Source organism: Hyperolius riggenbachi, chromosome 5, assembly GCF_040937935.1.
Source record: "Hyperolius riggenbachi isolate aHypRig1 chromosome 5, aHypRig1.pri, whole genome shotgun sequence".
NCBI classification, from domain to species: domain Eukaryota; kingdom Metazoa; phylum Chordata; class Amphibia; order Anura; family Hyperoliidae; genus Hyperolius; species Hyperolius riggenbachi.
Genome location: NC_090650.1, coordinates 315487007 through 315724435, shown reverse-complemented (window position 1 = coordinate 315724435; position 237429 = coordinate 315487007). Strand labels below are relative to the sequence as shown.

Genomic DNA, 237429 nt, shown 5'->3' with positions numbered 1-237429 from the left:
GGCAGCATCAATGGGGAGACTTGTTGCCCATTGTTTAAACACCTTGGCCCATAGGCAATTCACTTTTTCACCTGAGTTTTCTCCTAGGAGATCATTTTACATCTTCAAATTAAAATAACTTTCCAGCGCTTTTCAACTAAAAAAGTACCAAAAAGTAAATTAAAAAGTACTAACAAAATTATTTTGAGCATTTTTTTGCTTTCTGATGGCTTAAAATGCATTTTATTGACAAGTTTAAAAATATAACCCAGGAGAAAACGTAGGAGAAAAAGTTAATTGCATATGGGCCGTAGTGTGTATCTGTATCATTAGACACTTATGGTGACCTTTTTTAGCTTTTGAAAATATTTTCAAATTTTTATAAAAATCTTGTAAACATGGACATGAAATGGATTGTGCAGAAGCTCTAGCCATTTGATTGACAATGTACATTCACCTAAAGGATTATTAGGAACACCATACTAATACAGTGTTTGACCCCCTTTCGCCTTCAGAGCTGCCTTAATTCTATGTGGTATTGATTTAACAAGGTGCTGAAAGCATTCTTTAAAAATGTTGGCCCATATGGATAGGATATCATCTTGCAGTTGATGGAGATTTATGGGATGCACATCCAGGGCGCGCAGATCCCGTTCCATCACATCCCAAAGATGTTTTATTGGTTTGAGATCTTCTGACTGTGGGGTCCATTTTAGTACAATGTGTGTACAATTGTCATGTTCAAGAAACCAATTTGAAATGTTTCGAGCTTTGTGACATGGTGCATTATCCTGCTGGAAGTAGCCATCAGAGGATGTGTACATGGTGCTCATGAAGGGATGGACATGGTCAGAAACAATGCTCCGGTAGCCCGTGGCATTTAAACGATGCCCAATTGGCACTAAGGGGCCTAAAGTGTGCCAAGAAAACATCCCCCACACCATTACACCACCACCACCAGCCTGCACAAAGGTAACAAGGCATGATGGATCCATATTCTCATTCTGTTTATGCCAAATTCTGACTCTATCGAGAGTCATCATACTAGGCAACATTTTTCCAGTCTTCAACTTTCCAATTTTGGTGAGCTCGTACAAATTGTAGCCTCTTTTTCCTATTTGTAGTGGAGATGAGTGGCACCCGGTGGGGTCTTCTGCTGTTGTAGCTCATCCGCCTCAAGGTTGTGCGTGTTGTGGTTACACAAATGCTTTGCTGCATACCTCGGTTGTAACAAGTGGTTATTTCAGTCAACGTTGCTCTTCTATCAGCTTGAATCAGTCGGCCCATTCTCCTCTGACCTCTAGCATCAAAAAGGCATTTTCACCCGCAGGACTGACACATACTGGATGTTTTTCCCTTTTCACACCATACTTTGTAAACCCTAGAAATGGTTGTGCGTAAACAACCCAGTAACTGAGCAGATTGTGAAATATTCAGACCGGCCCATCTGGCACCAACCATGCCAAGCTCAAAATTGCTTAAATCGCCTTTCTTTCCCATTCTGACATTCAGTTCGGAGTTCAGGAGATTGTCTTGACCAGGACCACACCCGTAAATGCATTGAAGCAACTGCCATGTGATTGGTTGATTAGATAATTGCATTAATGAGAAATTGAATAGGTGTTCCTAATAACCCTTTAGGTGAGTGTATAAAGGATAATTGCTTTTGCTTTTCTTATACTATGTTAATATCAAGCGTGTGTTTTTAAAAGATGAATTGCAAAGAAAAACAAAACTATAAAGATCTAAAGGATTATCTCTACCCCATGTTCATTGTTGAGTCCTCTATTTTGCAGCCTGAATAGGTGTGCAAAAACTAAAATAAACCTCATATTTTGCGGATCTTCTGTGATGAAGACAGCTGCATTGTCTCTTTACTTTAGGGCTTCGTATTGCATCTTGATGATACCTGATGTTATGCTCTCATATGCAGTATGCTTTCTCCCTACCTGCATGCATGCATAGATATCCTATAAATATAATAATAATGGTGAAATTGCTCTCCCCACAATGTTCCTATAAGGCAGGACTTGAAATCTTCGCCCAGACAGCCCAGAGTCCTCAATGGAACTTTACTAGTTACACAAATATCTTCTTTGCAAAAACAATTTATTGCATATAAAAATTGTGGACACTGCTCTATGCACTGCACACTGCATGTGACTGTAAGTTCCCATATAAAGTGCGCTGCATGCACTGCACACTGCATGTGACTGTAAGTTCCCATATAAAGTGCGCTGCATGCACTGCACACTGCATGTGACTGTAAGTTCCCATATAAAGTGTGCTGCATGCACTGCACACTGCATGTGACTGTAAGTTCCCATATAAAGTGCGCTGCATGCACTGCACACTGCATGTGACTGTAAGTCAGGGCAGCCATCAGGGGGGTACAAGAGGGACAGTAGTATGGGGCCCAGGAAGGGTCTGGGGCCCAAACAGTGGCAGTGCCACTTGAGCCTCTGCTGGCAATTATTCTACCATAACATAACAGGAGTTGTGTGGTCATCTCCCTCTTCCCTGCTGCGTAATTGGTGAACATGCATTAATGCATGGGTGGGAGTTATGGGCGACAGGCATGTTGCTTTGACTCTACCCCACATACCGTGGCTCTGCCCTCACACAATCGAACTATCAGATTGTTATTTGGCGTTAGGGGGGCCCTGTAGGTTTGCCAAGTATGGGGCCCAGATAATTCTGATGGCGGCCCTGCTGTAAGTTCCCACATAAAGTGCGCTGCATGCACTGCACACTGCATGTGACTGTAAGTTCCCATATAAAGTGCGCTGCATGCACTGCACACTGCATGTTACTGTAAGTTCCCATATAAAGTGCGCTACATGCACTGCACACTGCATGTGACTGTAAGTTCCCATATAAAGTGCACTGCATGCACTGCACACTGCATGTGACTGTAAGTTCCCACATAAAGTGCGCTGCATGCACTGCACACTGCATGTGACTGTAAGTTCCCACATAAAGTGTGCTGCATGCACTGCACACTGCATGTGACTGTAAGTTCCCACATAAAGTGCACTGCATGTGACTGTAAGTTCCCATGTAAAGTGCGCTGCATGCAAAGTACACTGCACATTGACAGTATGTTCCTATGTATATCCATTATGAGTAGGTACCTGGGTCTGGTACCTACTACCTACCCATAATGCCCAGGCCTGGATTTACCTCACAGGAGCCTCTAGTACAGATCTCCTGGCATCCTAGACTTCGCCCTACAGGAACCTACAAACCTCCACGAACCGCACCGCAAGTTGCTGGCTGTCCACACTGTCACTTCTGTCTTACTTTCCTTGCTCATCAACAGCTACAGGTGCCCCTTAGTATTATGCAGACAAAGCTATCCTCAGTATTAAGTAGCTTGAGGTGCCCCTAAGTATTAAGTAGCAAGAGGTGCCCCTAAGTATTATGCAGACAAAGCTATCCTCAGTATTAAGTAGCTTGAGGTGCCCCTAAGTATTATGTAGGTAGAGGTGCCCCTGACTGAAGGGAGATCTGGTCAGTGGAATACCGAGACCCTGGTGAGTAACCTTTTTTTTACACTATGCTTGGGATCCTGCATAGGGAAGGAGGGAGGCGCTCAAGGAGGGGAATAAGGCTCCTTTTCATCATCAGGCGCCTGTAGGCACGTGCCTACAGTGCTTTATTGTAAATCCCTGCCCATCAGTATTTTTTTATATTTCCCACAGTTTCTAGTTACACCACTGCCACTTTTCACATCTTCATCATTATTTCAAAAGTGCTGATAAGCAGGCAAGTTGGTGAACAAGGTGTCTGAGACAAAGAAGTGAATAGCAGGCTGCCTTATTTTGGACAGGTGCACATTTCTTCATATCTGTATAAAAGTGACAACTGCCATAAAAGTCTGGTTTCAAAATTACAAGACCTGGTACCCTAGTGGGTATGTTATGCTAAACAGCAATTTTATTGATCCAGTGTACACAGAACTTAACACTTCAAATCTTTGTCTGAAAATATGCGACGGATCAAGTCCATTTTAGGGCACTGGGAACCTTTGTCAAGCATGAGGAGAACGTACATGACCAGACCTAAAGTAGCAATTGTGAATAAAGTAAAGCTGGAGAGTAGGTATACACCTTGGGTTCACCAGTATTCTCTATAATATCAAACTCTACATATGGTGGTAGAAAGGATCGTTTTTTAACACATTTAGGGCCCGTTTCCACTAGAGCGAATCCGCATGCGTTGTCTGCATGCGGATTCGCACAGCCAATACAAGTGGATGGCCCTGTTTCCACTTGTCAGTTTTTTCCAGCGTTTTTCTGTGCAGGATTTTTCTGCACGGTAGAGCCTGCAGAATTCGCCTGCGTGAGGAATGCAGGCGATTCGCAGGCTATGTATTTGATAGGGAAAACGCACATGCGTTTTTGCCGCGATTTTGCGTGCGAATTCACATGAAAACTAATGTAAATTGAACCAGGCAGTGACATGGTTAAATTCGCATATACCCTGCCTATGCGAAATCTCGGCAAAAACGCACGCGGAATCGCATCCGCATGCGATTTTGTCAGCGGTGGAATCCCAGCGATTCCCACCGCACTAGTGGAAACGAGCCCTTAAGGGAACAACACAGTAACTGGCTCATGTACTATGGGGGACTGCCTAAAGTATCCATTCAAACACACATCACGTATGCTCCCCCGCTGCTTCCTCGTCGCAGTGGCCATTAGTCTCTATGAGACTTGGCACACTACCCGCAGTGTGGCCCAAAGCGGCGAAAGTGGTTACAACGATGCAGAGGTGACGCAGACTGCAGTGCGTTACCGAGCAGTACCGCGTGGCAGGCATTTGCATTAGAGCCTATGGCACCTATAGCAATCTGGTTAGATTTTTGCAGTGGTGGTGTGCATGTGCTGATTGGGGGAAAACCGTGACATACTTCCAGCAGGGAGCACATCACTGAGCGGGTGATTTGGTAAGATTGTACCTTGAAAACTCTATAATTGATGGGCACCTTTAGTAAATCAGGCACTTGCTCTATCTATCTAAATCAATTTGAAGACAGCTATGTTGGCATGACCAAGATTCATACAGGCATTGCCAAAGCAGGTGGAAATGGGGACATGACAGGGGGTGGGTTAGGGGTACAGTGAGTTAGCAGTTTTTGTACATTTTGGGCTTGATTCACAAAGCGGTGCTAACTGTTAGCACGCCTGTGAAAAACCCCTTAGCACGTCTAAACAAGCTTTTCGCGCATAAAACTTTACGCGCGCAAAACTTTATGCGCGTAAAACTTTACGCGCGTACTGCACAGAGCACAGGGCGCACCGCGCGAAGTGCCCATTAAAGCCTATGGGACTTAGCGCGCATAAAACTTTGCACGCGTAAAACTTTACGCACGCAAAGTTAGCGCACGATCTGATTGAGAAATCCGGTGCTAACCTACTTAGCACCCTGGTTAGCGCGTCTAAAGACTTTAGACGTGCTAAGTAGGTTAGCACCGCTTTGTGAATCAAGCCCTTTGAGGCTTACAGTTCATTTATGCTTATCTCAGTCATCTATCTATCTTATGCATTGCAAATATTTCAGTACTACCACATGTGGTAAAGAAGAAAACAACTGACTTTATCGAACATTTTGTCAAATGTCAACTCACCAAGGCTGTTCCTGCATGGGAAACTAAAATTACCGACCAGTGAGGTATATTCCTCATAGATGTCAATTCAAAAAGATTAACACATGCTGTAAAACAAGTGACATGTTCTATATTTTATCTCCAGCCTGGAGATAACAAACCGCCATTTCTGCAGTAACAGAAGGGGAAAGTTAACCTTTTCTGGTTCGATGTAGTTGTAATCTATGTCTTGCTGGTGGCTGTGCAGCTCTGACAGGATGTAGATTCTAACTGTCTACCACTTCCATGTAGCATGAGAGCTTAGCTACATAATCAACATGGAAGTGGTAACACTGGCCAATCATTGGCTAATTAAAATTGGCTGTGTGTATTCACCCTTTTATGCAGAGAACGCAAAGATGGATATCTGGAGTGGGTATATCCGCAAACTGTGGTTTATTACCATGGCTGAAAATAAGCATAATACACCATGTCTAGTTGGCTGTAGACTAATCCAGGAAGGTAAGTTCAATAACACTAAATTACAATGCAACGTATAAAATCATTTTTGAATGAAAGCAGAGCTGCTCTTTACATTAAGTTGCCACGTGCCATTTACAGCTGTGTTCTACTGTTTTGTCACACTAAGCATATGAATCAGGATATACTGACTATATTGTATTCCGTCCCGAATAGCAGCAGGATTCAGCTGTAGCTTATAGCGTGCTGTGCTAAAGGAAACTTATTTCCATATAAACACCTTTAGAAAATGATATATTTCCTGTTGTCCATCCACGGCTCATATAATTTAAACATGCCTGAGCTCTGCTCTTCCCACAGGAAAGCCTGTATATGGTTAATTGTTAATCAGTCAGCAGTTGTGAGATGTCGGGAATTTCCTCTGAGCTAGTGCAAGATGGAGACTTCAGCATATAGTGTGATACAAAACTGATGTCAAGTGTTTCATGTATGGCGTTCTGCTCAATTTCCTTCCCAAAGTATAGGGTAAAGCAAGCTTAAAGCTAAACCAACCAAAAACTGCAGCTGGTCAGAGGTTGCTGTACACAGGGCCGGTTCAAGCCACATGGGGGCCCCCTACCCCACCATCAATGTCAGCCCCTGCCCTGTAGGAGCCCTTAGGAGGCCTCCTCCTGACTGCTCCCTGTGACCCCCATATGTTATGTAGTTCAGCTGCCTTGCAATCTGTCACCTGTCCCGGTGGTGGCTCCTTTCCAATCTCTGTCTTCAGCCCTGTTTCCAGCATCTTCTCAGTCCATTTTATGGTATGTGTAAATAACATGTGCATAGATAAGACGCAGGCAGCATGGCTGAAGACTGAGATCCGGACAGAGCCGCTGCCGGGACAGGTGATAGATTGCAAGGCAGCTGTACTACAGAACATATGGGGGCCACAGGGAGCAGTCAGGGGAAGACCACCTGGGGGGTCTGGCAGCACAGGGGCCCCAAGAGCAGACTTTGATGGGGGAGGGAGCAGTCAGGGGAGGTTCCGGTGATGGAGTGGTTGGGCCCTTTGCCTCAATGGCAGCACCAGCCCTGACTATACAAGATGTAAGCAAAGTAGCATTATTTCAATCAACCTGCCCTGCACCTCAATGATCTCAGGTTAGACGATATTTCCATTTGGATTGAATCAGGCACTAACTGGTTTTCTCTGAGATTCTTTGAAGCTCAGCAAATAATTTTGAGGCTAATGCATGTTGGAAGCACAAAAAGATACTAATGTGGATTGGCACTTTCATTTGTTGCTTGGCACTGACTGGCATTTAGTAGACTGGCACCTTTAGCTGGTGTTGACTTGTGCTCAGTCAAAAGTGTTGACCGGTGCTTGCTGGGGATTTTACTGGTGCTGACAGGTATTTTAAATTGACTCCTGTAGAAGATAAATGACTAATCAGTGGCACTAGCATGCCTGAAACAGAATCTTTAAAACAGCCAGCCAGCACTGGTCTTGTATTGTGAAAGCATCCCATTGAGAACAATACAGTTTTCATTGTCCAAGCATTTGCCCAGATCTGTCAAGTACCAGCAACCACTAATGTGCATACACATGCAGATTAGAATCAGTGTCACATGACACCACTATGGCTCGATCCTAAGTGCAACACCTAGGGTAACAAGTGCCATAAAGACAGCTCTGTTCAACGGAGAAGAGAGGATAGTGCGCATCTTCTGGGGGGCAGGGTAAGAGAATAATGTAACTCTCCATCGCTTGTTCATCTGTATCACTTAAAGCCTGGTACACACCTTCAATTTTGATTGGCCAATGATTGCTCCATTTTACCACATCTATGTAGTATGAGGGGCAACAGAATACTATGAGCAGATTGTGTAGCTAAACTCTCCCACTACATGGAGGTGGTAAAGTTGGTCAGTGAATGGCTAATCAAAATTGAACGTGTGTACCCGGCTTTGGAGGTGCGAGTCAGATCTCTAAGCATGTGTCAGATCACACTGGGAACTGTACACAAGCTAGAGATGAGGTGAGATTATGGTAAATTTGGTACATCATTCATCAGATGAACTGAACATTTTCTGGTAGTATTCTGTTGACTCCCTCTTAACATAGCAGAAAATATTTCCAGTGCTTTTTATAAGAAATATAGAAGGGTTATGGTGAGTACCCAATATTAACCATCTCCTGCCATCGGCTGAAGAGCGAACCACCTAACTAATTAAGGAGAGCTAAGCACAGTGTGCTAGGAAAAAAAGGCAATTAATAAGAAACAAGGAACAGAATTTTCTCGTAACAGCACCACTGTAGTGATTATAGATACCTGAACAAATCAAGCATCCATGGTAATTATATTTATCAAAAAGTGTAATTGTATTTAACAACTGAGCCACTGAGGAGACATAACAACCATAAAAACAATTAAACATGGATGGTGGAAGAAGTCGTTCGCTCAGAACACACCTCTGGGTACTTATCTGTGTCCTCTGATGTGATTTCAACACACACAAGCAATAGAACACAGCAGTACATGCATCCAGCTACATTTGAAATTGGTCAGCAGGTGCTCGTCAGCCAATCAGGATGCACTGTCATACACCCTTTACCTGCCATACCACATCTAGCAGCCATTAGCATTCAGGTGGGAGGCTTCAGTTGGACGCCATCGCAAGACTGCGTCGCTAGCAGGACCGCCCCGTGCAGGCATCCCTCCCACAGGGGTCCCTCCCTAACCGCTCACCTGTCCGCCATGTCCTAGAGCTGAAAGAAAACGTTTAAAAACACACGATTGGTTCACACGATGGCCAGGGGCCCCGGACCTCTCTCACTGGCCGGGGCCCCAAGGCCAACACGTGATACCTGGAGGGGAGTGCAGGTGGGCCTGGACCTCTCACACCCAGGCTCTGGACCTCTCACATCCAGAAAACCCACCAACACTGCCTCCATACTGAATGATAAATTCAACACACACAAGCAATAGAACACAGCAGTACATGCATCCAGCTACATTTGAAATTGGTCAGCAGGTGCTCGTCAGCCAATCAGGATGCACTGTCATACACCCTTTACCTGCCATACCACAACTAGCAGCCATTAGCATTCAGGTGGGAGGCTTCAGTTGGACGCCATCGCAAGATTGCGTCGCTAGCAGGACCGCCCCGTGCAGGCATCCCTCCCACAGGGGTCCCTCCCTAACCGCTCACCTGTCCGCCATGTCCTAGAGCTGAAAGAAAACGTTTAAAAACACACGATTGGTTCACACGATGGCCAGGGGCCCCGGACCTCTCTCACTGGCCGGGGCCCCAAGGCCAACACGTGATACCTGGAGGGGAGTGCAGGTGGGCCTGGACCTCTCACACCCAGGCTCTGGACCTCTCACATCCAGAAAACCCACCAACACTGCCTCCATACTGAATGATAAATTCAACACACACAAGCAATAGAACACAGCAGTACATGCATCCAGCTACATTTGAAATTGGTCAGCAGGTGCTCGTCAGCCAATCAGGATGCACTGTCATACACCCTTTACCTGCCATACCACATCTAGCAGCCATTAGCATTCAGGTGGGAGGCTTCAGTTGGACGCCATTGCAAGATTGCGTCGCTAGCAGGACCGCCCCGTGCAGGCATCCCTCCCACAGGGGTCCCTCCCTAACCGCTCACCTGTCCGCCATGTCCTAGAGCTGAAAGAAAACGTTTAAAAACACACGATTGGTTCACACGATGGCCAGGGGCCCCGGACCTCTCTCACTGGCCGGGGCCCCAAGGCCAACACGTGATACCTGGAGGGGAGTGCAGGTGGGCCTGGACCTCTCACACCCAGGCTCTGGACCTCTCACATCCAGAAAACCCACCAACACTGCCTCCATACTGAATGATAAATTCAACACACACAAGCAATAGAACACAGCAGTACATGCATCCAGCTACATTTGAAATTGGTCAGCAGGTGCTCGTCAGCCAATCAGGATGCACTGTCAGCCAATCACATCCTCTGATGTGATGTAAGAGTGCGATTAGCACGGGACACCACTGCATATGTTAACATGTGTGCACTCTGTTCTGCGTCTATTTGATCCACTCCCTCTATGGCGCATTCTCTTGTATTCCTGCAACCTATCGAATCATACAGCGCATTGATAAATGTGGGTTATGCTGCTCCAGGATACAGTCTCACCCTAAACTGGGTGTCACGTGACCTGATAGCCCAAAACATATTAATTTGCATATGAATCTCTCTTCTACCGGTATTGTGATTTGCATATGGCTATGTGAATTTCTTCATAATGTTGCAATTTCACTTGTGAGGAGGAGTGTAGGTTATATTGAAATTCTGTCTTTAACCCTTTGGGGACCGGCTGCCTAACCCCCCCTTAAGGACCAGGCCATTTTACATGCGGGAGGGGGGGGTAGGGTCAGGCAGCCGGATCCGCAGTATGGCTGGGTAGGTTTGGTTTCCCCTGTGTGGCCAGGTGTCCCCCATATAGCCTGCAGCCTTCACTCATTTCCCAGGCTCCACCGATGAGCAGCTGTAGACCCCTCCGCTCTCGCCGGCTTTCTTACTTGCACTGACATTAAGTTCCGGGTCGCGGCTTGATGACATCATCAAGTCCGGACCCGACAGTTACGTCAGAGCGAGAGGGGATGCCAGCCAGAGCGGAGGGGGACCGCTGATTGCCTGGGGAATGACAGGAAGGTGAGTATATCCTCTTCTTCCCTCCCTACCGCCGTAGCTCTAACAGTGATTCAGTGATCACTACGATCCGCCGGCGGTCGTGGTGATCACGTGATCAGGAGTCAATAGCAATGGCTCCTGATCACTGAGGGGAGATGTCAGCTGTCATATGACAGCTTAATCTACCCTCTTGGGTGCGCACGATCGTGTCAGGAGTGGAAACGGCAGGCGGTGTAAATCCTACGCCGCATCAGGCTTAGACAGCCACAAGTGCGGCGTAGGATTTACATGCAGCGGTCCTCAAAAGGTTAAGCATTAAAAACTCTTTCTGTTACGTATTGTTCAATAAGACAATTCCTTTTCCTACAAGAACATATGTAAGGTTTTACTGAACAGATGAACAATAGCATGTTTCTCCATGTTTCTAGGAGCAATCAGGAATCTTTACATGAGTCTCAGCCCACATTCTTCAGAGATTAAAACCATGAGGGGCTGTTCATGCATCCCCCGGCGCCCCAGCTAATGAAGAGCGTACGGCCTGCCAGGATTCCGGCAGGCCGTAGATGTGGCTCTTTTATCAAATAATCTGACATATACGTTATTTTTTTCTCCAGTAGGTTCATTTCTGTTTGTCTCCAATTTATAATTGAAAGCATGAAGTAAATGTAGTATTTACATCACCCAGTATTTGCTGTATTAGGTACAACCTAGAGATCGGGGCATTTGAGGTTCTGGAGTTCTATACCTCTTGCAGACATGAGTGAGGGCCTGGAGCGGAGCGTGCGACTGCGCAGGGCACGGCATGATGAGGTAGCCGTTGCCCCGGCAGTATGGGGTTAATCTGTGTGGGGGGGCGGAGTTAAGGCGTGCAGCACGAGGGGGTGCTTGGGTAAGGCGGCAAGGAGGCGGGGGCGGGTCATTCAGCTTCCGTGAGCGCTGCAGGCTAGAAGCTGGAAGCTGAGCGCCCACACCTCGCTATGGACACCCTGGAGGAATTGGTTGCCCGGATCAGGTCGGAGGCTGCATCTCGTGGCCCAGCCTGGGTCCAACTACAGCTGTTGGCGATGGGAGCGAACATGACGAGGGAGGCTGGGGAGCCGGCTGCAGCTGCGGCGACCAGCGCTCCGACCCCGCATGAGGAAGAGAGGAGGACGTCCCGCCCACCAGATCGGCTCAGCCCTGAGCCTCAAGGTAGAGCCCAGCGCCGAGCAGGGAGCCCCAACCGGGACCCTCCGCCTCCCCCTGCCAAGAAAGCGTCAGACGGGCCGCGAGGTGCTGGCGGGAGGAATCCTGTCCGTCGCCACGATTCGCCAGGAGAAGGGCCGTCGGGTGCGGCCCCTGCCGCCAGAGGTGATGCAGCAGCCGGAGGGGACGCAGCCATCAGTCCCCGCGCAGCGCGGCAGACAAAAAGGGCCCAGCGGAAGGACACCCACCCTGCGGGCGCCGCGCCCCACACCGCGGCGGCCCGGTCGGGCCACGGTGGGAGCAGGAGCTCCACCAGGAAGAGCAAGTCGGGAGGCCGGGCAGCTGTGCCCAGGAAGAAGAACAAGTTGCAGCAGGGTGAGAGGAGGCAACAGACAGAGCAGCGTAAGCGGCGGCCCAGTGGCCAGGCGGCCAGGGGCAGCTCCGCTTCTGAAGCTGAGTCGGTGGTCGAGGAGGAGGAGGTCGCCGCTAGTGGATCCGGAGTGACGGCTGGCAGGGACTTGCGTCCGGAGCAGCCAGGTGAGGCCAATATAGCTAAGTTAAGGCATTAGCCACATTGTTGTTGGGAATGTGCGGGGTAGGCCCTGGGGGAGCGGGAGGCACCGGGGTGGCGGGGTCTCTGCAATCAGGGCAGGGGCAGGTGGCACCAGATGGAGGAACAGGAGTTTCAGGCGTTGTGGGGGGAGCGGTAGTAACACCGGGGTCTGCTTGGACACCCGGGTCGGGGGGTGTGGGGGCTGGGTCGGCAGGTGTCCTGTGCCCTCCGGCACCTCAAGGGGATGTTGCGTCTCAAGTCAGGGTTCCATTAGCGCAAGGGGTGGTCCAGGTGGCGCCGCCGGCGGCAATGGGTTTGGTGGGGGTACAGGCGGAGGCTGTTGTGCGACAGGAGGGGTCCTCGAGTGAGGTGGTGCGGTCAGATGGGGCGGGTCAGGTGCGTTTAGCAGATGCGGCTTTTGCGGAGCTGTATGTGTGCTTTAATGGTCTCCTAGGTTTCCACCTAAAGCAGGAAGTTAAGGAAAGGATCTGGAAAGGGGAGTATGATGTGGAGATATTTTCATTACTTCCCCTTGAAAAGTTTAACCTGGATAAGGGAAAGCCGGTCGAGAAGAAGAGGGAGGAGGAGCGGCGGTATAGATTGATACCGCGCACTTTCCAGAATTGGTTCCAGGCGTTTTCAATTCTGGCGAGTGTGATCGGGGAGAAGCAGCCTGAGCACAGGCTCATCGGTCCTATGGGGGTAACGCATGGTTGCATTACGATGAGCAGTTTAGGCAAACGAAAGCGGTTCGTCCCGCGGTGCGCTGGGACCACAAAGATATAACCCTTTGGATGCGTCTCATGATTCCAGCCAGGGGTCCTCAATCCTTTCAGGCAACGGCCAGCGGATCATCTGCAGGTGGTCAGCTGGCCAGCAAAGGAAAAGGCGTGTGTTGGCAATATAACGACGGTTCCTGTCGTTTCGGCCAATCATGTCGGTTCAAGCACGAGTGCTCCAATTGCGGAGGCTCGCACACGGCCACAAGATGTTACAAACTTAAGAGAAGCAAGCATGCAGATGCTGGGCATAAAAGGGACGACGCCAGTGAGGGTGGCAGAGATGGCGGGGTTTCTAAGCAGGTTTCCTAATCGGGAAGTAGCTGAATTTTTACGTTTAGGTTTTCAAGAAGGTTTTATTATTCCAAGCAGCTGCTCGTTGCAGTGTAGTCCCTCTTTTAAGAATTTAAAATCCGCAAACGAGCGTCCGGAAGTTGTGGACAAGAAGATAGCCAAGGAGGTGGAGGCGGGGTGGTTAGCGGACCCTTTTCTGGCCTGTCCCTTAGTTGGTTTGGTGGTGTCACCCCTCGGGGTGGTGCCAAAGAAGGAGCCCGGGTCATTTCGCTTGATTCACCATCTGTCCTTCCCACGGGGCGCTTCCGTGTCTGTCAAGTGATGACGTGTCGGTGGTTTATACCTCTCTTGACGCAGCGGTGAGTTGGGTGAGACGGTTAGGGCAGGGTGCGCGTTTGGCAAAGACCGACATTGAGTCGGCTTTTCGGTTGTTGCCAGTTCACCCGTCCAGTTTCCGGTTGCTCGGGTGTTTTTGGAGAGGTAAGTATTTCGTGGATAGATGCCTGCCCATGGGTTGTTCGGTGTCGTGTGCGTTTTTTTAGAAGATTAGCAGCTTTTTGGAATGGGCAGTAAAGGACGTGTCGGGTGTGCAGTCAGTCATCCATTATCTGGATGATTTTCTGTTCATGGGTTCGGCTGATTCGCCGGACTGCGCGTATGCGTTGGCAACCATGAAACATGTTTGCAATCGTTTGGGGGTCCCGCTTACGGAATAAAAGACGGAAGGGCCCGTTACAGTACTGAAATTCCTGGGCATCACCATTGATACGGTATCTATGGAATGTAGGTTACCTCAAGACAAGGTGGATGATTTGAAAGGGGCCATTGCGTGTGCAGTTCAGAGTAAGAAAATGACTTTGAGGGAGGTGCAGTCATTAGTGGGTAAACTGAATTTCGCATGCAGGATCATACCCATGGGGCGTATATTTTGCAGGCGCTTGTCGTTGGCGACGGCAGGGGTCGCTGTCCCACATCACAGGATTCGGATGATGGCGGATCTTCGGGCGGATCTCCGGGTTTGGCTGACATTCCTGGAGGAGTTCAATTGCAGGGCTATTTGGATGCAGGATACGGTAAGTAATGCCGATTTGGAATTATTTACCAACGCGTCGGGGTCCCAAGGCTTTGGGGCTTTCCTGGGGGGGCAATGGTGTGCGGTCCCTTGGGATGCGTCATGGATTGAGGCTGGTTTTACTTCTAACCTGGTGTTGCTGGAATTGTTCCCCATAGTGGTGGCGCTGTGAATATGGGGACGGCAGCTGGCAAACAAGCGAGTTAGGATTCATTGCGACAACATGGGGGTGGTTTCAGCGATCAATAATTGCTCTGCGTCATCCCCTCCGGTCATATGTTTGCTACGGCAGTTGGTGTTAGAGTGTTTGCGCCTTAACACATACGTGTTTGCAGTACATGTTCCTGGGGTTGACAATGTGATTGCTGATGCGCTTTCTCGCTTTCAGTGGGACAGGTTCCGGGTGGCGGCTCCCACGGCAGAAGAGCGTGGGGTTCCTTGCCCATCCGCGGTGTGGAAGATTCCCTTCGGGCCGTGTCTGGAATGATCGGGAGATCGTTGTCCGAGCCATCAGCAGCAGCATACACGGTGGTCTGGAACGCGTGGGATGCTTTGATGAGTCAAGCTGGGGGTTGTGAGTCCGACGACGACAGACTGTGCTTATTATTGTATTTTTTGGGTAGGAACTTTGTAGATCTGGTTTCGGTGTCTGCGGTAGCAAAGAAGATGGCAGCGATGGCTTTTTGGTTCAAGGCCAGGGGTCTGCCAGACGCGACTAAAGATTTTAGGGTCCGACAGGCGTTGAGGGGTTACAAAAAGGGGCAGTAACAAGGGATTCTAGGCGCCCGGTGACGTTTCAGTTGCTTGAGCGGTTGTTGGGGGTGTTGCTGGACCTGTGTGTGTCACCCTATGAGAATGTCTTATTCTCTACGGCATTTGTTTTGACCTTTTTCGGGGCATTTAGGATAGGGGAGCTGGTGAGCCGAAACAAACTGGGAGTGGGAGGCATCCTCGCTCAGCATGTCACAGTGTGCAGCGATTTAGTAGTGATTCATCTTCAGCGATCAAAAACGGATCAGTCGGGCAGGGGGCGGGATATTACTCTGTTCCCTATTGGTGGACCTATCTGCCCCTATGGCAAGGTCATGCATTTCCAGGCGGTTCGACCCGGTCAAGCGCTGGTGTTTTTATCACATCAGGATGGGATTCCTTTGTCCCGTTTTCAGTTCGTGGCGGTGTTTCGAAAATGTTTGGGGTCCTTAGGGCTCCCCCAGCAGGAGTTTGCCTCCCACTCGTTCAGAATCGGGGCGGCTACCGAGGCGGCGCGTTGGGGACTAGGGGAGGAGGTCATTAACCACTTGAGGACCTAGGGCTTTACCCCCCTTAAGGACCGGCCACTTTTTTTCCATTCAGACCACTGCAGCTTTCACGGTTTATTGCTCGCTCATACAACCTACCACCTAAATTAATTTTGGCTCCTTTTCTTGTCACTAATAAAGCTTTCTTTTGGTGCTATTTGATTGCTCCTGCGATTTTTACTTTTTATTATATTCATCAAAAAAGACATGAATTTTGGCAAAAAAATGATTTTTTTAACTTTCTGTGCTGACATTTTCAAATAAAGTAAAATTTCTGTATACATGCAGCGCGAAAAATGTGGACAAACATGTTTTTGATTAGAAAAAACCCATTCAGCCTATATTTATTGGTTTGGGTAAAAGTTATAGCGTTTACAAACTATGGTGCAAAAAGTGAATTTTCCTATTTTCCAGCATCGCTGCCTTTTCTGACCACCTGTCATGTTTCATGAGGGGCTAGAATTCCAGGATAGTATAAATACCCCCCAAATGACCCTATTTTGGAAAGAAGACATCCCAAAGTATTCACTGAGAGGCATAGTGAGTTCATGGAAGATATTATTTTTTGTCACAAGTAAGCGGAAAATGTCACTTTGTGACAAAAAAAAAAAAAGTTTCCATTTCTTCTAACTTGCGACAAAAAAAAATGAAACCTGCCACGGACTCACTATGCTCCTCTCTGAATACCTTGAAGTGTCTACTTTCCAAAATGGGGTCATTTGTGGGGTGTGTTTACTGTCCTGACATTTTGGGGGGTGCTAAATTGTAAGCACCCCTGTAAAGCCTAAAGGTGCTCATTGGACTTTGGGCCCCTTAGTGCAGTTAGGCTGCAAAAAAGTGCCACACATGTGGTATTGCCGTACTCAGGAGAAGTAGTATAATGTGTTTTGGGGTGTATTTTTACACATACCCATGCTGGGTGGGAGAAATATCTCTGTAAATGACAATTGTTTGATTTTTTTTACACACAATTGTCCATTTACAGAGAGATTTCTCCCACCCAGCATGGGTATGTGTAAAAATACACCCCAAAACACATTATACTACTTCTCCTGAGTACGGCGATACCACATGTGTGGCACTTTTTTGCACCCTAACTGCGCTAAGGGGCCCAAAGTCCAATGAGTACCTATAGGATTTCACAGGTCATTTTGAGAAATTTCGTTTCAAGACTACTCCTTACGGTTTAGGGCCCCTAAAATGCCAGGACAGTATAGGAACCCCACAAATGACCCCATTTTAGAAGGAAGACACCCCAAGGTATTCCGTTAGGAGTATGGTGAGTTCATAGAAGATTTTATTTTTTGTCACAAGTTAGCGGAAAATGACACTTTGTGAAAAAAAACAATAAAAATCAATTTCCGCTAACTTGTGACAAAAAATAAAATCTTCTATGAACTCACTGTACTACTAACAGAATACCTTGGGGTGTCTTCTTTCTAAAATGGAGTCATTTGTGGGGTTCCTATACTGTCCTGGCATTTTAGGGGCCCTAAACCGTGAGGAGTAGTCTTGAAACAAAATTTCTCAAAATGACCTGTGAAATCCTAAAGGTACTCATTGGACTTTGGGCCCCTTAGCGCAGTTAGGGTGCAAAAAAGTGCCACACATGTGGTATCGCCGTACTCGGGAGAAGTAGTACAATGTGTTTTGGGGTGTATTTTTACTCATACCCATGCTGGGTGGGAGAAATACCCCTGTAAATGGACAATTGTGTGTAAAAAAAATCAAAAGATTGTCATTTACAGAGGTATTTCTCCCACCCAGCATGGGTATGTGTAAAAATACACCCCAAAACACATTATACTACTTCTCCCGAGTACGGCGATACCACATGTGTGGCACTTTTTTGCACCCTAACTGCGCTAAGGGGCCCAAAGTCCAATGCGTACCTTTAGGATTTCACAGGTCATTTTTGTTTCAAGACTACTCCTCACGGTTTAGGGCCCCTAAAATGCCAGGGCAGTATAGGAACCCCACTAATGACCTCATTTTAGAAAGAAGACACCCCAAGGTATTCCGTTAGGAGTATGGTGAGTTCATAGAAGTTTTTATTTTTTTGTCACAAGTTAGCGGAAATTGATTTTAATTGTTTTTTTTTCACAAAGTGTCATTTTCCGCTAACTTGTGACAAAAAAAAATCTTCTATGAACTCACCATACTCCTAACGGAATACCTTTGGGTGTCTTCTTTCTAGAATGGGGTCATTTGTGGGGTTCCTATACTGCCCTGGCATTTTAGGGGCCCTAAACCGTGAGGAGTAGTCTTGAAACCAAATGTCACAATACGACCTGTGAAATCCTAAAGGTACTCATTGGACTTTGGGCCCCTTAGCGTACTTAGGGTGTAAAAAAGTGCCACACATGTGGTACCGCCGTACTCAGGAGAAGTAGTATAATGTGTTTTTGGGTGTATTTTTACACATACCCATGCTGGGTGGGAGAAATATCTCTGTAAATGACAATTGTTTGATTTTTTTTACACACAATTGTCCATTTACAGAGAGATTTCTCCCACCCAGCATGGGTATGTGTAAAAATACACCCCAAAACACATTATACTACTTTTCCTGAGTACGGCGGTACCACATGTGTGACACTTTTTTGCAGCCTAGGTGCGCTAAGGGGCCCAACGTCCTATTCACAGGTCATTTTGAGGCATTTGTTTTCTAGACTACTCCTCACGGTTTAGGGCCCCTAAAATGCCAGGGCAGTATAGGAACCCCACAAGTGGCCCCATTTTAGAAAGAAGACACCCCAAGGTATTCCGTTAGGTGTATGGCGAGTTCATAGAAGATTTTATTTTTTGTCACAAGTTAGTGAAAAATGACACTTTGTGAAAAAAAAAAACAATAAAAATCAATTTCCGCTAACTTTTGACAAAAAATAAATTCTATGAACTCGTCATACACCTAACAGAATACCTTGGGGTGTCTTTTTTCTAAAATGGGGTCACTTGTGGGGTTCCTATACCGCCCTGGCATTTTACAGGCCTAAAACCGTCAGTAGTCTGGAGACCAAATGTCTCAAAATGACTGTTCAGGGGTATAAGCATCTGCAAATTTTGATGACAGGTGGTCTATGAGGGGGCGAATTTTGTGGAACCGGTCATAAGCAGGGTGGCCTTTTAGATGACAGGTTGTATTGGGCCTGATCTGATGGATAGGAGTGCTATGGGGGTGACAGGAGGTGATTGAGGGTGTCTCAGGGGGTGGTTAGAGGGGAAAATAGATGCAATCAATGCACTGGGGAGGTGACCGGAAGGGGGTCTGAGGGGGATCTGAGGGTTTGGCCGAGTGATCAGGAGCCCACACGGGGCAAATTAGGGCCTGATCTGATGGGTAGGTGTGCTAGGGGGTGACAGGAGGTGATTGATGGGTGTCTCAAGGTGTGATTAGAGGGGGGAATAGATGCAAGCAATGCACTGGCGAGGTGATCAGGGCTGGGGTCTAAAGGCGTTCTAAGGGTGTGGGCAGGTGATTGAGTGCCCTAGGGGCAGATAGGGGTCTAATCTGATAGGTAGCAGTGACAGGGGGTGATTGATGTGTAATTAGTGGGTGTTTAGGGTAGAGAAGCGATGTAAACACTGCACTTGGGAGGTGATCGGACGTCGGATCTGCGGGCGATCTATTGGTGTGGGTGGGTGATCAGATTGCCCGCTAGGGGCTGATTGATGGGTGGCAGTGACAGGGGGTGATTGATGGGTGGCAGTGACAGGAGGTGATTGATGGGTGATTGATAGGTGATTGACAGGTGATTGACAGGTAATCAGTGGGTTATTACAGGGAAGAAGAGATGTAAATATTGCACTGGCGAATTGATAAGGGGGGGTCTGAGGGCAATCTGAGCGTGTAGGCGGGTGATTGGGTGCCCGCAAGGGGCAGATTAGGGTCTGATCTGATGGGTAACAGTGACAGGTGGTGATAGGGGGTGATTGATGGGTAATTAGTGGGTGTTTAGAGGAGAGAATAGATGTAAACACTGCGCTTGGGTGGTGATCTGATGTCGGATCTGCGGGCGATCTATTGGTGTGGGTGGGTGATCAGATTTCCTCGCAAGGGGCAGGTTGGGGGCTGATTGATGGGTGGCAGTGACAGGGGGTGATTGATGGGTGATTGACAGGTGATCAGGGGGATAGATGCATACAGTACACAGGGGGGGGGGGTCTGGGGAGAATCTGAGGGGTGGGGGGGTGATCAGGAGGGGGCAGGGGATAAAAAAAAATAGCATTGATAGATAGTGACAGGGAGTGATTGATGGGTGATTAGGGGGGAGATTGGGTGCAAACAGGGGTCTGGGGGGTGGGCGGGGGGGGTCCTGAGGGGTGCTGTGGGCGATCTGGGGCAGGGAGGGGGGAAATCAGTGTGCTTGGGTGCTACATAGGGTGGCTGCAGCCTGCCCTGGTGGTCCCTCGGACACTGGGACCACCAGGGCAGGAGGCAGTCTGTATAATACACTTTGTAAACATTACAAAGTGTATTATACACTTTGTATGCGGCGATCGCGGGGTTAACATCCCGCCGGCGCTTCCGTATGGCCGGCGGGATGTTGCGGCGGGTGAGCGGCGGCAGGCGCCGGCGGAGGATCGCGTCACGGATGACGCGATCGCTCCGCCCATGCCCTTACAAGGACCGCCGCCTCTGTGGGTGAGCTGGTCCTTGCAGGGCACACTTCCCGGCCGCCTCTGTGCGTTAGGCGGTCGGGAAGTGGTTAAGAAGATTGGTCGGTGGGACTCCATGCGCTACAGGTTGTACGTTAGGCCCAATTTAGTATAGGTTTGGGGGGGTGTCTTGAGAGAGTCAGTTGTTGTTAGTTTGTTTTTTCTTGTTGCAGATGCCCTGGCCATCGTGTGGATTGTGGGGCACTCCTATGTTAGCAGGGGCGCAAGGAGAGCTGATGTTCGGCCGGAAGGCCGGCAGCTGGGCTTTCCGAGAGCGTTTTACGTATTCACTGGAGGGGCTTTCCAGGGATGGTTTGGCCTAGTCTTTTGCCAGAATTGAATAGTATGGCCAGATTGGACAGGGCCCCAGATGTTTTGGTGCTTCATTTGGGGGGCAATGATCTTGCCTCAAAATCCACCAGGGTCATTATCAAAGAAATCAAATTTGATTTCCTCAGAATAAGTTCTCTTTTTCCAGCTACTGTCATAGTCTGGTCAAACGTAGTGGCTCGGGAATATTGGAGGCTGGCCAACTCGGTGCGCAAGGTGAACAAAGCCAGGATGAAGCTCAACAAGGAGGTGGCGAGATATTTCGTGAGAAATGGGGGGTTGGCCATTCGGCACGTGGAGCTCGAGGAGGACATTGGCTTATTTCTCAGGAGGGATGGGGTACACCTCACTGATATTGGGATGGATCTCTGGGCCCTGGGGTTGGAGGATGGAATTCAGAGAGCTTTGAGGTTGGGGGCCTCAAGGGCATAAGGTTTCATGCCCTTTCGTGGTGGAGGGGTATAAGGGGGCTCCGGAGGTCGGTTAATGGATTTGTCACGAGGCAAATCCGGTTGGATGAGGTCCTCGACAGGAGGAGAGTAATTTTATGGGGCATGCAGCTGTCCTCGAGCCGAGATGTGCGGCTGTGGGCCGGTTACAAGGCTGCATGTCACTCAGGTGCAAAACAAATTGTTCCAGTTGGTACCTCCGGGCCCCTGTCCCCAGCTCTCTGTTAGGATTTTACGGGTATGATGGTTGTGTTGATTTTACCATTTTTGGGTTATTGTTGATTTGGTTAAATAAAGATGGGCTGCTTTGGCCTAAATTAATCCAATGCCATGGTAGTCCGTGTTTCATTTATTAGGTTAAGTAAGATGGGGGTGGGGGGGGGGTCCTCAAGGTGAAGGTTTAAGGGGTAGATAGGCTTTACCTTTATCAAGTGAGGGCCTGGAGCAGAGCGTGCGACTGTGCAGGGCACGACATGATGAGGTAGCCGTTGCTCCGGCAGTATGGGGTTAGTCTGTGTGTGGGGGGCGGAGTTAAGGCGCGCAGCACGAGGGGGTGCTTGGTTAAGGCGGCAAGGAGGCGGGGGCAGGTCATTCAGCTTCCGTGAGCGCTGCAGGCTAGAAGCTCCCTCCCTCCCCTTTTTTATTGTTTTAGGTGGGGGTTTTTTGATAAGGGGGGTTTTAAGGGGTGTTTATTCGTCATTGCAGCAGGAGGGGTATAAGGGGGCTCCGGATGTCGGTTAATGGATTTGTCGCGGGGCAAATCCGGTTGGATGAGGTCCTCGACAGGAGGAGAGTAATTTTATGGGGCATGCAGCTGTCCTCGAGCCGAGATGCGCGGCTGTGGGCCGGTTACAAGGCTGCATGTCACTCAGGTGCAAAACAAATTGTTCCAGTTGGTACCTCCGGGCCCCTGTCCCCAGCTCTCTGTTAGGATTTTACGGGTATGATGCTTGTGTTGATTTTACAATGTTTGGGTTATTGTTAATTTGGTTAAATAAAGATGGGCTGATTTGGCCTAAATTAATCCAATGCCATGGTAGTCCGTGTTTCATTTATTAGGTTAAGTAAGATGGGGGTGGGGGGGGGGGGGGTCCTCAAGGTGAAGGTTTATGGGGTAGATAGGCTTTACCTTTATCAAGTCATTTCTGAAGCTGTGTTCCTCTCTGACACAATGATGAACCTGCCAGCACAGGCACATAGAAAATGTGTGCTCATTTATCATATCCGTGTACCATTTATAATGGGGCTGCATGATTCCACTGCTTGAAGGTACTTACACGAATTTATGAGGACAACAGACAGGGAATTAATTAAAGGTACAATCCAGTGAAAAATTAAAATGAAGCAGTGACATTATTATGGTTGATGTATTTATTAGTGTTATTTTCTCCCACAGTGCTTTGCAAGACACATTAAACAATTCACTAACTATTGCTCTGAGAAAATTACTCTCTAATCCTCAGGGTTGAATTTACATCTTGGGAACCTATTTCTGGTGCCCTAAACAGTACTCCCCACCTGTAAAAACGTTATTGCACACGGGAATATGGGTTTGAACACCAAACCGCCCAATAGTGGGCTGGCTATCTCAGTTCTCAGGCAGACTGGGACCCCCACCACCCAGTGAGCGTACCCCCCATCAGGGTCTCTATACTGGAGTTGGGCCGATCACCACTGTTGAAGCATACAAAGCTGGATTGTACCATCATGGAATGACATTGATGTCACAGTCCCCGGAGCACAGAGAGCTTGAGGCAGTATGGAGTCGAACTGGTCACCACCGAGGGAGGATAGAGGGCTATGCCCTGGAGCAAAGAGAGCTGGATGGGTGGGCTTGATGGCGTTGCCTGTCCAGCTTTCTATGCTCAGGGGGCGATGACATCAGTGCAGCTCTAGGATGTGGAGTGTGTGTTTGTGAATCCGAGGCAGCAGCCTCTCAGCACACTGGTGCCCCTAGGCCCTTGCCTATATTGCCTCATGCTAAGTCAGCCTAAGGGGAGTTTTTTGAAGGAAATGAACTTAGTAATATCTTTATAGGATGTGAGAGGAAACCAGTGAGTCCTAAGGAAACCCAGAAAAACTCCCTGCACATAGTGCCTTGCCCAAGGAACAAACATGGGACTCTAATGCTGCAATGTGGGAGTACTAACATAGCCACTGTGATAGATGAGATGCATGATATCAACTTAAAGAGGAATTCTGTCTCATGAAATATATACAATATACACAATCCTGACTCTTCAGATTTCATTTTAAATATCATGGAGACATCATCATTCTGTTCACACTACATTATACTGGCGGCAAGGTTTGTGAAAGGGATAGATGCTGCTTCCAATACCTACTTCCGTACCACACTAATGTTAACTAACAATATCCAGCTGACAGTCTATTGAATGTCGCTGACTGGTGTCAGTACTATTGACCATTGTGTGTTAATGGAAAAAGTAAATTCAGAATAATTATCTCCCAATCTGTTATGCTACTGTATTTTTCCAGAACAATAAAAGGGATGCAGACAAGCCAGCGTACCTCAATATCTTTAGCTTTGGCCATGAGGCTTTAGGATGATAAATGAAGGAGTCTTATATAAATGGAAGGAAAGGGGCATGTGCTGCTTGATGCAACCCCATACAGATGATCTCACATGTTTGGGATATGGTGTAATGTAAGCAAGAAGAGATCAGAAGCGCAGAGCCTTTGATCACAGCTACCAAGGGAGTGGAAAAAGAAAACTCAAAAGGTTATCTACTGAGCTGCAGGCAGACAGATAAACACACCACTGAAGTCTATACTATGTGTTCTTCCTTACCTTGCAAAATATTTGCAAGTTGGTTCAGTGGTAATGTGAAAAATTGCTTAATTGAATAATTGTGTCTCACCTTTAGTTTCACAAAAACAGGATTTAAAAAAATCCATTTTTTTGTGACACGTATTGCCTCCGACATAGAAGACCTGGGTTCAAATCTCGGCTCCTCCTATTCAGTATGCCAGTACCTATTCAGTATGGCGTTTGTGGGCAAACTCCCTAACACTGCAGGGTGGCCTACTGAGCTTGCCCTAGTGGCTGCCTCTGAAGCACTTTGAGTATGACAGGAAAAAAGTGCTTTACAAATGTTGGAATTAATATAAAGTGAAAGGCGGCATTTGTAAATTAGCCTCTGTAATGCTGGGAATACACGGCTCGATTCTGAGCCATTTAGATGGCCCGATAGATAATTTCCGACATGTCCGATCTCCAACCCAATTGTTTCGCTACTCGATTCCGCATTGAAGACAATTCAAAAAGATAAGAAAAACGAGCGGAAGATAAGAGAATCGTCTGCGGAATCGAGCGGGGAATCGGTCGAGCAGGGGAATTGAGCAGCAAAATAGTGCAGTGTATGCCCAGCATAAGAAGCAGAGAGTAGCCCACAAAATGCATCAAGGTGCTGGGGTTTGGTGACATCTTCCTCCCCCTTTCCCTGGCACACAACCCATTTTTTTTCTGTTTGCGGTTGTTTTTCTTATGCGGTAGCTTGCCTCTTTCACTATCAGATCTCCTTACAACAACAAGCATCACTGTCAGCCAGGCCACTGCAACTCAGCCAGTAGGATCATCGTCTTGCCAGCCAGGCCAGCATCTCGCCAGGCCAGTCAGTCCAGCATCAATGGCAGTCAGACCACAGCATCACTGCCAGCTAGGCCACAGCAACTTGCCACCCAGACCACAGCATCCCCACCAGTCAAGCCACAGCATTGCTGCCAGCCAGGCCACAGCATCTCCACCAGCCAGCACAGTCCAGCATCACCACTAGCCAGGACATAGCATCATCGCCAGCCCACACAGCTTCCCAAGCCACCTGTCAATTACAGCTTCACCAGGCCAGTCAGCCCACACAGCTTCACCAAGCCAGCCAGCACAGCCCACACAGCATCACCAGGCATGCTGAGCATACCAGCCAGCTGTCACAGCATCACCAGGCTAGCTGAGCACAGTACACAGGCCAGCCAGCCAAGGACAACATTGAAGCCAAGTGTGGGGACTCCGCCTAGTTATGTTTAGGTGACACTTTGCCCATCTATGTGAAATACTGCCTCGCTATTTCTATGTGAGGAGGAAACGCTGCCTGATTGTGTTTTTACTATTTTTTGTTGTAGTCGTTGGGAGCCTTTAATTATTTTGGGGAGGAAATGCTGTCTAAGGGCACACTGTCACCTTACTGAGCAGATCTCAGCAACAGCCAGGCCCTTAATAAGACATCTTACATTGTTTTTGTATGATAGGGCAGAGTCAAAGATTTGCTGGATAGCCCCCCCCCCCCCTACATGATTATGCCCATTTTGTGATGCTGCAAGGTGACTGTAACCTGTTGCCCAGGGGTGCCCCAGATCTCTCAGGATCCTAGCATTGCCCCATCTCTCCCAATAAAACGACACTTGCATAGCTGATCAAACCGATTCCATATGATGCCATGACTTCTTATGTTTTTGAGGAGAGAGTGCAGTTTGATCAGCTGATAGAACTAAAATGTCTGATTTGTTCCCCACAGCTATAACAAATTGAGGGTGGTTCCATATTCTTCCCACTGCTCCTAAAGCTAAAATATTCACTATGCAAAGATGACAATGTATCCATCACTGCTGTGTGCTGTGTATTTATTGTTGCATACAAGTTACAATGTGCTGCAGAAATATACAGTCTTGCATTCTTAAATCCTACCACACATCAGGTGGGAGGGTAATACAGTGGGGGCCTCTAGGAGGATCAGCCCTGGAAGAAGCATGTTAGTGCAAAACGGCCGTCGGCTCCCACCCAGTGCCCAGCCCCCACTATGTTACCCTCCTACCTATAGATAGATAATCGACATGTCCGATCTCCAACCCAATTGTTTCGCTACTCGATTCCGCATTGAAGACAATTCAAAAAGATAAGAAAAACGAGCGGAAGATAAGAGAATCGTTTGCGGAATCGAGCGGGGAATCGGTCGAGCAGGGGAATTGAGCAGTGTATGCCCAGCATAGGAAGCAGAGAGTAGCCCACAAAATGCATCAAAGTGCTGGGGTTTGGTGACATCTTCCTCCCCCTTTCCCTGGCACACAACCCATTTTTTTTCTGTTTGCGGTTGTTTTTCTTATGCGGTAGCTTGCCTCTTTCACTATCAGATCTCCTTACAACAACAAGCATCACTGTTAGCCAGGCCACTGCAACTCAGCCAGTAGGATCATCGTCTCGCCTGCCAGGCCAGCATCTCACCAGGCCAGCCAGTCCAGCATCAATGGCAGTCAGACCACAGCATCACCGCCACCCAGGCCACAGCAACATGCCACCCAGGCCACAGCATTCCCACCAGTCAAGCCCCAGCATTGACGCCAGCCAGGCCACAGCATCTCCACCAGCCAGCACAGTCCAGCATCACCACTAGCCAGGACATAGCATCATCGCCAGCCCACACAGCTTCCCAAGCCACCCGTCAATTACAGCTTCACCAGGCCAGTCAGCCCACACAGCTTCACCAAGCCAGCCAGCACAGCCCACACAGCATCACCAGGCATGCTGAGCATACCAGCCAGCTGTCACAGCATCACCAGGCTCTCCCAATAAAATGACACTTGCATAGCTGATCAAACCGATTCCATATGATGCCATGACTTCTTATGTTTTTGAGGAGAGAGTGCAGTTTGATCAGCTGATGGAACTAAAATGTCTGATTTGTTCCCCACAGCTATAACAAATTGAGGGTGGTTCCATCTTCTTCCCACTGCTCCTAAAGCTAAAATATTCACTATGCAAAGATGACAATGTATCCATCACTGCTGTGTGCTGTGTATTTATTGTTGCATACAAGTTACAATGTGCTGCAGAAATATACAGTCTTGCATTCTTAAATCCTACCATACATCAGGTGGGAGGGCAATACAGTGGGGGCCTCTAGGAGGATCAGCCCTGGAAGAAGCATGTTAGTGCAAAACGGCTGTAGGCTCCCACCCAGTGCCCAGCCCCCACTATGTTACCCTCCTACCTGATGTATGGTAGGACTTAAGAATACAAGACTGTATATTCCTGTCACACGTTGTAACTTGTATGCAACAATAAATACACAGCACACAGCAGTGGAGGATACATTGTCTTCTTTGCATAGTGAATATTTTAGTTTTAGAAGGAGTGGGGAAAAGTTGGAACCACCCTCAATTTGTTACAGTGACTAACTGGTAATTTTTTTCTGGTCGGGCTACGTGAGGGTCTGATGTCTGTACACCTGCCCGAAGCACTTATGCCACGCTGGTATATGTTATTTTATCTTTCAGGCCTCTGCAATATAGTTTATTTATTTGTCTTTTTATCTTTAGTAGGTTCTTCACTCGCCAGACCTGGGGCTACATTAACTATTAATTTGTCTTTGGATTGCAACAGTGAGTATCGTACTGTGAGAGCCCAACTTACTAAAGTTCTTCCAGACGGTGACTAATAGAAAACATCCTAATTCTGCAAACTAGGCCTGAATTTATGAAGAATTGTCTGTTATTAGGTGGAAACAGTCTGTAACCCTCTCCTGAGTCATACCCTACCATAGTGGTGCCCCTGAAAGGTCAATAAATTAACAGCTGTGGAACTGAAGACACGATAAATGGAGAGTTTTCTTAATATATTTAGGACAGTTTGAATTTCTATGAAAAAAAGTTGGAGAAACTGTTGGTGCGCGCATCATTACTCATCACAATTCCGTTATGAATAAAGGACACCACAAAAGGGTGATTTCAGTACTGCTCTTCACTTCCTCAATTTAAATTTGACACATTGAACAAATTATGATGAGCATTGTAGCTCAATGATTTCTAGCATATGTCCATTTTTCCTTTTGATACCCATTGCAAAAAAAAAAAAAAAATATTCCCAGAAGTGGATGCAAGAGTAGCATTTATAATATATGCCAAGTACTGCATGCAGAAGCAGAGAATATACTGTAAATTATGTGCTGATAAGCAAACCTAGAATCACATAAGCAATGCTAAAATTAACTGTCCTGGGAAATGATCTAAGAATTACGGTTTCTGTTTCATCAGAAATTGTGCATTATGGGAAACCATCTAAGTTTTAAGACGGCAAATTGCTTTTTTAGTAGGAAGGCTTCTCAGTCCCTTTAGTCCCCTATACTTTCCTAGTGGTTCTGGGTCCCCATGAGCTACGTGGGTATTTTGTTGTACTGGTCCAAACCCTATACCATAATATACCAGAAAGTCTGAGACAGGCTGCCTGCATGTTGGGTTGGTGTGGCTCTGTAAAATGTATCAGCTATAGGCTATTCTGGATGTAAAATCTATGCACGTCTATGTGCAGGTGCTAGCAGGGCCGGATTTGTACTTTTTACCGCCCAAGGCCAACTATACCGTCTGTATGGTTGTTAGCTCTGTGTGCCCCAATGAGAATTCTACTTACTTTCCATCATTGGATGTCACAGACAATAACTATTTTAGTAATACGTGTATAGATTATTAGTTAGGTTTTCCTTAAGAACTTTTATGTTATGTTTGCCATCTCATTAATGATGGAACTATTGTGTCACCATGAGAGTTAGGCTGATGTGTACCTGCAGGATAGAGCTTACAGGTCTTGCAGGGATGACACAAGTACAGGACAGAGTTCAAAGGATAAAGCTGTCTTTGTAGATAGGGATGACTGCATAAAACAGCTTTACTGCCCCTCACTGAGCCGCCCCTAAATTTCTGGTGCCCTAGGCCATGGCCTATGTGGCCTTGCCAGAAATCCGGCCCTGGGTGCTAGCACTGGTAATATAGACAACAACAAAAGAAAGAAACACAAACCAGTCTATGCTGCACCCTGCAACATACCAGAAAATTAACAGACTGCAAAAAATCAGAAGAATAACAATTGCATTTATGGAAGATTACTTATTTGTAGCACATTTATAAGTTATGGTAAAACTACCACCAAGTCCAAAGTGCTGTATGTTGGGCAAACCCCTCCCCACCCCCTGCAAACACTCACAAGCTCAATTCCATTGTAATTTTCTGGTATGTTGCAGGGTGCAGCATAGACTGATTTGTGTTTCTTATGCTACTCTTTTTTTTTGTATTCTGGATGTAAGCCTGGCTTCAGGGGCATTAAGAGATCATTTGCATATTCAGGAATAATGCATCATGGGAAATGTTTGCTCACTGAAAGCTGAATTATCATAAATACCTTCTATTTTAAAGCAAACCTGAACTGAACTTCCAGTGTAGTCTACTCATCAACCCCTCCTCTGCCGCGTCCTGTTTGTCCACTGTGATCGATGGAATTTCTTAGTCTACCATTTTAAAAATGGCAGTTCGTTAAACAGTAATATTGCTTGAGGCATAGGGAAACATGGACATTTCCTTGCACATCAGTTGTCCTTTCAGTTATAACTGACATCAACTGATGTAGTGAGACTTTCAGCTTCCTGAGAGACAAGTCTGACAAGATCTTGTCAGAACTGGAAGGAGTCCTTGTAAGAAGAAAATGGTGCGCATCTGAGAGGAACTGATGGCAAGGTAGGTATGTAATATTCATTTGCAAGTATATCTTTTGTTTATTTTAAATAATTTTACTCAGTTCAGATTCATTTTAAGAAGGAAATTTATACTCATCAGAAAGTCATCCAAAAGGTTGAATAAACACTAGGTTAAAGGTGTACACAGCACACTTGTAAACTGAACCTTCTAAAAAAAATACAGATGACTGAAAAAACATATGAACTGATTTAAAAAGTCAGTTTCATCTCTTTAGCTTCTAAAACAAAATATGTTGTCTGGTTGAAAATACCTTTTTTTTACTTTGGACACTAAAGCCAAGATTTCCAACTTGACTGCAGTTTTATAAAAAAAATGCTTTGATTGGAAAGGGACCAATCAAAGTGGCAGCCTTGTCCATTTTTAAGTTGTGTAAATTTGCATCTACTTAGAATTATTTGCATCTCATTGACCATTCCTACTGTTCACTATGGCCTCGGTTTAGTTTACAGCCTAGGTTCTCAACATGTGGTATGCGTACCCCAGGGGGTACTTCTGATGGTTGGAGGGGGTACTCGGGCTTGATATACTTAACCAAGAATAACAACTTTCGAGTTTTAGAAAATGATAAATCCTTTATAAACAACACCAAATTAGTGTTTTCACTAATTAAAAGCAATAGTAAATGCTTGGAAATAGTTTAGAACCAATTATCATGTACTACGATTAAATATATATTTGTCAAGGGGTACTTGAGATAATGTTTACTATGCTAGGGGGTACTTGGTGAGAAAAGGGTACATACCAATAAAATGTTGAGAAACACTGGTTTGCAATACAACAGTAACATAAGAACATTTTGACCTTACAGAGACTGACAATCCCAAGAATTGGACCACACACACACTTTTAATTTGTAATATTTCAAATCTTAATAGTTAATTACAAAAAAAACAACTCTTTAAAGAGACTCTGCAACAACATTTTCAGCCTTATTTCTTCTATTCTGTAAGTTCCTAAACCTGTTCTAATGTGGTCTGGATTACTGCAGCCTTTTCTAGTTGCACGGTCTCTGTAATCCTTTGTCAGGCTTTGTCGACACAGAGAGGAATGCTGCCTCTGCTATGATAGGGAGAAGTTATGCATGCCCTCTGCAGGCTCTGTGTGTGTGCTTTGTTTATCCCTCACAGACAGGCCTCTGCTCTCTGTTTCAGCTTGTCATGCTGAGAAACTGTGAGAATCCCTGACAGGAGTGCAGATAATTCACTGGTAATAAAAACTTGTAGTATACCGTAACATGGTATGTATATATATATATATATATATATATATATATATATATATATATATATATATAGACACATACATCACTTCCTGGTTAGCGGCCATGTTTTTTGTTTGTAAACACTCCCTAAAATTGGTGATTAAAAGCCAGGATTGCGGCAGGGAGCGGCGGAAACGGCAAAGAGGAATCCAGGAGACCACAGTGACTTGATTGGTATGTTTTTTTTTATTGTACAAATCGGACAGTACAGATTCTCTTTAATTATAAACCTAATAAACACAACAAAAATTACAAATTGCATTTTTTTTACATTACTAGATCAATGAATAGAATCTTGAAATACTCTACATAGTCAGTTATTTTGATCTCTTTACAGGCCATAAGCTGTGGACAAAAGTCTGTCAGTATTTCTCATGAGCAACACCTCCTTCTGAAAATGATAAATATCAAATATCTACTGTATATCTTTATCTCACTGAGAGGAAAAAAAATAAAATAGGGCAGAAATTGATTGTTGGTACTGAATACAATAAATACACACACATATAAAACAATATTAAAAAAACACTATATAATCCCTCTAAATGTCATGGTGTACTTACTAGTGTACCGTATATACAGTATTTTGCAGATATTTGTCATAGACATTCTTATGTCACAGAACCATGTTTTCTTTATCTCAAGGAAGCTTTGGACAAACAGATGTGAGCAGCTGCCACATCATATTTACTGCGGATCTCATACATTTTTATGCAGGTAGCAGTATATCTAGTAACACTAGCATAACTAACCCCACAAACTCCTTCTACTTAAAAAGATGTGCAGGTTTAGCCCACATGTTTAACCATTAAGATATACATTAGCATATCTATAATAATAATAATTTCCAAGCTGGCCGCAGTGTCTCTGCATGGCCTTCCACCTCACACACACACTCCATCCTGCCCCGCCCCGATTGCCCACAGTGTTGTGTCCATCCTCTGCCCACACGCCCTCTCCTGCCCCGCCTGTGATTGGCTGCGGCACTTAGATGGCGCATTTGGTGAGATGGCATGAGAGATGGCATGCACAGTCCTGCACCCGCAGTTTAGTGTGTGCCACCAACTAGTACAAGTAATAAAGTCTGGTGATGTAGATAAATATGCATGTGGTACCCTGATACTAGGACAACAGATTGGTGCCCATATAGTTAACTTTTTCTCCTGAATTTTCTCCTAGGTGATATTTTTACAACTTTGTCATAAAATGCCTTTTAAGCCACCAGCAAACACGAAAATACTCCAAATAAATTTGATAGTACTTTTTCACCAACTTTTGGGTACCTTTTTGAATTGTAAAATGCTGAAAGTATAGTTTAAAAAGACAATCAATATTATCTCCTAGGAGATAACTCAAGTAAAAAGGTTAATTGTATTTGGGCCTGAGGCTCAAGAATTTGCAGCTGGCTGTGGCAGGGCTGGCTTGTATTTGATGACTCCCCCCCCCCCCCCGCTCTGTCATGCACCGTGCTATCATCCCTCCACAGCAGCAGTGCCAACTTGATGCGGGAAATCGGTACCCACTATCAATTTGTAAAGGGAAATTTGATTGTCTGAAAATTACCATTGTTTTGTTATTTTTTTTCAGGTGATAAAAACGGTGGGTGGTGGTTAAGGTTAGGCGTGGGGTGGGGGGGGGGGGGGGGAGAGCGGTTGGGGGGAAAGGGTTAGTTAAAGTTAGGCATTGGTAGAGAGAAGGTTTAGTGCGAGAATATGGTTATTTACAACCTGTGAAGCTGAAAAAACTCATTTTGGCTTCACTGGGCACCGTTTTTTCTTTGACCCCCTTTTTACATGGATGCATGCCAGCCTACAGGCTAGTGATGTAAACACACTACAGCACTCGGTCCCAAACTGTCACTCCAGGGATCAAGCCCCGTTCCCTGCAGGTGACTTGGTACAACTGCAGTATCAGACCTAAGTAGTATACAGTATACAATCAATGCTGTTCTAGATGTATTTTAATTTTTTAAGGTATTTAAAGTATATTTTCTGGAGTTATGGGGAAATAAGGTTTATGAGTAAATTCTAATGTCTTGGTTGCTTAACCAGCAGATGTTGAAATGTTAATATGAACTGCATGGAATTGGCATTGGGCAAGAAAATACTTGCAATCAAAATATGTTTGCACAATATGTTCATGGGAAACAGATGAATGTCAATCAGTTACCATTTGTAACATAACCACAAAATCTTCGGCAGTGGGAATATAAAATATTGAGTATTACATTCGGAACTAAAGTTTTCAATCCACTCATCATGACATATAAGTTACTTTGCAGTGTGAAAGTAATGACAGAAGGCAGTCTATGAGGTTAGTTCACTAAAGGGTATCGCGTTTATTAGCACATGTTATTTTTAGCACACATGCTTCGTTCGGTCCTGGCAGCATAGCAGGAGCTCCAAAGTTCCGCACGATCGATTTCAGTGCCTGCGTGATATACTTGTAGCGCGACGGCGATACTTCACTAGCATGGCTGCTACTACGTTATGTTGTAGCATAACTTAGCATAACTACACAGTCACGCTACAAGTATATTGTGCTAAACTGAGGACGATTCGCATAACTTGGGAGTGCACGCTATGCTGCCAGGACAGCCCGAACGTAGCATGTGTGCTAAAAATAACTCGCCCTAATAAACACAATACCCGTTAGTGAATCAACCTCAATGTGAGGTAACTAGGAGCAACTCACAGGGAGATGTTTCTTAGGCTAGGTCCACACTATTCCAGATTGGCAACGTAGACGGTCACAGTGAATCCGACGTTCCTTTTTAAGCAATCCAATGCGTCTGTCAGTATACTTTTCTTTTTTGTATATGATGATTATGCATTTTTTTTTAAATGGACAGCAAGGGAGACCTTTTGGAGCAACCTAGGGTTTAAAAACCTTTTAGATTTGTATTATTTTTCTACTACAACAGCAATCCTATTTAATTACTATCTATGGCTGATGCCTCTGCTGATTTTAATGTATTATATCCAGCAGCAGAGTGCAGACACTAAGTACCGTATGTCTTATTTCTGATGAAAGAACTCATTGTGTCAGGGCTGGTGCTGACAGGATCGGTTCTGGAGTACGCTTGCAGGGGGAAAATCGCTTGGCTAATGAAAGTGAATGGTCTGGTGCACACCAGAGCGGGTTGTTTTTTCCACAACGCAAACTCGGGGGCTGCAGCATTTTTTAGATTTCTGAGGCGTTTGTCTCAATGTTAAAGTATAGGAACGTGGAAAACCGCTCTGAAAAACGCTAGATCAGAGCGGTTTTCCAGGTGTTTTTATTACAGAAGCTGTTCAGTAACAGCTTTTACTGTAACAATATATGAAATCTGCTACACAAAAACGCTGTAAAAAATGCTAGGCATGTTTAGAACACTTCTCTAAACATGCCTCAAATCGCTCTGAAATCTGCTTCAAAACCTCTAGCGTTTTGTAGATCTGCTAGAGGTTTTTGGTGTGCACTGGGCCTTTGTCAGCATTCATAGCATATGCGATGTCCAGCAAAGTCATACAAGACAAGACTTCACATTTCCCTACTGGAGACTACAGATACGTTGAAAATGCACATCTGAATGGACCCTATAGGTAACAAAGAATCCGCCAACATTTCCGCTCATCTGCTTGTCTTTGCTCTAGAAAATAGTCTGTTTTTAGGCCTGCTGTGTGAACCTATCCTAAGGAAGAACTATCACAAGAAATCCTTGTATCCATTAATCTGTGCCTACCGGTTTGAATGATGCAGCACATTAGGAATATTGAAATAAAAATGCAGCAGCTGTTTCAAAATGAAGAATGTAAAGAATCTCAAAGAATCTAGTAGCACAATGGAATGCTGGCAGTCCCACACCTCAGTAGTGTATCAATGGCCCCCACAACCGAAGCAGGTGGTTTCGGTGCATGGCACTTAGCGGCGAGCGCCAAAACTAGGTACCGCTATAACAGTAATGCTAATTCAGGGTGATCACTGGACCCCAAATTACTTTGCCATAATGGATAAAATGCTTAAATCAGCATTTGACTATTTAACCACTTTACCCCCACGCGTACGAATTTCTCTGTCCCTTTTTCCATCCTTTCACCCCCAGGGACGGAGAAATCTGTACTTTTCACGCTCCCGCTCGCTCTAGTGCGCACTCCTGCTCATAAACACGCCACCGGCTGCTCGCCCGGAGATCATCAATGAACGGGAAAATCCATTCCCGTTCGTTGATCTAAGCCCCGCAATGATCCGTGCTTCTCCGCTAAGCAGCGCGATCATTGTGAGAAAAAAAAAAAACTTTCTCAGCCTCCTAGTACTTCCTGCAGGTTGCATTAAACAAAAAGTTACTGTTGCCATCTTGTGGCCAAATAGTAAAACTACACCCTAAAGCATTTTTTACATAAAAATAAATTAGTTTTACACAAAAAATTAACTCCTTACCTCCCACACGCCCCAATTTTTTTTTTTTTTTATAAAAAAAATAAAAATAAAAATTACAATTAAAAAAAATACATAAATACATAGGGACTGAACTTTTTAAATATTTATGTCAAGAGGGTATAACACTGTTACTTTATAAACTATGGGCTTGTAATTAGGGATGGACGCAAAACTGAAAAAATGCACCTTTATTTCCAATTAAAATATTGGCGCCAAACATTGTGATAGAAACATAATTTAAACGGTTTTATAACCAGGAGAAATGGGCAAATACATTTCATGGGTTTTAATTACAGTAGCATGCATTATTTGAAAACTATAAAGGCCGAAAACTGAAAAATAATAATTTTTTCCCCACATTTTTTCCTATTTTCCTATTAAGGGCCCTTTTCCACTAGCAATCGCTAGCGTTCGCGCTAAACGCTAGCAATTGCTGAATCGCCAGTGCAGGAAACTTCCCGGTGATTGCGTTCACGATTTTGCTATGCAATGCACTGCATAGCAAAATCGCGGCAAAGATCGCTCCGTGGTGCGATCGCGTTTGAGTCAAAAATGAATCGCGGTAGTGGAAATTACCTACCGCGATTCCTATGTTAAAAAGCAAACCGTAGCGATTTCAAAATCACTAGCGGTTTGCGATTTTGCGATTCAGCATCACAAACGCCGCTAGTGGAAAAGGGCCCTAAAACACATTTAGAATAAAATAATTCTTGGCATAATGTCCCACCTAAAAAAGCCTATTTGGTGGCGAAAAAAACAAGATATAGTTCATTTCATTGTGATAAGTAATGATAAAGTTATAGACGAATGAATGGAAGGAGCACTGAAAGGTGAAAATTGCTCTGGTGGTCAAGGGGTAAAACCCCTCAGTTGGGAAGTGGTTAATATTGGAAATGTAGGTAATTCTCTATATTTTTTCTTTTGGGAGAATGTCTTATTTCCCTTTTTAGATATCTGCAGTATCCACTAGAACAGAGATCTGCAAACTTGACTCTCCAGCTGTTAAGGAAGTAAAAGTCCCACAATGCATTGCAGGAGTCTGACAGCCACAGTCATAATTCATAAAGGCAAATGCATTGTGGGACTTGTAGTTCCTTAACAGCTGGAGAGCCAAGTTTGCAGATCACTGTACTAGAACTAGATCTGATAGAAGAGTGGTCCACATTTTCACAACTCTTTACACAGCTGAAGATTAAACCTTTTATTTTCTTTTTCTTCAAACTCAAGGGGTGTCCAGAGATTTTTGCAGCGAACTTAAAGGGATCTGAGCACTGTTTTTATAAAATATATAAAATAAAGGAGGCTTGTAAAATGAGTGGGCCATTGGGAGGTGGTGTTTGGTGGCAAGCAATCTGTATGCGATCCAGAACTGCAGGTGCCACAGTAGTAGTTCTCCTGTCCGGGAAATGTATTCATATTGAAGGGCTGTATCTCCTGGCATTGCTGTGTTTCCGTTAATGTGAACAATTCATGACTATCATATCTCCTCTTCATCTCATATTCTGAAGGATAAATAAATTCGCCTTTCCTCATCATTGTCCTTCAATGCATCTTATTGACCTGGAGACTGCTCTACATAAGTAACAGAAAATCCTCAGGATTTACCTTGCTCAATTTTGGATTTAGTAATTGGGCTTTAAATATTTTCTTTCAAGATTATGTATTTCTGCAACTGCTATAACGTTTTTACAAAACTTGCTGAAAACCACAACAGCAGTCAATAACTTGAGATAAAGTATACCCAGAATTCTACACTCTCATTGATTCATAAGTCTGCACAAAGTAGGAAGAAAAAGTTATTACATCTCCTTTAGCCACTGGCGTAACTATTGCCTCCACCACCACAGCAGTGGCGGGAGGGCCCGGAGTTGGAAGAGGCCCACAAAGCAGTCCTATGCAGAGCATTCAGCCCAGCTGAAGAGTATACACTATCTGCTCCCAGCGCACACGTCTCCTCCACTCACTTCCTGGTTAGTTTTCAATTGCCCCAGGGGCAGGTAATGTATACGCGTCTGCTGAGCTGAATGCTCTACATAGTAATGGACAGGACTGGGTCCTCTAGCTGCCGACTGATCTCTGCAGGGGAGCCTGGTCCAGCATAGTTATGCTCCTGTCTTGAACTCTGCCTGTTTCACTAGGTTTACTACTATGGCACATTTTCCATAGGAAAAAGGGGGTATACTATGCATTCATAAAAATCCTGGCAGCATGTATACAAGGTGTGGAGTAGACATGCCGATCTCACTAACAACTGCTAGAAAAGCAAGGCAGCTTTCATTATAGAACATGCAGAGCGACTGAGAAGGAAGCACAATACTCACTGCCCTTAAATATATTACACAGTTTGTTAAATACATTGATGATTTGATAGGGATTGTTATTATTTTTTTTTTTTTTAAATCTTGGAATTGTACAGGTTTATTTTGTTTATATTTGAGTCTATAGTAAGCAAAGGAATTGCCAGCTACAGACATGGGGCTAACCAGCTCATTCCTGAGATGCAGCTCTTCTGAGTCTCTGATGTCCTCTTCCAGGTGGTCCAGCACAATTTCTGCTGCCTCTTGTCCCACGTAACTTACAGCAGCTATGTGCTGCGCTGCATCTTTGAACTAAATAACTGTCCCCAATTTGGTCTCGTGAGCATTTCTGTCCTTTACTTTTATTAACTGTTACCATATCTGAATCTTTCTATTTATAAATGCAAAGCCCTGTAGAATATATTGGTGCTGTATAAGTAAAAAGTGGTGATAAAAAACAGCCAACCACTGGCCTCATTTCTTATTATTAGTTACCAATTTGTGATTCAGTTTGAATTCTCAGCCGGGCAAAAGTTAGACCTGCCAAGTCACTTGATCCCAGCGGTCACTGGCCTGGCTACTTGACTCTGAGAGCTGACAGAGACCATCCTTCGCTGGCTGTTGAAAGGTTTGCATTCTGTGTGTCTGCTGACATGAGGATGGTATTTGTGGCATAATGCTGGATACACACGGCGCGTTCCCGCACTCGATTTCCCGCTCGATTCCCGGCCGTTTGATTATTTCCGAGCATTTCCGATCACGTTTCGATGATTGTTAGGTCGATTCTCATGTAAACCTAACAATCCATCGAAACGCGAATCGGACATGTCGGAAATAATCGAGCGGCCGGGAATCGAGCAGGAAATCGAGTGCGGGAGCGCACCGTGTGTATCCAGCATTAGACACACAGAGACAATGGAGCTGATCTATCAGGACAGCTGCAGAGAAACCTGAAAAAGTGGAGCAGAAGACCTGAGCAATCAATCACATTTCAGAAAATAATGACAATGATTTTTTGATTGGCTGCGCTGGACATCAACCCTTTTGCTCCAGTTATCTTTTTCCATATCTTGAAATACTGGGCCAGAGACATATATACAGTATATTGTTTGTGTATAATGAGAGCAGTGTGGTAGATTGTAGATTTTATGGTATATTCATTAAATTGCTTCACAATTCAAAAAAGACTTAAAGTGTCATTATTACATGTCCATCCTCCCAAATCCAAGCTGGCTGTTAGGTTTTGGTAAATCCCGTGAATTATGATTTGTTAAACTCCCTTCTAATTTCAGCTTCATGTTTGTTACAGCTTTGTAATCAGTTGTTTCCTCTCCATCTCTCAGTTCAAATAAACTGAACATGGAAACCGAAGCGCCACTATTATTAACAGAAACAAAGTCACATCCCCATCAACACTAGCAACTCCTTGCCAAAACTGCTGCCTCCCTTCCCATCTGACAAGGAAATAATACATACAAATACAGTCTGTGCTGAAAGTTATTAAAGATGATGGAATATAACTGCAGTTATAGCCCAGTTCTCAGAGTGACTTGTTTAATATCCAGTGCAATAACCAGGACAATCCTCCTCGTGAAATAGAATTTAGCCTTCTTAAAATAGAAGGTATTTGCGATTATTAACGGTGGAGTGAGCTTTGAGGTGTCCCACAATGCATCACTGCTGAATATTAAAATTGTCCAGTTGTCCCTGAAAGCTAAACACACCTCCCAAACCGCTGGAATGCAATGACAGAGCTATACTAATCCAACATGCATACAGACTGTTTTGGACTGGTTGATCCTCATCAGTGCATGGCATGGATTAATATGGCTCCATGTGGTAATCCATGCCATGCACTGATGAGGATCAACCAGTATGAAACAGTCTGTATGCATGTTGGATTAGTATGGCTCTGTACAATTAACAAGCCGACACATTATTGCAGTACGGCGGTTCTGGAGGTGTGTTTAGTTTTCAGGGACAACAATATACTCACGCCTACTTTTCAGAAAGGAATCGATAATTTTGGAACATTGGGTGGAAATCTATAAATGTATGGCCAGCTTAACCACTTGCCGACCGCGCACGCATAACGCGCGTCGGCAAAGTGGCTCCTGGAGGACCAGGCACGCACATCTGCGTCGCCAGGTTCCCGGTAATTAATGAGCGATCGCGCGGCGGGAGCCGCGCGATCGCTGTGTCACGTGGTGCCGCCCCCTTGTGACTACAACCCGCCGGCCAATCCGCAGCGCCGGCGGGTTGTAAAATTTCAAACCAGCCACTTAAAAACGTATAATACAGTTTGTTTACCTAACAAACTGTATTATACTGCCTGCCTCCCCGCTGGTGGTCACACTTAGCGATCGACCACCGGCGAGGAGAGCAGGCATAGTGAGTCACACACCGCACACGTTAGGAGCCCCACAGACCCCCCCGATCACCCGCAGCACCCATCAGACACCCCCCTGTACCCCCCTGCAGCACGCAGCTTAGACCCAACCACCCCCCATATCACCAATCAATCAATCCCTGACACCACCTGTCACTCCTATCAATCAGATCAGACCCCCAACTACCCCTTAGGGTTATCTGATCACCCCCCACCCCTTCAGATCTCCCCCCCCTCCCTCCCCCCCCTGTATACTGCATATCTCTATCTCCCTCTAATAGCCCACTGATCAGCTGTCAATCACCTATCAGTCACCTGTCAATCAACCCTTGTCACCACCTGCCACTGCCCCACATCAGATCAGACCCCCCACTGCCCCTTAGGGACTTCTGATCACCCACCCACCCTTTCAGATCCCCCCGAGACCCCCCCCCCTGATCACATCAGCAGTCCATTGTTTACATCTTTTTTTCCCTGTAAAAACCCACTTATCACCCATCAATAACCCATCTATCACCCCCTGTCAACACCTGTCACTCCCATCCATCAGATTAGACCCCCAACTACCCCTTAGGGGTATCTGATCACCCACCCACCCCTTCAGATCTCCCCCACCCCTGACCCCCCCCCTGTATACTATCTATCTCCCTGTAATCGCCCACTGATCAGCTGTCAATCACCTATCAGTCACCTGTCAATCATCCCTTGTCACCACCTGTCACTGCCCCACATCAGATCAGACCTCCAACTGCCCCGGGGCTTCTGATCACCCACCCTTTCAGATCCCCCCGAGACACCCCCCCCCCCCCCCCCGATCACATCAGCAGTCCATTGTTTGCATCGGTTTTTCCCTGCTGTAAACACCCACTTATCACCCGTCAATAACCCATCTATCACCCCTTGTCACCACCTGTCACTCCTATCCATCAGATCAGACCCCCAACTACTCCTTAGGGGCTTCTGATCACCCACCCCCTCAGATCCTCCCCACACCTTACTAGTGCATTGCTTGCGTATATTCTCCCCCCTGCCATTGTGTATCTTATCTCCTGCCTGTAAGGCTTAATTGTGCTTTGTTTGGCTACAATTGTCTCAATTGTACTGTGATTGGCATCGATTGTCGTGTGATTGGCTTCGATTGTCACGTAATTGGTTTTCGATTGTCGTGTGATTGGCTTCAATTGCCCTGATTGGTTTTGATTGTGCCAATTGCCCTCTGATTGGCTGTTTTGCCCTGTGCCTCGATTGTCTCAATTGCCCTGTGATTAGCATCGATTGTCGTGTGATTGGCTTCGATTGTCACGTAATTGGTTTTTGATTGTCGTGTTATTGGATTCAATTGCTCCTTGATTGGCTTTGATTGCGCAGATTGCTGTAATTGTGTTGTAATTGCCTCGTGATTGTTTTTGATTATTTGTGATTGCTCTCTGATCCCCCAACCCCCCCTCACCGTCACTATCCTAGTGATCTAAAAACAGTGATCAGTGAAAACTGTCACTTTTTTAGTATCACTAGTGGTACCAGTTAGGCCAGTTAGCTAGGCAAAAGAGTTGTTAGTGTCAGTTAGTGCTCAGCCCACTGCACCACAGTCACTAATTAGCATCATCACTGTCGCTAATCAGCATTGGTACTATATAGTATCTGTAAGTGATCATTAGTGATCACAGTCAGATCTATATTAGGGTCACTAGGATCCACAAAAAAACGCAGTGTTTGCCCGATCAGACCTGATCGTTCGCCTGCACTGCGTTCAGCCTGCCCCACCGCAGTGACAGAAATTTATTTTTTCTGATCACTGCAAAAAACACTGTACACTAGCTGTGGCACTGTAAACAGCAGTTTTGATTTTTTTTTTTAATCAAAACTCAGTGACCACAGCTTTCTACCTCTCAAGTACTCCATTTCGCTAGGTAGGTGCTCTTTTTCCTGGGTAGTCTCAGAGGAATACCTCCTAAATTTAGCAGGCCACCATGGCAAAAAAGAGGTTTTCCAATGAAGACATCTACAGGTACATGGACCAGTCGGATGAGGATGATTGGGTCGACTTATTCGACGAATCTTCTGGTTCAGAGTACGATCCTGTAGACAGCAGTGGCTCTCTGACCGATAGTTCCGATGACGAGGTTGAGGTCCCGGCTAGAGCCAGGCGTACCACACCCCATGTCACTGGACTGCAGGTGGCGGAAGATCAGTCTCAAGGGCAGCAGAGTGATGCTGGCGCTGATCTGATTTTTCTTGGTGAGGCATGCACCAGCAGCGCAGCATCTCCTGGACCTCTCAACACCAGTACTTCCGTAGAAGACCCTGGTGAAGTGGCGAACACCAGGCCGGAAGTAGAAACTGGTTCGGTGGTACGTGAATTAAGACCCGATTCGCAGCCACCAAGTAGACGGGCCCGTACTCCCATTAGTTTTCCAGAGGTGCTGGCAAACCCTGATTGGCATTCCCCTGATCCCGCCGCACCCGTACTGCCCCCTTTCACCGCCCAGTCTGGAGTCCAGGTGGAGACAGTTGAACTAGGATCGGCCCTAGACTTTTTTGAACTGTTCCTCACCCAGGATCTCCTTGACTTAATTGTGGCTGAGACCAACCGTTATGCCACACAATTTATAACCGCCAATCCGACAAGCTGCCACGCCCAGCCTTTTCGGTGGAAACCACTCCAAGTTTCCGAACTTAAAATTTTTTTGGGCCTTCTCCTCAACATGGGTATTACAAAAAAAAATGTATTGCGCTCTTATTGGTCTACACGCCCAATACATAACATGCCCGTGTTCTCTGCTGCCATGTCCAGGGCGCGATTTGAGATCATCCTGCGCTTCCTGCATTTCAATGACAACGACACCTGTCATGCAAGAGGCCACCCAGCTTATGACCGGCTCTACAAAATTCGGCCCCTCATAGACCACCTGTCATCCACATTTGCAGATGCTTATACCCCTGAACAGAACATCTGTGTAGACGAGTCCCTCGTACATTTTACCGGGCGCCTTGGCATCAAACAGTACATCCCAAGCAAGCGCGCCCGGTATGGGGTGAAACTGTATAAGCTCTGTGATAGGGCCACAGGCTATACATCTCGTTTTAGGGTCTATGAGGGAAAAGACTCAAAATTGGAGCCGGTCGGATGTCCTGACTACCTGGGGAGCAGTGGAAAGATTGTGTGGGACTTGGTGTCACCCTTGTTCCAGAAGGGGTACCATCTTTATGTGGACAACTTTTACACAAGTGTGGCCCTCTTTCAGCACTTAAAGTTAGAAGGAATCCGATGCTGTGGCACCGTGCGGCCTAGCCGCCGGGGCTTCCCCCAACGGCTCGTTAACACCAGACTTCAGCGGGGGGAGAGGGCTGCCTTGTGTACTGATGACTTGCTCTCGGTGAAATGGAAGGACAAGAGGGACGTTTACCTTCTGTCTACCATTCACACAGACACGACAGTACAAATTACACGGGCAACAGAGGTCATTGAAAAGCCCCTCGCCATCCATAGCTATAATGCCAACATGGGAGGGGTGGACTTCAATGACCAGAGGTTAGGGCCCTATTTAATTTCCCGGAAAACCAGACGCTGGTATAAGAAAGTGTCTGTGTATTTAATTCAATTGGCGATGTACAACAGCTTTGTTCTCTACAGTAAGGCTGGGAGAACTGGATCTTTCCTTCAATTCCAGGAAGAGATCGTTTCGGCACTCCTGTATCCAGAAGGTGCCAGAGCCCAACCCCCAAATGCAACTAGCCGGCTGCATGGAAGGCATTACGCCTACACGATTCCCAGTACCCCAACTCAACGCAACCCCAGAAAAAGATGTCGTGTCTGCAGCAAGGCTGGAATAAGGCGTGACACCCCCGTTTACTGTCCCTCCTGTCCTGACCAGCCTGGCCTATGCCTAGGGGAGTGTTATGAGAGGTACCACGAGAAGTCACACTTTTAGAACCTAGGGAACTACAGACACAGCAGTAGGCACACAAGGGTCTCTCAGTGCTATTTCACACTGGCGCGATGCGTTAGGGCAAATTGCCTAGCAAAAGTCACACTTTGCGGTCCCCCCCTACGCCGGAAGTGCTTGACTTAACGCTAGTGCATGCCTACGTTACTGCGTGGCTTCTGCGGCAATTTGGGTCGGCCCGGAAGTCATGTTAGTCTACGGCGACGCAGTTAATTACTAGGCCGAATGCTACTCTTGTGGTATTCCCTGAAGATCTATTTTGGGCGAGACGGTGCGGCGGGCTCGACCGACCGGATAGGCCAGTATGCAGTGTGAACCCAAACATCAGGTTTTGAGAGATCCAAATACACTGGCCTGCCAGAAACCTCTCCTTTCACTTGGGACAGAATGCATAATGTACTTCGCCACATATCTGTGCGATTTGCACTTTGCACATTGACCCATGGGGGAGGAGAAGTTTATCCTCAGCTCGCAGGTAAAAAAAAAACAAAAACAGGTAAGCAAAAAAGTTAATATTTGGTCACCAATGTTATTGTTTGGTTTGAACATATTTAATAAAGTTTAAAAAGTTAATGTTATTGAAGTGCTTTGCTGCTTGCTTGCTTTTTTTTTTTTTTTTTTTTTTCCTTCTTCTCTCTTTTTTTTCCAACCGACCAATCAGCTGCAGCACTGATGATGCATCCTGACAGAAGCATTGTGCTTCTGTCAGGTTACACAAAATCGGTGCATGCAGCGCTGTAGGACGAGATTTCTCCTCCACAGTAAAAAAGATACGTTTGCCGAGGCATATGGGCCAAGGTGTGGTGTTGGGGATTCATATGCTTTGGCAAGCACTTTGTATCAAAAAAGAACTCAAGCAATGATTTCTCCATTCACATCGATCAATGTGGATTAATAAATCAGGATTGCCTGGGCATACGAGCTGGTGGGTTTGGATTTTTGGGGTGGCAGCTCCTATGTCCAGGCGGACACCTTCCCCTCCTTTTTGTTTTGTTTTTTTCGTTTTTCTTCGCTCTTTTTTTCTATCCAGACCGACCGACCGACCGACCGACCAATCAGCTGCAGCACTGATGGTGCATCCTGACAGAAGCATTGCGCTTCTGTCAGGTTACACAAAATCAGTGCATGCAGCGCTGTAGGACGAGATTTCTCCTCCACAGTAAAAAAGATACGTTTGCCGAGGCATATGGGCCAAGGTGTGGTGTTGGGGATTCATATGCTTTGGCAAGCACTTTGTATCAAAAAAGAACTCAAGCAATGATTTCTCCATTCACATCGATCAATGTGGATGAATAAATCAGGATTGCCTGGGCATACGAGCTGGTGGGTTTGGATTTTTGGGGTGGCAGCTCCTATGTCCAGGCGGACACCTTCCCCTCCTTTTTGTTTTGTTTTTTCGTTTTTCTTCTCTCTTTTTTTCTATCCAGACCGACCGACCGACTGACCGACCAATCAGCTGCAGCACTGATGGTGCATCCTGACAGAAGCATTGCGCTTCTGTCAGGTTACACAAAATCAGTGCATGCAGCGCTGTAGGACGAGATTTCTCCTCCACAGTAAAAAAGATACGTTTGCCGAGGCATATGGGCCGAGGAGCGGTGTTGGGGTTCATATGCTTTGGCAAGCACTTTGTATCAAAAAAGAACTCAAGCAATGATTTCTCCATTCACATCGATCGATGTGGATGAATAAATCAGGTTTGCCTGGGCATACGAGCTGGTGGGTTTGGATTTTTGGGGTGGCAGCTCCTATGTCCCTCTTTCTTTTCTTTTTGTTTCACATTTTTTGGCAGATATTTATTCATCCACATTGATCGATGCGAATGAAGGGATGTTTGCCGTTCATTTTTCCTTTCAGCCCAGAATGCACTACCTGTATGCCCAATATAAGGAGTATAGCAGAAATACTGGCCATACATGTAATGATTGCAGAGGCCCTAAAATGCCAGGACAGACCCCACAAATGACCCCATTTTGGAAAGAGGACACCCCAAAGTATTCCGTGAGGTGCATGGTGAGTTCATAGAAGATTTTGTTTTTTGTCACAAGTTAGCATAAATTGTTGTTTTTTGTTTTTTTTTCACAAAGTATCCTTTTCTGCTAACTTGTGACAAAAAATATTTTTTTTATAAACTCACCATGCCCCTCATGGAATACTTTGTGGTGTCTTATTTTTAAAATGGGGTCATTTGTGGGGTTTGTTAACTGCCCTGTCATGTGGGGGGGGGGGGGCTAAATTGTGAGCACCCCTGTAAAGCCCAAAGGTAGTCATTGAACGTTGGGCCCCTTAGCGCAGTTAGGCTGCAAAAAAGTGCCACACGTGCTATCGCCGTACCCGGGAGAAGTAGACCAATGTGTTTTAGGGTGTATTTTTACACATACCCATGATGGGTAGAAGAAATCACTCTGTAAATGACAATTTTTTGATTTTTTTACACACAATTGTCCATTTACAGAGATTTTTCTCCCACCCAATATGGGTATGTGTAAAAATACACCCCAAAACACATTGTACTACTTCTCCCGAGTACGGCAATACCACATGTGTGGCACTTTTTTGCACCCTAACTGCGCTAAGGGGCCCAGAATCCAATGAGTACCGTTAGCATTTCACAGGTCATTTTGAGAAATTTGATTTCAAGACTACTCCTCACGGTTTAGGGCCCCTAAAATGCCAGAGCAGTATAGGAACCCCACAAATGACCCCATTTTAGAAAGAAGACACCCCAAGGTACTCAATTAGGAGTATGGTGAGTTCATAGAAGATTTTACTTTTTGTCACAAGTTAGCGGAAAATGATTTTTATTGGGTTTTTTTACCAAGTGTCATTTTCCGCTAACTTGTGACAAAAAATAAAATCATCTATGAACTCACCATACTCCTAACGGAATACCTTGGGATGTCCTCTTTGTAAAATGGGGTCATTTGTGGGGTTCCTATACTGCTCTGGCATTTTAGGGGCCCTAAACCGTGAGGAGTAGTCTTGAAACCAAATTTCTCAAAATGACCTGTAAAATGGTAACGGTACGCATTGGACTCTGGGCCCCTTAGCGCAGTTAGGGTGCAAAAAAGTGCCACACATGTGGTATCGCCGTACTCGGGAGAAGTAGTACAATGTGTTTTGGGGTGTATTTTTACACATACCCATATTGGGTGGGAGAAATATCTCTGTAAATGACAATTTTTTGATTTCTTTACACACAATTGTCCATTTACAGAGATATTTCTCCCACCCAATATGGGTATGTGTAAAAATACACCCCAAAACACATTGTACTACTTCTCCTGAGTACGGCGATACCACATGTGTGGCACTTTTTTGCACCCTAACTGCGCTAAGGGGCCCAGAGTCCACTGAGTACCGTTACCATTTCACAGGTCATTTTGAGACATTTGGTTTCAAGACTACTCCTCACGGTTTAGGGCCCCTAAAATGCCAGAGCAGTATAGGAACCCCACAAATGACCCCATTTTACAAAGAGGACATCCCAAGGTATTCCGTTAGGAGTATGGTGAGTTCATAGAAGATTTTATTTTTTGTCACAAGTTAGTGGAAAATGACACTTGGTAAAAAAAAACCAATAAAAATCATTTTCCGCTAACTTGTGACAAAAAGCTAAATCTTCTATGAACTCACCATACTCCTAATTGAGTACCTTGGGGTGTCTTCTTTCTAAAATGGGGTCATTTGTGGGGTTCCTATACTGCTCTGGCATTTTAGGGGCCCTAAACCGTGAGGAGTAGTCTTGAAACCAAATGTTTCAAAATGACCTGTGAAATGCTAAAAGGTACTCAGTGGACTCTGGGCCCCTTAGCGCAGTTAGGGTGCAAAAAAGTGCCACACATGTGGTATCGCCGTACTCAGGAGAAGTAGTATAATGTGTTTTGGGGTGTATTTTTACACATACCCATATTGGGTGGGAGAAATATCTCTGTAAATTGACAATTGTGTGTAAAGAAATCAAAAAATTGTCATTTACAGAGATATTTCTCCCACCCAATATGGGTATGTGTAAAAATACACCCCAAAACACATTGTACTACTTCTCCCGAGTACGGCGATACCACGTGTGGCCCTTTTTTGCAGTCTAACTGCGCTAAGGGGCCCAGAGTCCAATGAGTACCTTTAGCATTTCACAGGTCATTTTGAAACATTTGGTTTCAAGACTACTCCTCACGGTTTAGGGCCCCTAAAATGCCAGAGCAGTATAGGAACCCCACAAATGACCCCATTTTAGAAAGAAGACACCCCAAGGTACTCAATTAGGAGTATGGTGAGTTCATAGAAGATTTAGCTTTTTGTCACAAGTTAGTGGAAAATGATTTTTATTGGGGTTTTTTACCAAGTGTCATTTTCCACTAACTTGTGACAAAAAATAAAATCTTCTATGAACTCACCATACTCCTAACGGAATACCTTGGGATGTCCTCTTTATAAAATGGGGTCATTTGTGGGGTTCCTATACTGCTCTGGCATTTTAGGGGCTCTAAACCGTGAGGAGTAGTCTTGAAACCAAATTTCTCAAAATGACCTGTGAAATCATAAAGGTACTCAGTGGACTCTGGGCCCCTTAGCGCAGTTAGGGTGCAAAAAAGTGCCACACATGTGGTACCGCCGTACTCAGGAGAAGTAGTATTATGTGTTTTGGGGTGTATTTTTACACATACCCATATTGGGTGGGAGAAATATCTCTGTAAATTGACAATTGTGTGTAAAGAAATAAAAAAATTGTCATTTACAGAGATATTTCTCCCACCCAATATGGGTATGTGTAAAAATACACCCCAAAACACATTGTACTACTTCTCCCGAGTACGGCGATACCACATGTGTGGCACTTTTTTGCACCCTAACTGCGCTAAGGGGCTCAGAGTCCAATGAGTACCGTTAGCATTTCACAGGTCATTTTGAAACATTTGGTTTCAAGACTACTCCTCACGGTTTAGGGCCCCTAAAATGCCAGGGCAGTATAGGAACCCCACAAATGACCCCATTTTACAAAGAGGACATCCCAAGGTATTCCGTTAGGAGTATGGTGAGTTCATAGAAGATTTTATTTTTTGTCACAAGTTAGCGGAAAATGACACTTGGTAAAAAAAAAACCAATAAAAATCATTTTCCGCTAACTTGTGACAAAAAGTAAAATCTTCTATGAACTCACCATACTCCTAATTGAGTACCTTGGGGTGTCTTCTTTCTAAAATGGGGTCATTTGTGGGGTTCCTATACTGCCCTGGCATTTTAGGGGCCCTAAACCGTGAGGAGTAGTCTTGAAACCAAATTTCTCAAAATGACCTGTGAAATCCTAAAGGTACTGATTGGACTTTGGGCCCCTTAGCGCAGTTAGGGTGCAAAAAAGTTCCACACATGTGGTATCGCCGTACTCAGGAGAAGTAGTACAATGTGTTTTGGGGTGTATTTTTATACATACTCATGCTGAGTGGGAGAAATAACTCTGTAAATGGACAATTGTGTGTAAAAAAAATCAAAAAATTGTCATTTACAGAGATATTTCTCCCACCCAGCATGGGTATGTGTAAAAATACACCCCAAAACACATTGTACTACTTCTCCCGAGTATGGCGATACCATATGTGTGACACTTTTTTGCAGCCAAACTGCGCTAAGGGGCCCACAGTGCAATGACTACCTTTAGGCTTTACAGGGGTGCTTACAATTCCGCACCCCCCAAAATGCCAGGACAGTAAACACACCCCATAAATGACCCCATTTTGAAAAATAGACACTTCAAGGTATTCATTGAGGGGCATGTTGAGTCCATGGCAGATTTCATTTTTTTTGGTTACAAGTTAGCAGAAATGGAAACCTTTTTTTTTTTTTTTTTTTGTGACAAACTGTCATTTTCCGCTAACTTGTGACAAAAAATAATATCTTCTATGAACTCACCATGCCTCTTAGTGAGTACTTTGGGATGTCTTCTTTCCAAAATGGGGTTATTTGGGGGGTATTTATACTATCCTGGAATTTTAGCACCTCATGAAACATGACAGGTAGTCAGGAAAGTCAGAGATGCTTAAAAATGGGAAAATTCACTTTTGGCACCATAGTTTGTAAACGCTATAACTTTTACCCAAACCAATAAATATACACTGAATGGGTTTTTTTTCATCAAAAACATGTTTGTCCACATTTTTCGCGCTGCATGTATACAGAAATTTTACTTTATTTGAAAAATGTCAGCACAGAAAGTTAAAAAAATCATTTTTTTTGCCAAAATTCATGTCTTTTTTGATGAATATAATAAAAACTAAAACTCGCAGCAGCAATCAAATAGCATCAAAAGAAAGCTGTATTAGTGAGAAGAAAAGGAGCCAAAATTCATTTAGGTGGTAGGTTGTATGACCGAGCTATAAACCGTTAAAGCTGCAGTGGTCTGAATGGAAAAAACAGCGCTGGTCCTTAAGGGGGGGTAAAGGCTGAGTCCTCAAGTGGTTAACCTCCTGGGCGATAATCCCGAGCTGAGCTCGGGGTAAGCAGACGCGGAGGATTTCTCAGCCCCTGGTGGGCCGATTCCCACACTTTTTGTTCTAGCTGCGTGTACAAGCCGATCGCCACCGCTCCGTGCCAATGCACCGCTACCTGCCGCGTTAGAGCCCCCCTCCCCCCCCGAGCGCAGCCAGCCTGGCCAATCACCGCCAGGCTGCGCTAAGGGGTGGATCGGGACTCCCCCAGACGCCATGACGTCGATGACGCCACCCTGATCGTCGCCATGCGACGGGGGAAGCCAAACAGGAAATCCCGGTCTGAATAGGATTTCCTGTTTGCTCTGATCGCCGGGGGCGATCGGAAGGGGTGGGGGGGGATGCTGCTGCACAGCGGCTATCATGTAGCTAACGCTAGGTAAAGTCTTAAGCCAATGTGTTGTAAGCCACAAGTAAGCTTTAGGTTAGCAGGAAGGGTTGCATGGCCACCTAGCTTTTTATCCTTCCCACCCTTGCCCTGGAATCTTCCAGACTTCAAATTGCTGCCCTTTGCTGTGTGTGTTACACCAGCATCATCCAGGGGGGCACATGATCTTTCGGAAGTCTTGAATTGAAGCCTGTAAGCAGTATCACCATGTGTCTCACTGCTTTCATCTAGCAAATTAGGCAACTAAGCAAGCTATTTTTTCTCTTGGGTATATCACAATGGTACATGCTTGGCTGGCTTCAGCATGTAGCGTCGGTGGTATAGTGGTGAGCATAGCTGCCTTCGAAGCAGTTGACCTGGGTTCGATTCCTGGCCAATGTATTTGAGCTTGCTTTTGACATCCTGCAAATCCCTGGAAGACAAGATCCATGAACAGTTAGGGCATCCCCCCGCCTGCTGAGGAGAGAGATTTTTTTCTGCCGGAACGGAAAGTGCACTTTATGATCATCCCTAATTTTGGCTTCTGCTCGGATATCTGACACAACTATCCGCCCGGATTTCGGATTTTAGATGGGAAATCCGAGTTTGCTCAGATAGTCTATTCGGGTTTTTAAAAAATATCCGAATTGCTATTCAAAATTCAGATCAGTGAAAAAAGTTCGGATTATCTGGACAGTTCGGATATCTGAAATCCGGATGAGCACCACTGCTTATAGAGTCCCTGGTTCTCCTTTGTACCAATATTTTTGGTTTGTTTGCATATTCCAGTCGTTCTTGGTTTGTTTAGTGGTATTCTCTATATATCTTTTTCCTTTATCCCTTTCAAGATGTGGGATTTTTAGTTTTGAGCACCAACTTTTCAAATAAAAAAAAAAAAATATCCTGGACTCAATCCTTTTCTAATGAAGATCTTACACTTTTTTTTAACAATTTGAATTCAACATTAAAATGTTCAAACTCCATCTATGGCCACAAGCAGAACTGGTATTTAATAGAATGGCTTTCTTCTTCCTATTTCTCAGTAGACAGTCTGTGACTGATCTGCTATTTAGTCATGCCGCAAGTCATGCACAAGTAGGCAAACCATGGAAATGCATTTTCCACACTGAAAAACACACATTTATAACTGTTCTAGGGCTGATGTTATGACTATACTTTCAAATACACAATATATACTTTATCTTACAAACTCTGTAAACTTTTATGACTTTGCTATATGCTATAAAGGGAGGTTTGTATTGTTTTGTGTGGGTGCGGGGATCGGGGGGGGGGGGGGGGGGGGGCACCATTACTTACCTACGGGGTGCTGATCCTCTGGCCTGTTCTGGTTCCTCCATCGTCTTCTCTTGTCCACAGCCATTAACAAATTTCAACACAAGCTGCGGATGGGAGGATAAGATAGAGGATCTAGAATGGACTTGGGGTCAGAGGATGAGCAGCCCGTAGGTAAGTAATGGTACTCCTCCAAACTCTGGCCCTCCCCCTCAGTGTAAAAAAAACAACAACAACAAAAAAAAAAACTGAGCTCAGTGTAATTTAAAGCGACTATAAAGTCAAAAATAAACATTTTGCCGATCTTCTAATCAGAGAAAGTTAGAAGGACAGGACTTGCAGAGTGTGTTACTTCTAATGCAGTCCACGAGACCCATGTGTACTACATTCTGGTACGTACCCACGCCCCCTTTCAGAGAAATGCCGTGGCACTTCTTTGGCACTCTATCTCGGATAGAGAAAATGCCATGGTACTTGTCCGAAAGGAGGCGTGGCTAGCTGCCGGAAGACAATGCAAACTGGATCCCCCAGAGGCTTCCCTCACTGCCCTCTGGTCTCGCACCGCTCATTGGGATCCTCCTTATCATTGGGTCTGTGCTCTTTTTCTGGCACAAGCATGGGCGCACTGTACCCACATGAGCACGGCTGCGTCTGTGCAGCTGCACGGAGTCTCTCATGGGCACACCAGGTCTCCCTTCTCAGCTAGTAGTGCTCCCCCAGAGTACTCACAGCAGTGGAGTAAGAGCTCACTTGTCCAAATGGCGCTTTCTCCAGTTTGTGTCCTTCTATTCTCCGAGACTCGGTTGTATGTTATGTAATTACTTAGATGCTGCCGAGTCACAAACTGGGGTGCTGGGGAAATGAAGACTGAAGGAAGTGTGCCAGGGGAGCACTGTTAGCTAGGGGGAGACCTGGGGGCCCATCAGCTGGCTCTGGGGCCCCAGGGGGGACAATACTATCATGCTGGAATTTTTAAAAATCTGTGTGTTCTGTGTGGCAGGAATAGAGCCTTCTCGGATCAAATTCTGGTCCGAGAGTAATCTACCTTTTGGCTACATTGGGTGCCCATCTATAGTAAGTCTATGGGAACTTTAAAGGGGACCTAAACTGAGAAGGATATGGAATTTTTCCTTTTAAAATAGTACCAGTTGCCCGACTCTCCTGCATATCCTGTGTCTCTAATACTTTTAGCCACACCCCCTGAACAAGCATGCAGATCAGGTGCTCTGACTGAAGTCAGACTGGATTAGCTGCATGCTTGTTTCAGGTGTGTGGTTCAGCCACTACTACAGCAAAAGAGTTCAGCAGGACTGCCAGGCAACTGGCATTGTTTAAAAGGAAACATCCATATCCCTCTCAGTTTAGGTTCCCTTTAACCAGTGGGGGATAAAAGAGAACCTGCCTGACAAGTCCTTTCCTTCCTCTGTTCCTGCCATTATTCAGCTGCCTGAGCATACACGCCACCTATAGACATGAGATTCTCGTCTACTCTGTTGGAACATGAATAGACTGCAACTTATCATGTTTGGGAACTTTTTTTTTTTTTTTAAAGGTTTAAAAAGAAACCGCCAACTGAGTGGGAAGGATTAATCAATAATCACAGATTTTGTTGCAAATTGGTTTTATCCGGGCTCCATTTTGATCTCCGCAGATCAGCTCACGGATCCTTGTATTTCCTCACAATAACATCACCACAGAATGTTCCTGACCTTTTTCATTATGACTGAGGGGGATATATTTCTGTAAAATAGCTTCCTCTAAAACCTGATCTTTATTTTCTAGGAATGTAACTTTTTCATACCTTCAGTGAGTGGAGTACAGAAGATCTGATATTCCAAGAATAAGCCTTCCACATCTGGTTGTGATATTCCACACAGACGCTGGGCTCTCTCCTGCCATCATGCCTCAGACACGATCTATTGCCAAAGCCAATCATTTTACATACAACCAAAACTGTCCCTAATAAAATATGACTGTTTCTATGCAATATCATTACACTACCTTCCTCCTTCTAGATAATTTGACATCAGGCTCATTATTTACCACCCATTTTGCGCATTGCATATTTGCCCCTATCGAGTGCATAGGAAACAACTGCTTTTATATGCCCTCTTATGGTAAAATTATTGGTGAAGGGCAGGCACACCTTATTAAAGAGAATCTGTATTGTTAAAATTGCACAAAAGTAAACATAGCAGTGTGTTAGGGGACATCTCCTATTACCCTCTGTCACAATTTCGCCGCTCCCCGCCGCATTAAAAGTAGTCAAAAACAGTTTTAAAAAGTTTGTTAATAAACAAACAAAATGGCCACCAAAACAGAAAGTAGGTTGATGTACAGTATGTCCACACATAGAAAAATACATCCATACACAAGCAGGCTGTATACAGCCTTCCTTTTGAATCTCAAAAGATGATTTGTGTGTTTACCTTCTGTCCCCCTGCAGCTCTCATGCACTACTGAAGAGCGACAGGCTGTGAGGCTGATTGTTTCTTAATGCAGACAGCTCTGCCACATGTCTGTAATTCCTCAGTATGTGTCAGCCAGCTCCTTTCACAGCCTAAGGGCTGGAACCCACAGGAGCGCTTTTGGCAGCGTTTTGGCAGCACTGCGATACGCTAGCAGTTTGCCAAAACGCTGGGCTAATGTTAACGGATGGGGCAACTTCCACAGGAGCGTTTGCGTTTCTCAGAAACGCAAACGCAGGACGTGCAGCATTTTGGGAGCGTTAGCGCTTCAATGTAAAGTATTGAACCGCTAGCGGAAACGCTCAGCAAAACCTAAACTGAGCGGTTTTGCTAGCGTTTTGCGGTTCAGCACACTGTAACAAAATGAAAAATAATTCACAGGACCAATCAGGATCAAAACGCAAAACGCTATGCACCCGCTGGGCAAAAAAATACAATGTTGCAAAACATGACCAAAAACGCACATGAATCCGCTTGCAAACCGCTTAGACAAAACGCTAGCGGTTGCGTTTTGCGTTTGCTGATTTCAGTGGGTTCCAGGCCTAACAGAGGAGGATTTTCATCCAGCTCTCTTCTCTCACTGATAATAGAGCAGAGACGCTGATGGCTTATGTAAATAACACACACGGGAGTGTGCATAGAGGGGCCTGGAGTGGGGCGTGCATAGCAGATCAGCACTGAAGAGTTGGCAGCCTTCTAGACACAGGGCGACAAGTCCGACAGGGGAAAGATACATTGATTTATTACAGAGACAGTGATAGTAGAAAGTGCTGCAGTAAGCCAGAGCACATTAGAATAGGTTTAGGAACTTGTAGGATGGTAGAAAAAAGGATGACATTTTTGTTACAGAGACCGAACCCAAAATATACTCTGGATTTAAAGAAAAACTGTTGCAAATGTGAATTTCTACATTGTTTCATACTAGACAGATACATTATAAAACCCATTTGTCTATTTTAGGGATGGTTTAATATGTTGGCGCTTTATAAATACAATAAATAATAATAATAATAATAATAAGTTTGTATTTTATAACTGTGAAGTTTGCAGCTGTTATGTCTGCTTTAATTGACTCACCAGTACAGACTGTATGTGAATCTGTAGGACACCGTTATATTATGAGCTTATTTCCACTTGGAGCTGCGGCCGTTTAAAATTAGAATACGCCTCCAATCTGCTGCAAAGACACAGCCTAAATAGCTAAGCAGTGCAATGCACAGCTACAGGGATTCGCATGCATGCTGCTGAAATCTGCAGCATGCCGCCCAGATTCGCCTAGATTTGCACCACAGTGCTGGATTGCAAGCCATCAAAGAGCACCCGACTCGACATGCAGGGAAACGCTGCAAATCTGCACATAGTATAAATGGGCCATATAAGAGTATATGGTCTACTGACTCTAAAGCCTCATTTACACAGTACAAATTTCAGTCAGATCAACGGATCTATAATGCTAGCTACACACGATGCGTTTTTTCGGTCAATTTTCCGTGCAATTGAATTTCAATTCGTTTTTCCGCTCGATTTCCTGCTCGATTCTCTTATCTTTTCTTATCAATGTCCATTCACTTTTATGAGAAATCGACCGAAAAACGATCAGAAATAATATCGGACATGACGGAAATTATCTAACGAACCATCTATCTAACACAAAATTGTAGGTGTGTACCTAGCATTAGATAATTTCCAACCTGTCCAAACGGATTGCATTAGATTTTGCAATAGATTTTGGGTACTTACTGCAAAATGTATTGCAAAATGAATCAGAAACTATTTGGACGTCTACACACTATGTCATTTTTTATCCGGTCACCAGTTGATCTGATGGAAAATTGTACCGTGTAGTTGAGGCTCAAGCAACCAGAAAGCACACTTATCTGGCATCAGCCAAGCCCAGTAATGCTGGGTACACACGATACGTTTTTCCGCTCGATTCTCCACCCGATCGTTTTTTCTGTTCGATTCTGCGCTTGATTTTCTATCTTTCTCCATTTACTTCTATGCGAAATCGAGCCAAAAACCGATCAGAAGGAATATCGGACATGTCAGAAATGATCTATCGAACCCATCTATCTGGGGTAAAAGCATATGGTGTATTCCCAGCATAAGGCTTGGTCCCCACTTGTCCAGTTGCAGATTGGATCCATTTCAAACCATTAAAAACTGATGCAAAACTGTTCAGTTTTTCAAAATGTTGTCCTTTTGTAGCATAATTTCCAGTCCTTTCTTCATGTGTGTTTGTATTGGATAAGAGATGATGTTGAGGGGAGGAGCAGGCAGTAGGTAATCAGTTTTTGCCTCAGTTTTGTGTGCAAAAGTTCTCTGTGTAGAGGGAGATCCTTTTTTGTGTAGCCATTGACTATTCCTCCGTCTATCCGGGGACCGTGAAAAACCTGCAAATCCGGACTCTCCGTTCAGCTTTTCAAAACGGATTCCGCGGATCCGTTTTTTAGTGTGTGTGAAGACAGCCGCTATTTTAAACATTGGTATCCGTGGCTCCGGGCCAAAAAGCGGAGCCACGGATACATTGTTTTTTTTTTTTTAAACAGGTGTAAACTGACCCTTAACCAAGACTCTACTGTGTACAATACTTTTTTTTTTTACATACAGTATTTTTGTTGTTACATGTTACAGTATTGTATAACTGTTATAGTAGTTTAAAACACTTTAAAAGCACATTGCAACTACCACCCTATGGGGTTATCAGTGAGGGAAAATAGTACTGTTGGACCACCTCCATCACCTGGTGCTCCACCTTATAGTTGGCACGCTCACCTAATTACAAGGCTGCCCCGCCTCATAGACAGCAATCTCGCTTATTCAATTCCACCAAACCCACGTTTATCTTCTCAGCGGTACAGTATCTCAAAAAACATAAAATATAGTGCAGAGGTTCCTGTTGTACCCAGGTAATGAGACACAGCACCCATACACAAGCCTCCTTGCTCACCCTATTGAGTTGCTGCCCACCCTCACAGACAGCTGTGTTTCACGGTGTTCTGCGGTGGAAATACTGTGTGACCGGTGATCTGCAGGATATAATGTGGCACTGAACACACGAGCTCCTCAGGAACTGTGAACTGTGAGAACTTTGGTGGGAAGCGCACTTCAGTACACAAACTAGAATCACTCTAGATGTGCATGTAGCATATTTAGCGGGAGTGCCGCATGCCCAAACTGAGTAGAATTGGTGCTAATTTTAGGGGAGCGCAAGCCGAATTATGTCTTACCCCCGAGTCCTTGGTGGCCTAGAGGGGGAATAGTAATTAACAATGCTGGGACTTTTGCAGGAGCAGGGTGAACCAATTTTTGGCTTTGCCCTATGCCCAAATTTCCCGGCGCCTTAATTACATGCATGCTTTTTGGTCACCACTTTGCTTCTGTACAATGTTCATATTCACTATCATTCTTTTCTAATTTGTCTTGTTTAGTTTTTGGTTCATTTGGACCTTTACAGAACTCTAGTCAGTTCATTTCTGGAAATGAGAGGAGATCCCTGGAATGATGGCAAAAGTTTACATGAGCTCTCATTTGGCACAGCTCTTTGGTTTAGTCTGAAAGATACAAACATTGTACACATACAAGTCCAGACTGTTCTGTGATTTATGCCCAGTTACCACAAACACAGCTGGATCTCCACACCAGAGATCCCAATTCTGCCAGATCTGTATATAATTCTCACAGACATTTTACGCAAACTCCAGGTTTAACATTCATGGAAACCACCAAGCATTGCCAGATAACTGTCTAATCACACAAAACACAGCCAGCTCATAATTTATTTGTTTCCTAACTAAAACCCTGACCTGGCTATCACTTGCCTAAAGTGGAATGATGTATGCAATTAAAGGCTATTCCAACAGCACATCATTCTACAAATAAACCTCTATGCAACCAATTTCATCAGTGCAGACAAAGAGAAAAAAAAAGTCTGATTCAGCGATTGTGAGGCTATACAGGTCTTTTCCATGACCACAGAAATAACATTCCACCCACTCATACTTAAACCACTCCTCTTCTTCTGGGAGTACTGATGTAGTTCACTTAAGAACACTTGGGACAAGCTCATTACACAGAATAAAAAAAACTTAGTAAAAAGTAAGGAACACACAGAGCTAATAAAGTTACGGTCACTTCAATTGAAATTCCACTTTTGCTTAAAGGATACACGAGGTGACGTGACATGATGAGATAGACGTGTGTGTACAGTGCCAAGCACACAAATAACTATGGTGTGCTTTTTTTCCCCTTTCTCTGCCTGAAAAAGTTAAAAATCGGGTATGCAAGTGGCAATTTCTGTCCGGTTCGGGACTGGGTCAGACTATAGCATAACTCTCAATGATATGGAATTACAGCCATAAAACACTTGCTTGGCAAACATGGCATAGATTTAAGCTCTGTCATACTTCAATGCATGTGTCAATGAGCAGAGACAATGAAACAGTAAAAACTTAAAAAGTAAATTTAAAAATAAAATAAAACTGTGGGATATCTAAAAAAGTCATTTTTAGGAGAAGGATGATAGATACAATTGTTTATCTCATCAGTTTATTGTCACCTTGTGTTTCCTTTAAAGAGAGACTGAAGCGAACAAAAATTGCTATTTTTACCTGGTAGTTCAGTACTCAGATGTAAACCGCCGCATCCCCGAGCCAAAACGAGGGCTTTTAAACCCCCCAAATCCCTGTGGGAAGGGGGGGGGGGGCAATCCGGGCAGCGCTTCCTGAAAGAGGCAGAGCTTTCTGCTGTAGCTCTGCCTCTACTGATGTCAAACGCCGCCTCTCCCCGCCCCTCTCAGTCTTCCTTCACAGAGAGGGGCGGGGAGAGGTGTAGATCCATTGACGTCAGTAAATGCAGAGCTACAGCTCAAAGCTCTGCCTCCCCGGGCAGCAAAATCCATGACCAAGAAAGTCGTGGTTGTTTGTCCTGGGATTTGGGGGTTATAAAACCCTAGTTTTGGCTCGGGGATGCAGTGGTTTACATCTACAGTGGAGGAAATAATTATTTGACCCCTCACTGATTTTGTAAGTTTGTCCAATGACAAATAAATGAAAAGTCTCAGAACAGTATCATTTCAATGGTAGGTTTATTTTAAAGAGGCTCCGTAACAAAAATTGCATCCTGTTTTTTATCATCCTACAAGTTCCAAAAGCTATTCTAATGTGTTCTGGCTTATTGCAGCACTTTCTGCTATCACAGTCTCTGTAATAAATCAATGTATCTTTCCCCTGTCAGACTTGTCGGCCTGTGTCTGGAAGGCTGCCAAGTTCTTCAGTGTTGTGGTTCTGCTATGAACTCCCCCTTCCAGGCCCCTCTATGCACACTGCCTGTGTATTATTTAGATTAGGGCAGCTTCTCTCTTCTCTCTTATCTTTTACAAGCTGGATAAATCGTCCTCTGAGCTGGCTGGGCTTTCACATACTCCGGAATTACTGACAAGGGCACAGCTGTTTGCAGGAAGAAAAGAGCAGCCTGAAACTTCAGTGCATGAGAACTGCAGGGGGAAAGAAACACACAAATGATCGCTTGAGATTCAAAAGGAAGGGTGTATACAGCCTGCTTGTGTATGGATGTATTTTCTATGTGTGGACATACTGTATATCAACCTACTTCCTGTTTTGGTGGCCATTTTGTTTGTTTATAAACAAACTTTTAAAAACTGTTTAACCACTTTTAATGTGGCGAGGAGCGGCGAAATTGTGACAGAGGAGAGAGGAGATGTCCCCTAACACACTGGTATGTTTACTTTTGTGCGATTTTAACAATACAGATTCTCTTTAACAGTGGCAGATAGCACATCAAAAGGAAAATCGAAAAAATAACCTTAAATAAAAGATAGCAACTGATTTGCATTTCATTGAGTGAAATAAGTTTTTGAACCCCTACCAACCATTAAGAGTTCTGGCTCCCACAGAGTGGTTAGACACTTTTACTCAATTAGTCACCCTCATTAAGGACACCTGTCTTAACTAGTCACCTGTATAAAAGACACCTGTCCACAGAATCAATCAATCAAGCAGACTCCAAACTCTCCAACATGGGAAAGACCAAAGAGCTGTCCAAGGATGTCAGAGACAAAATTGTAGACCTGCACAAGGCTGGAATGGGCTACAAAACCATTAGCAAGAAGCTGGGAGAGAAGGTGACAACTGTTGGTGCGATTGTTCGAAAATGGAAGGAGCACAAAATGACCATCAATCGACCTCGCTCTGGGGCTCCACGCAAGATCTCACTTCGTGGGGTGTCAATGGTTCTGAGAAAGGTGAAAAAGCATCCTAGAACTACACGGGAGGAGTTAGTGAATGACCTCAAATTAGCAGGGACCACAGTCCCCAAGAAAACCATTGGAAACACATTACACCGCAATGGATTAAAATCCTGCAGGGCTCGCAAGGTCCCCCTGCTCAAGAAGGCACATGTGCAGGCCCGTCTGAAGTTTGCCAATGAACACCTGAATGATTCTGTGAGTGACTGGGAGAAGGTGCTGTGGTCTGATGAGACCAAAATAGAGCTCTTTGGCATTAACTCAACTCGCTGTGTTTGGAGGAAGAAAAGTGCTGCCTATGACCCCCAAAACACCGTCCCCACCGTCAAGCATGGGGGTGGAAACATTTTGCTTTGGGGGTGTTTTTCTGCTAAGGGCACAGGACAACTTAATCGCATTAACGGGAAAATGGACGGAGCCATGTATCGTGAAATCCTGAACGACAACCTCCTTCCCTCTGCCAGGAAACTGAAAATGGGTCGTGCATGGGTGTTCCAGCACGACAATGACCCAAAACATACAGCAAAGGCAACAAAGGAGTGGCTCAAGAAGAAGCACATTAAGGTCATGGAGTGGCCTAGTCAGTCTCCGGACCTTAATCCAATAGAAAACCTATGGAGGGAGCTCAAGCTCAGGGTTGCACAGAGACAGCCTCGAAACCTTAGGGATTTAGAGATGATCTGCAAAGAGGAGTGGACCAACATCCCTCCTAAAATGGGTGCAAACTTGGTCATCAATTACAAGAAACGTTTGACCTCTGTGCTTGCAAACAAGGGTTTTTCCACTAAGTATTAAGTCTTTTATTGTTAGAGGGTTCAAAAACTTATTTCACTCAATGAAATGCAAATCAGTTGCTATCTTTTATTTAAGGTTATTTTTTCGATTTTCCTTTTGATGTGCTATCTGCCACTGTTAAAATAAACCTACCATTGAAATGATACTGTTCTGAGACTTTTCATTTCTTTGGAAAGTTGGACAAACTTACAAAATCAGTGAGGGGTCAAATAATTATTTCCTCCACTGTACTTAGACCACTAAAGTGAACTACCAGGTAAAAATATCAATTTTTGTTCGCTTCAAAGTTGCAGAAGCTGTCAGCCGTACTCTCTCAGAAAAAAACCCACATATATAAGTAGATAAATACTTACATAACATATGTATTGCACTGTCCGCATTTTGATTTTAGTGATTTTTCTACAGTAAAAAAAGGGAAAATCCTTCTTAGCATTTTCCATTTTAAAGGGGAACTTCAGCCTAAACAAACATACTGTCATCAAGTTACATTAGTTATGTTAATTAGAATAGATAGGTAATATAATCTCTTACCCACCTTGTTTTAAAAAAATAGGCAAATGTTTGTGATTCATGGGGGCTGCCATCTTTGTCATCGGGGCAACCATCTTTTTGGTTGAAAGAAGGTGACAAGGAGCAGGAGACACAGTTCCAACTGTCCTGTGTCCTGATTACCCCTCCCAGCTGCACACGCTAGGCTTCAAATGTCAAATTCAAAATGTAAAAAAAAAAAAAAATTGCACCAAAACAGCAGAACGAGAACAACAAAATCAGAAATCCCATCATGCTTTGCACAGCATCAGGGGAAAAAAGCCCGGGCAGTTTTCTTCTGTGCAGCTAAAAATAAGGCTTGTATAAGAGAAGCAAAGTTCTGATGCTGTGAAACTGTTAAAGAAACACCAAGTCTTTTTAGTGCTGCTGAGTCGATTTTTAGTCCGGAGGTTCACTTTAAGTGTGGCTATTTTTAAGCCAATCCTGATGTCATTTCCTGCCCTACCCTCCTCTGCCTGATTTGCCCACCCTTCACTATAGAAAGTGCATTGTCTCAGCATGAGAAATAATTGCCAATCAGAAAGGAACAGAGGTATGGGAGGGGAAAACAGGAGGGTAAGAGGCTTCAGCCAATCAGGCTGCATTCGTTAAGTCTGAGGGGAAATAGAGAAGCAGAAAAGGACATCCGGCATGCCCTGCAACTTCCTTTTTATGTACCAAATTTTGTGTGTACCAAATAAGAGTCAGGTAAACTGGGGAATGATCATTTATTAACCTAAAAAGTAATAGTGATTTTAACTTTTGGATTGCCTGGTTAGCATCCTTATTACTGGTTTACCAGATAAAAATAAAGAATTGATTTTCGATTTTATGCCCGACAGTTACACTTTAAGAAAAAAAAAATAGTATGACATGTACTAGTATTACACCAATCACTTTGTAAATGAACATTATAAAAACATGTCCGAACTGCTCTGCCCAGTAATGCTCCTCTTCCTTCATGTGTAAATAGTGGCACTCAGCAGACAAATATGGAGAAGAAAACCCTTATCCTCATTCTGCTGGCAGGAAGGTGGAGCTGTGGATGAAGCTAAATCTGCAGTTACAACCAGTGGCGTAGCTAAGGAGCTGTGGGCCCCGATGCAAGTTTTACAATGGGGCCCCCCCAAGTACTCTATACATAATTGATATGGTGCACAAAAACCTGCCAATGGCAACAACAGTGTCAGAGGTGCAAGAAGGGAATGGGGAGCAGTTTGTTAATGATACCACTATTCAAAGTATCTATAGAAGTGATTATTATGAGCACAGGACCAAAAGAGAGCCAATACTGTAGTTGAGGGAGGGCCCTTCGGGGGCCCCTCTGGCCCAAGGGCCCCAATGCGGCCGCTACCTCTGCACCCCCTATTGCTACGCCCCTGGTTACAACCAAGGTAACAGATCTGAAACAATGTATGGAACATCTTTGTGGTGCAGAGCTATAAATTGAGGGGATTGCTTTTTTTTCCCCTCTCATAATAATAAAGTACATCAACAATAATAATAATAAAGTGTGGAAGAATTACTCACTACTAGAGATGTCCCGAACGGTTCGCCGGCGAACGGTTCCAGGCGAACTTCGGTGGTTCACGTTCGCCCTACCAAACGCGAACTTTCCCGGAAGTTCGATTCGCCCTATAATGCTCTATGGAGCAAAACTTTGACCCTCTACATCACAGTCAGCAGACACATTATTGCCAAACACACTGCTCTCAATGCTTGGAGGCCCCGCCCATCCCATCCCTCCTCCAAGCAAGGTCCTTATACCATTTGACTCACTTGTCTGCCTACACTAATTAGTTAAGGGGACAGCTGCTACACACTCTGCTAAAGAGATTTTAATTAGGCTCTTGTGGGGCTCCTCCACCCTCCTCCCCTTCTACCTATTCCCTCCTCTCTCCTACCGGAGGGAGGAGGGTCTCATCTGCCAGAGAATTATATTATTTCAAAAGCCAGTTTACATACCATAGCTGAGAATTGAACCTAGGTCTCACTGTGTGGTGGGCAAGTACCTTAACCGCTGTACCACAACAGTACTAACTTAAGCTGGCCTAGCATTTACCATTTATGCTCAATCCAAGAGAAAAATTAGACAAGATTGCAGCATTAGGAAGACTTGCCTAAGGTCTCCTACTGAATAGGTGCTGGCTTACTGAACAGACAGAGATGAGATTCGAACTCTGGTCTCCTGTGTCAGAGGCAGAGCCCTTAAACCATTACAACCATGCAGCCACTGCTTACAGATATGTAGCCAGGCATGGCCTTGTCTTTTGTGTTCAACAGTTGTCCAAAGAGAACTTCAGATAGCCAGGTAGATTCATCTCTCTCTCTCCTCTCTCACTAACACCTACAATGCTGAAGCCAGCCTAGCATGTACCATTTATGCTCAATCCATTTATGCTCAAAAATACAATTCCGCGGAAAGCGGTGACCAACCCTACGAGAGAGAGAGAGAGAGAGAGAGAGAGAGAGAGAGAGAGAGAGAGAGAGAGAGAGAGAGAGAGAGAAGAGAGAGAGAGAGAGAGAGAGGGAGGAGGGAGGGAGGGAGGGAGGGAGAGAGAGAGAGAAGGGGAGGGAGGGAGGGAGGGGAGGGAGGGAGAGAGAGAGAGGAGAGAGAGAGGGAGGGAGGGAGGGAGGGAGAGAGAGAGAGAGAGATGAGAGAGAGAGAGAGAGAGAGAGAGAGAGAGAGAGGAGAGAGAGAGAGAGAGAGAGAGAGAGATGTTAAGGGCTCTGCCTCTGACACAGGAGACCAGAGTTTGAATCTCGTCTCTGTCTGTTCAGTAAGCCAGCACCTATTCAGTAGGAGACCTTAGGCAAGTCTTCCTAATGCTGCTATCTTGTCTAATTTTTCTCTTGGATTGAGCATAAATGGTAAATGCTAGGCCAGCTTCAGTTAGTACTGTTGTGGTACAGCGGTTAAGGTACTTGCCCACCACACAGTGAGACATGGGTTCAATTCTCAGCTATGGTATGTAAACTGGCTTTTGAAATAATATAATTCTCTGGCAGATGAGACCCTCCTCCCTCCGGTAGGAGGGAATAGGTAGAAGGGTAGAAGGGTGGAGGGTGGAGGGAGTCCTAAAATAGGGGTCTGTGTGAAACCTAGATGTTAGTCTGGGACATTTGATGTGGATTTCACTCAATCATGTCTGCCTCCAGGTATTAGAGCCTTTGAAACATGTTTTCTATCATTTTTCTAGGCGTTTTTTTCAAAGTTCGCTTCCCCATTGAAGTCTATTGCGGTTCGCGAACTTTTTCGCGAACCGAACCTTTCGCGGAGGTTCGCGAACCGAAAATCGGAGGTTCGCGACTCCTCTACTCACTACTTCATTTAAACGGAACCCGATGTGTGAGACCTATGGAAGCTGACATTTATTTACTTTTAAACAATACCAGTTGCCTCACAGTGCTGCTGATCTTTCTGGCCAGTGAGGTCTACATCACACCTGAAACAAGCATGCAGCTAATCTTGTCAGATTTGTCATAGACATCTGATCTGCATGCTTGTTCATGGTCTATGGTTTAAAGTATTAGAGGCAGAGGATCAGCTGGACAGCCAGGCAATTTGCATTATTTAAAATGAAACAAACATGTCAGCCTCCATATCCCTCTCACCTTGTGTTCCCTTTAAGTAGCCGAGGTAGGCACACTGCATTCTGATGTGATATTTCACCTAATATTTAACTGCTGCTTGCATTCCCCCTAGAACTCCTGCTCTATGCCTGTGTGAATGCCAACAGGAAGTGATTAGATATCTTTAGAGGCTACACAGGCAGCAATAAATACCTGATGAGGGTTATAATTTCTTCTCAACACCAATAAAAAGCAATGCCATTGAAAAGCTTAATTCTCTCCCTGCTGTGTCACCAGCAAATAGAAGTAAAAAGAATCTATAAAAACAAAAAGCTTTGTCTGGCGTTATGCTTGAAGTAAAATAATTTATAAAAATCTGTCATATAAAAATGAACTGTAAATGGACATTCCTGTAAGATGTGGAAACTATTAATTGTAGCACAAATACTAAAAAGGGCAAATTCTGGAAGCAATCAAGTTTTGCTTTTATAAGATTAAAAAAAAAAAAAAAAAAAGTAAATAAAGGTTATTATTATTATTATTATTATTATTATTAAAACATTAAACCCCTTTTATCTGGAACTCAGGCATCCGGAAGTCTCAAGTAACCTGGCACGCTGGCAAGCAGCAAACGCTGACTAAATAATCTATAAAGTAGTATTGTTAGAAATATGCAATTTCATTAATTATGTTATTATATTTGCCTGGCAGTCCTGCTAATCTCTTTACTAGAAAGACAACAGAGATTGAGAGCCCCAATAGTGCAATATGTCAATTCAACAAATGTGATGGTAAATTTGATGTGGTAATGTACTCACAAAGATGGGTAACTACTGGTAACCACTGTGATAGCAGGTGAGGAGGTCCGACCCACTCGAGTTAAAATGTTGCTCTCTGTAGATATGAAGAAATGGTGTAACCCCCACCAACCAGGGGTGGAAAAATGTGAATAATAGTTGGTAAAACAGAGGCGCCAGATGAGGATAAAATACTTAACAACTGTTAAAAAAAGCTAGTGGTGGACTTGCCTCCCACAAACGGATTCAAAAGTCAATTTAAACTGAAAAATCATTTTATTCAAGAAAACTCTGATACATAGCCAGTATACATAGCCATATAGCCAATGTTATATATCGGAGTTTAATTGAATAAAACAATTTTTCAGTTTAAATCGACTGAGTCCATTTGTGGGAGGTAAGTCCACCACTACCTCCTTTTGTAATCAGTTTTTAACTATTTTATCCTCCTCTAGCACCTCTGTTTTACCAACTATTCTTCTGCTAATCTCTTTGGCTATAGTCATATCTGGATCACACACCTGAAACAAGCATGCAGCTTGCGACTGAAGTCCGAAGCCAATTTACAAAAAAACCAGATACTTACCTGAGGAAAGGAAAGGCTCTGGGTCCTAATGAGCCCGAGGCTACTCTCTGCCGCTGCCCGAGGCTTAGGAAGTCTTCGGGAGCCCAAGTGCCCACAGCACGCCGCCGCGCATGCAGAGTATGGGGCCATCTGTCTTCGAGTGCACTCAGGCTCCTGAAGACTTCCGAAGCCTCCCGCGCCGGGAGATTTGAACCGGGGATCCAGCACTGGAACTTGGGGACCATAAAGGGAACAGGAAGGCTCATTAGGACCCTTTGCTTAGCCTGCTGGGCGGTCTGGACGAGCTCAGCTCGTCCAGTACCGCCGGAGCCTGCCGCTCAGGCCCTGCTGGGCCGATTTGGCTCAAATAAAAAGCAGCACACGCAGCCGGCACTTTGCCAGCCGCGTGTGCTGCCTGATCGCCGCCGCTCTGCGGCGATCCGCCGCGAGCAGCGGCGAAAGAGGGTCCCCCCAGCCGCCTGAGCCCAGCGTAGCCGGAACAAAAAGTTCCGGCCAGCGCTAAGGGCTGGATCGGAGGCGGCTGACGTCAGGACGTCGGCTGACGTCGATGACGTCACTCCGCTCGTCGCTATGGCGACGATGTAAGCAAAACAAGGAAGGCCGCTCATTGCGGCCTTCCTTGTTTATTCTGGGCGCCGGAGGCGATCGGAACAACGCCTCCGGAGCGCCCTCTAGTGGGCTTTCATGCAGCCAACTTTCAGTTGGCTGCATGAAATAGTTTTTTTTTTATTAAAAAAAAAAAAACCTCCCGCAGCCTGCCTGGCGATCTTAATAGAACGCCAGGCAGGTTAGGTAAGTATCTGTTTTTGTGGTTTTGTTTTTTTTTAATTGGCTTCAGACTCACTGTAAAGTCAGACTTCAGTCAAAAAAAAATCTGATCTGCATGCTTCTTCAGAGTCAATGGCCAAAAGTATTAGAGGCAGAGTATCAGCAGAACAGCCTAGCAATTTGTATTGTTTAAAAGTAAATAAATATGGCAGCCTCCATATCCCTCTCAGTTCAGGTGTCCTTTAGGTAAGGAAGCTGCCAAGTGCTACTTATTTTCCTGTTTTATACAAAGTTTCCTTTATGTGTTACTGAAAGATGTAATTTGGAATAGAAAAAGAGAAGCACAGAAAATGTCCCCTTATTATTTGGATGCCACTTCTAGCAGCACCTCACTCTAACCAGTCTGAAAGGTTTTTTTTGTCTCTTTTGTCTGGTATCCATATAAGCCTCCTTGACTCTCTCTTACCATCCATATTAACAAATCAGTTGCAGCTGGTGCTGACATGACACACAAGCCCAATCACTCCTGAACTCTCTCTGGAGTTTTTTCATTTTTTTTTTTACATTTGGAATTACAAGAGAGGCTCTCGCCCTGTAAATGGTTCAGAAAGACATTTTTGGGAAAGTTTTCTGATTTGTAATTGAGTTCATAGCACGGTTTTACTTATTTTCCTTTCTATTACAAAGATCAGGAAATAGGAAAAGGGTACTCACACTGTTCAAACATAGTCGTGCAGATAATCCAAGCCTTCTCATCCCGATTTCCACTATTTTAACTCCAATACTTTCCTTGTTCTGTAATATAGCAGAGTTAATTGAGGGAACCAAAACTGCCAACGTGCCAATGTACTGTGACATACTAAAGTAGAGCAGGATATCCTCTTCAGAAACAGGGCCCCTTCAGATAACAACCCCAAACACACCTCCAAGACAACCACTGCCTTGCTAAAGAAAGTGAGGGTAAAGGTGCTGGACTGGCCAAGCATGTCTCCAGGCCTAAACTGTATTGAGCATCTATGGTGCATCCTCAAACAGAAGGTGTAGGAGTGCAAGGTCTCTAACATAACATCCACCAGTTTTGTGATGTCGTCATGGAGGATTCCCGTGGTAACCTGTGAAGCTCTAGTGAACTTCATGCCCAAGAGAGTTAAAGGATACCTCAAGCCCATAAAAGAAATAAAAAATGGGGGAGCAGGAATGTGTGGTGGGATCTCCTCATGCCTACCAGCTCCCCCTGTTCTCCTCAAACGACCCTCCGTTTTTGTGCACCGACCCTCTGAAGCTACTTTCTGGTCGGGGAGGTCGGTGAAGACTGCTCTGGCGCTGCCCGGTGACGCACGATCAAGGAACTAGTTGTGACATAGTGTGCATGTGCAGAGCGCTTCCAGCCACGCAATCAAGGACACACCACACCGGGCAGCGCCTGCGCAGTCTTCACTGACCCTCCCAACCAGGAAGTAGCTTTGGAGGGTCTTTGCATGAAAATGGAGGGCGACAGAGGAGAAAGGGGGTAGTAGCGGGCATGAGGAGAGCACACCACACATGCCTGTTCCCCCCCCCCCCCCCCCCCATTTTTAATTTCTTTTATGGACTAAGGTATCCTTTAAAGCAGTGATGGAAAATAATGGTGGGCACACAGAATATCGTGGGCAGAATGTTGACATTCTTCACTCAGGGGTGTACTCACTTTTGTAGCCAGTGGTTTAGACATTAATGACTGTGTTGAGTTATTTTGATGGGACTGCAAATTTATTCGGTTATAAAAACTGTGTACTGACAACTTTATACCAAAGTATATCTTAAGTGTTGTCCCCTGAAGAGATATAATAAAATATGAAGAAAAATTTGATGTTTACTCATTTTTGTGTGATGCTGTATATACAGTATATTGTCTATCCACATATTACGTTGTCTGTGTCCATCAAGGAACTCGGGGATATATACATCCCTGAGGCTGGCGGACACCTTATTTTGACAGTTGGTCCTTCTATCAAAGAACAAGACAAAGACAAGACAAATTCCTTGTAAGGGCTGGTGCACACCAAGAGCGGTACTGATCGTTTTAGAACCGTTTGCAGGCTGAAAACCGCTTGGCTAATGTTAGTCAATAGGATAGTGCACACCAGAGCAGTTCGTTTTTTTCCCCAAACGCAAACTCAGGTCCTGCAGCATTTCTGCCTCAATGTTAAAGGGAACCAGAGAGGAACGCGCAAAAAAAAATAAAAAATGATTTTATACATACCTGGGGCTTCTTCCAGCCCCATAAGCCTGGATCGCTCCCACGCCGCCATCCTCCGCTTCCTGGATCGGTGGTACCGGGTCCTGTCACTTCCGGCGGGCGTGGCCAATTGTCCGCATCACAGCGGCTCCCTCCATACCCGTACGCATGCGGCTGCGCTGTATGCAGCCTTATGCGTACTTGTATAGAGGGAGCGCCGTGTGATGCGGACAATTGGCCGCGTCTGCCGGCCGACTGGCGGCAATGACGGGACCCGGTACCAGCGGATCCAGGCAGCAAAGGACGGCGGCGTGGGAGCGATCCGTGCGTATGGGGCTGGAGGAAGCCCCAGGTATGTATAGTATCTTTTTCCTGGGGCCTCTGGTTCCCTTTAAGTATAGGAAAGAGGAAAATTGCTCTGAAAAACACTAGATATCAGAGCAGTTTTCCAAGCGTTTTTGTTACAGTAGCTGTTCAGTTACAGCTTTACTGTAACAAAACATAAAAACCGCTGCACAAAAAAAACGCTCCAAAAAACTCTAGGCATGTTTCGAAAATCGCTCTGAACTTGCCTAGAATCGCTCTGGAAAACCACTTCAAAAACCACTAGAGTTTGTGGATCTGCTAGCGGTTTTTGGTTGCACTGGCCCTAAGTGCAAATGTATTTGGTCAAATAAAATAATTCTCATCAAATAGCAATACAAAATGACCAGAACACCTCTGCAATGAGTTTAAAAGACACACTAAACATCCGTCTTGGCTAGCCTTTCACCACGGCGCCCCCTTGCCAAATAGGCTATTTTCTGCACCACTGAACTTTGATGAAAACTTTATATAAATCATAATAAAGCACCCTTGATGCTTTTGACAGTGTTTGTCTTTATTTATAATGTAAATGAGGATTGTTACCACCTTCGATCTTTCAAGTCGGCAATTAAGCCTCATACACACATTGATGCTTGTGACAGTGGTGTTTTTCTTATTTCCATGCAATCAAGCTGCTTTTTTCCCTCCAGAGCATATTCATGCTGGGCTGGTCACAGGGGCATAACTACAAATCATAGGGCCCCCTTAATGCTCACAACCTTCCCCTTGGTGACCCTCACAACATAGGGGCCCATCATACAAGGCTCATAAAACAAGTGTGGCTATCAGGATCTTCACACCCATAACGTGTAGCCACAAAAAAAAAGCCCTCATATGGAGTATCAGAGAAAGGGACGGTTAGTAGCTGGGGCTTTCCCACACCTCTGGACCCCCTGCAGTTGCAGGGACTGCTTGCTCTTAGTTATGCCCCTTTCTGGTCGATTTGGCAAGTGCAAAAGGATATTAGCCTTGCCATTCGCTTTTCTGGATATGCCTTTGTGAATTCATGTGGTTAGTGGCTCTGTCCACGGCATCCTCTGATTGTATACTAATTTAAATATATACTTCTTCAAAGTTTTCTGAAGCAAATACTCATTTGATCATGAGGCTCAGTGCAGGTACCCCTCTGGTAATTAACCTTTTTTTGATCATGTGCTCAATTGATATGGCTCAGTTTTACTCCAGGGTCACTTTGTGTATACTGCATTAATATTTTATATTAACCATCTGCACTTAATGTAACATGTTTAGTATGAATGTTGACTCAAACTGTAAATTGTATTTTGTACTCTATAGTGTGTTCTTACAAAACTTCCTCAATCCCTTGGCTTTTGTGTGCATTGCTTACTGCAGAATTACTCATTTAATTTTCTTCAGTTTGTTGAAAGATTTTGGTAGTTTCCTATCTGAAAATAAAATATATAAACATTTTGTTGGGAAACATTTAAAATATGATCTACCCATGCCCTGCTTGGAACATACTGTAAGCCTGGCAGGAACTGAGAATTCCCTGCAGAATGACACAGAGGCTGATTTATAAAGCTGGGAGATGGGGAACACAGTGCAGCGTTTCTGAGATGTTCCCTTTCACATCTAAATTATGAGCTTGCTGTACAGAGGCTGCTCAATTTATATCAAGATCGCTTTCCATGAGGGGCTCCTCTAAACCACATTTACAGCAACTGGCCTCCCACTGAAAATTATTGGAAAGTTGTAATTGTTACATATGCGCGCATTATGACTCCTTTGAAAGGAATTCCAGTTAATGAAATTATTATGTATATTGTTATAGTGACCATTCTGGTATTAAGTTAGCCACACTGTTAACTGTAACAAGTGTATATTTTCCTAGTGGACTAGCAATAGATAAATAGGATGTGTACCCAAACCCCTGGAAAGAAAAAAGTTCATCTGCAGCCCAACTCGAACACTAAGTGGGCTGAAGTTGAACACAAGTCGTAGGCCAACTTCAATGGCGAACACCGGGACCAAGTCGTAGGCCAACTTCAATGGTTAGTGGCCATCTGCCTCCCTCAAAGTTCCCTGGTGTCTAATGCCCCACCCCTATAAAAGTTCCTTAGTGTCTAGTTCCCCCGCACTCCTCTGTACAGTTCCCTGGTATCTAGTGCCCGCCCTCCTCTATACAGTTCCCTGGTGTCTAGTGTCTCGCCCTCCTCTATACAGTTCCCTGGTGTTTAGTGCCCTCCCCCATACATTCCCTTGTATCTTGAGAGCCCCCTGAAGTCTTCCTGGTCTGTTGCAGTCATCCAACGCTGCTCGGTTCCTCCGCTGTTCCCCTCCAATGACTTGATGCGCGGCCCTGTACAACGCGCCTCCTCCCAACGTGCTGCTGTAGCCTCTCTGCGCTTGTACAGTAAGCAAAAATTGGCACCGTGCATGCACAGAGCATTCCCAGCCACAAGAGGGCAATAAGGGAGACTCACAACCAGTGTGGCACATGCGTAGTGGCTTATGGAGGAACGGCGGAGCGTGGAATCAGGGCAAAATACCATAAGGGCTGGAAGAAGGCCCAGGTAAGTAACTGAGCATTTGCTTTTTCAGTTAACTGTCCCTTTAAGGTACAAACCTGCCATGTTATAAATCTTTTTTTATTTTTATAATAAAAAAAAATAGCTCCCAATTACCTAGTACGAGTAAGAGGATTCGCCGCCAGGATACTTAGGCGCAGGATACGGTCGGCATGGCTTATCCTGCTGCTGCAAGAGTCCCGGCGACGCTAATTACTATTCCCCCTCTAGGTCGACGTGGATTGTGGGGAATGATGTAATTCAGCTTCCAGCTATTGCTGGAGGCCTAATTACAGTGTTTTGTATGTTTTCCATGTGTCTGTGTGGGTTTTCTCAGCGGACTCCGGTTTCCTCCCACATCCCAAAAACAGAGAGAAGTTAATTGGCTTCCCCCTAAAATTGGCCTTAGACTACAATGCATATACTACACGATACATACATATTCATTGGGCTATGTAGGGACTAGATTGTGAGCTCTTTTGAGGGACAGTTAGTGACAAGACTATTTACAGCGGTGCGGAAGATGTCAGCGCTATATAAATACTAAATAATAATTATGATACAATGTTGATCTTCTATGTAATATGTGGCACTACCTAAAGCACAGGTGTTGAACTCCACTGCTCAAGAAACATATCCAGTGTTCTTCCCAGGCTCTTTTAGCCGGGTGCTCCATTCGGCTAGATTTGGTGAGCAGCCGGCTGTCTTCGGCTCATTTCCTCCTCTGCTGTAAGCAGAGTTGTGCAGAGAAGCACCTGCCCTGCATTCTCTCATCTCGCCCCACCCGGCTATTTCTTCATGCCGCCCAGCTGGAAAAAAATTCTGGGGAGAACGAGGATATCCATGTTAGTACATGTAAAGCGAGAAAAACCGAGAGACAAATGTAGTGACCACTTCAAAAGCGGGTGGGGAGAATTATGACCTGACCCAACTCAGGTAGAAGTTGTCGCTCTCTGTAGATAGGAAAATGGTGATAACACACCTCTCCACCAAGGGTGGACTAGACTAGGCGCCAATGTAGAGTAAAACATCTCAAAACAGTTTAAAAGGGGGAAGTTGGTGGACTTCCCTCCCTTGAAGATAAACAGACCAGAATTCATTATAACAAAAATAATATTTATTTGTAGCTCCAATATGCAACGCGTTTAACGTGAAAAATCCCGCTTCCTCAGGCATTCAATAGAGAAAGGAACTCGTGTATAGTCTGTAGCAGCCGAGCGCCTCTGTATCCATGCTAGTGTTTAGGATGAAAAAAAGAGAAGGGGCGCTCTGAGACTCCCAGTAACTTTAAAGAGAGGCTTCAGCAGGATGGGTCTCACCTTTATCTTTTGTGGCTAGTACAGCGTACACAGCTCCGATGAACATGCGTCCCTCTTTGCCTAGCCGGGGACCGGGCTCTCCGTTCTGGCGTGGTGGAAGTCACCCCTCCTGGCGCTCTGCACAAGCGTAGCTGCGGGGAACAGGACGCTAGCACCCAGCCGCACTGAGGTTGCGTGGCATATGCGTCTGTATCTCCGCATAGGGAGAGGGACATACGCAACCACTTGTACGTGACTGAGGCGTCATTTAGTTCGCACAAGTGGGATAAAGGAAGGGGACCACTACTAAAACTATAAAAGGATTATATAAAAGAAGGGGGGGTCACAAGGGTATAAAATTTATTAAAAGACAACGCATTTCGCAGAGGAGCAGCCTCTGCTTTCTCAAGTCATTGATCTTAGTACATTTATCACAGTTCATTATATAACACACTAGAGCCAATCAGCTCTGTGTGGGGGAGTAAGATTACCGTATTGGACCTAAAAAAGGGTCCATATACCTCAATGTTCTAAAAGAAGGGGCAAAGGCCTAAGGACATACATTGCACATAGACTACAGTAAAGAAGACGTCCATTGTGTTAGGTCAAGGGGAAGATTCGGAGAAAACGACAGAACCCTCATACCGCATAGGTTATCCTCAGTGTATACAGTAGTCCACAAGAAAACCCAAGGAGAGTCAATGTACAAGGCACATCCCAAACCAATATTGGAAATTTTTACACTGCACTGCACATTTATTCAACCCAGGGCCGGGCCGAGGCATAGGCTGGAGAGGCTCCAGCCTCAGGGCGCAGTGTAGGAGGGGGCGCACAATTCATTCAGCTGCCATTCCTAATTGTGTTTGAAGCAGAAAGAAATAAGAAAAGGGGATACATAGCAGTGACTGCAAGCCAGATAACTAGATATTAAGGTGTTGGGGAGGTTGTGGGCCCTGTGGCCCTCTTAGTCTAATAGCAATCAGTGTGTGACAGGCTGCTGGGGTGGGAGGGATAAAGGCGCGCACTTTGGTGTCTCAGCCTCGGGTGCTGGAGGACCTTGTCCCAGCTCTGATTCAACCCCCCTGGTTCCAATGTCCCCAGTTTTAGAACTCTGGGGACATTGGAACCAGGGGGGTTGAATAAATGTTTGGAAGAAATGAGCCATTTACAGCCAATAGTACTTTAACAAGACTGGGATAGTAATTAAATTAATGTTTGGGATAATAGGAACTTGTGTATGTATTATCATCTTGTATGCTATGGATGTGTTTGCAGCCTATAGGTGCTGTGCTGTGTGTAAAAATTTCCAATATGGGTTTGGGATGTGCCTTGTACATTGACTCTCCTTGGGTTTTCTTGTGGACTACTGTATACACTGAGGATAACCTATGCGGTATGAGGGTTCTCCGAATCTTCCCCTTGACCTAACACAATGGACGTCTTCTTTACTGTAGTCTATGTGCAATGTATGTCCTTAGGCCTTTGCCCCTTCTTTTAGAACATTGAGGTATATGGACCCTTTTTTAGGTCTAATACGGGAATCTTACTCCCCCACACAGAGCTGATTGGCTGTAGTGTGTTATATAATGAACTGTGATAAATGTACTAAGATCAATGACTTGAGAAAGCAGAGGCTGCTCCTCTGCGAAACGCGGTCTTTTAATAAATTTTATACCCTTGTGACCCCCCTTCTTTTATATAATCATTTTATAGTTTTAGTAGTGGTCCCCTTCCTTTATCCCACTTGTGCGAACTAAATGACGCCTCAGTCACGTACAAGTGGTTGCGTATGTCCCTCTCCCTATGCGGAGATACAGACGCATATGCCACACAACCTCAGTGCGGCTGGGTGCTAGCGTCCTGTTCCCCGCAGCTACGCTTGTGCAGAGCGCCAGGAAGGGTGACGTAACTTCCACCACGCCAGAACGGAGAGCCCGGTCCCCGGCTAGGCAATGAGGGACTCATGTTCATCGAGGCTGTGTACGCTGTACTAGCCACAAAAGATAAAGGTGATACCCATCCTGCTGAAGCCTCTCTTTAAAGTTACTGGGAGTCTCAGAGCGCCCCTTCTCTTTGTTTGTTCCTACAGTGAATTTCTACAGGGAGCTGCCGAGCAACATTGAGTGGCCTGATCGCACCCTCCTCTCTGGGGATTTCTTCACTACCCCATACAAACTTTAGTGTTTAGGATGGACAGAGAAATGTGTACTTGATTAACCATACTTCCTGATCCAGTCCCATCAATTAATTTAAGGACTGAAGTTTCGACATTCATGACCTAAAGTATCTGTTAAAAGTACTGTATATTCACTCAGTTTATTCTACTACTACATAGATTTAGTAACCACAATCAAAGATTAACCTGCTGAGCGGTCTGGACGAGCTCAGCTCGTCCAACACCGCCAGAGGCTGCCGCTCAGGCCCTGCTGGGCCAATTTCCACCAAATAAAAAGCAGCACACGCAGCCGGCACTTTGCCAGCCGCGTGTGCTGCCTGATCGCCGCTGCAGCGCGGCGATCCGCCGCGTGCAGCGGCGAAAGAGGGTCCCCCCAGCCGCCCGAGCCCAGCGTAGCCGGAACAAACAGTTCCGGCCAGCGCTAAGGGCTGGATCGGAGGCGGCTGACGTCAGGACGTCGGCTGACGTCCATGACGTCACTCCGCTCGTCGCCATGGCGATGAGGGAAGCGAAACACGTAGGGCCGCTCAATGCGGCCTTCCGTGTTATTCCTTGCCGCCGGAGGCGATCGGAAGATCGCCTCCGGAGCGCCCTCTAGTGGGCTTTCATGCAGCCAACTTTCAGTTGGCTGCATGAAATAGTTTTTTTTTAATTTAAAAAAAACCCTCCCGCAGCCACCCTGGCGATTTAATCAGAACGCCAGGGTGGTTAAGTTGCATTATTATTCAGAGCCTCGTGTTAATTACATTTGCGCTTTAACCGCTTCTGGACCAGCGTGGTTAAAATCTACATCCTGCTTGTGGCTGCGTAGGACAGGATGTAGATTTCAAACGTCGCCGCTCTCTCGCTGCCGCAACCCACTCGCCCTGCTGTCAGTATGATGGCAGAGCTAGGTGAGCCAATTTCATTGGCTCCTGGCGCTGTCATCACTAAGTCAATGCTATTGGGTCAGGAGCCAATGAAAGTGGCTCCTGACAGCACTCTGCCGTCATAGAGACAGCAGAGAGAGTGCGGCGATGGAAGAGTGGCGTGACCGGCAGATATGTGCGGCGATTCATCGGCATTTTACGGCAATAGCAGTCTAGGGTCCTTAAAGTGAACCTAAAGCCATGCAAAAAAAAAGATCTGTGTAAAATGAGGGACTGCCTAAATTATCAGTTTAAAAGTATATTTCCCCCCTAAAGACCAAGCTATTTTTTGCAAAATAGGCCTCTGCAGCTTTAAGGCCTCGCTGCATGGCCGTAGAACTCAGCACACAAGTGACCCCCCCCCCCCCTTTCTGCCCACCAACACAGCTTTCTGTTGGTGGGCAATGATCTCTCCCAGGATGTTTATTTATTTATTTATTTGGTATTTTTTTCTTAAATAAAGCTTTTTTTTTTTATTATTTTAGGCCCGGTTCACATTAGCGGTCGCCGTCCGGAATCGCCGTGCCGGAGCCGGACCGCATAGCAATGAAAGCCTATGCGTCCGTTCACATGCGTCTGTTTCGTCCGGACCGGATCCGGACTCCGGCATAAGACCCAACATGCGCTATTTTTTGGTCCGGCTCCTCCGGCAGCCGTATCCGGAGCGGAGCCGGACTGCACCATCCGGCCAATACAAACCAATGAGAACCGGAGAGCGGTTAAAAATCCGGATGTTCTACCCCACTTCCTATGCGTATTGAAGCGGCGATTTTGGATGGGGACACATGGGCAAGCATTTTGGAGTGGAGCAGCAGTGATTTTAAACGTGCTGGAGATGTTGGCAGTATGTCGGAGGTGGAGGTAAGTGCTAAACAGCGGAGGGCCTGATTCCACAGGTCCACCTTCTGCTGACCTCCCAGACCCCAACATTTTTATTCCTTTTCTACTATCTTTTGCCAAACGGATCCGGATCGCATCCTGATGAACATCTGATGCAAACTGACCGGATCCGGATCGGATCCGGACCAGAACCGTACGGTTCCGATCCGGACCGGTCAGGTCATTTGGTCCGTTTGGCAGAGAACCGCGAGTGTGAACGGGGCCTTACTAATCCCCACTCCCTCCCACAGCCAGCCAATCAGTATGATTGGCTGTCATAGGCTTCAGCCTATGGCAGCGGATCGCAGCTGTACAGACTAATTAGACGGCGTTTCGCCATCTAACAGTCTCCTAGCAGCGATCGCCGCTGGGAGGCTGATTCAAGCAGGGATGCGTGATCTCATGCAAAACAGACCCACAGGACCCTACACCGATCGGAGTTAGGCGGTCCTGGGGCTGCTACCGCACCCATCGGCGTGACGCAGTTGGCTAGTGGTTAAAGTGCATTTTACTCTGGGAGAAATGTAAACTTTATATGTAAGTATTTTAAATTTTAAAATTTCTAGCGATCGTGGTTCTTTAAAGTAGGGTTTCCTAACTCAGTGCTCAAGAACCGCAAACAGTGCATGTTCTCTGGAAATCCACAGAGGTAGTTAATCAGCTCTGCTGAGACACTAATTACCCCCACCTGTGATTGTGTGTGGTTTTCTGCAAAACGTACTGTTCGGTGTACTTGACAACTAAGTCGAGAAACCCTGCCTTACAGGATGACTGATATTAGCTCACATATCAAAGCAATAAAGACACCGACTGGCACAAAGGTGGCAGCCTGAAATATGAACTCCAGAAGACCAGTAAATACCCAGTTGAAAATATACCTGCAGCAAGTTTTAACTATATCAAAGCAAAAGAAGATAAAAGGGAACAGAAATGAAAAACACCATAACATCTAACCAGTGAGTAATAGAACACAAATGGTGAAACAGCATGTTATTCGCTGTATTATTATAAACCCATCCAAGTGTTATAATGCCAGAAGCATAATGACCGTTCCGAGCCATTTGGGAGATGACCTCCTGCATTCCTTATTAGCTAATGCTCTTACCTTTAGTAGGGTGGTGTGGGGGGGGGGGGGGGGGGGGGGCGGGGGGGTCAAGCCTAGCATTCTAGCTCCCCACAGGCTTCAGATTTGCAGATGCAGACAGTGATTTACTAAATGAGAAGTCCTATAAAAAGCAGAAAACCGCAGTAAAAAAATTCTTTAGCAAAATTAAAAAGGATCAGTGAGGTCTGCACCTCTGCTGGAGATTTGTTCCTCATTCTTGTGCTAAGGTTATAGGTTTGCAGCTAAACAGAAATGAGAGGAACAATTAGCCAGGTATTTCTGTAGGTACATTAGGTAAATGTCTATGGAAACCACAAATTAAGAAGGGCCCATTTGCAGAGGTAGTCCTCCAGCCACTCCAGTTTCCTCCCATATCCCAAAAATATACTGATAAGTTAATTGCCCCAAAACTGTCTTTTGACCATAGCAGACATCACCCTTACTATGATAGGGATTGGATTGTGAGCTCCTCTGAGGGACAGTTAGGTATGTGACCATGTACTCTGTAAAGTGCAGCAGGTGTCAGCCGTACATAAATACATGAAACAGATTGTGCAAATGCATAGACAGTGATTTACTAAAGGAGAAGTCCTATAAAAGCAGGGGATCGCAATAACGATGATTTAGCAGAAGAATGGAGCGACCGGCGAGGGAGCCCACGAGCCTCATGGGGCTGGTGAAAGTCCCAGGTAAATATAAATACACCCGATGGCCATCTCAGGTACATTTTAAGGTGGTGAGGAGTAGGGATAGTCAATGAAATGCAAATAATTTTTATTGCAGGATTAGGTTAATTTATGCAGCTTGAAAATGAACCAATTAAATTTTACCTTAGCTGGATTTGTTTGGTTCATGTTCAAGCTGCATAAATTTGAATACAAAATTAGCATAATGCTGCATCAACTCGAACGTATTTGCATCTCACTGACCATCCCTAGAGAGTTGCTATTCTTCCATTGGCTAGTGTCACTTCCAAACACTAAGTTCTAATTCTCCTGCAGTGGTCTCACAATCCCCAATGTCAGCGGTTTCTTAGGTTTATCATGTTGGATTACTATTCTGTGTGCAGCCAAGAGGAAAAACATCCAGAAGGAACATTGTACTGTCTACCAGTCTCCTGTCATTTTCACACAGCTTTATTAGATTACGTTTGACATCGGGTATCAGCAGTGGTAATTTATTTTTCTTTTACAGGTGTCACTTCTTGTACAACTACATTGGTTGTAAATCTGTTAAACCAAGCTTACCTGACTTAATTCCCATAACTATTTACAGTATAAAACAACTTACAAAGAGACCAGTGATCCTCCGATAACCTGCAGACATTGCCATTAGGTCGGCTTATGGTAAAGATGTAATGACTACAAAGTCTAAGTCCATGTATTGACAAAAAGCAAAATACAAATGCATTATAATGGTAGAAAAATACGCTAAAACACATGAATTATATAAAATATTGAACACTTTATTGAATAGATTTGAACATCATACCTACCACAATTAAAGGTGTTCACTTTACCTAACATTTTTGAATTCCAAAAAGGATATCCGTACCATCTATAGGAGAAGCACTCTTCTGCAAGGTGGTGCTATAGAGAGGTAACACATCCGTGTATAAAACAGAAATGCACAATGACATGTAGCAGCAGTATATGGTATGGACGGCCGCACTATTGCAGCTTCCTGCAGCCAGCACCAGATCCTAATGGAAGCGGAGTCAGGCAATGTTGGCTTAGAACCCTGTACCCATAAAATACAGCTTTTATTTAGTGTAATAGGGTCAGAAGAGGGAGGGGCTTTATCAGCTGCCACATCTTGAGGATGAATTGCACTGCACTGCTATAGCACTTGAAATAGTACAGATTATGAAGATTAATAATGACAAATCCACTGTCACTACTCTGGTATTTCAATAGATGAATGTATGTATTGGATTTCTAAAATAAATCGCATTAAACCCACAAGCGTACTTTATACAGGGTAGACTAATGAAGAGACAACTGCACCCAGCAGTGTATGTGAAGAATAGCTGAAGAAAATAACTTCCTCAAACAAAGAAGTAGCCATTGTCCAGGCCTGCTGCAGTATTTTGGCACTGGTGGGAAAGAACTTGTTTTAGCGGGTCATTTACAAATTATGAAGGCGTTACCCTTTACCACAGTGCTCTGTATTTGGAGCAGCTGGAATGGACAAACGAGGTTAGGTAACTAATTGGGATGCGCAAATGGCTAACCAAGAAAATGGGGGGGTCCAGTTGAGACCATCCGTTCAACCTGGCTTCCTTCAACACCATCCCCCCCCCCCTCGAGTTCTAACCTAGCGGATTTTGTGTTTCTTCGATCCTAGTAAAAACTGCAGTGCAAGATGAGCACAATGATGTTTGAGATGTCCTGTGACATGTCATGGCCATCTACTCAGGTGAACAGGAAAAATACAGAAACAAAAAATAGGAATCTCTCTTTACATTATTAGATAATGGCAGTGATCAGTGAAACATCAGCACTCTGCTGCTCACCTCCTATAGTAAATCCCCTCAAAAATATATACCTTGCCTGCCATCACAGATTTCACAGAAAACTGCAATAAATAAGCAAGTCTACAAAAGGCATGCGTCAATCTTCTGCTCTTAGCATGAGGTATACCTTTAGCTACTCCAAATGTGAAATTAACTTACAAGCATGTTTTAACATTTCCAGATTTAAAAAAAAAAAAGGAAAAAAACAGCATTCTTCAAAGATCATGCACAACAGTTTTAAATAAACAAATCAGAACAAAAAAAACTGGCCACCAAATTCACAATTGGGGAATACATGAAACCTATTTTTAATAGGACTCCACTGAAAACGATTCTGTTAGCTTCAAGTGGGAGATGATTTTGGCACCTTGTAGATGATGTCAGTTCTAGTTCTGGTGTATCTACACACCACACACACTGCCTGCCTGTAAGAGTTTCATGGCAGGGGGTCTTTATATCAAAGCTCAGCATAGTAGCATGGTCCTGCATGTCTACTCATAGTGAACCTGCAGTGGGTCACAGCACAACTACCTTGCAATTAAGGTTGCACACCACGTAGTCTTATTACATCAGCAGCACTGTCTTATCACAGAGCTCTTTTGAGCTCTAGTGACTCCACCCATTTCTCTTTTGAAAATCTGACTATGGACTCTACTACCAACTTCCGCCCTGCTAGTTGTATGGTGTTATTAATGATGCAAAGGCCAGGGGATGACATCCGTGAGGTAGGACAGGGGTGCGGATGGCATAAAAAGGGTGCGACACATGTAAGGAGAAGGAAAAAGCCTTGTTAGTGGCAGCAGAAGTAGTAGTAGTACAAAGCCTTGCCACTAAGGATGGTCAATAAGAGAAAAATCCAAACTGCATACAGTTTGCATTACGTTTGCACACAAGTCAGAATTATCTGAACTGGGCCAATCAAATGCACCTCCCGTCATTTCCAAGCTGCATATAATTTACCAGTTAGGTGAAATTCTGTGCATAACATCAACCATCTTGATTTGCCACCACTGTGCTCTGATGTAATCTGTAATAGGGTCATCTCGTGTGAGGAAAATGTACAATTATTTCCTACCTGTTTCTTTCCCTGCACATTTTAGACAGAGCATATTTGAGATTAAAAATGTTCTAAACAGCATGTTCTGTGACTAGAAAAATACCACTGGATGATGTCAGCATTGCTAGGCTTATGTGTGGGACTGCCAATCTATGACCCCTTGTGCAGAGTACAAGATCCTCCTTCCTCCCCATTCCAGCACTAGTATAACAATAAAAAAGTCAGACATGTCACATGACTGCATTGCAAATCTTACAATACAGGTATTTGCAGACTTTCATACTTTTATCCTTCTACTACACGAGTAATGGGGAGGGAAATCTTTATAAAAAAAAGTAGGGCGGACAGGAGCGTTAAATAATCAGATGTAAAATTGAGAGTAAAAAGAATGGTTTAAATCTAGAGACATCACACTTGCTCCATTGAAAGGTGGTGAAAACAGTGTCAGGTGAATAGAGGACATGTACTGTCATTTGTAGATCAAAATTTCAGGATTGAATAACAGAACTGGAGATCATGTTAATCCAACCAGAACACAGTTGTGCCCAGTTGCTGTAACTGAAGATACACTTTAATAGGTGCCTCTTCCTGCCTAGTGATAGAAACTGCCCCGAAATCACTGTTGGCTCCAATACTGTTCAGCGCCATTCAATACAAATGAATGAGGCCGCACTTCTACTTTTAGCAAGCTGCACAGCACAGATGTAAAAGAGCAATATAACAGAAATATCCAGCGAGCACTAATATAGGGGCATCCCCAAATTTCAAATCTAACAAGACAGTTTGCAGTGGAGTTCATTAATAAAACTATAAAGAAAATAGAATGTTGCCCATACATACATACATACATTTTTGCTTACATATACTAAAGTGCAGCAACAAAAAAAAGAAAAAATTATGCAAGGGCAACATTAATTTTTTTCACAATCATATATCTTCCCTAACATGGCTCAATGGCTTGAAATGCAGAACAGCAAATAAATTAAATAGCGCTGACATTTCTATTTGGATTGAGCGTTTTCACCAATGGTGCTGATAACCAGTTACCTGCGGAGCTGAGAAATAACCGCTCTCAGTTTCCTCCATAGCCTGGGGAAGCTGCAGATATTGCCCTGCAATAGAAGCTCCCCAGCAGCTCTGAAGAGGTACAGCTCAAGAGGCACAACAAGATGAAGGAGGAAACACACATTTTTGGATCCATGTATGTTGAGCTCAACATAAAACTGTGCAATACGATTTCTTTTAACAAAAAATTGTTACAATGAATATATCATAGGAAAATAAAACCACATTTTTGTACATTTTCCCTGAATATATCAATGTTATACAATAGCTTTACTGCCTACAAATGACAAAGAGGAAGTGGGAGGAAGGCATTGAAAACAATGGACAGAAATGCAGACTCCCAACAGCAGTAATACTCCAGGTAATCAGTCACTGAGCGCATGGGACCACATGTCGCCTATGTCAGGTCCGCCATATTCAGTTCTGGTAAGGGCTCTCGCCAATAGGAAAATGAGCTGAACTCTGGCCAAATGAAAGCAGAGTTCTGTTCCTTCTCAAGCAGAGGAAATACGTGTTCCACAAGCTCGCTTAGCCTGCTATACCTGCAATAAAACAAGGAGAAAAAACAGTCAATTCTAAAATAGCTTTTTTGCAGAACAGTCCTCAATATCCTAAAACAATTGGCGAGCTATGCCAGGCTATATGGCTGCAGTCTTTCTTAAAATACTTAAAGGACAACTGTAACAAGGGGGGCAATAGGGTTCAATCAGGTTTCCAATCTATTTTGTACAGAAGTGTCGAAAACTTGATCGGACCAGCCGGAAATTATCAATTCGACTCATCGATCTGACAGGAAATTGCATGGTGTGTACCAGGCATAAGATTTGCAATCCTGTATCTTATACTATCAGAAAACTGGAGTAAATAGGACAACTTACAGCCATATGCACTACAGGAAATGACAGAGAAGAGCCTTATAAAGTTAAACTTACGAAGTCTTGTTCCCTTTTGTCTTCTCCTGTATTAATTCTCCTTTTGGGTTGACAGTATAAATGCGGCAGTCTTGTATGCCAACTTTCATATAGGCAAAGACATCCTACAAGGAAACAATTCAGTAAGTTACTAGAAAAAAAAAGTAATGGTTTTCATTTGCTGACTCAAAGAAGAAGTAAACCTAACAGTACAACCTACGGAGTACAAAAACCTTCAAGGTTAATGACCTTGTGATCTTCAGCTAGCATATAGGAAAACTGAGCCGAGGATAATATAGAGCCTGAAGTCTTGAAACGTTTTCAAAGTAAACAGCTATTTGCCATTTACGTGGTTGTTGTGCAGATGCTGCGCTTCTATAGATAGCGGTTTATGGGCTGATAAGAGCCCAATCTGGAGAGCGATTGTTTACTCCTCTGCTGAAAATCATGTAGTAGGGATCAATAATTCCACTGTTCACTCAATCTCTGATTTCAGCAAAATTCAAATTGGGAATCAGTCAAACGAATAATGATGTTCCGCTTGATGCAGTACAATGCTATGCGGCCATTGACCCCCTGAAGCACCTTACCCTGTGCGCTTGATGGGCGATTTTCCAACAGGTCTGATCACCCTTTTTCACTGATAAACTGAATGGGAATGTTGTAGGACGATAAACCATGGACAGATTCAAAGTGATCAAATTGACTTGAAAAATGAATGCATACATATGGCCAGCCTAATACCATCCGAGTCACTGATCCACACTGAGTAAATAGATCTAGTGTTCTGAACCAAGTCTGACCTGAAGCTTGTTCCAGTTGTTTGACTTTAGATACCACTGTTGGAAACTTATAATTGTCATTTCTGGTTGAAAGTGTCATTAGGGCACCAGGGAAATCAATACCCACATAAGTTTGCACTACAATAAGCAGTACAAAGTTATCAGCATTTACACTGATCTTCAATCCATTTTCTGCAGAAATTTGAGCGGGAGGTCTAATGTAAAGTATAAATTGCTCAATTCAGTCAGGGAGCAATTCATTGGTTGCAGAACTGGACTGCTATTGACTCACATACATCTTTAGATTTTATAGGTAAGCTTAGCTTTACATACAACACGGCTAAATAAACCTCAAAGCATTACATTAGAGTGGACCTGAACTCTTGCACATATGGTTTGTATTTAGAGAGGTTAGCCTGTCTAATTCCCCCTCATCTGTGACTAAGCACAAGCTGTAATTTAATCTCTCAGCTGTGTCAGTTGGCTGCCATAGCAGAGCAACTAATTGGTAAACACAGGCTGTTAACAATTTGTATGCCTCCGTGAAAGCAGAAAGTCGACACTGCAGATTTATTGCAGGATTTGTATCAACTGCAGTGTTCTCCCCAGAATTTTTTTCCAGCCGGGTGGCATGAAATAGTAGCCGGGTGGCATGAAAAAGTAGCCGGGTGGGGAGAGATGAAAATGCAGGGCAACTGTGCTTACAGCATAGGAGGTGGCGAGGAGGTGAGCCGATGACAGCCGGGTGGTCACCAAATCTAGCCGGGTGGAGCGCCCGGCTAAAAGAGCCTGGGGAGAACACTGAACTGTAACAAAGAAATGTTTTTTCTTTAAAGGTTAGTATGCTGTTGATCATCTTTTAGAGTTCTGAGTTCAGGTCTGCTTTAACAGCTTTGAGTGGAGTTTTTATTTATTACCCAACACATAATATACGTATGAGTAAGTAAAAGACATCCAACCATTCTATTCCAGAGTAAAGCAGAAAGTAAATGGTTAATGCACAGCCAGTGTTGCAAGGAGGAATTTTAAAAAGCATCCAGTTTTAAACATTTCAACACAGAAGCTGAGCAGCGAGCCAGAGGCATTGGATGGCTCCCCAAGCTGTGGGCCTCAGGAAACACTGACTCATGGAGAACTGAGCTCAGCCTGAAGATGCTGGGAGACATCACACACTAAGGGGATCCCTGTGCTTGATAACCTCTGGCTTTGTTCCACTTTTGTTTAAGATAATGACCGAGGGAAAACTGTCTGCCTGTGTTTTTCTTTCCTTTTAAGTACACTAAATAAGGGAAGATATAAAAGGAAAGCGCTTTACAGAAAAAACTGAAATCCCACATTAATAAAATTCCAGCAAACTGAAGCTTAACAAAATGTTCATATCTCACACAAGCCATACAATATTCTGAATGAAAGAAAGTGGTCATTGTTTCTGGCCAGGGAAACAGTCTAAAGAAAACTTAGAAAAATACTAAGCATGCAAGTTGCAGGCATGATCTTACAAATAACAATACAGTATGAGCAGAACCCAACCACTGTCTGCCAGATCAGGTAAAAATGTTGGTGGGGTTGTGGTACTACGATTAGCCACAGGGGTAGTTAAGTTTAGGCATAGGGGAATCATATCAGGCACCAGTGGGGGGTAGGGTTAAGGTTAGGCAGCACCGGGGGGAGGCTCTTTGTATTAGGCACTGCCCTCCCAGTAATGTTTAGCCTAGGCTCGATGTCACACTGCTGTAAACAGCATAAATACAAATCAGGGTATTTGCATCATGTTGCTGGGCAGCCCATTGTTCTCACACTAGCAAAAAAAGCCCAGTAAAATCTTAAAATGTATTTGTCATTACGATCTGAACGCTTCATCCATTAGTGCTATTAAACAAAAATATATTTTATGTATAGTTGAAGTGACAGGAAAGGTCCAGTTTTGAAAAGTGAAGTATTTCACAGACAGTGCTATTCTAGCCAAGGGTAATGCAAGGATGTCTGGAATATGATAGGTCTCAGATTACATTATTGGGCCAGACCATATGATTATCTCAGGGAAACCTAGAACTTTATGTATGAATCTCACAGGAACAATTTGTTGTCAGTAGGAGTAATGAGATGCAAATAATGTCTTGCATTCAAATTTCATGTCATTTATATGCGGTTTGAAATGGAACCAATTAGACTAACTTCCTGTCAATTTCTATTGGTCCAAATTCAACTTGCATAGTATTTACATGACATTTGAATGCAAGTAGAAATTAAGTGCATCTTATTGATCATCCCTAGTTGTCTGCAGTTTCAAGCCTACTTCTGTTCTGTAAAAGCTAACATGCTTTCTGCTATCCTTTCAAAGTGCAGAAACTACATATAAACATAACGCAGCCAAGAGACATGCTTGTAAAACATAACAGAAATATGAATGTGTTATTTATCAAGATTCAGCAAACTGAACACCTGCCGGCTACCAGCTTTCTCCTCAATGCCAGTGACTCAGCATCATGTAAACTGCTGAGCATCTAACAATGCGCTCTCACGAGAGGAACCAGCTGCCTCCAGTTCCCCTGGAATGGAATTCATTGTCTAGCACCTGTACATAGCCCTCAGTGACACGGAGGGCACATTACCAGCAAAGCTAGTTTTATATGCCAACGCCATCCTGTTTAAGTCAATGATCCTGGACTGAGATGTGTCAAACCACTCCCATATTCTCTAAACACACCAGTTAAAAAAAATTGTAAACAAGAAAACAAAACAAAACACACTTTGGCTTCAATTCACTAAGTATTAGCATATTCGGTAATGCCGGAAACAGCTTATTTTAAAGAACATTTAGTCAAATGTCAACTCACTAAGGCAGTTACTGAATAAAAAAAGTAAAATTACCAACGAGTTAGGTAAATTATTGACTTGTAAATACTTCTATAAAGTGTCAATTGACTAATATTAGAGCGTTTGGTTACACAAGTGAGATGTTCGGTATTTTAAGACTAGCTTGGAGCTATCGGTTACTAGCAGTCAGATGTTCAGTAATGACAGCCAATTAGAGGAGCCCGTCCTGCCCACTAGTGGCAGAGCAGCTGCAGAAGAGAGATCTCATCACTCACACAGTCCCCCATAGTACTTACATTAGGTCGATTTCCAAAAGCAGCATAGAACGGTTGTTGGTTTGCGCCAAACAAATTTTTAATGTCATTAAGGCATTCTATCTTGAATCTCTCAGGTTTCTTTTCAATGACTTCCCTAAAATTGAAATTTAATATTTACTTCTTCTGTACAAAACCAAAAGAATTAAGTCAATGTGGTCATATTAAAAACATAAATAAATAAATATATACACATACATATACAAAGGTTTAGGCTAGATAGGAACTGAAGAGCGTAAGTCTTTCCATTGCTACACTCTCTTAACATGACAAGCCGCCAATTTTGTCAGAAGATCTCAAATTCATTAAAGAACAAAATATATATAACTGATATGAGCACTGATGATGTAGACTTTTTTTTTTGCAGTTTGCAGCCAGCTAATACAGCTAACACTAATCTCAAAACTGGTGTTCTTTAACTGCTACAGTATAGTCGCTGGTATAGTTGCTATAAGCAAATCTATAAAAGTATTTTAAAAGACTGAAATTAATACTGGTGAACAGATTGTTAATAAAGCACAGACCCCTTTAGGGGGAGCAACTGAACCAATATAGCTAATAAAAAAATTGGGAGGAAACAACTTCTCAAAGCGCATGATAATTTATTGATATCCAAAGTATACAAGAAAAACCCCTATACCCAACTCCCTCCCCCCTAAAAACAATGCCTACTTCAAGAGGAGCACTCCTAGCATACACTCACTCCACATCCATGCACACACTGTCCTGGCCAGGAACTAAATTGATGAGACTTGCTGGGAACAACGTGACCAATGGACTGCACAGTTCCTCGTGTGAGAACAAATCCTCCAAAAACAGCACCGCTGAGCACCAGCTTTGTTCAATGCTACTCAGAAAGACAACTCTTCACGTGAATCCTGCTTCTTATTGCTACATACAAAGTAAGTTAGCTTGTTTCTGTGCTTGACACAGCGTGATTGTATGCTTCTTACTTCAATCAATGTCCATTTGAATCAACGCTGTCAGACAGCACTCACCAAATCTTCGTTTCCCATGTCCCTCCACGTTAGGAATCCAGTCAGGCTTATATCCACGGCGTCCCACGGTATATGCTGCCACACTTAACTGGTGATGCGGATCATGGGGTCTTCTCTGGCCGGCCAGGTTTATCTGCATGAACGGGTGAGAAGACGCCGTACTTCCATGCGCTCTCCTAGACGGCTTGTAACCACGCCTGCATACGCGTTACGCCCACAGCGTCACGTGGGCTTCCTCTTGTATACTTTGGATATCAATAAATTATCATGCACTTTGAGAAGTTGTTTCCTCCCAATTTTTGTATTTTAAAAGACTGTTATACTGACATACTCACTATGCTCTGCACCCAATCATGAGATGCTCTGAAATAACTTCCTGTCAGGAAGTAATGAGTGGGAGTGGCTAAGGTGAAAAGAAAAATGGGACATCCCACTAGTGTGTCCGCAGCATTCCCATAGATGTGCACACTTACCCGTGTAATAAACTGTCTGTGCACTTAACATACAATTGCATTCTATTTTGTGATGCTTCACACTGCTTTGTAACACTTAAAGGGCAAATGAAGCGAGAAGGATATGGAGGCTGACATATTTATTTCCTTTTAAACTATACCAGATGCCTGGCCGACCTGCTGATCTATTTGGCTGCAGTAGTGTCTGAATCACACCAGAAACAAGCATGTAGATAATCTTGTCAGATTTGACAATGTCAGAAACACCTGACCTGCTGCATGCTTGTTCAGGGTCTATGGCTAGAAGTATTAGAGGCAAAGGATCTAAGGATTTAAATGACCATAGGTTAGTGCTGCACAAGTCATCTTGCAATTGAATGTTATTAAAAGACAATTTTTCCATTTGGATCTGCAGCCAGCTAAAAATTTCCGAAATAATTTGCTCTTCTTTGAAGCCTTATGCTGGGTATACACGGTACGTTTCTGTACCGTGTATCGACCAGCTGATCCGGCCAGCTGATAATATTTAGCTGGCCCGATCATGCCGCTCGACCTGGGCCCGCTAAATTCCCGCCGGCGGACAATGGCAGGGAATCAAGCGGCTGATAAGGACCGCCGACGGGGCCGGGCGGGAATCGATCCGGCTAATCGGCCGCCGGATCGACCAGTCTATGCCCAGCATTAGAGACAGTGCTGTTTGTTCTCTGACAAGTGTGCTATTGCTTTGAGCCTGTCCACAAACTTGCCTAGTTACAATAGTTAGGCTGCTTTCACACTGCGTATGTTGCGTTCTGACATAATGGCCAATATAATCACATTGTCTCATACGTGCACATCAGCGGTGGGGCAGTTTTCATCAGAATAACGTGCAGCATGCTGTGTGATTACCGGACAATGTGCTCATTCAACAGTTGCAGTGAAGCATACTTCTATGTACCGTAGGCATCACATTTCTAACGTCTGATGCAACTTTAAAACACCTTAGCCATCCAATGACAATGCAATGTGTATAGTGCAAAAGCTGCCTATGCAGCACAAGCAGGAGGCTTGTTCTACCTTCTCAACACCTGAACTAATCACAATGACGGGCAGAAAACTTCCACACTCCTATCAGTTTCTGTTAGAAGCACTGGAGAATGCTTCTGTTTTATATGCACACAAACAACATAACCAAGCTGAAAAAGGTTTGCAATTAATAATCCATGCAATACACATAGGCAAACTAAACAATAAATGTGGAATTTCCTTTGAAGGGAAGGTTCAGGGACTCTGAAAAAAAAAATAAAAAAATCCATATCCACTTACCTGGGGCTTCCTCCAGCCCGTGGCAGGCAGGAGGTGCCCTCGGCGCTGCTCCGCAGGCTCTCGGTGGTCTCCGGTGGCCGACCCGACCTGGCCAGGCTTCTTCTGCGCTTCACGGCGGCGCGCTGACGTCATCGGACGTCCTTCGGGCTGTAGTGCACAGGCTCAGAACTGAGCCTGCGCAGTTCAGCCCGGAGGACGTTCGATGACGTCAGCGCGCCGGCGTGAAGCGCAGAATGGAGCGCAGAAGAAGCCCGGCCTGGCCAGGTGGGGTCGGCCACCGGGAGCCTGCGGAGCGGCGCCGAGGGCACCTCCTGCCTGCCACGGGCTGGAGGAAGCCCCAGGTAAGTGGATATGGATTTTTATTTTTTTCAGAGTCCCTGAACCTTCCCTTTAAAAATAAGCATTAAGGGAAACATGTTTAAGCAGTACACAATGCATGTACTCAATTTATTCACAGCAGTTATGACCTGACATTTGGCTACATTCAGCATCTACTGTATTGATGAGCTAATTTGCATTTGACCTTCTGGGAAACATAGGATACTTTTTTGTACTTCGAGTGATAAGTAGGTTTCTATATTTAGCAGATTTCTATTTGTGCTGCAGCTGTGAATACAGTTGGAGAAGGGAGGCGGAGTTGTATAGGAGGCAGCAGAAAAGTGCATAGTGCATACCTGTGGAATGCAGAGAAGAGGCTGCTGGGAGATAACATAAGTGGCCCTCTAGGCAGGATGGTTCCTTTATCATTCACCCAGTGCAAATAGCCTCTAGTCATATCTGCCATACCAATAGCACGTGCTGAACAGTACAGAAACTTGTACCCATTTCTGAAAGACAGAAGAAAACAAAACAATGTATTTTAAGGCTCACACTGACTTTCAATACATAAAGGGATTGTTTCGGATAACAGCTTAACAATCGATCACTGTTCCTCATCACTAATGAACTTTTCAATGACCACCTGAAAACATTTTTGATTTTTGCCTGAAACAAATCGTTAATTAACCTAAGAGATCAGAATTTTGCGTTTATACCATTTCTTTCAAATTTAGATCACAATAGTAGTTACATCTCTTATAGATTTCAGTATTTGCAACATTAGACAGCATGGAAATATAGCGGCTAACACGCTTGCCTTGCATTACTGGGGTCTGAATCTTGGCCAGGGCACTATCTGCAAGCAGATAAGTTTACGCAGAACTCTCTAGTTTCCTAATACAGCCCACAAGCATACTGAATATTATACCCCCCCTCTAAAAAAAAAATAAAAAAAATAAACTTATACCAGGCATATACGCATCAATTTTTATGTCTATTTGATCACTTTGATTTGCTGGAAATGCATCACTCCAACATATCTGATCAACTTGACTGGCAAAAAGTGTGATGAGACATGCTAGTAAATCTTGTGATAAGCAGATGGGAGGGAGTGCTAGAGAACTGACTGGCATATAGCTTTACACTATACCCGAGCACTACAATGCTAGCAATTTGAGCTGATGCTCAATAGATGTGTGGCACTATCCGATCAATATCCAATCAGGGAGGGATAAACAAACCATGTACGTCTAGCTATAGGTAGGGGATTTAGACTATGAAAACAAAAGGATTAGACTAGGAATAGTCAATGAGATGCAAATAATTTTGAAATGATCCAGCATTATGCATATTATGTATGTGAATTTATTTAGCTTGAAAACGATCCAATCAAATTCTGCCGAGGTAAAATTCAATTTGTCCATTTTCAAGCTACATAAATTTGCATACAAAATTTGCATAATCCTGCAACAACCTGAAATTATTTGCTTCCCATTGACAATCCCTACATTAGACAGTGAGCTTCTAAGGGTCAGTTAGTGACAGGGCTATATTATGGTTGCTGTGGAAGATGTCAGTGCTATAGAATAATAATATTAATTTGGATTCGAAGATCTGATCCTAAGAGAAACACACTAGATAGAAGGCGTTATATTTTGAAAGTACAGTACATCTTGTTACAAGCAAGACTTGCTGACACTGTCCAAATAACTACACGAGACACTGCAGGCTTCTCTTGAAGGATTCCTTTTAATAGAAAGCAAGATGGAATGTGTATCTTGTGGTATGATCTCATGCTGCTTGACACCGATCCATTATGATTCATCAAGTCACTTAATGTCCGCAATGACTAAAAGCATCTGATGGCTCAGTTAACAGCAGGTGATATCACTCAGTACACGGTTGTTCCCCTTTCTTCTTAACTGTAATATCTTACATGACTCAAATGGCCCAGTAGCCATGACACTAACAACAAACACTCTGTGCTACCATCTAAACAAACTGTGCAGACACACTATCATATGCATATGGAATATTGTGATTGTGCATTCCTGCAAGTAGGATACATACTCATGTATGGAGTGGTACAGTTTGGCTATGCCTTGATGTGTCCAGTCTTTACCGAACTGAGGAAGAATTTGGCCCAGGGCATCAGACCTAAAAACAAATAATTACACACAAATTACACACAAAGTTGCTTCAAGTTTAAAACAAATTGCAGATGTAACACTTTTTTTAAATGGGTAATTATAAAGTTTGTCAATCGCACTGGACAATAGACTCCAAATCTGTTAAACGAAAAATATAAAAAACAAAAAATTGAGATTACACCCATATGCTAGGTACACACCATACAATTTTCTGTTATGCTGGGAATACACGTTTTTCGCGTTCGATTCTCCACGCGATCTATTAGCCATTCGATTCTCTGCTCATCGATTCTCTTATCTTCTGCTCGTTTATCTTATCTTTTTTCCATTCACTTCTCTGAGAAATCGAGTGGAACAGAATCGAGCGGAGAATCTGACATGTCGGATTTTATCTATCGAAGGCATCTATCGGAACGATTCTCCGCAAAAACGTAATGTGTATTCCCAGCATTACATTTACCTGCCAGATAGCCAATTTCCAACATGTTGGAAATTATCTATCTAACCATCTATCTGCCTAGTAATTAGGCATTGTTCTACACAGCAGGAGATAACCAGAAGACAATGCACCAGAGATAATGACCAGTCTCTACAGAAAATAATCTAACAGAAAATCTAACAGAAAATTGTATGGTGTGTACTTGGCATTAAAGTGGAACTGAAGATTAGAATAAAACAAACAGTGTCACTTACCTGGGGTTTCCCACAGCACCCAGCAGCCATCCTGTCCCGCGCCGCTCCTGCACCATCCTCTATTCCCTCACCGCCAGCTGGTTCCATTACAGTCGACTTGTAAGTCAAAGGCAACTGAGTTGCACCTCCCAAGTCACGCGTATCCTTCTTTGCATTACCATCCACTGCAGGATGGTAACACACAGAAAGATACGAGTGGCCTGCGCCACGCAGGCGACTTACAATTCAACGGTGATGAAACTAGCTGGCGGTGGGAGAATTGAGGATCGTGCAGGTCTGGTGTGGAACAGAATGACTGCTGGGGGCCTGGGGAAGCCCCAGGTAAGTGCAACGGTTTGTTTTACTCTAATCTTCAGTTCTGCTTTAAATGCACACTTGGTTGATGCTCCTTTAGATTTAAAGGGCAACTGTAAGGAGAGGGTGTTTGAGGATGCCATATTTCATTTCCTTTAAAACAAAACCAGTTGCTTGGCTACCCTGCTGATCCACTGCCTCTAATAATTTTAGCCATAGACCCTGAACAAGCATGCAGTAGATCAGGCGTTTCTGACATTGTCAGATCTGACAAGATTAGCTGCATGCTTGTTTCTAGTGTTATTCAGACACTGCTGCAGCCAAATAGATCAGCAGGGCATAGCTTAAAAGTCTCAATTCTCTTTAACCTATATTTATATTAAGCCCCATAAGCACAGCTAAACCGCCGCTATCCCACGGCAAAACGAGGGGTAAATACCCCCCAAATCCCCCTGAAAAATCCACGACTTTCTTGGTCGTGGATTTTGTTCTTCCTGGAGGCAGAGCTATGAGCTGCAGCTCTGCCTCAAGCGTGGCAATCGCCGCACGGATCTCCGCCTCTCTCCCGCCCCTCTCTGTGAAGGCAGATGAGAGGGGCGGGGGAGAGGCGTCGATCAGCGGGGACTGACGCGCTTGAGGCAGAGCTTATGGCTGTAGCTCTGCCTCGAGCAGGAAGCGCTCCCTGGAGGTAGGAGAGGGGGTTATAAACCCCTCGTTTTGCCGCGGGATAGCGGCGGTTTAGCTGTGCTTATGGGGCTTAATATGAATATAGGTTAAAAAAAGAGAATGGAGACTCGGTTCAGAGTCTTTTTAAAAGGAAATATGGCAACCTCCATATTCTTCTCACTTCAGTTTCCCTTTCATTTCAGCACTCGCTCTTCTTGGGTGGGAGTCTATCAGCATGACACATCTCGAGTTGGCAATATTTGTACTAGATTGGTGTGTGGGCCATTTCTGTTAAGAAAATTATTTTTGTTGAATTGGATGTTCCGATCTCCCTGTCAAGAGTCTTATTTTCCTCAAGGTGGCTATTATCTTTGGAAGTCAACGTTTTTTAGATCAGACTCATTCATAGGCACCAGCTGAAATTCCAACTAGGGTCCTGAGCACATGGTTGCAATGCTGCTCTATTTTCACCAATGTGGCTCAGTGTACACTACACAGGGACATCAGACACTGTACACACTGCACTGTCTATGATGGGCACACTGACACACCGAGTAATCAGTCATGCTAATTCTAAAATGAACTGTCCAGCATCAGCATTTTGACAGAAGGGCTTTATTGCTGGTTTTCAATGAATTATCAGCTGATTACATGATTCCCTTGCAGAACTCCAGCTGTCAGTAAAATGTTTCACAGTAAAGTCTGCTGTCAGATTGATCATATTTGACATCAGCTTAATTAAAGGACATCCGAGGTGACATGTGACGTAATGAGATACACATGTGTATGTACTGTGCCAAGCACACAAACAACTATGCTGTGTTCCTTTTTCTGCCTAAAACAGTTAAATATTAGGTATGAAAGTGACAGTTTCTGTCTGGGTCGGGACTGGGTCAGACTACAGCAGATCTCTCACTGATGAAGAATTACAGCCATAAAACTTTTTTTCCTGGCAGTAACTGGCTTCTAAGAGCAGGGAAGAGATAAAAAGGGTCAATCGTTCATAGATTTTAGCTCTGGCATGCGTCAATGAATGTGTCATTGAGCAGAGACAATTAAACCATAAGAACTTAAAAAGTAGGTTTACATTTAAAATAAAACCATGATGCCTTAAAAAAAGTCTAGGAGGAGGAGGAGGATAGATACTATTCTTTATCTCATCAATTTATTTTCACCTCGGATGTCCTTTAAACAAATGATCAACTACTCTCAATTGGAAAGAACAAAGCATTGGTGACTGGTTATTTAGCGCCACTTTACCTAGATTTTAGCAGAAATCTTAAGGTGCTCATTAATGAATGGTACAATATTTTCCTCAGATGTGATCATTCTATCAGTTTTACGAAAGGTAATTATCGATTGTTCTGAATTGGGCACTTCCTCTCTTCAGATATGGTCGTAAAATCCAACAATCCGATTGACTAAATCCTGTATTCTAGTCGACCGCAGAATCGTTTCAGGTTGATCTTCTCCACTTATAGCTTGGCTTTCTGCACAACTGGATTGTAAAAATCTAATCGAATTAATGATTGAATCGGAGGAAAATATTGTACTGTTAATGGACCCCTTTACTTAGGGACTTGCTGCACCCTCTTGCTTTTGCCATTGATAACCATTAAAAAACTATACTGCCACTGATCCCCATAGGTTTCCTCTGCCCCACCCCCTCACTCCCAATTGGTTAAATGTTCTACTGTCCCATCAGTGTTTCAGCCAGAGATTGACGAAGTTTATTAATTGGCTTCAAGAGAGACAAGCGATTACCAGCAGATTTAAGGATTAAGTCCCGTGGAAATCTCAAAAGAAATAACCTTTAATTACAAGCAGTAAAATAATGAAATTCCCAATTTCCATCCAGCAGTACAAGCAATTACTGAAATACACATCTCAAAGCAATTTCCCACAAACCAACGATGGCCAACTGCAGACAGATTTACTCATGTATGAGTAGGGACATTACATTCACTGCCATATCCCACTGGCTTAAACCACACAATTTCATTGAAGTAGTGGAAAATGTTCCTGCAGTGAATAATTGGTGTGTGGGAAGTGATGACTGGACGCCTTTAGAGACTCAGAGCTGTGAAACCCTCATTTACAGGATATATATACATGAACTCCTAAACTACAGTAAGAGAAAGTGAATCCAGCTTTCCCTGCAAGGAAAAATAAAGAAAAGTAAATGAAGCTCACTTAGTAATTGTTCCATCAATGTCAGAAATAATGATCTTATCATTCCAGTTCCACAGATAAATGGTTCCTTCACATCGACATGTTCCCTGATACTGGGTTGTAATACTAAACATAATGTCATTGGGACCTTCTCGCAGCTTCAGCTTTTCCTGGAATAAAGAAAATAAACAATGTTCATATGTGTTCTAATGAGTCACTCTACATGGTATCTGCTAATGTATTATAAACTGAGATCATTTACAAGTCAGCAGCAATCAGTTAAAAGCGAGATTGTCAGCCACAAAATCAAATTCCATTTACCCACTGCTCTGTGTTATATGTATTTTTTTACTGGGATAGTATGGCTGTCCCTGCTGCATATGGCAGGCCTGCGTGTATCTGAATAGAGAATGCATGATTTCAGATACAATATTAATTGCTGAATGTTTAGCGGTACACAAAAATGTTTTGCAAGTCCCAGGTGATTTGGGGCAGGGCCAACCTGCCAGATCTGTAGAACGCTGCGTAATATGTTGGCGCTTTATAAATACAATAAATAAATAAATAAACCCCCAGTCTGTGTGTGTTAGTCCAAGTTCAGCAAGCAGTCACATTTATTATTCACAATTAACTAGAGCACCACTGATAATATAGAAACAAGTTATATTTGTGGCCTTCCAGTATAACCATCTCCCAGTGGAATTTCACAAGGAACACACCCAGAGTGGGCAACCAGGAAGCTTCATGGAACTGATGAGCTCTGCAGTAACCACAATCTTCTACAAAGCGGAATCATGTGCATTAGTAAAGACCACCCAGAACTTAACCACACTGGGTGGAGTTCTGTTTTCACTGTCAAAAAAGCACGAATAGATAAATGTACTGAATATGCACATACTATAATCGTCACCCTTATTGATCCTGCATGCCAGATCACTAAATGATGTACACGTGTTAGATACACATGCAACACCTTACAGAATGCACATCTTATGTGTTTGAGGCTTAATTGAAAGTGTTTGTTTCGCTCAAAATAACTGGCACTAATGGTTTGGTGCGAAAATAGAGTGTATAAAAGTCCCCTAACATCAGTGGTCTCCCCATTTTCAGAAGTCAGCCTAGGCAGAAATTCCTAGACAATACTGTAGTTCTCCCAGCAGAGCCCTTCCCACTCATCCTCCTACCTCTCTTTTCCATCAAATACAACATGCTGTTCGGGTGGGAGCAGAGCAAGATTTCTGAAGATAAATTACAACTCAAAAATGATCAACGACAATTGTTTCAGGCGACACAAACAAAACATGTGAACACCGCTTACAGAAAATGCAGAAGTAGCACCAGGTCATGTTTCCATGCATATGACCCCATTGCAGAAATAAGTTAGAGGTTTATCCACTGCATTTCTATTAAAGAGCAGCTGTTTATTATGGTGTGCAAAAGTTATTATTGCTCAACTGTTGCAGTCCTGAAGTAAAAGATAAAGACTGTAAAGTGAGCACACGCAGCAGCAGAGGTTTTAATAGAGTAGCGTAAATAAATGTACAGCTATGTCCCCTGTATCCGGCACAGGTGAGGATTGCCTGATGCGTGTACTTGCCAGTTGCTTGAGCAACCGTCTGAAAAAGCAGAAAAATGTCCCACACCCCCATCCAGCAGAAAATGCTTCCCAAGCCTTCAGGGACAGTCGTCTACCTATTCTGTAGCTCCTAGCAGCTTTCTGCTTTTTCAGCCAGTTGCTCACATGTATCCAGCATCAAGCAAACCTTGCCAGAGGCTCGCTACCCTACAACCCCCCAAAGCCCTGTCCACATAATACCCCTCAGGCATGCCAGAGTACCGGATAACAGGGACTTTGCTGTACTTCTATGCCCCAAAAGCCAGGTCTGTTACCAAGTCCCTTCCTAAAAAAAAGCCTAGGCATTTTTCTGACCTTGCAAGTCATAGATGGGTGGAAGATGCATCTTAGAATGGCTTAGTAGGTGTGGCCTGAGAGGTATTGTGCGCCTATGCCTCTCAACCAGCCTATCACAGAGAGGGAAGGTAAAGAGCTGGGGAGTGGAGTGGCAACCACAGTTTTCACAGTGACTGTTACAGTACGGGACCTTCTAAAGCCATAACAGTCAATTTTGCAGATGCCTAAAGACTTAAATAAATGAAACATGGAGGGTAAACAATGTATGCTTCATCCTTATATCATGTTACTTTTCCAAATAAGGTAAGTAAATGATATAGGAATCCTCTCTGCAAGTAGGATTTAGTTCAAGGCGACACTCAGTGTGCCTATGGGGAAAATGGTCTCTATTAATCTGCAACAGCCAATAAAGTTTCTCTACAGAATGTGATAATGAACTGCAAAATGTGTTGGTAACAAGGTTTAAATTATTCCCTTTGGTAGATAAAGCCCAACATGAAACCTATTTGGGTTTCCAAGAATACTTGGTTGCAAGTCAACAGGGAAAGCTTTTTTGTTTCTTCATCTGGATAGGGAAAGAATGCCTAGTAAAATCATTTATCAGAACATCTTCCAGCATTCGAGTCGGATGCTCTGCTTTCCCAGCCAGCACAGCCACAGAAGTCATTTCCCAGTGCTTCAGATTCCGTCCCGTCAGTGTGAGCAGCTTCCCTGAGGAGTACTGCACAAATTATAAAGTCAAGCTCTGCATACAAGTCATCTCTCAGAGAAACAAGAGATGTGTTTTCTCAGCTATCCCCAGGGTTGGCTCCGCTTACACAGCACATGAATTTTGTTTGTGAATTTCAGTTTGTGTTCAAATAACTTATTCACTATGAATTATGCGCAAACTGAACATTGTCAGAACATAGCTGAGACGCTGCTACTTTTTATATTATTGAAGAATACTCAATGTCCAAAAACCGTCTACTCAAGTAACCATTCACACTCCTTGCAGACATGTACATCCATGCTCAAACAACGAAACATGTTTGTCTTCCATGTCCTAGGCTGATGGTTCTGCAGGGCAACTTGATCGTTCTACCTGACAAACTAAAACCCTAACTACTCTCATGCCTGCACAGGCACAGAAGGGCAATATATGGGGAGCAGCAGAGCTCATTTTTTGGAGTTACAGCCTACCCTGTTGCACTCAGCACGATTTCACAGGATCAAGGTCATTGACCACCAATGCAGGTTGGGTTTCATTTGGGAACGCACTGCTATTAAAGAAGTGCATAAACACACATTGGTCACTTATACAATTAGTGGGCCCTTACTAGAGGGATATCTTGACCATTAATAACAATAACATTTCTAAATGCAGTTAGGTCATACTGGAAGCAAATGTTGACCACCACAAGTACATGAGAGCTCTGGCTGGTGAAGAAGTGAGTTAGGATTAAACAGGCCTTTGATTCAAACAGTTTATCAATGGAGAAAAAGGGCACAATGGTCACTAACTCATTTGGGGTCTTTTATTAGAAAAGCCTCTTTGCAGATACAAGGGGCTTGATTCACAAAGCCGTGCTAACTGTTAGCACGCTGGTGAAAATCCCATTATCACACCTAAACTGAGTTTAGGCGTGATAAAATAAACTTGCGCGTAAAGTTTTACGCGCGCAAAGCCATTACACCCTATGTGACGTTTCGCGCGCACCAGATATTGCACGCGCAAAACTTTGTGTTTTTCCCTCAAAGCGGTGCTAACCTACTTAGTGCAATGCTTATCACGCCCAAAAGTCTTTAGGCGTGCTAACTAGGTTAGCACCGCTTTGTGAATCAAGCCCAAGCTGTTATTTCAGGTGGAATAAAAAAAAAAAAAAATACTAGCCATCGAAGCAAGAGCCAGGGATAAAATGGCACACTCCTCATTAATGCAAGTTAAGGTCCATACCCATGGAACAACGTAATATTAATGTAATTGCCGGAAACAGTGAACAACGGATCAGTCTGATAACGGCGGGTCTTGGCAGTTGTGCACAGTTGCTTCATGACAATCACTAAAGTTCCATCATGTCGGATCCTTAGCGATGCCCGGCTCCATTCTTTTTGCAGCTACACCTACAGGAAACCCCCACTTGGCAACATACATGGCGTCAGGCAGAGGCTGATGATGCGATGTGGCTGCTCTGTTGTCCAGCAGGGATCGGTATCTGCTCCCTGGGCAACAGAGTTCAAAAGAACATTGCTAGAGGAGTATGTAGCTTAAGTGTTTTTATGGTGGCATAGATGAATAACCCTCACCATCAATAAGAATGGAGTTACTGACACCATAGTGTAAGAGACCAGATTTACTACTGCAGGCTCTCATTCGGTATCAGCTGGTTTGTGCATGGTTTATGGGGTTAGAATTTCATTGGTGGGATTGACCCCACAAATATTTTTAACTCTCCCCTCCTCTGAAAGTAAACTAACCAGTGTGCAAATCAGGATTAAGGAGTGGTATTACATATACAGCTAATGTAGAGTAGCTTCTGGGTTGGGCAGCAGCAGCGACAATTTGCTATGGGTACCGACACAGTAATGGGTGATGAACACCTTGCAAAAAAACAGAGACAATGGGAGCCCAATAGCGCAATATGTCACTTGGTTTTTCAGAGGAAGAACTTATATTAAGATATGTACTCACAAAGGTAGGTTGTGTGAGAGGCAACCAACATCATGAAGCAGGTGGACAACACAAACCCGTCTCCACTCTGGTACCTCCAGGGATGGATGGATGCAAGGTGGCAGCACTCTTGGAAAAAAGAAGGAGCTAGTACTACCAGTGGCTGTCAGCCACTGCAGACTGTTACTTCCTCCCCTATCTGAAGGAAGGTGGAGCTAGCACAACACGAGTAAAGAGGAACCCAGGATCAGATAAAACTAGGTTAAAACCCATAAAATTGAAAAAAAAAAATAGAGGTGGCTTACCTTTCAGGACAACACAGTTATAGGTAAAAGTGCTAATAAAATTCACTTTTTCCCATAACTGTGCTGAGGGGAAAGCCACCTCCATTTTTTTCAATTTGATGCGTATTTAACCTAGCTTTATCTGATCCTGGGTGCCCCTCTACCCTTGACGTACTTTGCTATGGAGCTCTGCAATTTCTGTGTTACTACTCTGTACAGGTGACCAGACTGATAATCTATGCCTAAAATAGATAGTTTGAATCTAGTGGATGTCTCTGGTAGACTGATTTAGAGAAGGACTATGCTGTTAATGATGAAATAAAGCAACAACTGTCATGCTGTCATGACTCCAACTTAAAGATTTTTTTTTTTTTTTATTTATTTTTTTTTTTTGTATATCGTGAGGAGGGTCACTGTTATTAAAGGATACCAGAGCCAAATGACGTTGCAGATGCCAACCGCTCCCCCCGTTCCCCTCCCTTGGCAGCTAATTGCCCTCCCCCCGACAGCCTATTCTGGATCGCTGGAGTCGGGCATTAGTGCCCAGACGCTGCCCCAGATGTGCACATCCTACAGCATGCCCGTTTTGTAATGTCATGCGCAGTGCGCTCGCGGACGTGCACTGTAGGATGCGCGCAGCCGGGACAGCACCTGCGCACTGCTGCCTGACTCTGGTGAGCCAGAAGAGGCTGCCAGGAGGTATTCAGCTGCCAAAGGAGGGGGCGGAGGAGAACAGAGGAAGCGGTATGCATCAAGACAGCTCCCTGTACATGCCTGCTCCCCCAGTTTCTTCTACTTCATTCGGCTCTGGAATCCTTTAATGTTTTTATTGCTTTTTATGTCTTTTTGGGTCTACAATGGACAGACTTTATAACTTTTTGTACTGGTTCCAAAAAAAGTACTGTAAGTAGAAAGTGCAATAAAAGTGGTCACACACACCTGTCTGCCACCAAATCAACCATCAGTTAGATTCCTTTCTGATCAAATCTGAGAGGGATCTATTGACTGCCCGCATACTGCAGCTATTAAGCATTAAATGTATTGGAAATTGTCCTAACTCTGCCAGTTATGTGTCTATCCCTTGGCATAATGTATAGAAAATTTAAAAATTAAGTTTTGGCTGGCATTCAGCTTCAAGTCCAATTAAATTCAGAGCTCGACCTGGACTCCAGCAGCATACAGCACGGGCAGTAAATCACGAAGCAGCCACACATCATGCAGCTGTCCAACACTATTGTCAACCCCTCTAATCACTTCTCTGTTATTTAATGCATACTTTCCATGTGAGCTGCAATGGCTGAGTAGTATACTGTACACTGGGGGACAATAATGAATGGGAATGTGTTGTAGAAACTGACAGTAGCAACCTGATACCCAGGAGGAGCTTAAAGCAGCCCATACACTCAGCCGATTTTCTGGCCGACCGATCGATCCCGATCGATCGATCGATTGATCGATTGCAAATCGGTTGGCCAATCGACCGATCGATGGCCGATTTCGATCGATTTCGATGGATTTCCATCGAACTTGCAGGGTGGAAAATTTAGGTCGATCTGAAGAGATTGCTTATCAGTTTGCATTGGCCTTAATGGAAATCTGATGGCAAAAAAATGCCATCAGATCGAATTTCAATAGATTTCAAACTGAAATCTGTTGGAATTCTATCCTGGTAAAAAATGTTCTAAAAACGCATCAGATAGATCATCAGATGCATTTCTTATCTATCTGCTGCCAATCTGACGAGTGTATGGGCACCTTTACGCTATCACAGGGAGGGCAGGCAACCGGTCCCTCGTATTACATTATACTTTATGCTTTCTTTTATAATCTGTAGAAAATTACAGGCCCTATAGGCTCTCTCTGCCAGCTGCATGGAAGGATATTGTAAACGTTATGTCCTTGGTTTACTGTATACAAAAAGTTATACATACTGTATAACATAATAGGAAAAAAAACCATGGACAAAAAAAACCTATGTAATCAGTAAATGAAAGCCATTAAGAGAAAATAAAAAGTTGTTACATGCTAACCACAGCTTAAAAGAAGCCTAAACAGAGAGGAAAAATGGAAGGGATCTTTACACTCCTTAAAAAATACTAATTGTCTTACTGCTGTACTGATCCTTAACCTACATTACTTTAAGCTCCTGACCCAGAACCTCTGACTCTACTGGCTGCATGTTTGATTCAACTGTGTGACTCTGTGCAAAGCCTTGTATATGCTGTCAATTAAAGAGGAACTCCAGTGAAAATAATGTACCGGTAATAAAACAAGTGCTTCATTTTAACAATAATTATGCATAAACGATTTAGTCAGTTTTTGCCCACTGTAAAATCTTTCCTCTACCTGATTTACATTCTGACATTTATCACATGGTGACATTTTTACTGCTGGAAGGTGATGTCAGTGGAAGGTGATGCTGCGTGCTTTTCTTGGCAGTTGAACCCAGCTGTAAACAGCTGTTATTTCCCACAATGCAATGAGGTTCATAGACAGGAAACTGTCAGGACCATGGTCCTGACATCACACTGTGGGAGGGGGTTTCACCTCAATATCAGCCATACAGAGCCCCCTGATGATCCATTCGTGAAGAGGTAAATATTTCTCATGGGAAAGGGGGTATCAGCTACTGATTAGGATGAAGTTCATTTCTTGGTCACAGTTTCTTTTTAAAGTCACCCTTGAACATCACTGCCACTGCAAGGAACCAGCACTGTAGAAACACGCTGTTTGGCTATAGCCAAGCAGTGTGTACTGCTCACTGGAAAGGGACGGAAGGACAGAGGAGCAGCAGATGAGTGAGCGTGCCCAGAAGTAAAGGAGAATTACACTAGTTCTAGCTTGCTAGTGTAGAGGGAATGCACTTGCCTTTGGAGTGTTTGCCTGCATGATTTTTGGTGGGATCGTGTTCTGTTCCCAATGGTTGTTACCGCAATCATGGCGAGTGGAAAAACAATGTTGTGCAATCACAAAAGCAGCGTGATTGCGTGCAAGCTTGCAAATGGAAAAGCAGCCTATGGCTGGTAAGCGATGGGACAGGATCTTTAAATGTGCTGTCAACCATTCCAGCACACATTTAAAAACCAAAAAGCACTTCCGATGGTCTTATCTGATGCTCTTCCTATTAGGTACAAGCTACCAGAGTTATCCCAGTAGCCTAATTTTCGCTGCAGTTCCCCTTTAAGTTTGAGTCAGAATTGGTGCCTAACGTTCAGAGGAACTCACCATTGCAGAATTCACTACAAATTATTTATTGTACCACATAGCGCTTGAGGATAATGTAACACCATCTGTCAGAAGAATTCATCTACACTATGACAAGGTGTCCATTAAATCCACCAAAATGCCTGAAAACAATGGCGGTTTCTGGAATGTACAAGTCAAATTCAACTGATGTGAGCTGACCCCACACGCGCTGTTCATAGAAAGACCACCTGCAACACTGCCTAGCTGAAATAATTCCTCACAGAGAAGTGGACAAACTAAATACTCAGAACTGACATCAGAGACTGGTAGATAGTTTTATAGGGAAAACCTATTGGAGAAGATTACTGCCACAGATAGGAATACCACGTAAGTGTATTAGTACTTTTTATACAGAAATGTCTTATTTTTTTGTTCTATATATGATACCAAAGCAAGATATTAACTGTTTAACTGCATCAGGTTTATTTTTTTACACATTTTTTGACTGAAGATAAAATATTTACATGTTCTCACATCAAAAAAAGGGGGGGGATCCTTTCCAAGGAGTGTACACATTTTCCACACAACTGTATACCTGTCTGCACTTCAAACATGTGAAATACCTGACAAACTAAAACGCATTGAGTCATTCAATATCTCATCCACTAGAAATGGCTGTGGCAGCAGTGATGTGCAGCTAGACAAGGACATGGCTTCATATCGTCTCTTTTCTCTTACCACCCCCTCACACACAACACACCTGGCTAACATTGAAGCTCAACAGCTGTTTATGGTTTTACAAGGCAGTCACATATACCACTGCATATGATCTCAACTGATGAGTAAATCATCATACATTTAAAACAGATACTGGAACAGCTGCTAGGGTTATCAGACATGTGTCCACTGTGGCCTTACCTCAAAGTTACAGATTACAGACACTTACTCATTTCAGACACTATTGCAAACTTTCCTGAAGTGGAAGGAAGCCCAGGTTATTACGGAATATCATCTAAGCGATGCTGTATTCAACAGCACACTCTACCTTCTAGTAATGGAAGGTGGAATGTGAAAACTCTGCCTCGAGGCTCCAAAACTTTTGCTTCTGTGTAATAAATAAGTTGATCACCACTGCATGGTAACTACTGCTATATTGCTTGATGCTTATTATGATATAATGATTTGTGTGTGTAGTACAGCTAAGAAATAAAACATAAGGAGCAGAGACAAAAGTCTAATATGGTTTCCAATACAGGCAAGTGATAAGAAACTGCAGTTAGCTATGCAAAAGAGCCAATGAGCGCCACGACTTTCAAAGTCGCAGAGAGCTCTGTCTTCTGAAGCTTGGTATCTCAACTGTCAGTCACTGTATTTTTTTTCTCTCCAGAGGACAGGTCAATAGTTCACTGGCCTGCTCTGTAATAATATTTAGAATGCTGAGTAGTGTGTAAACTGCAAATATTAGAGAATGATTGAATGTAATTAAAAAAAAAAAAAAAACAGTATATAACAAAATAAAAATATGAGAATATTTTCGTTGCTACTAATGGTCTAGTAATTATCACTTCAGTGGCTCTTTAACCCTTAGACTGCCACAAAAGTTTAAACTGCGCAACAGATGAGCAATAATAATTAGCCAATAACAAGGCAAAGGCCTTTAAAACCAAGGCATTGTCACCAGTCCCTACAATATTTAGCCATTCCAACTTGGTCTCAGATACAGTATGTGTCAAGATCGGTCCAATTAAAATCACCATACCTCTGTGTCAATAATAAATGCATATGAATATGGTGTGCTGCTGGAGCAATGCAAGGTGCAGTAGAGAATGACAATCAGGATATACAGTAGAGACCCATTATAGTAAATTCCAAGGGACGGGGAAAAGTGGTTTACTAAATCAGAAATTGTAAGGCCAAGGCTGACATCTATTCTCCCTCCCTGTGTAGTACAGTAATGTGTGCCCACCCCCATGTATATAGGAAAAAAGGCTGTCAATAACATACAGAATGAGTACCAAGAACCACCACAGAAGGAAAGGAAAACGGATCAGTGATCAAAGCAGGAGGGGCTGAGAGGCTGCTTTTATACATGTGCGATGAACCCTTGGCAAAGGAGCCTGCCACGTGCCACAGGATCACCGCACAAATCTGCACTTCATATGACCCTGCGAAGAGTGTGCCCTCAGGGTCATATGCATAGGCCCACCCCCATTCAGTGACATACTTCCTCCTGGACAGGAAGTACATTGCCAGAATTCCCGTTGGTCCACACATACGCACCACACCGCGCTCCGTCATTAACACTGTGTTGCGGTACGCACGGATAATTTTGCAGTAGGTAAGCGCAGATTTAACTACTTCCATCGGAGCTCATCGCATAGCATTAAGTAGGAAAGTCTGACTTTTACTGAGGCATCTACCACTTGAAGTGCAAAAGCTTTCCGCAATGCCATAGTGTAAAAGGGCCCTCAAAAGACTGCTGGAGATGAAATCAGTGTACAAAAAGATATGCCAAAGTTAGGGAAAGCTTACCAAAGTATTGGATCAGAGGGACGCCGAGGTGTCGAAGACGCCGAGGTGTTAGCACTTGCCACACTAGTCCTATAGGTGGTATGTGTTTCGCATCCATATGCCATGGACATCCAATCGCTTTTTATTGCAAAACTACTTCCGCCTGCAGCGAACATCTATAGGCATTTTTGAGTCCTCATATTTCTTTGCCACAGACATCTACAGTAAGTGGTGTTTAGTACAAAATTTTGGCTCAGTGCCAACTCTCTACTTTACTTGAGCTATGCAAATAATTCTATGTTAATGCAGAAATATGCAAATGTTATTGCAAATGTATGCATCTTGAATATAGTCTAGTGAAATACTTTTATTGCAATAAAATCTCAAATTTATTTGCACTTTAATAACAATCCTGACTAATGTGGACTTTGGTACATGTAGATTTGGGTAAGACATTTAATTAACACAATATAAACGTGGCTGGCACTGGCGTGTGGCTTTTGTAAAAAAAAAAAAAAAATAGCTGTCAGTCTAAAGGTTAAACCACCTATACTCTGAACATCATGACCAAGACAGAGGAGTACAAAATATCATGTTATCATGTGCAGAGGCTATGTTCCCTACAGGACAAGCCTGAACATATGATCTCACAAGATTACTGCATACTGGTCAGCAACGTTGGGGAGTCTAACCTTGAAAATATTCAGAATAAGTGGCATAGTGACCTGGGTAAAATTTTGGAACCAGAAGACTGGGAAAAATCTTTTGTTCTCGCACATAAATCCTCCCCTTCCATCCTAGCCCAGGAGAGGAACTATACAATTTTCAGCAAGTGGTACAGAGATCCCCAAACCATACATAAATTTGACCCACAGACTCCCGAGACTTGCTGGAGATGCTCACGCCAATTAGGTACCTACTTTCATACTTGGTGGACATGTGAGGACATTCAGCCATTTTGGAAACAGGTTTTCAAGCTACACGAATTACTGTACCTTTCATCCCTTCCATTTATTCCGGAAATAGCCCTCCTATCGATTTTATAAGGATCACTTAAAAATATAAAAAAATCCATATTCCGATTCATTCTGATATGCGCTAGATTGCTGGTCACCAGATATTGGAAACGCTCTGGACGCCCCTCGGGGAGGGAGCGGTTTCAGGAAATAAATCATTTAACGAGACTTGATGATTTAATGCTTTCGGCCCAATCTAAACAGGATGCCTGGTCTCACAGATGGGCAACCTGGATTGACTTTAGAGATACGGATAAAGCTAGGGAGTTTTGTATTGAAGTCTAATCCCAGGTGAGATACTCAATCTCCCCAACCCATGTGCTCTTTGCATTTTCCTAAGCCCTTTCACCCATACGGGATCTAGGGTGACTTCATATTTCAGACCATACTTGGTGGTTTCCATTCCCCCCCCCGTCCCATCCCCCCACCCCTTCCCCTCCTCCTTCCCTTCCTTCTGCCCCCCCCCCTCCCCTCCCTCTTGTTATAAGATATAAAAGGGAATCGGCTGCACTATGGTTCATCTGTCTTACTGTGTTATCACTAAGTCTACCATATTTCTACGCTACTGTTTACTGACATGCATAGTGTGTTCCAATGTTGTTGCAAGTATATATGTGTTGACCAGTTGTAATTATTTTTGCTGTATCCCATAATAAAAATACATTTTTCTAAATAAATAAATAAATAAATCATGTGCAACGGTGCGTCGCTCAGACAGGCTATATGTAAACACAGGGGTTTAACCCTTTCTGTGCTCCCAGCAAACCAGGAAGTAACTACACTTCAGCATCTCTGAAGGAGCTCTGTAAACTGTAACAAGGATTTTTCTGTAAAAGGTTATTATGCCTTTGCTTATCTTTTAGAGCAGAGATCAAGTGCTGGGTTTAGGTCTACTATAAGTGTATCAACAGCAGCAGCAGCTTAATAGTAGGTGGTCAAGAAGGGCATAGCTATCCTATGTGATGTCTGTAGGTAGCCCTAGCCTTGCTATATACCGACATGGCTATGGAGTAGTAGACAGTGAGAAAAATCTTTTCACACATTACACACACGACACCACCGCTGCAACCTTCTCTCTAACATGCTCAGCAGGTGTATGCAGCACACCTGTGGTAAAAGCTTACTTACCCATTCTCCACAAAAGAAGGCACATTTGCTCAGACTTTCATTAGAAAAATCTTTTTTTTGCAATTTGTGATCTGTACACATACCAGGATGGATTCTGTATTGCCCTATAAATCCCTCATCTCTCGAGGTAAAGTGGACATGGCACCAGAAAAAAACATGAGGAACATTTTACTAAGCAGAATCCAGCTAATCTTCCCATATGGATACAGTGACACGACTTCTACACTTAAAGATAAATCCCCAACTACAATTCCATATGTTGTGACTGAAAATCAGATCTTTACTTCATAGACCACAATCCATGTTTTTCTTTGATATATAGGAGCTGATCTGTGTAGTAAGGCTTTCCTCTTTACGTTCCCCAGCATCTGCTGGCCATACACCTAACTGCATGTGCAAAAGGGGGTTTATTTATGAATTTTTAAAATCATCTTGATATCTCCAGGTTTCTTTCTCAAGTCTGAAGCACATTAAAAGAATTGCTATGGCTAAAGGATGTGTATCTTACTGAAAGGGGAACTGCAACAAAGAAACGTAAGAAGCCCCCTGGACTTTCAAAGAAATCACAATATATTAGTAATTATTTCCACATACAAGTCTGATATACTTTTATCCTTGTGGTTTGGTATGAATGCTCAATACGAAAAAAGGGGCTCTTTAAGGCTTCTTACACACTAAGACGTTGCGTTAGGTGCTATGTTAAGGTCGCATAACGTGCACCTAACGCAACGCATGGTGGTGGTGGCAGAGGACGTTAGCAAAGAGTCGCTTTAAGCGGCTTTTTGATGCGTCCGTGATGCGTACTATAGTACGCATGCGCTGGTGGAGACCAGCCAGTGACGTCAGCACACTGCAGTGAATATTAATTAGCCATGTGGCTAATCACTGCGCCTGTGCAAGCAGGCTAACGCGGCAAAGCCGCTCTAACGCCGTAGCATGCTGCACTTTAGATTGACGTGCAGCGTTACAATGTAACGCAACGTGGACACTGAACAGCACATTGCAGTTACATTGCTGTGCGTTGGGGAGCGTTACAGGCTGCACTAACGCGCGCCTGTAACCTCTCACTGTGAAAGCAGTCTTAACCTCCTTGCCGGTTCAATTCCTCTGGCAAGGAGGCAGCGCAGGAGTTTTTTTTTTTTTATCATGTAGCGAGCCTAGGGCTCGCTACATGATAGCCGCTGAGTGGCGGCATCCCCCCACCCACTCCGATCGCCTTCGGCGATCAGAGTAAGCAGGAAATCCCGTTCAGAACGGGATTTCCTGCAGGGGGTGCGACTCGGCGCGGCGGATTGGGGCAGATCGGCAGCGAGCGGAAGTTACAAGCAGCTAGCAAAGTGCTAGCTGCTTGTAACAAAAAAAAAATTATGCAAATCGGCCCAGCGGGGCCTGAGAAATCCTCCTGCGCAGGCTACCCCGAACTGAGTTCGGGATAACCGGCAAGGAGGTTAAGGAAGTTTCTAAAAAAAAAATGTAAGAACTAAGCATTGGTTACAGTGACACGAGAAAAGGAAAGAAGACCCGGTTTCATTTCTAAGACTTTACATATTAGGACACAATACAGTACAAGATGAGCTAAGCAATTTCTAAAAATGATTAAAAGAGGAACTGTAGCAAAAAGTGGGAAAAATCAATCAATACATTGCAAAGAAAAAAAAAAAAAAAGAAAGAAATCAAGAAGTTATTGATATTTGCCATGTAATTTGTTCATATTGTTTAATCCACAATCAGCCTGCATGAAATCATCATTAATACTGGCAGACATAAAAAAAAAAAAACCAGACAGCACCAACTGCCATTGGCCTCAATTCACTAAGCTTATCTCCTGTCTTTAATAACTCTTCTAGAGTTGTTACCATGGTGATAAGGCATGTAGTATTCAGGAAACATTTTACCTCAGGCAAGCCTAAAGTTAACTCTTCTGTCTAAGTTAACTCTCCAATCCTTAAAATAACTCCAGAGTTAAAGACAGGTGTGTGAAAATAACTACAGAGGAGGTAAATTAACTACAGAGGGTAAATTAACTACAGAGAGGGTAAATTAACTACAGAGGAGGTAACTTAAGGAATGAAGAGATAAGATTACTCTCTCACTGTGTGGAGGTAAGTTTTCTCTTGCCTTATTATCTCCAGCATGATCTTAGTGAATTGAGGCCATTATCTATAACCACACCCACCAACAATGCGATAAGCTAAGTTTTTTTTTTATAGATATACATATGCACAGAGAGATATTGTTACTTAGCAGTTGGAACCAGCCGTTATTTCCCACAATGCAACAAGGCTCCAACAGTGTGGTGTCAGGACCTAGGTCCTGACATCACACTATGGGAGTGGTTTCATCACAATGTCAGCCATACAGACCCCTCTGATGATCTATTCGAGAAAAGTTAAAGATTTCTCATGGGATAGGGGGTATAAGCTACTGATTGGAATGAAGTTCAATTCTTGGTTACAATTCCTCTTTAAATCTAATGGCAGGTGTCGAACAAATAAGATTCCACCATGTTAATTTTTTTTTTACAAAAATAAACTGAACACCGGTATAATATTGCTCTAAACACCTTTGAATTAAATGAAGCAATGATACGTACTATTTGCTCTGTGGACAAGCGCAGGGTTTTACGGTAAGTGGTACTTCCATGACTTGGTTGCTCCACAGGAGCAGCTTCAAGTTGTATCTGCTTCAGCTCCATTGAATCTTCATCACTCGATGAATTGTCTTCAGCAGGTGGTCTAGTAAAATGCATAACATTAGTCAACAGTTACTCCCAAATATGCACTTACAATATTCATTCTACCTAGCACATCAAGGTTGCAATTCAATAACCCTGAGTAGGAACACTGGCCATAAGGAAGCCTCCATGTTTAGTGTGCCATTTCCTTAGTGCTGGTGTGTAGTGGATATCACTGATGCCTTGTAGTTCAGATGCCACACCTATAGAGTTATAGAAATGTAAATAGAATAATGTGATTAGTACTGCCTCGGTTTTCTAGGTCTGATGGCTATAAGCGGAAGTACAAGCATTTAAAGTATTTCTGCATTTCCCAACTAGTCACTGGATACCAACACATAAAAATAAATAAAGAAATAAGCATTGCATGATCTATACTTTCAAAATACTTTTTTTAAAGATTGCAAAAGAGTTTTTTGCAATTATAAAGCATGTGTGCCAGGCCCAGAATATAAATAACCTTTAAGATTGTATTCCCACATTGTATTAATAAGCACATCTTTCCAGGCAAAACCCAGTTCACCTTCTCAACAACGACGCCAAAATAAAGTGAAATTCAGATGAAATGGAAGATAATCTGATCAATCTCAAATTAACCAAGTAGAGGGGAAAAAACACACACGAGATACGTCTGTGAAAGTAAAACTGAAGCAATTTTTGATGGCAAAATTAGGTGCTTTAAAAAGGCACACATACCTGGCCATGGCAATCCTGTGGCTGTGTCGTGTGTGTGCCCGTAATACGGGGAAGGAAATGACCAGTAAGAAGTAAAAAAGTTGCGGCCATCTTTGAATAGAAAAACACCAAACTTTGGAGGAGAGGCGTTGCAGCGACAGTAACGTAAGCAAATAGCATCTCCTCGCCCAACTGTAAAGATTGAGGTTTTTTTTATGATATTTATTTTTTGGTACAGATTAGCTTTAATCTTAGGAACATCTGGCTGGCAAACTGGCATCAAAAGCATCAGCATAAAGCTGGCCATACACTGGCCCGATTTACAGCCGTTTCGACAGCAGATTCGATCACTGGGTTCGAATCTGCTGCCAATCAATCGCGCTACACGCCGAATTTCGATCCATTTCGTCCGATCCCGTCGATCGCGCCGTGCGGAAAATAACCGTCGAGCGCCCGCGGGTAAAGAGCGCATCGCTAGCGGCGTTCGAGTGCCCGATGACCGACGCAATAGAGCCGCATACATTACCTGCTCCGCCGGCGCAACTGCCCCCGCTCGTCTCCGCTCTTCTTCTCCGCTCTGGTCTCCGGCATGCCTTCACTTATTCCTGCCCGGCAGGAAGTTTAAACAGTAGAGGGCGCTCTACTGTTTAAACTTCCTGCCGGGCAAGAAGAAGTGAAGCATGCTGGAGCCGGAGACCAAAGCGGAGACGGAGAAGAAGAGCGGAGAGAGACCCGGGAGTCGTGCCGGCGGAGCAGGTAATGTATGCGGGGGGGGGGGGGGCGGCAGCAGCACCACCACCACAACAGATTGTGAACGGTTTCAGGCTGAAATCGGTTCACAACCTGTTTGCAGTAAAGGTAGCCATACGATCCCTCTCTGATCAGATTCGATCAGATAGGGATCTGTCTGTTGGTCGAATCTGATGGCAAATCGACCAGTGTATGGCCACCTTTATTGAGGCACATAAGCGATTTACAAGACTCCACTCATCAGGACTGCCTGCTAAGTGTGGAAGAAGTATTCCCAAGCGTTACCTAATGTAGCTTTTATTTTTTCAAACTCTTAAGGTGGCCATACACTAGTCGATTTGCCATCAGATTCGACCAACAGACAGATCCCTATCTGATCGAATCTGATCAGAGAGGGATCGTATGGCTACCTTTACTGCAAACAGATTGTGAACCAATTTCAGCCTGAAACCGTTCACAATCTGTTGTGGTGGTGCTGCTGCCGCTTCCCCCCCCCCCCCCCCCCCCCCCGGCATACATTACCTGCTCCGCCGGCACGACTCCCGGGTCTCTCTCCGCTCTTCTTCTCCGTCTCCGCTTTGGTCTCCGGCTCCAGCATGCTTCACTTCTTCCTGCCCGGCAGGAAGTTTAAACAGTAGAGCGCCCTCTACTGTTTAAACTTCCTGCCGGGCAGGAAGAAGTGAAGGCATGCCCGAGACCAGAGCGGAGAAGAAGAGCGGAGACGAGCGGGGGCAGTCGCGCCGGCGGAGCAGGTAATGTATGCAGCTCTATTGCGTCGGTCGTCGGGCACTCGAACGCCGCTAGCGATGCGCTCTTTACCCACGGGCGATCGACGGTTATTTTCCGCACGGCGCGATCGACGGGATCGGACGAAATGGATCGAAATTCGGCGTGTAGCGCGAACGATTGGCAGCAGATTCGATCCCAGTGATCGAATCTGCTGTCGAAACGGCTGTAAATCGGGCCAGTGTATAGCCAGCTTTACAATGCATATCCTTACATTTTATTAAAGGGATGAAAACCTCAATCTATATAACACAATGGTAAAAAATAAATTAAATAAATATAACTATTACTACTTGTTAAAACAGACACTTGCACACCTGTGCTACAGGTTGCCGATTGCGCAGTGCTAACAGTACTGGCATGTTTTTGGTTTGACCGTCCCTGGCCTTGTCCATATGGGGCTCGTATATGAGGAGTATGCAAGTAAGTACCCTATTCCAAACTTCTGTATGCAGTTTGATGCTGTCTGTTGCTTTGGCGAATTATTATTATTATTTAATGTATTTATAAAGCGCCAACATATTACGCAGCGCTGGACATTAATTTAGGTTACAGACAACATTTAGGGGTGACATACAGCAATATGACAATACAGGAATACAAGAAAACCAGATCACACAGCACAGTAGGAGTACAAGGTAATGCTTAGTCACTGGATGGAGCATGGAGATTAGGCAAGTTAGGTTCACTCAAATGCATAGCATGAGTTCACAGTAATGGAGGTACATGATCAGGTAGGACACAAAAGGAGGACGACCCTGCCCAAAGGCTTACAATCTAGAGAATGGTGTTGGGTAGTATAGTGTGATGGGTAGGGTGGGTTTCCCAAGGAAACCATCACAGGGTGAACTGGCTTTATGCTGAAGTCTGCTGATTTTGTAAACCAATGTCCTCTATTTTAACAATATTAGTGGTTTTTACCACTGTGTTATAGTTTGCTGCGCATGTGAATTGTGGAGACCAAGATGGCGCCCACGCAGGTCGCCTCGGTCACATGGCTCCCACCTTCAAGCAGTTTTTATTGTTTTTTTAGATAGTTTAGTTTTAGTTTTTTAGTATAGTTTTGTATATTTTAGTTTGGCCCCAGTTCTGGTGCTTCTTACCTGTGCCTCCTGTCTGCCGCTCCGGCTCCCTGCCTCCGGACACCTCCTCCAGATACTTGGTGGCTCCCACAGCACCGCGTCGCACCCGGCTCTGCTCCCAGCAACACCTCCCGGCCGATGCCGCCCTGGCTCCCGACCTCCGGACACTGCCTCCAGTCTATCGGCGGCTCCCCTGGCCCCGGCTGTCCGTGCTCCTCGGATCGCCCGCCTCCAGTCAATCGGCGGCGCCCCTCCGCAGCCCAGCAAGCTCCCGGCCACAACTCTCTGAAGCCTGGCCGCCGCCACCCCCGGCCTCCGGGTGGCCCCGGATGTCCGTGCTCCATCGGATCGCCCCCTCTGTCTGGGCTGCATCGGGCGGCTGCACCCCTGGTTGCACTCTGCCGCCGCAACACCAGCTGGCATCCTGTCGCCGCTCCTGGTCCCAGCATCCTGGTGGCTGCTTCTCGGAGGCACGGACACTGCCGCTTCAACACCAGCTCCTGCGTCCTGACGCTGCTCCTGGCCGCTGCTCCCGGCGCTACGGACACCTCCTTGGCCCGCTCTCCTATCCTCCCTCCGGCCTGCACCTCGCCCTGAGGCCTGCATCCACGTGGTCCCAGTCTGCTGAGGAGGTCTCTGCTCTGCCCGGCCTGCATCCCATCAACCTGCCCCCCCCGGACTGCACCTCGCCCTGAGTGCTCACCGCCACTGCTGATGAGGACTCCGCTCTGCCCTGCCTGCACCCCACCAACCGGTGTCATCCTGGTGAGTTCTGCAGTTTCGTCTCCCCACCTCCTACTGGGGATCCTCCGCTGTTTTGCTGTGCTGTGCCTGCTGCATACCGTCTCCTGTGCCTTGCCTTGCCTGTGCTGTGCCTGCTTCACACCTTCTTCTGCCTGTGCTGTGCTTCCTGCTCTATGCCATCTATCTGCCTTTGACTGTGCCGTGCTGCCTGCTACACTCCATCCATCCACCTGGGTCGTCGCTCCATACCATCTAGCCTGCTCCACACCACCCTGTCCGTGCCATCGACTGTGGGGGGCTGCCTGCTCCATATCATCTAGCTGTGCCCTGGTCTGTGTTTCGCTGCCTGCCTCATATCATCTGTCTTTGGGCCTGGGTCCGTGCTGGCTGCCTGCCCCCTGTGCTGCGTTCACCGCGCCATCCGTTGTACCACACACTGTGCCGCCTGCTCCACCCATCTTTTGTGTCCCTAACTGAGACATGCTGCCTGCCCCTTGCCATCTATCTGTCTACCTACTGTGGTAGTTGTGCCATGGCCGGAGAACGGACTGCCACACTCTCTAGAGAGGCCCTTCTTAAATGGGAACCCCCGGATGGTCCCAACCATTGACCGGGCTCCCCCCTGTGGAACACTGTCACCGCTCACATCAAGTATCTCTCCACCAAGCCAGCCACAAACAAACGCCGCCACAGAGGAAGGAGGGCGGGGGCTCAGGTCCGACTCAAAAGGAAAGGCCTACGCTCACCTGTCCCTGCCATCCTACTAGCTAACGTCTGCTCACTCCCCAACAAACTGGATGAGCTGCTCCTCCTACTCGGCAGCAAACCCCAGATCAGCAAGTATACCCCTGTTCTCTGCTTCACCGAAACCTGGCTGTGCGACAGCATCCCCGATAACTCTCTGCATGTACCAGGCTACAACCTCCTAAGAGCAGACCGTGACGCAGCCCTCTCTGGGAAAACGAGAGGAGGTGGTGTATGCTTTTACATAAACTCCTCCTGGTGCTCCGACACCGCCACTCTCCACAAGGCCTGCACTCCTGATGTTGAGATCTTTGCCATAAACTGCAGGCCTCGGTACTCCCCTAGGGAGTTCTCTTCCCTTGTCCTCGTGGGGGTCTACATCCCTCCCGACGCATGCTCCAAGACTGCCCTGCAGGTACTCAGTGACTGCATCTCGTGCTGGGAAACAGCCCATCCGGAGGCTCTGTTCATCATCTTGGGCGACTTCAATAAGGCGAACCTTCGGCATGTGTTGCCCCGCTACCGGCAGCACATCACCTGTCCTACCAGGAACTGTAACATCCTGGACCACTGCTATACGGTCCAAAAGTGTGCTTATAAGGCCATCCAAGGAGCCCCCCTTGGGAACTCTGACCACAATACGATACACCTGATCCCCACCTACAGGAGGCTCCTGGAGACCTCAAAGCCCATCGTCAAAACCTCAAAGAAATGGACAGCAGACGCCAAACTGGAGCTCCAAGCTTGCTTTGAAACCACCGACTGGTCGGCTCTGGAGGCACCCACCCTTGACGAATGGGCCGAGAATGTCACCTCCTACATTAGCTTCTGCGAAGAAGCGTGTATTCCGAAGTCTTTCAGAGTCTATCCCAACGACAAGCCATGGTTCAACGACAGGCTCCGCCGGCTCCGGAAACGCAAAGAGGAAGCGCACAGGTCGGGCTCTTCAGAGGAATTCAGAGAAGCCAGGCACGCCCTGAAAAGAGAACTACGTTTGGCAAAAAGGGCCTACGCCGAAAAGCTGGGGCTCTGCCTCCAGTCGAACAACACACGGGAGGTATGGAAGGGCCTGAGAGCAGCCACGAACTTCAAACCGGCTCCCCAAACGGTGACCCCTAGCCCCCGACTGGCGGAGGAGCTCAATGAGTTCTACTGCAGGTTCGAGAAACTTCCCAACCAGCCCGCGAGCCAAACATCTCCGACCCCCCCCTCGGGTGAACTCGTCGCCCTGGCACCGGGTGCTGTTCAGGAATCAATCAGAGGTACTCCGGCACCTCCGCAAGCTGAACCCCAGGAAATCTTCCGGCCCTGACGGTGTGTCGTCCATCTGCTTGCGTACCTGTGCCGATCAGCTAGCCCCTGTGCTCACCTCCTTATTTAAGCAGTCATTATCTGGTGGTACAGTCCCCTCCTGTTTTAAGAGGTCTAAAATTGTACCGGTCCCAAAGAAAACAGGCAGTACTGAGCTAAATAACTTCCGACCAGTGGCCCTAACCTCAAATATCATGAAGCTCCTCGAGCGGCTGGTCCTTGCCCACCTGAAGAGGTCCACGGACTCCCTTTTAGACCCACTCCAATTTGCCTATAGGACTAACCGATCCGTGGAGGACGCCATCAATGTCAGCATGGCTCACATCACTGAGCACCTGGACAGCCCCGCCTCCTATGCTAGGATCCTGTTCCTAGACTTTAGCTCAGCGTTCAACACGATCTGCCCAGACATCCTGATCACCAATCTGACGCAGCTCGGAATTGATCCTGCTCTCCGAGCATGGATCAAGGACTTCCTGACTAACAGAACGCAACAGGTGAAGCTTGGCAACTACTACTCCAGCGTCCGGACCACAAATACAGGGGCCCCACAAGGCTGTGTTTTGTCACCTCTGCTGTTCTCCCTCTATACCAACAACTGCATCTCATCCGCTGACTCTGTGAAGGTCATCAAGTTTGCAGACGACACCACCATCATCGGCCTTATTGGTAGCAACGGGGAGCATGAGTACCGCAGTGAAGTCGAGAGAATATGTAAATGGTGCAGCGACAACAACCTGGTCCTCAACACAGCAAAGACTGTTGAACTAGTCATTGACTTCAGGAGAAACCCTCCCCCTCTCCCCCCCTCCCACCTGTCCTCATTGGAGGGACAGAAGTCTCTAAGGTATCATCGGTTCGGTTCCTCGGCACGACTCTCACTAACAACCTGAAATGGGGGCTTAACACCACCAAAATTCAGAAGAAATCCCAGCAGCGGCTGTTCTTCCTGCGCCAACTGAAGAGATTTGGCATGCCCAGGGAGCTGCTGACCAGCTTCTATACCGCCACCACAGAATCTATCCTCTGCTCCTCTGTAATTGTCTGGTATGCGGGCGCTAAGGCCAGCGACAAACAGAAACTGCAGAGAGTCATAACTGACGCAGAGAAGATCATTGGCTCTCCTCTTCCTCCTCTTGATCTCCTCCACTCTTCTAGGATGAGAAAGAGGGCAACCATGATCTCCCGCGACCCCTCCCACCCAGGCAGCCACTACTTCAGGCTCCTCCCATTGGGCCGCCGCTACAGGACTTTACCATCCAAAACTACTAGGCGGAAGAACACCTTCTTCCCCCAGGCTGTTCGGCTACTGAACTCTAACCTTCCCCGGCCCGGCCTGAATCTCTAACTGCCGGGTCGGTCAGCCGATTCCTGCCTCTGCCTGCCCAGGTTCTTTATCTGTAAAGGGACTGTGGACGTTTTAGTGCACCTTATTATTACCTGACTGCCCTGCACAGCAGTGAAACGGCCAGTCCGGTCCTGACCACTGCATTTCTATCCTTGTATTTGTATTTGTATGCGTTTTGCGTCTGTCCTTCTCTGTCTGTCTTTATACTGCCTATGCCATGTGTACCACAAATAATTCCGATTACAGCTCTTGCTGTACTTGGCGAAATAAAAACTGATTCTGATTCTGAGTCGTAATGGTTAATGTTAGAAAAGCAATAGAATATGTACCATTTCATCCCACAGAGTGCTTATTTCCTGTATGGCCAAGTGTTACAGATGTGACCAGGCTCTTGATGACACAAGAGCTGCAGATAGTATGGCTAGTATAAACAAACCAAAAAGTTCAAGTGGGAGTAGAAACTAAACAGAGAAGCCTGGAACTCTGCTGGTCGCTCCTGAGAAATGCAGAAGTCACAGCAGTTGATTACTACAAATGACAGTCTTGCACATTTTAAGTTTTACTGATGGAATATTTGGGGGAATACAGCATCTATTTTATTTGTATAAAGCTAAACAGTACTATTTCTTTTTTCCCCAGCACGTCACAAAGAGTACCAAACCATTCACATTTCTCTCCCACCTCCTAGGGAGCGTATGATGTCACACTGCAAACTGCCTACCACAGTTATACACACAGGAATTTGAATAAAGCTGGCCCAGTACAAACACATGCACACGCAGGAAACCCAACTGGGAGGTGTGAGGAAACCAGATCTGATAGAGGAAACCCATACAAACGACAGAAACTGTTGTTGTAGGCTTCACACCCAGTACCTCAGAGCAGCAAGAAAGAACTTGGCCATTCTGTTGAACTAGCCAGCTTTTCAGACTACAGCTAACCAACATCTGGTTTTAGAAAAGGTACAAAGTAGCGAGATGAATGAGATTTGTGTCCTGACAAGTTGGGTCAGTTTCTATAACTTCCTAAGGAGGAAGTAAGCAGAAATCCCCAAACTGTAGTGACATCTTGACAAGCTCTACATGTTCCCCACTCAATCCAAGACTAACCAAAATGGTTGCCTGCCTGTCAAGCTTTATTTGGGGGCTAAATGAAAAGAAAAACTATAATTCCTTTCAAAGTAAATACGAGCCTGCCACAAAGACCTTTGCCATTGTATGACTCATGCCTGTGTGATGTCAAAATCCGGTAATATAAATATGTGCAGCTTCATTGTTTTGGAATTAGTACCAGTTTGAGCTTCAGTCTGAAGATTTTCACAAGGGCATTGTGATGCATGACACTTTAAAGGACATACGAGGTGAAAATAAACTGATGAGAAAAACAACTGTATCTATCCTCCTCCTAAAAATGACATTTTTAGATTTCTGTTTTATGTTATAGTTAAATCTCATTTTTAAGATTTTACTGTATCATTGTCTCTGTTCATTGAAGTATGCTAGAGCTCAAATGTATGAATCATTGACCCTTTTTATCTCTTTCCCGCTCTCAGAAGCCATTTACTGACAGGAAAGTGTTTTATGGCTGTAACTACTCATCAGTGAGAGTTACGCTAAAGGATGACCCAGTGTGACCTGGTCCTGACCTGGACAGAAACTGTCACTTGCATACCTGATTTTTAATTCTTTCAGGCAGAGTAAGAAAAAAAGGAACCTAGCCTAGTTATTTTTGTGCTTGCCACTGTACATACACATGACTACCTCATGTCACATGTCACCTCGGGTGTCCTTTAAAGGGTTAAAACTTCTCCATAGACTTTTTGCCAGACAAATTAAGGTCTAGTAACAGTGCCTGTTGCTGTCAGGGCAGTAATGTCGGTACAAAAATCATCCAACTCTAACTTCTTAGTTTACGAAACCACTGACTCCAGGTACCCAAAACTGCTCAGACTCCTCAACCCACAGCCCTTGTAGGGCAATGGAGTGGGTGCAAAAATCACCCGACTCAAACTCCTCACATCAACCCAGACTCCAGGTGCCCAAAAATTGCTCCGACTCGACTGCCCTGGTTGCTGTAATCTCTTCTGCATGATTGATGGAAAGGCAGTATCCCAGCCATAGTGCCCTGCATGCGGAACAAAGGACTGACTATTCTGTTGTGTCAGGACTGCTGGCCAATCGCCATCTGCAGCCCTTCTGATTCGCAAGCATTGCCAAGCCAACCAAAACTAACTGTAATGGCCCTTCCCTTATCATTCAGAAATAAAAGAAAGCTTAGCAATGCCTACTTATCTCAAGGATTTGTGCAAAAACAATAACACCAGGGTATACATGAGTAAGTGAGGTGGTTTGCTGAATAGTCATGTCATAGGATGCCAAATGATGTATTCCAGAGGTCTTCCATCAACTGACAATTTTTACGCCTATAAGCATCGGAGTTCCTCCCTTCTCCCCAGCTTTCTGTTATGTGCCATGGTGGTGCACAAGAGCAGGTCACACTGGGGTTGTTTTATTAAAGATAGAGAGTAAATAGAGATCTGGACCTCAGTTTACACATGCGCCCCAGTCTCTGTAGAACAGGACATTGCTTTCTAGAAATCCAAACGTATTCAGTTTATGGCCACTGAAGTCTTAGTTCCATCTTCATAACCATTGCGTGGTGTGAGTCATGCAGAGACACAGGCTGACACAGGGCCATGCACTGACCCTACATGGTACTAAAAAAACAATATGCCAAGTGGTAACACAAAACAGCTGTAAACACAGCATTAATAACGTTTCCATGCCTATAACAAGTGCCTTTTCTCAGGTGCATGGCAGGTTTCCAGGCATGATTCTGCAGGGCAGCCAATGAAACGCTCTTCCCTGCGACAATGTCTCTCCAAACAGGGAAATGAAGAAAGGCAGCATCCCAGCTCTGTTTGCTTTCTCTGTCATAACTAAATAGCTAATGAATAAGTCATGATGACTTGGAAATGTTGCCTAATAAAAAGCACACTATTCACATAGTTTTACTGTGTGAAAAGACCAGATACAGGAAATGACAAACAGCAATGCGAAGAACATAAAATTCTCTCATAAGGGATTGCGAACATGGGCAACAAACTGCTCAGTAAAAGTTACCTACTTTAACTGACCTTTACTGCACCAAACACTGCATGTAAAAGAGAACACAGTTTATAGTACAACATGCTTCTGCAATCATTGAGCAAGGTATTGCTTCCTGCTGATATAGATGTAAGATGCAACACTTGGTTTAGGGGTTAACCACAGACAACATTTTCCTTTTCCTGGCAGAACACTGCTGGAGGAACAGGGGGATGTTTACTGCTCTTATATTCAGCACCCATGGGAACGAGCACATCACAGGAAGTTGAAAAAAAAGAGACTCCTGTTTTTAGGCATTTTAAAGAGAGAGCGAGAGAGAGTGAGAGAGCGTGAGCGAGAGTGTGAGCGTGTGTGTAAAAGTTTGGAATATAATACAACAGCAACCTATTTAGATGGGCCAAGCCCCAAAATACCTGGAAAACTACCTTGCATAAGGAAAGTTATTGTTGGTGGTGGGGGTGCATACATACATATAAAACCCTGAAGCTGTAGAATCCTATATAATAAAACCCTAACTGTCCCTGCATCATCCTCCTGTCCGTGTGTCCGGGGTTTTGTGCTACTGCGCATGAGGACAGGGCCAGGAGGTGGTGGACGGGTGCAAGCGCACGCGCACTGACATGCGGCGGTGAGAGAGACCTAGAGCCCATTTTTAAACTGGCTTAGGTCTACTAGTTATTACATAATAGTCAAAGAAGCTGCATCACTTTCAGGGCCATGTTACACACAAAAACCATGTACATATGACAAGTTACTAAGCAGCTGCTAGCGACTATGACTGTTAAGGGGCATGCTTAGTTTCAGGAATTTATACCTACCGGTACTTCATGTACAGTGGTTTGCAAAAGTATTTGGGCCCCCTTGAAGTTTTCCACATTTGGTCTCATTACTGCCACAATTTTATTGGAATTCCACGTGAAAGACCAATACAAAGTGGTGTACACGTGAGAAGTGGAACGAAAATCAATACAGGATTCCAAACATTTTTTTTTTTTACAAATAAATAACAGCGAAGTGGGGTGTGCGTAATTATTCAGCCCCCTTTGGTCTGAGTGCAGTCAGTTGCCCATAGACATTGCCTGATGAGTGCTAATGACTAAATAGAGTGCACCTGTGTGTAATGTAATGTCAGTACAAATACAGCTGCTCTGTGACGGCCTCAGAGGTTGTCTAAGAGAATATTGGGAGCAACAACACCATGAAGTCCAAAGAACACACCAAACAGGCAGGGATAACATTATTGAGAAATTAAAAGCAGGCTTAGGCTACAAAAAAATACTTCCAAAGTCTTAAACATCCCACAGAGCACTGTTCAAGCGATCATTCAGAAATGGAAGGAGTATGGCACAACTGTAAACCTACCAAGACAAGGCCGTCCACCTAAACTCACAGGCCGAACAAGGAGAGCGCTGATCAGAAATGCAGTCAAGAGGCCCATGGTGACTCTGGACAAGCTGCAGAGATCTACAGCTCAGGTGGGGGAATCTGTCCATAGTCCAACTATTAGTCGTGCACTGTACAAAGTTGGCCTTTATGGAAGAGTGACAAGAAGAAAGCCATTGTTAACAGAAAAGCATAAGAAGTCCCATTTGCAGTTTGCCACAAGCCATGTGGGGGACACTTCAAACATGTGGAACATGTGGAAGAAGGTGCTCTGGTCAGATAAGACCAAAATGGAATTTTTGGGCCAAAAAATGCAAAACACTACGTGTGGCGGAAAACTGATACTGCACATCACTCTGAACACACCATCCCCGCTGTCAAATATGGTGGTGGCAGCATCATGCTCTGGGGTGCTTCTCTTCAGCAGGGACAGGGAAGCTGGTCATAGTTAATGGGAAGATGGATGGAGCCAAATACAGGGCAATCTTGGAAGAAAACCTCTTGGAGTCTGCAAAAGACTTGAGACTGGGGCAGAGGTTCACCTTCCAGCAGGACAACGACCCTAAACATAAAGCCAGGGCAACAATGGAATGGTTTAAAACAAAACATATCCATGTGTTAGAACGGCCCAGGCAAAGTCCAGATCTAAATCCAAAGAGACTCTTTGGCAAGACCGGAAAACTGCTGTTCACAAATGCTGTCCATCTAATCTGACTGAGCTGGAGCAGTTTTGCAAAGAAGAATGGGCAAGGATTTCAGTCTCTAGATGTGCAAAGCTGGTAGAGACATACCCTAAAAGACTGGCAGCTGTAATTGCAGCAAAAGGTGGTTCTGCAAAGTATTGACTCAGGGGCTGAATAATTACTCACACCCCACTTTCCAAACATTTTTTTTTTTAAAAAACTGCAATCATGTAGGATTTTCGTTCCACTTCTCACGTATACACCACTTTGTATCGGTCTTTCACGTGTAGTTCCAATAAAATTGATTCATGTTTGTGGCAGTAATATGACAAAATGTGGAAAACTTCAAGAGGCCAGAATACTTTTGCAAACCACTGTACATTTTAAAGATACTCAATTATATGGATCTTACTATCTTTTTGTGGTCTCATCCATTATGTACAGTGTACACAATATTCTTTATAACGTTCTCTACATTGCAGTTACTTTGTTGTATTATGCACTATTTGTACAGCACTACAGAGTATGATGGCTATGTTGGCACTATACAGGTTAAGAACGCTCATTTTCTTTTCCATGACTATAGTTAATCAAATGGTAAGATAAATACCGGATACTCTGCGTTTCCGTCATGCCCGATATCTGCTCACCGGCCGCTTCTGGATCTAGCGTCTCCTTTGTGTCTGGCTGTAAAATATAAAGCAACAAATAGTATAAATCACAAAAAACTGGAACATGAAAACTATGCCAAGTGTCAGAAGTTTGTTGGGCTGTGATGGGCTGGCTCAGATGGGCTTCTGCAAAAAGGCTGGCGACGGCTCGTTTAGCCGATGCTAATCTCTCTTCTTCTACCGAGCAGAAAAGCATTCAGCATCGGTTCCCGGCATTTCACTGTGGCGACGCATTTTGAGCCACAAGGGGGCAGAAGGAATCATTGAAACACAGCCGTCTTGGATGCTACATGTGGACGTCAGGATCTACCACGGCATTTAAGTGAACGTGAGAAGCTGAACCGGTCATATGAAAACCACTTTCATTCAGTTGAATGGAACGGCAGTTGATCACTTTCAAATTATGCTTTCGTCACCCAACTAAAAAAAGCCATATTGAATGCCCGTCTAAACCAGCCCTTACGCTTAGATAAATGTGTCATCAGAGTGCTGTCATAATCCCTTAATAAAACCGTACCGTAATACCACTGCAATAGCACTGAGTTTGGTTGCGCGGATTTCCTCTGGGCACTCAGGTTTACATTCCAAAAACATACACAAGTTAATTCGCTTTAGACCATGAAGGATACAGGATTATTATAGGGATTGGTTTCTGAGGCCACGAAGAACAGTTAGTGACAAGACTATCTACTATATATTATGTGAAGCACTGCAAAAGCTATCATTGCTATAGAAATATTTAATTAAATAATATAGATGCCAAAGCAGTTTTATCATAGTCCAAGTGGTCACATGTTATGATTTCCTCCTATGAAAATATTTCCTTCCCAGTCTAGCAGAGTTTAATGACAAATTATGCTGTGCATAAGTGGAAAGAACACCCCCTGCAGAAGCAGTCAGACTTTGCAGGACCACAGACACAGTTAGCAATAAATATGGTTTAAACAATGTGTCAAATGTACAAAATGGTCATAGTTTTCACAAAGTAATAAAAGCCAGGGTCAAATAATAACAGTATTTCTCTGATGCTGTATGGTGACGTGATATGGCATCCTCCTGAGTAGGTCTCCTATCATATAACTGTTAAAGCAAGATCTTTACTGCACAAGCAGCCATGGTAAACGATCAGAGATTTTGCTATTTATTTTTTTCATCATAGTTGCATATATATTATTATTTATGTGGCAAAGAGAAACACAGAACTCCTGGCTAGAGTTTCCCTTTTATAGGGAATCTGAAGTGAAAAACGTACGATAAATTGACTTGTATGTGTAGAAATAGAACATTAGTAGCACAGATATGAGTCTCATATTGTTTCTAATACAGGAAGAGTTAAAGAGACACTGAAGCGAAAAAAAATGATGATATTATGATTTGTATGTGTAGTACAGCTAAGAAATAAAACATTAAGATCAGATACATCAGTCTAATTGTTTCCAGTACAGGAAGAGTTGAGAAACTCCAGTTGTTATCTCTATTCAAAAAAGCTATTAAGCTCTCCGACTAACTTAGTCGTGGAGAGGGCTGTTATCTGACTTTTATTATCTCAACTGTAATTGAACTGTTTACTTTTCCTCTGCTAGAGGAGAGTTCATTACTTCACAGACTGCACTGAAAGACTAATTTTGAATGCTGAGTGTTGTGTAATCTGCACATATTATAGAATGATGCAATGTTAGAAAAAACACTATATACCTGAAAATAAAAATATGAGGATATTTTCTTTGTTGCTAATCTTCTAGTAATTATTCATAGTACACAACCAATTCATTATATCATATATTTTTTTTCGCTTCAGTGTCTCTTTAAGAAACTTCAGTCATCTAAGCAAAAGAGCTTCTCTGAGCTCTCCGACTAATTTAGTCAGAGAGTAATGCTATTTTCTTCTATCAACCTGCCTCTCTCGGTTTCTTGTTAAAGGTTTTACTGCAGAGCTAATGACCTGCTGAACTTTCCTACTCTGTTTCATAGTTTAAAATACAGAGTATAGTTTGCAAACTGCAAATATTAGAGAATGCTGCAATGTTATAAAAAAACTATATAACTGAAAATAAAAATAGGAGAGACTTTTCTTTGCTACTAATGTTCTATGAATTATCAGTACTACACATACAATTCATTATATAATAAGTTGTTTTTTTTCTTCAGAGTCACTTTAAGACTACTTGTATACATATTCCAACAAGTATTAGATTTTTGCCTACCTGTTTAACCAAACTATCTTTCTTTCGCCAGAACCACCATCTCCCAGATTTCTTTGGCATCTTTTCTTTCACCCAGGACTCAACTGTGTTCTGTGATGTAAAGAGCCACATAATGTTAAAAGTTAAAAAATGGAAATCCACAGGTCATTAGGGAGCAAGTAAAAACAGAAGTGTACTAACCTTGGGTAAGTTCTTCTGAAACACTTGTAAGCTCAGGATCATGGGAGCCGCCAGCACCCAGTTATAGTACCTGCAAGACAAATCCCCTGTAAATGTATGACCGCACACACACATGCTGGAGAGACAGGCCCATGCGCTATATACAGTAGATCTATACTATCGGCCTCTACTGGAGCAGCAATTGGTCACCAAGGACTGCTGCACCAAAATTCTGATGGAAGCCGCCATTAAATGCTGGACCTGGTCAAAGGTTTTTTTTTTTTCTACTTTACTGCAAATTACACCCCCTCTCAGCTCCACCCCCCCCCCCCCCCCTCAGTTTTTAATTACATTTTTACTACTAAATATAATACACAATGATTCTGCAGAGTACACAAAATCACTGATGTCTACCGTTCTCTCCAAGTGAAGTTACAATCTCATGATCTAATGTATTCACATATGCATACAGTTCCCTATACCTTTTTTCTTGCAAAATGATCTAATGTCCTTAAAAATCAGAAGCATGTTAGGGACTCTGTGTACACATCTTGCAGTACAGCTGGCTGGTGTAGTTAATCCTATACACTAACCAAAAAGTAGTAAATGCACATGGACCCAGAAGCACCTGTGGGCAGCGGCTTGGTGTGGGGGGTTGTGGAGTGTGCACTAAGCGCGCAATTCTTTTTACCAGAAATGGATTCTGTAATACCTGTTCTGAATCCTCACAACGAGGTTAGGATTGTCAATTATCCCTGGGTTCTCTGCAAACTGCTGATAAGTGATGATGTGCTCCTTGAATTTTTCTGAAAACACATAAAAAAAGTGATAAGCATTTATAATACAAACATGTTTCACATTTATGCAAAAGACTTGTAAACAAACGTGCAGTGCTGCGTCTGCACAGAACACTCCAAACCACGAGAGCGCGATCACAAGCGGCGCTCGCACCGCAGAAGACGGCGAGGCCGGCATCTGCAACGTAGGGGACCCCGGAGCTGTGGCGAGGAAAATATCGGCTACCAGGGGCTGGAGAAAGCCCCAGATAAGTAGAACATTTTTTTTCGGATCTTCCTCTTAAAGTGAATGGGAACTGCACTTAAAAAAAAATGAAGCAAACACTTACCTAAGGAGAGGTAAGGCTCTGGGTCGTATAGAGCCTTCCGTCTCCTCTCTCGGTGCCCTCTATCCTGTGCTGGCTCCCCCCGTTTCAATCCCCCACCGAAAGGGTATTTGGAAGTCTTCGGGAGCTGTGTCCTCCTGAAGACGTGCGGCTCCATACTGCACAGGTGTGAGCGTGCAAGAGAGCGTGCTTGCGCAGGCGCAGTGCAGGGCCGCCCTCCTTCAGGAGCACTCGGGCTCCTTGAAGACTTCTGAAGCCTCCTTCGGCTGGGTAAAGCAGTATTTGACTAATTTAGTACTGCAATACTGCTACCGGGCGAGCCAGCACTGGAACGAGGGGACCAGGAGAGGAGCGGGAAGGCTATAGGACCCATCCTTGGGTAAGTATCTGTCTCATTTTTTTGAAATGCGGATCCCATTCACTTTAAGGTGCTAGAGCAGCACATCTAAAAACACATTGGCAACCTACAGTGTTCATTGCAGAGAGCATAACACTAAAGCTACATACACACGTCGGATTTTCGCAAACGAGTTTGGACTTCAAATTGGGTGTGTGTACAGTCTGTCGTTCAGCTGACAAGACTGGACTTGAGCGATCCGCTTGGCGTCGTTTGCGAAAATCTGACATGTGTACGAGCCTTAAGTGTCAAGGTGAGAAACAACAATTGTTCCTACTGTGCGAAGTCAATTTCTGCAGGAATCATGACAATCAAGCATGAAAAGTACCTGTGTCTTGACTTAAATACATTTTAATGAACAGCAACCAGCTACAGTAGTGACTAGCTGCAGAACCTAGCTGCTATAATTAGCAACTAGTGGCAGATTGTATGGCATAGCTCTAAAGAGAATTGCATACATAAAAGATGAAACTCAGAGGTGAATCTAGCAATGCATGTGTGTAACATGCTAGAAAAGAAAAAAAGAATTGGTATCAGGCCAAGGGAAAGCGGACTCTTGTGCAGCAATCTTGCATTAAAAGTTTAGGATACAATGAAAATGATTTGCACTACTATAAATAAGCTGTTGCGCTTTATGGAAAACAATCCCCCAGCCGGATGCTCCATTCACTTGCATTAGGTCTCCTGTCGCTAGTCCGCATACACACGCGAACTAGCAACAGTTGCGGCAAAGTTGAATAAGTCAATCGCCTGGTGACAGCTCCGACGGGCGATGGTTCGGGGCGCGCGCACACGGGCGACCTGTCGCCGCAACACGCGCATGCCACGTGGTTGCGGCGACAGCCGTACCCCATGTGTAAGAGCCATAACTCTCTAGTAAGGCCACATCTGGAATATGGAATTCAGTTCTGGGCACCACATTACAAAAAAGATATTGCAGTTTTAGAGCAGGTGCAGAGACGAGCAACAAAATGGATACGTGGGATGGAAGGTCTCGCTTACCAAGAAAGGTTAGATAAACTGGGCTTATTTAGTCTAGAGAAAAGACGCCTTAGAGGGGATCTAATTAACATGTATAAATACATCAGAGGGCAATATAATAGCTTGGCAGATGAGCTTTTTGTCCCCAAGCCTTCTCAAAGGACTAGAGGACATGATCTGCGCATGGAGGAAAAACGTTTTAGCCATTTATTTAGGAAAGGGTTCTTTACAGTAAGAGTGATTAAGATGTGGAATGCATTGACACAGGAAGTCGTTATGGCAAACTCTATACCTGCATTTAAAGGGGGCTTAGATGCTTTCCTTGCGTTGAAAGACATCCATGGCTACAATTACTAGGTTATGCCTAATGATGTTGATCCAGGGATTTTATCTGATTGCCATCTGGAGTCGGGAAGGAATTTTTTCCCTTTTGGGGCTAATTGGACCATGCCTTGTGGGTTTTTTTCCGCCTTCCTCTGGATCAACAGGGATATGTGAGGGAGCAGGCTGGAGTTGTACTTTGTACTGGTTGAACTCGATGGACGTATGTCTTTTTTCAACCAAAGTAACTATGTAACTCAGAGAGCTCAGCAGCTGGGGACCACTCATTACATAGCTTATACATTTAACATTGGCATAGCAGATGCTTGCAATGTATATCCAGTAGGCAAAATTTCATTATGTCATCTGGTCCCTGTGAGGTGTCCATTCCATTAACAGTTAGCATATGTCTTTTAATCAGCAACATAGCATTCAGGAAAACAGTTTACATGAAGATAAATGAAAGACAAGTTTATTTGCTGTAAAAAAAAAAAAAAAAAAAACGGATGATGAAACTACCTCCTGCAGCATGGTGGTTGTTGTTGGGCATAAGTGCCATCTAGTGGTTATCCGCCGCAATAACGCCTACCTTTAGAGATCTCTCCATTCTCTGTCAATCCTCCACAAAGAGATAGTGTCACATCTGGCAGGTCCATGGCAGAATCAGAGAGACATTCTGTGCCACTATCAGCTGCAGCGCTACCCACAGACTGAGGGGACTGGGAACCTGACAAAGTCTCCGACTCCATCCACTGTCTGGACCCCGGATCAGTTTCACTGCAACAGAAGCACATTACATATTAATACGAAGAATGTAACGTGATCAACTGAAATTACAAATTCGCTGCAAACATAATTAATAATGACAATTTAACACACTCAAGATAAAGTATGCCTCTATATTCTAATACTGAGCAAGATTATCACTCAGATGTAGCCATCATTACTACCGGTATATGATAGAAGACAGGTTTTCGCGAATCTCAGAGAAGAAACAGTTGAAAATGTCACAAGACGTGTCCTATATAAAAACTGGATGCGTCTTAGCGGGGGTTAAGGTTATGTGCCTGGGGGGTGGGAGGGTAGTGTGTCAAAGGACAAGTGTAGTAAGAGGTGTTTGGAGGCAGCCATATTTACTTCCTTTAAATAATACCAGTGCCTGGCTATCATATCCTACTGATCCTCTGCCTCTAATATTTTTAGCCATAAATCCGACAAGATTAGCTGCATGCTTGTTTCTGGTGTGACTCAGACACTACTGCTGGAAAATAGACAAGCAGGGCAGCCAGGTAACTGGTATTGCTTAAAAAAGGAAATAAATATGGCAGCCTCCAAATACCTCTCACTACAGTTGTCTTTTAAGGTTAGGTGGGTAGGTGGTGGTGGGAGGTTAACCTCCCTGGCGGTCTATTAGAAACCGCCAGGGGGCAGCACATCACTATTTTTTTATTTTTTTTTAAAATCATGTAGCGAGCCTAGGGCCACGGGGCGGGATGACGTCACCGACGTCATAGGGAGTCCCGATCCACCCCTCAGCGCTGCCTGGCACTGATTGGCCAGGCAGCGCACGGGGTCTGGGGAGGGGGGGGTGCGGCACGGCGCGGAGAATTGCGGCGATCGAGCGCGGAGCGGCGGCGATCACAGGGCACACGCAGCTAGCAAAGTGCTAGCTGCGTGTTGCAAAAAAAAAAAAAAAATTATACAAATCGGCCCTGCCTGAGAAGTTCTCCTGCGCGGCAGAGCCCGTGCTCAGCACGGGCTTACCGCCAGGGAGGTTAAGGTTAGGCGCCCACTCGGGGGTGGGAAGGTTCTGTGTGAGAGTAGGGAGGCGTTGGGTCAGAGTAAAATATTGGTTAATATTACCAATATTTTACTATATGTATGAAGTAGTAGAATATTAGTAAATTTACTGATATTCCTGCACCATTTTAAGCAGGAGCTTTTATCAAGTGTATCCATCTAAGTTGCAGTATTAACCTCAGGATTCTCAGTCTGGATAAATAGCACCAATATAATTGTAGTGAAAAAACGTGTATGCCGTGAAGGAATACCACAGGGATGGTCAATGGTGAAGGTCTTTTGCACAGAATATGGCCCATAATCAAATTACTATTAGCAAAATGTGATAAGCGTGCTAAAAACAAAATCAATCTTTAGCTACATGTGGCTTGTATTGGCTCACATTGATCACAGGGTCAGGAGCCAATGAAATCTGCTCTGGAGCAACTCACAAAGCCCCGCTGTTAGAGTCGGCAGAGCAAGTGGGCTTTAGCGACAGGTGAGTGGGTGAACTGCGGCATTGGCGTTTCCTTGACATCAGTAAGCCCCTTTTTTGATACTAGCAGTCTTAGGTCCTTTTGGGGCCAGACACTGCTAGTACACACATGGTTAATCTATCTCAGTGATTCAGGTTTTTGTTTTTCTTTGAACTGTTGCCATTATATCTACAGTTTGGAAAATTGTGTGCGAGTGTGTCATTTCAGGCTACAAAGCAACCAAACATGAAGATTTTGAATGGAAACATTTCTTTTGCTAAAACAAAGATGTACAGAGGCGCCAGAAGGATAAAAATCACTAAAAACGTTTAAAACTTTCGCAAAACGCTCACAGAGGTGCCAAGTGTACATTTGACTCCTTGATGTGTGTTACTCCTTTTTATTGCCTGAAGAAGCGGGATTTGACCTGCAAAACGCGTTGCGACTTATCTTAGGAGTATGTGACTAAATTATTTACAACTTTAATCGACAGCCTTTTTGACTGTTTTGGGTGGGCTGGTCCACCACCGCCTCCCGAACGTTTTAAACATTTTTAGTGATTTTTATCCTTCTGGCGCCTCTGTACATCTCTACATATCAAGATATCCACCCTTGGTGGAAGGGTGTTACACCCTCCTTTTCCCCTATCCGCAGAGAGTGCCGTCTTATTCCTGAGTAGGGACAGGTTTGTTCTCCCCACCTGCCTTTACAGTGTTTGCCTTGGAGGTAACCTTGGTTTGTAAGTATATTACTTACGTTTCACTTATTCTCGCCTAATTTCCAATACATACTACACTATTTTGGGCTCTCTTTTTTCTACTTTTTATATTTTTACAAGCTTTTGCTATAACCACTGTATAAGAGTTTGTTTGCACCAACTGCATAGCACTGTGTTTTCCAACTGAAAAACGAGGATAAATCAATACATTTGTGGCCTTGGGGCAATGGCCTCCTTTGCCTCTATAGTAGCTCTGGTATGAAGAAAGAGGCGGCACACCACTGGCTGCAAAAGTTGCTTGTATTGCAGAACAGACACATCCACACATCCATATGGTGCGCGGATGACTGTCCTGTCATCACTTTGTGTCTATGCAAGACTAGATCAATGAATTACTCATCTCAGATTACAGCACATGTTGTGCATATTTATAAGCACCCATGTTTAGCTTGTATAAGTACTTTATATTTCTCATTTTGTGTTCATTACAGTAGTATAGTGATTACCTTTGAAGCACCACGTGGGTTGGTGCCAAACGGCTGTCACCCTCTGCACACCTTGTATAGCCCTCTCTCCCGCTATGTGGTGACTGCCAGTGATCAGATGTTCTAAAATTGTGGCTTTTATCTGTATTTTTGCTGCCACTTTGCCTTTGTTTATGAGTGATTACCTTTTATTTTCATACAAAACACTTTATGGAATGTCCAGATAAAACTTGCATTTTTAGAACTTCTCTTTGAAGATTGTTTAATGCGTTGTCATTATCTTATTACGTGGTTTGACTATCTCTTGCTGCTAGTATGTGTTTACTGTATGTGTATATAGTAAAAGTTAAAATTTGACAACTGCACACCATTAGTAATGCAGCATGTGAGGTTTTGTAAACATTAGGCATGTCCTGTTCAAAAATAAAAGCACATTTTGATGGGAAAAATGAATGACACCATTCCCAGCATCCAAAAAGAAGAGACAGTCACTCAGTATGTATAAATAGGCAGCTTCTACTGAATCAGACATATACCTTTTAGGAAAATAAAGTGCTGCAACCTCAGGCTCCAAAACATTCAAGTCGTCCAGATAAATATCACCCGGGCCCTGATGCTGGCTTCTCTTCCTCACCCCTAGAATGGAATGGAAACAGATGTCAAGAAGGAACTTATTTCATATGACCTAGATACAAAATTTCCTTCATCCCGTTTACAGTGGCAATATAGACATCCAGGTGAGCTCCTTAACCACTTTACTAGTTTGCCCTCATGCACCTAAATTAATAATTGGCACCTAAATGAATAATTTGCACCTCAGTTCCCATAACACCTGTGTGCTTGCTCCCAAAGACACCGTTAGCATTCTTAGGTTTAGCACAGCAATTGCTAATACAGTACACTTGTAGTAATATGACAACAGCAATCAAGACTGCTTGTATGAACACAAGAAAAGAACTACTGGATAGGAAATGATATTCCCCTCTCATGAGGAACATTAGAGATCTGGTTACTAGGCGTCAGGGATGGTTAAAGGTAAAATTGTGGGGCCTCTTGCATTTTAGTACTGCCTTGACTGAAAAAAAAAATGGATTCTGCAATTGCTCACTTGGGGGTCCCTCAGGAGCATGAGGTCTCTAAAGTAATTATCTAATTTACCCTATAGAAACATTGGGTGCTGGGTAACTGCCCTGTTTACCCTTACGGGAGAATTGGCCCATCTTTGCTTAAAAAAGCCAATGAGTTTTAAGCAATGTAAATGCTAGTGTTTGTTAAACTGATAAAGTTTGTTAAACTGATAAAGTTTGTTAAACTGATATTTTATCCAGTGAGTTATTGATATGAAGAATATGGATTAGTTTGTGGTATATCTCATACCTTTCTTCTTAGTAGGAGAGTCTGTTTTTGATGAGAGCTTCATATCAGACAGAGTATCAGCACCCTCCAGAGGAAGGAGTTCGGGTTCACAAGGGGAAGATGGGCTGGTGTCAGCCATTGTTGGCTGGTCTTCCTCTATCGGAACACTGAAGGAGTGAGGTCGTGGTTCTGGTTTAAGCACAGTGCAAACAGAGTCTTCGTCGAGTGTGTCCTCAACTGTTTCCGACAATGCCTCGGAACTGATCACCCTGAAGTGTGTGTTCTCTGAAGGGGTAATTGTGGCTGTCCGCAGGTAATCTGTCCTTTCCTTCTTTGAAGCCTTAAAAGCAGAACGTTTTTATTACGGGTATTAAAAGCAATGCATGAAAAAAAACACCCACCTTCCTACTCCCCCTAGGTACAGTCAACGAGATGCTAATAATTCTCAGTTGATACATATTTTATGTAAAATGTATGCAGCTTGGAAATAGATGAATAAAATGCATCAGTTTCTACACACATTTGCATAAAATCCGCATCAACTCAGAATTATTAGTTTTCCATTGACCGTCTCTAGTACTCACTACAAACAAACCACCAATCTCCAAACGGTCAGAAATCTTGCTGTCCTTACCTTACACAATATCATACCACATCCCAAGAGACATTTCTGGAGGGAAGGTGAGTGGGTTAGCAGTCACACACCCTCCTACTAAATACAACAGAAAGGCAGGACCAGTTGCAGTAACTAACATTTACTGCAACTGGGGATATCAATGAATGCTGATGCAGGGTTATTTCTGAGGGAAAACATGGATATAGGGCAAAGGCTTGGTTTAAAAAAAATCATGACCACAAGCTGTAAAATCTAATAGGCAGTCTATCACCACAAATCAATAGCTACATTTTATTCCACTGGGTAATGTAAGCAGCAGAAACTAAGAAAATTCCAGTACGGTTGGCAAGAGGGCTATGAAAAGTTCTACAGGGAGGAACATGGTTGTATTTCTATTTCTTCAATGGTTATCCTCTTTAGATACAGATATTAAAAAAATAAAATAAAAAAAGACTTGGCCCTAGAAGATACAGATGTAATGAAAAAGACCTGCCCTGTGCACAATTTTAATTTAAAAAAAATAAATATATATATAGGTGTTCCTTAGGCCTCGTTAACATCTACCTGACGCAGATGGCCATGCGATCCGAACACAGCGCATCCGATCGCACGCCATCTGCGCCGCTGCCCTGCTGATCCCATCCATTGACAGTGATGGGATCAGCTCTGCGCTTCCGGGTAAAATGCATGCAGCAGTACGCAAGTGCTTTCCAGCGCATCGTACTGCTGCGCAGCGCAGTAGATGTGAACGGTAGAAGGGCCGTCTATGCCCTTCTGCCGTTCCGGCGGTACGCACAGTGTCAGCGTTGCGCAGCAGCGCTTAAAAGCGCCCTAGATGTAAACGAGGCCTCAGTCTGTCTACAGCTGTAATCTGAACCCTTTTCTGCAGGTTCTGGTTTGCACTGCAGCATTTTGCCCTGCTAAGAAACACTACACAACTGTATCGGAACGTCAGATTATTATTTGCTGAATAAAGCAGTCATGCTGCTTCCACATCCTGCATAATCACTAGGTACTCTGTAGAAGATTGAGTCAAGAGGAGGAGACAGCATGACCACTACTAGAGTGGCTGCGTAATCACAGCAAGGACCTAAAATACTCTACTGCCAGAGTCGCTATAGTGCTTGATGTCAACAGGGTAAGAAAATTCAGCTTTGATTTGGCAATCAAATGCAGAGTTTTTTTGGCTCAATTCTAAGATGCTTACAACTTGAATTAAAATTGCATACAAGCTAGTATTATTAGCATCTCATTGGCCATATTTAGATTCATTTCCCAGTCTGTATGCTATATGCATGGAGCGAGTTTCTTCGCCCTGTACATGTGTGTGTTTTCTACAGACACTCCGATTTCCTTCTACATCCAACAACATACAAACAGGAACTGTAAGGTGGAAATGAAGTCACCAACAGTGTGAAGCTGATGGCAGGTTTGTCAGAGAAAACCTCAGTTCTCAGAGGGGAAAAAGTCCTGCAGCCAATGGAAACCCAGCTGAAAAGCTGAAACTCCTCCCACTTTGTAAGGCATACTTAAAATTCAGCCTTGGCTGTGGCCTTGTGGGTAATGACATCACATACAACTACTTCCGGATTTACCTAAAGCTGATATTAAAGGAAAGATATCTCAGCGCTCATAGCCAGCATGACTAAGTAGTTCGGGGCATCCCTTCCCTACCCTGGGAGTGTGTAGGAGGTATGACTGCAGAGATCTAGGGCTTTAAATATTAGTAGCATAGTATAATACAGTAGAAAATGCGATCAGACACAGGATCAGACAGCACTGGCACAGCAGCCTTCTGAAGGACAGTTAGTGACATGAGTATGCACTCCGTAAAGAATTGTGAAATATGTCTACCCCTTGCAAACATATAAAACAACAATACTTGATAAACAAATCAAGATCATGTCAATCATAAAGAGGAGCAAAACTGCACTTATCACATGACCATGCTGTGAAGTTTGTTAAGACATCATATTATACCTTGGTAGACTCTGGAAAACCTCCCCATGTCCATTGCATCTGAGGTTCTGTTCTGAGCAAACTTTCTGCAGGTTTAATTTCCAGTTCTGAATCACTCTTTGGACCCATGGACTGTGAAAACCCACTGCGGGAAAGGAAAGAAAGGTTCACAGGTGAATGGTTCGATATCTGTGCCTCTTGCTGTCTAGAGTGGTTAGAGAAAACTCATGTATTCTAGATGCCTAGGTTTGCTCACTAGAACATTGTAGGAACTGTGCATGATAAAATAAAACACATTTATAGTTTGACAATTGGATAAATAAAATCAAAAAATTAAGGTAACAGGTCTAACTCCTGCTTGCAGCTGCAACGTAAATTAGCATTGCCAAAGCACATTCTCCATGCTAGAGGTTTCATGTACTGATCACAGTAAATTGTGTACCCATCTCCAGGGCCAACCAATCACTATATAGTCTGCTAAGACAACTTGCTTTCAGAAACAAATGTTCCCAGTCACTTATGATAGAGGGAAGGTCACCTCTAGGAAAAAAAAAACTGTTTAGGATAGTTATTTATTGTGTTTTTAAAGCACCAACATATTACGCAGCGCTGGACATTAGTAAAGGCAATATTTAGGGGTGACATACAGCAATAAGACAATACAGGAATACATGCAAACCAGATCACACAGCACAGTAGGAGTACAAGGTAATGCTTAGTCACTGGATGTGTGCATGAAGATCAGGCATGATCACTCAGATCCATAGGATAAGTGTACGTTGATGGAGGAGCAGGAGCAGGTAGGAGACACAAGTAAGAGGACCCTGCTGAAAGCTTATATTCTAGAGGGAGAGGAAGGGACAGGAAAGGTAGGGGACAGTTCAGCTGCAGGTTTAGAGCACCAGTGAGGGTGGTGGGGGGGGGGGGGCGGGTAGGCCAGCGTGAAAAGGGTGAAAAGGTGTGTTTTTTAGGGCCTTCTTAAAGATGTTGAAGAATGGTGGGACCCTAATGGGGAGGAGGTAGGGAGTTCCATAGCATTGGAGCAGCTCTTGAGAAGTCCAGGAGGCATGCATTGGACTGGGTGATGCAGGGGGTGGTCAGGCGAAGTTCATTAGAGGAGCGGAGTAAGCAGCTAGGTGTGTACCTCTGAGTAAGATCGGATTTGTAGGGTAGGTTTTGTGGACAGATGTGTAGGCCAGACACAGTATCTTGAATCTGATTCTGGACTGGATAGGAAGCAAGTGGAGGGAATTCACAGAGGGGAGCTGCCGTGGTGGAGTGATGTGAGGATTGGGCGATTCTGACTACGCATTCATGATGGACTGCAGCGGGGCAACTCTGGTCATAGGGAGACCAGACGTCAAGGCAGGAAATTATGAGGGCATGGAAGAGGTGTTTGGTGGTGACAGAGGTCAGGAAAGGGTGGATTTTGCAGATGTTGCAGAGGTGAAAGATGCAGGACTTTGTGAGGTTTTGGATGGGATATGGGGGTGAAGGAGTGTGGAGTGCAGGGTGACACCCAGACAGCAGGTTTGAGAGGTAGGGTGAATGTTAGTGTGGTTATCGGTGACGTGCACATCTGGGAGGGTCAACGATGGCAGGCGGGAAAACCATAAATTACGTTTTGTCCAGGATTAGTTTCAGGAACCTTTTGGACAACCCGGTGGATATAACTGATAAGCAGCAGTGTTCTCCCCAGGCTCTTTTAGCCGGGTGCTCCACCCGGCTAGTTTTTGTGAGCACCCAGCTGTTATCGGCTCACCTAATCCTATGCCTTAAGCAGAATTGTGCAGAGAAGTACCGGTCCATCATTCTCATCTCGCCCCACCCTGCTACTATTTCATGCCACCCGGCTGGAAAAAAATTCTGGGGAGAACTCTGAGCAGGAGGAGACCTTGTCTGTGGTAGTGGTGGATAGGTCAGAGGTGTGGAGGTAGATATGGGTGTCATCTGCATACAGATAATAGTTAAAACCCATGGAGAAGCTAACCTTGCCAATGGAGGATGTGTATAGGGAGAACAGTAGGGCGCCAAGGACAGAGCCTTTGGGGACTCCCACCGAGAGGTGGTTTGGGGCGGATGAGGACTCATTGAAGGAGGTCCTGAAGGAGCGGTTGGAGAGGTAGGATGAGAACCAGGCCAAGGCATGGTAATGAAGGCCCATGGTCTGTAGGGACTGGAGGAGTAGAGGATGGTCCACTGTGCAAAATGCTGCTGAAAGGTCAAGAAGGAGGAGAATGGAGTATTTGCCTTCCACTTTAGCTAAGGCAAGGTCATTGACCACTTTGGGGTGAGCTGTTTCGGTTGAGTGGACAGGCTAAAATCCAGATTGTAGTGGGTCCAGTAGGGAGTTGGCACTAAAGCATATGGTCAGGCGTCTGTGAATCGGACGATCAAGGAGTTTTGAGGCAAAGGGGAGGAGGGAGATGGGGCGATAGTTGGAGGGTAGTGAGGATAGTAAAGAAATGTTTAATCTTTAAATATTTTGCCGAAGAGGAGTTAGAACCCTCAAGAAAGTATTGCTCTCTCTCATTGGCAGTCACTGGGACCACCTAGATACAGAACTATCAGCTGCCAGACACTGCAGTATCTTTTAATGAGGGGGTGAGATATTCTCCCACTGGTTATTTGGATCACATGAAAATAAAGCAATGCTTGAATAGGTCATGTTTTAAACTGGAGAAAACAAACAAAAAAAAATTAACAGAGACCAGCTAATGATCAGCAATCTACCTTTATTTTACAAACAGGCTCCTCAGTGAGGCTGCACCCAATCAACCTGACCTGCTCTGTGTCTTTATTATGGAGTCAGAGAAATGGAAAATATACAGATAAAGGGGAGTAGAAAAGCAAGAGCATACAAGACTTAGTACAGCTTTCTGAGAAATAAGAGAAAATATTGAACTGGCTGCAAAATATGCACCATGAATACCTGTCTAGTGGAGACCAGTCTCCATCTGACAGTGCGTAGTGGTCAGGTGAATGGCAGAATAAAGGTTCTCTGTATTCCTCTTCCTTACATAATGAGCCTGAAGATGATCTGCAGAAGAAAAATAGCATGATTGTGTTATTTCTACACTTACATTGGAGAAAACTGTGAATGAACAAGCCACTTGCAAAGTACTGTACACAACTCTATGCATTGCTATGATTGCTACAGTCATAGGCTATACACAAAGCACAAACCATACAATTTGTTGACGGACGAATCAAGCACCAATTAACTTTGGGGGCCCAAAACATTCAGTTCACAGAAACTAGGCAAGGATCAACATTTTTACCTTGGCTACAAAGCACTCTAGCAGTCTCTTCCCTCCCTACTCAACTACACTTGTCTCTAGATAGTGCCTTGCAAGTAATCTCCACTCTACTAAAAATATTCTGTCATGCTTTCTAGTCAACTCTTATTCTCTTGCACAAAAGACTTCTCCAGAACACCCTCCCACAATCTGTTCATCACTCCCCCTCACTTACTTTTGGGTGTAACCTGAAAACTACTTCAGGCAGGCATATAACCTTACTTAAAGGACTTACGATGCGAATCCTGCACAAAAAGTTATGTACCTCTTTCAAAGTGCAATCCTCCTGTGAGCCCATCCATGCCCTCCCTTTCACTTTGCTGTGCTTAATTCTCTTTCTGCAGGCTCCAGAGCAGACCCCGACACACCCTTCCCCCCTCCAGGTCACCTTATCTGATGTAGATAAGGATCGCCGCTTTAATTTATGCCTGAGCAGTTCGTATAACCGCTAGTTCGGCTGCGTAGGTCTTGAGCTCTGTCCAACCCACGTCCTCTCTCCCGGCAGTCTCGTACGCGTCATGTGGGCGGGCTCACATGCACTTTGAGTAGTCATGTTATTTCTACACTATTCTCAGGAATCGGCTCTATGCCTACAGTAGCCATCTGTGTCTAGCTCCAGAGCCTGGAGGTGTGGGGCAAAGATGTCACGTCATACTGCCTGTGTAATCAGAGAACATTAGAAGGGATGTGCTGTGGAGAGGTGCACAGCCACAGGATAGGGTGGACAGAGTACACTACTGGCTATGTGCATATATCCTGCCCCTGAGTAATGTAGATGTTCAATCCTCCCAACCTAGCACCTACAAAAGACATGAGTACAGAGCAGTGTCCAACCTCGGGCTGCTTGCAGCAGAAAAGGAAATGTGTAACATCTTTTCTTAATGTAGTATAGGAAGTGGCTGATGCAGTGATTCCACACTGAAAAGTAGAATATCACCAAGACAACATATTAGTGATGTACAACACAAGCTATAGTGGCATAGTACACAAAACTGCTTGCAGAAAGAATGCTGCATTCACAAAATAGTGCCCTCATACCATTTCTGAAAACATCCAGTAGTCATGAGAAAAGTCATTTGACATTTTGTACAAATTACAAATTAAAAGTTTAATTAAAATAACTTGGTAAAATATAGCCTACCACAAATACTACCAATATGCTTGAAATTCCTTTGCTTTGCTGTCCCTTTAGTATAGACTCCCCTTCCACTTCCCAAATTCTCATATTAATGTGGTTTGCATACATTCAAATTCCTAAAATTTGACCAACACATAACACATTGGCTCAGTCAGATACAACATGAGCCATTTCAAAGTACTGTTTAGTAATGTTTTGTCAGACAGCTAGTTTCGTCGTAGAATTCAATGCAATGTGACAAGCTGCAAAGAGAGGACTGGAAAACGCCAGGGCACTGGGGTCTGCTACTGTTTTTACAGATGGCATTTTCCCCAGAAGCAGAGAGCAATATGTGCCAACTTTAGAACATTCCAGTACGTCAAAGATCAAATGTCAACATTTTCATGCAACTCTCAAATGCTATAAGGTGCAGGATTAAACAAAAGGATATATAAAAAAGGAAAAAAATAAAAAAAAAAGTGTCCACAACCCATGATAAAATTCCATGGTTTTGAGATGTAAAAATAAGACTACAATAAGTAATTGCAAAACGTTCCCCCAATCACTTACTTTTTTGTTGTTGTGTTGGGGGGTAAGCATATGGGACGTAGCAGATTGCAAAATTGCTGTGGCGATGGTGATCTGGAGAGTCTTTACCTCATTACTCTTCAGCTTAGGGGACATATGAAAGTCTGAGGAAGCCAAATCTGACATGTAGGGAGATTGTGGAAGCAGTACGAAACCACAGGACTCAATGGCAGACATTGCGCTGGACTTATGCCCATATGCATGTGTCACGGAGCAGCCGTGAGAAACGCAGGCGAACTGGAAGATTCGCGCAGTCAATTTTCTGATTCCCGGTTAGATTTGCGCAGTCATTTCAGCAATCAGAATGACATTTTTTCTTTTCCTGAAGTATGTTTGTTGACCAGTGAAGTCAGGGCCCCCGTTCAGATCACAAATGCGGATGGCCATGCGTGCAGAACGCGTGCGGACCGCAACGCGTACGAACGAATGGCCATCCGCGTTTGTGTGCGTTGCGTGGCTGATCCCATCACTGAAAAGTGAATGGGACAGCCACGCGTTTTGTCAAAATCTGCGTGCAGCATGCGTTCCCGGACCGCACAGGTCCGGAACGCATGCAGTGTGAACATCAGACAGTGCACTCTATGCACTGTCTGATGTCATGCGTGTCGGCCTCCTGCACGCGTTTCCAAAACGCGGCTGGAAACGCGTGCAGTGTGAACGGGCCCTTAATGTTTGTGTAATTAGCTGGTTCAAAAGAAACTTATAGCTCAGTGTGTTTCAGCACCATTTGGCCTAATCTACTTTAAAATGAAAGGAGCCCAGAAGACAGTTCACACGTACCTGTCACAACTCTGACCAGGTAATTAACATCCTCATAGTTACCTGTGAACGACAGCATACACAGAAATAGTCAGGAAAACCCACAGTAGGGGGCCTATTCTGAAACTGCAGTCCCATAGACAGAACGGCAGCAACGCAGTATGACTTAGTTGTATGGACAGCCCAAAGTGAATATAGTCAGCCATTTTTGGTAAGATTGTAGCAGAATGCCACTGACCATCTCTACTAAAATAACACATTTAGGCGTAGTTGAAATCGCGCACATTTTAAGAGATCGTGGGAGTTCGTAGCCCATTCCTAAGCAGTTATTAATTTTGGTGCAACCACTTGCTCTAGACCCAGTCTCTGTACGGTTCCCCAAATCCACTGTGTATTAATCGGTTATCAGCGCAAATGTGGCATTTATCGGTTTTGAATTACAGTGTTTTATAAGTTTAAACCTGAATCTCTCTCTCTCTCTCCAAGGACTTGAACTGTGATTGGTTTGTCAACGAAAACTAGCTTCCATAAAACCAGGATGCATAAAAGGAGGGGCAGTCCTCCCCTGTGTACCATCATCTGATCAAGCCAGCCAGAGGACCATGTGGCTGATGGCCATTTGCCTGAAGGGAAACAAAGGACATTTTCCATGTGCTCAAATTTCCCAGAAAGGACATATGTTCACCTGGCTTAAGTATCCGTTTATTTATTCCCTTATTTTTATTTTCATACCGCGCTATTATTGTCTCTATAATTGTTGATTTTAATGATTTTCTGCATATATTATTTATATTGCATTTATAATAAAGACTTCTAAAAAGTCATTTGTTCGGCTACTCCTGCTATTCAGCCGCACAAACGAACCCTAGCTTCTAAAGAGTCGCTACTATTGTTGATAGCTAGATAAAATAGAGTGTGTTTAACTATTTTATTTGCAGGTCTAGAGTCAGCCAGTCAGTGGAATTCTCTGTCCCATGGTAACAGAAATGGTGGTAGCCTAGTATTTTGTGTTTAATAGATTGCACGCCTCCCTCTGGTCTGTCTGCTGCCAAAATTCCAGCGGTTTCTGTGCACCGATTGCGACCACAGATCTGTGTGCTGAAACCGATTGGAAGGCATTCTGCGATCCGGCCACTAGGGGGCATGTGACAGCATGGTCTTGGTGTAAAGAGAAAAATTTCTTCAACATTCCAAGACATTTTGACTTGATGACTTCCTACAAACACTTCAGTTTGGCAGCATAATATGCACCATTCAGTATCACTTCTGAAGTACTCAAACAGTATGACACCCCTCCCATCCCAAAAAACATGACCTTGCCAGCTGATGGGACAGAGAAACTTTAGGGGGTGGGGAAGGAGAGGTATTTTCAAGGTTCGGATTGCACCTTGGCTGAAAAAGGTGGACCCATGCTTCATCCATGGTGGTGGTGGGGGAATCAATTTTGCAGCATACATGACACGTTTCTGACATTTGTTTTCAAGAATCAACATTTTCGGGACCCACCGACTTAACACCCTGTGCATGTCCAGCACAACTCTTAGGATGTGTCCAGTGCATTCCTGAGATATGCTCACTTTCTCTGCGATGTGATGTTCTGTCATACGCCAGTCTGCCATTACGAGACCCTGGATTGCTGCAATGTTTTCCACCGTACTGGCAGTTGCTGGCCTTAGACTGCGCAACATTTTGGGCATGTGTGTTTTTCCATCTGATGACATCAATGGATTTATAAATGCACAATTCAAAAAGACACACCCTTCTCTGGAAGAGCATATACTTAATAACATATGCAATTTAAAACGACATAACTATAATACAAGGGGGCATGCCTATAAAACGCCTCTTAAACTAGTCTTTGTTGGTGTCACCTGGTTTAAACATTCCCAACTTGCTGACCCAATAGGCCTTACAACATAGCAAAAACATTGGTGGAACCTGAGAAAGGGCACATCACAACGAAAACGTTGTGCTGACCACAGCAGTGTAATATGCCTTACATATATGTAGACTGTCAAAGGGTGGAGAGCTGGTGAATTTGTGTCTGCTGCTTTTCCACAAAGTTACTGGAGATTAGCATGTTAGAATTTTTGGAATAGAACTACTTTCAGCACACAGAGCTAATGCACAAAGACATTTGACTTCAGGCTTTGCTCAGTCTTACAATTGTGCAAGTACACTAGGCAGCTGCAGTTGATCTGTAGTCAAACTCATGAGAAACGGATGCCAAACTGAACTCAAGAGTCTGTGTGAACTAGCCATTAAAGAACCGACAGCTAAAACAAGTAAGCAGTTAAAAATCTGTCAGAACCGACAGGATTTAGACTAATCCATCTCCACAGGGGGGGGGGGGGGGGGGGGGGATTTTCAGGGTTTTCTTTGTTTTTAAAAGCATTTAGTAAACAGCAGTTGCTAAGTCTAAGTGCAACAATAGTTTGAAAGTAGGGAGGCTGGCTGGTATCTTACTAATCTGACAGTTATGAAATGCTTTTGAAAGCAAAGAAAACTGTGAGAATCCCCCATGAGGAGAGAAGAGTAGTTCAAAACCTGTCAGTCAGATTTCAACTGCTTACTTTTTTGCAGTAGTGGTCCTTAAGGCCCCGTTCACACTGAACGCGTTTCCAGCCGCGTTTTGGAAACGCGTGCGGGAGGCCGACACGCACAACATCAGACAGTGCATAGAGTGCACTGTCTGATGTTCACACTGCGTGCGTTCCGGACCTGTGCGGTCCGGGAACGCATGCTGCACGCATTTTTTGCAAAAACGCGTGGCTGTCCTATTCACTTTTCAGTGATGGGCTCAGCCACGCAACGCATACAAACGCGGATGGCGTGCGTTCGCATGTGTTGCGTTCCGCACGCATGGCCGTCCGCGTTTGTAATGTGAACGGGGCCTAAAACAAACTGGACTCTAGATGAATTCACTGCAAGAGGAAATTGGTTAAGCAGAGTTGTCTCTTCCTGCACAATTCCAAGCATACATACTGGTCCCAAAATAAAAAAATAAAAAAAGGAAGCCTTTCATCGCAGTGGCCATATCTGAATGTTTGAGGAGGAGACCGGCATAACATATCTGAATCCCCGGCAACAGAAAGGCTAAATAATCATAAAACATATGTTTACTTCTGCAACATGAAAAAGATGTGAATTCTACTTCAGAATTGCTTGTGCTATGAGCCTGCTTGTATGTGCTCCGTATACATAAGTGAGGCTATGGCGGCCTCATGTGGACAAACTACTTATTGCAACAAACTGAGCGATCCCACTACATATAAATCTACAGTATAATATACAAATTATATATATCACACACGTATATACATATATACACACCCAGAATGGGGAACACAAAAACTTTTTAGGAATAAACAATTCAGCTTAGAACACTAAGTGGTTCTCTACATAGTACAATGTTACATACATGCTTATGTAATGATAATCAGAAGTGAATGATCCAGTCTTCCCAGATCCTTTTGCCCCCCCTTGTTCCAGCAAGGGGTCCCTCCAAACGTATTTAGGCTCCTGGCCGTAAGTGAACCCTGACTGGGCATGTGTAAATAAGGTCCACGCCTGCCCGGCAGAATGAAGCTGCCCATGCACAGCTTTTTTGTCCTCTGTGCATGAGTGCTTTGTATTACTGGCCATGCATGAACCCTACTCGAGCATGCCCAGTGACAATGCACTTATCCACAGCAGAAAGCGTCGCTGGCAGAAACGTATTTGACTGGCGCGAGAGGAATGAGTTGTAAGGGGAGCTAGAATGCCTATGGAGCATCCAGAGGATTCCCACTACCTAAGTAAGGATGTTTTATCATTATTTAAAATCACTTCAGGTGTACTTTAACTTACAATTTTAATGGTATACTGTAATCAAAATCATAACTAAATACAGGTGGTTTTTGAAGTTAATTCTGAACAAGCCTCAAAGTCTTATGGCCCTTTCATACCAGCTACCTTCCATTTCATTTTTGAAAAGGCCTGTCATTTTCCAAACGGAAGCACAGTAAAGTTAAGTTAGTAGTTCTGCTGCATTTCCCAACATAGCAAATATCGCAAAACGCTTTTGCAATTGTGTTTTGTGATTTTTGGTGTGAAAGAGCCCACATTTAGTTCTTTGGTAGGACAGTACCACATATTTCTGGCGCTTTGAGTCCGCCAGGAGAAAAGCACGATATAAATGTTATTTGTCTTGTCTTGTCTTTTACATGCCTAATTACTGCTGCCTGATGCAATTGCTAATGATTTCTGGATGACAGTTTCTGTACAGGCGAGTGAGATTGAAAGCAGCGTATAACCACAGATATCAGCGAACACCTATACTTGCACTACATTTATCACCTGAGACAATCACAAATCAAAGAATAACAATTTAGCATGCGCAAATAGATAGAAGTACTCTGGCTACAAGCTCACAGTCTACGTTAGTCTAAAGTTATTGCATACAGTTCTTGTTTTACACAGAATATGCATGCATCTTTGTAAATCTCCATCTGAATATGGTTTATATTGCTTTTGGTTCAGCTGGTTTTCCCTGTACACTATTAACCAGTATAAGGCTTAATCTTTGTAGAGCAAAAAAGGAAAAAAATGATATCTGAGGCAATGGAATGATATAGGTCTTATGTTACCTTGGGGGATGGATTGGGCTCCCTTCATCAGAACTGATATCCATTTCAAAAATGTCTTCCCCTCCTACATGAGGCGGAACCTCTTCCTTCTTTTCATGTTTCGCTCTCCTCCTCTTTCTCTTCTTCTTTTTCACAGAACCTATGCTAATATTATCGGGGTCTGTTGGCTGATACATCGGAGAAATCTTTTCCTCTTCTCCTGAGTTTGGCAAGTGGCTGTGAACAATCTTGAAAAAATGGCCATCTCTGGGTATAGGTGAGGTAGCCAAGTAAGCAGGGACTTGTTCCTACAGGCAACAGATAAAAAACAGAAGCACGTAAGAGAAATCTGTCAAATCACGCATTATTGGAAGCCTATACAGTGGCCCAGTGTTGTGCCTTCTGTTTCCTGCATGTGAATGATGATAATATTAATACTGTCAACAAGATAGTCTAAAAGGATATCTTAGCGCAAAATTAAATTAAAAACTAGGTGGGAGGGGGGTGGGTCAGGCATATTTAGTGGGCTCTCCTCATGCCCACTGCCCCTTGTTCTCCTCCATTCCCCTCCGGTACTACCTACCGACTCCACAAACTTACATCCAGGTCGGGGTGGTCACGGCTGACTGCGAAGGTGCTGCGCAGGGCGCTCCCAGCCGCAACCACACCGACCAGGAATTAAGTTCAGGGGGCCGGTAGGCAGTACTGGAGGGGGGCGGAGGAGAATGGTGGGCATGAGGAGAGCCCATTAAACATGCATGCTGCCCCCGTTTATAATTTAATTTTGCGCCATGGTATCCTTTAGCCAGCTAGGTGCACATGACCCATTACTGTCACCACAGGGATCAGGAGTTCCGACAGTTTGAGTGCTAGCTACACAGCGACCCCCAGTAACCATATAATACACATAGCTGTAAATTAATACACGGACCCAAGTCGCACTCGTGGTTTAGGCCTCCAGATGTTAAAGATCTTCATGATCCAATAAACTTCTCTGCGCAGCAATAATTTTCCTGTCACCCTCTATGTAGAAGAGGGTGGTTGTGATGGACACTTGTCAATATAGAAGTGTGATTTTAAGGCAACTTAATGACACTGATGTATATTGCATGCTGGATAAGGGCTGAATTTAGGACTTGAAGAGATTGATTGGAAATATATTGGAGGATGATGTGGATAGGAACATCATTGACAGGGATCTTGCCATTTTTCAGACAGTGTGACTCCTGTGATGTATGCATTACCCAAAGTTCATAACAGCCTCCTGAATTCACCAGGCAGGCTCATTGTGGTTGGGGTAAATTCTATTTATTGGCAAAAACAGATCCATAATAGGTACAAGTAAATCCAGTACTTATGGCAGCAGAGGGGGTGCAGGGGGATGTCAGTGGGTGCCAAAGGGTGCACGGACTGACAACAGTTTCGCTATAGACTAACTTTTTTCTGAGGCTTGCAGTGTGCAACATTACTGGAGTGAAGACTGTTTAATCAGTTGCCAAGAGTGAGCGCTTGTGACATCGACCTCCACTTCAGCATGATTGGAGGCATTTCCCGAGTGCGTCAACATGTGACGGGTGTTATGCGTAAAAAGTTTGCACATTCCCGGATTGAAACTCTGAATGAAAACAGCAAATGTGGTAATGCAAGTAAGCAGCATTAATAGAGCCACATTGCACGTAAGCACAAATACATTTAAGTACACTAACCTTTTAAAAATACGGTAGTCTATGAAAGAATAGTTCAATGCAATAAGCTACTATTAAAGGGACAATATGGCAAAAATACTAAAATTTCAAATACATATGTACACATACATTAGTCTCAGAAAAAAAATGCACTGTAAATGCTTTGCTTCCTATGTAGCTGTCGCTTACAGTAGGTATTATGAAACGGACAGCATTGAACGGATTACAGAAAGGTTTTTGGACTAGTCCAACTCCTTGTCAGAAAGTCTCAAGGTTTTTTTCTTTACGATTTTCAAAATAACTCCCTGTAAAGGACTTATAGAAAGATGTTGGCTGGCTTGACTACTCACAGCAGACTCTATTCTAGCAGCTAGCCTACGCCACTGCCTTTCAGGGAGTCCTTTTGAAAATAAAGGCAACCTTGAAAATCCTCCACAAGTATATGTACTAGTCCAAAACAAATAGAGAATGAGAAATTCTGGTAATGTAGTCATTCCTGCCTCTGCATTAGCGTGTTAAAAAAAATCTGGTTACTTGACACTCACATTTTCTTCTCCGGTTTCTTGTACAAAAAATGCTTCACCGTTGTCACCAAGCTTCATGTGCAAATCTACTGCTTCTCCATTGATTTCAATATCAATCTACAACAAAATCAGCACATTATACACATATTTCCACTTCAAATACCTTTGTTTAAGCATCAAAGTCATGGTAATGTGACCTCTGTAACTCCTCCTCCCAGCAATGGAGATAGGCATGGTGTCTTAGCCTAGTTAAGCAATACCCTGTATCCTCCATCATCACTCTAATGGATAGGGCTGTCAAGTTCCTGTGTTGTGAAGGAAATGACCTAGCAGCTTGAGTGAACAGGAGGGGCTGCAGTGGCCAGATAACCACAACTTCTCAGTCTAAAGACTGAGCTTTCCATACTTCCTTTTATAATGAAACATTTACGCAGTTTACCATTTCTCACAGGTTCTGAGAGCAGGGGACACAAAGAGGCCGTTTTTTACATTTTTAAAAATCATACAACTTGGCTTTAAACATTTCAAATGTAACAGCTTTCCATACTTCCTTTTATAATGAAACATCTTCTCTCTTGCCCCCTCACTACAACACAAAGTGGAAAGAGCACTAATTACAGTGTCATAGTATTTCCATTTGGTATTTAACAAAAACAACTTTTTTCTTATGTGAATATTTAAGTAATTACTGTATGTGAGTACAGTATTACACCATCGATCAGTCTTGGCTTTTGTTTACCCAGAGCTGTGTGCTTTACGCACTTCTCTATTCACTGTACACCAATGATTGCGCCTCCACAGATCCATCTGTTAGGGTTCTGAAGTTTGCAGATGATACAACAGTAGTTGGTCTCATACAAAATGGGGACGAGTCAGCATACAGGCATGCAGTGGGAAAGCTTTCCACCTGGTGTAGCAGCAACAACTTGGAACTACATGCTCTCAAAACCATGGAGATGATAATAGACTTTAGGAGATCTCTCCCCCAGCACCTCCTTCTAACCATAAATTGATCTACAATAACCCGGGTAGAGTCATTCAAGTTTCTTGGGTCCACAATCTCAAACAACCTAAAATGGGACAACAATACTGTTGCTATCATCAAGAAAGCACAACAGAGGATGTACCACCTACGGCAGCTGAAAAAGTTTGGCCTACCTCAAAAATTAATGGTGCAGTTCTACACTGTGATCATTGAATTATGACTTCATCTATGACTGCATGGTTTGGCTCCTGCTCAGTACTAGAAAAGGTGAGACTACAGCACATCATCATCCGAACAGCGGAAAGGATAATTGGCTGTAGCTTACCTTTCCTGCAGGATATTTTCTGATCGCTTGAACAATTGTTTGCTAGAAATTGGACTGTTAAGGTGCGTACACATGCACTACTAAATGCAACAACGGGTGCGCCGGGCCCTCCCGCTGGGCGGTCTTTTAGCCGACAGTAGCGCGTGTACGCACTGTCAGCAGACTGATAAGGCTGTTTCTGAACGATCCGCTGAGCGGATCGTTCAGAAACAGCCTTATCAGTCCGCCGACAGCGCGTACACACGCGCATACTGTCGGCTAAAGACCGCCCAGTGGGAGGGTCTGGCGGACCCGTCGTTGCATTTAGTAGTGCATGTGTACGCACCTTCAGTCGCCACCTTAACCCTGCTCACTCCATCTTCCTGCTCTTGCCTTCAGGAGTAAAGCTGGGTCTACACGTGAAGATTTGTCTTATCAATCGAGCCCCGATAACATCCGACAGGTCCGATCTCGCTGCGGCCGATTCCCCGCTTGTTCCCCGTGAGCGGACAATAGCAGGGAATCGAGCGGAAGATCAGCGGCGTCGGCGGGGATGAGCGGGTATCGAATCCGACGCACGCGTGGACGAGCGGGTACACGCGGGGATGCGGAAGAGTCGATCCGGCGGCTAATCGAGCAGCCGGATCGTTCCGTCTAGATGTAGCATAATGCCTAGTACAAACCATACAATTTTCTGTTAGATTTTCTGTAATTAGACTATTTTCTGTAAAGTACTGGTAGAGACTGGTCAATCTCTCTGGTGCATTGTCTTCTGTTTATCTCCTGCTGAGTAGAACAATACGAATTGCTCGGCAGATAGACGGTTAGATAGATATTTCCAACATATTGGAAATAATCTATCTGGCAGGTAAATCTAATGCTGGGCATACTCAGCGTCGAGGGGAGGATTATCAATCAAGCCTGATGGCTCGATTGATAATATCCGCGGGGATCGATTCTGCACTTGATCCCCGCAGGCGGACAATAGCGGCGAATCGAGCGGGTGATTAGAAGCGCAGGCGGGGACGAGCGGGAATCGATCCGTGGGGACGCGGCGGGGGTCGATCCAGCCCAGCATAACAGAAAATCTTACAGAAAATTGTATGGTGTGTACTAGGCATAAGTTTCTGGTCAATTGCTACTAAAACTTCTACACATGAACAGCTTTTTTCTGCAGGCGGTAGCCATGCCAAGTCAAATTCCTTGTAAGTGCAAACTTACTTGGCCAAATAAGTTGATTCTCAAAAAAAAAATAAAAAAAAAAAATCTTTGAACTAAGCAAGATGTATGCAACTATACAAATACTGTATACCAATTTGAAATGTGAGGTATCAATACAGATAATTTTGTCAAGCTCTCAAGTTATTGCAAGTGATGTTCTCATGAACACTACGAACAATATTTGCAAAAAAATGTAATTTTCTTCTGCAGTGGTTTTGTGCTGCTCTGATTTTTTGTTTTCTTTTTAATTTGGCATTAGCTCTATTTTCATGGGAACCAGCCTGTTTCTGATTGTGTCCATACCTACAAGCTATGCTGAGATGAGTAGTTCTGTATTTGTGCACCTCACAGCAGTGTGCGGATACATACAATGTTACTCTGTAAAAAGACTTCAGGCATCAATACATACTGACACTTCTGTGAGAAATGGCCACAGCTCAAACATTGCATCCCGCGTTCCAAATGTCAAGCTGTCAAAACACGTCATCTACATACAGTGCAGAAAGCTGCAAACTGTATAAGAGAGAGATACTACTGAAAGCTGTGGACTAATAAGGAATTAAAATAGAAGGGACAAAAGCTCAAGAGTGTTACACCCATCCCATTATGTGAAGCAGGTGACATCTATAGCCTCATAAAAAAAGAGGGGTATTATAATCATAAACACACAAGGGAAGAAAGACAGCAGGGGGGAGATATGAAAGCTATGTAGAGAGTGTTGCAGCGGAGCTCACACTGAACTATCTGCCAGTGTGGCACTTTGTGTCTTCTCTCTATCGCCACAAGGATATACCCCATGATGCGGTGCCACATACGTGATCATGTACATCACGGGATACAGGTGTTCCTCTGGCAATGCAGAGAAGACACAGAAGGAGGCGCTCAGGTGAGTGTGCGCTCCGCTACAACACTCTGCACAGCCTAAGGGTAGCACACTTTACATTAGGGGAGATAGGACAGGGTCCATTGGTCATGGTGAAATCAAATTCCACTACAGCAGTGCACCAGACTGTCATCTTTGGGCTGAGATTTTTCTGGCTGAAGCGATTAATAGTTTTAATCAATTTTGCCGGAAACCGAACAAAATTACCATCTGGTAAACCTGCCGGAAACATTGAATAATGTATAGGTACCTTTAGCAAGTGACTGAGTAGGAGGGCAAAGGAGGAGAATCAGACTGGGGGGGGGGGGGGGGGGGGGGGGGGGGAACAGACAAATTCCCTTCGTGACCTACAGCAGATATTTGAGCGCAGTTACATGCTCACCACTTTTTCTTTGGACCGAAGAACTCCTAATTTCCCAAAGCGGACATGGAAAGGTGAACACAGGTAGGTGCCGTCTTGCTGCTTGACTACAATCACATCGATGCAGCCGGATAGTGTTGCCTGGTTGATTCCTTTGTACAGCTCCTTCACAGTAACCAGGACCTGCCCGGCCAGTTGCCCAACATAATTCATGGTTTGACTCTGGAAAGAAGAAGAAGAACTGAATTAAAGCCAACTAAAAAAACTTCAAGCATGAATTGCTTTACATGATTTATTAGGGCTGTTAAAAAAAAGTCCCTGTAGTATTTATAGTCCCTTACAAAAGAGAAACACTGGCAAAATTGCACTTGTTGCAGACAGAGTAAGCAGGAGTTACAACTGGTGTACGGTTTCTTTAAGTAGCAATCATCAAGAATGATACTTTAATCAAGGACTGCACATAGCTTTAATATGCTGTTGCAATCTAGGTGCTTTACGCTGATAACACAGTAGCTCTTAAAGTGTGCCTGAACTCAGACCTCCTCTCTGTTCTAAAAGATACACAACACCATAGTAAACGTTAAACAAAAAACTATTTTTGTTACAGCCGATACAAATCCTTTAATAAATCTGCACAGTTTCTACTTCCTGATTCATGGAAGCAGACATATTGTTTACATCCTGTGCCTTCAAATGAGCTCATCTGCCATCGGCAGTCATGTGACACAGGGGACGGATCAAATTACAACTTGTGATTAGACACAAATGAGGGGAAATTACACAGGCTAAGCTCTTTAAATACATACAGAGTGCATTTCTGTTATGTTTTCCTTGTGTCCTGTGCAAGAGTTCAGGTCCACTTTAATACACTGAATATTTGAAAGTTTGTATAAAAAGAGAAAAGGAATCTTAGCAAGAGTCGAAAGCCTTTTTTTTCCTCTTCATTTGACTGAAAAATCTGATCGGATTTCCATTTTTTTCCCCGATTTCTATTGATCCGTAGTGCTGGAATTTTTTCTTCTATTTTTCTAAAGATTGTATGGTGTGTGTTAGATTGTCAATTTATTAGTATACACACCCTAGCAATTTTCTCAGCGTTTCCAATCATTTTTATCATAATTGGGGAAAAATTGTACATATTTGTCTGGTACATTGGTCATATTTTTGAATTGTTACAATCAGTCAAAAATAGATTGAACAGATATTTAAAAAATTCTATGGTGTGTGGCCACCATAAGGCCAGGTTCACACTGGACGGATCAAAAACTGATCAGTGTTTGGCCTCTTGCACACTGCAAGTGATTCCGATTCAGATTCCGCTTTTTAATCAGTTTTTACATCCGATTCAGATTCCGATTTGCAGTGTGCAGGGAGCAAGCTGCAAATCTGAATCTTAATCGGATGTAAAAACTGATTAAAAAGCGGAATCTGAATCGGAATCGCTTGCAGTGTGCAAGAGGCCTTAAGACTGATGCATAAAAAACGGATCAGTTTTTATTGGGCATCAGTTTTTGATCGGTTCTGTCGCTCCGGAACATGTTTGTCGCTTCGGGATTATCGCAGCCTCCCCAAAACTGCAGCCCGGTCCAAGGAACTTGTTCTAACAAAGCAATGTAAATGGACCCTATTAATTAACACCTTCGTTTAGCTCTGCTAAATGGACCATTTTTGTTTTTTCTTCCAATGTGAACTGGACCATAGGCTATGTTCACAGTGGTGTGACGCAGTGAGACAAAGGCCACATTGCTGTGTTTAAAAGGCATGCGGCATCCCAATGTACTGTATGAAATGCGGTACCACAAAACGAGCGCATTGACAGCGAAGCATACCACTGACTGCATGCTTCACTTTATGCAACGCAATGTACGGATAATGTGTAATTTTCCCATTCTATTCCTTCTTTTAAAAAGGGACGTAATAAGTAATAATTAAGTAAATCAAATTTCTCATCTTCTTTCTGCCTTCGTTCCTACATTTGCGGCACGGTTATAAAGTACTGTATTAGGAGAATACTCAGATTATGTAAGATTGAAGCTAAGCATGCAACATGGAGTGTTCACACTAATACATTCTGCAAGCCACATGCTGTCCCTAAATTAGCACCGTCATTACTATTCCCATTATTGTGCAGTGCAATTTTCTGAATCACAACACTGCACAGGCCTTGCAAACAAGTACCCCCCTTCAAGCCTCACAAGCATTCCGCTGATCCTTCTAAACAGAGTATTAATATTCACTTCCTGCCCTGCTCTGCATTTTTAGATAAACACTTTAAACTGCTAACTCAGGAGCTGTTCCTCCGTCACCCCGGCTATCAGACGTTTCCAGCAATTCACTCTCGGTGAGCTGACACTCATATTTTCTGCCCTTTGCCTCACAATCATAGTTCTTGAACTGCAGCAACAAGAAAACAGCATGCTCTTCTCCTTATCACAGTAATAATTACAGCATAAACAGATTAAGATAACTGTAAACTGTACTTCAAGGAGTTTTGGCAGCTCACTGCTTTGTGATCATGTAAACTGGATTCCAGGAAATCACAAAACTATTCAGAACAGTGGTTTGTGGCACAGTCCCAGCTGACAAGCACTGGGTGATTTTGTATCATTAAATAGTTAAGGTCCATTTAATGTTGGCCAGGATTTCCAGGAAGAAATTCATTGAAGGCAACAATAACAGTCATGAACAAAAGGGGTTGTTATAGTCTGGGGATGACCAGTTTTCCAGAGCGGATTGCTCAGGCAAAGAATTGTTACTGTACATGATTTGTAATTCTCAGATCAACCTTTCAGACCTTTGGTGTAAGGGTCTACCCCTGTTCTTCCTGCCTACAGAGAGCCACATCTTAATCTACACGGAAGGGACAGGTCAAGTTTCCCTAATGCCTTTAAAGTGTTTGCTTGTCATCAACCTACATTTGTGAGTATATCTTATATAGTTTTCTTTTTACCATATTGGACAAAAATACTACACTATAGTGGGCCCTCTATTTGCCTATTGTTTTTACAGGTGGGTGCAATAGATTCCCAGCAGATTCAGAGTGGGCGAATCTATCAGATGCTGTACATGTGTATGGCCTACTTATGACTGAACTGGATATACTGGAAGGCATGATAACAGTACCTGGTAAATGGAACAAAAGAAATACATAAAAATCACTTCATCGTGTGCCAGTTAGGTTTCCACTCTTGGCAGATAACCAGCCAATCAACAGGATTACCTGGATAAAATGCTCATATGCTTTTCCAGTCTTCCCTTGTGAGAAATTTTCCAAAAAGAATTGATTATCTCTGTAAAACATCATGGTTAAAAGGCTCATGGTGTGAGACCTATGGAAGCTGCCATATTTATTTCAGGATTTAAATCACACACCTGAAACAAGCATGTGGCCAATCTTGTCAGATTTGTCATAGACATCTGATCTGCATGTTTGTTCAGGGTTGGCTTAAAGTATTAGAGGCAGAGGATCAGCAGGACAGCCAGGCAATGTGCATTATTTAAAATGGAATAAGCAGGTCAGCCTCCATATCCATCTCCCCACGGGGTCCCTTTAAAGCCTGGCATATCTCTCTAGTCAAATATTTTGGAAAACACATGAAACAGAAATACAACTGCCCTGGGATAGCCATACAACTGTGTGTAACCAGCTGTACACTATGCAAACAATCCACATCAAGCTTTAGTATGCAACAAAGTCCAAGTAAACAATGCCGCTCCAACAAATAAAACGCGGAAATGACTAAGCAAAAGGTAATTTTAGTACAGAGCAAACCAATGTACCAATACTGCTGAATTTCAAAACACACACATCAACAAGAACAACTTGTTTCACCAAATTTCTCCCTGCGCACATAATTATACCTCTTTGCAGAAGCAGATAATCACTCACAGTGCCCCCTTAATTAAGCTACAGGTAGCCTTCTCTCCATTTCTCATCAACTGACAACCAATTAAAGAAACAAGGCACTGGTGGGCTCCAGGGACTACACAGCGCAAGATGAACCAGAAGCCCTCACTTATTACTAAAAACAGAGTTCTGTGTTATAGGACACTCAGAGAAGCAAATGCAAAGACTCAAATGTAAATTCAGATGTAATGCTTGATTTAAGACCAGTCACAACAGAGCAAGTGTTATGGTCTTACTTCCTACTTTATGACATGTAGGTTTGCTTGAATGTGCCAAAACCAATTCCATGTACAGTTAAAGGCCCCCATCACACGGACGGCAACACAGTGCTGCTTTGCTGGCAAGTTGCTGTGAGTACAGGAAGTGCTTTCAGATTGCAAAATAATACAACAACATAACTCTCCTCATGTCAGTGTTTGACACGCAGGGGAGTTACCTTGTGGGGAAAAAAGTGGCACATCGCAACTACGCAAGACCGTGGCTGAGCTCAGACATGAATCAACAGACACCACCCATGTCCACCTAAAGCAAGCACCCAGCCAGTGCACAGAAGCAGCTCACAAGCAGTGAATTCACCACCATCAGCCTCCTGTGTGAACAAGGTCTGAGGTACTGAAAGTATGTCAGCCATGCTGTAAGACTATGGGAGGGAAAACATCAGATTTGTTAAAAGCTCCAGATAAAATGACAAAGTATGCATTACAATCCTCAGCTAATGCATTAAGATGCACGTTTCTGTGATAAAACCACATATGTAGAATGTCTAGTGGCCAAAATGATCAGGAATTTCTCTGAACAAGCATGCGGATCAGGCGTTTGACTAAAGTCTGACTGGGTTTGCTGCATGCTTGTTTCAGGTGTGCGATTCAGACACTTCTGATGCATGAAAGATCAGCAAAACACCAGGTAATTGGCATCGTTTATAAGTAAATATGGCAGCCTCCATATCTTGCTCATTTCAGGAGTCCTTTAATACCAGACCTATGTGAAATGGTCATAGGTAGTAAAATTACTTAAAAGGGCGTTGTACATCGTATATGCAAAGTACTGTTTAAAGAATTTGTGAATTTAGGGATAAGTGCCCGATACATTTTTTTTCCCCTTTTTAAACATATATACTTTGGTGTTATTACATTTGTAAGACCTATCAAAATAATTTCCCTGGTAGAGTCGGACAGGTCAACATGCTTGGTAATCTGCAAGCTTGAGGCCTGCATCGAGTCGGGTACCAGTTTTGATTTAATCAGTTTGCGGGTCGGGTACGGGTAGCGGGTCGGGTACCAGATTAATCAGAAAGCGGGTTGCGGGTGAGGTGCGAGTAGCGGAGCTGCGGTTGCAGGTTGGGTGTAGGTCTGAAAATTAGACCTGCACAGGGCATCAGGTCGGGTACACGCGGGTTACCTGAAATACGGGTCGGGTTCATGCACATGTTTTGATTTAATCGGGTTGCGGGTAGGGGTCTGAAAAATTAGACCTGCGCAGGCCTCTACTGCAAGCTCCTGAATGGGCTGAACCCCTCCATTTGTACATGGTGTCAGGGCTTACTGTGAGGATGGATCACTTGTAATGAACGGTTACATAAGACACATAGGGGAACATAGGACTGCTAGCTGAGATCTAAGCATATATTCAGAGACGTTCTTTCACAAGCTGCTAAAGGAAATGAAACTCATCTGAACATTAGTTTGTGATAAAACATTTAAAAATAGTTCATGGGAAATGCTCTGACATGCTGTGAAATAGACAGCCTTGTGCACAGGACTTGGATGATCAATGATCTAGGAATATAAAACACCGTTCTAACACAAATCAAATATTTATGATACCAGGCAGAGGAGGAAGAGGAAAAATTGGAACAGCGCTAATATCCTGATCCTGTCAAATACACACATTCCAGACAGCTTATAGCTTTACTTTACTCCCTTTTCCTCAATGATCCTCAATAGATGCCCTAATGATGCCCGTAGACTCGGAACAATGCCAGCAGAAACAGAGGAGGCACTTCAGACAGGCACACTTCTCTGGCGATATGCACTTTACTGTAACTGCACAATATAAACAACTCTGGTAGCGGCTATATTAATCTCCAAAAATGCTGATTTTCTGCATCTTGCTGTTGCATACTGATGATGCTCTGGCTAGAATACTTTCTAAAATCACTGACCCAGAAAGAGTCAGCAGCACACAGGTGCAATCATCACATTGGGGGGGGGGGGGGGGGGGGGGGGTGCTGGGGAGATCATTCATTGTTTCAACTGACAAAGTAAGAATGAGTGCTGAACAGAAATGCTGATGGGCTACAGCCAAGTCACCTGTTCTAGAGAGGGGAGGGGCATGAATAGTGACAGACAAGCAAGCAGTGCCCAACAGACTGAAGAACAATGTGAGACAATAACAATCGGTCGTGATGGATTACTGAACTGGGTCATGAGACATTTCTGCTGACAGACCTTTGTCTAATGATTATTTTTGTACCAAATCCACAGCCCTGGTAAGTATTAGACTAAGGAATCGGAGTCTGAGCCATTTTGGGTACCTGGAGTTGGAGGTTTGATAAACTGATAAGTTGGAGTCGGATGATATTTGTACCAACTCCACAGCCCTGTTTAAAGAGCAAGCACTTGATAGTGTGCTTTAAATGAGTCTATGATCAATAATGCAACTATGGGCTGGTGCACACCAACAGCGCTTCTGAGCGCTTTTAAAAAACGCTAGTGCTTTAAAAAGCACTTGAATAATGTATTAGAATGGGATGGATCACACCAGAGTGATGAGATTTCTTTTCCCAACCGCAAACACCAGGTCCTGCAGCATTTCTGCGGCAATTCAGCCTCAATGTTAAGTATAAGAAAGTGGAAAATCGCTCTGAAAAGCGCTAGAACAGATCGATTTTCCAAGAGTTTTGTGACAAAACTAGTACACAAGCAGCTGTACTGTACATAAAAAAAAATGCTAGGGATGAATAGAAAATCGCTAGGCACATGCCTAGAATCTAAAGCGCTTTCTGGTGTGCACTGGTGCTTACATCTCCAATTTTGCTTCTGCCACTGTTTTGTTTTTTATAAAAAGAGTTAGCAGCCTATACTCAGGGTTTGCGGATATTTACAGCACTACAACAAAAAGGAAAGTGACAAGTGCTGAGATTCAGCTTACAAATGTAAAAGCAGTTCAGAAAGTTCCAAAATAGATAATCCAAGCAAAGATCAGCATACAATGTAGATTGTTTAAAGTGAGCATAAGCAAAGTGTAATAGCATAAACAGTATGTACTGCAGGCAACATGTATGAATCTTAAAAAAAGGCAAGTTCTGGTCAGTCCATACTACCAAGAAACAGTAGTGCTCCGCTTGCAAAAACATAAGTAAAGCGGTATAAAACCCTGAAATAATATTCAATAAAAACATGTTTACCTACTTTTTATATGCCATATGGTTATCATATTTGCATTTGTACATAAGTATTATTCATTTAGAAATTATATGTTCCCAAAGTACACTTTTTTTCCTCCGAGAGCTGACTTAGAATGTTATTTTTAACTGTTTTAAGGCTCGTACACACGTCGGATTTTCGCAAACGACCCGTCGTTTGGATGTCTGAACGTCCGGTCATTTGGACATCAAATCAGGTGTGTGTACAGTCTGTCGTTCAGCTGATAAGACTGGATTTGAACGATCCCCCAAGCGGATCGCTCAAGTCCAGTCTTATCAGCTGAACGACAGACTATTTTATTTACATTCTTCACTTGATTCAATTAAATACAAGATAACATTAACTCCACTTCGGATGCGTCCAGCTTTGCTGGCAGGGAACTTCTAAAGGTGCCCATACACTTACACGATTTCCCGCTGATAGACAGCAGATTGGATCGCTGTGATTGAATCTGCTGTGAAATCACTGCGCAAACGCTGACCGATCGACCGATGTCCATCCAAAATCGATCGATCCCGTCGATCTGTCTGCGCAGAAGATTTCGCTCGATCGCCCGCGGGTCAGGAGTGAGTCGTTAGCGGCGTTCGAATGGCCGACGACCGACGCTAGCGGCAATACACTACCTGATCCAGACGGCGCGAGTCCCCGCTGTCCCTTCTCCACCCTGGGCTCCGGCTGGCTTCACTTCCAGAAGCCAGCAGGATTATTATATTGAGAACAAAAAGCAAAAATTTAAAAAGTTACGTGTGAGATTTCAAATCCAATTCCTAGGATTTGTCCAGTCTCACTTTCATCTACATGACCATTGCATATAATAACCATGTTATGATGAAAATCATTGAGGCCCGGTTCACAGTGGTCTGTTGCGGTGCAGAATAATTCTGCATGTCAACTCACTGCCCATACAAGTCTATAGTCCTATTCACAATACTGAGTTGTAACTTTAGATTGTAAGCTCGCAAGGGCAGGGCTCTCACCCTTTTGTGTCATGGAATGTTATTAATTCAATTGCTTGCACACTGTTAGAAATGTATACATTTTAGTCATCATGTTAAATCAAGTTGTAATCAGCAGTGCTGTATCTTGTATCAGTGTTCATATTTCATGTATATCATTGTCTGTATCATTATGTATCCCTTGATTGTTTTCTTACATTGTACAGCGCCACGGAATATGTTGGTTTAAATATAGTATAAATAAATATAAGTATAAATAAATAATAATAATAAATAACTGATCGAGTTATTCTAACTCGCTGCATGCAGGCTTTGTATTAAAAGTCTATGTCCAGTCTCCATTGCAGTATATACACACACACACACACACACACACACACACACACACACACACACACACACACACACACACACACACACACACACACACACACACACACACACACACACACACACACACACACACACACACACACACACACACACACACACACACACACACACACACACACACACACACACACACACACACACACACACACACACACACACACACACACACACTGCAATTGTGTTGCTGTATTTTCTGGGTGAGCAGGGCTAGTTTCTATAATGTTACAGCTTGATATTATACAAGCATGTAAGGTTTATGAACCATGCATACAGTAATCTGGCACAGCAAGTTTTAGAAAGTATTTTTAAAATTAAATTTTAAACCATCACTTGCACTTCTCACCCTGGGGTTATGGACTTTACTGTGCATTTATTATGCTATGTGTAATCTCTAAGAGAAAGTTATATAATCAGACCTCTGACCTACAAGAAAAACGTGTTCACATGTGCAAGTCAGGAAGAGGTATAGACAGCAGCCTGTGCAGTCACAAAACAAGGGGGAGCAAATAGCCTACATTGGATATAAACTACAATATGTATATTTGTAAGAAGTCAATGCTTATCTACTAGTGAGAGGTGTTCATAAAATACATACCATTTTACTGAGGCAAACTGATGTTTACAGTGTGGAAAGCTGTAGTTTCCTGGGTATAACAGTACAGTGATTTCCACCAACAAGCAGAATTCTACTATACTATCCAGTCACTTCACTGCTAAAGTAACATGTATAATTCCCAAAGCAAAAAAAATGTCTCTCGCCTTGCGGCGCTGGGTCCCCAGTTTGAATCTCAGCCAGGGCACTATCTGCACAGAGGGTGTGTGTTTTCCCCATGTCTGCATGGGTTTCCTCCAGGCACTCTGGTTTCTTCTCATATCCCAAAAACATACAGATACGTTAATTGGCTTTCCCCTAAAAATTGGCCCAAGACTACAATACATACAGTACACATACATAGACTTATGACTGTGGTAGGGATTAGATTGTGAGCTCTTCTGAGGACAGTTAGTAACTAGACAATATACTCTGTACAGTGCTGCAAAAGATGTTGCAGGTCCATGCAGGACTTTTCCTCAACAGACAGTGGTGCAATTTATTTGAGGAATGACATGCTTCTGCTCCAGGCACTGCAACACACCCTGCAAAGGAGACAGGAATGTTGCATTACAATGCAAGGATCATGTTTAGTGTAAGGTGGACACAAGTGAAGCTTCTTCCACTTGGAATGCACAGGCAGATTTGAAAACACTGCAGCCCATAGCAATGACAGTTTGGTGGAGAAAGCAGCCAATGTCATCACCCCACACCAGTGATTTATCTGACACCAGTTGGCCTTCATTCAAACTATAAAATATACTGGGTGTATATGTACTCCAGCACATAAACAACTGCAAAATGGCATTGGTGGGAGGTTAGAGGGGAGTGAGAATTTTTTTCATGAACTAGCCTATTGATTAATATGGGCTATCAGTTCTAATGCAGTTTTGAATTTCAGGGGGAAAAAAAAAAAACAACAACAAAGGAGGCCTCAAGCAAGAAAAGCTTATACATAGACAAACACAAACACCGCAGCCGAGTGCCTATACAGCAAGGTCATTTTTACACACAGCTCCAGTCATGTGTTGAGAAATGCAGTTTCTATTTTGAAAAACCAAACAAATCAGCAGGAGTGACAAGGCTGTATGGTACTACATAAAACAACTCAACCTTTACCATTAGAAATGTGAAAGCAGGGGGCGTGGCCAGCATCCGGAGGAAGACGGACGCCAACTAGCTGAGCTCCTGATCCAGCCTGTCCGCAGCGTCACACAACATGCCTCAGCCAGGGCTCATGACTGCTCCTGAACCGGAGGATATGTCGCTGGACGCGGACCCGTCCAAGAAGAGGAAGAAGAAGCCGCCAAAGTTACAAAAACTCACGGACTTCTTCTCCCCTGCCTCAGCACAACTCGGCCAAGATGGCGCCGGAGGCCCCGTCCTGTCCGCGCCACTAGCCGCCACCGCAACAGAAGCGGCCCAGCACAGAACGGCAGAGGACTCTTCCTCCTCCCCAGAGAATGCCTCTCCCTTCCAGAGCCCGGCTAAAGCTCGACCACGGAGAGAGGTGATGTGCAGCACAGAGGGAGCAGAGTTCCCAGACGACCAGGAAGGATTACCACGCGGTAAGAAACTCCCTGCTTTCCCCATGGAGGCCTTCCCAGCCTCAGAGCAGACTGCTTCCCAAGCATATATAAAAGATATACTTCTAACCTTTAAAACATCGCTCCTCTCTGACATAGCTAATCTAACTGACAATCTCCATCAAGAGATATCAGCCCTTGGAGAAAGAGTCCATAGATCAGAAGACAAGCTGTCAGAGCTTACTAAGGCGCACAATAACATGATTGAAGTGGCAGAAGCGAACTCCTCTGACAGACTGGCTCAAGTTTAAATCGGCAGATCTGGAAGATCGCAGTCGGAGAAATAACCTCAACCATAGGCTGCCCAAGCCTGCACATCTCCCCGACTCTATCCCACGCGATGTTATAGCCAGGTTCCTCTTCTACGAAGTGAAAGAAGCTCTCACTATTGCAATTCGGAAAGCCGGAGCCCTTCCGGATCCGTATACAAACATTCATATCTACAATGACCTATCGCCCTTTACATTGCAACTAAGAAAAGATCTTCAACCCTTCACTAAAGCATTGCAATCACTGCAGATCCAATACAAATGGGGCTTCCCCACTAAGCTGCTTTTTTCTTTCCGCAATAAGCAATATGCGGTGACCTCTACCGATGCGGGCTACAAACTGTTCAGACAGTTGCAAATAAATATCCCAGAAGGAGCTATTAGACCACATCCTTCTCCAACTGCTAAATTGGCCCTGGAGTGGCGCTCTCAGAACAAGCACTAAGGGCAGGCTGGGCATAGTTTTGTGCCAGCACTTCCCCTTTGGCCATCTGTGACATTTTGTGGCTACTACCTTTTGTAACTGCAAGTTTAAGTTTTTCTCCCCCAGTCATTGACATGTGGCTACTAGAACTTTTCCACATGAGATGTTATATTAGTAGTTTAGAAGTTTATAAGACGTGTTCTTGGTGTGCATATATGTGTTTGTTGATGTGTACCAGGTCAAATTTGAATTTGATGATGACGATTAAAATGTTGCAGAATACCGGGATCCCCCAAGTAATCTCCCCCCGATGGGCAGCTAACAGTCTTTTAGACTCAGCAAGAACAGGCATAGCACCCCAATTTACCCAATGCCTCTGAAAATTGCATCCTTAAACGTGAGGGGCCTAAACGCAGCAGTTAAAAGACACTGGTTTTGGAAAGAGGTGAAGATGTATTCGCCTCATATCATGTTCGCACAAGAAACCCACTTAGTAAAAAAGGACACACGTTTGTGCTCTTAGGCCTAGTGCACACCAGAGCGGTTCGGCTGCAGTTTGCGATCCGCTTGCGGGTGCGGATCTGCTAGGGTAATGTATTTCAATGGGCTGGTGCACACCAGAGCGGGAGGCGTTTTGCAGAAACGCATACTCCCGGGCTGCTGCAGATTTTAGATTGCGGATGCGTTTCTGCCTCAATGTTAAGTATAGGAAAAACGCAAACCGCTCTGAAAAACGGCACTTCAGAGCGGTTTGCCAGGCGTTTTTTGTTACAGTAGCTGTTCAGTAACAGCTTTACTGTAACAATACAGGAAATCTACTATACCAAAACCGCTACACAAAACCGCAAAACGCTAGCTGAAACGCTGCAGAAAAATAACAAAAAGCGTTTCAAAATCTGCTAGCATTTTGCGGATCTGCTAGCGGTTTTTGGTGTGCACCAGGCCTAACAGTACATTCCCTACTATCCTCCATAGTACTTACTCAAAAAAAAAAAGAGGTGTTTTAATTGCCTTTCATAAGGACCTGAAAGTAACTCCTGATAAAATAATTTCGAACCCCATGGGTAGATTTATTATCTTTATTGGCCGAATTAATGATCAGCTCTTCACATTAGTAAATATTTACAGTCCGAACCAAGGGCAAAAAACATTCCTGCAAAAACTCTGCGATAGAATCAAACTAGAGAAAAAAGGCAGAATTTTATTGGGCGGAGACTTTAATGCTTTAATTTCACAGATTGATTCCACAGCCAGAAGGCAGAGCCCCCTGGTATCCATTGACAAACAAATTAAGTGGAATGGGTTTTTTGACCCGTGGAGAATTTTTCATGGTACTGAAAAAGATTTCTCACACTTCTCTTCGGTCCACAAAACCCATTCGCGAATTGATATATTCTTGACTGACAAAGTGTTATTGCAGGATGTTATCAGTACCTCGATAGGCAACAAAACGTTATCGGACCATGCCCCCATCTTCATCTCGATTAAAGACGGGCCCCTCCCAAAAAAACCATCCTTTTGAAACCTCAACAATTCCCTCCTATTAGATGATCTATTTATGTCTGCATTGAGGAGAGACCTGCAAGAATTTTTCAATTAACTCGGGTCGAGAAGTTGGGCTGGCCTCGGTATGGGCCGCCCAAAAAGCCTTTGTGAGAGGCATCCTGATTAGACAGGGCACTAAGATGAAAAAGATCAGATCAAAAACATACGATGACCTCCTATCCCAAATCTCTATAAAAGAAGCAATATTGAAACAGAGTTTCTCCCCTGCATTAGAAAAAGAAATTTTTTCAATAAGAGAACAAATTAAAACACATATCCAAACGAGCTACGATCACATGCTTCAAAAAGCTAAACTAAACTTTTACTCGCAGGGAAACAAAACAAGCAAATTATTAGCTAGATCACTACAGCATAAACGAACCAAAGCTATGATCCACTCTATGACCAACCCTTCCAATAATCAGAAGGTGACTAACCCCAAAGACATAGCAGAGCTTTTTAGTGATTATTACGCCAACCTTTACAACATCAATTGCGATACTAACACACACCAGCCTTCCCTACAAGACATTAATACTTTCCTAGAATCCATAACTTTACCCCAAATTTCCCCCGACCAATTAAGCTACTTGAACAAGCCATTCTCTGAATTGGAAATAAGGAAGCTCATATCCCAACTTAAAAGAAATAAGGCCCCTGGCCCGGATGGCTTCACAAATGAATACCTTAGAGCAGGGGTCCCCAACCACCGGGCCGCGGCCCACTGCCGGTCCGTGGGCAGTTGCCAGCTGGGCCGCGGCGGGTCTGGCCTCTCACCCCCCTCCCCCCGCGGCCGCCGCTCCTGTCACCTTATGAGCTGGCGGCCGCTTCCTGTCACAGATTCCCCGGAGCCGCTTTGAGGATTGCAGCATCTCCTTTTACAGCAGCGCTTCCTGCGCAGCTGCTGTAAGGAGGGAAGAAAGCGAGACAGCGCCGGTTTCCATGGTAACGGCGATCGCCGCTACAGGAAGCCGCTGCCCCGCTTTCTTCCCTCCTTACAGCAGCTGCGCAGGAAGCGCTGCTGTAATAGGAGATGCTGCATTCCTCATAGCGGCTCCGGGGAATCTGTGACAGGAAGCGGCCGCCAGCTCAAAGCAGGTAACAGAAGCGGCGGCCGCGGGGGGAGGGGGGCTACACTGGGGCACTATACTAGCTATCCTGGGGCACTATACTAGCTGCACATGGGGCACTATGCTAGCTATACTGGGGCACACTGGGCACTATACTAGCACTATACTAGCTATACTGGGGCATACTGGGCACTATATTAGCTATACTGGGGCACACTGGGTACTATACTGGGGCACACTAGGCACTATACTAGCTATCCTGGGGCACACTGGGCACTATACTAGCTATACTGGGGAACACTGGGCACTATACTGGTGCACACTAGGCACTATACTAGCTATCCTGGGGCACACTGGGCACTATACTAGCTATCCTGGGGCACACTGGGCACTATACTAGCTATCCTGGGGCACACTGGGCACTATACTAGCTATCCTGGGGCACACTGGGCACTATACTAGCTATACTGGGGAACACTGGGCACTATACTGGTGCACACTAGGCACTATACTAGCTATCCTGGGGCACACTGGGCACTATACTAGCTATCCTGGGGCACACTGGGCACTATACTAGCTATCCTGGGGCACACTAGGCACTATACTAGCTATCCTGGGGCACACTGGGCACTATACTAGCTATCCTGGGGCACACTGGGCACTATACTAGCTATCCTGGGGCACTATACTAGCTATCCTGGGGCACACTGGGCACTATACTAGCTATCCTGGGGCACATGGGGCACTATACTAGCTATACTGGGGCACACTGGGCACTATACTAGCTATCCTGGGGCACATGGGGCATTATACTAGCTATACTGGGGCACACTGGGCACTGTAATAGCTATCCTGGGGCACACTGGGCACTATACTAGCTATCCTGGGGCACATGGGGCACTATGCTAGCTATACTGGGGCACACTGGGCACTATACTAGCACTATACTAGCTATACTGGGGCATACTGGGCACTATATTAGCTATACTGGGGCACACTGGGTACTATACTGGGGCACACTAGGCACTATACTAGCTATCCTGGGGCACACTGGGCACTATACTAGCTATCCTGGGGCACTATACTAGCTATCCTGGGGCACACTGGGCACTATACTAGCTATCCTGGGGCACATGGGGCACTATACTAGCTATACTGGGGCACACTGGGCACTATACTAGCTATCCTGGGGCACATGGGGCACTATACTAGCTATACTGGGGCACACTGGGCACTGTAATAGCTATCCTGGGGCACACTGGGCACTATACTAGCTATCCTGGGGCACTATACTACCTATCCTGGGGCACTATACTAGCTATCCTGGGGCACATGGGCACTATACTAGCTATACTGGGGCACACTGGGCACTGTACTAGCTATCCTGGGGCACTATACTAGATATACTGGGGCAGACTGGGCACTATACTAGCTATCCTGGGGCACACTGGGCACTATACTAGCTATCCTGGGGCACACAGGGCACTATACTAGCTATTCTGGGGCACTATATTAGCTATCATGGGGCACTATACTAGCTATCATGGGGCACTATACTAGCTATACTGGGGCACACTGGGCACTATACTAACTATACTGGGGCACTATACTAGCTGCAGCGGGGTACCTAGACTCCCTATACTGGGGCAACTGTGCTTGCTGTGCCGCCGCGAATATCCACCCCCCCCCCCCCCCCCCCCACGGGCCCCAGAGAAAATTTTGGACGGTTACCGGTCCCCGGGCCGAAAAAGGTTGGGGACCCCTGCCTTAGAGCAACAATAGACGTAGTAACACCTCACTTAACATGTCTGTACACTGCATTCAAAGAAGGTCTCCCGATTCCCAAAGAGTTCTTGGAAGCAACAATAACGGTCATCCCCAAACCGGGTAAGGACCACGAGGACCCGGCCAACTTTAGACCCATCGCTCTCCTCAATGCAGATATCAAACTATATGCTAAGCTTCTAGCAAACCGGATGAAAGAAATAACCCCTGATCTGTTAAATTATGACCAGGTAGGCTTTACAAAGGGGAGACAGGCCAACGATGGAACACGTAGAATGATGGATCTGCTGAGACATGTGGAGCTCTGTCGGACGCCTTCTCTGCTCCTAACTTTGGATCGCGGAGAAGGCGTTCGACAGGGTGCACTGGCAATTTCTCAGATCTACCCTTATAAAATTTGGTATTCAAGGCCCGATACTCACCGCCATTATGGCCCTTTACTCTCGTCCATCGGCCAGGGTCAACGCGGCAGGTTTCCTATCCAGCCCCTTTGATATCACAAATGGGACTAGGCAGGGCTGCCCATTGTCCCCGCTTATTTTTGTCCTAATAATGGAGACCCTAGCCCAAAAAATAAGATCTAAGGAATAAAGGGAATTCAAGTTGGGAAGTCACAACACACTATTAGCCTTTTCGCGGAAGATGTCGCGTTGATCCTGACCGATCCAATAAATTCTCTGGGACAAGTAATGAACGATATAGCCTCCTTTTCAGAGGCTTCTTACTACAAACTAAACTTACATAAAACGGTAATTCTAGGATTAAATATCCCCGCCTCAACAAGAGCAGACATTGAAAAAAAATACAGATTTTGCTGGGCTGAAAAGGAAGTGTCCTACCTGGGGATTAAATTAACAGCTAAAGCAGATAACCTCTTTTCCAGTAATTACATCCCCCTGCTAAACAATATCAAACAAGATTGCAAAGATCTAGCTAAGAACTGGATCTCATGGTCGGGTCGTATCGCAGCATATAAGATGTTTATCTTGCCAAAGATTCTGTATGTTATGAGAACAGTTAATATTCCAATACGTAAAGCATTTTTAAATGATTTGAAGAAATGTATAAATTACTATGTGTGGAAAGGGAAAAAAGTGAGAATCCCTTACAATACAATGATTCTCCCAAAAAAAGAAGGAGGTATGGGTCTGCCAGCAATGCAAATTTACTATCAAGCAACGAGATTAGAGGCAATCAAATATTGGTGGTCTGTGCCTGCCAATAAACCATGGGTTGAAATCGAGCACAAACTACTGAAATGCTGCCCAAGACAAGTCCTAGAAGCCATGCTCCTGGGAGCAAAGAGGCCGCTTTCCCTCTACCCAACTATCCAGGCTCTCCTGCTGACATGGGAACACTTTGTCAAATTCCCGCCGAAGACGTCCCTGTCTCATAGTCCTATCATCTCCTTAAATGCCCTCGAAACCTTTAGCCCCAATCTAAACCTACCCTTATGGTCCAAAGTTAAAATTACCTCACTAAACCAACTGTTTCAAGGTACTCAGTTTAAATCATTTGAGGAATTACATAAAGAATTCCAATTACCACACAACCAACTCTTTACCTACCACAGGATTTATAGCCTGATCAAAACTAATAAAATTAAGATTCCCCAGCTTCCCAGCCATATCCTAACAGCCATTAACAATAAAGGCCCCCCCGATTTGACCGGAGGTATATCCATGTGGTACTCGTCCCTGTTAGAAGGGAGTGACGCCTCAATGAAAAGATTTGCTCTAGCCTGGTCCAATGACCTACAATCTAACATAACTGAACAACTCCTTAGGACCACGTCTAAAATCCTAAAACTATCAAAGAACAACTCCCATTGGGAACTCTCTCGTAAAGTAATTTTTAGGTGGTATCTGACCCCCAGGAGATTGGCCTCATTCTCAGAGGATAACTCCCCCAACTGTTGGCATTGTAAAAAATCAGTGGGGACTCTACTCCACATGCTATGGGAGTGCCCCCATATTGCCCAATTTTGGGACCAAGTGGAATGCTTACTCAAGAGTTTTTTCCTTCCCAACTTACGACTCTCAGCTAAATTTGCATTACTCTTAATTGGCCTAGAGGAGATCCCTCCAAATTTCCAACCCCAGGTTATGCATATCATCCTGGCGGCTATCTCCCAGATAACTAGCAACTGGAAATCGGCTAATTCTCTAGACATTTCCCAAGTAATCTCCTTAGTATATAACAACCTGAATATGGAATATAAAATCAGACTAAGATCCTCAGTGGACCACAAGCTCTTCACCCTACCCAGTACCTGGTTGGAACACATCAACTAGAACCCGGCTCCTAATACTGCTCCCGGTATACGCTACAGTAAAAGTTAAGTAGGTAGTGTTAGTTAGTTAGTTAGATAGACTAGTTAGACCTCGTCCGTCTAGTTTACAGAGATCAGTTTTCCCTCCCATAACAACATCAAGCAAAAGGTAGACACTCTAGCACTAAATAGGATCTCGAATCCAGGTATCAAGGGCTAACCTTAGGCCCACTGAATTGATACAGTACATTGATGTCTGTAACCTGGGAGTTACCTAGTATAGGTCAAGTAAAAACCCCCAGGTAGGACGAATAGATCAGGAGTGCCTCATATATAAGCCCCTTCAGCTCTTCATGGGAATAAGACAGACGAGAGATGTGAATTTTGTTATGCATGTTAATCATACAAAGTTATAAAAGTATGTGATTGTACGTTGAATACCACTCAGCCAACTGTTTTTTTTTTCTTTTTTTCAGTATTTTGGAATTATATATATGAAACGCAATAAAATCTTATGATGAAAAAAAGAAATGTGAAAGCAAAAGCTACACATAAGCAGTGAGAGGCAGTAACCTCCCTCCCTTTACTAATAAACTTGACACTTCCTGGCTAGCAAATTTAACTTTCCCCCTTAATGAAAACCCGGTTCTTGAGGATTGTCCCAGAGTAAAACAAAATTTCCTTCCTGTCACCCAGGTTTAACCTTCTAACCTGAACTAATAAAGGCAACTTGTCCCTTGCCTTTCACTTAATCATAACCATGCTGACCGATGCCTGACCATTACACAGCTTTTGTCCTCTTCATCCACACTGTTGGCTTCAAGGCAAGCACTTAAGGTGGCCACATGCGATACAATAAAATGATCTGATTTTACGGCAATATGATAAAAACGATCTGATCTCACGAAAAAAATCGAAAGCTTTTTTCATTTGACTGAAAAATCCGATCGGATTTCCCATTTTTTTTTCGTTGTTTATCTATCCAGTAAGCCAGATATTTGTATTCAATTTCTCTAAAGATTGTATGATGTGTGTTAGATTGTCAATTTATTAATATACACACCCAAGCAATTTTCTCAGAGTTTCCAATCATTTTTATCGTATTTGGGGAAAAATTTAACATAGGTGTGTGGTACATTAGTCATATTTTTGAAATGTTACAGTCAGAAAAATTGATTGCAATTCTTAAATTGAACAGATATTTTAAAAATTGTATGGTGTGTGGCCACCACTTAAGGACCAGGGGATTTTCTTCTGATCGGTGCTGCGTGGACTCTCCAGCCCGCAGCCCCGATCAGGAAATAGCCAGGGCGATCAGACTCCCTCCCCCCTTTTTTTCCCACTAGGGGGATGTCCTGCTGGGGGGGGTCTGATCGCCGTCGGCTACCCGCACTTTCCGGGGGGGCTCTTCAAAGCCCTCCTCCGAAATGCTTTCCGCCCTCCCCGGCTTTCCCTCCCTCTCCCTTACCTTCTGAGCGGCGCAGGACGCATATCCATCCTGCGCCTGATAGGATAGGCTTTTGCCTATCAGATGCCGGCGATCCTCGGCCAATGAGAGGCCGGGGATCGCTGATCTACGTCACGGCGCTGCTGCGCAGCAGCGCCGTATGATGTAAACAGTGGGGATTTCTTCCCCGCGTGTTTACATTTTGCCAGCGAGCCGCGATCAGCTGTTCACGGAGACACCCTCCGTAAACTGGCATGGAAAGGTTTCCATGCTATACCACTAACGACCCGCCGACGCCTATCGGCGTTAGGCGGTCGTTAAGTGGTTAACCTTAATCCAGCGTTGTGAACTTCTTGGGTGATCAAACACACATCTGAAGCACCACCGGTGACTCAAGGCAGGTTGTTTAGCTGAGCATCAGAATAGTAGGGAGAGGTGTCATCAGAGATAAACCAAGAAATATAGGTATGCGTCTTGGATCAGAATGATTTCTGAAGTGTATAAAAGGTTCTTACAGGCACCACGTGGAACCCACCAAGATAAAATGTTGCCATTGCTAAGGACAAAGTGAGGAAACAATGGAACTTCTATAGAATGTTAACCAATGTGTTCACGTTGGAGAAAAATAAATCTTACTCTCATTTCCTTATTTCATTCAGAAAGCAATAAAACTACTACACCACACAGAATTACTCTGTAACAATCCGCAACAAATGACGGAAGAAGAAAGGATATAAGGAGAACAAATAACTATAACTAAAACTAAAGAATCGATTTCAAGAAGTGGCTCCCACTATAGTCACTTGATATATTCACCTACATACATCACAATTAATTCCTGCAATTATCAACACCTTAGAATGAGTTTACTGTTGTCACTTCTATTCCATTTACTACAGCTGTGTAAAAGCAATGAATAATGTCCTTTTAAGTGTACAGGTAGTCCACGACTTACAAACGCCCGACTTAGGAACGTCCCGCCGATACGAACGGCATGGATTCGCTGTTTCCATGGGAACAAGTCAAAAAAAATTTCATATTGGACATTTAGTTTTTGAGGTTGTATCTTTTTACCTTTGTAGAAGCATTTTTGCCTTTGCTCAGCGATTCTAATTGTAAACCATTTTAAAAAGGCCATTCCTTAACCATATATAACATTTTGTTTCATTTAAGGCAAAGGTTCTCTCTCGCAGCATTCATGAGAAAATATGAAATTCCCTCCTGACCTTAATAACTGGTTACACCACCTACAGCAACAATAACTGCAACCAAACATTCCTATAGACAATCAATTACCAAACAAATTTGGCGGCCTCAATGTAATATGCGCACCACCCTTGTGGGGAGACACTCAGGTATCATGAACAATATTCATACATAAACTCCAGACCAAAGTGTCTTCATATGCTTCAATAATTTTAATACACAGCCCGCAAAGCTTTATACAAAAACATGGTTCACACTACATCTAAAATTTCTAAAACCAAAGCTACAGCAAGTGAGTGAGCTCTTCTAATTTCCCACTGTCCCCATCATGATAAATCACCGTGTTGATCGCCCAGCGTGACGCCTATGCAAATCAACCAGTGTATCCAATCATGTCTGGACAATTGTGGGCCCTCCACCAGGCGCACACCCAAGGCCTCCTCATTCACACTTTAGCAACCGTGCACTGTTGCTTTAAGATGGAACTTGTTTATGTCTTTTGCTACACCCGGCCAGTCCTTGGATTTCCTCTGATTTTAGATGACCTGATAAGCCTACAAAGCATTGGGGTTATAGCCACTGGGAACACATCAATCACTTTCCTTCCTTATCTACATGAATCCTCAAGTCGGATCTTATCCACGCAATTGACATGTACTGGCCAGCAATATAATCACAGTCCACTACTTCTCAAACCGCTCAGCGGTATCAACAACATTCACTGTAGCACTATGTACTTCCATGTGTAATGGTTGCCATGGGCTGACATGTTACTCACGACCTTCCTGCAGACATTGCTGACTTCAGAGGGAGTTCTACTCAGGGCTTCCCTGATCAAACAGCTGCCCGATGCTCATGTCGCATCACCTCCTCGCTTCCTGCTCCGGTCTCATAACATCTCCCGGCTGTGATGGTAATGCAGCCCGGCGTCCCGGGTAGTGAGCGCTCACTTGCGTCCGCCGAGCCCCGCCCACTGACGCGTTTCGCCCCGCCCACGGGGCTTTCTCAAAGAAAGTACAGTGGGCAGGGCGAAACTCGTCAGTGGGTGGGGCTCGGCGGACGCAAGTGAGCGCTCACTACCCGGGACGCTGGGCTGCATTACCATCACAGCCGGGAGATGTTATGAGACCGGAGCAGGAAGCGAGGAGGTGATGCGACATGAGCATCGGGCAGCTGTTTGATCAGGGAAGCCCTGAGTAGAACTCCCTCTGAAGTCAGCAATGTCTGCAGGAAGGTCGTGAGTTACATGTCAGCCCATGGCAACCATTACACATGGAAGTACATAGTGCTACAGTGAATGTTGTGGATACCGCTGAGCGGTTTGAGAAGTAGTGGACTGTGATTATATTGCTGGCCAGTACATGTCAATTGCGTGGAGAAGATCCGACTTGTGGATTCATGGAGATAAGGAAGGAAAGTGATTGATGTGTTCCCAGTGGCTATATCTCCAATGCTTTGTACGCTTATCAGGTCATCTAAAATCAGAGGAAAGCCAAGGACTGGCCGGGTGTAGCAAAAGACATAAACAAGTTCCATCTTAAAGCAACAGTGCACGGTTGCTAAAGTGTGAATGAGGAGGCCTTGGGTGTGCGCCTGGTGGAGGGCCAACAATTGTCCAGACATGATTGGATACACCGGTTGATTTGCATAGGCGTCACGCTGGGCGATCAACACGGTGATTTACCATGATGAGGACAGTGGGAAATTAGAAGAGCTCACTCACTTGCTGTAGCTTTGGTTTTAGAAATTTTAGATGTAGTGTGAACCATGTTTTTGTATAAAGCGTTGCAGGCTGTGTATTAAAATTATTGAAGCATATGAAGACACTTTAGTTTGGAGTTTATGTACAAACATTGCTATAACCTGATAGCCACCTAACAAATCATCATTTGCAGACCAAATATAGGAAGTTGTAAGTACCAGATCTGATTTTCAGCTAGAGCACAGGGGCTCTAATTACCTCACGGAGGTGGTTTTCACACCTTATCAATAACAGATTTTCAGCTCCCAGCAAGCAAAAACTACTCAGAAAAGAAAAAAGTAGCCCAAAATTACAAATAAGTTTACCATCATTAATCTTACCTACTTTAGAACTTTAGCACTTTCTAAATGCTGAAAACATAGTTTGGAGATAAAATACCCCGTGGGAGAGAACTCAGGAAAAGGGTTATGTGAATCAGGATCATGGAATCAGCATATTCTTCTTGTGTTAGCTTGGGTTTCCTCACAAATCAAAAACGTACTAGCAGATCAACTACCTTTCCCAATAAACTAGCCCTAGAGTGTAGCACAGAATCACAATACAGTGTCTTGCTGAAGAGTAATCTGTACTGCTTATATACTCTGTAATGTACTGTGGAAAACGTGTCAGCACTATATACATGATCAACAATACATTATTGCCATCAAATCAGAAATCTTGCCAATCCAAAATGTTAAGCTCCACCTGAGGGAAAACTGGACATCTATTTGGAGGGGCATGGGGCAGATTTTTTTTTTTTACACTATTGTAAGTATTCAAGGATTCAAAGGAGCAAGAACATCCACACCAATAATTATGTGAGGGTTTTTTTTTTGTTTGTTTTTTTTTACTGTGGACTATTGCATTTGACTTACAGCAGGCATAATTGGGCCCATGTCATTCACAGAGTTCCACTTTTGATTCATTTGACCTAACTCTACAAGACCTAGAGATCATCCAGGTTTTTGTCCCACAAGCGAGTGGAACACTGATATTAATATTACAAAGCAGTGGTTTTCACCCTACCGGTGCCCCATGATGCCCACTTTTGTGGAATCTCTTTCTTAAGCTTAAGACATCAACAGTTTTCTAAAGAGGCTTCTGAACATTTTGTGACTTCCTAGACACACTATCGCTGTACTTTAAGGGTCGTTTTAGGAGTAATTGTTGTAGATTAGCCATTCTTATGCAATGCAATTGTAGAAAGTTTGTGGTTAGTTCTTATGGAAAAGTTCAATATAAAGCAAGTTTTACATCAAAAAGAACTGTCCGAAATCAAGTTGGTATTTGTTCCATAAATGTTGGTCAATTGGTTAAATAACTAAGGAGATACCTTTATTATGTAATTCTACACAAAGTTCATCATGTAAAAAAAGCAAACAAAAAAAAAATGCATGTGCCAAGGCTCACCTTGTCTAGTATTACATTTTCTTAAATATCTATTTGAACATCACAAATCTTTAATTTTGGAAAATATACAACAAAGAAAATTCCAGAAAAAGCAAACAAATTAATCCAAATGTATAGCGTTTTCCAATGGAGACCATTACAAAATAAAAATAAATTAATGGGGAATGTATGTAAAAAAATTATCTTCTTGTGATCCATAAATCACTGTAGGAACAAATAAATAGTAATGCTAAGTATATATTGTACACAGGCCACAGCATGGACAAGCTATAGAGTGAAAAGCAACTTACCAGCAGACTAGAGGAGTACTGGCCCTCAGATGTCAAATCATCATCAGATGGATCAAATTCATGATCACCATCTAGCAGCAACATTGCACATCATTTCAGGAGCCCCACCAGAGTGACAGTGAAACGTGTATTGTCTGATAAAATGAGACAAGCAACTCCCTTCAATGTACCATAAACTTGTGAACTCTGGGACTTGTGAGCAGCATACTATCACAGCTCTTCTGCTCAGTGTGGTTTTCTGGTAAAGGAAATGGCTTTTTCATAGAAGCACATTATTATCTGGAACTAAGAGACCAATAATCGTTTCAGTTGAAGCCACTGCCTTCTGTGTATGTGCAGAGACAATAACCTGCGCGCACTCAGTTAGGTAAAGGCCATGTCCTTGTACTCAGTCACATGCTGTGTGCCTGCTCTTCTATGAAAGCAACGGAGATTAAGTTAATAATTCTTTCATACTCCTTGGAACAGTTTGTTTCTACAATGAACTGATGGGTCAAACAACAATGTTATAGTGTTATCAAACACCACCCACAGGAGTGGTATTATTCTTATTATTTATTGTATTTATAAAGCACCAATATATTACGCAGCGCAGGACAATATATACAATGATACAAGCATGACAGACGTTAACAAGGTTATAGAACAAAGCTATACAAGGCAAACGGTACAAGATGCGTGATCATGCGATTATGGGCTGGTTAGGTAGGCCCAATAATACAAGTACAGGCTGTCATAGTTTAGGCGCACACGATCATGTAGACTACACTAGGGAAGGGAGGACCCTGCCAGAGGCTTACAATCTAAGGTACAGTGGTAGTGGTAGTAAAACTGTTTATAAGCTACTACTTAAACTTGACCATATGTTGTTTTTAAGGAACAAAGCTTTTCGCAGATCATATACTATACAATTTGTGGTAGATCAGGTAAAAGTCCAATATTTTCCATAAGGTGGCATACATTAGTAGTATTTTTGCATCGATATCCAGCCAATATTGGCTGGAAACCGATGCCGCAAACTATTCCCAATCAGTAGCTGGGAGACACGGCAGGCGTACATGGATTTTCAAAGATTTCATGTTGAAATCAATTGAGAAACTAATGTGAGGAGGGATTCAAGCAGATCCATCTCTGATCAGAGAACGGTCAGAGAGAGATCCATCTGTTGGCCATATCAACCTGTGTATGGCCATCTGTACAGCTGCTTAAGGGGCCCATACACCTAACGATTTTCCTGCCGATATACGGCCGATTCGATCACAGTGGTCGAATCGGCTGTGAAACCGCCGCGCACACCGCTGACAGAACGATCGATTTCCGTCCAAAATCGATCGTTCCCGTCGATCCATCCGTGAGGAAGATTTTTCTCGATCGCCGGCAGGTCGAGAGTGCGTCGATAGCAGCGTTCGAATGCTTGAAGGAGTGTTTATTTATCTTTGTATGTGTCAGAGTGGTACAACTAAATATTTTGAATTAAAAAAATGTTTGGTTTGGGTCCACTTTAAGTCATCGTGTTTTAATAGTTTGGTCTGGCAAGGTTCCAGTAGTTTTGTACTACATTAAACTGTACACAGCTAGAGCATTTCACAGTTTGATCAATTTTAGATTTTAGATAAGATCTTATCAAATCTAATGGTGTAAAGTGGCTGACCAGGTAAAGGTGGCCATACACTGGTCGATCTGCCATCAGATTCGACCAACAGATAAATCCCTCTCTGATCGAATATGATCAGAGATGGATCGTATGGCCACCTTTACTGCAAACAGATTGTGATCGGTTTCAGGCTGAAATCTTTTCACAATCTGTGGAGCTGCCCCCCCTGCATACATTACCTGTTCCAGCCGGTGCGAATGTCCCCTGGTCCCCGCTGTCTCGTCTCCGCTGGGTTCCGGACCGTTCCTGCAGCTACACAGAACTTCCTGTCCCGGCAGGAAGTTTAAACAGTAGATTGCCCTCTCCTGTTTAAACTTCCCCTTGACAGAAAGTTCAGTAGCTGCAGGAACGGTCTGGAGCCCGGAGCAGAGAAGAGACAGCGGGGACCAGGGGACTCTCGCCTGCCGGAACAGGTAATGTATGCAGGGGGGGCAGCTCCACAGATTGTGAAAAGATTTCAGCCTGAAACCGATCACAATCTGTTTGCAGTAAAGGTGGCCATACGATCCCTCTCTGATCATATTCGATCAGAGAGGGATTTATCTGTTGGTCGAATCTGATGGCAGATCGACCAGTGTATGGCCACCTTTACCTGGTCAGCCACTTTACACCATTAGATTTGATAAGATCTTATCTAAAATCTAAAATTGATCAAACTGTGAAATGCTCTAGCTGTGTACAGTTTAATGTAGTACAAAACTACTGGAACCTTGCCAGACCAAACTATTAAAACACGATGACTTAAAGTGGACGATGACTTAAAGTGGACCCAAACCAAACATTTTTTTAATTCAAAATATTTAGTTGTACCACTCTGACACATACAAAGATAAATAAACACTCCTTCAAGCCTATGAGCATTTCAGTGCATGCTTTTCACCCTTCTCTTTGCATAACTAGGGTTATACAGGTGGCAGCCATTAACAATTCCTCCTTTGCTTGCAATCTCCTACTCCACCAGTCTGCCAGATTCTGTCCCGGCAATATGAAAGGAAGGGAGGGGTTCCTTCAATAAATGTAAAATATTTTATATTTGTCATCATGCAGAAGAGATTTTCTATAAGTGATACTACACTACCAGAATTCTAGCTAACTTCTCTGCGGACAATTCACCATATCGTTGTGGAACTGCGGATCGATAGGCACACTTCCACTAATCATGGGAATGCCCAAAAATCCAACTATTTTGGTTACAAGTCTCAAGTATAATTCACATTTAATTAACAACCCCATGAATCTTCCACCATGTATGGCGCCATTTCTCATAGTCATTGAATATGTACCACTTACATATATTAAAATAGCGGCTCACCTGATCAGCTCTACTCACCAATTGTTACTGAGAACGTGGGCCTCCAAATATACGCACCATACCTCAACTAGTCCAAATGACAATGTAATTTAGAAATGGAACTCCATCTTGGTAGACTACTTTCTCCCTCAAACCCTGACCCACCAGCAGCAATTGATTGGGATGTCATTACCCAAAAGTAATATAGCTGACCCTTTGAAAATCTATCTGAAATCCTTTTCAGGAGATCCTCCTACAAGAAATCATTGGATTTGAACCACAATGACAAAAAGATGCGGGGGGGGGTAGTCGCAGCCGCTGGCAATTGAGCCAGTGACATGCTATATAGCCGCAACATTATTCAGCATTATACAGGCGGGGGACACAGGCGGCGGACTCGGATTAGGTGCTAGGATGCTAGTAAATTGAAGGAGCACAATGACTCTACTTATTTATGGCAAGGGACACAGGCGGGGGTCGAGCAGGCACTGGGGGCACATGTCATGCATGCTGACAAGTGTACATGATTCACCTGCACCATAATACCACCAGCATATGGTGTAGGGGGCACGTATGTCATGCATGCTGATATATACATGATTCACCTCCACCATAATACCACCAGCATATGGTGGAGGGGGCATTCTGGATGTCATTAGCAATAAACAGTTTACATTCATTCTGTAAACCTATTTCATGCTATCTGCTGATGATTTTGTTCTGCTTTTCCTGTGTATGGTTGTGGCCGGTCATGGATGTGAGTGGTGGTGTGGTTGTGGCATTTCCTACCCACGGCTTATACTCGGGACAAGGATCCCCCCCCCCTTTTTTTTTTCTAGGTAAAAGTGGGGGGGGGGGGGGGTCGGCTTATACTCTGGTCGGCTTATACTTTAGTATATACGGTACATTATTTTCACTGGAGTTCCTCTTTAATTGAACCCCCCTGTGGTAAATTTAGTTGATTGGACATAATTTGGAAAGGCACGAAACTGTCTATATACAGGTCCCACAGTTGACAGTTCATGTCAGAGCATTAAACTCTGGAACAACTAGATGAGTGTACACATGATATATTGTCATAGTACCTTTATCAACTAGAAAGTGTAAACAGATGACATACGTCATATGATAAAAAAGGTTGTGCCACAGAAAAATGGGTAGAGGTGGAGGGGGTAGAAGGATTGCCCGGAGCCAGGGAAAGCTGCCAGAAAAGCAAGTAACAGCAAGCGCACTTCTAGTGTACATGTAAAAAACCCTAGTGAGGATAAAGTGTTGTGGATTATGCTTAAATTATTGGCTGGAGACAAATTTTACATTATACATTTTAATTCTACAAAAACTAAATGTAGAAAATATGGGTATTTAAAATATATATATTTGGCTATGTCAGATGCAAAATGGGAGAGACACTGTTCATGAAAGGGTTAAACCTACAGTGCAGTTGTGCCAAAAGCTGAATACTCAGATCTGTTATGTTTTGACCCATCAATGGAACCCCAGCTAGGAAACGATTGCAGGAATGTGCAATGCTACATACAGACATCGGACAATTGACTCAGGCTGTCAGTTCTTTCATCTCTGCTCGTGCTGAAGGGAAAAGCAACAGGTCATTTGCAGTTTACAGAGCCAAGCAAAATCACATGGCCACATACAAATCAGTAACCCGCTTAATACTCCTGCGCTTTCCTGTCTATCTTTGGAGACTCCACACTGATCATGCACAGGAAAAAGGTTACATCATTCAGTGGAATTTAAGATTTTTTTTTTTTAAATTATGAAGGAAAAAAAAAGGATCATAAAAAGTAACTGCAGAGAGGCACTTTAGTAGGTAGAAAATGCTAATAATATGCCAATGTTCACCAAGCCTATGGGGAATCCAAATGATACGCCTTGAATAATTTATCAGGTGAAAATAAGGTGAAGGGATGAGACGAGATCCTTGGCTGCCACAATTGGGACAGCAAAGGGGCAAGACCTTATTTACACTTCAGCTCAGCCACTCTTCGTGGCATTGGGACTGGGAGACACAGAGATCCAGATGGAGCCACAGGGATGGGAGGGAAAACAAATATCTATTTTATTAGGGATATGTATGCATTTTTTCCTCTCCTAAGTTTGATGTGGTTTAATTTATTTATTCTACTTACTCACCGACAAAAGCCAGTAGGCAGGATGAGTAGGCACACTTCATAGCATATTAATTAGATACAGCCAAGCATGAGGCTTATTGGGAACTAATTTGTGCCCAGAGCTGCAACGCAATTTTTGTTCATTGCACATACTGAAAAATTTAAATGTAACAGTGAGCTGTGTCACTTCTTATGGATCTAAAGCACAGGTGTTTAACTCCAGGCCTGGAGGGCCAGATCCATGCCAGTGTTTAGGATGGATGAGAAAAAGAGGAATGTATTCTACCTGATGGAGCACACCTTTCCGGATTCCTACCCATCAATTACATTTGAGCTGTGTCAAAAACGTGTGAGCCCTGCTTGATTTCCAAATATTTGCCAAATATTTGCCATTATATTGGGCAATCTGAATTGCTATTCCCTAAGCCCCCATTCACACTGCATGCGTTCCCATCCGCGTTTCGGGAATGCGTGCAGGAGGCAGACATGCACGACATCAGACATTGCATAGACTGCACTGTCTGATGTTCACACTGCATGCATTGTGGACCAGTGCGGTCCGGGAACGCATGCTGCATGCATTTTTTGCAGAAACGCGTGGCTGACCCATTCACTTCAGTGAATGGGATCAGCCACGCAATGCATAAAAATGCGGATGGTGTGCGTTCGTATGCGTTGCGTTCTTAACGCATGGCCGCCCGCGTTTCATAATGTGAGCGTGGCCTAACTGCTTAGATACACTAATAGAATATGTAACAGAACTGTCTAAAAACAGGGATCTTTGTTTATTCAATTATTATTAAACTACTCAGGATGTGGACAGAGTATACAATACAATAACATTTGTAACACGTTTTTCTCCCACAGGGCTCAAAGCGCGCGTGCGTGCATGCATGCATGTGTCTCAAATCAATACAGGGTTGCAGACTGGACTGTGTTACAGAGAAAATAGTCAGATGTTAATAAACGCCAGACTTAAAAGGGAAGGTTCAGGGAGGGTGGGTAAAAAATAAAAATCAATTTCCACTTACCTGGGGCTTCCTCCAGCCCGTGGCAGGCAGGAGGTGCCCTCGCCGCCGCTCCGCAGGCTCCCGGTGGTCTCCGGTGGCTAACCTGGCCAGGCCGGCTGCCAGGTCGGGCTCTTCTGCGCTCCAAGGCCCGGAACTTCTGCGTCCCACGCCGGCGCGCTGACGTCATTGGACGTCCTCCGGGCTCTACTGCGCAGGCGCAGTAGTTCTGCGCCTGCGCAGCACAGTACCCACCCTCCCTGAACCTTCCCTTTAAAGAGACACTGAAGTCTCGTAAAAAACATCTTTTTATTTATTATAAAAAATAAATAAAATAAAAATAAAATAAAATTAAAAGTGTTTAACATGATTGTCCTATTTAAACTGCCGCATGCCTGCGGCTGTAATTATCTAAATCCCCCCTCCCTCTTCCCTGCAAAATCCATGACTTTCTTGGTCGTGGATTTTGCTACCCTGTGCGCTTCCGTGTGAGGCAGAGCTATGAGCCGCAGCTCTGCCTCTACACACATCTGTCAGCGCGTGTCTCCGCCTCTCCCCCGCCCCTCTCAGTGAAGGAAGACTGAGAGGGGCGGGGAGATTGCCCCCCCCCAGGGAGTTAGGGGGGTGTAGATAGATTACAGTGGCGGGGATGCGGCGGTTTAGTTAGGACAATCATGTTTAACACATTTTTAAAATAAAAAGATGTTTTTTACAAGACTTCAGAGTCTCTTTAACAGGTGGCTTTTCAGTTTAGACTTAAATGCTTCCTGGGATGGAGTTGTCCTGATTGGGTGTGGAAGGGAGTTCCAAAATCTAGGGGCAGCATGACAGAAGGCTCTGTCTCCAAAGGTTTTGGGGTGGACTTTGGGGGTGACAAAGTTTTTAGATCTCCTTGATCTAAGATTGTGGGAGGTAGGCGATTTATGTTCAAGTTACTAATGTTTTAGGTCAGTCAAGATTATCATATTGGTATTGATCATGCCTTCATATTGATCATATTGGCCTTGTATATTGTAATGTTGACACTCAGCAGATCATATATGCCATTGTGATTTCTTATAATGTGAGCTGTTTATTTTGACCCACACTGTCAATTTTGTTGACAGCATTGCAGTGTCATTCAGTACTAACTGCAGATGATGCAGATCTTTGTGTGGGTGGCCTGTATAGAAAACATTGCAGTAGTCCAACCGTAATGTGATGAAGGCATGAACTAGAGTTGGAAGCTCTGCTGGAGGTATGAGGTGCTTAATTTTTGCAATGTTCCTTAGGTGAAAGAAGGAATGTTTCACAACAGCTGAGATTTGATCCCTGAAGCTAAATTCCCCATCAATCAGTATACCCAGGCTGTGCAACAAGTCTGAGCTCCCTATCCAGAAATATAGCTTGGTGTCATCAGCATAGCAGTGATATGTCAGACCATGTTTTTAGATGATTTTTCTAAGTGACAGAAGAAAAAAGTGTGTACAGCAGTGCATTTAAAAAATACAATGCATGTAAATGCATTAGTGGACACACTAAAATGGGTTCCCTTTGTGAATCTGCATACAACGCAGGGCTGTGGAGTCGGAGTTGGAGTCGAGGAGTCGGGGCAATTTTGGGCACCCGGAGTCAGAGTCGTGGTTTCAGAAACTGAGGAGTCGGAGTCGCATAATTTTTGTACAAAATCCACAGCCCTGTTAAGTATTAGACTAAGGAGTCGGAGTCGGAGTCTGAGCAATTTTGGGTACCCGGAGTCGGAGTCGTGGTTTCAGAAACTGAGGAGTCGGAGTCGGAAGATTTTTGTACCGACTCCACAGCCCTAATACAACGTGCCACAAAAATGTGTTCCATGTGTTCAAGCCATAAGGTGCACAAACACTAAATCGATCGATTTATCTGGCCAAATCAATCATGGTGATTGATGCACCAACATGACAGCCTGGTCGTAGCTTCAATCAACTTCCAGACGAAATCAATTGTTATGGACGGAAAAATCCTGCTCAAAAGGAACGGAGTTGGGTGCCTAGCGATGCATCGACAGTCGGCTGAGGCACCTGCAGAGTGCTTGCAGTGGAGCGCACTCACCAGTCCACCGACACACTCCGTCCTTTCACCTTCATTCCTGCTGGTTGCCTTGTTCTCTGTACCCTGGCAGCATGTTACGAGTCTACCTACAGAAGGTGAAAAAACACAGGGAGCGCCCTGGGAGACAGATGAGTGTGCTCTGCTGTGAAAAACCTCTGAAGAAGCCTCAAGAGAGCACTTAGTGGGGAGGGGGGCCTCACACCCGCCAGTCCTCCTTTCAAGCAAGATCTCTGTCCATAACAATCCCATAATCAGAGCATCCTAAAAACAATATAAATTAATCCAAAGCTTTAATGATAACTGGACTTTTAGTAGTCTGAACGGTAGCCTGTCACAACTGCTAATTTTGAGGAATATCTGTTGCAAATAAACAAACAAACCAGGAAATGATTGTGGCAATGTGGTGGTATGTCCGATATTGCTGAAGATGCACATGACTAGAGTAGCTCACAAAAGAGGTAGTATTTGGTATCACAGAAAGAGGAACAACATGCAATAGAGAAAGAGCTGGGAACGTAAAAATAAAAGCTAAATACTTATGTTTAGGCTCTGGCTGGGAAAAATCTTTATTGAAAAAAAAATTGCAGTAATGGTTGGAGAGTAACACAAAGCCCCTTGGCAGTAATAACCTTGGCGCAGGTTCTCTGATCCTGTGCCCACACGTTCTATAGCCATCTACTCGTTTGTGACAATCATTCTCTAAACCTTACTTTGCTGCACATTGTTTTTAGACATCAAAAATGTGCCTCAGAGCTTTGAAATTATATAGGCAGAAAATATCTGACAATGGGCACACCTGTTGATTCAGAGTACAGGTAATTATGGGTCACGCAGTTTATTTATGAACGTCACCTGAGTCACCTGCTTTGACTCTGTGCCCATTAGCTGAGAGCAGGATCAACAAACTATTGTGTTACTCATCACAATAATTACAAGAGGAAATGTGACTGTTAAACAAGATGCTCCACAAACCAGTTCAGGGCTTTCCAATCTATGAGACATAATTGTTACCGGGACTTGTCCTCTCTGCAGGTGGTACATTGTGGGCTCAGTGATTTAGCTTAGCAGGCTGAAGTTTGTGTTGCTGGAAAGAGCAGCAACTTCAGAACAAAGCCATTCTAAGATAACCATAAAAGCATTGATTTTTACAGGCAGGTTGGGTCGTTCTGATCTAATCTGTCAGTTATCTATGATCCAACGAGCCGCATTGGTTGCAATTTCAATTACCGGCAAAAATTGATTAAAATTGTAATCGTACCAGACGTTGCATTTCAATCGATCCTGGTGGTAGATCAATAATTCATCAATTGCAACACGGCAGTTTGATTGATTCTCAATAGTTTCATGCCGAAGTTTATTGAAAATCAGTGTGACGTGTATGGTGGGATTCAATTCCTCTCTGATCAGAATCAGATCAGGGAGGTATTGATCTGTTTGCCACTTTGGGTGGCAAATCTAAATGTGTATGGCCACCTTAACATCTATGCAAATTTAAAAATGTAACCCTCCCTAGCGGTAAGGACGAGTCTGACTTGTCCAGCTAAAAAGTTGCTGAAACCGGTATGGACCAGGGAGTTTTGTAGCTGTTCCGCAACGCTGGCTCCATTTTTGTTTACTTCTGCAGGCTTCCCTAAGACTGATGGATGCCTGTCAGCACACTGTGGGTAGCGATCTGTGCTACCTACCCACAGTGTGCCAATAAAGAGAACCCGAGAAGGCATAAAAGAGAAAACGAGAGTCTCAAATGTTTAATAATGTAGCCGACCCAAGTTGGGTCAGAGAGCTCAGAGAAGCTCTTTTGCATAGATAACCGAAGTTTAACTCTTCCTGTCCTGGAAACAATATGAGATTCTTTTGTTTACTACCAATGATCAGATTGTCTGATCTGCAGATGAACGTCAGTTAAACAAGGTGTGTATGATGATCTGCCGATCTCATAGACTATGAATGCAATTTGCAGGAATGGATCTTTGGCAGGAACAGATCTTTTGTGTCTGTACAGCACGTTTGTGTGCAGCATCTAACAAAGATTTTTTCTAATGGGGAGTTCAGCTCCATAGAATAGAATGTGTAGAAATGCTCTCATACTACATGAAGGGTGGTAAGATTGGTCTGTGATCTTTCATTTTCCGAAGACTATAGTCTGATGTGTGTATGCACCTTTAGGCTGGAGCACACAGCATATCTCCTTTAAAGCGGATCCGAGACAGTGTTGCCAACTCATCCCTTTAATTACTGACACATATGAATTATACAGGTTTTGGGGCTAAGTAGATGCAGTTAAAGCACTGATTATGGGCAAATAGCCCCAGAACCTGTATAACTTAGATGTGTCAGTAATTAAAGGGATGAGTTGGCAACACTGATCCGAGATGAAAAACTAACTATAACAAGTAACTTATCTATATATGTTATCTAAAGTTTAGATAGATATGCTGTGTAAACTATCTGCAAACCAGGGCTGTGGAGTCGGAGCAATTTTGGGTGCCTGGAGTCGGAGAAAAAAAATGCACCAACTCCGACTCCTAATGAATTTAAACTGTAATTAAAATAGAAAATATGAGAAAATGTTCCATTTCTCAGATAATAGTCATCATAAACAATTTATATATACAGTAATAGCTGTGCTTAGTCCACATAAATGAAATAAACCAATCAAAATTAGTTACTTGTGCTGCTTCAATAAAGCAGTCCCCGTATTTTTAAAGTCAGATATACCGTATTTTTCATACTTTAAGACGCTCCGGACCATAAGACGCAACCAAGTTTAGAGAGTAAAAACAGGCACACACACACAAAAAAACTAAACTTTGTGCATCCATGGTGCAGGGGCTTCTTGTGGATCTTCTCCCACCCAAGCTGTCTATCTAAGCTATAGTAACACCCACTTACACTTATCCCACTGCCCCTCAAGCTGCAATAACCCCCACTTACACTAATCCCAATGCCCCCAACCTGCAATTACCCCACCTATACTAATCCCAATGCTCCCAAGCTGCAATTACACCCACCTATACTAATCCCACTGCCCCCCAAGCTGCAATTACCCCACCTACGCTAATCCCCACCAACAATCATTTAGCATGCATATACTGTGATGCAAAAGGGCAGAGCAGAGAGTGGAAGCTGCAGCTAGCACTGTGACAGTAGCATGGTCTCTGTTACTCACTATCATTTACTCTGTACTGGAAGCCGAAGTGAGGCATGCCTGCAGTTTCTTGAATCTGTACCCACGGCTCCAGCGCGTCTGACTCCCCACACTCAGGACACAGGATAAAAACAAGCAGCCGGCGATGACACTAGTTGCTTCGGGGACATGTGGGAACGAGAACACGGACCTACTGCAGATTGGAAGCTGCAGTAGGTCCGTATTCTCGCTTTCCCCTGCTGTACGTGGGTTTGACCAGCCTGCTTAGAGAATGAAATATGCGTTTAAAGTAATTAGATGGGCCGCTTAGAGAATGATATGCAGAAGTGTTTACCGGTAATTTAGATCGGCGCGCACACTGGAGCAGAGCGCCGTTTGATTGGGGGATCGGGCGCTTGGGTGCAGTGTCCCCCCAAAGCAACTAGTGTCAGCGCCGGCTGCATGCCTTTATCCTGTGTCCTCAGTGCGGGGAGTCAGACGCGCGGGGCTGCAGCAAGTCCTGGAAGTGTCCTTCCTTCAGCTGCAAGAACTTTCAGCGCACATGCACCGGGGTTAAAGAAACGGGGAGGATTCACCGATTGCTGTTGCCGCAGGGACACATAGGGGGACACTGGCGCCGGTCTGAATGTATTATTCGGACTATAAGACGCAGTTACTTTTTCACTTTTGGGGGAGAAAAAGTGCGTCATAGTCCGAAAAATACGGTACATATCTGATTGTGACTGTACAGTATATGATGTGTACACAGGAATCTCATATATACTAAATAACATCTATGCTGTAAGAATAAAGCCTGATGTGTAGCTGTGTCACTAATAGAGATGGTCAATGAGATGGAAATAATTCTGCGTTGATGCTGATTTATGCAAATGTACGCACTCTCTTTGCTCATGAAATCAAATAATTTGATATGTTCAAATTTGGTTTGGTGACTACGAATTAAAGGATACCTGAGACGGATAAAAAAACGTTTTATACATACCTGCGGCTTCCTCCAGCTCCCTTCAGGCCAATCAGTCCCTTGCTGTCCTCCTTCACTTCCTGGATCTTCTGCTAGGAGTCTCGGTAATTCAGCCAGTCAGCTCAGTCCGGGCACATGCCGCTTCCACAGCCAGGAGCGTTCTGCACCTGTGCAATAGTGCTGCGCAGGTGTAGTACGCTCCCGGCGGCGGAGTGTGTGCATGCTCACTACCCCCGACTGGCTCAAGTACCTGGACTCATAGCAAAAGATCCAGAAGGCGGAGGAGAACAGCAAGGGTCTGATTAGCCTGAAAGGGGCTAGAGGAAGCCCCAGGTATGTATAAAAAAAAAAAAAAAAAAAAAATTTAAAAAAAGTCATCTGTCTCAGGTTTACGTTGTTACACAGTAGTACTCTACATATGCACTCCCCACAGAGCTGCAGGGGATCCACTGAGAATGTTGTGCATATTGAACACAGAGGTGTTGTCTATCGCCCATAAACCTGGTTCAGATTGTACATGAAGAATGTGTAATAGAGGAAGAATCTCCTCATTCCCCTGCAGAGTACCTGCACATCACTCTTACATGTACCCACAGTTACATTGCCTAGGGCCTGACAGATGTTCTTTATTCCAGTCTGTACCTTTTACAAGTACTCTTACCAAGGACTAGTTTTAGTCTGAAGAGAATAAATATGGCAGTCTACATATCCTAACCTCAGTTGTCTTTTAAAATTCCTAAGCTTTGGCAGTTTAGAGACGAATTTCAGGTTACATACTTTCAACAAGATTGTAATATGCAAATTAGAGGAGTCGGAGTCGGTTGATTTTTGTACCGACTCCACAGACCTGCTGCAAGCAGCTTCAACAGTTTATGAATATTTATTCCTTTAATACAATGAGGACAGCCATGTTCTGTTTGTCACATTGTCATAGGCTTAGAGCTGGAGATGCTAGCAGTTTGCAGTTTGTAAATTCTGTCTCCTCTCCTCCTCCCTTCTCCCCTCTGCCTCTGAAATCAATGGCTAGTAACACCTCCCCCTCCCCCTGCCTAGACTGAGCTCCTATAAGCTCTTGTTACTATCTGAAAATGCCAAGGCACTGTGAAAAGCTGTGGGAGAGGCTTGTTTAGTTTATATTGAATTAGAGTATTAAAACAAAACAAAACGTATTTGGCTTGAGGTATGCCCTATAAACTATATGAAAGGAACACAATTATGCAATGAGTAAAAGTTTATCTCGGATCCACTTTAAGCCCCTTCTCAACTGCAAAATGCAGCTTACCCAAATCAGCAACTGCAGCAACACTAAGGGCCGGAACACGCTGCACTGCACTTTATAACACAGGTAGCTGTGTGTTACACACTTCTGCACGGCACCTTCATTCATTATTGTAGCACTGCTCCATTCAGCTATGCTGAGCAAGACCACTCTGCGCTGTACTCAAACTACGTGTAGCAGTGTGCTATCTATTCACTGATGTTACTGCCTACGGTATACTGAGACACACTGCTGCAATCTGATCCGGTCCTAAAGCTGGACATACACTATCACCATCACTCCATTTTTCATATTTGATCGATACCATGATCTAAATTCTGATATTACAATCAATATTATGATCAATCATTTCACGACAGACTAAAAAACAACATCACGGATTTGCCTTGCGATCAATTTTAACCCTTAATATTGACTGAAAACAAAATTGAGCAATAATTGAATAGTATATGGGCAGATTAATTGCTCTAACTAAAATGACTTGAAGCCCTTTTCCACCAGAAATCCCACAATGAAAAACAAGCATATCACGGTGGGGTGAGTAAACAGAACAATCGGCCAGTGACTGGCCAAGTCGATTTGCCAGACGGATGCATTGGAGGGCATCGGGCGCCGCTGTACACACGCTAGAGTCTTGGCAGAAGTGGTCGTTAGCCGCCTCGGCCGAGTGTAATCTAGTGTGTCTGTAGCTTAATATTTCATTTGAGGAAATAACACTTTAACCTAGCTGGAAAGCCTTGTCTGTATTTACAAGCAGCCACCCTTGCTGAGCATCTACCACAAGCACATTTACAAGAAAGCAAAAGTGAAAATAAAAATCCAACAGCAAAACGTCAACATCAATGTCTCCAATGCTGCTACATAAGCCATCTCATCAGTACTGCTACTTGCTTGGCTGATAAGGAGCTTTTGGTGCTTGTTGACCAGTGTACTGTACATTATAAAATGAAATATGATTTTTAGTCTAACTAGTAACTCAAAACGACTACATGTATAATGAAAGATTTAAAGTGATATTCCACTACTGAAAACAACAAAAGAGGATTCCCCTCAGACTATACATTACCACAAGGGATTTGGGGGGCTATAATTTGAAATGTGTTACCTGGGTTATAGTTACATTCACTGGAGGTATGATTAATTACTAAATTATTTAAAGGTTATAACTGTTAGCAAGTTTAGGCAGCTTAAAATGGACTTTTGAAATGCAGCAGCTCCACATTACCATCTTAAGTGTTAACACTGCCTTTGTAACAGTTTGCTGTGTAAATATATTTGCGCATGCAATGGGTTAATATTTATATATACTCGCCTAAAGGATTATTAGGTACACCTGTTATTTCTCATTAATGCAGTTATCTGGATAGTGTACTGGTTAAGGGCACCGCCTTTGACATGGGTTCGATTCCTGGCTAGGGTGAGTACCTATTCAGTAATGAGTTCAAGGCAAGACTAGATTACTCGTTACAGATAAGAAGCAGATTCGAGCACCATCCGTCATTCAGCTTGTTTATTTTCAAGACAACTTGTGCAGTCTATACATCAAACAGTTATCACCTGGTGTCCCATGACGGGGCTGTGCGGGATGCGGTGGAGGTGGGTGCTCAGGGCTGTAGAAAGGTCGGCGACGGCCGTTTCGCGTCCACCAGGACGCTTGGTCACGCTGCGTTCCACAAAAATGGCAAAAGCCGGCATATGACGGGGATTAGCCCCGCCCCTTCCGGCTACGCAACGGCGCCAGTGCTTGGAGTTGATTGGTTGGCCACCAGGGGAGTCGGATCTCAGTGCGCATGCGAGGCTTAGTGACGCGCAATAGGTGCGACATACAAGTCGCACAGCAGGCCAAAAATAAATATTTAAATTCTAGGTCCGCTGGTAAGGCGTAGCTAAAAAAGCCACGCCACCCTATTATGTACCCAAAGATGCCCAAATCTGCTTCTTATCTGTAACTAGTTACGATTTACTTTCTTCCTGTCACTAAAGTGAGGCACACGTCAATGGCTGATTGTTGAAACAGTGTAATAAGTGATACAGCGGGGGATCTTGGTCTCACTCCCTCCCTATCCACGGATCCATCCTGTCCCTTATAGGAGTGCCACACTCACTTTCCTTTTGTACAATCTAAGACTAGATTACTCACCATTATTATTTAGCAAAACCATTTCTTTTTTTGTAGCACACACTTTTTCACTTTCAAAACTTATCTGGAATCCCAGTTGCTGGACTCACTATGTGTTTCTTACATATATTTCTTATTTTCCCTTATTTTTCATGAAAATAAAAAATTTGTTGCTTAAGGAAAAAAAAAACAAAATGAAACAAAACCTCTATAAACCCGCTTTAGAGACATTTGTATAATTTCTGTAGACAACAGATTGCTATAAAGTGTTGTCTCCGTTTACACTGGTAACATGTGTTGAACACTGAATACCGCACATTGATTGTCCAGTTGAAGACAAAAAGCTTTTTGTCTGCAGTTCTGGAAAGTCTACAGAAGAGGGTTTCCCATTCTGGCAGGTCAATTCCCGAGCAGACAGGCCATAACTCAAGCGTGCAGAGCAGGAGCTACACAATTTCCATGCAGATGTAGAAGGGTCAGGACAACATACTCTACAGAGAGCTTTAGTCTTGCAGTAATTACACTGCATTTTCTGCCCACAGCTGAGAAAGCCTGGGCCAGATCAAACTACCCATGTTGTGGATTGTTTTGTGATGCAATGTGATGAGCTGTCTCTGAGGGCCCGTTTCCACTAGAGCGAATCCGCATGCGTTGTCTGCATGCGGATTCGCATAACCAATACAAGTGGATGAGACTGTTTCCACTTGTCAGTTTTTTGGTGCGTTTTTCTGTGCAGGATTTTTCTGCACGGTAGGGCCTGCAGAATTCGCCTGCGTGTGGAATGCAGGCGATTCGCAGGCAATGTATTTAATAGGGGAAATCGCACATGCGTTTTTTGCCGCGATTTCGCGTGCGAATTCGCACTAAAACTAATGTACATTGAGCCAGGCAGTGGCATGGTTAAAATCGCTGATAGCCTGCCTATGCGAAATCGCATGCGAAATCGCAGCAAAAATCGCATGCGGAATCGCATCCGCATGCGATTTTGTCAGCGGTGGAATCCCAGCGATTCGCACCGCACTAGTGGAAACGGGCCCTTAGAGAATGACCCGGTTACTATCAGAATTGCATTTATTTCGCCAAGCACGACTGGGTCATGCCCGGAATTGGGCTTGGCACAAGAGTACAGGGCATGTACATAGAAACATAAGGAACAGCATGGCATAGAGCCTAGTGGCATCACTTCACCTCACAAAAACATATACATAAAGTTTCTAAACACAACTGGAACCAAACAGACATACTTTTACTTTTCCCAACACATCTGTCAGGTGGATTACAAGCAGAAAGTCAAGGGCGAGGGGGGGGGTGCATGGCAGAGTTTATTGAGTTCAGTGTAATTACAGCCGAGGGGAAGAAGCTGTTTTTGTGTCTTGTGGTCTTTGTTGAGATGGACCGGTACCTCAGATACCGCCGTCCCAAGGGGAGCTGATTGAAAACCTGGTGGCCAGGGTGGGAGGGATCCTGGGCAATCTTCAGTGCTCTGGAGCGTAGTCTGGTATTGTAGAGGGAGTCAAGGGCAGGGAGTGTGTTCCCGATGATCCTTTCCGCTGACCCTCTGTAGTTTGCGTCTGTTGCCTTCGGTGGAGCCAGCATACCAGACAAGGATGGAAGAGCAGAGGACGGATTCGATGGTTGCGGTATAGAAGTTCGTCAGGAGTTTTTGTGACATGCCGAACTTCTTCAGTTGGCGGAGGAAGTAGAGCCTCTGCAGGGCTTTCCTCTGGGTGGAGACAGTGTTTGCCTTCCACTTCAGGGTGTTGGAGATGGTGGTGCCCAGGAGTCGGACACAGGGCACTTCCTGTACTGCCGTACCTCCAATGTGCAGTGGGGGTGGGGAGGAGGCATGTTTCCTAAAGTCAATGATAATCTCCACGGTTTTTGCCTTGTTGAGGACCAGCTTGTTCTCCTTGCACCAGTGGCAAATCCTGTCCACTTGCTGGCAGTATGCCTGCTCGTCGTTGTTGGAGATCAGGCCGACTATAGTGGTGTCGTCTGCAAATTTGATTACCTTGACAGAGCTTGCCGAGGATCTGCAATTGTTCGTGTACAGGGAGAACATGAATGGTGACAAGACGTAGCCTTGTGGGGCCCCCGTGTTAGTGGTCTTTGGCTGCGAGGAGGTGGAGCCCAGCTTTACCATCTGGGATCTGTTTGTGAGGAAGTCATTGATCCACAGTTGGAGTGTGGGGTGGACCCCGAGCTCGGCCAGATTCTCTTGTAGTATATGGGGGCTAATGGTGTTGAAAGCCGAGCTGAAGTCGAGGAGGAGGACCCTGGTGTATGAATTTGGTTTGTCAAGGTGGTTGTTGACAAGCTCCAGACAGATGTTTATAGCGTCGTCGGTCGACCTATTTGCCCTGTATGCAAATTGATACGGGTCTAGCTGGGTTTCTGTTTTCTGTTTGAGGAGAGGCAGGACCGCCTTTTCGAAAGTTTTCATTATGACCGATGTGAGGGCGACAGGCCTGAAATTATTGAGATCGGATGCGCCCTGCTTTTTGGGTACAGGGATGATGGTGGACCTCTTGAAGCATGCTGGTACTTTGCCACACTGTAGGGACTTGTTGAAGACGGAGGAAAGGATAGGAGCGAGCTGCTGTGCGCATGTTTTCAGGCAGGCTGGCGACACTCCATCAGGGCCTGGGGCTTTCCTGGCCTTTAGCCTCGACAGGTGGCACGCCACGTCCGACTCATTTAGGGCTGGGGGAGGCAAGTTTTGTCCTGGTGGTTCTGCGGTATGAGGTGAAGTTAGGGGGGCCTCTGGCATCGGAAGCTCCACAGGAGCGTTATTCTCCTCGAACCTGCAGTAGAAGTCACTGAGGTCTTCTGCCAGCTCAGTGCTGGGAGGTGCGCTTTGTAATTCCCATTACATGCAGTATTATACAGTGGGTTTTTAAAATTAAAGAATGCTGCAACTGAGTTCCACTATTTTGCAAAGTACCACACAGAGAAGAAAGTATTCAGAATATATCTTGCGCACACTTGAGGACACAAACCCTGGAATTAATAAGGGTCACAAGACATCACAACAATACCCTTTAGGAGGTGTAGCAGTGGCTGGATAGGGCACCACCTTTGACATGGGAGATCAGCAGGTGTATGGGCAGATCAACCAAGAGACATCTTTCTCTGATCGGAGATCTGTTGTCTGCCCAAACATCACTGGCCGATTTCTAATCAATTTCAGCATGAAATCTCTTGGGAATCGGCCTTGTGACGCCACAAATTTTAAAGTCCTTTGAAATGTTTCCATTTGTCCACATAAAGTCACATTTCCTGCTGAAATCTATGGAAAATCAATATGGGAATCGATCCCTCTGTAAACAGAGTTTGATCTGAGAGGTTGGCAATTTATTTACCTGTGGCCAACCTAAAGAAGGTGGACCACTTCCCAGCTGACATGGGATTATTACCCGATTTATTAAAAAAGTGATTTGGCCAATATCTAACCTCTGTTCAGAGCTTTAAAGGACAACTGAAGTGAGAGGGATAAGGAGGCACCCAGATGTATTTCCTTTTAAGCAATACCGGTTGCCTGGCATCCTGCTGACCTTTTGTCTCTAATACTTTTAGCCATAGACCCTGAACAAGCATACAACAGATCAGATTATTGTCCGATCTGACAAGATTAGCAGCATGCTGGTTTCCGATGTTATTCAGACACTACTGCAGACAAAAAGGACTAGCAGGGCTGCCAGGCAACTAGTATTGTTTAAAAGGAAATAAATATGGCAGCCACCATGTGCTTCTGACTACAGTTGTCCTTTAAAGTATCTGTAAAACGGTAATAAGCAGGTCTAATGCAAACCTCTAGAGGCATATTTACAGGTCGAGAGTCCAAAACATGCATGCTTGGATAAACAAACCTGTTTAGTTCAATAGTCCTGGAAGAAGGGGTCAGACTATCCTGTTGCTCACATCAGGTAGAGAAGAAGCCAAATTGTATAAGATGTCAAACCTGGCCAAATCAAATTCATGGCAGGTGATATCAGTCCCAAGACTATTGACAGAGAAAGCCCGGGCTCCTTAAAAATCCTCTGCACACACTGACCTTCCAAGGTATAGGGATTGGGAAGCTCTATCAAAGGCTGAGGAACATAGTCAAAACCATCAAGAGACATCAGATGCCAGTGTCATATCCGTACAAGTATAAATATTTGCAATACTGAACAAACGAGAAGGTTTATAATGTAGTTGCACAAGGCACCAAAGGAAAGGAAGGAGGAGGGGGAGTTAGTTTGGTGTACAGTTCGGGGAACTTGAAGAGGATCTCCAGACTCCTAGAAAATCCATCATACATATTTTGACTACTCTCTAAATAGGTGTACCTTAGGCTCCACTCACACTTGTAATGGCAAAACGCAATGATTTTGCATTGAGGTTTTCCACGATTTCACCACTACTGTGCTTTGCGATTATCATTCCAGTAAATGGAAATTCCAACACAATTGCTTGGAAATGCGTGCAACAATGTTTGCAATCGGCAGAAATCGCAATCCCACTACAGTGGGAGTAATCCCATAGGATTACATGCGCTACAGCGAAACACTGCCGGAAAGCGGAGCCTTAAATAATGAATAACTTACAGTTTACTTCGTTTAAGATGTAGTCAAAGCCGGTTTGACGATTTTAGAACTGCTGGGGGCCAGTAATGGTTACTAGGGGTTTTAAGGTCAGTGGGAGGCAAAGGAGAAGGCTAAGGTTCAGGGTGTCGTATAAGTTAGTTGAGGGTCTAGGCTTCGCTCACACTATTCTAGAGTGGCAGGTCCATTTGCCATTCTATAAGATGAATGGTAATGAATCCACTGTCCTAACAGAAAAAAAATAAGGAGACGTGTGTGAATGGGCCCATATTTTCCTACAAGTCCATTGGTTTGCTGCCTTTCACAAAAAGAAGTAGTCCAGTAGTGCATCTAGTGTGAACACACAGGGTCAGTTTCATAAGACAGGGGAGAAAAAAAAAAAAAGAAAAAAGAAGGCCGTTCTTGGATCGTAAACGGATGGGAACGGATTCAATGTTAACCTATGGATCCGTTCACATCCATCCATTAAAACAGATCCGCTCTGCACGATCCGCTGAACAGACTGCAAGTTTCCTACTGCACCAATTTTTCCGAACCACTGAGCCCAACGGAACGGAAACAGAAGTTGAAGCGTTGCATTTGGGGCAATGAGAAAACGGAACGTTATTCACACTAGTGAAGAAACAGACCGTTCGGAGACCACAATCCTGCCCCAGCCTACTATTTGTTGCACCACACAACTAAATCCATCAAAAAAAAAAAAAAAAAAAAAAAAAAAAACTCCCCAAGCACTTAATACAAGCTGCATGAATCCTCATAGCATGCCACTGGAAATTAATAACCCTCCTACTATTCCTGAATGGCTCACTGAAATACACATGATTAAGCTTATGGAATCTATGACACATGCCATCCATGATACCGAAGAATCATATAACCAAACGTGAATCCACTGGCACATATAGTGGGATGCGAAGGTTTGGGCAACCTTGTTAATAGTTATGATTTCCCTGTATAAATCGTTGGTTACAATAAAAAAAAAAAAAAAAAAGTTAAATATATCATATAGGAGACAAACACAGTGATATGAGAAGTGAAATGAAGTTTATTGGATTTACAGAAAGTGTGCAATAATTGTTTAAACAAAATTAGGCAGGTGCATAAATTTGGGCACCACAAAAAAGAAATGAAATCAATATTAACCACTTCCCGACCGCCTAACGCACAGGGGCGGCCGGGAAGTGGAGCCCTTAAGGACCAGCTCACCCACAGAGGCGGCGGTCCTTGTAAGGGCATGGGCGGAGCGATCGCGTCATCCGTGACGCGATCCTCCGCCGGCGCCTGTCACCGCTCGCCCGCCGCAACATCCCGCCGGCTATACGGAAGCGCCGGCGGGATGTTAACCCCGCGATCGCCGCATACAAAGTGTATAATACACTTTGTAATGTTTACAAAGTGTACTATACAGGCTGCCTCCTGCCCTGGTGGTCCCAGTGTCCGAGGGACCACCAGGGCAGGCTGCAGCCACCCTATGTCGCACCCAAGCACACTGATTTCTCCCCCCATGCCCCAGATCGCCCACAGCACCCCTCAGACCCCCCCTGCCCACCCCCCAGACCCCTGTTTGCACCCAATCACCCCCCTAATCACCCATCACTCCCTGTCACTATCGGTCAACGCTATTTTTTTTATCCCCCCCCCCCTGCCCACTGCCCCCTCCTGATCACCCCCCCACCCCTCAGATTCTCCCCAGACCCCCCCCCCCCCCCGTGTACTGTATGCATCTATCCCCCCTGATCACCTGTCAATCACCCCCTGTCACTGCCACCCATCAATCAGCACCTAACCTGCCCCTTGCGGGCAATCTGATCACCCACCCACACCAATAGTTCGCCCGCAGATCTGACATCAGATCACCACCCAAACGCAGTGTTTACATCTATTCTCTCCTCTAAACACCCACTAATTACCCATCAATCACCCCCTACCACCACCTGTCACTGTTACTGTGACAAAAAATAAAATCTTCTATGAACTCACCGTACTACTAACGGAATACCTTGGGGCGTCTTCTTTCTAAAATGGGGTCATTTGTGGGGTTCCTATACTGTCCTGGCATTTTAGGGGCCCTAAACCGTGAGGAGTAGTCTTGAAACGAAATTTCTCAAAATGACCTGTGAAATCCTAAAGGTACTCATTGGACTTTGGGCCCCTTAGCGCAGTTAGGGTGCAAAAAAGTGCCACACATGTGGTATCGCCGTACTAGTATAATGTGTTTTGGGGTGTATTTTTACACATACCCATGCTGGGTGGGAGAAAGATCTCTGTAAATGGACAATTGTGTGTAAAAAAAAATTTAAAAAATTGTCATTTACAGAGATATTTCTCCCACCCAGCATGGGTATGTGTAAAAATACACCCTAAAACACATTATACTACTTCTCCTGAGTACGGCAATACCACATGTGTGGCACTTTTTTGCAGCCTAACTGCGCTAAGGGGCCCAAAGTCCAATGAGCACCTTAAGGCTACATGGGTGCTTACAAATTAGCACCCCCCAAAATGCGAGGACAGTAAACACACCCCACAAATGACCCCATTTTGGAAAGTAGACACTTCAAGGTATTCAGAGAGGGGCATGGTGAGTCCATGGCAGATTTCATTTTTTTTTGTCGCAAGTTAGAAGAAATGGAAACTTTTTTTTTTTCACAAAGTGTCATTTTCCGCTTACTTGTGACAAAAATTAATATCTTCTATGAACTCACTATGCCTCTCAGTGAATACATTGGGATGTCTTCTTTCCAAAATGGGGTCATTTGGGGGGTATTTATACTATCCTGGAATTCTAGCCCCTCATGAAACATGACAGGGGGTCAGAAAAGTCATAGATGCTTGAAAATGGGAAAATTCACTTTTTGCACCATAGTTTGTAAACGCTATAACTTTTACCCAAACCAATATACACTGAATGGGTTTTTTTTTAATCAAAAACATGTTTGTCCACATTTTTCGCGCTGCATGTATACAGAAATTTTACTTTATTTGAAAAATGTCAGCACAGAAAGTTAAAAAAATCTTTTTTTTGCTAAAATTCATGTCTTTTTTGATGAATATAATAAAAAGTAAAAATCGCAGGAGCAATCAAATAGCACCAAAAGAAAGCTTTATTAGTGACAAGAAAAGGAGCCAAAATTCATTTAGGTGGTAGGTTGTATGAGCGAGCAATAAACCGTCAAAGCTGCAGTGGTCTGAATGGAAAAAAAGTGGCCGGTCCTTAAGGGGGGTAAAGCCCACGGTCCTCAAGTGGTTAAGTAGATCCTCCTTTTGCAGAAATTACAGACTCTAAACGCTTCCTGTAGGTTCCAGTGAGAGTCTGGATTCAGATTGAAGGTATTTTGGACCATTCCTCTTTACAAAACATCTCTAGTTCATTCAGGTTTGATGGCTTCCGAGCATGGACAGCTCTCTTTAACTCTCCCCACAGATTTTCAATTATATTCAGGCCTCGGGACTGAGATGGCCATTCCAGAACATTGTATTTGTTCCTCTGCATGAATGCCTTAGTGGATTTTGAGCAGTGTTTAAGATTGTTGTCTTGTTCAAAGATCCAGCCCCGGCACAGCTTCAGCTTTGTTGTCACCGATTCCTGGACACTGGTCTCCAGAATCTGCTGATACTGAGTGGAATCCATGCGTCCCTCAACTTTGACAAGATTCCCAGTCCCTGCACTGGCCACACAGCATGATGGAATCACCACCATATTTTACTGTAGGTAGCCGGTGTTTTTCTTGGAATGCTGTGTTTTTCCTCCATGCATAATGCCCCTTGTTATGCCCAAATAACTCAATTTTAATTTCATCAGTCCACAGCACCTTATTCCAAAATGAAGCTCGGTTGTCCAAATGCTTTAGCATACCTCAAGCGTCTCTGTTTGTGCTGTGAGAGAAAAGGCTTCCTATGTATCCTCTCGCATATAGCATCTCTCCAAATTTATGCACCTGCCAAATTTTATTTAAAAACAATTATTGCACACTTTCTGTAAATCCAATAAACTTCAGTTCACTTCTCAAATATCACTGTGTATGTCTCCTATATGATATATTTAACTGACATTTTTTATCGTAACTAACAATTTATACGGGAAAATCATGACGATTAACAAGATTGCCCAAACTTTCGCATCCCACTGTATTTACCAAATCGGATGAATATAAAAACCGCTATGGCCTCTACCTAAGGAGACCACACACTACTCCCCTGACGTTCACACATCTATAGGACTTTATTGAGACTTATTGGAACTGTAAGGAATGGGACGCTTGGGCTCGGCGTGGCCCACTGGGTTAGCAGGGCACTTTCTCACTCTATCTAGTCACTCGTGCCAACCCCTACTCTTTCTCCTCTTCTTCGTCTCCTTCCTCTCTAAATCTTCCCTCTACTCTTACTTACTTCATTATTCTTAAAACAGGGCAAAACTGTCAACCACATTCCCTTTCTCATGGTTTTGAAACTGTACCACTATTAATGACGACTCCTCATTCCATTACTACCTACTTACTATCATTCACCAAGCCACTAATCCTCCATTCATTTTTTCATGAGTCCCTGGTGGAATGATCCCCCTGGGCCCCGGGGCTCCTCTACTTACTCACATGATTGTAACTAAGGGTTGGGATCCAATCCCACCTCTTGACCATCTAACCGATGAATGGGCTGCCCCCCCCCCAGTCTAAGCACTCACTTTACCCATTGAGCCAGAGTCATTCTAAGCATATTAGGCGCTGGCTTGCCAAATCATATTTGCAATACTGTTATATATCTGGATGTACTCTGCCCTATGCTCACAAGACCTTGTTTAAAACATCTATCCATTTTTCAGTGCCTCGGTTTTAATCACCATTGTATGTGATGATAATTGCCTTGTTATCTTTCCACGTTTTTTGATTTTCGGTTTTGAAAGAAGTTGAAAAAAACCTTTAAATAAAGAATCTTAAAAAAAAAAAAAAAAAAAAAAAAAAAAAAAAAAACCACCGTTCTAAACAGAACGATCCACTGGCAGGAACAAAGTGGCAACGGAGTGAAAACAGATCCGATTGACCGGTGATCAGATCCATTATCATGGATCCGTTTGCCACTTCGACACAAGTGTGAACCGGGCCTAATGATCCTGGCTGCCTGTAGAGCGCGCCTTAAGTGGCTGCAACCATGAAGCACTTTTGAGTCTGCCAGTAGAAATGCGCAATATAAATGTTATGGGTCTTGTCTAGAATACTGGGGTCACGCAGTTTACCCTAGGAGAGAGATACCCACATCACCGGGTGACAGGACAACAGCACTCAGCAGTGAATGTGACACATATACTGTACAATAAACCTATGACACCAGCTTATATCCTGGTCCATGCCCCTGTAGTGGAAAATAGGCTGTCATCTATAGCACAATGTCAAAACAGCACATCAGACCTTGTTTTACTTGGTCTGCAACACAACAGTTTGCAAAATCAAAAAAAAACAAAACTTTATTTTAAGCAGCCTGAACACTGTACTCAAATTTAAGGAGGAAATATCTGGTGAAAGGAAACTTTTCAAGGGTAAAACACCGCAGCTAACAGTAAAAGCACTGTTATATGAAACACAAATCTTATTTCTGTAAGAAGCTTGTGATTCAGCTAAAGCCACAAGAATGTGAACCCATTCTAGGAACAAAACAAAGACCAATACGTGGTGAGAATGTCTGCCACCCTGGAAGCCTGCAGTACTTGGCACCCTAATTATACTTCACCATGTACATGAAATCTGATCTCCACTGTAAGAACAGCATTTCAAATTTCAACGGCTCTGCAATGAATCTGTGTTTGTTCAAAGCAAAGAAGCTGCTTTATAACTGAGCAGAGATGACTGGAAAGCAGAAAAACTTACAGACCATCTGTACCATTCTAGCCCCCAAATAACCAGTACAGCTAGTTTAGATAATTGGCAGTCATCAGGCTAAAAGGCACAATCGTTTATCATTAGTCACATGCACAAATGCCTTAAACCAGCAACTAAAACAAGCAAAGAAATGGGAAGTATGTTCACAGGCTAGAGGCTGTAACTGTGCAGTCTAATGGGACACAAATAAAAGGCTTTCAGACTTGAGACTGCCTCATTTCACAATACATGTGGCATCCTAGAGAAGAATAGCAAGGACTTTGCCCTTCAGTTAACTGCCCCAAATCTGGCTATTCTCCAGGGACAGAGTGTTACTGGACAGGGTTGTCACAAGGGCTAGAACACACAAGCAGACCTGTGGCCAACCTTTCGGGCAAACATTGCATTCAATTTCCTGGCAACTGATTGGTCGGGGATGCCAAGCCAAGGTAAACATGTACAAGCTTTCTTCCATCCAAGCTTATGTGCCCTGCAGGCTTCTATTACATGATAATGGTCAACTGCCACATGTGCACGACTGACCAATATTTACTGACATCCGATTGGTCAACAAATAAAAAAGCAAAAAATGTATTGGTCGTTTCGAATCCACCTACAAAGGCACTAGTATGGTAGAGGTAACCAAGCGGGAAACCTCATAGGGAACAGTTCTCCAATCACAGCACCTTCTATAACTTGAAGCATTGTGATTGGGCGAATAGTGTAGTTGTAGTTATTACTACAACGCAACTGAAACCTAAAAGTTCGAGTAGATGCTGTCATTGGAGAACTGTTGAAACAGCAGCAAATCATGAGGTTTCCTGCTGGGTTCCCTCAACCATACTAGCACCCCTGCAAAATAATCAATTTCTCAATCTAAACAATACAATCATCGTGCTGGATTGGAAGTAAATATTTCCTTGCTTCCTAGGTCTAACCAACCAGTGCATATACAGAAAGGAGGGGGCTGAAGGCAATCAGTACCCCCTTTAGGGGTGTTATTGGAAGGCCAAACGAAACACACCAACTGTAAACATTAATGAAACCTTGGTTACAACTCTGTTTATAAGCATTCAAATAAAAAAAGGCACTGGTCTACTTGAAGTGACCTAGCGGGAAACCTCATAGGGAAAGTCCACTAACGTGATTGGGTGGACAGAACTCTCTTGAACTATAAGGGCTGTTTCACATTGGAAAAACAGCAATCACAATTGCGATTTTGCCACAATTTTTCACGATTGTTCCCCAAACAGTATTTGCAGCACTTTTGCAATTGCTGCAATGTGCCTGCTCTAATAGGGAGACACTGCCCTAGCAAAGTTGCCAATCAGCAATGCAGATTCACCCGCAGTGTGAAAAACAACAAAAACTAATGGCCCATTTCAGTGATCAGATAAATGTGATCGGAAATAACATGCCGTAATACACTGATTATTTCACCATCATCTAACCAATCTGTACTTCCTACCCATCACAACAATAAAAACTATTATTATCCTGATGTATGAAATCTCCATTGAACTATCGCTTTAAGAATCATTCACAGTCGATTGGCTGAAAATAAATTCAGTTGATGATTACAATCCAATCTCAATTATCTAATCTTTCGAACGATTCTTCACAAAAAAAAAATTGGACCATTAGTGGCTACCTTTAGGGCTGGTTCAGACGGACATTTGGAGGAGTCGCGTTCGTGCTTTCAGCAGCGTTCACGTTTTTTTCCCCCTAGGGGAACATTACCCGTCGCGGTTAACCGCCCCTGGAAGCTACATGTAGCTTCGAGGGGCTCCTTGAACGGCAGGGAAAAATCAGGACCCGAACGCAACGTTCGTGTAAACGCGCGTGAAAGCTTGGTGCAAACACTCCCATTCACTTGAATGGGAGCGTTTAACGCCAAGCCCTGAACGCTGGCGGTAAACGCTCCACAAGCGTCCGTCTGAACCAGCCCTTAGGTTCTGGATTGGTTGTGGTAATATGCTCCCACTATATAGCCAATTACAAGGTTTCCAGTTGCTGATGGTGCTTTAATTAGAGAACTGTTCCCTATGAGGTTTCTGTTAGGTCACTTCAAGTAGACTAGCACCTAAAAAAGTACAATAAAAAAAAGTCATCTGTATATCTGTCATATAACACAATATACATATTTCACATGTCACTGAAAGATTCCACAGGTCTATTCCAACAGTTAATATTTCACAAAACAGTTGGCATACCAAGAGGTACAAACATCCTTAGCAGCAGGTCAACAACAATAATGGTTAGTTGGAAAGTCTCCATGCTGTATGCAGTCACATGACACATAATCCACAAAGTGTGATGCTGGCCATAGCCTATAGCAACTACAGTATAGCACAGCTATCATGCAAACTTCATTCAACTGATGAAAACTGGCATTTCTCATGTAATCCAATGGGAGCCACTAGAATGAGGCTTGTTTCAAAGCAAACCTGGAAACGAAAGGAGCTGAAATGACGCTATAAATAGGCGCTGCCACCACCCCCACCGATTCATTAGCTCCACAAGGCAGTGTATGGAGGAGAAGCTGCCTCCAGTCGTCCCCTGGGCGCTGCCATTGCCCCAGAGGTGCACACACAGGAGCGCACAGCCTGCTGCTGCTAGCCGGTGACCTCTCACCTAATAAGCAAGCTGCTGATGTAGATGAAGCCGGCTGCTCCTCAGGACAGCTTCAGTGACGGCCGCCTGTGAATGAATGAAAGGTGACGCAGTCCTTCCTGCCAGAGAAGCCTTCCAGAGTCTCCCCTTCCTGCGCTGCCTCCAGAGTGCCAGCGTACAGCAGCCAGTCAGTGTGCCGCGGCGCTGGAAGATTCAAGACCTGAGGACTAGGTCTGTGTATTCCACGGCTGGAGGAGGCGGCTCTGGTGGCGCCTGACGACATCAGTCCGGCCCACTTGTGCAGAGCTCGAAAATTACGCCCCCTTCCTTGCCTGCACCAGCATAGCTGCAGAGGGGGCGGGGCCATAGCAGCTTTCACGTCACTCGTGCTGCACAAGTGTCCAGAAAGTTGTTGCAGGCTTGATTGCGATGGTACCATAGCTGTCTGTCTACATCATCGACAAGAAGAATATAAATTAATATTGCATTCTTTGAGATGGATAAATCTTACCCATTAGCCAGCGTGGCAAGAAGTCATCAGAGCCGCCACAGCCATATGTACAACACAATAAACTGCTGGCCCGGATAAGCACCAAAGTCAGACCTAACCCAATTCAGTTTGAATTACAGATACTGAACATGCATTAATCGATGTCCACTGGATGTGTCCAAATGATAGATCCCTCTCATAGGAATTTGATCAGAGAGGGATCTATTCTTGCCACACACTGCCAATATTTTTTTAATAGATTTCAGCGTGAAATGTATTTTTTGTTTGGAAAACAAAGGGGTTCTGTGGGTCGAAAGATTTTTTTAAATACATTTTTCGTTGAAATATACTAAAAACCATGGGGAGTGCGTGGCAAGAATCGATCCCTCTCTGATCAGATTCCGATCTTGCATTGTCCCTGTGGTCTCAGAGCTGGCTAGCAACCCCCACCCAGGTCTCATCCCATGGTAAAAGTGGTCCCACTGGGCTCCTGCAGAGTACTTGCTGCAGCCAAGTGAACTCACCTGTCCATTTGGCGTGCTTCCTTCCTGTATACTTACATCTTCATCCCCCGACACCCGCTCTCCATAACCTGCATATTCTACATGAATACACCATGCCGGTGGCTTACAGAGAACAGGCACCAAGAAAATATAAACAGAAGGACATAGGAGGGAGTGCCGGTACAATTAGCTGCCAAACAGAGTGTCTGTACAGTGATCATTCTAATAATGCTTGCAAGTTGCAGCGGCATCACTAGGGCCATGTTGATTGCAAAGGATGTCACCATCACAAGGGGTTACACCTAATGCACACCCACGAGCAGAGCGTGCTGAAGAGTTAGCTAATCTGTCTTGCTGATATGTTCCTTCTTTCACCTTAGCACATCCAGTTTCCATGGCTTCCCTGTCTCTGCTGCCACTACCTCTCGACATGTGACATCACAGCCAGGGAGTAACAGTAGCAGTGATAATGGGGAAACACCAGGAGGCTTGGGCACACTGTTGGAAGATAGAGTGTCAGCAGCATGGCCGGATATTCAGGCAAGGCCACATAGGCCATGGCCTAGGGCACCAGGAAAGCAAGGGGCGGGCAGTGGGCAGCAGTAGCACTTAGCCTGCTACACATAGTTTGCACACAGCAGTTGGCGGCTACCAACAGCTGGATCTGGCAATCGGGGGATGAAGGGCAGTGAACAGGCACTTACAGTGATCTCTGAGCTGCCTGTAACTCACTGAATATGCCATTCCCCAAGGAGCGTACAATCTAATCCCTGCCATCATGTCACTAACTGCGCTCAGAGGATTTTTTTATTTAATCCCAGCCATCACTTCACTAACTGTCCTCAGTGGATCTTACAATCTAATCCCCGCTGAGTTGGGGGGGGGGGGGGGGGGGGTAGGATGCTGTCGGACCAGGAGCAGCTGGTGATAGTGGCCTTGGGCGGTAAAAAGTACAAATCCGACCCTGGTCGGCAGGGGAAGTGAGTGGCAAGATTAGATCATCAGAGATACAGTGATGTGAAAAACTATTTGCCCCCTTCCTGATTTCTTATTCTTTTGCATGTTTGTGTTTCTGCTCATCAACAACCGTTAACTATTAGTCAAAGATAACATAATTGAACACAAAATGCAGTTTTAAATGATGGTTTTTATTATTTAGTGAGAAAAAAAAATCAAAATCTACATGGCCCTGTGTGAAAAAGTGATTGCCCCCCTTGTTAAAAAAATAGCCTAACTGTGGTTTATCACACCTGAGTTCAATTTCTGTAGTCACCCCCAGGCCTGATTACTGCCACACCTGTTTCAATCAAGAAATCACTTAAATAGGAGCTATCTGACACAGAGAAGTAGACCAAAAGCACCTCAAAAGCTAGACATCATGCCAAGATCCAAAGAAATTCAGGAACAAATGAGAACAAAAGTAATTGAGATCCATCAGTCTGGTAAAGGTTATAAAGCCATTTCTAAAGCTTTGGGACTCCAGCGAACCACAGTGAGAGCCATTATCCACAAATGGCAAAAACATGGAACAGTGATGAACCTTCCCAGGAGTGGCCGGCCAACCAAAATTACCCCAAGAGCGCAGAGAAAACTCATCTGAGACGCCACAAAACACCCTAAAACAACATCTAAAGAACTGCAGGTCTCACTTGCCTCAATTAAGGTCAGTGTTCACGACTCTATCATAAAAAAGAGACTGGGCAAAAACGGCCTGCATGGCAGATATCCAAGGCGCAAACCACTTTTAAGCAAAAAGAACATTAAGGCTCGTCTCAATTTTGCTAAAAAACATGTCAATGATTGCCAAGAGTTTTGGGAAAATACCTTGTGGACCGACGAGACAAAAGTTTTTGGAAGGTGTGTGTCCCGTTACATCTGGCGTAGAAGTAACACAGCATTTCAGCAAAAGAACATCATGCCAACAGTAAAATATGGTGGTGGTAGTGTGATGGTCTGGGGTTGTTTTGCTGCTTCAGGACCTGGAAGGCTTGCTGTGATAGATGGAACCATGAATTCTACTGTCTACCAACAAAATCCTGAAGGAGAATGTCCAGCCATCTGTTCGTCAACTCAAGCTGAAGCGATCTTGGGTGCTGCAGCAGGACAATGACCCAAAAAACACCAGCAAATCCACCTCTGAATGGCTGAAGAAAAACAAAATGAAGACTTTGGAGTGGCCTAGTCAAAGTCCTGACCTGAATCTGTAATGAATAGCGGAGATGCTGCCGCGCGGTCAAGCGGCAGGGCGGCTATCTCCGCGTTCCAGCCGGCGGCCTCTGCCGCGCAGCAACATGTCACTGGTTCGCCTGGTCCTTCTAGTGCACACAGATGGAGAGCTACGCGCGCGCGCGCCAGGCGACAGGACGTTTATGCTAGCAGAAGGGGAATCAGCTGATCATGCCGATCAGCTGATCCCAGCTAGGCTCCGGATTGGCTGAGTGGCTGGGGCGGCGCTGCGGAGCGCTGTAGGTATATATAGGACTTTCCTGGTAGTTGCAAGTTGTCTGCCGTTGCGAATGCTTATGTGTGAGCACTCAGACCTCAGTCAGATCTTACGGTGTGTTAGAACCAGCCGGAGCTGGGAATTCACACTTAGTCAGATTCCGTTAATAGCCTCTATTGTATTATTGTATTGTGTATGTAATAGACTAGTTCCCAGGTGTTGAGACCAAGGACCTCACACCTAAGACTAGGAGATTGCTGTTTTGCTACTGTTATCTACTAGACTAGTTCCCAGGTGTTGAGACCAAGGACCTCACACCTAAGACTAGGAGATTGCTGTTTTGCTACTGTTATCTACTAGACTAGTTCCCAGGTGTTGAGACCAAGGACCTCACACCTAAGACTAGGAGTTTGCTATTTTGCTATTGTTTATTCTAGACTAGTTCCCAGGTGTTGAGACCAAGGACCTCACACCTAAGACTAGGATTGAGAGATACTGTTACCCGTTATGATCTCTGGCTTTCCTGACCACTCTCCTGCTTACTGATTCGGTACCTTTGCCTATCTGCCTACTTGTTACCGACTTTGCCTGTACCCGGATACCGAATCAGTCTCCTGTCTCTGTACTTTGTCTGCCCGTGTGTTGCCGACCTGGCCTGTCTGACCCATCTGGCTGTCACTCATTCCTTGGGTGATCAGCCTTACTGTACTACTCGTGACACTAACTCAATCTAGGTGTCCATTAGCTGCAAGGGCTACCTGCTCCTCAGGAAGACCATCTTGCAGTTCAGTCAGTGGTCTCTACCCCTTAGGAGTCCACTGGCTGCAGTACAGTCTGATTCCCAGTCCAGCAGGAAATCCTTGGCTGCAGTACAGTCTGATTCCCAATCCATCAGGGAATCCTTGGCTGCAGTACAGTCTCTATCTCCTCCTCTTAAGGAGGTTTAGCTTCAGCACAGTCAGTGGCCACCTGCCCCTCAGGGGTCCACTGGCTGCAGTAGTGTCTGTATCTCCCGCTCCTCGGGAGATAACCTTTCCTTACTGTTGCACCAAACACTTTACCACATTAGGTGTCCTGTTTCGAGCTATACTAGTATTATTGGTGATTCTGCAGATCACTACATAATCAGGTATAGCATCTGTATTATTGGTGATACTGCAGATCACCAATAATCAGAGAAATCTGTGTTGCTGACACCAATCGTTACAGAATCCTATTGAGATGTTGTGGCATGACCTTAAAAAGGCAGTTCATGCTAGAAAACCCTCAAAGAAAGCTGAATTACAACAATTCTGCAAAGATGAGTGGGCCAAAATTCCTCCAAAGCGCTGTAAAAGAGTCGTTGCAAGTTATCACAAACGCTTGATTGCAGTTATTGCTGCTAAGGGTGGCCCAACCAGTTAGGTTCAGGGGGCAATTTCTTTTTCACACAGGGCCATGTAGGTTTTGAGTTTTTTTTTCACAAAATAATAAAAACCATCATTTAAAACTGCATTTTGTGTTCAATTATGTTATCTTTGACTAATAGTTAACCGTTTTTGATTAAGCAGAATCATTTAAGTGTGACAGACATGCAAAAGAATAAGAAATCAGGAAGGGGGCAAATAGTTTTTCACATCACTGTAGATCCCTCCTAAATCAAATCTGATCTGAGAGGGATCAAATGCTTCTTAACACTAGGCTCAGATTTACCAATGATTTCGGCATGAAATCTATTGAATATCTGTTTAGTCTCGCACTGCATGCTGGTCTCATACATCTAAGTGTGTGTCCCCCTAGGCCATGTAGAGTATAGGCAGCAGAGCTTTCACTCAACTATCCGCCAGCAGGAGTCTTCTCTCCAACGTCAGGAGCTCCTCCTTGTGTCTTCTCTTCCGGAGCGCCTGTGTTTCATGACAAACACTAGAGGCTGGACACCAGAGGCACTGTGGCATGTTCCTTATGTGACCACTAGAGGCCATTAATGTTTGGTCTCGAACGTTTTTCACATGACACAGGTGCCCAGTGAGAGAAGACACAGGGAGGAGTGCCCGACGGGGGTAGAGAGAATACTTGCACCACCAGATAGGTGAGTGTAAGCTCTGCTGCTAACACTGCATGTCGGTCACCCTGTAATGGAAAGTTGCAACCGCTGTGCTCCCGACGCGCAGCGGATTGAGTTATATCTTCCATCCAGCGCGATCAACCAATTTAATCATTTTCGACCCAAAATTAATAGTTCGGCAACGTTTGCGGCATCGATTTCTAGCCAGATTCGAAATCTGCCGGATAACGACAGGAAACATAAGTGTATGGCCACCTTTACTTCACCTTGTTCTGCTGTTGATTAGGGATGGCCTTGCCTAGGAGAAACGTGATCAGTTTTACCAGCTGATAGATTTGTAAGGTTCTGGTGTGCTGTGATGACTTCCTAGTTTAATACATGATCAAGACCAGCAAATCAGAGCCTTTAAAATCTATCAGCTGATCAAACTGATCACATGCTTCCCTGTGAGTTCTCCTAGGCCGGGCCAACCCTACTGCTGATTACTCAGCACTAGGGATTGGGAGGCACAAAGGCTGCTCCATACTAATATCTGGGATCAGGGCCAGACTGGACCACCTGGAGTCAGAAAAAACACCTGTGGGCCCTATAATAACAATGTGACATCATCTATGTGTTCCTCGCTGCAGCTCCAAGCCATCTCCCGAGGTCCCCTCCGTAGCAGCCGCCAACCCGGCCAGGTCGGCGGCCTCTGCACATGCGCAAGTACCTGGACGTGCCACTGCGGTTACGCTCTCAGTACTTCTGCGCATGCACAGAACGATTCTAGCCTCTAGAATGCGGTCTTGTGCATATGCAAGTGCTGCTACGGAGGGGACCCTGAGATAGCGGCTTGGAGCGGAGATGCTGCGAAGAACACATAGGCTTCCAGGGGCTGGAGGAAGCCCCAGGTAAGTAAATCTGATTTTTTTTTAATAATCTCAGATGTATGGGTATGCGAGCTCTGAGTCATGGGCTGGGTGGGCCCCAGAGTGAAATTTCTCTGGTGGGCCCCCAGGGTCCCAGTCCGACCTGTCTGGGATGGCCCAAAGGCTCCCTAATAATGATATATAAGAATCAGAATCAGAATCTTTTATTTCGCCAAGCACGACTGGGTCGTGCCCGGAATTGGGCTTGGCACGTACAGGGTACTGATACACAATATAGTTACAGATACAGGACAGGACATGCAGTAGGAACATAACATTTACAGAATACAGAACATTATATGACCTTTATGCGGAGGAGGACAGTGTGGCATAGGTTATAATACAAAAAAAGCCAAAAGGTATGCTTTAGCTGGAGCGCAGTCTATGTGCGGAGTGCTTCAGTGTGTGTGTCATGGTATTGTGGGGTGAGGATGGCCATTTCCATGGAGGGAGTTCAGGAGGTTGACAGCCGATGGAAAGAAGCTGTTCTTGTGTCTTGAGGTCCTGGTGTAGATGGAGCGGAACCGGAGCTTCCGGCTCGAGGGGAGCTGGTTAAAGAAGCGGTAGCCTGGGTGTGAGCGGTCGTTTGCGATCTTTAATGCTCTGGTGTTCAGCCTGGAGTGGTAGAGGAGGTCCAGAGTGGGAAGGGATCTCCCGATGATTCTCTCCGCAGATCTGATGACCCTCTGCAGTTTGAGCCTGTCGCTGGCGGAGGAGCTGGCGTACCAGACCAGGATGGATGAGCATAGGACGGATTCGATTGTGGCTGAGTAGAAGTTTGTCAGAAGTTTTTGGACCACACCGAACTTTTTCAGTTGGCGGAGAAAGAAAAGTCTCTGTTGGGCTTTCCTCTGTGTTAAGGCAGTGTTGGCGTTCCACCTCAGGTCATTGGAGATAGTTGTGCCCAGTAGGCGGACACTGGGGACTCTTTCTACTTCCTTGCCATCAATGTGGATTGGAGGTGGGGTAGAGGCGTGTCTCCTGAAATCAACGATCATCTCTACCGTTTTCGCTGTGTTTAGGACCAGACCGTTCTCTCTGCACCAGCAGCATATATTTCCGACCTGGTGGCGGTACGCCTTCTCATCATTTTTGGTGATGAGACCTACAATGGTCGTGTCATCAGCAAATTTGATTACCTTTACTGAGTCTGACGTGGATTTGCAGTTGTTCGTATACAGCGAGAACAGAAACGGCGACAGGACGCAACCTTGTGGAGCCCCTGTGTTTGTGATTCTAGGTTGCGAGGAGATGGTGCCTAACCTGACGACCTGGGACCTGTTGGTGAGGAAGTCCGTGATCCACAGGCGTAGGGTGGGGTGGACTCCCAGCTCAGCGAGATTGTCTTGAAGTATTTTAGGGCTGATGGTATTGAATGCTGAATGCTGAGCTGAAGTCCAGTAGGAGGATCCTGGCGTAGGAGTCTGGTCTGTCCAGGTGGTCGTAGACAAGCTCCAAGCAAGGGGTATGGTGCTGGTCAGGATTGGGGTGTAGTTTGTGACAGTGGCTGGCTTGGGTGGTGAAATGTACAAATCCAGCCCTATAACATCTCTATATTAGTCCATAATGGATTTTATCTCATACAGTATTTTAGATACTGATGTATTTCCTCCTCTCCACGCTGGAGGAAAGATTTTCTTCTACAGAACTGAATAATATGTGGCACAACGCATGTATGCGATAAAGCAAAAAAATGTTAATTTGATTGATAAGCATTTACTAATTATTTTACTGGACATTTTTGCAGATTTATTACCTGATAAAGCTTAGCTGATGACAGAATTAATTATGTTATGTTGTAATCTAATTAGATGATTACCCATCATTCATAAAGCAACTCATGACAGCATAGTAAACGTCACAGCAGTGCCAACACAACAGGTATTAGTTTCTGCTAGCTGCAGAGGTACAGTCATGTGAGCACGTCAGCTGTAGTCTATCCTTTGGCCCTGCCATGTGACTACATGCTTATAACAAAGTTTTAGATGCTAAGAACTGTGTCTGCCTTCAGTTAAAAAGTATCTCCATACAAGTTAAGGAGCTGATAATGGTACCTCGATATCAGGAAAATCTCTTTTTGCAAGATTCAACACTCCTTGCACTCGGATGTCTGAGGCAGGGTTGCCACCCTATTCCTTTAAATACCGGGACATATGAATTATACATGCTTTGTGGCTAGTTAGATGCAGTTTAGGCACTGATTATGTGTGAGTAGTCCCAGAACCTGTATAACTTAGATGTGTCAGTATTTAAAGGGATGAGGTGGCAACCCTAGTCTGAGGAGGCCTGTCGTTTCTGTTTTTTTCAACTGCTGAACATTGACTGCTTTAAAATGTCATGTCAAGTAGTTTGTAAGCGGTTAACAGCATTTGTTAAAGCATTCGTGTTTAAAAGTTTTTTTTTATGGTGATTTAATAGCCCAGAGGATTATGGTCCATTTCCTGTCCTCTCCATCTTGAGAATTGTGGTCCACTTCCTGTCAACCGTGCACCTCCAGGACACCTTGAAAAGACAACCAGAGCATTTGTTGGCTTTGGAAGGCGACTACCAGCTGTTTCTATTGTCGTTTGCTGAACGCTGACACCAGAAGCCACATGCAGCTTCTGATTGAATTCGATCAACCGCAACACGTTTGAAAACGATCGTCAGGGCTGTCATACGTGAACACAAATACGCTTAAATTACAACCATTGGAAGTGGTAGAAACAACGCAATTAAATGACAATAAAAACTGCTGACAGTCGTCCATGTGTAACAAAAAAAAAAAGTCAAATTCTTACCTATGGAGAGGGAATGCTCTGAATTTATTTGTGTCTTTGTTGGAGCACATTTGCTGCCCCTGGGGACCTTTGGAAGGTTTCAGAAGCACTTTTGTCCCCGAGTGTTGCTGCGTACTACAAATTCAGTCGAATGGGGGTGATGGCGCTGGAACAAGAGGACCGAACAAGGACCAGGAAGGGTCTACAGGATCCAGAGCATTTGCTTCAGTATTACTTTAACAAGACCTCTAGGCAGGACTGCAGCCACTTCCCACGGGTTAAGGTGCAAAATTACTGTCACCAGCAGGGCTCAGGACACCTCCGTGTGGCATGCACTTGACTTGACCGAGGCAATCCGTCACTCCAGACCATTGGTCGAAGTATCAGGGCCGCTTAAGTGCTCTGCAGAAAATTCTCTGTTGATCCTAGCAAATGAAAGCCCCTAGCTGCCCATCAACTGATATCTGATTAATTAACACAGACCCCAGCATATTCATCTGCCGCTGATGGCTCTTGTTTGCTAGTACACTTGCTGGGTCAGTGGACGTTTGTCTATTAGTACAATTTTGGGCTGAAGTCTGAACTGGAGAGAACACTGTGGTATACAGTTTACTGGAAACTTGTGTATATTACACAGTGATCTATATAGAAGGCATAGATAAGAAAGTGAAATCTTAGGTGGCTGTGTTTTATATAACAGTTAATGTTTCTTTTAAAAACTGACAACAGTATGTTAAAATGTGAAAAACAAATTGTGCAGAAATCATATATGTTAAAATGAAGAATCTTTTAACGGTGTTTGTGTGCATTCCATGAGTGTACAGGTTTGCCATTCTGATGAGATAACATATACATACTGTATGTATGTAAAGATAAAAATAGTACATATTTTAAAGCACCGATAGCATAATAAATACATGTAGATGCTCAGGGGTGTTACCAGGTTCTGTGGGGATACAGGGCATCTTTGAGCAACAGGACAGCCATGTGATACGTAACAAAGAGACATAATAAAATAGACGATGTAAGCATTGTTTACTCACAATAATCAGTTGTAGAGTCTCAACTCATATCCACCAAACAATATAATCAGCCAAATATATATATATACTAGCTGATGATGGCCTGGCATTGCCCGGGTATGTATTTGGTTGGTGTTGGCTCCGCCGCCCACTTTTTCTAACCCTAACACACAATTGTTCAATTACCCAATGACCAAGTTTTGTGAGCTTTGTGGTCTTTGGCATCAATAATTTGCATTGAAATGAAACAAATCTGATTGGCTATTTGTGGCTCCACCCACCTGTACCGGGTTTGAGGCTTGTGCCATTAACAGTGCAAGAATGGCAGCAATTATATATTACACTTGAAAATCAATATGTGAACTTTGATTGGCTTTTGTAGGCTCCACCCACTTTTCTGAATATTAATCCGAGTCACCCAGTGACCAGCTGTGCAAAGTTTGACAACCTTGCCATTAACAGTGTAAGAATGGCTGCAGTTTACATTTTCCAGTGAAATTTGTATTTGTCTCCGCCCACTTTTTGGTTATGGGGATAGAAAGTATCCTGTATGTTATTCCAGGTAATGTACTATGTGTGTGCCAAATTTCATTCAAATCCGTTCTGCCATTGTCGTATGATTGAGTAACAAACATCCAAACTCTCCCATTTATAATATTAATAAGATATATGCAGTGTGCAGAGGCGTATGTAAAGGAGAGCAGAGGTGTAAGGGGGCTCCGAATACTACTTCACCCCCTTTGATGTGAAGGGTGTGAAAATTGGGGGGCCCCATCAAAGTTTTACTGGGGGGCGCCATGATTTGTAGTTACGCCCCTGGCAGTGTGCACCTTCTAAATAAAAAGAAAAGAAAAAAAATAGCTTCCAGCTTACCCACATGCTGCAGCCTCCCCACCTTCATTAGCAAATGTGGGCATTGAGGCAGACTATAATGAAGTGCCAGTTTTATTTGTGCCTTTCTTTTTAAATGTAAATGAAGGACTAAGGCCTCTTTCAAGCAGGCATCTGAAGGAGCAGATTTCACAACCTGTCAGCTCTTCTTGTGCACTGGTCACAGGGCCGGTTCTAGACTTTGTGCTGCCTGAGGCAAACTTGTGAAGATGCGTCCCCACCCCCTGATTTAGAATGACCGCACAGCAACCAAAAACTTACTATGCTTCATTTAATGTTCTCACATGACATGCTGCAGCTCAACACAATCGCACATTGGCTGGCTGTGAGCCAGTGACAAACTGCTCACCCTCAGCTACTTCATTCCTCCCAAGTCAGGACAGCAGTGCCACCTCCTCCCTTCTTCTGAGCAAGTCAAATTAAACACTGCTGCTCTCCTGCCTCCCCCAGCCTCACTTACCGTCAGACTCCTCACACAGCACAACAAGCTGCATTTCCCCAATCATGACCTATTCACCTCCCTCTCCTCTTTCTTCTACTTTTACTCTGTCTACATGCTGTTAGTGTAAAAACAGTACAAACATGCTGCCCTGTAATCTCTGCGCCTGATGCAAATGTTTCACCTTGCTTCATGAGAGAACCTGCCCTGACTGGTCGGGCGGTTGTTAGTACATAGACACGTATATGTCACAGAGCAACACCACCATGTGTCAAGTGGCGTTACAACTGCTGCCATTCGGCTGCATTCAAACTGCAACCGAATGGCGCTCTTGGGCATCAACCAGGGATGCTGAACTGCTTGACAAGCACGCAGTGTCTTAAAGAGGCCTCAAAGCTCTTTCACATGGACCACAAATTGACATGTTTTCATGCTGCTGTTACTGGGGTCAAGTGCCTTCTAGTTACTCTATAATGTAACAAATTGAAATGTTACTATCCAGAAAGATAGAACACAGCGTGCCATGTCTAGTGGGTAACAGCTGATGTCTGCTCATATATACAGGTCCTTCTAAAAAAATTAGCATATTGTGATAAAGTTCATTATTTTCTGTAATGTACTGATAAACATTAGACTTTCATATATTTTAGATTCATTACACACAACTGAAGATAGGCGTTGCCACATATCTACACGTGCGGAATGCGGCAACGCGTATTTTTGTACGCGTTGCGGTCCGCAACAGCGCTAATTGCAGTAGGGAATGCGTCCAATAATACGCATGGCGGCCGGCCGACTGGTGAGTTGTCAAAAACGAAACTAAGTGACAGCGGGGGACTGGAGGATTCCAGAGCGGCTCCGAGGGCACAGGACTGCTGCAGGGGGCTGGTAATAGCACCAGGTAAGTAAAACTCTTTACCCCCCATTCAGTTAAGGTTCCCTTTAAGGCCGCTATCGAAGCATCCTGGGCCTCCATAACACCTGAGCAGTGCCACAGGCTGATTGCCTCCATGCCACGCCGCATTGAAGCAGTAATTTCTGCAAAAGGATTCCTGACCAAGTATTGAGTGCATAACTGAACATAATTATTTGAAGGTTGACTTTTTTTGTTTTAAAAACACTTTTCTTTTATTGGTCGGATGAAATATGCTAATTTTTTGAGATAGGAATTGTGGGTTTTCATGAGCTGTATGCCAAAATTATCAATATTAAAACAATAAAAAGGCTTGAACTACTTCAGTTGTGTGTAATGAATCTAAAATATATGAAAGTATAATGTTTATCAGTACATTACAGAAAATAATGAACTTTATCACAATATGCTAATTTTTTTAGAAGGACCTGCACATGCATGGGACAGCACTTCCCCACTGCCTGTGCTGGATGCTTATGCCTGCAAGTACCTATTACTATTATTATTATTAGCACCTAGCAGGTATTATTATTATTAGCGCCAAGCAGATAAGTGAGAGCAGCTCACAGGTGGCAAACTATACCGCTGTCACCTGTCTGTATGAAAGAGCCCTTACTGTTTCTCTAAGATTCTGGATGAGTGGGAAAGATAACCTTTTCTATTAACATGTATTCAGGAACGCATTTTGCTCATAGATATTTTGTATATAACTTATGTGTCTCTCAAGTAGTGATTTATTCTGTGAATGAAGCTACCAGATTCCTAAATGGACACGCCTTACTGCTCTAGGAGACAATATTTCAACTTAAATATTACTTTATATGTGCCTGCATGTATGCAAGTGAATATTTTCTCATATTTCACATAGTTACTATAGACACTGTTCAATTAAAAGTGCAGGTTTTGACATTCTTGGATTTCCTGCTGATGTGGTGACAGTAGCTTTATCAGACCTAGCTGAATATGATATAATGATGAACAGCTGTCAGCAGCGTATTGCAGACAGCTGCACTTTTACATGAGGGGGTGAATGTTCCTTTTAATTAACTATAAAACAGCAGTGGTGTGTAATAGTTTGAGACTATTTTAAATATTAAAGTAGATTTAGACTCAGAACTTCCTTTCTGCTATAAAGGATTAGGCACAGCCTGATAACCTTGAAGCCCCTTTTACACTAGCAGGGTAAACATGCGTTGTGTTAACCTATTTTGCCTCAAGGGGCTGCAAAAGCCATGAATGTCTATGGAGATTTTCACACTTACTGTGCTTCCTTTCGGTGTGCCGGAAGTGTCCGATCCCACACAACAGCGCATTACCAGCGCATTAAGCACCATGCTTAACCCCCTTGGCATTATGATTCTTTCCAGATTTTAGGGTCTAAAAGCAGTGCAATTTTTTTGCACCCTTTCAGACCCTAAAACCTGGAAAAAATCATGCTGCCAGGAAGATCTGCAGCAGTTCCACAATCACTCACCTCCCTGGCGCCAGCGCTGCAGTTATTCCTCCACCCTCCGGGTGGCGATGCAACTCGAAAATGAGATTGCCGGCTGTTGTCAGAACGACAGCCAGCGATCTCATCAGGAGGAAGCAGAGCCTCGGAGGAGCGGAAGAAGAATGCCTGCCGACGTCGGGATCCCCCGGGAGGTATGTAGAAACGCCCGTTGCGCGCATTGCTCTGCACACAGCCTCTGATGGCTACCCCGAGCACAGGTCGGGATTACCACTCTGAGCTGCGTTTTTATGCCCTGACCCTAGCTCGGGATTACTGCCAAGGAGGTTAAAGGGAATCTGAAGGGAAAATAAACTTACAATATAATGATTAGTATGTGTAGTACATTTTTTTAAGAAATAGAAATAGAACATTAGTAGCACATATATGAGTCTCATATTGTTTCCAGTACAGGAAGAGTTAAGAAACTTCAGTTGTTAGCTATGCAAAAGAGCTTCTCTGAGCTCTCCTACCCAACTTGGGTTAGCTACAGTGCTGTTTTCTGAAGCACTTATCTCAACCTGTCTCTCACTGTTTCTTGTTTCTTGAAGGTTTTATTGCCAGAAAGTTTAAAGGGTCATTAGCTCTGCTCTGTTTCATAATTTAAAATACAGTAGGCTTGATTCACGAAGACAAATAGCATGCCTTATCAGAGTTAACATGCCTAATCAGAGTTAACATGCCTTATCAGAGTAGCATAGCAAGTGCTACAAACTTATGCCTGCTAATTGACAATGAATAGAGCTCCACTCGTCCTGCCCTGAGCCCCTGCGGGTCCAATCACTTTAAAGGACATTATCCCCGCACTTTGATTGGCCCAATAGGCTGCTTGTCACCTGACAGGAAACTTGACAGGCAGCCTATTGGGACAATCAAAGTGTGGGGATAATGTCATATAAAGTTATTGGACCCGCAGGGGCTCAGGGCAGGACGAGTGGAGCTTTCATCACTGCCAATTAGCAGGCATAAGTTCGTAGTGCTCGCTATGCTACTCTGATAAGGCGTGTTAACTTTGATAAGGCATGTTAACTCTGATAAGGCATGCTATTTGTCTTAGTGAATCAAGCCTAGCGTAATTTGTAAACTGCAAATATTAGAGAATGATGCAATGTTATATTTAAAAAAAAAAAAAGCTATATAACTGAAAATAAAAATATGAAACTCTTTTATTTGCTACTAATCTATTAATTTTCCGTTCTAAACATACAATTCACTATATCATAAGTTGTTTTTTGTTTCGCTTCAGTGTCACATTAGTTTCAAAAAAATTTAATAATATATAACAATTTTAACAGTACATCAGATCAGTAATCCCTGAAAAGGGACACGTTATTATGGTAAGATAGAACAATAAACATAAACTAGTTACAGAATATGCAGTTATGTAGGAATAATAAAAAGCACATCAAATTATATTATAGGAGGAGGGTCAGTACAGTTAGGCGGTGATAAGCTACCAAAAGGGCAACACATAGATCATAATGAGAAGGCACAGGGACAAAGTCCCGAAAGATTTGCTGCAGAAAGCCAGGGCTGCCAGGTTTTTGTAAATGAATCAAAGGTATCAATGGTAATGGCTAATAATCATTCTGAAATCAATATGTCAAGTATAATGTTATCAGTTAGTTGAATGGAGAGAGAAGGTTGAAACCATTGTCTGGCAATGTGAGATCTGGCAGCCCCGGCTATGTGCTGGGCCAAACGGTGGTATGGATGTTTCCATCTTGGAGGTTTGTCGCCAAGGAGTAGTAGGTAAGGACCAGGACCCAAACATGTTTCTAAGGAAGTGTTAATTAATGAAGTTATCTCGGCCCAATATTTTTTTACAACTGGGCACTAGTACCACCAAATGTGGGAAATATTGCCAACTCTACCACAGTTTCGAAAGCAGAGTTTTGATTTAGATGGTTCAATAATATGTAATGTAGAAGGTGTGATATACGCCCTATGGAGAAATTTATAATTAGTCTCAATATGAGAAAAGTAATTGCTGCCTTTAGTGAGTGTTGTACAGCATTTTTTGACCATCTTTCTGGAGTGAGCGTTATGCCCAAGTCTGTTTACCATTCAAGCATGGGTTTTAATTTATTTATCTCCAAAGGTTGTGATATAATAGAATACAAGTATGAAATTAATCCACCTTCCAAAGGCAGGGCCGGATTTGTACTTTTCAGTGCCCTAGGCCCCACTTATTCTAACCGCCCCTCCCAAGTCTAAATAGAGCTTGCACATGTGTAATTTTAAATATAATTCCCGAAGCAATCACGTTTCAGCCCTGCAGCCATTGAATGCGATTGCTCTGAAAATTCTGCATGCAGAGCGATCACAACGCTGCTAGTGAAATCACAGCTATACAAGACAAGACAAATAACATTTATATTGCGCTTTTCTCCTTGCGGACTCAAAGCGCCAGAGCAGAGCAGCAGCCACTAGGGCGCGCTCTATTGGCAGTAGCAGTGTAAGGGAGACTTGCCAAAGGTCTCCTACTGAATTAGTGCTAGCTTACTGAACAGGCAGAGCCGAGTTCACTGTTGCAGGGCTTTACCAATTACTGGCGATAGGAAAGCGCTGCAGGAATTTCTCTAGTGGGCCCACCCAGCCTTAAAGAGATCCTATAACAGCATCTGCAATAATATATTCTGCATTAAGATAAGCAATTAATAATCCCAAAATAATCTAATTGTGTTGAAAGTAAAAAATACAGACAGTAAACATTACTTTTACAACACAGCCCACACAGAATGGTTATTTATACCAAAAGAGAGTTTTCGTACACTCTGAGTCACAAGCCTGGAGTATACAGTAAAGGCCCACTCCCACTGTGCGATTCTTCCGACTACCGTCAATTTTTTTCGAGAGACGATCGATCATTTTGGGCGATCTCACAACATGAGTACAAGAGCGCAATTACACAAACGACGTTAGACAACACAAACCAATAATGACTGTCACAATGGATCGGATGTTTAAGATCCCCTGACGACTCCCACACCAGATATCACAATTGTTTGACCTCCTGTTTGCTCCCGTTGCGTATTTATGTGAGTAGAAGGATGGATCAGGGAAACTTGTTCGCTGTGAGGTTCCCAATCCATTTTCAGGTTAGTATTCAGCTTAATGCTGCATTGCAACACACCACTGTAAATGTAGCCTTAAAGGGACACAAGCCAGAAAAAAAATGAGTTTTACTCACCTGGGGCTTCTACCAGCCCCCTGCAGCAGTCCTGTGCCCTCGCAGCCACTCACTAATCCTCTGGTCCCCCGCTGCCAGCTAGTTTCGTTTTTGCCAACAGGCCCGACAGGATTGACCACACGTTCCCTGCTGTAATTAGCGCTATTTCGGGGCGCAACGCGTACAAAAATACGCGTTGCTGCATAACTATGCGTAGGTAATGCGGCAACGCTTATCGTTGTACGCGTTGCGGACTGCAATAGCGCTAATTACAGTCAGGAATGTGGAGAAAGCTGCGCGTGGCCGGTCCTGTCGGCAAAAACGAAACTAGCTGGCAGCGGGGGACCAGAGGATTAGTGAGTGGCTGGGAGGGCACAGGACTGCTGCAGGGGGCTGGCAGAAGCCCCAGGTGAGTAAAACTCATTTTTTTTTCTGGCTTAAGTGTCCCTTTAAGGCTACATTTACAGTGGTGTGTTGCGATGCAGCATAACAGCTGTTCTGTTTGGGCTGGTGCACACCAGAAAGGTTCTGGAGCGTTTTTTAAAACGCTTGCAGAGGGAAAACCGTTAGTTTTTCCCACAAACGCAAAGTCCTGTCCTGCAGTATTTTGTAGATTTCTGAGGCGTTTCTGCCTCAATGTTAAAGTATAGGAAAATGGAAAACCGCTCTAAAAAACGCTAGATCAGAACGGTTTTCCAGGCGTTTTTGTTACAGAAGCTGTTCAGTAACAGCTTTACTGTAACAATATATGACATCTGCTACACAAAAACACTCCAAAATCTCTCTACACATGTCTAGAATCGCTCTGAAAATCTGCCTCAAAAACCTCTGGTGTTTTGCGGATATGCTAAATGTTTTTGGTGTGCGCTGGCCCTAAAGCAGCTCACCACACTGCAATACTCTACCTATGCAACGTTCACAGTGCAGTGGGTGTGTTGCAGTACAATGAAGTGCATGTTGGTAACAGACTGTATGCAGTTCACAGTTAGAGAGAAGCATACCTTTTATTGGCTCTGCGCTTCACTGTATGAAATGCAATGCAACATAATGATAAAGCGTGGAGTTGTTTTACTGATCTTTTGGGTTGTATATTCCTGTTGCTACAGGAAACGCAACCCAACTCCTACTGTCAACATAGCCTGGGCTGGAACACTGGAATCATTTAGTAAACAACTGAACTCTACATGTCAGGCAGACAGGTCCAGCTCTCACTTCCCTTCCCCCGCGGCTTTCATAGTGTGTTCTCAGATACACACAGAAACGGAATGCAGAGGAGGTCAGGACAGAGACACTCCGAAGTACAGATGACTGAGTTGTAGATGAGATGCCACAATGCATGCAAGAAGGGGAGGAGGGGCGGAGAAGGACTTTAGACAGAATCTTGCTGGTGGGGGAGAAGACTGGCAGACACTGTCTGTGCGGAAAGGCAGCCCTCCAGCAGTTAGAACAGCTATAAAGTTAGCAGTGCCCCATAGAACTTGGTAACAGATCAGCTGTTCCACCACAATTACCTGGTTGTGCAGCGACGTCTATTTCCTCTTCATCTTCAAGTCTCCCGCTCTGCTACTCTCTGCCTCTCCAGTCTCCACACAGTGTCAGAGGGGCGAGGCGGGATGGGTCAGTGCCAGGGGCGGACTGACCATTAGGGCACTTGGGCACGGACCGAGGGCCCGTGGTCAGGGGGGCCCGCCACCCGCCAGAGAACCCTGAGCAGGAGGGGAGACAGCCAGTGAAGGAGGGCGATGGGCATAGCAGCGGAGAAGGGGGGAAGTTTCCCCCCCTTCTCTCACCTTGGGGCCCCCCTTCCTGGCTCTCCCCTCCGTAATCTGCAAAGTGTCGCACAGCTGGAAGCGGCTGACAGCGGGCGGAGACTTGCCGCTGTTCAGCCATTGGAGGGATCGCTGATCTGTGTGCAGTAGTGATGGGTCGTTCGCGAACGAGCCGGCTCTAAAAGCCGGCTCTTTGCTGTGAACGACAAGAGCCGGCTCTCAGTTTTGAAAGAGCCGATGCCTCAGCCGCCCCACACAGCTCTGGTTTGCTGTGTAATAAAGGGCGCTGAGGCATGCTGGGGGATGTAGTCCTCCTCGTGCAGCTTGTAGGAGTGTAGGGGCGGAACAGAGCAGTAGCAGGAGGGATTGCCTGAGCAAAAGAAGCAGTCCGGAGTTGTCATGGAGATGGGGGCGGGGCTTTTACTCCGATTCTGAGTGGCGTCTAGTGATATTTAATGAAGAGCCGATTGAGAGCCGTAAGAGCCGGCTCTTTAATGGGAGCCGATTCAGAAGAGCCGATTCGCCAAGAAGAGCCGGAATTCCCATCACTAGTGCAGCTAGTGTGGGCTTGAGAAGCCCAGACTAGCGGCACACAGATCAGCGCTCCCTCCGGTGGCTGAACAGCGGTAAGTCTCCGCCCGCTGTCAGCCGCTTCCAGCTGTTTGCACTTTGCAGATTACGGAGGAGAGAGCCAGGAAGGGAGGCCCCAAGGTGAGAGAAGGGGGGGGGGGGAACTTTCTCCCTTCTCCGCTGCTATGCAAATCGCCCTCCTTCACTGGCTGTCTCCCCTCCTGGAGACACTACAAGCCTGGCTGCATATACTGGGGGCACTTACAGACCTGGCTATACTGGGGAGACCTATACACCTGGCTGCATATACTGGGGAGACCTATACACCTGGCTGCATATACTGGGGGCACCTATACACCTGGCTGCATATACTGGGGGCACCTATACACCTGGCTGCATATACTGGGGAGACCTATACACCTGGCTACATATACTGGGGGCACCTATACACCTGGCTGCATATACTGGGGGCACCTATACACCTGGCTGCATATACAGGGGGCACCTATACACCTGGCTGCATATACTGGGGAGACCTATACACCTGGCTGCATTTACTGGGGGCACCTATACACCTGGCTGCATATACTGGGGGCACTTATAGACCTAGCTACATATACTGGGGGCACCTATAGACCTGGCTGTATATACTGGGGACACCTATAGACCTGGCTATACTGGGGACACCTATAGACCTGGCTATACTGGGGACACCTATACACCTGGCTACATATACTGGGGACACCTAAAGACCTGGCTACATATACTGGGGACACCTAAAGACCTGGCTATCTATACAGGAGACACCTATAGACCTGGCTATCTGTACTGGGGACACCTACAGGCCTGGCTACCTATTCTGGAGACACCTGTAGACCTGGCTACCTATACTGGGGACACCTATAGACCTGGCTATTTTAACTGGGGACATCTATAGACCTGGCTATCTTAAATGGGGACATGTATAGACCTGGTTATCTATTCTGGGGACACCTGTAGATTACGCTACTTATACTGGGGACACTTATAGACCTGGATACCTGCACTGGGAAAACCTATAGACCTGGATACTTCCACTGGGGATACCTTTTGACCTGGTTACCTATACTGGGGGCACCTATTTTGGGGAAACTGCTGCCAGATTAACTATTTTTGGGAAACTGCTGCTGCCAGATTAAGTGTATTTTGAGAAACAGCTGCCAGATTATGTGTATTTTTGGGGAACCGCTGCCAGATTGTGTATAATAGGGGAACTGCTGCTTCCAGATTCTGTGTATTTTGGGGGAACCACTGCTGCTACATGTATTTTTGGTGATCCGCTGCCAAATTATGTGTATTTGGGGGAACCGCTGCTGCCAGATAACGTCTATTTTGGGGGAACGACTGCCATATTATCTGTATTTTGGAGGAACCTCTGCCAAATTGCATGGATTTTTGGTGAAATGCTGTCAGATCACATGTATTTTAGGGAGAAACACTATGGCAGAGTTCAAGCTTCCCCGGCAGACCTTTTACACCACTGCTAAGGTCATGTATATTTTGCCCCACCCATGACCACGCCCACATTCTGTTGCGTGACCACACCCATTTTTTGGCGCGCCGCGCTATGCGCGGCGCAGGGGTTTTTGTCAGTGTACAATATCACAATATAACATATTTACTGTTGTCAATAAATTATTTTATCTTAGTCTGTAAAAATATAACGTGAAAGGTAGGAAACACTGGTATGGGGGCCCCATAATCTCCTATTGCCCGGGGGCCCCATGAGTTGTCAGTGCCCCTGGTCAGACGGGTATAGCCTATAAGTGGGGGTCACAATACTCTAGACCCAAAGGAAACAAACCCCCGACGGGTAAAGAACTTGTTCAGCCGGATAGGACGGAGGAGTCGGACTCCTCAGTCGGGAGCATCAGTTCGGCGGTGTCGGTGGAATCAGGGGTTCCCACTAATACTTCTAAAAAATACAACATCAGACCTCGACCCAACGTAGAAAGGGAGAAAGATAAAAAGAAACAGACTAAGGTTAAGAAAAATCCTAAACCCTCGAGGAACTCACGGGAGCATGTGGGGGTTCCCCCGATTGCAATCCTGTGGGGGAACGGGATGGGGGGGCACCCTCATCCTGCTCATCCTCGGCATCCTCGGCGGTTTTAGAGAAGGGGGACTGATCGGTGATGGCGACTATGCTGTGGCCATGCCTGCTGCTCATAATGTATCCTCACAGGTGATTAATCTGACGGAGGATGAAATTTCTCCGTCTATGCTATCTTTACTTACTAAGGGACTCGGGTTTTGCCCTACCCATGATTTTGATACTTTTGAGCTCATTACCGATTTGCATATTTTTGGACGCAAACTCCTCATGCAATTGTTCCATCAGGACACTCCTGCAGGAAGTATAAAATCCATACCTCAGATGGTATTATCTGACCAAGATAGACAGGCTCTTATGGACCTGCGTGATCTTGAGGGGGGCAACTTTCCAGATTACCAGGAAGGTACCAGCATGTCTGGTTTACCTCTGGTTCTTCCGGTGCCCTATCAACCATCGCTGGAGGATTTGGAGTTGCGGAACCGGTCGCGGCGCTTTCCGCCATTGTCGGTCAGTCCCAGCCTTAAGACATTCATCACAGTGGTTGAAAGAGACATCCTCCGTCTCTCCAGAGGGGGTGAATCTGAGAACAACCTGTCAGACGCTGAATCAGCGGCATTGGAGGAGTTAAGGTCACAGACCAGATGGATTATCAAACCCTCCGACAAAGGGGGCAATGTAGTTCTGATGGGGGTGCTGGCCTACAGGAAAATGTGCCTAGATATTCTGGATAATAAGGAGTGTTACATGCGGGTCCCCCCGTCCAGAGCCACCAGGTGCCAAAAACAGTTATTTTCCATCATTGATGATGCTGTGTCTAGACATGTGATTGGGGAGGATGTTAGTCACTTTCTAAAGGTACTACATCCTATTACCCCTACTTTCTATGCGTTGCCCAAAATTCATAAACTAAGTAGACCACCTCCTGGGCGCCCGATTGTGTCCAGCAGGGGATCACTTACTGAGAAAGCCAGTATCTACATTGATAGACATTTGCAGCATCATGTGCAGGCCTTACCTTCATATACGAAGGATACTGTGCACCTGTTGAGGATCCTAGAGGGGGTATTTGTCCCCCGGGGGTCCTTACTTGTGGCTCTGGACGTGGAGGCCCTATATTCCAGTATCCCACATGATTTGGGGGTACAGGCAGTGGCGACCTTCCTGGGGGAGTTGGGTCTACACCAGACGGCCCATAACATTTTTCTAACTGACCTTTTGCGTTTTTTGCTATTGAACAACGTTTTTGTGTTTGAGGATACCCACTACCTCCAGGTGCAGGGGGCGGCGATGGGCACAACGTGTGCCCCGTCGTATGCCAACCTGTACCTGGGGGAGTGGGAGCGTGCGGTCTTCTCCGATGATGGACTCTCTATGTGCCTGTGCCATGTTCTTATGTGGCACAGGTACATAGATGACATATTCATCGTCTGGACGGGGACCGCTGATGATTTGAAGCACTTTGTGCATAGACTCAATATCAATGATCGGAATTTACGGTTTACTTTACAGTTCGATGGTGTTAGCATTCCATTTCTGGATATTCTTCTATCCATTGGTGAATGTGGCCGTCTGGTGACGACCCTATACAGGAAGCAGACAGCCACTAATGCCTTACTTAGAGCGGATAGCTTTCATCCCGGGCATACCATACGTGGGATTCCTGTGGGCCAGTACCTCCGTGTCAGACGCAATTGCTCCGAAACGGAGTCATTTGAGAGGGAAGCCGCTGACCTACGCGAGCGTTTTAGACAGCGGGGTTACCCTGATCATCTACTTAGACGTGCCTACAATCGCGCCAAAACCGTGGGTGACACTGATAGACTATTGAACAGACGTGTCTCAAGCATGGGCAAAAACCTTGCTCGGTTGTGTGTGCGGTATTCGGCTCAGCATAGGGAGACTATGGGGATTCTTAAAAAACATTGGTATATATTAACCAATGATCCCAAACTCTGCTCCCTGGTTCCTGAAGAACCAGGGATAGCATGTAGACGGGCACCATCATTACGTGACATTATTACCAAGAGCCACTTTCTGGGCACCGGTAATAGGCGGCCTCATTGCACGGTGATGGGCACGTATGGATGTGGTGGATGCGCCACTTGGCAATACTTGCATGTCGGGAGGGAGGTTAGGCTCCCTAATGGCAGCATGTGGAGGCTGCAGCATTTTGTCAACTGCGGCACACCTTTAGTTGTGTATTTGCTGCTGTGCCCTTGTGGGGCCTTTTACATCGGAAAGACTAGACGGGATTTAAGGGATCGCATCGGCGAACATATCGCCAGTATTAAAAGTGTCAATTCCACCACTCCGGTTGCCTGCCACTTTAAGTCCATTCATAATGGCGATCCCCGTGGTCTCCGCTGTGTTGGCCTCGACCGTATTCACACCACGATTAGGGGAGGAGATTATGACCGTCTCCTCCTGCAGAAAGAGGCACGCTGGATATTTGAGATGGGGGCTTCGGACCCCCCAGGTCTGAATGACTCGGTTGGATACGCGGCTTTCTTGCCTGTGTAGTCTAGTGTCTCTCCCCTTTTTTTTTTTTTTTTGTGTCCCTCTGCTCTCTGTTTCTGCGGACCTGGTCCCGCTTGCTCTGCTGTTGGCGGGTGTTTTCCCGCTGCATCATTACTCGATAGGGCTATTATGAATTATTTGATTTATTGAGGATTGTCTGGGGTACTAGCTAGACCCCATTAGCGTTTAGGTCAGGGATTTGGGTCTCTTGCGATCTTGCTCGCCTGGAGCTTCCCTGGTCTCCGCAGCACTTGTCATTGTTTTATGCCCTTTTTTCCCTACCACCAAGGTTTTGTATATATTTTTTCTGTAATCTAGACACCTATCTTGAGTATACGGACTACATTATCTATTGTGTAAATACTACGGGGTTTTGCAAATTATCCCGTGTTTCATTCTTGCAGGATATGTGGTGGTTGCCCTCCTGTCCTGGCCCGTCCCCGTCCCCCCTGAAAGGATATGTAGGTATATATGTATATATATATATATGTATGTATATATATTAGTATATAGATCAATTTCATATACAAGCATACATGTATCTAAGTCTGTGCCTCATGTATCTATTCAGTGTGATATTAATGTGTCTATAGAACAATCAGCCACCCACACACACATCTGTGCAGGAAAAGCTGGCTGCATGAAGTAGAGAATAGCCAAATTCTTCTCTCTGGGCAAACCCCATTAATGCCCCAAATGGGGACACCTGGAAGGTCATAAATAACATGTTTTCCCTGTGATCATTGAACTGTGTTAATTCTCGTAAATCACATGACTTTCTGTAATTATGGTGACATATGATGATATACTGCGCATGAGCAAAATCCTGTATTGAGTAGGATATAAGGAAAGCAATTGTAATAAACAGCCAGCATAATTTGTGCTCACATCTCCTGTGTGTGTGTGTTCTGTTAACCATTTTATGTCCTGGCGCCAGGAAATGAAGTGGTCTAAAGCATCTGATATCTGACATGAACTTAAATAGATCCAACTCCTTTCAGCTGAGGGCTCGCCGCGGATGGTCTTCTGCAGAGTTCACGTAAGTAATATGACTATACTTCTCTTTTTGTTTTTTTTAAAGAGAGAGGTGTCTATATTATTTATGTGAAATTTCTGTTGATACCAAAACGAATCCGGTGTTGGAGTTTGTGTTTTTTGATAGTATAATTTAATTATATACATTATAAGGTTTTTAGAAGGCCTTAGTTTAATAAAAAAAAAAAAAAAAATTAGGGAGAATGTAGACTTTTGGTAAGTCTATTACACTTCTCTTAGTAGGTCTAAGGGAAATATAGATTTTTTTGGGAAAAATCTAACAAATTTGAAGTCTGATCAACTTCAATAAATTATTTTCTTTTGGCAAGAAAATACGGTTCATTTGGGAAATGAACAGGGCACCATATAGTATGGATTTCTGGGTATTTGTAGTTCTTCTTAGGTTTTGAATGGGTTTATTACAGTTTATTTTTGTAAGGTTTTTATAATGTCAGATAAGATTCAGATGTTTTAGATTATTTGTCTGCGTTTGTTTTGTAACTAATAATCTGTTTTATTAGTAAGGTTAAGACAAAAGTTATTAAATTCTGAGAAACAGTTTGGGTTTAGTGAGGTTGTAGAAAGATAAAATCCCTAGACAAAGTTTGTTTTGTTCTCATGAGATGGGAATTATAGATAGAATTATTGATAAATAGTAGTTATTGATAAAAATACTGTTGATAAATTTTAAAAATATATAAATTATAATTTATCTGGATAAGAATTGTCTATTGGTACGGCAATATCTTATATTTGACACATAGATTTAATAGAGGGCCAATAAATTACAGTATAAAACTGAAATTAGATCAATGGGTCAAAATATTGTCAAAATGTTTCCTATCCCAATCCCTAATATAGATGAAATTTATGAACCTTTGTGTTGCCAGAATATCTGGGAGAAAAATATTTTGTTCATTCTTGGTTAGAATATAATATAGTATATTAGTCTTGGGCTGTCATTCCCTTGGGGGGGGAGAGAGGAGTAATAGTTCAATCCATATACAATTGGTTAAAGAACTATGTCTAACGGTGATTAGAATTATATATGTCCAAGTCTGTCTTGTTTGTGTATTAATCTTGACTAGTAATGTGTGTTTTATGTATGCACTCTGGGTATAAATTGCGCAAGCGATGGTATAAGATTCTTACTGTATTTCTGAAAGATGGGTCATTAAAATTAATATTAGAGACACTCATGAAATTCATGAGAACGGTCACTTATCAAAATCTACACTATAAATTCTATGTACGTACAAACCTGGTTTCAGATGCCATACTTAACAAATATCTGTTTATACTGAGATTTGTACATTGACCGTCAGAAATTATCTGAATTATCCATGGGTCATTTAATATAAGCTTTTTGTAAGAGAACATTTCCGAAATACAGTAATGTAATTATTTCCTGTAAATTAGGATATAGTTATGGAATAACATGTATCATAATGTATTCATATGTATTGTGTGTAAACTGACACATTGTGTGTAAATTGAGAGATTGTAGTGAGTATATGCTTGTGATACGTATGATAGAAAGATGATAACCGCAGGGACGTAGCAATAGGGGTTTACAGAGGTAGTGGCCATACCGAGGCCTTTGGTCCACAAGGGCCCCGAAGGGTCCACCCTCTATCACAGTATTATCTCTCTATTGGTCCTGTAGTGGTAATAATCACTTCTATAGTTGCTTTGAATAGTAACAATCCTTAACACACTCCCCTACTTGCATCCCTGCCACTGTGTTTGTCTTTGACAAGTTTTGGCGCGCTGTATCAATTGCTATGTATAGAGTTCTTGGGGGGGGGGCCTGATGTAGAACCTGCACCAGGGCCCGCAGCTCCTTAAAGGGAAGGTCCAAGCAAAAAAAAAAAATGAGTTTCACTTACCTGGGGCTTCTACCAGCCCCATGCAGCCATCCTGTGCCCTCGTAGTCACTCATTGCTGCTCCAGTCCCCCGCTGGCAGCTTTCTGACCTCGGAGGTCAGGGCCCAATTGCGTACATTTTTACACATTCCCGCTAGTGCAGGAACATTAACACATACATTTTTACACGTTAGTGGTGCAACGCATACATTTTTGTTCCTGCACTAGCTGGAATGCGTAAAAATGTATGCAATGTGGCCCTGACCTCCGAGGTCAGAAAGCTGCCAGCGGGGGACTGGAGCAGCAGTGAGTGACTACGAGGGCACAGGATGGCTACATGGAGCTGGTAGAAGCCCCAGGTAAGTGAAACTCATTTTTTTTTTTTGCTTGGACCTTCCCTTTAAGTTCACCTGTGAAAGTATGTGTTGAAACTATGAGTATATCTGCCTCATAAAATAGATTTCGTTCTTTCTCATTAGGAGATTACTTATTTAAATTAGTTATTGTAATTAGACAGATACTGCAGAGCTATGGGTAATGATTTTTTAGCTGAATGCAGATGTATTGTTAATAGTTAGAAATAAAAGAGTTAAATTGTATCTAAATAGGCTTGGTTCTGTGACAAAGGATTCATTTTTTTTCTTTTCTTTAAGTGGTGTTTCCGGGTGGCTGCACAAAACACCTGCTTGTGGGTTTCTCCTTCTGCCAGCAAGAGAAATGAGGAAGTAAAAAGTTTATTACTTTTTAATCTAATGGGGTCTAACATTAAAACATTAGATTAATTAAGAAACATATATGTCCGTAGATATGGAGAAATATCAGGTATTTCTGCATATATACGGATATATTTTTGATAGTGGCAGAGTCTGGAAAAAAAAAAAAAGGGTTAAATGTCATTTTTTAAAAGGTGGGGTTTTTTTTCCTCTCTCTCTCTCTCTGGGGAAACTATGCCACCAGCAGTAAAATGAGGAAGTAACTTAAACGTACTAGTTGTCATTTTTTTTTCCTGTTGAAGAAAATGAAAGTGCAGTTGAAAAGCTTTTCTGAATACGTAATGTTTAAGATGTAATTTAATTGTCATATTTATCTAAACAACATCTTAGGTTTCTCTTAGTTAGATGTTAGAGTTTAATAAAGTTTTGTCCCTATCATTCCTTAATATACCTGCTTCTGTGTTCACTACACACGTGGCAGTCTTTAAATAAGTCCAAAAGTCTAGTATAGGAAGTTTTTTTGAGAATGATTTTTTTCCTGAAACTTAGTGTCCTTAGATTAATTGATACCAACTGTCACCCAGGTCCATATGTATGTGAATGAAGTTTCCCATATTGCAGAATAGATTTTTGGAGTTTTTATACATGTCCAAAAGGGGTTCTGATATTTTTTCATAGGTAGTATAGTGAAATCATATATCATAGTTTGGGGCCAATTTGGAAGGAAGCCGGTTGATTTGTCTGTGGGTTTTTTTTGGTGAGGAAACTGAGTGCATGAGGGAAACCCATGCAGACATGAGGAGGACATGCAGACTCCATGCAGATGTTGACCAGTCAGAGATTTGGGTAACATTGCAAGGCGAGAGCACTGGCTTCTACGTCACCGTGTTACCTTAGTTTCATAGTGTAAAGTGAATTGAGTTTTTAGTACAACCCAATTCCCTTAGTCTAAAGTGTATTAATTGAGTAATGGCATTTGTCACCCAGACTTATACAAGTGAGTAGAGTTAAATCATTTCCCCATGGCATGGTAGTTTGCCATAAGTTTGATAGAATAATG

The 237429-nt window shown here is 44.2% G+C and overlaps 1 protein-coding gene across 2 annotated transcripts; it reads right to left on the bottom strand.

Annotated features, from left to right (window-relative positions):
* Positions 1 to 81030: 81030 nt before the first annotated feature.
* LPIN2 (lipin 2) lies at positions 81031 to 209010 on the bottom strand. 2 transcript variants are annotated; one of them, XM_068237220.1, is made up of 20 exons: positions 208753 to 209010; positions 155729 to 155929; positions 151975 to 152070; positions 149766 to 150052; positions 142307 to 142414; positions 139396 to 139519; positions 136821 to 137139; positions 135980 to 136079; positions 132575 to 132762; positions 129876 to 129969; positions 129185 to 129254; positions 129005 to 129094; positions 126740 to 126816; positions 113376 to 113517; positions 98117 to 98265; positions 94191 to 94277; positions 92477 to 92629; positions 89030 to 89144; positions 85156 to 85259; positions 81031 to 84765 (listed from the first exon to the last, which is right to left on the bottom strand). In XM_068237220.1, the coding sequence occupies exons 2-20, from the start codon at positions 155918 to 155920 to the stop codon at positions 84621 to 84623; spliced, it is 2640 nt and encodes an 879-aa protein (XP_068093321.1). In that variant the 5' UTR covers positions 155921 to 155929; positions 208753 to 209010; the 3' UTR covers positions 81031 to 84620. The 2 variants fall into 2 exon arrangements, with proteins under 2 accessions (XP_068093321.1, XP_068093320.1); XM_068237219.1 differs by lacking the exon at positions 208753 to 209010 and adding an exon at positions 180029 to 180233.
* Positions 209011 to 237429: the final 28419 nt, after the last annotated feature.

What these genes read in the sequence shown, in the direction of transcription:
- LPIN2 (XM_068237219.1), bottom strand. Translation starts at nt 180,112, where the DNA reads ATGTTGCTGCTAGATGGTGATCATGAATTTGATCCATCTGATGATGAT. An exon ending in GTTTTCCAGAGTCTACCAAG is followed by an intron (nt 137,140 to 139,395) that starts GTATAATATGAT and finishes TCTGCTTTTAAG; the next exon opens with GCTTCAAAGAAGGAAAGGAC. An exon ending in ACGGAAACGCAGAGTATCCG is followed by an intron (nt 113,518 to 126,739) that starts GTATTTATCTTA and finishes GCATTTTACTAG; the next exon opens with ACCACCTGCTGAAGACAATT.